Genomic DNA, 259759 nt, shown 5'->3' with positions numbered 1-259759 from the left:
CCATCCTTCAGCGAGGAACCCTCACTCTGCTTCCTCTTCCCATTTCTCCGATTCCCATTCCCAAAGTCTCTCGACGAAGGTGTCATGTACTTCCAGACGAAGGAAGCAAGCAAAAATTATTGGGAAACTGGAAGCTTTGTCCCAATATCTGAAGGGTTTTGTTTAAGAAAGGAGTAAACATTTTGGTGATCCTAAGAGCAGAGAAACACAACTTCACGGAGATTCTACTTATTTCTTTATTAGTCACAAGTAGGCTTACATCAACACAGCGGTGAAGTTACTGTGAAAGATCCCCCAGTCGCCACACTCCGGCGCCTGTTCGGGTACACTGAGGGAGAATTTAGCACGGCCAATGCACCTAATCAGCACGCCTTTCAGACTGTCGGAGGAAACTGGAGCACCCGGAGGAAACCCATGCAGACACGGGGACAAGGTGCAGACTCTGCACAGACAGTGACCCAAGCCAGGAATCGAACCCAGGTCCATGGCACTGTGAGGCAGCAGTGCTAACCACTGTGCCACCGTGCTGCCCCTATTTTGTAATGAATAGCAGAAGGCAGTATTCCCCAACTGGGCTATCCTGGAGACCATAGGATTCCTACAGTGCAGAAGGAGGCCATTCGGTCCACCAAGTCTGCACCGACCACAATCCCACCCAGGCCCTATCCCCATAACCCCATGCACTCACCCTAGCTAGTCCCCCTGACACTAAGGGTCAATTTAGTATGGCCAATCCATCTAACCTGCACATCTTTGGACTGTGGGAGGAAACCGGAGCACCCGGAGGAAACCCACGCAGACACAGGGGAGAACGTGCAAACTCCACACAGACAGTGGCCCAAGCCAGGACTCGAACCTGGGTCCCTGGCGCTGTGAGGCAGCAGTGCTAACCACTGTGCTACCGTGCCGATCTACAAAATCTTCTGACCATGAAAATGAGCAAAAATAAATCCTCCAGCAACACTAACATAAAAAAAATACACATTTGTGTATGAGTAGGAGGAAGTGGGTGAGGGGGTGGTGGTAGTTTGGGAGTGGGTGTGCGGAGTAGTGGGTAGGGGGAGAGTGGGTTAAGGACTGAGTTTGACTTCATTTAATAAATCCTTTCAAAAAGCCAGGATTTGTTTTACAAAACAGTGTGTGTGCGTGCTTTGACTGGGACAGCATGAATGACAAAAGAACCACTTATATTTCAATTAGGGCAATGTCAGCAAGGACATCTTCATCGATGGGGAAGCCAGTCATCCAGCACAAGGCACTAACGCGTATGCAGAGAGCTAGGAGTTCATCATGAATTGGCTCAGTTCTGTGTGGAGAAGGCAGTGCCTTCCCTACAGCTGTACCTTGGACTAGCTCCAATGCACTTGTCAGAGGCATCAACTGAAGCCCCAGTATTTCTTGCATTTATAAAGTGCCTATTGCACTCTCTAGATAAGTGTCTATATATGCCCTGTTTGTGAACAGAACTCCCACTCACCTGATGAAGGGGCAGCGCTCCGAAAGCTAGTGGCTTTAGCTACCAACTAAACCTGCTGGACTTTAACCTGGTGTTGTGAGACTGCTTACTCTCTAGATGACCCAGAGCACTTTGCAGCTAATCTTTGAAGTGAAATCACTGCAGTAATGCAGGAAATGTGGAAGTCAAGTTGCATACAGCAATGTTCCAGAAACAATGGCTGGCAGGGTGGCACAGTGGTTAGCACTGATGCCTCACAGTGCCAGGGGCTCGAGTTCGATTCCCAGCTTGGGTCACTGCCCGTGTGGAGTTCGCACATTCTCTCCGTGTCTGCGTGGGTTTCCTTCCACAGTCCAAAGATGTGCGGGTTAGGTGGATTGGCCATGCTAAATTGCCCCTTAGTGTCAGGGAGATTAACTAGGGTAAATACATGGGGTTATGGGTATAGGGCCTGAGTGGGAGTGTGGTCAGTGCAGGCTTGATGGGCCGAATGGCCTCCTTCTGCACTGTAGGGATTCTATGATCTATGATCTAACAATGTGAATATAACCAGATTCATCTGTTTCCTTAAGCTGTTGGTTGCAGGATCAATATTGACCCAGGACACTCCTTCTCAGTGTATAAGGGGCAAAACTTTCCGGTTCCCTTTGCCACTGGAATCATCGCAGGCGGGCCGGAAGATTTCACAGAATCCAATGAATTCCTACAGTCCAGAAGGAGGCCATTCAGCCCATCGGGCCTGCGCTAACAACCATTTAATGGTCCGTTGACCTCAGGCAGGAATTCCCAGTCGGTGGGAGGGGGTAGCTGGCGAGCTTGGTGGTTTAGTGAGGGGAGGGGTCTGCATGACTGGAAATTCCCACCCAAGATCTTCCACATCCAACCAGAGATCGCAGACGGGGCTTCAGTTTAACGGTTGCAACCAAAAGACAGTACCTCTGACAGTGCAGCACCTCCTCAGTAATGTAATGAGTGTGTCAGCTGAAATTTTGTGTTCGATTTTCAGGAGTGGGATCCTGAACCTACAACCTGATGGCTCGAGGAGAGTGTATTCATCACTGAACCAGACTCCATCGATACAGCAGATCAGGCTGAAAATGTCCAATCACTTTACCCCATTAGGAGGCAATAAGGTGTCACATGGAGTGACACATTAACTATGCACCATCACAAAGCTATGTACAGAAAAGGGATTGGCCAGTCCATTAGTGGAAATCTAGTTTCACCGTTACAGCTCCAAACTGTCCCATCAATTCTCTCAAAGTTTCAGGAGTAATTGCATGACAGAGGTACCTCATTGGCTGCAAAGTGCTTTTGTTCATCCTATAAAACCATAAGACGTAGGAACAGAAGTAGGCCATTCGGCCCATCGAGCCTGCTCCGGCATTCAATGAGATCATGATTGATCTGATATTATCTCAATTCCACTCTCCTGCCTTACCCCCATAACCCTCCATTCCCTGACTAATTAAAAATCTTTCTATCTCAGCCTTGAACATACTTAATGACCCACCCTCTACTGCCCTCTGTGATAAAGAATTCCACAGATTCATGACCCTCTGAGAGAAGAAATTCCTTCTCATCTCTGTCTTAAATGGGCAACCCCCTTACTCTAAGATTATGCCCTCTGGTCCTAGACTCTGCCACAAGGGGAAACAACCTCTCAGCATCTACCCTTCCCCATCTCAGCATCTACCCTGTCAAGCCTCCTTAGAATCCTACATGTCTAAATAAGGTCCCCTCGCATTCTTCGAAAGTCCAGTGAGTACAGGCCCAATCTACTCAGCATCTTCTCATAAGGATCATAGAATCCCTACAGTGCAGATGGAGGCCATTCGGCCCATCAGGTTTGCACGGACAACAATCCCACCCAGGCCCTATTCCCACAACCCCTCATATTTATCCTGCTAATCCCCTGACAATAGTCAATTTATCATGGCCAATCAACCTTACCCACACATCTTTGGAGTGTGAGAGGAAACCGGAGCACCCGGAGGAAACCCACACAGACATGGGGAGAAAGTGCAAACTCCACATAGACAGTGACCCGAGGCCAGAATTGAACCTGGGTCCCTGGCACTGTGAGGCAGCACTGCAAACCATTGTGCCACCATGCCGCCAAATCCCTCCATATCTGGGATCAACCAAGTGAACCTTCTCTGCCTCCAATGTCAGTATATCTTTCCTTTGACCAAAACCGTTCATAGTATTCCAGGTGTGTTCTAACGAGTGCCTTGTACAGTTTTAGCAAGATTTCCGTATATTTAACATACTACTCCCTTTGACATAAAGGCCAACATTCCACTTGCCTTCCCCATTACTGGCTGAATTTGCACGCTAGCTTTTTGTGATTAATGCACAAAGCCCCAAATCGCCCTGTGCTGCAGCTTTCTGCAGTCTTTCTCCATTGAAATAGCACTCAGCTCCTTTATTCTTCCTACCAAAGTGCATAACCTCGCATTTTCCTGCATTATATTGCATCTGCCAAGTTTTTGCCCACCCACCTAACCTGTCTATATCCCTCTGTAGACTCTTTGTGCCACCCTCACCATTTGCTTTCCAACCTATTTTTGTGTCATCTGAAAACTTGGCAATAGTGCATTCACTTTGCTCATCCAAGTCAAAGCAACATCCTGAGATTGTGAAAGGTGCTATATAAATGCAAGGAAATAAATAAATAATGGAGGAATGTCAAGGTCATTGGGGGTGTGAAGGAAGTTTACCTGAACGGTACCAGAGATGGGTTACTTCAGTTACATGGGGAGTGAGATGGAATACTCCCCACTTGCCTGGATGGATGCAGCTCCAACACTCAAGAAGCTCAACACCATCCAGGACAAAGCCCCGCTTGATTGGCACCACATCTACAAACATCCACCCCCTCCACCACTGACACTCAGTAGCAGCAGTGTGTACTATTCTCAAGATGCACTGCAGCAATTCACCAAAGATCCTTAGATAGCACCTTCCAAACCCATGACCGCTTCCATCTAGAAAGACAAGGGCAGCAGATACATGGGAACACCACCACCTGCAAGTTCCCCTCCAAGCCACTCACCATCCTGACTTGGAAATATATCGCCGTTCCTTCGCAGTCACTGGATCAAAATCCTGGAATTCCCTCCCTAACAGCATTCTGGGTCAACCCACAGCGCGTAGACTGCAGCGATTCAAGAAGGCAGCTCACCACCACCTTCTCAAGGGCAACTAGGGATGGGCAATAAATGCTGGCCAGCCAGCGACACCCATGTCCCACGAATGAATTTTTTAAAATGAGAGAAGTAGGGATCGGTCTCCTCAGTGGGGAAAGTGAAGGAGAGACTTTGCTGAGACACTCAAAATACCTTCTTAAAAGGAGCAAACAAAATATTTTTACACAGCAAGATGCAGTGATCTGGAATACATGACCTGAAAGGGCAGTAGAGATTCAATAGTAACTTACGAAGCAGCATTGGTTCAATGCTGGAACGGGAAAAAATTGCAGGGGCTTTATGAAAAGAGCAAGGGAAATAGAACTAAGGGTGCTATCAAACTAGAAAGGGTGCGGAAAAGATTTACTAGGATGCTACCGGGACTTGATGGTTTGAGTTTTAAGGAGAGGCTGGATAGACTGGGACTTTTTTCCCTTTAGCATAGGAGGCTTAGGGGTGATCTTCCAAAGATCTACAAAATAATGAGAAGCATAGATAAGGTAGATGGTCAACATCTTTTCCCAAAGGTAGGTGAGTCTAAAACTAGAGGGCATCAGGTTAGCATGAGAGGGGAGGGATACAATAGGGTCCAGAGGGACATTTTTTTTCGCACAGAGGGCGGTGAGTGTCTGGAACGAGCTGCCAGAGGTAGTAGTAGAGGCAGGTACAATTTTGTCTTTTAAAAAGCATTTAGACAGTTAGATGGGTAAGATGGATATAGAGGGATATGGGCCAAACGTGGGCAACTGGGACGAGCTTACTGGTATTAAAACGGGCAGCATAGACAAGTTGGGCCGAAGGGCCTGTTCCCATGCTGTAAACTCTGGGACTATGACTCTAATTGGATAGCTCTTTCAATGATCTGGCACAGGCAAGATGGGCCGAATGGCCTCCTTCTGTGCTATATGACTCCCTGTCTGACAATTTTGTCTTGACATTTGCTACCCCCTACGAAGTTTGCCAGTTCTGTTCAGGATCATAAGCAATTGGTTTTTAAACCTGCCAAACACAATAAACTCTCGCTGATGGTAAATTATGTTAGTTTACATTCTGTACGACTAACTTGTTTTAACCTGTCTGTTGCAGAAATGACAGCAGTTTAAGATTTGTTTTTACCAAGTCTTGAATGATGGCTCCATCGTTGGCTGTGTGGAGTCATTGGATCAAAGTCAGGCAGCAGCTTTTATGTTGGAGTCAGATGGACTTCATCACCGTCCATGACCTGCCTGGCACATTGTGGCATTCGGAGCACGCTCCGAAAGCTAGTGGTGTTTGCTCCCAAATAAACCTGTTGGACTTTAACCTGGTGTTGTTAGACTTCTTACTGTGTTTACCCCAGTCCAACGCCGGCATCTCCACATCATGGCATATCGTGGACAGAATTGGACTTCAGGAACTTTCTGAAGGCATGAGGATACCGGGGATCTAACCTGGGATGAACTTTGGAGAGGGCTTGGGAAAGTTCAGATTGCTCTCAAGAGGAACAACCTACCTGGCTCCCCACCCTGCCCTCTCTCTGTAGCCCTGAACCTTCTTCCTTTTCAGATAATGATCCAATTCCCTCCATAATTAAGGAACCCACGCACCCCGGACATTCTCCGTTTCACCTTCTCCCGTCGGGAAAAAGATACAAAAGTCTGAGGTCACGTACCAACCGACTCAAGAACAGCTACTTCCCTGCTACGGTCTGACTTTTGAATGGACCTACCCTGCAATAAGTTGATCTTTCTCTACACTCTAGCTATGACTGGAACACTACATTCTGCACCCTCTACTTTAATTCTCAATGAACGGTATGCTTTGTCTGTATAGCACCCAAGAAACAATACTTTTCACTGTATACTAATACATGTGACAATAATAAATCAAATCAAATCATATCAAGTCCAGAATGCCTCAGCTGACCCTGCCGCCATCACACTCTCAGGCAGCACATTCCATATCCTGACCACTCACTGCGTGAAAATGTTCGTTATTTGTCCCCATTGCTTCTTTTGCTAAATCTGTGCCCTCTTGTTTCTCCATCCTTCCACCAGTGGGAACACATTTTTTTCCCTATCTACTCTGTCCAGACCCCACATGATTTTGAATGCCTCTATCATGTCTTTCCTTCACCTTCTCCTCTTCAAGGAGAGCAGTCCCAACTTCTCCAATCCTCCTAGATAACCGAACGCGACTACTGAACTTCGGACAGCAGTCGAGAGGTGACCTAACTGGGGGGTTTTCAGGATGGCGGAAGGGTTTGATAGATCCCCCCTGGTGAGTGAGTCAATAACCAGGGATCATAGATTTGAAATCATTGGCAAATAATTGAGAGAGAAGCTGAGGGGAAATGTTCCCACTCGGAGAATTGTCGGAATCTGGAACGTTCTGTCTGAGAACCTGGTGGAAGTTGATTCCATCAATCATTTTAAAAGAGAGTTGAATGTGAGGGGTCAGAGACAAAACGTGGGAGATGTGGGACTAAACACAGGAACTCTTTCATAGAGCCATGAGGCACTGAAGTTTAAAGTTTAAGTTTAAAGTTTATTTATTAGTGTCACAAGTAGGCTTACATTAACACTGCAATGAAGTTACTGTGACAATCCCCCTAGCTGCCACACTCCGGCACCTGTTCGGGTACACTAAGGGGGAATTTAGCACGGCCAATGCACCTAACCAGCACGTCTTTCGGACTGTGGAAGGAAACCGGAGCACCCGGAGGAAACCCACGCAGCACACAAACAGTTAGCATGCAGATACAGCAAATGATTAGGAAGGCAAATAGAATGCTGGCATTTATTACAAGGGGAATGGGATACAAAAAGTGGGGAGCTTTTTCTGCAGGGCCTTGGTGTGACCACATAGACAATCATAGAATCATACAGTGCAGAAGGAGGCCATTCGGCCCATCGAGTCTGCACCGAACATAATCCCACCCGGGCCTTATGCCACAACCCCTTGCATTTACCCTAGCTAGTCCCCCTTACACTAAGGGACAATTTAGCATGGCCAATCCATCTAACCTGCTCACCTTTGGAGTGTGGGAGGAAACTGGAGCACCCGGAGGAAACCCGAAGGTTTTGAATGTGGAATAAACTAACCTTCTGAGTTAATCATAATGTGGCTTTGCTGTGGGTTATTGGCGAATTGGATCACACAAACCAATGGTTTGGGGAAAGCATGCCAATGTATACGTTAAAAACAATTCAAAACACCTTCTGCTTACCGACAGGCGATGCGAGGAAATAAGTGTAGTTAGCCTGGCTCTCTCCTGTCCAAAATAACAGGTTTAGATTTACCACATCATCAGCTGTTGTAGGTTTATGGAATGAGCCACAGAGTGCAAGAAGTGATAAAAACTAGCTTCGTCCTCGTAAATAAATTGAACGATGTTTGGGAAGATATGTTGTACAATGAAGTGGACTGCAGTTAACTATGACCAGGTAACTCTGTGTAAATGCGAAACAAAGACACTAAAGTAAAAGGGACATGGGGACATTGCAAATTTGGGACAGCAATAAACCCTCAAGAGTCCAGCAGACCGTAACATAGACGCCTAAAAGACTGAGGATCGAAGAGGCGATGCTTAATGTGATAAAAGATATTCTAAAATTTTGGCGGAAGGAGATCAGTTAGACAAGACAATAGTGGAAGATGGCTGGAGGCTGTAAGGAATTGGACAGGAATGCCAGCTAGATTTGCAGTTGTAACAGCACACGGCAGCCAATATTAGACAGGACTGTGACCATCTAACCTCAGATGTGAGTTAAAACATCTGATTTATTTTGTTGATTCAGTCCCAGTTTGCACCTATCAGCTTTTGTCTGACCATGTTCTAATGAATCATAGCATCCCTACAGTGCAGAAAGAGGCCATTCAGCCCATTAAACCTGCACCAACAACAATCCTGCCCAGGTCCTATCCCCATAACCCCATGCATTTACTCTACCTAATCCCCCTGACACGAAGGGGCAATTAAGCATGGCCAATCCACCTAACCTGCACATCTTTGCAGTGTGGGAGGAAACCGGAGCGCCCGGAGGAAACCCACGCAGACATGGTGAGAATGTGCAAACTCCACACAGACAGTGGCCTGAGCCGGGAATCGAACCCGGGTCCCTGGCGCTGTGAGGCAGCAGTGCTAACCACTGAGCCACCGTGCTGACCCTAATCGCTGTAGCAGGGGATGATTCTGATGGGGCCTCTTCAGGATCCAGCTTCTCCAAACTTTACAATCATATACCCAAGGTGTACTGGTTTTAAAATATATTAATGAAAAAATATAAAAGTTTTAAAATCTTTTAGATTAAAAATAATGAATGTGCAGGCAGGAAAATATTTTTACATAGATTGTTGTTAAAATTAAGGATGATGCAATTTTAAATTCCTACTTAACCACTCTATGCATGTTTGCGTTTGATGAATATCAACTTTAGCTCAGTCATTGCTTTGAGTGGTTAACGATTATGAAGGATTGAACAGGCTTGGGCTTTTTTTTCTAGTAAAGAGATGGTTGAGAAGTGACCTGATAGAGGTCTTTAAAATGATGAAGGGGTTGGACATGGTAGACAGAAAGAAGGCTTCACCTGTGACAAGTTCTAAGCCAGTGACCATAAATCTAAACTAGTCTCTATAAATCCAATGGGGAATGCAGGAGAAGTTTTTTTTTATTCCGAGTGGGAAATGTATGGAACTTGCTCGTTGAGTAGTGCAGATGGGAAAGTTAGATATATACGTGAGGGAGAAAGAAATAGAAGGATATACTGATAGGGTGGGATGAGGGGGAATGGGATGGGGCATGTGTGGAAGGCACACAATAAAAGGCCTGTTCCTATGTTGTAAACTCTGAGCACATTTAGTGATTCTTAATATAAAACCCAGAGCAACAGAAGCCAACACCCCCAAATAGAGCTTCAACAAGACTGCTTCAAGAATGATTAAGACGTCGGAATTCTCCCTTCTCTTGTTTCTGAAATCTCCTCGCGGTTTGCTGAAGCCACATTCTCTCAGTATTTTCAGGACTCACTCTAGCTAACAAAGGTTTACCTTCCCCATTTAAGGCTCCAAGTGAGGACCCCTGTTTCGCTCGGCTAGAAATCTGGGTGCGTCCTGCCGTTGGCATTCTGGCCATCATTAGTGACTCAACGTGAAGTGCCACGCAACAGACTTGAGAGCAAACTTAGACCTTGTGAAATAAAAGGTACAGCAGTGAAATGGTTTTAAAATTAGCCGAGTGGCAGGAAACAGAGCAGTGATGACTGGAGGAAGGTTTATATTGGAGTTCCCCGAGGAGTCAGTGCTAGGTTCACTGTTTTTTATATTAATGACCTAGACATGGGTGTACAGGACACAATTTATTTATTAGTCACGAGTAAGGCTTACACTCACACTGCAATGAAATTACTGTGAAAATCCCCTAGTCACCACACTCCGGCGCCTGTTGGGTCAATGCATCTAACCAGCACATCTTTCAGACTGTGGGAGGAAACCGGAGCACCCGGAGGAAACCCACGCAGACACGGGGAGAACATGCAAACTCCACACAGACAGTGACCCAAGCCGGGAATCAAGCCCAGGTTCCTGGCCCTGTGAGACAGCAGTACTAACCATTGTGCCACCGTGCCGCCCAGAATTGACTGAATTCAGTAAACTATGAGGAAGTTATTGATATACTTCAAAAGGAGATGGACAGGTTGGTGGAATGGGCGAATGAAACTTAAAGCAGGGAAGTGAGAAGTGGTTCATTTTGTTCGGAAGAGTGAGGAGAGACGATATAAACTAAAGGATACAATTCTAAAGAGGGTGGGGGTATTGAGGGATCTGGGTGTAGATGTGCACATATCATTGAAGGCGGCACGGTGGCGCAGTGGTTGGCACTGTTGCCCTACGGCGCCAGGGACCCGGGTTTGATTCCGGCCTTGGGTCACTCTCTGTGTGGAGTTTGCACGTTCTCCCCGTCTCTGTGTGGATTTCCTCTGGGTGCTCCGGTTTTCTCCCACAGTCCAATGACATGCAGGTTAGGTGGATTGACCATGCTAAATTGTTCCTTAGTGTCCTAAAATGTGTAGGTTAGGAGGATTAGTGGGACAAATACTTGGGATTACAGGGAGAGGGCTTGGGTAAGATGCTCTGTTGGAGAGTCAGTGTAGACTCGATGGGCTGAATGGTCTCCTTCTGCACTGTAGGGATTCTATAATTCTACGGTTGTGTCCAGTTGTGGGCACCTCACTTTAGGAAGGATGTTAAGGCATTGGAGAGGGCGCAGCAAAGATTCAGAAGAATGATTCAACAATGAGAAACTTCAATTATGTGGATAGTTTGGAGAGGCTGGGGCAGTTCTGCTTAATGAAGGTTGAGAGGAGATTTGATTGAGTGTTCACAATTATGAGGGCTCTGGACAGAGTAGCTCGGGAGAAACTGTCGGTATTGGTGGAAGGATTGAGAACCAGAGGACATAAATTTAAGATAAAAGAACATAAGAACATAAGAACTAGGAGCAGGAGTAGGCCATCTGGCCCCTCGAGCCTGCTCCGCCATTCAATCCTGGCTGATATTTTTCTCATCCCCATTCTCCTGCCTTTTCCCCATAATCCCTGATCCCCTTATTAATCAAGAACCTATCTATCGCTGTCTTAAAGACACTCAATGACCTGGCCTCCACAGCCTTCTGCGGCAAAGAGTTCCACAGGTTCACCACCCTCTGGCTGAAGAAATTCCTCCTCATCTCTGTTTTAAAGGATCGTCCCTTTAGCCTGAGGTTGTGCCCTTTGGTTCTAGTTTTTCCTACTAGTGGAAACATCTTCTCCACCTCCACTCTATCTAGGCCGCACAGTATCCTATAAGTTTCAATAAGATTCCCCTCATCCTTCTGAACTCCAACGAGTACAGACCCAGAGCCCTCAACCATTCCTCATACGACAAGCTCTTCATTCCAGGAATCATTCTTGTCAACCTCCTCTGGACCCTTTCCAAGGCCAGCACATCCTTCCTTAGATATGGGGCCCAAAACTTCTCACAATACTCCAAATGGGGTCTGACCAGAGCCTTATACAGCCTCAGAAGTACATCCCTGCTCTTGTATTCTAGCCCTCTCGACATGAATGCTAACACTACATTTGCCTTCCTAACTGCCGACTAAACCTGCACGCTAACCTTAAGAGAATCTTGAACAATGACTCCCAAGTCCCTTTGTGTTTCTGATTCCCTAAGCATTTTCTCATTTAGAAAATAGTCTACCACTCTCTGCGTGATAAACTTCCCCCACACATCTCCTTTAAACTTTCCCCCTCTCACCTTGAACCTGTGCCCCCTTGTAATTGCCACTTCCACCCTTGGGGAAAAAGCCTCTGACTATCCACCCTGCCTATGCCTCTCATAATTTTGTGGATCGCTACAGGAGGAAGATTTTTTTTTATTAGGGGGCATAGGTTTAAGATGCAAGGGGCAAGGTTTGAAGGAGACGTACGAAGCAAATTTTTTACGCAGAGGGTGGTGGGTGGCTGGAACTTGCTGCCGGGGGAGGGAGTGGAACCAGTATGATAGTGACTTTTAAGGGGCATTTGGACAGATGCATGAATAGGATGGGAATGGAGGAATATGGTCCCTGGAAGGGTAGGGGGTTTTAGTTCAGTCGGGCAGCATGGTCGGTGCAGGCTAGAGGGCCAAAGGGCCTGTTCCTGTGCTGCAATTTTCTTTGTTCTTTATTCTTCTTTGGAGTCGTTTGCAGAAGGAAGAATGACAGGATCGTGTTGTATCTCTGGGAACAGTCTAAATCATTCCTATAAATCAGCCCTTTTTAATTTGACTGAATATTAAAAGTGGTTGTGTGTTAGATTGCTCTTACTCTGTCAGTGATTTATCTTTCATATGTAACCGGGCTGAAATACGTATCTTGTTTATATCAACTATTGACAGGTTCTACTGATTTAATCATGTTTATAAAATGATTGAGACAAAGTTCTGCTGAGATATATATCAGGAATAGGTTAAAATGACCTGCCTGCTGCAGGGTTGCTAAGCTGTACCTCAACACAAGGTACTTCCAGTAAAACAAAAGTCCAAACTGTTGATTTTGTGATCTAATAAAAGTATTATAAAAGAAATAGTAATTACAGCAAACCTTAAATCATTGTGGTTAATATGAAAATAACCCTCTGATAACTATAAATAAATAACTTCAGACAAGGTAATACTTCATAGAGTAGTGAATCATAGAATCCCTACAGTGCAGAAGCAGGCTGTGGTGAACCATAGATGGTTACCACCATGAGTACTTGTACATATGTTACTCTTGTTACTGTTGGGGTTAGGGTTTGGGTGTTCCACCCGTTATTATTGTTTATGTGGTACACTCCGTTCGGCTCTGCCTTCTTACAGGAGTATAAAGGTCACTGCTACTTCCTAGTAGCCCTTAGTCTGGGATAATATTGTTAAGTAGTGTGCTCCAATCTTGTTGTGAATAAAAGCCTTTATTCCCGGGTACGTCCTAGCCTCCCGTGTGAATCAATCGCGCATCAATTTTATTCACAACAAAATACTGAAAATTTTGTTCGAAAAAAAATGGAGCAGATGCTAAAGCCCGATCGGCTAACCTTGGATCCGCGTGCCGCTGGGGCGTCGAATACTTTCGACCATTGGTTGAAGTGCTTCGAGGATTACGTTGAGGCCTCGACAGCAGTCCAGTCTGACGCCGACAGATTGCGGGTCCTCCACGCCAGGGTGAGCGACACTGTGTATGCAACAATTCGCGATTTCCAAAATTACAAAGAGGCCATCGAATTACTCAAGAAGCTGTATAATAAATAGCCGAACAAAATTCATGCTCGTCACCTATTAGCCACTCGACGGCGGCAGCCCGACGAAACTACGGGGCAGTACCTGCGCGAACTTCAACAGCTAGCCAGAGCCTGCAACTGCAAGGAGGTGTCGGCTACTCAATACACCAACGACCTTATTCGGGACGCGTTCGTGGCGGGAATTGGCTCATCCTATATTCGCCTGCGGCTACTAGAGCAGGGTAACCTGGACCTGGCTAAGACGGTAGAATTGGCCGATGCAATGGAAACGGCCTCCAGAAGTCTCGAAACCTACCCCACCGACCACGTGGGAACAGCGTGGCAAGCACAGCCACCGCCTCAACTGTACTCGGCGGCTCCTCGGAACTGCGCGATAATGCTCCCAACTTCAGACCTGACGGCTGCGGCAGCTCCTGGAGGCCCACGGTGCTATTTCCGTGGATTGGCGAAGCATCCTCGTCAGAGGTGTCCGGCCAGGACGGTGTTTTGCTCCGCCTGTGGGAAGAAAGGGCACTATGCAAAAGTGTGCCGAGCAAAGACCCCTTCCAAGCCCAGCAGTGCTGCGTGCGACTCCCCAGGATCCATCTCCTCGTCTCCGGCCTCGTCGATGTCTTCAGCCACGTGCGATCCATGGGCGCCGCCATTTCCTATGATGACGACGCAAGCCACGTGCGACCTGCGGGTGCCGCCGTTTTCAACATCATCGACCACGTGCGATTCATGGGAGCAGCCACTTTGGTCGACACCGGCCGCAGAAGACCAGCAGGGGTCCTCGTCATCGGCTATCTCAGCTGCCTGCAGTTACGCTCGGGATCCAACAGTGGCGTCAATCACCCTGGACCAGGCCAAGCCTCACAGACTCGACAAGTCCATGATGGACATAGAGGTAAACGGGCGCCTGGCGCGTTGCCTGTTTGACAGCGGGAGCATGGAGAGCTTCATCCATCCGGATACAGTAAAACGGTGCGCTCTCCGTGGGCAAACTGTCAGGCAGACAATCTCCATGGCGTCGAGGTCCCGATCTGTCCTCGTTCTTGGGAGCTGTGTGGTAACCTTAACGGTGCGGGGCACAGTCTACGAGAACTTCAGGCTCCTCGTGTTACCGCACCTTTGCGCTCCGGTACTCCTGGGGCTAGACTTTATGGTCCACCTGAAGAGTGTGACCCTGCAGTACGATGGGCCACTCCCTCCACTTTCAGTGGGAGAACAGCAGCCTCCAAATTGTCCAGCGCGCTCCACATGCGGCCTCTCAACACTCAAAATTACCCCGCCTTCCCTATTCGAAAATCTTGTGCCAGGCTGCAAGCCCATCGCGACTAAGAGCAGGCGTTACAGCGCTGAGGATCGGATCTTTATTAGATCTGAGGTTCAGCGGCTCCTCAGGGAAGGGGTCATTCAACCTAGCACTAGCCCATGGAGAGCACAAGTCGTGGTGATTAAGACTGGAGACAAGCCCCGGATGGTCATAGACTATAGTCAGACCATTAATTGGTACACGCAGCTGGACGCGTACCCTCTCCCGCGCATATCTGACATGGTCAACCAGATTGCGCAGTACCGGGTGTTCTCCACCATCGACTTGAAGTCAGCTTTCCACCAGCTCCCCATTCGCCCAGAGGACCGCAAATACACGGCCTTTGAGGCGGATGACCGTCTCTACCACTTTTTAAGAGTCCCTTTCGGCGTCACTAATGGGGTCTCGGTCTTCCAGCGTGAGATGGACTGAATGGTGGACCAAAACGGGCTACGGGCTACCTTCCCGTACCTGGACAACGTCACTATCTGCGGCCATGACCAGCAGGACCACGACGCCAACCTCCAGAAGTTTTTACGCACTGCGTCTCTCCTGAACCTGACCTATAACAAGTAGAAGTGCGTATTTAGCAAGCACCACCTAGCAATCCTCGGATACGTGGTGGAAAACGGGGTCATTGGCCCCGATCCAGACCGTATGCATCCCCTCCTTGAACTTCCCCGACCCACTAGCATCAAAGCACTGAGAAGATGTTTAGGCTTCTTCTTGTACTATGCACAGTGGGTCCCCAATTACGCGGACAAAGCCCGTCCGCTCATAAAATCTACCTCTTTTCCCCTGACAGCAGAGGCTCGCCTAGCCTTTGCAGGGATAAAAGCCGACATCGCGAAAGCCACGATGCACGCTGTTGATGAGTCCATCCCTTTTCAAGTGGAGAGTGATGCATCTGATTTCGCCCTGGCCGCCACACTTAACCAGGCGGGCAGGCCCATCGCCTTTTTCTCTCGCACCCTCCAAGGCCCTGAAATTCGGCACTCCTCTGTGGAGAAAGAGGCTCAGGCCATTGTGGAGGCCGTACGGCATTGGCGCCATTATTTGGCTGGCAAACGGTTTACCCTGCTCACGGACCAGCGGTCCATGGCCTTCATGTTCAACAACACGTTAAAGGGAAAAATTAAGAATGATAAAAGCTTGAGGTGGAGAATCGAACTCTCCACCTACAACTATGATATCATGTACCGTCCGGGGAAGCTCAATGAGCCCTCAGATGCCCTGTCGCGTGGAACATGTGCCAGTGTGCAGGAGGACCGGTTACAGGCCCTCCACAATGATCTCTGCCATCCGGGGATCACTCGGTTTTTCCATTTTGTAAAGGCTCGGAATCTGCCCTACTCCATAGAGGATGTCAGGTCGATAACTCGAAGCTGCCAGGTTTGTGCAGAGTGCAAGCCGCACTTCTACCGGCCTGACAGGGCACACCTCATTAAGGCCACTCGCCCTTTTGAACGACTGAGTGTCGACTTCAAGCGGCCCCTTCCTTCAACAGATCGAAATGTGTATTTCCTCAATGTGGTTGATGAATACTCCCGATTCCCCTTTGCCATCCCCTGTTCTGACATGTCCGCTGCCACGGTCATCAAATCCCTGCGGAGTCTTTTTACCCTGTTCGGCTACCCCAGTTATATCCACAGTGATAGGGGTTCGTCGTTTATGAGCGACGACTTGAGGCAATACCTGCTCTCTAAGGGAATTGCCTCAAGTAGGACTGCGAGTTACAACCCCAGGGGTAACGGACAGGTCAAGAGAGAAAACGCTACAGTCTGGAAGGCTGTTTTACTGGTGTTAAGGTCTAGGGGTCTTCCAATCACCCGTTGGCAAGAGGTACTTTCTGATGCGCTCCATTCAATCCAGTCCCTCCTGTGTACGGCAACCAACGCTACCCCACATGACCGGATGTTTACCTTCCCTAGGAAGTCTTCCTCTGGCACCTCACTGCCATCTTGATTGACGTACTCAGGACCTGTCCTCCTGCGGTGGCATGTTAGGGCCCGCAAGTCCGACCCTTTGGTTGAACAGGTCCATCTCCTCCACGTCAACCCTCAATATGCCTATGTGGCATATCCTGACGGGCGAGAGGACACGGTCTCTATCAGAGATCTAGCGCCTGCAGGGGACCTGGAAACCCCCGTCACTCCCGCACCCCTGGTTAGGATTCCTTTGCCCATTCTCTCCCCTCCTGGCACGGCGCGGGCAGCATCGGGACCTCAACTTAATCCTCTTACTCCCGTGTACAGCTTGCCTGAGTCCAGGAGATTGTCGCCACCTCGAGGTCGACAGGCGTGTGAGGAACTGGGGGAGTCAGTGGACACCACCTCGGAGAGAGGATCGTCACCACGGTCACCAGAACCGGCAGTGGAGCCAGTGCTGCGGAGGTCGCAGAGACGGTGCGGACCCCCGATACGACTGAACTTGTGAACATGTGGACAGTTCGTATTGTCTCCTTGCCCCACCGGCCTTTGTTTTTAAAGGAGGGGTGAATGTGGTGAACCATAGATGGTTACCACTATGGCTACTTGTACATATGTTACTCTTGTTACTGTTGGGGTTAGGGTTGGGGTGTTCCACCTGTTAGCATTGTTTATGTGGTACACTCCGTTCAGCTCCGACTTCTTACAGGAGTATAAAGGTCACTGCTACTTCCTAGTAGCCCTTAGTCTGGGATAATATTGTTAAGTAGTGTGCTCCAATCTTGTTGTGAATAAAAGCCTTTATTCCCGGGTACGTCCTAGCCTCCCGTGTGAATCAATCGCGCATCACAGGCCATTCGGCCCATTGAGTCTGCCCCGACAACAGTCCCACTCAAGATCTATTCCCTTAACCTCACATACTTACCCTGCTAACCCCTGACACTGAGGGACAATTTAGCACGGCCAATCCACCTAACCTGCACATCTTTGGACTGTGGGAAGAAACCGGAGCACCCGGAGGAAACCCACGCAGACACGGGGAGAACGTGCAAACTCCACACAGACAGTGACCCGAGCAGGAAGTGAACCCGGGTCCTTGGTGCTGTGAGGCAGCAATGCTAACCACTGTGCCACCGTGACACCCAAAGACATGTGAAACTGGAATAGCTTCAGTACAAAGTTGGAGTGCCTTCATTTCGTTGTTTGATGTTTCTCTGAGATACATTGTTTTTACAGCATATAACAGGCCATTCAGCCCAAATGCTCCATATCCTTGTTTGTGACCCACATGTGTCTCCTCCCACCCTAACAGTGGGTGAGAGGATTATTATATTAAAGATTGTTATCATTAAATTACATCTTATATTTTGTTAAAGCCACAAAAATTGGTGGAGGTGCGGATAGCGAAGAGGATTGTCAGAGGAGACAGTAAGATATAGACTGGTTGGAGACTTGGATGGAGAAATGGCAGATGGAATTTAATCCAGACAAATGTGAGATAATGCATCTTGGAATGTCCAATGCATGTAGTAATAATACAGTAAATGGTAGAACCCTTGGGAGTATTGAAAGACAGAGAGATCTGGACGTACATGTCTGGGCATACATCACTGAAAGTGGCAACGCAGGTGGATAAGGTAGTCAACAAGGCATATGACATGCTTACCTTCATTGGTCGGGGCATTGAGTATAGAAATTGGCAGGTCATGCTGCAGCTGTACAGAACCTTAGTTAGGCCTCATTTGGAATATTGTGTACAATTCTGGCCGCCACACTACCAGAAGGATGTGGAGGCTTTGGAGAGGGTGCAGAAGAGGCTTACCAGGTTGTTGCCTGGTCTGGAGAGTATTAGCTATGAGGAGAGGTTGGATAAACTCAGTTTGTTCTCACCAGAATGACGGAGATTGAGGGCTGACCTGATAGAGTTTTACAAGATTATGAGTGGCATGGACAGAGTGGATAGTCAGATGCTCTTTACTAGAGTAGAGAAGTCAAGTACGAGGGGACAAAAGTCTAAGGTGAGTGGGGAAAAGTTTAGAGGAGATGTGCGAGGCAAGTTTTTTACACAGAGGGTGGTGAATGTCTGGAACGCGCTGCCCGGGGAGGTGGTGGGAGCAGGTGTGATAGCGGCATTTAAGGGGCAACTAGACGAATACATGAATAGGATGGAAATGGAAGGATACGGACTCCGAAAATGCATACGGTTTTAGTTTAGGCAGGCATCATGATCGGCACAGGCCTGGAGGGCCGAAGGCCTGTTCCTGTACTGTACTGCTCTTTGTTCATATCCTTCGATCCCTTTCTCCTCCATCTTCTTATCCAACTTCCACTTAAATGTACCAATGTGCCAGTCAGCTCAATCAGTTTGTAAGTTTATTTATTCATGCCACAAGTAGGCTTACATTAACACTACAATGAAGTTACTGTGAAAATCCCCTAGTCGCCACACTCTGGCACTGTTGGGGTACACCGAGGGAGAATTTAGCATGGCCAATGCATCTAACCAGCACGTCTTTCAGACTGTGGGAGGAAACCCACGCAGACACGGGGAGAACGTGCAGACTCTGCACAGACAGTGACCCAAAGCCAGGAATGCTAACCACTGTGCCACCGTGGCACCCAACCATCAAGAATAGTCTCCAGGAATTAAAGATGAATATCTCCACTGAACGAAGTCAGGGGAAAATTCTTGCGGAGGCGGGTCATTTACCTTCTAAATTTCTAAAATATTGGGACATTGAGGTGGGGATACAGTTTGACTAACCATCAAGAGTCATCCAGTTGGCAAAAGAAAGATGTGTTTGACTCAAGCTTGGTTGTCAAATGCATTAGAAAATGAGATGAAAACTTTTGGAAAAACATCCAACTCAAGTTGGCATCCTACACCCATGCTGTGTGGCAGCAGAGCCCATATCCTCACCGCTCACTCACACACACACTCATCGCTATGCATTCAGAATAATGTGAGGGTTGATTATTTTTTACACAGGAAGCATTATTGTGTTGATGGCTGAAGATTTTTTTTATTCGTTCATGGGACATGGGCGTCACTGACTGGTCAGAATTTATTGTCCATCTCTAGTCACCCGAGAGCAGTTGAGAGTCAACCATAACGCTGTGGATCTGGAGTCACATGTAGGCCAGACCAGGTAAGGACGGCAGATTTCCTTCCCTAAAGGAACATTAGTGAACCAGATGGACTTTTCCAACAATCGACAATGGCTTCATAGTCATCATTTGATTTTTAATTCCAGATTTCTATTGAATTCAAATTTCACCATCTGCCGTGGCGAAATTTGAACTCGGGTCCCCAGAACATTACCCTGGGTCGCTGGATTACTAGTCCAGTGACAATACCACTACACCACTACCTCCCCCATTGCATGTGTCCATGCTATATTTCCGGATGATTCATTAATACAAAATAATATAAAATAACATCATATATTAATATAATAGGCGATGGCCTAGTGGTATGATCACTAGAGTATTAATCCAGAAAGTCAGCTAATGTTCTGGGGACCCGGGTTCGAATCTCACCACGGCAGATGGTGGAATTTGAATTCAATGAAAATATCTGGAATTATGAATCTACTGATAACCATGAAACCATTGTCGGAAAAATCCACCTGGTTCACTAATGTCCTTTAGGGAAGGAAATCTGCCGTCCTTACCTGGTCTGGCCTACATGTGACTCCAGAGCTACAGCAATGCGATTGGCTCTCAACTGCCCACTGAACAAGGGCAACTAGGGATGGGCAATAAATGCTGTAAGAAGTTTAACAACACCCAGGTTAAAGTCCGACAGGTTTATTTGGTATCAAAAGCCACACAAGCAATAAATGTTGGCCAGCTAGTGACGCTCATGTCCCACAAATGAATTTTAAAAAATGAATGAATATCTGCAGTGAGAGATTTCAAAGTGGGTCTGCTCGCTGACAGGTGGAAGTTCTTTCCAGGTAGATTGGATTGGCCGGTACTGTGGATGTTTTTAGTTCATGTTTGAGGTAATTTAGAATAGAATCATTCAACACAGAAGGAGGCCATTCGGTCTATCATGCCTGTGCCAGCTCTTTGAGGGAGCCATCCAATTAGCCCCACTCGCCCCATGCTCTTCCACTACAACTTTGCACAACTTCATGTATTTCTTCAAAGACACTGTTATAGCCTGAGGAGATAAGCTTTAAATTCAATAAAGCTAGATAAGAGACGTGGAGGATGCACTATTAGCCTGCTCCCGTTGGTAGTAATGCAGGCAGCACCCAGATCTCATGCAGCCCCCCAGCGCTAAACATGCTGTTGAGGGTCTGCAAACCCAGCATGGAGTCCAGGTTCATGTGAGCCAAGCACCAGTTGAAGTTAGCCAGCTGTTCTTGCAGCCAGTTTTGGACCTCTGTGTCTTGGCTGTAGCAGCAGGCTGGGAGTAGATGAAGAGCTGTAAGAAACCTGAGCAATGGGACAGCAGACCAGAGACTTGCATCAGGATTGTTGGGATGGATCGTGGGGGTTTTCCCATCCTGCCATCAGTGGAGTGAACAGAACCCCACGCCTGTCCCGAAGACATTTGATGTTCCAGCAAGTGTTGCTTGGCCGGTGGGGAGGGAACACTTCTGCTGGTCACTCGGGAGGAAGTCCTGCCTCAGAGAGGAGCTGGCCAAGCGACTGGCCGACAACAGTCTAGTCACTGCAGCGCCAGATACTGCGGTGGGCAGGGCTGGGATTGCAAACGGTCCTGACAACCTAAACCCTGGAGTGGGGGGGGGGGCCTCAGGGGAAGGTGGGGGGCTGAGTCTCGGGGGTGGGGAGGGGGGTAGACAGGGCAGTGTGGGTTTGTTGATGGAGAGGCCAGGTGTGTCGGGGGGGTGGTGGGGGGGAGGGAATGGGGGGGCATCCACCAGGGCCAGTCTTTCTGGGGATGAGGAGAGGGTGGTTACCAGCTATTGTAGGGAAGCTGTTCCTGGAAGTGCCCAAAATCCACCCGCCCCCTCCCCTTTCCCGCCTGAGGCCTGAGCAGGGTCACTTTTTGGGTTCTCTGTCTCAACCCTGAACTCCTCCCTGCAGCCAAAAAACAGAGGCTATGTGGGAATATCGTCCTTTAATGGCCACTTAAGGGCCTTAAATGGGACAAAACCTGGGCTCAGTGTGAAACAGTGGAGAGATCTGGGCAGATGAGAACGCAGTGGAAGGACCATCCTCAAATTTTAAGCCCCCAACCCCCCCTCCCTCACGCTGTAGTTTAACAAGATAAGGCTCAAACTCTAATCAGTGGACTTACAAAGGTTTATTAACAGAATAACTATACACACTACGGAGCAAGGACAAAGGTCCAAAACTCTGACTGCTTGACCAAGTCCAGGCAAGTCTGTGTGAGTACCCAACTTGCTTCCCAATTGGACCAGTAGATCACAAGACACTTTCAGGGAAATGTCCCTTACTGGGGTTACACCACCACATCTGCTGAGGGGGGAACGGTAAAATTCTGTCCAGGATTTCCAGGTTTGTAGAAACGGTTGCTGGCAGCCTTAAAAGTAAGTTAGAAGTAAGAGGCAGCACGGTAGCACAGTGGTTAGCACTGCTGCTTCACAGCTCCAGGGACCTGGGTTCGATTCCCGGCTTGGGTCACTGTCTGTGTGGAGTTTGCACGTTCTCCTCGTATCTGCGTGGGTTTCCTCCGGGTGCTCCGGTTTCCTCCCACAGTCCAAAGATGTGCGGGTTAGGTTGATTGGCCATGCTAAAATTGCCCCTTAGTATCCTGAGATGTGTAGGTTAGAGAGATTAGCAGGTAAATGTGTAGGGATATGGGCGTAGGGCCTGGGTGGGATTGTGGTCGGTGCAGACTCGATGGGCCAGATGGCTTCTTTCTGCACTGTAGGGTTTCTATGATTCTATGAAGTTGTCCGCACTAAGGACATCCAGTCCGCACTGTTTCAGAGTCGCTTTCACATATCTCTTAATCGGAGCATCGCAACATCAATTCTCTGTTGTCAACACACCATAAAAGATCTTCTTCATGATTCGATCATCCAGCATTCTTACCAAGCCTGCTCCTCACTCTGGTCCTGGTTAGAGTATCTTTATGTGACATGCCTACTTTTTGAAGCAATGTAATTTAGAAGCAGTGAAGAACAAACAGTTACACAGCAACTTGAGGGGAGGGAAGAGGGGCTACCAATCTGAGGCACAGCCCACCTATCTAATCTACCCTGGAGCAGAAGAAGGCCACTCAGCCCATCCATTCCGCTCTACCATTCAATGAGATCATGACTGGTCCAATTTGATAATTGTCAACTCCACTTTCCCGCCTTATCCCCATAACCCTTGATTCCCTTACTAATTAAAAATATGTCTATCTCAGCCTTGAACATACTTAATAACCCAGCCTCTACAGTAAAGAATTCCACAGATTCACTCCCCTCTGAGAGAAGAAATTCCTCCTCATCTCTGTCTTAAATGGGACAATCCCCTTACTCTGAGATTATGCCCCCTGGTCCTAGACTCTCCCACAATGGGAAACAACCTCTCAGCATCTACCCTGTCAAGCCCCCCCTGAGAATTCTATGGCCACAACTTCCCGGTTGTTCTGGTTCCACCGACTGCACACCCCCGTCGCAGGTTTCCTGGCAACGAGGAGTTCGTTCAATGGGAAATTCTGGCAGGGCCAGAAAATCCCACCGCCAGCCAATGGCGGTCACCTCCGCCACTGCGAAACACACGGCGGATTGCATGGAAAATCCCGCCATGACGTCGCCTCTCACTCTTCTAAACTCCAATGAGTTTAGGCCCAACCTACTTAACCTCCACTTGTAAGAAAATCCCTCCATACCTTCATCATCCGAGTGAACCATCTCTGGCCTAGTATCTTAGTGATGTTGGTTAAGGGGTCAGTAGCGGTCAGGACGCTGGGGGTAACTCCCCTGCTCTTCTCCGAAAGATCTTTTACGCCCACCTGGGAGGGTAGATGGGCCCTTGGTTTAACATCTCATGAGTCATTGAGTCACAGAGGATTACAGTATGGAAACAAGCCCTTCGGCCCAACTTGTCCATGCCACCCCTTTTTTAACACTAAGCTAGTCCCAATTGCCCGCATTTGGCCCATATCCTTTTATACCCATCCTATCCATGTTACTGTCTAAACGCTTTTTAAAAGACAAAATTGTACCCACCTCTACTACTACCTCTGGCAACTCGTTCCAGACACTCACCACCCTCTCTGTGAAAAAATTGCCCCTCTGGACCCTTTTGTATCTCTCCCCTCTCACCTTAAACCTATGCCCTTTAGATTTAGACTCCCCTACCTTTGGGAAAAGATGTCAATTATCTAGCTGATCTATGCCCCTCATTATTTTATAGACCTCTATAAGATCACCCCTCAGCCTCCTACGCTCCATGAGAAAGATGGCACCTCACCACGTCAACCCACTTGGGTGAACCCAAGATGGCGCCGGAGCGAGGCGACTTCTTGCAAGCTGTGCCCAGCATACCTCCTAATTCTATCTTTTACTCTCGTTCTATGTTTCTAAAACTTCACTCTAACTCTTTTAAACTCTCTAACAATGCATTAATTCAATCTCTTCATGAAGTTGACCTTTCTCTACATCCTAGCTATGACTGTAACACTACATTCTGCACCCTCTCCTTTCCTTCTCTATGAACGGTATGCTTTGTCTGTATCGCGCGCAGGAAACAATACTTTTCACTGTATGTTAATACATGTGACAATAACAAATCAAATCAAATCAAATCAAAGTCACTGCCGGAATGATAGATCACTAAAGGAACCACAGATGTGTACGAGAAGTTGATTATAGAAACTTTAATACGGAAAAGACAAAAATATCTTTACACACTACTACTTTGAAAAAACGGAAAATCCAAAAATGACACTAAGTCAAAAACGCATGAATTTAAAGAATGTATTTTTAAAAAAACTGATAACAAAAGAATAAATAGCAAACATGAACAGCGTTAAATATATTTATTTAACAACCCAATAAACTGACAGTAAAATAACATTCTGCTAGGAGGGGAAAGTAACCTTTGTTATGCCATAAACTACGATTGGTATTAATTTACATAATTTATTAAAACCATTAAGATTAACAAACGTTCTTCACACGGATTGCTCTCAATTCAGCAAAGTAAAAGGAGGGAGGAAAATAATCGATGCTGTAAGCTCGATTCTTATCCTAAATGCGGATAAAACATCTCCTTTTCTGTCACCAAATATTTCTACCCTTGAATTGAAATGCGTTAGTGATGGAATGTTGCATCATTTTGTTTTGTGGTCCACACTAACAACCACTCTGAAAATGGGAAACACAGGTGAAAATATACAAAGTGTGGTAAATTTAATAAGATTAATGCACATCTTAGAAAGCAGGTTGAGGTATTATTGGTGAATTTTTTGCTGGTTCCTGGCCAGCCCTGATTTTAATCACACATAATTTAATCACGCATAATAATCACGCATCATGGGCAGCACGGTGTCACAGTGGTTAGCACTGCTGCCTCACAGCGCCAGGGACCCGGGTTCAACCCCCGGCTTGGGTCACTGTCTGTGCGGAGTTTGCACGTTCTCCCCATATCTGCGTGGATTTCCTGCGGGAGCTCCGATTTCCTCCCATAGTCCGAAAGATATGCTGGTTAGGTGCATTGGCCATGTTAAATTCTCCCTCAGTGCACCCAAACAGGCGCCGGAGTGTGGCGACTAGGGGATTTTCATTGCAGTGTTAATGTAAGCTGACTTGTGCCACGAATAAATAAACTTTAAACTTTTTTCAATTTGCCATGAGATTGTTAATGAGAGGATGCCTGCGATCAGATGATCATGGGTGAAAAGATATCACTGCTAGTTGAGTATTTTGTGTGTAGTCTGATGATCTGAAAGGAGAGACATTAAATTTCCAGTGTACCCAAGCCAGGAATCAAACCCAGGTTCCTGACACAGTGAGGCAGTAGTGCTAACCACTGTGCCACCATGCCGCCCATAATGGAACGGAGTTAAGACACGAATCAGTCATGATCGAATTGAATTGCTGAGCAGGCTTGAGGCACTGAATAGCCTCCTCTTGTTTCCATGTCCTTCAGTTTGTAGAATCATAGAATGACAACAGGACAGAGCGCCATTCGACCCATTGTGCCCATGTCAGCCCACTGCAAGAGCAACTCACCTAGTTTCACTTTCCCTACCTTCCTCCACAAGGCCCTGCAAATATTTTTCTTCAGATTATTGTCCAATTCACTTCTGAACACCTCAACTGAATCTGCCTCCACCACACTCTCAGACAGTGCATTCCAAACCCTAATGGCTTGCTGCATAAAAAGGTTTTCTTTTCCCTCATGTTGCTGTTGCTTCTTTTGCCAATCACATTTAATCTGTATCCTCTGGTTCTCAATCATAGAATCCTCACACTGCAGAAGGAGCCATTCAGCCCATTGAGTCTTTACTGACTCTCTGGCAGAGCACCCCACCCAGGACCTCCCCTGGCCATTTCCCCATAACCCCATGTATTTACCCCACTAATCCCTGCCTAACCTATACATCTTTGGACATAGCCAAATGCAGAAGGAGGCCCATCGAGTCCCCACTGACCCTCCAACAGAGTATCCTATTCTCAACCCTATTCCTGTAATGCCACATATTTTCTCCACTAATCCCCCAGTCGACACATTTTGGGATACTAAGGGGCAATTTAGCATGGCCAATCCAGCTAGCCTGCACATCTTTGGAGTGTGGGAGGAAACCAGAGCACCCAGAGGTGACCCACACAGACACGGGGAGAACATACGAACTCCATACAGACAGTCACCCAAAGCTGGGATTGAATCCTGATGCTGTGAGGCAGCAGCGCTAACCACTGTGCCACCTTGCCACCTAGAAGAAGGCAGACCATCTTAAAAGTTTCAGATTATCTTACAACTTCCAATGATAGTTGTAATCACAACCACAAAATCACTGTCAGAATGACCTTACACAGAATGAAGTAACATAATCTCAGCAGTGGTGGGCTTCATTAAGATAGCTTCCTAAATCATCGGTGAGTTGGATTTTCATGTTAACTTAACAGATACATTTGCATGTGATTGAACAATGCAGTTGTGTTAGAGCAGTAATCTTCCATCACCCTGTTACCCCCAATGGGATTGAATAATTCTCAGCAGACATTTAGAACCCATTGAGAATCGAAAGCAAACAGCAGGTTTTGTTCCAATTATTTCCACCTATACCAGGGAAGCAAATGAAAACATGTCACACAGCTCACAGAAAAGTTTAGCTTTGTATTAATGAATCTTCATTTCTTCTTCAGGCCACAGCCTTGGGAAATATACAGTGCTTAGATTTTTTTTTTGAAAGGACTATTCTAAAAGTATATTTTTTTAAACAAGAGTCCAAATTAGTTTGGTTAAAGTTTATTCAAGAGTCGCAAGCAGGCTTTCATTAACACTGCAATGAAGTTACCGTGAAAATCCCCTCGTCGCCACACCCTGGCGCCTGTTCGGGTCAATGCACCTAACCAGTCATGCGTTGACATGGGTTTTCCTCCTGTGTGAAGCACGCACCACCCCCTCCCCGCCCCCAATTCCCCTTCCAACAAAAACAGGATCTGTCGGAAAGAGAGGTGTGTTCCGGGAATTTCTGCATCTGGGTCCCAGATTTAGGCCGGAGTTCTCCCATCCCGCCCACCACTGGAATTTTAGCTGGCGGGCTGCGGACAATGTAAAACCCCATTGACGGTGGAGTGAGAATTTCCGGCTTTTAGACCAGCGTGGCTGGAGACTTCCACCCTTATTTTTTTAAGTTGCCTTTCTGCCTTGTTTTTTTGGTTTGGGCAGTTCCCTTCCTGTTGGGGCTGCCCTTCTTGCTTTGTTCCTGAGTTTGTTCTATTTTTCCTTTAGTTTATTAGTCACAAGTAGGCTTACATTAACACTGCAATGAAGTTACTGTGAAAATCCCCTAATTGCCACACTCCAGCGCCTGTTCGGGTGCACTGAGGGAGAATTTAGCACGGCCATTGCACCTAACCAGCATGTCTTTCAGGCTGTGGGAGGAAACCAGAGCATCCGGGGGAAACCCACGCAGACATGGGGAGAACATGCAGACTCCGCACAGACAGTGACCCAAGCCGGGAATCGAACCCGGGTCCCTGGCACTGTGAGGCATTTGGTTTATTTGGTTGGCATCAGAAAGAAGTGCAACTGTGTCCCGCCGGCCATTTTCAAAGTTCTGCTGAGTCTCCATGACTGTGTGAAAATCTGGGCCCCATGGATATTAAACTCCTCCAGAAATCAATTTACTGGGATAAATGGGTGGCACAGCTTAGCACTGCTGTCTCATAGCGCCAGGGACCTGGGTTCGATTCCCGGCTTGGGTCACTGTCTATGCGGAGTCTGCACATTCTCCCCGTGCCTGGGTGGGTTTCCTCTGGGTGCTCTGGTTTCCTCCAAAGTCCAAAGACATGCTGGTTGGGTGCATTGGCCATGCTAAATTCTCCCTCAGTGTTACCCAAACAGGTGCCGGAGTGTGGTAACTAGGGGATTTTCACAGTAGCTTCATTCCAGTGTTAATATATGCCTACTTGTGACACTAATAAATAAACTTATACATAATAGGGACAGGCCATAAAATCAGTGTTGCACTCGATCCTGTCAGTTTCCCAATGGGTGGCTTTGATTAAAATGAACCTCTACTCCATGCAGAAATGACAGTGAGAAATAAATGTGTGTGTTTAGCCTGGTGTGCGGCTGAGCCTTGACCGTGTGATGCATGAGTTACCACACAAATGGGGGAGAACAGAATCTTCAGAAAAAAGAGTCAGTAAAATTCTCAGAATCCAAAGCGATAATAGAATTGAATTTATTGAATCTCCATAAACCGGAGGCAATGGCCATCGCAACATACAGCATCCATTAGAGTGCGTTGCGGAGGCCCACTGTTGCTCTCTCTACTGGTGTTTGGCCATTCTGTCCCTCGTCTCTCTCTCTCTTTCTCCGCAAAAATGGTCCTCGCGGAGCCAATGACACACTGCTTGAGAACGTTTAGCGGATCCTTACGATTGTCAACTGGCTGGTGTTTTTCATCTGTACCCATCCATATGTAGTAACTAGGCTGCCATTGCATGCTTGCTATCATACAGGTTGTTCCTGCATTCGTGCTAATTGGTGATCAGAGGGTAAAGAGCCCCCCCCCCCCCCCCCCACCCCCACCCGGCCCACCCACCCCATTCTCTGCCTCCCTCGAGTTTACCCTCAGAAGAGGTATTCCAGACCCTCAGAGTCACTTGTATTGAATTTATGTTGTACACTGATGGCTTCTCCTTGCATCCCGTAATCCCAATTCAGGGGAAACCTCAAAAGAGGAAATGAAAATCCAAAATTGCCAAAACAGAAGAGGTAAAGAGAGTTTTTTAAGTTGAAGAGGATAGCAGTATAACAACAAGAACTCTTCAGGAATTTGTGTTACATATAGTCCTGAGTGTTGACGCAATATCTTTTAGTCTGCAGCCGATGGACATGGCTGTTGGGTCTTATTCATTCAACAAGATAAACCCAAGGCTTCTGACTAAGAAACCACCTTTTGTGGCTTCTCTGTTTGTTTTTTCAGTAAAAGTTAATGGTTTGATAAAATATCCTGAAAAGTAGATGAACAAAGAGTTATCCAAACTCAGTTCATATTTTTAAAAAAACACACGATAGTGAGTTAATGTTAACATTTAGTACCTTCCCATCAACAGATAATAAGAATGCTTCTTGTTGACATGGTCTGCCATCCTGGCTTTACACTTTTAACATGAATTATGTTTGTCTAAAGAGTGTTCAATCATAATTTTTCTTAAAAAACGTACAAATGCACCGTTGATAAATTTTGGATCTTCCTTGTCTAACAATGAGTTTCGAAGATGTGGTAAGGGCTAAGTTGCATGTCCAGCATAATGTACATTAATAACACCAATAAGTGTTGGATTGTCTAGCATCTGCCCATCGCAAAACCATGGCTGTATTTTCCAAAGTCCATCAACATCTAAGGAAAGGCCAAAAAGCAAGACTGTGTGACTAAAACAGTGAGGATTTGACCATTTTGCATCCTAGATATCCAATAAAAATAAATGTATTCTGAGTGGACAATCAGCGTTCCGCTTGCAATTGTCTGTGGGCCTGCATTCATCAAGAAAATGAGAAGAAGCCAACATTCGGGTCGCACTGTCGAATAAATGGCTGTTCCCTGAATCCATGAGTCCTCAACAGATTGTATCGCTGCAGTCAAACTCCCCCACCCTGCCCTACCTCACTGCCCCAATCCTTTGTGGAATGGTCCCACTACATCTCACTCAATGTGAATGGAAATATCCTGAAATTTGCAGGCCAGAAATAGGTTCGGACACAATCTCATTCCTGTACCGTTGTCCCTGAAGCCTGGCAACCCGTCGAAAAGTGACCAAACTGTTTCTCCATTGCCTTGTAGAGGTCGATGTCACTCCGCGAGAGTCGGAAGCGGCGATCCGGATACTGGGTGTTGTCGAATGGCAGGCGATGGACACACTGCACGTGCGTTTTCAGGTTTCCCTTCTGCGATGAACTGTAGGGACAGTATCTGCATTGGAAAGGTCTCTCTGCTGGGAGACAGAAGAAGAAAAGAGATTTAAGGGTCATCCAGTTTTCAGATATTGAATAGACTTTTGTGTGCTTTCTGTCTTATCTAGAATAAGTCACGAGTCCTCCTGAGATATGTCTCCAATTCTGGCACCTACCCCAAGCCTAATTTTCATCACGCCATCACTGGGGGCGGAGTGGGGGTGGGGGGGGGAGGGGGGAGGGGGGGTGGCGTGCCTTCAGCTACCTAAGCTCTGGAACCTTCTCCATAAACCACTCTGCCTTAACACCTCCCTCTATTCTCCTCTAAGATGCTACTTCAAATCCCATCTCTTTGACCAAGCTTTTGGTCAACTGTCCCAACATCTTCTTATGTAGCTCGGTGTCAAATCTATTTTGATAACGCACCCACAAAGTGCTTTGGAATGTTTTGGGATATTAACCACACTAGCCGAAATCTCCTGTCCGCCTTCACGGCTGGGATTCTCCAATGCCGCTGGGAGTGAATGGAGTTTTGGCTGGAACACCAGATCTTCCATTCTCACTCGCAGTGGGTACACCATGGACAAGGCCGAAGAATCCCACCCACTTTGTCAATGCGAGTTGCCATTGTTATTGAGAGTATGTGCTGAAATGTATTGCCTGACTAAATGTTTGACAGGTAGGAACTGTGATGCACTCTGGATGTCTGCAACATAGAATCATAGAATCCCACAGTGCAAAAGGAAGCCATTCGGCCCATCGAGCCTGCACCAACAACAACCCCACCCAGGCACTATCTCTGTAACAACACATATTTACCCTGCTAATCCCCTGGGCGGCACGGTGGCAAAGTGGTTAGCACTGCTGCCTCACAGTGCCAGTGACCAGGGTTCGATTCCTGGCTTGGGTCACTGTCTGTGCCGAATCTGCACATTCTCCCGTGTCTGGGTGGATTTCTTCTGGGTGCTCCCGGTTTCCTCCCACAGTCCAAAAGACGTGCTGGTTTGGTGTATTGGCCATGCTAAATTCTCCTTCAATGTAACCGAAGGGATGCTAGAGTGTGGCGACTAGGGGATTTTCACAGTAACTTCATTGTTATTGTAAGCTTACTTCTGACGCAAATAAATAAAGACACTAAGGGAGAATTTAGCATGACCAATCCACCTAACCCGCACAGCTTTGCACTGTGGGAGGAAACCGGAGCACCCGGAGGAAACCCATGCAGACACGGGGAGAATGTGCAGACTCCACGCAGACAGTGACCTGAGGCCAGAATTGAACCTGGGTTCCTGGCACTTTGAGGCAGCAGTGCTAACCACTGTGCCACCGTGCCACCCACAAAGAGTGGAAGCAAGGGTGAAAGGCCAAGAGGTGAAAGTTCTTCGCTAAATACGGAGCAAGTTTATGCTTCTCTGCAGAAAGAATGGAATGAGAGACAACAAAGATCAACTACTCTTATCTTCACCCTTAAGTCCTCTCTCTGCTCTTCAGTTTGTCATTGGAGATCAACCTTCCCGCACTAAGGAAACCAGCAGAACGTGACAGAAACAACTGTCGACGTTTCATGGCCTTTTTCTCAAAATGGAAACATTCCTGCCAGGGCAGTCGCTAAAAATAGACGGTATAGGCGGGCAATCATTTTTGCAACAAAATTAAAATAGATTTTCTATTAGCCCAGAGAGTAACAGGCAGTAAATTCAGAATTGAAACTGGCTGCTTCTAATTGGAGCCTTGTGGACAACACGCACAAAAAAAAAATACCTATCCATCTTTGCAGTTACTTCCTGCATCTAAAATTCTCACATCATGTCCAGATCAAAACAAGTAGCACACACCACAGAGAAAACGGGACACTTTTGGAGCGATAAAATTGCTCCGAATTGAAAGGAAAAGAATGAACGAAAGATATTAAAATCATTAATATCAAACAGCACAGGGAAGTTCTTTGACTCCTAACTTCTTGTAACAAAAGGTCACAGTCCGGTTGGCTAAGTTGTAGATTCAACATGGCGATTATTTTTAAGTGGAGAAAATTGAAAATTCTTTCTTTGTTAAAATATGAATTTCCTGCAGTAAATCAGTGAATGTGTTTTCTCTGCAAAGCTAAATCATTCACCGCAGGCTGATATACAATTCCAGAGGGACCAATTCATCACTAGATACAACTTAACCAAAGGTCTGGGACCACCAGCATTCCACATATAATATACAATAAGGGAGACTTGCCTCAATGTTTTGCAAATAGTAAATGATTAAATTACTACCATTGCATGTCTGCTAGTTTGGAAATGTTGAATTGTAGTTGGAGTGGTAGTAGTTAAACTGAAAACCTGACCGCAGCTTGAACACATTACTAGAAGCTTCTATAAGTGCCACTGCTAAAAGTAGTGTTTAGAGTTTGAGCGTATTTATTAGTGTTATAAGTAGGCTTACATTAACACCACAATGAAGTTACTGTGAAAATTCCCTAGTCGCCACACTCTGGCACCTGTTTGGGTACACTGAGGGAGAATTTAGCATGGCCAATGCACCTAACCAGCACGTCTTTCAGACTGTGGGAGGAAACCAGAGCAACCAGAGGAAACCATGCAGACATGGGGGAGAATGTACAGACTCCGCACAGACAGTGACCCAAGCCGGGAATTGAACCTGGGACCATGGCGCTGTAAGGCAGCAGTACTAACCACTGTGCCACCGTGCTGCAGGTGTAGTAGCCTATAACTGCATTGAAAGCTGGAGGAACGGGCACTTATACAGCGTCTTTCTTAAACCCAGGATGTCTCAAAGCGCTTTACTGCCAATGAAGTACTTTTGAAGTGCAGTCACTCTCGCAACATAGGTAAACCCGGCAGATGACGTATGCACAGTAAGTTCCCACAAACAGCAATGTCATCATGATCAAATTATCTGTTCTTCAAAACATTAGGCTTTTTGTTACGTCCTCGCTCGTCCCGAAACTGTAAAATCCCACCCGAGGGCAACGGACCTTTCTGTGTTCCGGCCCCTCATCCACTCAATTCCTGTGGCGGGCGGGGCGGTAAAATTCCAGCAATAGAAACTAGGGGTGAGAGTAGGCCATTCGGCCCTTCGAGCTTGCTCCCCCATTTAATATGATCATGGCTGGTCCTCGATCGCAATGCCATATTCCCACTTTCTCCCCATACCCCTTGATGCCATTAAAATCTAAAAAAAATTTATCTCTTTCTTGAATACATTCAGTGACTTGGTCTTCACAGCTTTCATGGCTGAGAAATGGCACGGTGGCACAGTGGTTAGCACTGCTGCCCCTCAACGCCAGAGACCCGCATTTAATTCCTGGCTTGGGTCACTGTCTGTGCAGAGCTTTTCCTTAATTCATTCCTGGTACATGGGCATCGCTGGCTGGGCCAGCATTTATTGCCCATCCCTAATTGCCTGAGGGCAGTTGAGAGTCAACCACATTGCTGTGGCCCTGGAGCCACAAGTAGGCCAGACCAGGTAAGGACGGCAGATTTCCTTCCCTAGAGGACATTAGTGAACCAGATGGGTTTTTCTAACAATCGACAATGGTTTCATGGTCATCAGTAGACTCTTAATTCCAGATAATCTTTTGTTTATTGAATCCAAATTCCACCATCTGCCGTGGCGGGATCCGAACCTGGATCCCCAGAGCATTAGCTGAGTTTCTGCATTAATAGTCTAGCAATAATACCACTTGGCCATTGCCTCCCCATCGGAGTCTGCACGTTCTCCCTGGGTCTGCGTGGGCTTCCTCCGGGTGCTCTGGTTTCCTCCTACACTCCAAAGATGTGCAGGTTAGGTGGATTGGCCATGCTAAATTGCCCTTTAGTCCTGAACATGTGTAGGTTAGGGGGATTAGTGGGGTAAATCCATGGAGTTATAGGATAGGCCAGGTAAAGATACTCTGTCGGAGAGTTGGAGCAGACTCGATGGACCGAATGGTCTCCTTCTGCACTGTAGGGATTCTATGATTCTAAATTCACTTTAAGTGAAGGAATTTTCCTCATCTCAGTCCTAAATGGCCTACCCTGTATCCTGAAACTGTGCCCCCTGGTTCTAGATTCCCCTATAGGGAAATCATGCTTCCTGCATCTAGTCTGTCCAGCTCGGTTAGAATTTTGTACATTTCAATCACATCTCCTCTCATCCTTCAAAACCCTAGTGAATACAGGCTCAGTCCAATCTCTCCAATAGGACAGTCTCGCCAACCCCAGTATCAGCTCATGACCCTCCGCTGCTCTCCCTCTGTGACAAGAATATCCTTTCTTAGTTGGGGAGGATCTGGACTGAGGATAAATGTTCGCCAGGATACCGGAGAGAACACATTCTTCGCTTCTTCCAAGTAGCACCAATGGGATCTTTCACGTCCCACTGAGAGGACAGATAGTGGCCAATAGTGGATTGGATCAGGCAAAAAGGTAAAGTTGCCATAGTCCCAGATGACCATCGGCTGTTCTGCCCTTTGAGGGGGGAGAGCTGACTGGTAGTGATTTAACCTGACGATCACCATAACTCAAGCGAGGGGCAAGGCTGAAAAGGCGGGGCCTTCATGAATAACCTCAGGCAGTGCGGTAATTGAACCCACGCTGTTGGCATCACTCCGCATCAGGAACCAGATCATTCAAGATGGCGCCGGAGCGTGGTGACTTCTTGTGAGCTGTCCCCAGCATACCCTCGAATTCTATCCTTTACTCTCATTCTATGCTTTTTAAACTGCACTCTAACTCTCTTAAACTCTCGACACTACATTCTGCATTCTCTCCTTTCCTTCTCCCCTATGTACTCTATGGACGGCACGCATTGTCTGTTTGACGCGCAAGAAACAATACTTTTCACTGTATCCCCATACATGTGACAATAATAAATCAAATCAAATCGCTGTCCAGCTAATTGAGCCAAAGCCACTCCCCAAAAGACGCCTGTAAAGGGCCACAAAACTGAATCAGGTAACGCACGGAGTGGGATTTGAACCACAACATTCAGATTCAGAGACTCAAGTGCTAACCATCGAGCTACAACTGAGGCTTGTGCCTACGGAAATCTGTGAAAGGTCACTAGTTCTGTGTCCTTTGAGAAATTCCCAGATTTTAAAGTTCAAGGTCTGCAGCACTGAGGATAAATAATGCAGCGATAAGTGGACAACATCATGTATCGGGTAATGAGCAGCAGGGACCTGTCATCTGCCCCACTGATTGGAACTGACACCACAGGATGGGTGAGTGATTATAAAAGTGTAAAATAAAAGAACAATCCATCGCTGATGAATGACAACATCAATTCAAAAAAAACGACATCAGTCAGGTAATTATGATGCGACTAAGGCAGCCTTGGTTTCCAGGATGTTAATCCCCTTCTCCTCCTATAATCATTGCTGTCCCATGAAGAATTTTAGAACCATCTTGATTTGATTTGATTTATTATTGTCACATGTATTAGTATACAGTGAAAAGTATTGTTTCTTGCGCGCTATACAGGCATACCGTTCATAGAGAAGGAAAAGAAAAGAGTGTAGAATGCAGTGTTACAGTCATAGCTAGGGTGTAGAGAAAGATCAACTTAATGCAAGGTAAGTCCATTCAAAGGTCTGATGGCAGCAGGGAAGAGGCTGCTCTTGAGTCGGTTGGTACGTGACCTCAGACTTTTGTATCTTTTTCCCGACAGAAGAATGTGGTAGAGAGAATGTCCGGGGGGCGTGGGGTCCTTAATTATGCTGGCTGCTTTGCTGAGGCAGCAGGAAGTGTAGACAGAGTCAATGGATGGGAGGCTGGTTTGCGTGATGGATTGGGCTACTTTTGTAGTTTCTTGCGGTTTTGGGCAGAGCAGGAGACATACCAAGCTGTGATACAACCAAAAAGAATGCTTTCTATGGTGCATCTGTAAAAGTTGGTGAGAGTCGTAGCTGACATGCCAAATTTCCTTAGTATTCTGAGAAAGTAGAGGCATTGGTGGGCTTTCTTAACTATAGTGTCTGCATGGAGGGACCAGGACAGATTGTTGGTGATCTGGACACATAAAAACTTGAAGCTTTCGACCATTTCTACTTCGTCCCCATTGATGTAGACAGGGGCATGTTCTCCACTACGCTTCCTGAAGTCGATGACAATCTCCTTCGTTTTCTTGACATTGAGGGAGAGATTATTTTTGCCGCACCAGTTCACCGGATTCTCTATCTCTTTCCTCTATTCCGCCTCGTCATTGTTTGAGATCTTGTGGAATCACATGGAGAGATGAAGACTCAAATGGGTCTTGCTGCCTCTGAAATGCACTTTCTCATACAATAGTCTTAAATATGGGTGGCACAGTGGCACAGTGGTTAGCACAGCTGCCTCACAGCATCAGGGACTCGGGTTCAATTCCAGCCTGGGTGACTGTGCAGAGTTTGCACGTTTTCCCCTAATCTGTGTAGGTTTCTTCCGGGTGCTCCGGTTTCCTCCCACAGTTCGAAAGACATGCTGGTTTGGTGTATTAGCCATGCTAAATTCTCCCTTGGTGTCCCATGATGTTTTAAGTTTAATGTATTTATTAGTGTCACAAGTAGGCTTACATTAACACTGCAATGAAGTTACTGTGAAAATCCGCGAATAGCCACACTCCGGCGCCTGTTCGGGCACACTGAAGGGGAATTTAGCACGGCCAATGCATTTAACCAACACGTCTTTCGGACTGTGGGAGGAAACTGGAGTACCTGGTATAAATTCGTGTTATTAGTGGGGTAAAATACGTGGGGTTACGGGTATAGGGCAGGGGAGGTCATGAGTGGGATGCTCTGTTGGAAAGTTGGTGCAGACTCAATGAGCCGAATGACCCTCTTCTGCACTGTAGGGATTCAATGATTCTATGATAAGTAAATTCTCCAGTCCACTTGTTAGTCAGCCCTAATGGGTTTTGTTCACAACCAGCTAAAACTGTTCGACTACCAGTTCCGATCTGAATTTGTTTTGGATGATGGAAAATTGGAAACTCCGTCACTTTGGCACTGACTTTCGCACAGAGGAAAACAAGTCTGTGTGATCTCAGCTCAAGAAGGTAAATGTGCTAATAATGGTCAGAGGCAACACTTACCGAGCACCACTTGGGGATTGTAGAAAGATGCTTGCACTGAAACAGGAAATACAACGAGGTGTTAGAATGCTTTCGTTTATTCGGACAACGCTGCAAATTTTACACTAGCCGAATTTCTCCGGCCTCACACGCCCCTCACGCTGCCAGCGAGAACGGAGAATTCGGCGCTCAGCCAAATCTCCATTCACAGCAGCGGGACTGGAGAATCCCAGCCGCGGGCGGGGCTGGAGAATTCCGACCACATCTCTCAATTTGTGATCTGTCGTCACCGCTGATGATTATTTAAACAACGTGTTCTGTAACGCAGGGTGATCTTTGCAAATTGAGAGGTTTCACAGTAAAAGGCTATATAGATAATAAATCTCAAACTTACCTGCAATTCTTTGCTAAAACCATTGAAAATATATCCATATATCTTCATTTGAAATGATTTTGCGATGTGAACATTTATTGCATATCACCAAAATTGTAAGGTAGTGAAAATGAAAACCTTTGCTAAAACACGAGGGAGTAATCCCAGTGGAAAACGTTAAGAGTTTAACTTGTATCAGCTATTATCTGACATTATAATCTTAAAGCCTTCATAGAATCCATACAATGCGGAAGGAGGCCATTTGGCCCATCGAGCCTGCACCGACAGCAATCCCATCCTATCCCTGTAACCCCACGTATTTACCCTGCTAATCCCCCTGACACTAAGGGGCAATTTTGCATGGCCAATCCACCTAACAATACACATCTTTGGGCACTAAGAAGTGCCCGAAAATGTGTAAATTAGTCGATTGGCCATGCAAAATTGCCCCTTAGTGTCAGGGGGATTAGCAGGGTAAATACGTGGGGTACAGGGATAGGATGGGATTGCTGTTGGTGCAGGCTTGATGGGCCAAATGGCCTCCTTCCGCATTGTATGGGATTCTATGAAGGCTTTAAGATTATAATGTCAGATAATAGCTGATAGCAATTTAGCATGGCCAATCAACCTAATCTGCATATCTTTGAAGTGTGGGAGGAAACCGGAGCATCCGGAGGAAACCCACGCAGACACAAGGAGTATGTGCAAACTCCACACACACAGTGACCCGAGCTGGGAATTGAACCCGGGTCCCTGGAGCTGTGAAGCAGCAGTGCTAACCATTGTGCCACCGTGCTGCCTTAGATGGAGTCAATGGATGGGAGGTTGGTTTGCATGATTGCCTGTCAAGTGATGGCACTCGGGGGTGGGGGGGGAGGGTGTTGGTGTTAAAGCCAATTGGGTCTGAAGAAAATCAGAACTCAGTGTTAGGGCTGTCTTGAGAGAGTTCGAGAGGAGAGGAATGAGGCAATGACCTGGTGTCACTACGCGGAAAAGCTTCAGTGGAGAAGCCAGAGGAAAGCCGGGCTAATATCAAACACAGCAGGCCTCACCAAGAAAGTGTGCAAGACTTTATAAATCTGTCGACGACTAGCTAATAAAGTAATAAGCAGATCGTGTAGTGAGAATTTTGTTTGTAATTTATATTGTGTGTCCTCCATGTCACTCTTCTCCTGTTTTGAAATGTGTTGTAAATGCCTCCAGCTTTTGATTAAATCAGCTGGGGGTAAAGATCTTTGTAATAACAGTGCATGACTGCATCAGGAATGAAGACGAATAAAATGGCTTTAATCAATCATTAGCGATTCAGCATTCCTTCCGCCCCCCCCCCCCCCCCCCCCCTCCGCCCCCCCATTCGAAATGCTAACTGGAGACATCAGTCTTGAGCCATCAGATTTGCCTAACTCTGTGTGAAAGGAAGACAGTTCCTGAGCAGTGGTTTCACTACTTCATTCACTCTGAAGGCACGGTGTGGTTGCCTGATTGAAACACTTTACTGATAAAAACATATTACAGCTTCTGGAGGAGGCCATTCGGCCCACCATGTCCGTGCCAGCTCTCTGATTGAAAAGTGATTCAATTAGTCCCATTCGCCCTGTTCTTCCACCTCAGCCCAGTAAAGGTTTTTTCCCTTTTCCCAAGTCTTTATCCAATGGCTTTCAGTGAGTTATTGTTTAAGCTGCTTGCACCGTCCTCATGGAATCCCTACAGTGCAGCAGGAGGCCATTCAGCCCATTGAATCTGCACCGACCCTCTGACAGAGTATCTTACCCAGGCCCTGCCCTATTCCCATAAGCCCACACATTTTACCATGGTTAATCCATCTAATCTACACATCTTGGGACACCAAGAGGCAATTTAGCTTGGCCAATGCACCTAACCTGCACATCTTTGGAGTGTGAGAGGAAACCGGAGCACCCGGAGGAAACCCATGCAGGGAGAATGCATGAACTCTGGGTCCCTGGCACTGTGAGGCAGCAGTGCTAACCACCGTGCAATCGTGTCCATTCTCTCAGGCTGCACGTTCCAGATCACAACTCACTGTATAAAAATATTCTCCTCACCTCCCCCCTGCTGCTCCTGGCGTTTTAGCCAATTATCTCAAATTTGTGTCCTCTGGTTACTGACCCTCCTGTCACTGGAGATAGTTTTCTCAGATCTACTCTGTCAGAAACTCTTGCAATTTTGAACACCTCTGCTAAATCTCCCCTTAACCTTCTCTGCTCCAAGGAGAACAAACTAAGACCACCACATGACTGAGTTCCCACATCCATGCTGCCTCACAGTGCCAGGGACCCGGGTTCAATTCCCACCTCGGGTCACTGTCCGTGTGGAGTTTGCACATTCTCCACGTGTCTGCGTGGGTTTTCTCTGGGTGCTCCGGTTTCCTCCCACACTCCAAAGATGTGCGGGTTAGGTGCATTGGCCATGATAAATTGCCCCTTAGCATCAGGGGGATTAGCAGGGTAAATACATGGGGTTATGGGGGTAGTGCCTGGGTGGGATTATTGTTGGTGCAGGCTCGATGGGTTGAATGGCCTCTTTCTGCACTGTAGGGATTCTATGATTCTATGATTCCAGTAAATCTCCTTTCCATCTTTCCAAAGGAGCTGTCTTCAGTTGAGCCCTATCCACTGAGATATCGGGTGGAATTTCCCTGTCCTGCCTGCCGCGGGAATCGTAGTGGGCAGGACACGGACAATGCAAAGATCCGTTGACCTCGGCCGGAAAATCCCACCCATAAAGATAGATTAAAACTTCCTTATTGTCGATAAACATCCTGTCATGGAGGCAGATTGAATCTGTTGCTTATGTTGACCCAATGACACCAGCAATATGATACAGCATTCATATTGCTGAAAAGGGACGTTTTACCAAAGCTCTTTGTCCTGTTACTCATCCGGACAAATGCAGGCATGCCAAATTTCAAATCATAGAATCATAGAACACCTACAGTGCAGTAGGAGGCCATTCAGCCCATTGAGCCTGCACGAACAACAATCCCACCCAGGCCCTATATATATCCGTGCAACCCTACATACTTGCCCTGCTAGTCACCACTGACACTAAGGATCAATTTAGCATGGCCAATAACCTAACCCGCACATTTTTGGAGTGTGGGAGGAAACTGGAGCACCCGGAGGAAACCCACACAGACATAGGGAGAACGTGCAAACTCCACACAGACCTGAGGCCAGAATTGAACTCGAGTCCTGGGGCTGTGCTAACCACCGTGCCACCGTGCCGCCCTTAGGGGATCGGTTTAGCTCAGTTGGCTGGACGGCTGGTTAGTGACACAAAGCGAAGCCAACAGCAGAAGTTCAATCCTCGTTCTGACTGAGGTTATTCATGAAGGCCCAGCTTCTCAACCTTGCCCCTCATATTCACAGGAGAAAAAGGAGCTGATCGGTTGAGAGGTCGTCTCTGATTGGTCGAGGCATTACCATGGAGAAAACAACAGGGAACCAAAGGCTCCCCAATCTCTTGGGTAATTCACAAATTGTGCAAGGCTTGAAAGGATTCCTTTTGTTGGTTGTTGGCATAGCCATTAAACTAACAATTGGCCAATCTGCTCCCTTTGAAATTCGGCATTCCTGCATCTGGCCCGCTGAGTGCCAGATGCAAAACTTCGACAGCATGTCCCTTAATTCAACAATACTCAGCATTCGGTATCCCGATGTCACAATAGGACTGCTTCGCAGGCCTCCAACACATGGTGGGGATGCTTCCGCATACGCTGTTTCAAAGAGATCACACCCTGTAGGCTACAGAGATGAATTTCACCCCCCTTACACTTCCCCTGCACCACTCGATGAGGTGTGCTGGGATAAGCCAGCTGATAATGTAACAAAGTCTTCCCCAAGTCCCACCTTACTCAGCTGAACTTATCTTTCTTCACTTCTATCTGTTTCACTACAGGGAACTGCAACTTGTTGCAGAAAATTACACATTGCAATATCTCAGCGACCACTATGAAAATGGCAACATACCGAGGAACAAATACATTGAGTAAAAAAGCATCTGATTTGATTTGATTTGTTTTGATTTTACTTGATTTATTATTGACACATGTATTAATGCACAGTGAAAAGTATTGTTTCTTGCGCGCTATACAGGCAAAGCATACCATTCATAGAGAAGGAAACGAGAGAGTGCAGAATGTCGTGTTACAGTCATAGCTGGGGTGTAGAGAAAGATCAACTTAATGCGAGGTAGGTCCATTCAAAAGTCTGACAACAGCAGGGAAGAAGCTGTTCTTGAGTCGGTTGGTACGTGATCTCAGATTTTTGTATCTTTTTCCCGATGAAAGAAGGTGGAAGAGAGAATGTCCGGGGTGCGTGGGGTCCTTAATTATGCTGGCTGCTTTGCCGAGGCAGTGTAGACAGAATCAATGGATGGGAGGCTGGTTTGCGTGATGGATTGGGCTACATTCACGACCTTTTGTAGTTCCTTGCGGTCTTGGACAGAGCAGGAGTCATACCAAGCTGTGATACAACCAGAAAGAATGCTTTATATGGTGCATCTGTAAAAGTTGGTGAGAGTTGTAGCTCCACTGAGTTAATGCCTCAGTGAGGAAGATGACATAAGAGTCATTAATACTGGAGTCAATCTTTCTGGCTCATTTTGAATGTAAAAGTGTAGGCGGTACTCTAAAGGTGTAAGTGTTTGCATATTTTGTCACCACAATATATACATAAGATCCCAGAAGTGTTTCATTGTGTTTTCGAGGTCTGGAAAACATTCTTTGGGGTTTGTCAATTTTCCCTCAGTAAGCTACTTGAAAAAAAATGTTCATGGGATGTGGGCATTGCTGGTTGGACTAGCATTTATTGCCCATCCCTAACTGCCGCTAAACTGAATGGTTTGCTCGGCCATTTCAGAGTCAACACATTGCTGTGGCTCTGGAGTCAAATGTAGGTCAGACCAGGTAAGGACGGCAGATTTCCTTTCCTAAAGGGACATTAGTAAACCAGATGTGCTTTTTTGACAATTGACAATGGTCTCATGGTCATCAGTAGACTTTTAATTCCAGAGTTTGAGTGAATTCAATTGGTGAGATTTGGTGCCGTGATGAGATTCGAACTTAGGTCCCCAGAGCATTACCCAGGGTCTCTGGATTTGATTTGATTTATTGTCACATGTATTGGGACACAGTGAAAAGTATTGTTTCTTGCGCGCTATTGAGACAAAACACACTGTTTATAGAGTACATGAGGGAGAAGGAAAGGAGAGGAGAGGAAAGTGTATTGTCAATACCACTCCACCATTGTAGATTTTTAAAATCCATTCGTGGGACATGGGCATCGCTGGCTGGACAGCATTTATTACCCATCTCTCATTGCCCAAGTACACTGAGGGAGAACTTAGCATGGCCAAGTCACCTAACCTGCACATCTTTCGATCTGTGGGAGGAAATCGGAGCACCCTGAGGAAACCCACGCAAACACGGGGAGAATGTGCAAACTCCACACAGACAGTGACCCAAGGCCGGAATCGAACCCATACCCCTGACACTGAGGCAGCAGTGTTAACCACTTTGCCACCCATGATGGAGGGATAAATATTGGCAACCGCATTGCTCTGGCCCTGGAGTCACATGGAGGCCAGACCGGGTAAGGATGGCAGATTTCCTTCCCTCAAGCCCCACATTGGCTCATGAACCGGATGGGTTTTCCCGACAATCGACAATGGTTTCATGGTCATCAGTGGATTCTTAATTCCAGATATTTTTTATTGAATTCAGCTGCCGTGGCGGGATTCGAACCGGGTCCCCAGGACATTAGCTGAGTTTCTGGATGAATAAATCATCCATTTTAGCTCCGTCTTCTTTACACTTCAAATGGAATTTCACCTGCAGCTGAAAATGTCGTCCGTGACTTTGTTCCCTCCAGATTTGACTGCTCCAGTGCTCTCCTAGTCACCCTGTGTAAATCCTGTACTCTAACCTGCACCACTCACCCACCACCCCTCTGCTCACTGCCCCACATTGGCTCATAATCCAGCAAGGCCTCAACTTCACCATTCTCATCCTGCTTCTCAAATCCCTCCTCTGCGTCACCCCTCCCTATCTCTGCAGCTTCCTGCAACCCCTAAACTCCTCAAGATCGCTGCGCCACTCCAGTTCCAGTTGCTTGTACATCCTTGACTTTAATTACTCCACCACTGGTGGCTGTTAGGAGGCCCTATGAAATTCCCTCCCTGTCTCCCCATCCTGTTATAAGACACTCCTTAAAATCTCTTCCTTTGACCAAGCTTTTGGTCACCTGCCCTAATATCTCCCTATGTGGCTCGGGGGTCAAATCCGGTGTGGGAATGAGTCAGTGAGGCACCAATATCCTCGTTATTTATGTCCAAGTTGCACAGTAATCGATGGCAGATCTGCAGCTAAACATGGAATAACAGAAGAAGCTAAACGTGATGTACTGACCCTCCATAAACTGTGTAAAAATGGCATCTCCCTGTCTGACTCACTGAAATGCATTGAACAGTGTGAAGCTCCTGTACTGAGTCCTAACTGTAGACTCAGCTCACCACAAAATGTCAGGCCTTGCCAATTTCAGCCTATGGTGCGAGTAGTATAAACTGTTGTGATTGAAATTTGGCATTCTTGCTTGTGTCCTGATGAATGCAAGATGAAAAGATTTGGCAACAGGTCTCTTTTTCCGAGATATTCAAATCTAAAGAATCATACAATCCCTACAGTGCAGAAGGAGGCCATTCGGCCCATTGAGTCTGCACCGACAACAATCAGACCCAGGCCCTATCCCTGTAACCCCATGTATTTACCCTGCTAATCCCTCTGACACTAAGGGACAATTTAGCGTGACTAATCAACCTAACCTGCACATCTTTGGACAGTGGGAGGAAACCAGAGCACCCGGAGGAAACACATGCAAACACAGGGAGAACGTGCAGACCCCACACAGTGTCCCAAGCCAGGAATTGAACCCGGGTCCCTGGCGCTGTGAGGCAGCAGTGTTAACCACTGTACCACCATTATGCCCCAAGCTGTAGACATCATACATCCACCGGTTACAGTAAATTCTGGCCCATTGTTCAACTTTACTTGCTGTCGGGATGATGACACAGGTAGAGGCCATTCTAACAGCACTGTGGCTGCACCTACATCTCAGGGACTGTAGCGTTTCAAGAAGCCAGCTCACCACCACCTTCTGAAGGGCAGTTAGAGATGGGCAATAAATACTGGCCTAGCCAGCGATGCCCACGTCCTGTAAATGAATTTTTTAAAGTTCTGCCCATCGTGTGGCACGGTGGCACAGTGGTTAGCACTGCTGCTTCACAACGCCAGGGACCCGGGTTCGATTCCCGGCTTGGGTCACTGTCTGCGGGGAGTTTGCACATTCTCCCCATTTCTGCATGGGTTTCCTCCGGGTGCTCCGGTTTCCTCCCACAGTCCAAAGATGTGCGGGTTAGGTGGATGTGCCGTGGTAAATGTGTCGGGTTATGGGAATAAGTGGGGGGGAGGGCCTTGGTGAGATGCTCTTTCAGTGAGACAGTGCAGACTCGATGGGCTGGATGGCCTCTTTCTGCACTGCAGGGATTCTATAGCTCTGTGGTCTGCCAGCCTATCCTTTAAAACTATCACACTCCCATGTGCAGTGTACCCATTAGAAAATTACTCAGCTTATCGACATGACTGCAGAGAGCAAAGAGTACGAAAGCATAACCTCGTAAACAGAAATGTAGACGGACGTTTCTTGAGCTACTTTCAATTCCACTAAGGGAATCTAATATTTCCTTTCAGCCAGTTTGAAATTTAAATATTTGGGGATTTGTCAAAGGCACATTTGCAAACTGTCGACAGAACTTCCTGACAAAGAGATTGGCAAACAGGAAGAACCTGACAACTTTTATGAGTGATCTGCTGTTTAGACAGTGACACACCTGTCGCCACCGTGAATTATGATTCCACGTATGTCATAAATTTGGACAACTGACACCTGCCGGGCCCAAAGTAGGGCAGAGTGGGATTTCGGAGATAATTTATGGGTCCTCTTTCGGAAAGTTATCAAGTTAAATCAAATGTGCAGTCAAAGAAAATAAACCTATCCTCCACCAAACTGAAAGGGTACGTGTTTTAGAAAGAGATTGCTGCAGAGAGATACTGGATATCCCGCAGTGAGCTGAAAGTCAATCGCCCAATCAAACCGTTCAGGACGCTTCATAGACAGCAACAAAAACAAAATACTGCAGATTCTGGAAATCTGAAATAAAATATACTTGGTGGGGGCGGGAGAGGAGGGAAGACTTGTATTTGGCACCATTCACAACGTGGAGATGCCGGCGTTGGACTGGGGTAAACACAGTAAGAAGTCTCACAACACCAGGTTAAAGTCCAACAGGTTTATTTGTAGCAAACGCCACTAGCTTTTGGAACAGGCTGTTCCTTCGTCAGGTGGGTGGGAGTTTGAACTCCCGTGTTGTGTTGTGAGACTTCTTACCATTTACAACCACAGATGCTGCAAACTATTTTACAGAAATGTAGAAAATAATGCAGAAACTGATAGCCAGGTTCCGCACACACGAGGACGGCCTCAACCGGGATCTTGGGTTCATGTCACACTATCTGTAACCCCCACCATGTGGCCTGGGCTTGCAAAATTCTATTAACTGTCCTGGCTCGAGGCAATTCACACCTCTTTAACCTGTGATTATCCCTCTCTCCACTTGCACTGTCTGTACCTGCAAAGACTTGATTACCTGTAAAGACTCGCATTCCAACCATTATCTTGCAATTGTGTCTTTGTCTATATATGCCATGTTTGTGCAACCTCTCCATTCACCTGATGAAGGAGCAGCGCTCCGAAAGCTCGTGATTCCAAATAAACCTGTTGGACTTTAACTTGGTGTTGTAAAATATCTTCATGTAGAAAACACAGCAGTCAATTATCGCACAGCAAGCTCCCACAAACAGCCACACCATAGTTGCTGGATAATCTGCTCTGGTGATGTTGATTGAGGGATAATTATTGTTTGGGACACTGGGGGAAATCTCCCCGGCTATTAGAACAAAGAACAAAGAAAAGTACAACACAGGAACAGGCCCTTCGGCCCTCCAAGCCCGTGCTGATCATGATGTCCTGACTAAACTAAAAAAAAGTCCTTCTGCCCTTACTGGGTCCATATCCCTCTATTCCCTCCCTATTCATGAACCCATCCAGATGCCTCTTAAATGTTGCTAATGTGCCTGCTTCCACCACCTCCTCTGGCAGTGCGTTCCAGGCACCCACCACTCTCTGCTTGAAAAACTTCCACCACACATCTCCCTTAAACCTCCCCCCTCTCACCTTGAATCTGTGCCCCCCTTGTAATTGACACTTCCACCTTGGGAAAAAGCCTCTGACTATCCACCCTGTCTGTGCCTCTCATAATTTTATAGACCTCTTATCAGGTCTCCCCTCAGCCTCCATCTTTCCAGTGAAAACAATCCTAGTTTATTCAACCTCTCCTCATAGACAACGCCTTCAAGACCAGGCAACATCCTGGTGAACCTTCTCTCCAAAGCCTCCATGGCCTTCTGGTAACTATTTCTTCAAAATAGTGTCGCAGGATCTATCATGTGTACTTGAGGGAACAGATGGGGCCTTGGTCTAGCATCTTGCCTGAATGGTGGAACTTTTGATAGTGCAGCATCCCCTCAGTACTCCATGTCTGCAGGGAATGCAAGGTGGACAAGCCTGGAGGGGATGCCATTATCCTGCTGCCAGGATACAGGCAGCAATCCAACTACCTCAACCTGTCAAGGTCCAGTGCCACAGGCAACTCCGCCTCCCTTGGGAAACCATGGCAACATCGTGCCACATGATCAGGCCAGAGATCATCTCCAACTGTGTGCGTGGGCGCCCAATGCTAGTGGCTCTGAGGGTCATAGTGGTCCTCAATTTTAATGCATCAGATCATTCCGGGGTTGGTGGGGGAATTATGTGGAGTCCAAAGCTGTGACAGGCATTTCTTCAGACGGGTCTTCACATTCATCCGTTACCAGATGGACCAAGAACAGCCAGGCTGAGCAAGCCAGAGGCTTCGCAGCTACTGCTGGGTTCACCTACATCAGGGTGCCATAGACTGCACCCATGTGGCCATCAAGGTACCAACAGGTCAGCCAGGTGCCTTTGTGAATAAAAAGGTCCATGAAGGTACGGACCACAGCACCCAGATTCTTCCAGTCTGTGCAAGGTACCCGGGCAGCTCCCATGATGCACACATTCAGTGACACCCCCTGGGTGTCAAGGCCGTTCATGACTCCGGCTCAGTTGGATGGTTAGTTGCTGGGTGACAAAGGGTATCCGTTGAAAAGAGGGCTCCCGATACCAACCAGCACCCCGGGACAGAGGCAGAAGAGAGATAAATCAGTGCCATGCCCCCCACCAGGGCGGTGGTTGAGAGGACAATGGGGTCACTGAAGATGAGGTTCCGCTGCTGCCTGGACCGTGCCAGGGGTACCCTGCAAAATCCTCCAGGGCGAGTGTTGCTTATCATCGCATTCTGCTGCGCTTTGCACAACCTAGCACTGGCAAGAGGAGGGCCACTCGAGGAGGGGGATACTGAGGCAGCTCCACGCGCCTCTGAGGAAGATTCTGCAGATGGATCGGAGGAGGAGCCCGGGCAGGCAGAGGGTGAGGACGAGGAGGCAGGCTTGATGAACCTTCAGGGAGGCAGGGGCATCAGCGAGGCCTCGATTGAATGCTCCTTCAGCAGGGCTGCTCAGGCTTTGTTTCCATCTCAGTCCCAGCGAGCCGCCCCCTTCACACACACACACATTGCTGAGAAGACAGTGCCATGACCCCAATGTCACCTCACAACCTCGGTAATAACATTTACTGCCCCTGCCGTCAATCATGAGGCACTGATGAGGCCTGCAGCTATGGAAAACATGAAGGTCATTGTAACACAATATCTATTATATCTTTAGCAGACTTACAAACAAGGGACAGAACATAAAATGTTTGGCACACTTCCACAGAAACAAACCATTACTTAGATGAAATGAACAAAGGTCACGCATAAAAACCCATCCTGTGCTCACGGTGCCTTAGACCTATGCTTGCGAGTGCTACGTCTTGGTGCCCACCGCACCCTCCCCCATTGGCAGGGCAGTTTGTTGACTCTGCTGCCCTCTTGGTCCTGGTGTCCTGGTGACCTAGGCTGTTGTCCTCTGGCTGGAGGGGTCTGAGGAGGCTCCGCCTGGGAGGGCGCGACTAGCAGTGGGACAGCCGTCGCTGCCTGGGAAGGTGGCACGGTCTCGGGCAGAAGGGAAAAGGAGCTGCCGTCCTTGCCCGGAATACCCTGAGAGGAGCCCGCAAAGACAGCTGGCAGCTTGTCTGGCAGTGTGAGGCATGCCTGTAACTCACCGCTCACCACTGATGTTGGGTCCATTCATTCATTTAAAGAGATGAGGGAGCCGCACTGATAAGAGTTTTAAAATGGTTTTCTTTTATTGAAAAGAACTTGAAGAATTAACACGACAGAAGCAAAAAGCAAACTTGGAGACTGGCTTCTCAGCCAGGCCCTCTATAAAATACTTGTGTACTGAAGTGAATGGAATCTAAGAACTGAACTGAACTGACCACACACACTCTAAAGTCAAAATACATTTCAACCCTTATCTCGTAATTGGAAGTGTTTTTCACATGCTGTCTTTGTCCAGAAAAAGAATCCTTGCAGCTGCTGTTATGGGGGACTGTTGTTTGCCTGCATTGTGTACCCTTCAGGAATGCAGTCAATTTTTAGCTAACCTTCATGCCTTCCGATTCTACATGTAGTGAAGTTAGCTACAATTGGTCAGCTTAGCAGAGTTAGTTAACCCTTACAGTCTGGTATTTAAATGTAATTGCGCAGAGGCAGAAATATCTTAAAATGAAGTGATGTGGAGATGCCGGCGTTGGACTGGGGTGGACACAGTAAGTAGTCTCACAACACCAGGTTAAACTCCAACAGGTTTATTTGGTAACACGAGCTTTTGGAACGCTGCCCCTTCATCACCTGATGAGGGGGCAGTGCTCCGAAAGCTCGTGCTACCAAATAAACCTGGTGGAGTTTAACCTGGTGTTGTTAAAATGAAGTTTTTGCATAGACTGAAGCAACATGGCTGAGAATACACAGGATTCCTCAGTACCTCACAGAGAGACTAGGTGCCTCATCCATCTCTCCCACTGACAATGACTTTCTGAGGTCACTGCTTGTTTGAGGGCTTGTAAGTCCGAGTACAATCCCAGGAATCCCGGATTCTGTCTCTGGAGCTGCCCCTCCGGGAGATCACCACTCTCAGGGGAGGAGGTTCCATACATGTCGCTCACTGTCAATGCAGCGTTCACACTCCGCAGGGACTCCTGCAAGACAGACACCACAGTGCGCAGACCCTTCTGCAAAACTTCTCTTCCACAGCGCCAGGCAGCCTTCTGGCCTTGTTTTAACACCCACCCTCCCCCGGATCACCATTTGACCTGGCGCCCATCTCCCCCCATGGATCACCATTTGACCTGGCATCCATCCCCACCGCAGCCAATCATACATCGAGTACAAAGTTCAGGCCCTTGCCTTGGTGCTACGGTTTAGTTTGACAGCGGTGTACTGGATTCTTTCCTTTTCCATCCTGTTTATCCTGAGAAATATATATTTATTTTCTGAGAGGTTCCCTTTTACTTACAGTGCTTCCTATAAAAGGGCTAAATAACACCCAATGCCTTCAGCCGCCAGCCCTGGTGTCAGTAATTAGTTTCCTTCAGCACCACTTCCCGAGTCTCAGTGCTCTCATTGTGTCCCAGTGAAGCAACTGGACTGCCCTCTTGTTAAAGCTCTAACACCGAGATGGACAAACACTCGCCCAATAGAGGGTTCCTGCAGTCTTGTGCAGGAACTAACTCCTCGATGTGCACTCGTGTGGGTCATAACCCAATGCCTCATAGAGCAGTCCTGCCCTCAACAATTCCCATGCAGAAAACCCTTATTAATGATCCACGTCAAAGCAATTCCACCTCTCGGGAACGCTGCATGGCTTACTGCTTTGTGTGCTTTGGTTGGGGGCAGATGGAGAATGATATTTTTATTGGCCTCAATTCCAAGTTCTTGTGCACTAGTTTTGTTAAGCAGTTGTTTTTAGTCAGAGAACTTTGTTAACTGGCCTTGTGGGATATATGTGTCGGTAATTTTCCTGTCCAACGCAAACATATGTGAAAGGGCCATTGATCAGAGACTATATTAATAAATTATTTCAATATAAAGTATTTAAGGACATTGGTGGTTTCTGTGCATGATCAACTCAAGAGCTCAACTGTAGCAACCTTGTTTTAAAATACCCTCTTTTATGTTTCATTAAATATAGGGACCGCTTGTTTGTGTAAAGCGATATGGACCCCCCTGTAAAAATAGCGAGGACTATTTGGCATTCAGAGGTAGCAGATGACAAGAGATGTCAAGAAGGTACTTCAATCACAATTTAGGGCCCGATCTATCCCCAACTCCCACATGTGGCAGCGTCACAGACGCACCAACTGATTGACACAAACCGTACAAAGGTTGCTCGATCTACAAATCGCTACATGATGACGAGACAGAGTACAGGAATGAGATAGAGAATCTGGTGAACTGTTACAACGACAATAATCTCTCCCCCAATGTCAACAAACTGAAGGAGATTGTCATCGGCTTCAGGAAGCGTAGTGGAGAACATGCCCCTGTCTACATCAATGGGGATGAAGTGGAAATGGTCGAGAACTTCAGGTTTTTAGGTGCCCAGATCACCAACAACTTGCCCTAGTCCCACCATGCTGACACTATAGTTAAGAATGCCCACCAATGCCTCTACTTTCTCAGAAGACTAAGGAAATTTGGCATGTGAGCTATGACTCTCACCAACTTTTACAAATGCACCATAGAAAGCATTCTTTCTGGTTGTATCACAGCTTGGTATGGCTCCTGCTCTGCCCAAGACCGCAAGAAATTACAAAGGGTCGTGAATGAAGCCCAGTCCATCACACAAACCAGCCTCCCACCCATTGACTCTGTCTACACTTCCTGCTGCCTCGGGAAAGCAGCCAGCATAATTAAGGACCCCACGTACCCCGGGCATTCTCTCTTCCACCTTCTTCCATCGGGAAAAGATACAAAAGTCTGAGGTCACGTACTAACTGACTCAAGAATATCTTCTTCCCATCAGACTTTTGAATGGATCTATCATGTATTAAACTGATCTTTCTCTATACCCTAGCTATGACAGTAACACTACATTCTGCACTCTCTCCTTTCCTTCTCTATGAATGGTATGCTTTGTCGGTGTACAGCATGCAAGAAACAATACTTTGCACTGTATACTAATACAAAGAGCAAAGAACAAAGAAAAGTGCAGCACAGGAACAGGCCCTTCGGCCCCCCAAGCCTGCTCCAATTATGATGACTTCCTAAACTAAAACTATATGCACTTACGGAGTCCGTATCCTTCCATTCCCATCCTATTTATGTATTTGTCCAGATGCCCTTTAAATGCCGCTATCGTACCTGCTTCCACCACCTCCCCGGGCAGCGCGTTCCAGACATTCACCACCCTCTGTGTAAAAGACCTGCCTCTCACATCTCCTCTAAACTTTTCCCCACGCACCTTAAACCTATGTCCCCTAGTACTTGACTTTTCTACCCGAGGAAAGAGCATCTGACTATCCACTCTGTCCATGCCACTCATAATCTTGTAAACCTCTATCAGGTCACCCCTCAATCTCTGTCATCCCAGTGAGAACAAACCGAGTTTCTCCAACCTCCCCTCATAGTTAATACCCTCCAGACCAGGCAACATCCTGGTAAACCTCTTCTGCACCCTCTCCAAAGCATCCACATCCTTCTGGTAATGTGGCGACCAGAATTGTACACAATATTCTAAATGAGGCCTAACTAAGGTTCTGTACAGCTGCAGATACAATAATAAATCAAATCAAACCAAAATCTAATTAATGGAACCGTGGTTAAAAACAGGAGCTGATGACTCTTTTCCAAGATCGCTGTGACATCTAAGCATTGCAGCCAACTCACTGTTCACTTCAAAGAAGACATTCCCTCCCGGAAAGGAACTCCTGCCAGTCACTTTAGTTGGGACATTTTTAGAAAGTTATTTTGGTTTGAGTCAAGTAAAACTCCCCACTGATCAGGGGAAGCACAGTGTGTTCATTATGTCTTATTATTACCTAAAGACATGCTTCCCAGATTGAATGAAGTGCGTCCGATCACAGCTGTTGTTCTGTCTGTGTGATAAACACGTTTATGGTCAGGTTCACTCAATTCAGCTGCATGAATTAAACAAAACCATTTCCAGTGCATCTGTGTCTGTGGGTGGAAATTTGTCCTGGCAGCTTTCTATTTAACCGCCTGTCACTGTGTGGTTTTCTCCCTATTTTTAATCACTGAATCAGACTGCCTCCAATCGTGGCTTCCTACTCGACCCAAAGTTAGCTCCCAGCCCATTATCTACTCCATCACCAAAAGTGCCCACTTCCACCTCCGTAACACTGTCCGCCTCAACCCATCTGCTGCTGAAGGCTTCATCTACCTCCCAACCCTCTGCTCCTCCAGCTCCCATCCTGCAGATCACCTACTCCCAACACCAATGCTGGCTTGGTCCTCAACCACCTAGGTCTCACTTTCTACAATTCCCACCTCAAACCCCCATGCCTCCCCCACTTCACTCTAATTCCTTTCAATCCCTCCTTGAACCCCAATTGGCTACCCCCTCATCATGTTCTGATTTGATTTGATTTGATTTATTATTGTCACATGTCTTAGTATACAGTGAAAGGTATTGTTTCTTGCGCGCTATACAAAGCATACCATTCATAGAGTACATCGGGGATTGGGAAAGGAGAGGGTACAGAATGTAGTGTTACAGTCACAGCTACGGTGTAGAGAAAGATCAACTTAATAAAAGGTAGGTCCATTCAAAAGTCTGACAGCAGCAGGGAAGAAGCTGTTCTTGAGTCGGTTGGTGCGTGACCTCAGACTTTTGTATCTTTATCCTGAGGGGCGAAGGTGGAAGAGAGAATGTCTGGGTCAGACCAGACTGTGACTCAAACCAAAATAACTTTCCCACTGGGTCAGACAGTGGGTCAGACTGTGCTCAGACTGTGGGTCAGTGGTGTCTGAGTCAGAAGGCTGTGGGTTCTCATTGTAGCCGGGAATTTCTAGTCAGCTAGTGAGATTCACAGATAGATGTAGTCTTTGAGGAGACAGGATCGCAAGAAGGCGTTAAATGATTCTTTATAACAAGTTAATGCATATGTGAATGCAATAACAGCATTAAAACAAATGAATATGATTTTAAAGTATATATATTTATATATATCAAAGTATTGTCTGTATTTTAATATATTGTTGGCTTTGGCCAAGAACAAGAGGCCACAATGTGTAAAGATTTAGGTCAGAAGGTTAGAACCATGGGGTGAATATCCCTTAGGTAACAGAAAGAGGTATTAGAAATGTTGCATATCTGGAACAAATGTTGTAATTTTATGAATAGTGGCATTCATTGTCTAGACACAGAATAGATATGTACCTAGGGCCCAAGGTTCACGTGTCTATTCATCTGGCAATGAGCCAGTGGGAAAATTCAGCAACCAGGAAGTTAGTTTTGCCAGGATAGAGAGCGATACCTGTATTAAACAGGCCAATAATAAAGCATTGTGCTGGGAGGCAAATTGTGAATGGCCAGAGTATCTGACAAAGTGTGTGTTGATGTATAATTGTTAAATTAAATGGATCCTAAGCTAATGGAAGATGAAATTATAGATAACAGAATCCTATAACCGATTTGCTAATTGGCTGAATGCCCAGGTCTCTCGGAGAGGTTTTACAACTCTGAACCTGAGCTGTTCAACCCTTTGGAAGGCCTCCAGAATGGCCGTACATTTATGTTTTGTTTGTCCTGTTTGACTTTATGTTTTAAATAAATTGTATTATGTCCTTTGAACAGAGACTTTGCCTTTTGTGAGTTTTTTTGAATAAAGTCTAAGTTTTTAGACATAAATTGGCCATCTTTTCAAATTCGCCACAACACGTGTCCTCAGACTTTTGTATCTTTTCCCTGACGGGAGAAGGTGGAAGAGAATATGTCGGGGTCAGCCACCTCATTGTTGCTCAGCGGCCTCTGAGTCAGTGGGCTAAGGGTTCTCATCCCGTTCCAGAGTCTTGGAAGGGGAAATCTTGGCTGAAACTCCAGTGCAGTACTGAGGGAGTGCTGCATTTTCAGAGGTGTCATCTTTCAGATGTGATGTTAAACTGAGAGACCTAGTCTGTCCTCTCAAAGACAACATCAGCATTATTCTGAAGACGAGTTCTCCCCAGTGTTCCGACCAATATTTATTCCACAGCCAATATCTCTAAAAATCAATCACCTGGGCATGATCATATTCTTGTTTGTGGGGGCTTGCTGTGTACAAACTGGCTGCCACCTTCTGGCCCACTGAGTGCCGTCGTGCCATTCAATTAGATCATGGCTGATTATCTACATCAACAACACTTTCCCTCACTATCCCCATTTCCTTTGATGTTATTAATATCCAGAAATCTATCAATTTCTGTCTTCAATGTTGCAACGACTCAGGAAGCCGGACTGGAAAGGAACATAGTTGTTTACAGAATGCAAATTAATATCAACACTGTGGTGTGCACACACTAGTCTCTGCCTGGGATCACAGTTCAGCAGGCCCAGTCCTGGGCCTGCCTTATAAAAGGCTCAGGTAATGAGTTCCAGCTGGGCAGGCCACTGCCTGTTACCAGGGGAACTCCTACCCAATGAGCCCCACAGGGAGACCAATCAGCGATTCCACCGCGGCCTTGTGAGGGTTATCACACCACAACCCACACCCCCAAACTTGAATCTGAGGGTTCCCTTCGCTGCCGTGATGATGGTGCCTTCTCTGTCTCTTTGCTGGTGGCCTGACTTCCATCACCTGTAGGGTCTGGTTGGGGAGGCGTATAATGGATAGGTGAATGCCTCTTCTGCGAAGAATGTCAAAGATCCACTAGAGGGGTCTTGTCCTCGGTGATGACCACTAACTGGGTATCCGTTGCCTCTTGTCCATGTCCGAGCCACAATCTTCATCGCTCAGAAGACTGGCTCTTGACTTTTTAGAGGGCGGGAGTGTCCCGTCCATCGGCCAGTGTGAAGGACACCAATGCTGGTGTGTGTCCGGAGAAACAGTTGTCTCTGCGGAGGGTTCCCTGTGACGGAGGCGATCTACAGAGGTGCTTCTTTAAAGGTCCCCTTCCTGGTTTTGACCTTACATGACACCAGTCCTGTTTCCTTGAGAATAACTCCTGGAATCTACGGAGAGCCATCGCCAAAGTTCCACACGTGGATTGTATCTCCCGGTTTGAGGTCTCAATCTGGCCCCTGACCATCATGGCTCCTTTTCTGGGCTTCTTGTTTTAATTCGACACTGCCGGCCAAATGTGGGAACGACAAGCCAAGCCTTGTCTGAATGCGTCAGCCCATCAATAGCTCCTCCAGGGCTATTCCCATCATTGTCTGCAGCACAGCCCGATAGTTAAAAAGGGAATGTGAGAGCCTTGCTTCTCAAGAACCTGTGGTTTGTTTCTTCACGTCACTGTCAAATATCTGGGTTGCCCACTCAGCCAGGCTGTTTGAGGACAGGCGGTTGGGTGCCATGCTGATAGAGTCATGGGCCCCTATTTTACCATTTTAATTTTAAGTGCCAGGCGGACTTGAAACTGGGAGTGTTTCAGATCTGACTTTTAGACCCGTTCTGAGGCGCCCCCGTACGCACTCTGTCTGGAAAATATCAGCGAATCCGAATCGCGCTGCACAAGTCTGTGGGCGGGGCTTAACGCGCCCGAAATCCTGCAGCTCCGATCGGCGCCTCCAACCGCACAGGTGCAAAAAAAATGATAGAATGCTGCTCCCCTGCCACATCCCTTCCAGGCCGGATAATGCCTCCCCCTGGCCCCACAGACATTGCCCCACCTCCACAACATTACTGACCCCCTTATTCTACCAAACCCACACCGATCGCGGGCCCCTCTTCCGCTTCCCCCCATTGATCACAGGCAGAGTGGCAGTGGACCCCCCTCGCCCCTCTCCCCCCTCACTGATCCCAGGCAGACTGGCACCAGACCTCTCCCTCCCTCACCGATCACAGGCAGAGTGGCAGCGGACCCCCCCCCCTCTTCCCTCTCACTGATCACAGCCAGAGTGGCAGCGGACCCCCCCCCCCCAATCTCAAGCAGAGAGCTGTCAGACGCTCGGCACTAACCCTAACTAGCTGGAGTTGGACGTTTATGGAGCATGTCTGTTTCACGCCGATTCTGGATGGGCGAACTCGGTGGTAAAGGGGGAAGTGCCGGTAAGGTTGGGCATGCAGCCAATTAAGTCAATTTAAATGCATGCAAATGCATTGAAATGGCCATCGTGCCCTTTTCAGGCGCGGTCCCGATCGTGGCCATTTTTGGACCTTGGTAAAAGGGCAACCGGCGCGGAGGCAGGCACGGTTCACGCTACGCGCCTCATGGCCGACTTCGCCAAGTTTTCACGCCCGAAAACATGATGGTAAAATCGGGTCTTTAGAGTCATGGAGGTTTACAGCATGGAAACAGGCCCTTCAGCCCAACTTGTCCATGCCAACCTTTTATTTCAACCACCAAGCTACTCCCAATTGCCTGCATTTGGCCCATATCCCTCTATACCCATCTTATCCATATAACTGTCTAAATGCTTTACAAAAGACAAAAAAACAAACAGGTCATGGGCGTCGCTGGCTGACCAGCATTTATTGCCCATCCCTAGTTGCCCTTGGATTTGAGAGTCAACCACATTGCTGTGGCTCTGGAGTCACATACATGTAGGTCACACAAGGTAAGGACGGCAGACTTCCTTCCCTAAAGGACTTTAGTGAACCAGATGGTTTTTTTCGAATAATTGACAATGGTTTCATGTACATCAGTAGATTTTTAATTCTAGATATTTTTATTGAATTCAAATTCCACCATCTGCCGTGGCAGGATTTGAACCCTGGTCCCCAGAACATCAGCTGAGTTTCTGGATTAATAGTCAAGCGATAATACCATGAGGCCATTGCCTATACATGTGCCTTTCTCCATTCGCACTCATGAAGCGATTCCCATGCACCACGAGGGGTTATGACAAACATACTCAATGTTACACAGGCCCTCTGGGCGCAGAATTCCAAAGACTCACCACCCTCTGGCTGACGAAATCCTCCTCTCAGTCTTAAATGGCCCGCCCCTTATGTTATGATTGTGTCCCCTGGGTTTAGACTGACCAGCTGGTGGAGATATCTCATCTACATCTACCTTCTCATGCCCTGTAAGAATTTAGTAACTTTCAGTGCGGTCACCCCTCACCCTTAGAACTCCAGGGAATACAGGCTCAATTTCCTCAATCTCTCCATCCCAGGGATTAATCTGGTGAACTCAGTATCACAGGAATGAATCATAGAATCCCTACAGCGCAGAAGGAGGCCACTCAGCCCATTGGGTCTGCACCGGCCACAATCCCACCCAGGCCCTATTCCCGTAACCCCATTTATCCTGCTAATCCCCTGTCACTTGGGTCGATTTAGCAAGGCCAAGCAGCCTAACCTGTACATCTTTGGAGTGTGGGAGGAAACCGGAGCACCCGGAGGAAACCCATGCAGACACGGGGAGAACATGCAAATGCCACACAGACAGTGACCCAAGGCTGGAATTGAACCCAGGTCCCTGGCGCTGTGAAGCAGCAGTGCTAATTACTGTGACACCATGCCAAATGGTTAAGATGAGTGGCACTGATGGATTTAAGGGGAAGCTAAAGGGAGGGAGGAAGATAAGGGTAAGCTGTTCCGCCGAGATGGAGGATTGAAACATTGAATCTTTCAGTGCAGAAGAAGGCCATTCGGCCCATCTAGTTTGCACCGACCACAATCCCACCCAGGCCCTATCCCCATAACCTAGCTAGTCCCCCTGACACTAAGGGGCAATTTAGCATGGCCAATACACCTAACCCACACATCTTTCGGACTGTGAGAGGAAACCGGAGCACCCGGAGGAAACCCACGCAGACACGGGGAGAAAATGCAAACTCCACACAGGCAATGACCCAAGCCGGGAATCGAACCCGGGTCCCTGGTGCTGTGAGGCAGCAGTGCTAACCACTGTGCCACCGTGCTGCCCTATTGGAGGTGACTCGAATGGAGCATCAACACTGGCATAGACCAGTTAGGGCCGAATGGCCTGTTTCTGTTCCGTGAAGGCTTTGTGATTGTATCCTGGAATGCTCCAATGCAGCAACGAGGAGGTTATGTTGCCATCTGAGGACAAAGTCTCATTTTTTGAAGCTATTACAGCAATTTAACAGTACAATCACAAAAGATACCAGCTACCAAGACAGTTAGCTTGTGGCCAGAAAATAGCAATTTAATACAACACTTAGAGTTGGAGAGTGTACTAATAGCTGCCTGGAGCCACTGCCCTTTTTAATTTGAACATTTATGCTGAAGAAAGCAATCACTGACAACATTAATTATAAACATTTGAGTAAGAGTGCCCAATGCTTGCATTACTTACCATTTGGCCTCTGTCACTTTCCATCACTCTGGCTCACCCATGCATCATTCACACTTATAATGATGCACTTACTTATCTGACTGTCTGGTATCATATAAGGATGTCTTCTTCACAGGCTAAATCCACTGCAGGCTTAACTAGAAGACTTGATTCTTAATGACTGTCTATAACTAAAGACTGCATTTGCTGAATTTTAAGACATTCGATGCATAAATTGCTAATGCTAAAGTATCTGATATACTCTTACATTGTGACTCCAACAACTGCACAGTGGCACAGTGGTTAGCACTGCTGCCTCACAGTGCTAGGGACACGGGTTCGATTCCCGGCTTGGGTCACTGTCTGTGCGGAGTCTGCACGTTCTCCCCATGTCTGCGTGGGTTTCCTTCGGGTGCTCCAGTTTCCTCCAACTGTCTGAAAGGTTAGGTGCATTGGCCGTGCTAAATTCTCCCTCAGTGTACCCAAACAGGCACTAGACTGTGGAGATTAGGGGATTTTCACAGTAACTTCATTGCAGTGTTAATGTACGCCTTCTTGTGACGAATAAATAAACATTAAAACAACATTTTTAAAATTGTTACACTGTGCAGCCATGGACAGTTTATAATGGTTATCAGGGCAGTTGGGCACATGGTCTTTATACAGGAACAGATGGAGACCATTCAGTCATTGATTCACCTAATCATAGAATCCCTACAGTGTAGGGGAGGCCATTCAGGCAATCAAGTCTGCATCAACTCTCTGACAGAGTACCTCACCCAGGCCACTCCCCTTGCCCTCTCCCCATAACCCCACACATTTACCATGGCTAATCTATCTAATCAACACATCTTTGGACATTAAGGGCAGAATTTTCCCATCCTGCCCGCCATGGGAATCGTGGCAGGCATGGCAGGACCATGCAAAGTTCCGTTGACTTCGGTCGGGATTTTCCAGCCTTGGGGTGAGCGCGGTCGGAAAATCCTGCCCTAAGGGGCAATTTAACATGGCCAATCCACCTAACCTACACATCTTTGGACGCTAAGGGACAATTTAGCATGGCCAGCCCACCTAACCTGCACATCTTCGAACACTAAGGAGCAATTTAGCATGGCCAATCCACCTAACCTGCACATCTTTGGACACTAAGGGACAATTTAGCATGGCCAATCCACCTAACCTACACATCTTTGGACACTAAGGTACAATTTAGCATGGCCAGCCCACCTAACCTGCACATCTTTGGACACTAAACGGCTATTTAGCATGGCCAATCCACCTAACCTGCATATCTTTGGACACTAAGGGGCAATTTAGCATGGCCAACCCACCTAACCTGCACATCTTTGGACACTGAGGGACAATTTAGCATGGCCAATCCACCTAACCTGCACATCTTTGGACACTAAGGGACAATTGAGCATGATCAATCCCCCTAACCTATACATCTTTGCACTGTGGGAGGAACCTGGAGCACCCGGGGGAAACCCACGCAGACATGGGGAGAAAGTGCAAACTCTGCACAGACAATCACCCGAGGTCAGAATCGAACCCGGGTCCCTGGCGCTGGAAGGCTGCAGTGCTAACCACTCTGCCACCGCGCAGCCCTCTTGAGCCTGTTGTGCCACTCAGTTGGATCATGACTGATCTGTACCTTAACTCTGTCTCTCCATTTCGGGTTCTGTAACTCTCTTGCTTCGTAAAAATTGCTCAATTTTAGTTTTGACAGTTTTTGCTGATTCCAGCCTTGGCAAATTGTGAGCTGCGAGAGTTCTGGATTTCCATTCCAGCTTGTGTGTAGATGTGCTTGCTGATATCGCCCTTGGCTATAGGTTTAACATCATGCCCCCTATTTCCACCTCACTACCCCACTACCGCCACCCCCCCCCACCACCACCACCCACCCCGCCCCCCACCAATCCCCATTTGCTCATCTTAAACACATCAACAAAATCATCTTTCAATCTTCTACAATTCAGGGAACCAAATGCCAAGTCTGTGCAACCTTTCCGCATAATTAAGTCCTTTCTGCATCATTAGCAACAACAACTTAACAACTTTCATCTACATAGTGCCTTTAACGTCATGATTGGTCAGGTCAAAAGATGGTCACATTTCCAAAGACATGGGGTGGGATTTTACAGCCACGCTCGCCCTAAAACCGGTGAATCCCACCCGAGGTCAATGGACCTTTGAGTGCTCCGCGCCCCCGTCCCCCCAGCCTGCTACGATTCCCATGGCGGGGAAAATTCCCCCCAATGGACTGGAAATTTCACGTCTCGTCTGCCATGGGAATCGAAGCAAGCGGGACAGAAAATTCAGCGGGCCGTTTCAGGGTGCATTGTCCTTGGGCATGAATTTCCGGTCTTGGGGCGCACGTTGCTGGAAAATCCCGCCCACTCTCTATGGCGCGTTTGCTACCGGCATGAGCCCAATTGGTCACCCATGCCTGCGATACAAGGATGTCTGTAAGCCACACTCCCGTTGACCAACGGGAAACTCTCACCGCTGACCGGACTACCTGGAGACGAGCAGTCAGTAAGGGCATCGAAAAAGCAGAGGACAGAAGGACTGTCCAGACAGCAGAAAGAGAGGCCACAGAAAGGAAAACCATCAGTCGAACTCGGGCCAATGCTATCCCAGCTGCGGTAGGGACTGCCACTCACAAACCATCCTCCACAGCTACAATAGGCCATGTTCAGTTCAGAAGTGGCACACACCCTGGGCGCAGTCTGTCATTCCCCTCGAGGGTCAGATGCCTCTTAATGATAACATAATCGGGCTGGTCTGGCCCCGCCCATGGCGATGCCTGCTTCTAGCGGGACTGGAACATCCTGGCCAATGAAATATCCCAAAGTGCTTTTTAGGAGCCTTAGGAAACAAAGTGTGACACCGAGCCACATAAGGTGACATTAGCTCAGGAGGCCTAAAGCTTGGTCAAAGAGTTTAAAGTTTATTTATTAATGTCACACGTAGCCTTACATTAACACTGCAATGAAGTTACTGTGAAAATCCCCTAGCTGCCACACTCCGGCGCCTGTTCGGGTACACTGAGGGAGAATTTAACATGGCCAATGCGCCTAACCAGCACGTCTTTCAGACTGTGGGAGGAAACCGGAGCACCCGGAGAAGACCCATGCTGACATGGGGAGAATGTGCAAACTCCACACAGACAATGACCCAAGCCCCGGGAATTGAACCCGGTTCCCTGGCGCTGTGAGGCAGCAGTCCTAACCACTGTGTCACCATGCCACCCCGGGTTTGAAAGACTGTCTGAAAGGAAGAAAGTGAGGTGGAGAGGCCGAGAGATTTAGGGAAGGAATTCCAGAGCTTGGGACCTGAGCAACTGGAGGTACAGCCACCAATAGACAGATTAAAAATGAGGATGCACAGAGGGCAGAATCAGAGGGGTGCGGATATATTGGAGGATTGTATGGCTGGAGGGAGGAGCAAGGGCATGAAGGGATTTTGTTAAAAGTGTGAATAAATATCTGTTGCTGTTGTGTAATCTGACATTTGGAAAACACTGGCTGGAATTCTCTGGCCGTTCATGCCGGCGGGATTCTCTGGTCCCGGCAGTGGTACACCCCCTGCCGCAGGTTTCCTGATGGAATGGGGTGGTTTCAATGGGTGGGGGTTGCTGTCGCCAGGACTGGAAGTTCCCGCCAGCGGGATTGGAGGGAAAATCCCATCCAGTGCGTTCACAATCTTTCTTCCTAAGGACCATCCCACAATGTGAATACCAGTCCGTGATGCCAACACAAGTAAAACAGGAGCTCTATTACTCAGCGAGCCAATTGAGTGGCACCATTCCATAAGCATAGGGCAAAGCAAGGAGGTAGGCTTCTATGAACTAGACAGGGTAGGTGCAGGAAGGGTGTTTCTGATGGTGGGGTCACAGTCTGAGGATACAGGGGATACATTTAGGATGGAGGGGAGGAAACATTTCTTCACTCAAAGAGTGGTGAGCCTGTGGAATTCATTACCACAGGAATTAGTTGATGCCAAAATATTGAATGTATTCAAGAAGCAGCTAGATATAGCATTTGGGGCGAATGGGGTCAAAGGTTATGGGGAGAAAGCAGGATTAGGCTATTGAGTTGGACGATCAGCCATGATCGTGATGAATGGCGGAGCAGGTTCGAAGGGCCAAATGGCCTCTTCCTGCTCCGATCTTCTTTTTGTCTATGTTTCTAAGTGTTTTTCTTTAATGTATTCCTGGGACATGCGCATCGCTGGCTGCCCAGCATTTATTAACCATCCCTTGTTTCCCTTGCTAGGCCATTTCAGGGCGCAGTTGAGAGTCAACCACATTGCTGTTGCTCTGGAATCACACGTAGGCCAGACCGGGTGAGAGCGGCAGATTTCCTTCCCTAAAGGATATTAGTGAACCAGATGTGTTTTTCCGACAATGGTTTTATGGTCATCAGTAGATTCTTAATTCCAGATATTTTTTATTGAATTCAAATTCCATCAGCTGCCGTGGCGGGATTCAAACCCGGGTCCCCAGAACATTAGCTGAGTTTCAGGATTAATAGTCTAGCAATAATACCACTAGGCCATCGCCTCCCCATCACTTGGCATCACACTCAAACCAACTGAGTAAACTGAGCCTCCCCAACATGTAACCAATTTTCAAACCATTTTTGGTGCCGGCTCATGCAGCAAGGGCTCCAAATTGGCAAACAGGCAGGCAATGCCCCACAGATGCTTCCCATTGACGCTTCGGTGGCATTCCAAACAGCTCAGCCATAATCCTCGTTTGGGGCGGCATGGTGGCACAGTAGTTAACACTGTTGCTTCACAGCGCCAGGGACCCAGGTTCGATTCCCAGCTTGGGTCACTGTCTGTGCGGAATATACACGTTCTCCCTGTGTCTGCGTGGGTTTCCTCCGGATGCTCCAGTTTCCTCCCACAGTCTGAAAGACGTGCTGGTTAGGTGCATTGACCCGAGCAGGCCCCGGACTGTGACGACTAGGGGAATTTCACAGTAACTTCATTGCAGTGTTAATGTAAGCCTTACTTGTGACTAATAAATAAACTTTACTTACTTTAAAGCAAAAACAAGTCAATTGAACTGCAGACAAAATTCAAATTAATTCTTTCAGGAGCTTGTTCTTATAAAATCATCATAGAATCATAGAAATCCTACAGTGTAGAAGGAGGCCATTTGGCCCATCGAGTCTGCACCGACCACAATCCCACCCCAGGCCCCAACCCCACACATCTACCCCACACATCCCGGAACAACATGGGGCAATTTAGCATGGCAATGCACCTAACCCGCACATCTTTGGAGTGTGGGAGGAAACCAGAGCACCCCGAGGAAACCCACGTAGACACGGGGAGAACGTACAAACTCCACACAGACAGTGACCCAAGCTGGGTCCCTGGAGCTGCGAGGCAGCAGTGCTAACCGTGAGAATGAGAATAATATTCTGCAGCGTCAGTTTTGGGGAGGAAGGTCATGTAGAGGAGGGAGGGTCAGACAAGGATGAAACACCAACAACGAGATTCTCCGGCCGCGCTTGCCTGAAAACCGGGGAATCCCGCCCAAGATCAATGGACCTTTGCATGGTCGGTCCCCCGCCCGTTACAATGCCCTCGACAGGCAAGATGGGAGATTCCCACCGCAAGCCTAATTTTCAGAGGTTGGTGGAAACAAGACAATTGTTTTATTTTAAGAAAAGAAATATAGTTCTTGCAAATTTAAGATGCCCTGAACAACGTAAAGCATGACCAGCGATTAATGGGTCAGGAAGATCTATACTAACCGTATCGCTAATCGAGGCGGTACTTTGTGGGAATGCTGAAGTATACTCAAATGGATGTTATCTATGCTTCATTTCCATAATGCTGTTGGCAAATGAATTTATTTACATGTCCAATTCGAACTGTGGCAATGACAGCTGATAAATATGTAAAAGGTTACTTTACAGCCCAAGAAACAATCACATTTGCTTCCGGCACATATGGAGCTTTTAACTATGGAAATTAATTAGTACCACAGATCCTGGAAGAGTTTGCGTGTCTGTCAATTGTCAGACCGGGATGTTGTCACGGGATGGGTGGAGATTGGGAGAGAGAAACTTTGAAAATGAAATGCAGACAACACACAAAAAACAGAATAGGAAACAGTGCAACGCTAATGGAGAGAGTCCCGACCTGTGTGGGACTTCACGCGTGTCCTGGGTTGATTCCCACACCCTCCACAGTTAAACTCGCAGTGCTGTGCGCGAGTTGCAAGCATCCCTGTGGACATTGAGGGAAAGTTGAGAATAAAAGCCATCATTCCAGGACGAGACATCATTAGTATGTCTAATGTGTCATTATGCGAGGCTACCCTTCAGGCCCCGTATATGACAACTGTCAGGCTTCATCACTGTAACCTCTGCCAGGGCAGGCGCACAGGACGGAGAGGCTGCATGAATTACACCAAATTAAATGATGGAGCCCCGTGAGGTGCCCACTCTCGGCATGTCAGGTGTGTGCATTTCCGGGCCCCGCGCTTCAGCCCGTCCAGCCAGCCGTGTGCAGTGGGCACGTCAAAACATAAGAACATAAGAACTAGGAGCAGGAGTAGGCCATCTAGCCCCTCGAGCCTGCCCCGCCACTCAATAAGATCATGGCTGATCTGATAGTGGTTTAGTTCCACTTACCCGCCCGCTCCCCATAACCCCTAATTCCCTTATTGATCAGAAATCTATCTACCTGTGACAAAACGGGAGAGAGAAGCTGCGCGAGGGTGGCACGGTGGCACAGTGGTTAGCACCGCTGCCTCAGGGAACCGGGTTCGATTCCAGCCTTGGGTCACTGTCTGTGTGGAGTCTGCACGTTCTCCCCATGACTGCATGGGTTTCCTCCGGGTGCTCCGGTTTCTTCCCACAGTCCGAAAGATGTGCTGCTTAGGTTGATTGGCCGTGCTAAATTGCCACTTAGTGTCAGGGGGATTAGCAGGGTAAATACGTGGGATTACGGGGATAGTGGCTGGGAGGGATTGTGGTTGGTGTGGACTTGATGGGCTGAATGGCCTCTTTCTGCACTGTTGGGATTCTATGATTCTATGAGTGATGGGACAGGAGCAGCATCCAGCATTCTTCCATCCCTCTCGCCTGCAGGTATCTCAGAGGTGAAGCAAGAATGAGCAGATACATCACAGGCTCCTCAAATTATCCTCTGCAATCTCCCGACCCATCACTATCTATCTGAGCTTGGACAGTCGCGGGGGAGTGAGGGACATTAAGCAGACATCCACAAATGACCAAGACAGCACAAGAGGAAAGAAAATTGCTGCCTTTGTGTTTTGACTACAGATGCTGATGGGAAGGTTTACATCTTGTGATATGTATTTTCCAAATCTTTCCACGGGCCAATTAAACGACAATACAGGTGGAAGAGTTACTGGAGAGGATCACTTTTTCCTCCGTGTGTGTGTTTGTGAATTCAGGATCCCCGAGAGCATTTTCCGTCTGGTGACTGAAATTACTGGGCAAAGCCTGGGAAGCTTCATAAAACAACAGCAACAAATATTTGCATTTAAATACCCTTTCAAAGTAGGAAAACATCCTGGAGGCGGGGGGGGGGAGAGAGAGAGAGAGAGAGAGAGAGGGGGCGGGTAGTGCCCACAAGGGCAAAATCTGACCCCAAGCTCGATCAGGAGACATTTGGAGAGGTGACCAAAAGTTTGGTCTAAGAGGTCGGCTAGATGGAGAGTATTAAAAAAGAGAGAGAGAGGCAGAGGTTTAAAGAGAGAATTTTAGAGCTTGGATCACAGCTGCCAAAGATGAAACGATTAAAGCAAGGGTAAAATCTCGTTGTAGAACATATCTAATATACTCATCTGAAATGAATCATTCGGAATCATGGAATTGCAAAGGTGTTCTAAATCCATTCAATGCAACATATTTTGACTCCAAATAATCTCAATCTTCTCACTGCTGCCTCACTGCTCCAGGGACCAGGGTTCGGTTCCCGGCTCGGGTCACTGTCTGTGTGGAGTTTGCATGATCTCCCCATGTCTGCCCTGATTATCTTCCGGTTTCCTCCCACAGCTCAAAGACGTATATGATGGATGGGCCATGGTAAATTGCCCCTTAGTGTCAGAGGGGTTACGGGGTTAGGGCCAGGGTGGGATTATGGTCGGTGCAGTCTCGATGGGCTGAATGGCTTTGCTCTGTACTGTATGATTCTATGATTTTATGAAACATTAAATGGCTGCAGCAAGTGTTATAATGGGCTCAGAAAGTAACGCAATGTGCTGGATTCTTGGCAATCCTCTCATGTCACATGGCACATATTGTTGGAGGAAGTTTGAACTTGCTGGAAGATTTTACCCTCCTCCAACTGTCTGCAGCCTGGCTGGTCATTTCCATTTCAAAAGAAAAAATGTAATTGACTGAGCAGACTCCTTTAGAGATCTAGTTACAAGAGTTGGTCAAAGGCTTGGTGAGTAGCACACTTTCAGACTCCCCAAAGTCTATCCATCGTCTTATTTGGAGCGTGATGGAATTCTCTCCACTTGCCTGGGTGGGGTGGCTCCAACAACACTCAAAGAGCTCGACACCAATCAGGACAAAGCATCACCCTTGATTGGTGTCCCATCTTAAACATCCACTACTCCCTCCTTGGCCGACGCTAACAGCAGTGTGTACCACCTACAAAATGGCACAGTGACAACTCCAAAGCCCCTTTGGCAGCACCTTCCAAACCCACAAGCACCACCACCTAGACAGCAACACCCACATGGGAGCACCACCATCTTCAAAATCCCCTCCAAGTTATACACCACCCTGACTCGGAACTATATTGCTGTTCCTTCACTGCCACAGGGCTAAAATCCTGGAACTCCCCTCATAGGAGCACGGTGGGTGTACCAACATGACATGCACTGCAGCAGTTCACGAAGGCAACTCACCACCATCCTCTCAAGGGCAGTTAGTGATGGTGAATAAATGTTGACTCTTACAACCCGTGAATAAATAAAACAAAATCTCTGTGTTGTGATTGATCCAAGATGTTCTTGTCGCTTGTCCACACAATCATTAAGACTGCCTACTTTTATCAGCATAACATAGCCAAAATCCCACCCTGCCTCAGCTCATCTATTGCTGGGGAACTCATCAATGCCTTTGTTACTGCTGGGCTTCACTATTTCAATGCTCTCTTGGTCACACTCCTACCTCCCACCCCATAGAAACATATGTCGAGAAGGCAAATGCTACATCTCACAGCAGCAAAATGTGTATTGGGTTTCCTGTAGAAAGCACCATAGAAAGCATCCTTTCTGGTTGTATCACAGCTTGGTATGGCTCCTGCTCTGCCCAAGACCACAAGAAACTACAAAGAGTCATGAATGAAGCCCAGTCCATCTCGCAAACCAGCCTCCCATCCATTGACTCTGTCTACACTTCCTGCTGCCTCGGCAAAGCATCCAGCGTAATCAAGGACCCCATGCACGCCGGACATTCTCTCTTCCACCTTCTTCCGTCAGGAAAAAGATACAAAAGTCTGAGGACACATACCAACCGACTCAAGAACAGCTTCTTCCCTGCTGCTGTCAGACTTTTGAATGGACCTACCTCGCATTAAGTTGATCTTTCTCTACACCCTAGCTATGACTGTAACACTACATTCTGCACTCTCTTCTTTCCTTCTCTATGAATGGTATGCCTTGTCTGTATAGAGTGCAAGAAACATACTTTTCACTGTATGTTAACACATGTGACAATAATAAATCAAATCAAATCAAATTTAATAATTGACAGGATATTTTCTCTGATCTTTCACCAGTCTAGCAGTGAGCAGGAAGATGAGGAAAGGATTTTGTTGTGTTTCAGTCCATTGTATTTTCCGGTATCATTTTTCCCAGATAGAATGACAGAATCACACACCAGAGAAGGAAGCCCGTCATATGTGTGCCAGCTGTTTATAAGAGCTATCCAATTAACTACCCTGGCGGTGGCATTATGCCACCCTGCTGCCAATGGAAGTGGGGAATTCTCCAAATTTCCACTCCGGGATTATTAGCTGCAACAATAAGAAATAGGATCAGGAGTAGACCATTCAGCCCATCCAGCTGCTCCATCATTCAGCTAGATCATGGCTGACCTTCTACCTCAATGTAAATTTCCCGCATTGTCCCCGTATCCCTCGATATCTTAAATATCTAGAAACCTATTAAACTCTGTCCTGAATATGCTTAATGACAGGACCTCCACAGCCCTCTGAATTCCAAAGATTCGCCACGCCCTGAGTGAAGAGATTCCTCCTCATCTCAGTCCTAACGAACCTATCTTTTATTCTGAGGGGGTGGCCGGAATTCTCACGCCACGCCGCCGCTGCCAGGGAGAACGGAGAACTTGGGCCCAGACAAATCTCCGTTCGCTGCAGCAGGACTGGGGAATCCCAGCCGCGGGTGAGGCCGGAGAATTCTGGCCCTGTGCCCCCACCCTGTCAAGACCTGTAAGAACTGTGTATGCTTCAATGAGATCACCTCTCATTCTTCTGAACTCCAGAGAATATAGGCTCAATCTCCTCATAGGAAAATCCTGTCACCCCAGGGATTACTCTGATGAACCTTCGTTGCACTCCTTCTATGCCCAACACATCCTTCTTTCGGTAAGGAGACCAGAACTGCACACAATGCTCTAGGTGTGGTCTCACCAAGGCTCTACACAACTGCAACAAGACCTCCTCACTCCTGCATTCAAATCTACTTGCAATAAAGGCCAATATAACACTTGCTTTCTGAACTGCTCGTTGCGCCTGTATGTTAACTTTCAGCAACTTGTGACCAAGGGTATCTAGGTCCTTCTGGACATCAATACTTCCCAATCTCTCACTAATTAAGAAAAACTCTGCATTTCTGTTTGCCAAATTCAGCCTTTAAATCTGCTTCCCTCCTCACAGATGTTGCCAGACCTTCTGAGAATTTCCAACTTTTCTTGCTCTGATTTCAGATAAATTTCTGTTACCTATGTGAAGGAGGATAATATAAAACTTATAGTATAAAAGCCCCTCATTTGAAATTTATTACAGTAGGTAGACTAGGTTGAGGTAAAGATTACAAGGTGTCTTATATATAGAATAAAGATTCACCATGTGCCTAACACAATATACAAAGGTATTGTCTGTATAACCACAATTTAACCAAGCATTATAAAGTTAAACCGCATTATTAATGTGTTTTGTAAGCCTTGGCCAATGGGCATTGTAACTGCTCAGCATGATGGGAAATAGACTGTAGTAGACAGACCAAATTCTTTTGAGACAATGGAGTATAGAGAGAGCAGTTCTCCTTATTAGCTTGAGTCAGGCAGCTGCAAGTTAATTAGGGCTTTGGAATGTACAGGAGTGCATTAGCTCATGCTGATAATGGGACTGGACATTAGCAATAAAGTTGACTCCCCTGACCAATTAAAATTTGCAGGTGTTAGCAATATCCTTGAATCTACCGGATTTACATAGTTGGCTTTCCTAGTAACGAGGGAAGAACTTTACAGTGCAATGGACTAATGAGCTCCTAATCCTGCTGATAGGTAGAGTGTTATTGGCCAAGGTAATAATGTGTAATATTGTAATTGGACCCTCCAATTTGGGTGACAAGCTGGGCGGGAAGTCAAAGTGTTCAGAAGAGTATATCAACCTCACACTTGTACCATTCCGGCAGAAGGGATAGCCAGTACTTGCTGACTATCTTTTCTCCTGATGCATGCATTAGCAATAAACTTCTTTTCACTCTTTAACTCCATGCTGTCTTTTGTGGTCTCTGTCGTGGTTGAGTTCAGCTGAGTACAAGACCCCCCAGTGGGACACCCCGAAAAATTCCTCTTACACTATGTGTGGCCATACGATCACTGGTACATGTTACAACGCAGAGGTTGATCCCCCAAAGAGGAATATCTAATCTCATCTCATAATCTGTTAAAAGTGTGTGGGAAGGTGTGAACTGTCCTTCAGTAACGTTTAGTGGGTAACTCACAGAAATACCTGACACTCACTTTAAGATGAACACGGAACAATTTATTTATTTAACTAACCGGGAACTTTAACTAAACAAGTAACATACTGAATAAAGGAAGTTTCAACTGGAATGCTGTTCAAATAAGTACAATATCCATTCATTAACTAAAAAAAAAATAGAATTTAGTCACTCTCAGAAAGATATACAACAAGGTTTTGTGTCTTTTGGAACCTTCTGGAGTATCTTAATTTTTTTCTCTGTAAGTTCTTTTTTGATTTGTACCTTTCGCTGGTTCGATGGTGCGTTCCCTGAAGAGATATATAAAGCTGGCAGGGTATAGAGAGCTGCGGATGGAATGCATCCCAGGGTACTGAAAGAAATACCAGAGGTAATAGCGGATGCGTTAGTGGTTATTTATCAAAATTCGTTGGATTCTGGGGTAGTGCCGGCGGATTGGAAAACGGCTAATGTTACGCCGCTGTTTAAAAAAGGAAATAGACAAACGGCGGTAACTACAGGCCGGTTAGCTTAACGTCTGTAGTCGGGAAAATGCTGGGATCCATCATTAAAGAAGAAATAGCAGGCCATCTGGATAAGAATGGTTCGATTAAGCAGACGCAGCATGGATTCATGAGGGGAAAGTCGTGCTTGACGAACTTGTTGGATTTTTATGAAGATGTGACTAGTGCGGTTGATGGAGGGGAACCGGTGGATGTGGTGTTTTTGGATTTCCAAAAGGCGTTTGATAAGGTGCCTCACAAAAGGTTGCTGAAGAAGATTGGGTCACACGGAGTTGGGGTGGGGTGTTAGCGTGGATTGGGGATTGGCTATTCGACAGGAAACAGAGAGTCGGAATAAATGGGTGCTTTTCTGGTTGGCAGATGGTAACTAGTGGCGTGCCGCAGGGATCGGTACTGGGGCCTCAACTATTTACCATTTATATAGATGATCTGGAGGAGGGGACTGAGTGTAGGGTAACAAATACTGTGTGCAGTATTGGTCCCCTTATTTGTGGAAGGATATATTGGCCTTGGAGGGAGTGCAGAGAAGGTTCACCAGGTTGATACCAGAGATGAGGGGTGTTGATTATGAGGAGAGACTGAGCAAATTGGGTTTGTATTCGTTGGAATTTAGAAGGCTGAGGGGGAATCTTATAGAGACCTAATAAGATAATGAAGGGGCTGGATAGGGTAGAGGTGGAGAGATTCTTTCCACTTAGAAAGGAAGCTAGAACTAGAGGGCACAGCTTCAAATAAAGGGCGGTCAGTTTAGGACAGAGTTGAGGAGGAGCCTCTTCTCTCAGAGGGTGGTGAATCTGGAATTCTCTGCCCACTGAAGTGGTGGAGGCTACCTCGTTGAATATGTTTAAATCACGGATAGATGGATTCCTGATCAGTAAGGGAATTAGGGGTTATAGGGATCAGGCGGGTAAGTGGAACTGATCCATTTCAGATCAGCCATGATCTTATTGAATGGCGGGGCAGGCTCGAGGGGCTAGATGGCCTACTCCTGCTCCTATTTCTTATGTTCTTATGTTCTTATGCTCCCTCCCTCTCGAGACTTGAGAGGTGGCAGTTGCTTTCTCTTGTTTTTCCCCCTTGCACTCTCTTTTATCCTGTGATGACCTATCAATTTTCCTACAATAGGATTGGTCTGCTGTTGTCAACAGCATCAAATTCAAATCTTATAGGTTCTTGGTAGCTGAGTGTCTGCTTTAAATTGAGTGGGCAAAATTCAAAAACATTCAAATGCCTGAAGGCATCCCTGTTGCCTGGCCTTTGATACAAATGTTTCGGCTTGGATTCAGTATGTACTTTGCATTTTAGACCTCCAATTACTGAATGAAAACACCAGCTTTTAAAGGGACCACACAATCTTTTTCCCTCCAGCATTTTCACTCTTTTTACATCTTTACAAACTCAACTTCGCAACATATACCATTATTGAGGCTTAACTTTATTGTGTATTGGTTACTAATCTGCACATTCATGCCGAAACCAGTTTGTGCGAGCCATCTGCATCAAAAAAGCCAGAAAAAGCACACCATCTTATTGTAGAGTTTCAAAAGTGACTGAAACATTAACTTCTTTCACCTGTTGGATCCACAAAGGGACTGTTCGCTCCCCAGCTTTGATACAGGGCAGACAGGTCTTGTGGACTGTAGCTCGTCAGCATGTCAAAAGCACCCCCGTGCTTTACCCTATGTCCTGCTGCTGGTGGTGACTCCGTCTCGACAGTGCGTAGCGATGTAGAAAGACCCGCTGGACTGAAGCGACGTGACATCAACAGATTGGTCTGCCCATCTCGTACACAGTGCCCTGATGACGCCAGCTTGGTTGCACCTACTGACCCCTGCTCCACTTGAAACAGAGCATTGGCTTTAGGCTTAGTCTGCTGGCCAGTTCTGAGCAAGCTCTGGCATTCTGGCTTTTGACCAGCTTGGATATGTGTTGGGTACAATTGGCGGTCATTACCAGAAACCGCACCACTGACATTGCCCTCTGGAAAAAATTGATCTTTCGCCATACTCTCGGTTAGTATTCTGAATCTCAGAGCCGCAGATTGTCTGTCAGCCAACTTGTTCTCAAAATTACCAGCCTGTAGAGTTTTGTGCTCTAAACTTGGCCGCACTTTTCGTTCTGAAATAAAGCCATGCTGCTTATGGTTGGTTGGTTGCTGGTACCAGTAATTATCTGGGCCTCCAGACCCAGTCAGAGGGAGGGAATCTCTGGGCTGTGATGGGTAAAGTAATCGGCTAGTGATCCCTGACAACATGGGGGCCGCTTCAGGTGTTGGTGATTGCCTTTGGCACCGGGGGTGGGCACGTACATGTGTAGGGGTGAGCATGGGGGAGCTCTCTTTACCGTTCAGTACAGGAGGAGGGCCTGTGCGCCGACTCCTCACAACGCCGACCGAGTCGCGATTCGTGGCTTTCCACCCGTTCCTGGTGAGCCATTTTGGAGTGGGCCTGCTGAGGTTTAGCTTGTGCTGCACACGCTGATGCATCAGGAGCACCTCTGGGTAGAGTGTCGCATGATTGCAAAACTGACAAAAGTGCGTGACCATGGCATCCTGCGTCGGTGAGGTAGGCGAAGCCTTCAAGAAGAAATTATCCTTGCAGGTGACCTCTTTGAAAAACGCTAAGGTCAAATCCAAAGGAAACTCGTCCTGTGCTGTGTTTGTGGTGGGATTGATGGTGTGCGCTTTATCTGCACCAACCGACGCTCCTTCCACACTTAGAACATTGCGAGTTGACTCCTCCCCGAGAGGTGACTCTGAATTCCTTCCACCGTTTGATGCATTCTGACTGCTCGGCGGTGAACTGGGCGGGAGGATATTCTCTGTGACTCTGTAAGATCCAGAAGGCTCCTCTTTCTGTTGTCCACTCGGCGCTTGAGCTTCAGAAACAGCGCCGTGTTCCCCAGAGGCCATGGCCGCCACTTCAACGTCCAAACAGCGAGTCGCGTCCCCAGGAGAATGACTGATTCCAGGCAAAGGGTCATGAATCCTGTCGAGGGGATCTGGAATGTCTTCCTGAGATTCACTATGAGGAGCTCGGAGATGGGAGGGTGAGTGGCACTTTAGTGGAGGTGACTCAGTTGCAGCGGAGTGGCCTGGAACATGGTTGTATGGCTTTTCTCCTACGGAGATAAAACAAAACGCAACAGGTTTTCAAAACAGCTACATTCACAACGTAAAATACACTTGCTGCCCACACATCAAGAACTTGGTGCCCACACACCAAGAACTTGGTGCCCACACACCAAGAACTTGGTGGCACCCATCTTATGATGGAAAAGAGTTGCATTTCGATTGCACTTTTCATGACCTGAGGACATCCCAAAAACACTCTACGGCCAATGGCGTACTTCTTGTTGTAATGTGGCAAATGCAACAGCCAATCAGTGTGCAGTAAGCTGCCATAAGCACCAATGAGATAAATGACTGAATCCTCCATTTTTACAGATATTGATTGTAGGATAAACATGTCCGGGACACTGGGGCGAACCCCCCTGCTCTACTTCCAATAATAACTCTGGAATTGTTTTGTAAATTCATTCATGGGATATGGGCATCGCTGGCAAGGCTGGCATTTGTTGCCCATCCCCAAATGCCCATTGAACTAAGTGTCTGGCTCGGCCATTTCAGGGGGCAGTTAAGAGTCAACCACATTGCTGTGGCTCTGGAGTCACATGTAGGCCAGACCGGATCAGGGCGGCAGATTTCCTTCCCTAAAGGACATCAGTGAACCAGATGGGTCTTTACAACAATCGATAGTCGTTTCAAACAAAAACAGAAAATGCTGGAAAATCTCAGCAGGTCTGACAGCATCTGTGGAGAGAGAATAGAGCCAACCTTTTGAGTCTGGTCCAAATAGATGGTCAAATAGGCAGATTTTAAGGAGCATTTTAAAGGATTCAAGGGAGGTGGCGAGGTGGAGAGGGCATATTGCAATACTCACAGCCTGAGCAACTGAAGGCACAGCCATCAATGATGGAGTAAGTAACACTGGGGGGGACACAAAAGGCTTGAATTAGAGGAGTGCAGTTATCTCGGAGTGTTGTGAGGCTGGAGAAGATCCGGAATTTAAGAGAGATGAGTTCATAGAACCATAGAATCCTACAGTGAAGAACATAAGAACATAAGAACATAAGAAATAGGAGCAGGAGTAGGCCATCTAGCCCCTCGAGCCTGCCCTGCCATTCAATAAGATCATGGCTGATCTGAAGTGGATCAGTTCCACTTACCCGCCCGATCCCCATAACCCCTAATTCCCTTACTGATCAGGAATCCATCTATCCGTGATTTAAACATATTCAACGAGGTAGCTGTGGTGAACCATAGATGGATACCACTATGGGTACTTGTACATATGTTACTCTTGTTACTGTTGGGGTTAGGGTTTGGGTGTTCCACCTGTTATTATTGTTTATGTGGTACACTCCGTTCCGCTCCGCCTTCTTACAGGAGTATAAAGGTCACTGCTACTTCCTAGTAGCCTTTAGTCTGGGATAATATTGTTAAATAGTGTGCTCCTATTTTGTTGTGAATAAAAGCCTTTATTCCCGGGTACGTCCTAGCCTCCCGTGTGAATCAATCGCGCATCAGTAGCCTCCACCACTTCAGTGGGCAGAGAATTCCAGAGATTCACCACCCTCTGAGAGAAGAAGTTCCTCCTCAACTCTGTCCTAAACTGACCCCCCTTTATTTTGAGGCTCTGCCCTCTAGTTCTAGCTTCCTTTCTAAGTGGAAAGAATCTCTCCACCTCTACCCTCTCCAGCCCCTTCATTATCTTATAGGTCTCTATAAGATCCCTCCTCAGCTTTCTAAATTCCAATGAGTACAAACCCAATCTGCTCAGTCTCTCCTCATAATCAACACCCCTCATCTCCGGTATCAACCTGGTGAACCTTCTCTGCACTCCCTCCAAGGCCAATATATCCTTCCGCAAATAAGGGGACCAATACTGCACACAGTATTCCAGCTGCGGCCTCACCAATGCCCTGTACATATGCAGCAAGACATCTCTGCTTTTATATTCTATCCCCCTTGCGATATAGGCCAACATCCCATTTGTCTTCTTGATCACCTGTTGCACCTGCAGACTGGGTTTTTACGTCTCATGCACAAGGACCCCCAGGTCCCTTTGCACAGTAGCATGTTGAAATTTTTTTCCATTTAGATAATAATCCAATTTGCTATTATTTTCTCCAAAGTGAATAACCTCGCATTTGTCAACGTTATACTTCATGTGCCAGATCCTCGCCCACTCACTCAGCCTGTCCAAATCTCTCTGCAGACCTTCTACGCCCTCCACACGATTCACTTTTCCACTTATCTTTGTGTCGTCTGCAAACTTTGTTACCCCACACTCAGTCCCCTCCTCCAGATCGTCTATATAAATGGTAAATAGTTGGGGCCCCAGTACCGATCCCTGCGGCACGCCACTAGTTACCATCTGCCAACCAGAAAAGCACCCATTTATTCCGACTCTCTGTTTCCTGTCGGATAGCCAATCCCCAATCCACGCTAACACCCTACCCTCCACTCCGTGTGACCCAATCTTCTTCAGCAACCTTTTGTGAGGCACCTTATCAAACGCCTTTTGGAAATCCAAAAACACCGCATCTACCGGTTCCCCTCTGTCAACCGCACTAGTCACATCTTCATAAAAATCCAACAAGTTCGTCAAGCACGACTTTCCCCTCATGAATCCATGCTGCGTCTGCTTAATCGAACCATTCTTATCCAGATGGCCTGCTATTTCTTCTTTAATGATGGATCCCAGCATTTTCCCAACTACAAACGTTAAGCTAACCGGCCTGTAGTTACCCGCCTTTTGTCTATTTCCTTTTTTAAACAGCGGCGTAACATTAGCCGTTTTCCAATCTGCCGGCACTACCCCAGAATCCAACGAATTTTGATAAATAACCACTAACGCATCCGCTATTACCTCTGACATTTCTTTCAGTACCCTGGGATGCATTCCATCCGGGCCCGGGGACTTGTCCACCTTCAGTCCCGTTAGTCTACCAAGCACTGCTTCCCTGGTAACATTAATTGTATTGAGTACCTCTCTTCCTACCAACCCTCTATCGTTAATATTTGGTAAACTATTTGTGTCTTCCACCGTGAAGACCGACATAAAAAACTTATTTAAAGTTTCAGCCATTTCCTCATTTCCCACTATTAAATCCCCCCTCTCGTCCTCCAAGGGTCCAACATTCACTCTTGCCACTCTATTCCCTTTTATATATTTGTAAAAGCTTTTACTATCATTTTTTATATTTAGAGCTAGCCTAGCTTCATAACCTATCTTTCCTTTCTTTATCGATTTCTTAGTCGTTCTTTGTTGTTTCTTAAAGTTTTCCCAATCTTCCGATTCCCCACTATCTTTGGCCATAGAAGGAGGCCATTTGGCCCATCGAGTCTGCATCGACCACAATCCCACCCAGGCCCTATCCCCATAACCCCATGTATTTACTCTAGCTAGTCCCCCTGACACTAAGAAGCAATTTAGCATGGCCAATCCACCTAACCCACACATCTTTGGACTATGGGAGGAAACCGGAGCACCCGGAGGAAACCCACACAGACACGGGGAGAATGTGCAAACTCCACACTGACAGTGACCCAAGCCAGGAATTGAACCCGGGTCCCTGGCGCTGTGAGGCAGCAGTGCTAACCACTGTGCCACCCCGATGGGCGCCATGGTAGTGCGTGAAAACAAGGGGCTGGAATTTGGTCAGTGCCGCACCATTCCCGTTCGCGGAGCTGGAAATGTGTGCCACCTCCCTCTTCCTGCTTTCTCCTGCTTCCCACGGGATTGCAATTTAAATTGAAGGTGCTGTCGATGTGAATGGGAGACGCATGTGATTCAGTGGCGGGAGATGCTTTTCCGTGGAAACTCCAAGCAATGGAGCAGCTATGGGCGGATTATATTAGAACATGCTGGACATATACCGAGGCTCTGCCTCATGGCAATAACTTTTCTGCCCAACACAACTGCGTGGACATCGGAACACAAAACTGCCATGGGTGATTTCCAAAATTAAATGTCATCTATAAATATTTCACATCACATTGGTTTGACCTTTTTGCATCATTCTGATTGAGACTAGCTTTGTCAGAGAGCTAAATGTACTGGCACACCTCATGCAGTGATGGTTACAGGGGAGCTAGAGACAGTTCCTTCATTGTGGAAGAAACAATATTGTGTTTTTTTGTTCACTCTTTACTGAGCAGGAGCAGGCTTGAAGGGCCAAATGGTCTCCTCCTGCTCCTATCTTCTTCTATGAATGTTCATTTTAGTGTCCTGTGTACACATCACTCTGCCGAGTGTGGCTGAACTTGCAGGTTCAACTGCCCCCACCTCGCCTGTGCAGATGTTCTCCCAGATCACTCAACAAGGATGACTGAATTGTTGAACTCAAAGCCCTGTAAAGACTGCCAGCCAACACACATTTGGACAGTACTGACACTGTCCCCTATTTTCTGGGCATCGCTGATGCTTCCCATTGCCAACTCCTCCCCTCACGTTATCGAGGCTGCTGCTTGCTTCCTACTTCATTCCTCCATGCCACTCCGCAACCTCCCATCCCCCCCACCAATGACTCACCCTGGCCGTTCCGGGGCCTCCATGCAAGCTGTCTTTCTCCCGCTCCCCTCTTTCATGCCTTAGGGTTAAACCAGAAACACCGCTGACCTTTCACACAACTGCACAAAACTGACTGGCACACACCACCTTTCAGCAAAGGTCAACCGGATGCCACGAGGTTCTCCTGTGCTGCCGACTTTATCTTGAAGGTAGAGCGTAATTTTAAAAAGGTTTGCACCAATGAATATTCGCAGCATAGAAACATGTTACACGTTGGAACCCGCCACAGGTCAGCTTGAAACTGCAACCATGCCGCAAGAAACTACAAAGGGTTGTGAACGTAGCCCAGTCCCATCATGCAAACCAACCTCCCATCCATTTACACTTCCCACTGCCTCGGGAAAGCAACCAACATAATCAAGGACCCCACGCACCCCAGACACACTCGGCGGGATTTTATAGCCTCGCTCGTCCCGAAACCGTAAATTCTCACCTGAGGTCAACGGACATTTCCATGTTCCGCCCCTCACCCACTCCAATTCCCATGGTGAGTAGGGCAGTAAAATTCCAGCCACTCTCTTCCACCTTCTTCCATCGGGAAAACGATATAAAAGTCTGAGGTCATGTACCAACCGACTCAAGAACAGCTTCTTCCCTGCTGCCGTCAGACTTTTGAATGGGCCTACCTCGCACTAAGTTGATCCTTCTCTACACCCTAGCTATGACTGTAACACTATGGGTGGGATTTTACGCTCGTCCCGTGTAACGACTTTAATCAGGCAATTGAGGTGGGCCTGTTAGAATATGAACTCCCTGATTAAGGGCCAAATTGATGGGCCAATCATGGAGCCTCTTGTTTTGTACGTAACAGTGTTGGGGCCACAGCTGTTCTCTTTATATATTAACGATCTAGATGACGGGACTGGGGGCATTCTGGCCAAGTTTGCCGATGATACAAAGATAGGTGGAGGGGCAGGTAGTATTGAGGAGGTGGGGAGGCTGCAGAAAGATTTAGACAGTTTAGGAGAGTGGTCCAAGAAGTGGCTGATGAAATTCAACGTGGGCAAGTGCGAGGTCGAACACTTTGGAAAAAAGAATAGAGGCATGGACTATTTTCTAAACGGTGACAAAATTCATAATGCTAAAGTGCAAAGGGACTTGGGAGTCCTAGTCCAGGATTCTCTAAAGGTAAACTTGCAGGTTGAGTCCGTAATTAAGAAAGCAAATGTAATGTTGTCATTTATCTCAAGAGGCTTGGAATACAAAAGCAGGGATGTACTTCTGAGGCTTTATAAAGCACTGGTTAGGCCCCATTTGGAGTACTGTGAGCAATTTTGGGCCCCACACCTCAGGAAGGACATACTGACACTGGAGCGGGTCCAGCGGAGATTCACACGGATGATCCCGGGAATGGTAGGCCTGACATACGATGAACGTCTGAGGATCGTGGGATTGTATTCATTGGAGTTTAGGAGGTTGAGGGGAGATCTAATAGAAACTTACAAGATAATGAACGGCTTAGATAGGATGGACGTAGGGAAGTTGTTTCCATTAGCAGGGGAGACTAGGACGCGGGGGCACAGCCTTAGAATAAAAGGGAGTCACTTTAGAACAGAGATGAGGAGAAATTTCTTCAGCCAGAGAGTGGTAGGTCTGTGGAATTCATTGCCACAGAGGGCTGTGGAGGCCGAGACGTTAAGCGTCTTCAAGACAGAAATTGATAAATTCTTGATTTCTCGAGGAATTAAGGGCTATGGGGAGAGAGCGGGTAAATGGAGTTGAAATCAACCTACCAGAAGGACGTGGAGGCTTTGGAGAGAGTACAGAGGAGGTTTACCAGGATGTTGCCTGGTATGGAGGGGCTTGGTTATGAGGAGAGATTGGGGAAACTGGGGTTGTTCTCCTTGGAAAGACGGAGGATGAGGGGAGACTTAATAGAGGTGTATAAAATTATGAAAGGCATAGATAGGGTGAACGGTGGGAAGCTTTTCCCCGGGTCGGTGGTGACGTTCACGAGGGGTCATAGGTTCAAGGTGAAGGGGGGGAGGTTTAACACAGATATCAGAAGGACATATTTCACACAGAGGGTCGTGGGGGCCTGGAATGTGTTGCCGGGCAAGGTGGTGGAGGCGGACACACTGGGAACGTTTAAGACTTATCTAGACAGCTATATGAACGGAGTGGGAATGGAGGGATACAAAAGAGTGATCTAGTTTGGACCAGGGAGCGGCGCGGGCTAATTGTTCCTGGTTTCTCGTTTCAAGGCTTCATTCTACGATCATCTTACTGGTGCCAGTACAGAGTGAGACTGCGGATAGTTGGGAACCTGTCTCGGGGGCAGGGGATTCATATGGTGTTCGTGGAAGTGGAAATGACTAGGGTTGGGAAGCATTTTCCGATCGGGGCCATTGTGATCTCCAGGACTCGTTTCGATCGCCTCAGGGGGTCGGAGAGGAATTTCCCAGATTTTTTTTTCCCCATATTGGCCCTGGGGTTTTTCACTCTGGGTTTTCGCCTCTCCCTGGAGATCACATGGTCTGGAATGGGGGGGTGGGGGTAAGTTAATAGGTTGTAATGAACAAAGCATCGTAGCTGTGAGGGACAGCTCGGTGGATAGGATATTGGTATGTAGATAGGCTGGAAAATTGGGCGGGGATCCTGGATTCAGGATTCAATCCTGGACCGGGGAGCGGCGCGGGCTTGGAGGGCCGAAGGGCCTGTTCCTGTGCTGTATTGTTCTTTGTTCTTTGTTCTTTGATTGAATGGTGGAGTGGACTCGATGGGCCGAATGGCCTTACTTCCGCTCCTATGTCTTATGGTCTTATGGTAACCAGGCGTGTCAGTTCCTCTGGGACTCCTAGTGTAGACTGCTCACTGAAAGCACTCTGTATGCTGCTGTCAGACTTATAAATAAAGGGATTTTGGTGAAGGGACTCCGAGGACCTATTACATTCCAAAACCGTAAAATCCCGTCCGAGGCCAATGGGCCTTCCCATTGTCTGCCCCTCACCCGCTCCAATTGCAATGGCGGTGGGGTGGTAAAGCTCCGGCCTCTATTCTGCACCCTCTTCTTTCCTTCTCCCCTATGTATTCTATGAATGGTATGTTTTGCCTGTACAGCACGCAAGATACAATACTTTTCACTGTATCCCAATACATATGACAATAATAAATGAATTCAAATCTAATGCCGCTGATTTTATCACCCAATTGCAACCCGTTGTGGGGAAATCAGCATTTCAGCTCCCGTTCCACGCGCTATGCTTCATGCTCTTGTGAGCTCCAAATGGAACACTGGAAATCTTGCTCCAAGTCCCAGTCCAGTTCTGCATTTCTGCCAATTACTTACTTATAAATCCTCAGCAAGTTCAGATGTTATTCATTATTAAGTATAATTGCTGTGCCAAAACGTTTTAGTAGCATTTTTTTCTAAATGCTCTCATTTTGCGTTTGCCATTTACTATGTTGTAAACCCTATCAATCTAATTGCTCTATGCTGCTGTTTATATTACATACAAATATAGAAATTAATAGCAGGCGTAGGCCATTCAGCCCCTCCAGTCTGCTTTGCCATTCAATAAGATCATGGCTGATCTGATTGTGGCCTCATCTCCACATTCTGCCTAGCCCCTGATAACCTTTGACTCCCTTGTTAGAACCATAGAACCATAGAAAATTACAGCTCAGAAACAGGCCTTTTGGCCCTTCTTGTCTGTGCCGAACCATTTTTTGCCTAGTCCCACTGACCTGCACTTGGACCATATCCCTCCACACCCCTCTCATCCATGAACGCGTCCAAGTTTTTCTTAAATGTTAAAAGTGACCCCGCATTTACCACTTTATCCGGCAGCTCATTCCACACTCCCACCACTCTGCGTGAAGAAGTCCCCCCTAATATTCCCTTTAAACTTTTCTCCTTTCACCCTTAACCCATGCCCTCTGGTTTTTTTCTCCCCTGGCCTCAGCGGAAAAAGCCTGTTTGCATTCACTCTATCTATACCCATCAAAATCTTATACACCTCTATCAAATCTGTCAGTCAAGAATCTCTCGTTCACTACCTTAAAAATACTCATTGACCCTGCTCACAGGATTCGCAACACTCCAAGAGAAAAAAGTTCATCTCATCTCTGACTTAAATGAGAGACCCCTTATTCTTATTATGTACCCCCTGGTTCTAGTTTCTCCCACAAGTCGAAACATAGAAACATAGGAAATAGGAGCAGGAGGTGGCCATTCGGCCCTTCAAGCCTGCTCCGCCATTCATTATAATCATGGCTGATCATCCAACTCGATGGCCTAATCCCACCTTCTCCCCATATTCTTTGAACCCCTTCGTCCCAAGTGCTATATCTAATCCCTTCTTGAAAACATTCAATATTTTGGCCTCACTCGCTTTCTGTGGTAGTGAATTCTACAGATTCACCACTCTCTGGGGGAAGAAATCTCTCCTCTTCCCAATCCTAAAAGGTTTACCTCTTATCCGCAAACTATGACCCCTAGTTCTGGATTCCCCCAAAATCGGGAACATCATAGAATCATAGAATCCCTACAGTGCAGAAGGAGGCCATTCGGCCCATTGAGTCTGCACTGAACACAATCCCACCCAGGCTGTATTCACGTAACCCCTCATATTTACCCTGCTAATTCCCAACATTAGGGTTAATTTAGCATGGTCAATCAACCTAACTGCACATCTTTGGACTGTGGGAGGAAACTGGAGCACCTGGAGGAAACCCATGCAGGCATGAGGAGAACGTGAAAACTCCACACATTGACCCGAAGCCAGAAATGAACCTGGGTCACTGGTTCTGTGAGGTAGCAGTGTACCACTGTGCCACCCCAAGCTATCCTTAAACTATGACCTCTAGTTCTGGACTTCCCCACCATCGGGAAGATCCTTTCTGTGTCTACCCTGTCTAGTCCTGTTAGAATTTTATAGGTTTCTATGGGATTCCCCCCTCACTCTTCAGAACTCCAGCGAATATAATCCTAACTGACTCAATCTCTCCTCATGCATCAGTCTCGCCATCCCAGGAATCAGTCTGGCAAATCTCCTCTTCACTCCTTCCAGAGCAAGGACATCCTTCCTCAGATAAGGAGAGCAAAATTGCTCACAACATTCAAGGTATGGCCTCACCAAGGCCCGGTACAATTGCAGCAAGACATCGCTGTTCCTCTCAGCATTCAACGCAAGCCTCTTGTCACCCCCTACTTTATCCTGCTCGATTAGCATATCCTTCCTTTTCTTTCTCCCTCGTGTACCTATATAGTTTCCTCTTCAATATCTCAATACTTACTGACCTCAGTCACTCCACGTAACAGTGAGATCCACATTCTCACCGCTCTCTGAGAACAGGAGTTTCGCCTGAGTTCCTCATGAGGTTTAGAGTTATAGAGTCATAGCTGTTTACAGCATGGAAACAGGCCCTTCGGCCCAACTTGTCCATGCCGCCCTTTTTTTTTAACCACTAAGCTAGTCCCAATTTCCCATATTTGGCCCATATCCCTCTATACCAATCTTACCCATGTAACTGTCTAAATGCTTTTTAAAAGACAAAATTGTACCCGCCTCTACTACTACCCCTGGCAGCTCGTTCCAGACACTCACCACCCTCTGTGTGAAACAATTGCCCCTCTGGACCCTTTTGTATCTCTCCCCTCTCACCTTAAACCTATGCCCTCTAGTTTTAGACTCCCCTACCTTTGGGAAGCGAGTTATATTTATGGCCCTTAGTCTGGGTGACCCCCACAAGTGGAAACACCCTCCTCGATATCTAACCTATCAAGCACCCTCACAACTTTTATTCTGCTCAATCTTTCCGTAAGAGGGCTAATTAAATCAAACAGTGTCAGAAATCAACTTGAATGTTGAGTGACAGCTCTAATTACAGCGTGACAAAGTAGATTGCGGCCAAAGTAAACGCGTGTTTCACATTTCAAGGGTGTCAGGTACAAGAACAAGTAAGATTCAGATAGTAATTGTTATGAACTGTTAAAAACATGTTACCCTGTGAATCATATTGTTAAAATTTCACAGCTGGTTTACATATTCCAATGGACAGCTTCTCAGATTAACATCAGTAAATTGCGTGCAGGGTGACATTCAATTAATAATTTAAGTTTGTCCTTTGAACTAAAGCACTGAGAAATTACAACTGTTGAGGAAGGTTGACTAGGCTGGGATGTTTCCTTTACAAAAGACTTGGAGGTGATCTGATTGAGGTCTTTAAAATGATGACTGGGTTGCATGGGGCAGATCGGAAAAGATTGCGAGATCATAGAATCTCTACAGTGCAGAAGGAGGCCATTTGGCCCATTGAGCCTGCACAGAGCACAATCCTACCCATGCCCCATTCCCGTAATCCCACACACTTGCCCTGCTAATCCCCCTGACACTAGGGTCAATTTAGTGTGGCCAATCCACTTAACCCACACATCTTTGGACTGTGGGAGGAAACCGGAGCACCCGGAGGAAACCAATGCAAACACGGGGAGAACGTGCAAACTCCGCACAGATAGTGACCCGAGGCCAGAATTGAACCTGGGTCCCTGGCGCTGTGAGGCAGCAGTGCTAACCACTGTGCCACCATGCCGCCCCAATGATGTGGAGAGACTGATTCCATTTGTGTGAGAATCCAAACTTAGTAAAAACAGGATAATGACTCATAAAACCAATGGAGGAATGAGGAGAAATCTCTTATTTCAGAGATCAGTTAGAATGCGAAACCCTTATCAGAATATAACACAGGAAGTGTTTATGCCAAATTCTTTATATGCTTTTGGAAGGAAATTAGGCAAAGACATAGGAGGAAAGGGGATAAAAAGCATTGCTGAAAGGCTAAGGTCAGACAGATGGAACAGGACGATGTGTGGAGGAGATCAGACCAGTTGGGCTAAAGGATGTATTTCAGTGCTGTATAATCTATGGGGGTATATCCAGCCCTTCCTGCCACCAGAATCTTCCTGTCCCGGCAAAATTGACCCACCGTGGCAGGTTCCCTAGCAACGCAGGCAAGCCATGCAACACACTGTAGACATCAGCAGGACTGGGAGATCCATCTGGCGGCCAATGATAAGGATTGTCAGAAAACAGGTCACGGGAGAGGAGCGGGGGGGAGGGGGGGGGTGGAATCCCTCTCTATGTAACTCAAATCCTTCATGCCTTTCGCTACCGGGGCCCTAAGCTCTGGAATTCCCTTCTTAAACCTCTTCGCCTCGCCACTTCTCTTTCCTCCTTTAAGATGCCCCATAAAACCATCACAGCTGCACGGTGGCACAGTGGTTAGCACTGCTGCCTCACAGCGCCAGGGACCCGGGTTCGATTCTGGCCTTAGGTGACTGTCTGTGCGGAGTCTGCACGTTCTCCCCGTGTCTACGTGGGTTCCCTCCGGGTGCTCCGGTTTCCTCCCACAATCCAAAGATGTGTAGGTTAGGTAGATTGGCCATGCTAAATTGCCTCTTAGTGTACAAAGATGTGTGGGTTAGCGGGATAAATGTGTAGGGTTACAGATATAGGACCTGGGTAAAGATGCTCTGTTGGAGAGTCGGTGTAGACTCGACAGGCCAAATGGCCTCCTTCTGCACTGTAGGGATGTTATGATCACCTTTGACCAAGCCTTCAGTCAACTCTCTCTCTATGTGGCTGGAGGTCAAATGTTCATTCCTATTCACTCCTACGAAGCAATTTGGGATGCTCTCCCATGGTTGCGCTTTTGTTAAAGTTGCTATATCAATGCAAGTTGTTGCTGATGGAGAAAGGCCCTGTGAAGAGGCTGGATGTCAGGACGACCACACAAGGCTCTCTTTGAACTGCACTGAAATGGGCCTTGGCCTGCCAAAAGGCTGTCGCTTCAGCAGTCAGGAGCAGTCCCACTCACCAGGTTCCTTTCACATGCAGCACAATGCAGGGAGCATGAAAAGGAATCAGAAAAGATTCACCTTGGTGACTGGGACTCAGTACACTGCTATGTCCCAAGTATGTCGCTATACTCATTGACGCTGGCGTCTTGGATCTGTGCTAACTTTGAGCCTGATGCATGTCACAAGTTCACATAATTCATACCCTGTTCATTTTACAAGTCAAACCCAGTGTTGTTTATGTGCGTGTGACAACCTAACTACAACGCACGGACTTACAAAGCCCTGAAAGAAAGTCTGAGTCCAGGGGCTAAAGTCAGCCACACAAATCAAGCCTCCACTAAACTCCATATCCTTCGTTTTATCCACAGCTCCGACTCTGGCCTCATCACCTCGAGATTCTGATGTCATTAAATTATGGCCAATCATCTCCAAAAAAATGTCAACCATGTCTTCACTTTGCACGCAAATCATTCACCAAAATACAAGGAAGCTTCACACAGTTCGTGACATTGTTAATTCAGCGTTATAAATCGTGGCCATCAGAAAATTACTCCGATGCACGATGACCTCTGCAATAACTTTGACTGGAGTCTTGTTTTGCCTCAGTGTCCTCCTCCTTCACTGATAAGGTCACCGTACGCCAGGGCTTCTCAACCAGGGGACTGCAAAGTTTCAAGAGGTCCCACATATGTGCAGGCAAAAAAAATGACAGGGTATTTTTCTTTGAGGCTTGGGAGTACACATTCTAAATTAGCACAGCCTCACAGATCACAGTTCAGTATAGCGAGGTCGCTGGAAAGTGGAGAGTGACTGGAAGCTATCAACATCAGTGCAATTTTTAGAAAGCTTGCAGCGTCATCACAATGGTAAAGGACACACCTGCTGACAGATAGAAGTGTGTTGGAATAGTCATGCTTAGGGCCCAGATTACCTCTGGGTGCAGTGAGTTGAGGGGCAGGTTGGGGACGGGGATATTAGTGGTTAACTGTACGAGTTACCGTAGCTCTTCCCCCACCCGTAGTTGCCGCCTCTGGCACAAGCCTATCCCTTCTCCAAATTCTGACTTTGCTAGAATGGCTATTTAGTTATCTCCAGGCAACCTCTCCAATAACCCGTGGGGCAAGGGATGGCAGCTCATCACTCGGAGCCTCCTGTTGGAACTTGCCATGGACGGCACGGTGGCACAGTGGTTAGCAATGCTGCCTCACAGTGCCAGGGACCCGGGTTCAATTCTGGCTTTGGGTGACTGTCCGTGTGGAGTTTGCATGTTCTCCCCGTGTCTGCATGGGTTTCCCCCGGGGTGCTTTGGTTTCCTCCCACAGTCCAGTGCAGGTTAGGTGGACTGGCCATGGAAAATGTGCACCCTTACAGGTATAGGGCGGGAGAGAGGGTCTGGGTAAGGTGCTCTATCAGAGAATCGGTGCAGACTCGATGGGTCTAATGGCCTCCTTCTGGACCATAGGGATTCTATAAAATGTTGAATTATTGTGGTGTTGGTTTACAGTACGATTTATCAGAATGTCCCCTTTACCGGGAGATCGAAAACAAATTCCAGCAACAGTCTGCACACCCCCAATATCTGGTCTGAGTCCTGAAATGGATATTAGGCTACTTATTAATAGACAGTCGACACAGCACAGAAGGGGGTGAAAGCACCATCTACAGGTAAAGGACACACCTTGTGTCAGGGCAAAGTGAGTGGGAGTTCCACGACTCAATCCCCGCAGAAGCTTATTTCCCTAAAATGCCCATCTAATTTTCCTTTGAAATCATTGGTCATCTCCACTCTTAACAGCCTTGATTGAAGACAAAGTGTCCAAGGCCATTGCCACTCGATGCGTTAAAAAGTTTTTTTTTGTATCCCCACTCTATCTCTTGCCCCCAAATCTGTGTTGCCGCTTCTTTGTATTATCAGCAAATGGGAAATGCTTTTCTTTTCCAACCTTATCTAAAGATCATAGAATCCCTACAGTGCAGAAAGAGGCCATTCAGTCCATCGAGCCTGCACCAACAACAATCCGACCCAGACCCTATCCCGTAACCCCACATATTAAACCTGCTAATCCCCCTGATGCTAATGGGGCAATTTATCATGGCCAATCAACCTAACCCGCACATCTTTGGAGTGTGGGAGGAAACCGGAGCACCTGGAGGAAACCCACGCAGACACGGAGAGAATGTGCAAACTCCACACAAACTCAAACTCCACCCAAGGCCGGAATTGAACCCGGGTCCCTGGCGCTGTGAGGCGGCAGTGCTAACCACTGTGCCACCGTGTGGCCCACAAAGCTGTCATTATCTTGTATACCTCTATCAAATCTTCCCTCAACCTCCTTTGAACCATGGAGAAGAACCCCAGCTTCTCCAACTTAACATAAGAACATAAGAACTAGGAGCAGGCGTAGGCCATTCAGCCCCTCGAGTCTGCTCCGCCATTCAATGCCATCATGGCTGATCTTGCCTCGGCCTCTGCTCAACTTTCCTGTCCGTTCTCCAGAACCCTTCAACCCATTATTCATTAAAAATCTGTCTATCTCCTCAAATGTACTCAATGTCCCGGTATCCACCGCACTCTGAGGCAGTGAATTCCACAACTCATTGAGAGAAGCAATTTCTCCTCATCTCTGTTTTAAATCTGCCACACCCTATCCCAAGACTATGAACTCTTGTTCTACCTTGCAGCTAAAACCTCTCATCCCCAGAACCATTCTGGTAAGCCTTCCTCTGCACCCCCACATCCTTCCTAAAGTGCGTTGGCCAGAACTGGACGCAATACTCTAGTCGTGGCTCAACCAAAGCAAAATATTCGGGGAGTCTTATGCCAGAGATGCCTACAAGGCAACATCTACACCAACATGGCGTGGGATCTTGTTTCTGAAGCTATTCGAGTATGGGAGCTTGGCTCCTGAAGTCGGACATAGGAACATAGGAATTAGGAGCAAAAGTAGGCAAATTCAGCCCTTTGAGCCTGGTCTGCCACTCAATCACCTTTACTTTCTCAGAAGACTAAGGAAATTTGGTATTTCCACTACAGCTCTCACCAACTTTTACAGATGCACCATAGAAAGCATTCTTTCTGGTTGTATCACAGCTTGGTATGGCTCCTGCTCTGTCCAAGACCGCAATAAACTACAAAGGGTCGTGAACGAAGCCCAGTCCATCACACAAACCAGCCTCCCATCCATTGACTCCGTCTACACTTCCTGCTGCCTCGGCAAAGCAGCCAGCATAATCAAGGACCCCGCGCACCCCCGTTCTGTCTTCCACCTTCTTCCGTCGGGAAAAAAGATACGAAAGTCTGAGATCACGTACCAACCGACTCAAGTACAGCTTCTTCCCTACTGCTGCCATCAGATTTTTGAATGGACTTACTTTGCATTAAGTTGGTCTTTCTCTACACCCTAGCTATGACTGTAACGCTACATTCTGCACTCTCTCCTTTCCTTCTCTATGAACGGTATGCTTTGTCTGTATAGCGCGCAAGAAACAATACTTTTCACTGTGTCCCAATACATGTGACAATAATAAATCAAATCAAATCAAGATCATGGCTGATCTCTCCCTGGTCTCAAATCCATCCCACCTATTCCCCATATCCTTTTTTTAAATTAGAAATTAAAACACCTCTGGATCAATCATTTCCCAAAACGTGGATGCAACAACCCTCACAACATCAGGATTACCACGAATAAGGATTGTGCCGGAAATCTCCATCCTCGTCTGCGGCTGGGATTCTCCGCTGAAAGTGAATGAAATTTAGGCTAAATTCTCCATTCTCACTGGTGAAGGGGCAGCCACGGATGAGAGCGGACACTCCCACCCTTGATATCCAAAAAATGCATTGGTAATCTGCACTTTCTGACATTAGATCACACGCACTGCAGCTGGTCATATCTTTCCTTACATTTCCCTGGTCAAGTTTGAGGGGCTATACTGACTCTGGCTGCACGTTGGAAGCATTGCCACTAGGTGGTTCCATTTCCAAGCTGCAATCGCACGGAGATCTCGGCTGTGGTTCCCGATGTTTTAAATCATCCCTTTGAGCTCTTTCTTCACTAGAGTGCAGCAGAGACTGCACCAACCTTCAACAGAGAATCAACGCTCACCACAACTGCAGGAGATGACTTTAAAGTGCCATTAAAAATACATGCAGGCAAAACAAGTACAGCGCCAATTATACACTGCTTCAAATCCCTTGATGTGCACAAAGCCATGAGCTCAGCTTTCCTGGTTCCTGTTCAACAGTGCAGAAGGAAGCCATTTGGCCCATTGAGTCTGTGCTGACCACAATCCCACCCAGGCCCTATCCCCATGACCCTACTTATTTACCCTATTAAGCCCCTGACACTAATTTAGTTAGCATGGCCAATCAACTTAACCCGCACATCTTTGGACGGTGGGAGGAAACCGGAGCACCCGGAGGAAACCCACGCAGACACGGGGAGAATGTGAAAACTCCACACAGACGGTGACCCAAACTGGGAATCGAACCCGGGTCCCTGGCGCTGTGAGGAAGCAGTGCGAACCGTGCTGCCCCTGCCATGAGCTCAACTTTCCTGGTTCCTGTTCATCGTGATACAGAATCCCTACAATGCTGAAGGAGGCCATTCGGCCCATCGAACCTGCACCGACAACAATCCCACCCTATCGCTGTAACTGGATCTTCCCTGCTAATTCCCCTGACACTAAGCCACAATTTATCATGGCCAATCCACCTAACCCGCACATCTTTGGACATTAAGGGGCAATTTCCCATGGCCAATCCATCTAATCTGCACATTTTTGGACACTAAGGAGCAATTTATCATTGCCAATTCACCTAACCTGGACATCTTTGGACTGTGGGAGGAAACCGGAGCACCCGGAGGAAACCCACACAGACACGGGGAGAATGAGCAAACTCCACACAGATAGTGACCCGAAGCCGGGATCGAATCCAGATCCCTGGTGCTGTGAGGCAGCAATGCTAACCACTGTGCCACTGTGCCACCCATACCAGGCAACTAATTTTATACAAATGTATTATCCTGAACAATTACAATGAAGTGGAGATCCAAATACTTGCTCCTTCACTTTCACTGCACACTTCATTCCTTTAATTCCTCCAGTTCTGTTCTCCTGAGTATCTCCAATTTTACTGGCTCCATTGTCGGCAGCCGTTCCTTCAGTTAGCTCCAAACTCAGAAATTTCCTCTCAGAAACTCTCCACCTCTCTCTCTGTCTCTGTCTCTCTCTGTCTCTGCCTCTCTGTCTGTCTCTCTGTCTCTCTCTCTCTCTATCTCTGTCAGTCTGTCTCTCTCTCTGTCTGTTTCTCTCTCTCTGTCTCTGTCTGTCTCTCTGTCTCTCTCTCTCTGTCTCTGTCTGTCTGTCTGTCTCTCTGTCTCTCTGACTGTCTTTCTGTTTTTGTCTCTCTCTCTCTGTCTCTGTTTCTCTCTCTCTGTCTCTGTCTGTGTGTGTGTGTCTCTTTCTCTCTCTCTTTGTCTGTCTCTCTCTCTCCCCCACGCTCTCTTATTCTCCTACTCTCTCTGTCTCTCTCTCTCTCCCACTCTCTCTCTGTCTCTCTCCCTCTCTCCTCCTTTCCACTTCTCCTTAAAAATCTTCATTTTTGTTGCAGATTTTAGTCACCTAGCCTAACCTAAGATCGTCTCCCGGGACGTGACGTCGCAATTTGTCTGGTCATGCTCCTGCGAAGCGTCCAAACTATGTTAAAGACACTACGTAAGTGCTGGTTGTTAAATTCCTTAATGACGCCTAAGCAAAATTTTTAGCAAGTTTATACAAGCGCTGGAGAAAGTGAGAGATTATCGTGGAATAATAGAACCTTAGAATCCCTACAGTGCAGAACGAGGCCATTCAGCCCATTGAATCTGAACCGAATCTCTGACAGAATATTTTACTCAGGCCCTCTCCCCGCCCTAATCCCGTAATCCCACACATTTCCCATGGCCAATCCATCTAACCCACACATTTTTAGACACTAAGGGGAAACTCAGCACGGCCAATCCAACTAATCTACACATCTTTGGATCGTGGGAGGAAACTGGAACACCCGGAGGAAACCCATACAGACACGGGGAGAATGTGCAAACTCCACACGGACAGTGACCCAAGGCTGGGAATTGAACCCGGGTCCCTGATGCTGGAAGCCACTGTTCCACCATCATGGGTGGGATTTTCTTGGCCTTGCCCACTGCCAGAATCATCACGGGGAGGGGCGGGAAGGGGAGGGGGAATTGCACGGACCAGCTGAAGGTCCGTTGCCCTTGGAGGGCTCTTTTCTTTAGGGGAAAGCGGAGAGGGATCTGATAGAGGTCTTTAAGATTCTGAAAAGGTTGAATAGGGCAGTGTTCAGGATGCATTTACAGGGGAGCTGGATGAACACATAAGGAAGTGAAGATTATGTGATGGAGTTGGATGAAGTTGGGGAGGAGGAGGTCCGTGCTGAACACAAACACCAGCCTAGACCAATTGGGCCGAATGGCCTGTTTCCTTGCGGAAGCTTCTCTGTGATTCTATGTAAATTTGGAGTTTCATGTGAAAAAATTGCAGTCAGATTATCAGACATTAACACATAAAGTATGGCAGATTATTATTAGAAAATGTGTAAATTTCCATCTGTAACACTTATAATATAAATATGGAATGGAAGAGCAACTGGTGCAAAGTGTTGCTTATTACGCACATGTCACCTTGGGTAACATGAGTAAAGAAGTGTTATCTGTTCTCAGAATGTATTGCAGAGTCTTTTCTTTAGCAATAGAATTATGAACAGGACATTTCTTGAGAGATTCTAGTCCAATGAATTTCCTGTCTTTATCCATTCCTCCTTCATAGGTGTCACCACGTTTAGCCAATGGACAATCTCTAGATCCCCACAAATGTCACAAACCGGATGTGAGGGGAGTCGGAGGACATGGGACTATCTGTTTCTCCTTCCTCCTTCACTTTCTCCGATTGAGGACATCGGGAAGCATGGGGACTGCAGGTACATTCCCTACCTGTCAGGTTCAACTCCAGCGTGGCTACCACCAGGCAATTGTGGAAGACTCTTCCCAATTTCAACATCTAACTCTTTGTTAGAATAACCTTCTATTCCTTTCATCCTCGTGTGTTTATCCAGCTTCCCCTCAAATTTTGAACTCGAGTACAAGTGAGATCATCTTCCATCTGAACAAGCCCTTTCGCGCCCCAAAGTGCTCCAGAGCCAATGAAGATGTTTGAAGTGTAGATACAGTTGTAACGGGGAGTTGGTTAGCTCAGTTGACGAGATGGCTGGTGTGTGGTTTGGAATGACGTGAACAGCAAATCAAAAGTACTTTGTTGACTGTGAAGCACTTTAGGATACCCTCACGTTGGGAAAGGTGTTATATAACACAGAGGGTGGTGGATGCCTGGAACACACTGCCAGTGGAGGTGGTGGAAGCAGGCACGTCAGCAACGTTCAAGGTGTATCTTGGTAGACACATGAACGGAAGGCAAACAGAAGCACTGGTAACTGCCCGCCAATCAGATTGTGACAGGCCTGAAGTCCCACCGTCTGCCAATGGACATTCATTGGAGTGTGAAATGGTATCAGGCCTGCTGATGTTGACAGGGTTGATGTGTCCCCAACGAATGGTGGGGATGAGCTCCCCCATCCTGCACCTCCCCACATCTCGCCACTTCTCCCCACCCACATCCTGAATATTCAGGTCCAATTGGTAGCCAGTTCTTTACACCCACCTTGGTTGCAGATTCCAGCTTAAACTGAGCACTCACCCATTTGCAAGGAAAGGCTCAGGATGTTGATGGCGTGCTCAAAATACCCTGGCCCATGATGTCCTTACGTAAGAATATGAGTAGAACCATAGAATCATACAAAGCAGTAGAGGCCCTTTGGCCCATCGAGTGCGCACCGACATGTGAGAAACACCTGACCTCCCACCGAATCCCATCTACCAGCACTTGGCCCATGATTTTGAATGTTATGACGTGCCAAGTGCTCATCCAGGTACTTTTTAAAGACCATAAGGCCATAAGACATAGGAGCAGAATTAGGCCACTTGGCCCATCGAGTCTGCTCCGCCATTCAATCATGGCTGATACTTTTCTCATCCCCATTCTCCTGCCTTTTCCCCATAACCCCTGATCCCCTTATTAATCAAGAACCTATCTATCTCTGTCTCAAAGACACTCAATGACCTGGCCTCCACAGCCTTCTGCGGCAAAGAGTTCCACAGATTCACCACTCTCTGGCTGAAGAAATTCCTCCTCGTCTCTGTTTTAAAGGATCTTCCCTTTAGCCTGGGGTTGTGCCCTCTGGTTCTAATTTTTCCTACTAGTGGAAACATCCTCTCCACGTCCACTCTATCCAGGCCTCACAGTATCCTGTAAGTTTCAAAAAGATCCCCCCTCATTCTTCTAAACTCCAACGAGTACAGACCCAGAGTCCTCAACCATTCCTCGACAAGCTCTTCATTTCAGGGATCATTCTTGTGAACCTCCTCTGGACCCTTTCCAAGGCCAGCACATCCTTAGATACGGGGCCTAAAACTGCTCACAATACTCCAAATAGGGTCTGACCAGATGCGTGGCAACCCGCCTCTGCCACTTCCCAGGCAGCGCATTGCAGACCGTCCCCAACCTCTGGGTAAAAATACATTTTTCCCACATCCTCCCCTTAAACCTCCTTCAATGTGGCCATCACTGAGCGTAAAGATTAGTATGATGCCTCATTTTCTCTTGAGTCACATATTATTCTGGGGGCCTATCAGTGTCTTTTAACCGGACACAGAGCTGCGGTTGTGTACAGAAAGATTTGAGTATTGTTTCATGTCCTTGATTTGCATCCTTGAAGCAGCACACATTGGCTGCAGAAAGTGACATGAAAAAATCATTAATCCGTTCCCGAGAACAGAACAACGAACATTGATACCACGCCTTTTAAATAGCATTCGGCTCCAATATGTTCCAAGGCACTTCACAGCAGTGTTATCCCACAAAAACTGACACTAAGCCACATCAGGAGATATGTAGTTCGACAGTTATGTTTCAAGGAGCTTCTTAAAGAATTGAGAGATTTCGAGAGAATTCCAGAGTCTAGGGTCCAGGGTGATGGCATGGTTTCCAAATCATAGATTCATAGAATCCTACAGTGCAGAAAGAGGCCATTCAGCCTTTCGAGGGCGGCACGATGGCACAGTGGTTAGCACTGCTGTCTCACAGCGCCAGGGAACTGGGTTCAATTCCGGCTTCGGGTCACTGTCTGTGCTGAGTATGCACATTCTCCCGGTGTCTGCATTTCCTCCGGGTGCCCCGGTTTCCTCCCACAGTCCAAAGATGTGCAGGTTAGGTGCATTGGCCGTGCTAAATTGTCCCTTAGTGCCAGGGGGACTAGCTAGGGTAAATGCACGGGGTTATGGCGATAAGGCCTGGGTGGAATTGTGCCCACTGCAGGCTCGATGAGCCGAATGGCCTCCTTCTGCACTGTAGGGATTCTATGATTCTATGAGTCTGCACCAACAACAATCCCATCCGGGGACTATCCCCATAACCCCATGCATTTACCCTCGCTAGTCCCCCTGACACTAAGGGGAAATTTAGCATGGCCAATCAACCTAACCCCCAAGTCTTTCGGACTGTGGAGGAAACTGGAGTACCCAGAGGAAACCCACGCAGACACGGGAGAACGTGCAAACACCACACAGTCAGTGATCCAAACCGGGAATCAAACCCGGGTCCCTGGTGCAGTGAGGCAGCAGTGCTAACCACTGTGCCACCGTGCAAATGGTAGACTAATTGTAGTTGCCAGAACTATAGTTGGCCTACCATTGTCATCCAAAACTCAATCCTCTGTGATATCCTGTCCAAATTGTAGCAGAACAGATCAGCCTTAGCAGTCACCTAAATGCCCACCAGAGCCCAACCAAGCACCCTGGATAGTGACCCAGGTTCAATTCCAGCCTCGGGTCACTGTCTGTGTGGAGTTTGTACATTCTCCTCATGTCTGCGTGGGTTTCCTCTGGGTGCTCCTGTTTCCTCCCACAGTCCAAAGGTGTGCAGGTTAGGTGCATTGTTCAAGCAAAATTGCCATTTAGTGTTTGGGGAATTAGTAGGGTTATGGGGTAGGGCCTGGGTGGGATTATTGTTAAAAGGGACGGCACGCTGGCTCAGTGGTTAGCACTGCTGCCTCACAGTGCCAGGGACCCGGGTTCGATTCCCAGCTTGAATCACTCTCTATGTGGAGCCCAACCAAGCACCCCGGATAGTGACCCATGTTCAATTCCAGCCTCGGGCCACTGTCTGTGTGGAGTTTGCACATTCTCCCCGTGTCTGCGTGGGTTTCCTCCGGGTGCTCCAGTTTCCTCTCACAGTCCAAAGATGTGCTGATTAGGCTGATTGGCCATGCTAAATTTTGCCTTAGTATCCCGGGATGCGTAGGTTAGAGGGATTAGTGGGGCAAATATGTGGGGTCACGGGGATAGGGCCTTGTTGGTTTGTTGTTGCTGCAGACTCGATGGGCCGAATGGCTTCCTTCTACACTGTAGGAATTCTATGGTTTCTTTCTATAAAGTTTAAAGTTAGTGTCACAAGTAGACTTACATTAACACTGCAATGAAGTTACCGTGAAAATCCCCTAGTCGCCACACTCCAGCGCCTGTTCGGGTACACTGAGGGAGAATTTAGCATGGCCAATGCACCTAACCAGCACGTCTTTGCACTGTGGGAGGAAACTGGAGCACCCGGAGGAAACCCACGCAGACACGGGGAGAACGCGAAGACTCCGCACAGACATTGACCCAAGCCGGGAATTGAACCCGGGTCCCTGGCACTGTGAGGTAGCAGTGCTAACCATTGTGCCACCCTATGCTTAACATGTTGGAATTGGTAGCACGCAGAGAGAGTTGTGGGGTTGGAGGAGATGACAGAGATATGGGAGGGTGGGGGCTGTGGAGAATTTGGAAAATAGGGATGAGAATTTTAAAATTGAATGCAGTGCAAAAAGACCCTGGAACCAATTACTTTTGACAAAAAATTGGTGAATAAAGCAGGTTAGTAAACTGCTTTTGTACATAATTGAGAGAGAGAAATACATAAGGACAGGAAAATCTAACAAATGCAAACACTGCAAGTTTAAATAATCAAATCATCAATTGTTCTATTTCTGACCAAAAATATTTGGTGAAAAATGTAACTTTAATGCAATGCATGTTTGAGTATTGCTAAAAACAACAACATCCTATTGGAGAACAAAGGAAAATAGAGTGATAGGCCCAATGGATATGGCAGTAGTCTACACTGAATATACTAAAGTAGATAAGGAAATATTAGAAGCATTCTACATGCATAACAGTTGTTCTGTAGGACACTATGCATTGAAGATCTTCTGATTAAATTATCAGAATAGCCTAAAGCATCACAGGTATGGTGTTACATATCAAAAGCGTTGCCTTAACCGACAGTTATCCCAGATATATTTGCTTAGTCAAATACTATTTCATTAATTGATTTGTTTGGTATTAAAGATCAGATTATCTGTCAAGATGTGGCCTGAAGGATATTCATTGTTAGGCGCAGTTCCAGAGGAAGACATAGAGGATGCAAAAAACATTTATTGGAATGACACCTGAACTGTGAGGTTTTAGCAATCAGGAATGTTTGAACCTGCTCTTTGCTCTAGTGTCTGGTGGCATTGATATACATGTGATGTTGCAACAGATGAGAACAGAACTCGGGGCCCCAACTATATGATGGTCACCAATAAATCTGGTGGAGAATTTAGAACACAGCTTAGAGAGTGGTCTGAGTGGGGAACTCAATACCAAAGTTTTAAGTTTATTTATCAGTACCACAATTAAGATTGCAAAGAAGTTACTGTGAAAATCCCCTAGTCGCCACACTCTGGCGCCTGTTTGGGTACACTGAGGGAGAATTTAGCATGGACAATGCACCTAACCAGCACGCCTTTCAGACTGTGGGAGGAAACCGGAGCACCCAGAGGAAACCCACGCAAACACGGGGAGAACATGCAGACTCCGCACAGACAGTGACCCAAACCGGGAATCGAACCTGAGTCCCTGGTGCTGTGAGGCAGCAGTGCTAACCACTGTGCTATCATGCCACCCTCCAATCGCTGTAGTGGGAACCACCCCCTTTTCGTGTTCAATAACTCACAGCGTTTTATATATTTAGTTAGGCTGGATTAATGTTGAAGCTGGATTAATACACATCATTAGGCTGATACTGAGGTTTAGCAATGGAGTTAACATAGCGGTCAAAGATATCCTGCAATCTTTTACCTTGGTGTGATTGGGGACAGAGAACTGACTGACATATTACACTGTGTCTCCTTCTGCAGAATGCTTTGGACTGCATTAAACCAGGCTGCAATGTTGATTATTATAGTGAGTGAATGTAATTAAGGCAATAATTTATGTTACAAACAGGTTTCAATTTAAAGGTTCGATCGCATTGCCACAGAAAACATGGACTAGCCCCCAAAAGTTAATTAACAGCAAGTGATAACTGATGGAAGATGTGTTACAGGCGGCTGGATTTTAACACTTGCTTTGGTAATTTGGGTTGTTAATCACACATTAGTGCCTGCAACTTCCACCAATCCTCTAATTAACAAAATGCGACGCGTTTGCTTCTTATATACCGACACGCTGGAATCTGTCACCACGTGTCATGTCACAATGAAGAAAATTAGAAAAAGAAGTGATAATATTTTCCAAATGATGCCCAGCTTGTCGCCATCGCAATGGCAAAGCACTGTTCTACTGCTGTAAATTGCTCTGGACATGAATGTGTTTGAGAATGGAGGGTTTCAATAGGGAGGCAGGAAGATGGGTAAGCAGTGGGCATGGACTGAAGATCACTGACAGAAGAACGAGAGGGGGAACAAGGTGTTTTGGCAGTGACAGCCCATTCGCAAGCAGGACCCAGTCCTTCCTGTCGCTTGCAACTTCAACACGTCAACCTGCTCTCCTGTCACATGTCCGTCCTTGGCCTTTTGCAATGTTCTAGTGAACCCCAACGCAAACTGGAGGAACAACACCTCATCTTCCGATTGGGCACTTTACAGCCTTGCATTGAGTTCAACAACTTCAGAGGATGAACTCTTCCCTCCTCCTCCACCCCATTTCCATTTATTTTATTCCATTTCATTTCATTTCATTCATCCATTTTTTCACTCTTCTTTTTTACTTCTATTTTTCCACTTCTCCAGTTATCTTTCTTCCCCCCCACCACATCCTCCCCCACAACTCCTTCAGGGCAACTTCCACATTCCTCAGGCAATCCTTTGACAATCTGTATCTCTGTTCTGCCATTCGGGCATTCTGATCACTAAACGAACGCTCTTAGCACCTTCTCAGCCTTCTGTATCCTCATTTACATTCCCTTTGTCCCATTCCATACCCTCTCTCCACCCCCACCCCAATAGTATAAATCTCTGCTGATTCTCTTTGCCCTTAGCTCTGAAGAAGAGTCATCTGGACTCAAAACGTTAGCTCTATTCTCTCCCCACAGATGCTGTCAGACCTGCTGAGATTTTCCAGCATTTTCTGTTTTTCTGTATTTTTTACATTTGATTTGATTTATTATTGTCACATGTATTGGGATACAGTGAAAAGTATTGTTTCTTGCGCACTATACAGACAAAGCATACCATTCATAGAGTCATTAGGAGGAAGGAAAGGAGAGAGTGCAGAATGTAGTATTTCTGTCACAACTAAGGTGTAGAGAAAGAATTGCATAGAATGTATAGTTTAGAAACAGGTCATTCAACCCAAGTTGTGGTTTATGCTTCTTTCATTCTTCCTCCTCTCACTCCATCAGCATAGGGTAGGCGATGGCCTAGTGGTATTATTGCTAAACTAATAATCCAAAAACTCAGCTAATGTTCTGGGGACCCGGGTTTGATTCCTGTCGTGGCAGATGGTGGAATTTGAATTCAATGAAAATTATCTGGAATTAAGAATCTACTGATGACCATGAAACCATTGTCAGAAAAACCCATCTGGTTCACTAATGTCCTTTAGGGAAGGAAATCTGCCGTCCTTACCTGGTCTGGCCTACATGTGACTCCAGGACCACAGCAACATGGTTGACTCGCAACTGCTCTTCAAGGGCAACTAAGGATGGACAATAAATGCTGGCCAGCCAGCAACGCCCATGTCCCACGAATGAATAAAAAAACCCTGCATTCCTTTCTCCTCATGTGTTTATCCAGCTTCCCTGTAAATATATCTATGCTATTCACCTCAACCACTCCCTTTTGTGATGAGTTTCAAATTCTCTCCACCCTCTGGTTAAAGATGTTTTCCAAACTCCCTACTGGATTTCTTGGTGACTATCATATATTGATAGCCTATAGTTAAGCTCTTCTCCACAAGTTGAAACACTCTCTGTCATGGGGATGGATGTTATTTAAAAAAATATATTGGGGGACAATTGTGTTACGTTGTAAAGAAGGCTGTGTGTGTATTGGATTTAATTGAGCTGGAGAAAAATCAATAGAGACAACTCGTCTGGGAGAGTTGAGGGATGAAAGGGGTAAAGGTGCTAAATGCATATATTTGTAACAAGGCCATGGTGAAGCAGATTTAAAACAAAGTAAGTTAGGCTTGAAAATTTGCATTAGGAGATAGATAGGATATACAAGGAGAGATGTTGAGTTGAGTTGGCTGTGTGGGGAAGAGATCCTGGTGACAGCTCTGGTGCAAAACATAAACCAGTCATCCAGAAATCAGAAGAGCTTTTGTTTCAGAATGTTCTTGGATTTCAGACAAGAAGTCCGACCAGAACATGGCTGTAGTATTAGTGTGCCTTCTCACAATGGTACCTGTGCAGACCCTTCCAAAGGAATCTGCGCACATGCTTCAATGTCACCTATACATACTTCTCCAACAATACCTGCTTACCTCTTTCTGATTCTGTCAGTGCATCATTAATCAACTGCACCTGCGTTCCCTCTTCCCAGCTGTTGGTGTCTGCCTCCACCAGCCCTGGGGCCAGCACATCCTCTGGGGCTGAAGCTGAGCTTGGGGTGCTGGGCCCACTGGTCGAAGTAGAGTCCACTTCACTTGTGGAACCAGGCCTCGCCCCCTGACACGCCCGTGCGCCTTCACGTCCACTCCCTCGCTTCTTCCTGTGAACTCGGGAATGCAGCACCACCTGATGATAGGTCCGGAATGCCTTCCCGCATTCCAAACACTCCGTGCTTTTACTCCGCGATGATCTCTTGCTGTGGTGTGCTGCAGATCTGAAATCGGTGCCGCTCTCTCCAGAGTTGGCCAACTGACCGTCTTTCTCTGGTGCACTGCTCGTCCTGTTGCGTTTCTTTGGATAACTGCTGTTATGGGTGTCTTGTTCTCGTTTGCGTTTCTCAGCATCTAAGAGAACGTATTGTCCTTTATCCTTCTCATGTGTGATATCGGTGTCAGGAAGGTCTATGTCTAACCCACTGTTCCTTGCATATTCAGTGAGTTCTGCCACCTTTCCCTTGGTGGCCAAATGCCAAGCCTGATAGCTGCTCACAGGGTCTAGTTCAGCGATGCCCTTGGCGAACAAGCGACTTGTCAAAGTGTCCAGCGTCACAGAAGGCCTCAAATTCAGGCACCTGAGGAAACTGTCCTTTGTGGAGTTTTCAGCAGCATCGCTAACCACCACCTTCCTCACAATCCTTGCCTGTTCTTCAGAGTCCTCCTCAGATGTTCTGAAGTGCAGTTTCTCGTGCTCCTGTAAGCTGTCTCTGCTCGGGAAGAGGTAGCCACATTTCATGCAGATTCTGTACTGCGAAAAGGCGAGGCCCATTGCATCCTCCTGCACCACGTCGTTAATGGTGGCCAGGCCCTCGGAGTCACTCTTGCTGACTTTGCTCCTGTTCCGGTTCCTCGCGCCGTGCACCTTCATGTGGTTCTTGAGGAACCAGCGTTCCTTGAAGCGGCGCCCGCAGACTTGGCAGCCGTACTGGAAGGAGCCGTTATGTTTCTTCATGTGGGCCTTCAGGAACCAGGATTGGTGGAAGGTCTGATGGCACGTCCCGCACGTGAACTCGCTGGCGGGCTCTTCAACCTTGTGACTCTGGCCCTCGTTCCTTGGCACCTCCACAGTGATATGAATTTTTTCTATGTGGCTCAGCAATTCGTCGTCCCTAAGCGTGACGTACTCACACAGCCTGCACTTGTACGACTTGTGCTGGAGTTGAATGTGCTGATCCAATTGGTTCTGGTTTTCGAACCTTCCTTTACAGCACGTGCATTGGAATGTCAAAGCACTGTCACTGGCGTTCAGCAGAACCTCCTTCTCTTTCTTAAGCCTCCTGAGGATGATCTTCCCGTCCTCTGCCTTTGTCGATCCGTCCTGTGCCGAACCCCAGGGCGAGGTCCGCACAACAGAGCTGGTAGACATATCGCAACTCTCCGCGGCGTTGAGCTCTTTGAGTTGCCGCTCCCCCAGCTGCCTGTCGTGCCCCTCGCTCAGGTCCCCCATCTTGTGGGTCCGGATGTGTATTTTGAGGTTCCCCTTCTGAGAGGCCCTGTGGTCGCAATAGGGACATTTATAGGGCTTCTCGCCGGTGTGCGTCCGCATGTGCACCGACAGCACGCTGAGAAAGGTGAAGCTCTTCTCACAAATGCGGCAGGTGAATTTTTCAGCCTTCTTCTCGTCTCCGTCATCTCCACCACAATGGGCAGCGTGTGGTGACGTGCTCAGAGTTTCCGTCTCCTTGTCTTCCAGCAACGCCGTGTCTTTTTGATCCCTCACAACTGGCTTGTTCCTCAAACGCTTGCTAGGTGGCATAGTCATAGCGACCGGGGGGGGCTCTTCCTCCACTGTTTGTTCCTGTGAACCCATGGGCTCAATCACCAACACTGCTTAACCCCTTCAAACGCCATCTTCATACAGGTGCTCGGCTGTCAAACCCGGCCAAAGAGTCTTTTGGTGGCTGAACTCACTCGTTGTACCTGTTGTTTAGAGGAGCAGCCAGAGCCTGTAATTGAACAGAACAAAACAAACAGAATTAAGTCAGCATCTCTAGACATAATGAGGTGCCATTTCCCCAAATTCTTAGAATCATAGAATCCTGATAGTGCAGAAGGAGGCCATTCGGCCCATCGAGTCTGCACTGACCACAATCTCACCCAGGCCCCATTCCCGTAACCCCACATATTTACCCTGATAATCCCCCTGACACTAGGGAGAATTTAGCATGGCCAATCCACCTAACCTGCACATCTTTCGGACTGTGGGAGGAAAGCCGGAGCACCCGGAGGAAACCCACACAGACACGGGGAGAATGTGCAAACTCCACACAGACAGTCACCCAAGCCGGGAATTGAACCCGGGTCCCTGGCGCTGTGAGGCAGCAGTGCTAACCACCATGCCACCGTGCCTCCCAGAGTTTTGTACACATAATGGCCAGAATTCTCCGACCTCGCCCACGGCTGGGATTATCCGGTCCCGCTGATGTGAATGGAGATTTGGCTGAGCGCCACATTCTCCATTCTCACTGGCAGTGGTAGAGGGGGGTACAAGACCGGAGAATTCCGGCAAATGAATTACTTCAAAACCTCAAATTATGTTCCCAGCTGTTACAATCCGGTTTGGGACCTGTAACCGCTCAGTCGACAAGGTTTGAAATTCCGGATACATACTGAGAGAATAAAGCTACTGGATTCCACGGTTTTAAACAAACAGAACACTCCTTAATATACAAAGTCAGAAAAGCAAAATAATCTACAATATTTAACTTATACTCTAACATTCAGAATTAACGTGAGGAACATGAGGCAGATTCTGGTCTAACACACCACACCTTACATTAATTGGTGCTGTTTAAGAATCTTTAGTGAATTGCTGCACCTACATTATTCAAGTTGAGCTACAATCCATAGATAATGGCTTCTACGGGTAGAGAATATTGTTCAATATCTGACCAGCTAAGGAAACCTGAATTGGGGACACAACTCTTTTTTAACATATTCACCCACCGCTCTACAGACTGAATCGGTTGGCCAGACAGATAGACAAGTAAGTGCAGGGTTAGACCAAGAGGTTAAGGAACCAAAAGGGCTGTTCAAGCAGTTAGGGAGAGAAAGACGGCCAGTTGCCGACATTGGAAACAAAAACCTGACAGTCTTCTGCCGGCAACATCTGAAGGAGAAACTGAGGGTAAAAGCAGAAGAGAAAGGCGGCACGGTGGCACAGTGGTTAGCACTGTTCCTCACAGTGCCAGGTACCCGGTTCAATTCCAACCTCCGGTGACTGTGCGGAGTTGGCACATTCACCCCGTGTCTGCGTGGGTTCCCTCCATGTGCTCTGGTTTCCTCCCACAGTCCAATTATGTGCGGGTTAGGTTGATTGGCTATGATAAATTGCCTCTTAGTGTCAGGGGGGCCACAGGGTAAATACAGGGCTTACAGGGATATATAGGGCCTGAGTGAGGTTGCTGTCGGTGCAGTCTTGATGGGTCGAATGGCCTCCTTCTGCACTGTAGGGCTTTAATGATTCTATGATTCTATGAAGAAAGAGCAGATGAGTGGATAACATTGAGACATGGACTGAGCATTTTTCCATTATGACACAGATTACCCTTCAAAAAATATTTCAATGGTTGTAAGGTGTTTTGAGAAGTTCTGGGTCTCTGGCTGATCGCTGGGTATGTCTGATATTTCATTTAACTAGCCTGGTCTGTTTGAGTCAGATACCCATTTAACAGCCCATCCAGTTATACCCCAGAGATGGAAGTGTTAGGCTCAGAGCGTGTATGTTTGTGGGGATGGCACAGGAATGGGCCACGGAATCGTGGAATCCCTACAGTGCAGAAAGAGGCCATCTGACCCATTGAGTCTGCACCGACCCTCCAAAAGAACATCCCACCCAGTCCCTCCCCTCTGCCCTATATCCATAACCCTGCGCATTTACCATGGCTAATCCACTTAACCTGCACATCGTGGGACATTAAGGGGCAACCTAGCATGGCCAATCCACCAAACCCGCACATTTTTGGACACTAAAGGACAACTTAGCATGGCCAATCCACCAAACCCACGCATCTTTGGACACTAAGGGGCAACTTAGCATGGCCAATCCACCTGACCTGTGCATCTTTGGACACTAAGGGGCAACGTAGCATGGCCAATCCACTTAGTCTACATATCATGGGACACTAAGGGGCAATTTAGCATGGCCAATCCACCTAACCTGCACATCTTTGGACATTAAGGGTGCAATTCTGTGAATTTCGCATGGTCAATCCACCTAACCTACACACCGTGGGACACTAGGAGGCCATTTAGCATGGCCAATCCCCTTAACCCACACACTGTGGAACACTAAGGGACAATTTACCATGGCCAATCCACCTAACCCGCACATCTTTGGACACTAAGCGGCAATTTAACATGGCCAATCCATCTAACCTATACAACACCCTCACAGGAACTGCGGTACATATGGAAGTGCTGCTTCAGTAAGCATATTACAAATGCAAAGCTTGCTTATTTTCTCCTTGTGATCAATAATAACTTAAAAATAAAACCCTTCCCATGATACCAGACCAGGACATCGCAAACATTTTAGCATCAGGTCATTATTTTCCCTTTAAAACAGTTGAAGTTGATTTATTTTTTTAAATTACGAATTCCTAGACGGATCACTGGAATATTGCATCATCTGCAGAGGTCACGTTACCTAAAACAATTCCACTTGAAGACTGTCCTGTATGATAAGTGAAAGCTACATGATCACAAGATTACAACATAAATAACCAACCTGGAGATCTTCCAGAGTAAAATAGAAGCCAATCGTGTCACTGCTAATTGATTCCACATGGAAATGTAGTCCTTTTTATTTACGGCACTGAAATATACAACATGATCCTGATGAGTTCAGACAAACAGAAAAGCATAAAGCAAAGCTGGCAGCATTAGTGCAGTTTACATAACCTGTTCTCATGTACCGTCTTGTACTCAACTCAATACCATCCACACGGAAAGAAATAGCAACTGAGAAAATATATGTCAACCTTTCTTCGTCACGGCTTGAAATTGTTCAATAAGTTTTTTATAGTGTCCCCTTTCGACTTTTCCTTGCCTCCCACCCACCTCAAAAAACTGGGCAGTACGGTGGCACAGTGGTTAGCATCGCTGCCTCATAGTGCCAGGGATCCGGGTTCAATTCCTGGCTTGGGTCACTGTCTGTGCGCAGTCTGCATGTTCTCCCCACGTCTGAGTGGGTTTCCTCCCACAGTCCAAAAGACGTGCTGGTTAGGTGCATTGGCCATGCTAAATTCTCCCTCAGTGTACCCGAACAACTGCCAGAGTGTGGCAACTAGGGGATTTTCACAGTAACTTCATTGCAGTGTTATGGTAAGCCTACTTGTGACACTAATACTTAAAGTTAACTGCAAGAGATGCTGGAACGATTTCTCAAGACTAATGTTGAGTTGGCTGGCAAAGGGGTTATAGCTTCAATTCCATAAAATAATGGACCAGTGGAGCTCAACCTGCTCCTTTTGACTGGGTCAGCTTTGCTCCCAGAAACACCAACCTGTTCGATTACGTTCTCCAACTTCGACAGGTAAACTAAAGCCTTTTTTTAGCTGGAAACTACTTGGGCTGAAGTACTTTCTTGTATCCAGAAAACAATATGGCTGGAATTTTCTGGCTATTCACATCAGCGGGATTTTCTGGTCCCGCTGCAGTGTTGTCTAAATGCTTGTGGAGCCGACTTCCAAAAGGACACTAGCATTTGTTCGCCGGTCCTCCCATTGAATCCAGAGGATGCAGTGGAGGCATTGCTGGTGGGATTTCTCCAAAGCTTTTATATGTCGCTAACACACAGTCCAAGTCTCACTATTGTACAGGAGCATGGTGGCGACAACTGCTCTGCGCAATGGGGACTTTTGTTGTCTTGCGGAGGTCTTTGTGTCACACACTCGCTGCTGTGGCATGTAGAAGGCAGAACTGACACTGCTGATCCGCTGTTGGATCTCTTCATCAATGGTGGCCCTTCGAGCGAGGTGGCTACCAAGACTGATTCCTGAATGGTAGGACTGACATATGAAGAAAGACTGGATCGACTGGACTTGTACTCACTGAGGAGGCAATGGCCTTGTGGTATTATCACTAGACTATTAATCCAGAAAGTCAGCAAATGTTCTGGAGGCCCGGGTTCGAATCCCGCCATGGTGGAATTTGAATTCAATAAAAAAAAATCTGGAATTAAGAATTGACTGATGACCATGAAACCATTGTCGATTGTCGGAAAAACCCATCTGGTTTAGGGAAGAAAATCTGCTGTTCTTACCCGGTCTGGCCTACATGTGACTCTAGAGCCACAGCAATGTGGTTGACTCTCAACTATTGCCGTCCAAGGGCAACCAGGGCTGGGCAATAAATGCTGGACAGCCAGTGATGCCCATGTTTCACAAATGAATAAAAAATTTAGAAGAATGAGAGGGGATCTCCTAGAAATATATAAATCCTGATGGGACTGGACAGGCTAGAGACGGGAAGAATATTCCCGATGTTGGGGAAGTCCAGAACTAGGGGACACTGCCTAAGGATAAGGGGGAAGCCACTCAGGATTGAGATGAGGAAGAACTTCTTCACTCAGAGAGTTGTGAACCTGTGGAATTCTCTACCACAGAAAGGTGCTGGGGTCAGTTCATCACAGATATTCAAGAGGGAGCTGGACGTGGTACTTGTGGCTAAAGGGATCAAGGGGTATGGAGAGAAAGTGGGAGTGGGATACTGATCAGCCACGATCATATTGAATGGTGGTGCAGGTTTGAAGGGCCAAATGGCCTCCTCCTGCACCTATTGTCAACACATTCCGGAGAATCTACTTCAACAAATACGAGAGGTGGAATATTTAGCCGAGCAAATAATATGAGTTTTGTTTTTGGGAACATGCAAGGAAGGGCCAGGTTTCTTGGTATGTAGAATCGGGGAGTTCAAGAGCAGCTTGTAAGCCATTTGCAAAACAGGCAACAGCACTGTGGTCATCCTCAAACCGTGGATGGTGTATATCTATGGTGGTCAGTGCAGTTTTGGCATGAAGGCGACTGGGGTTAAAGACCAGGAGGAACCAATGTAGATCAGCCAGCACAGGGTTGCTGGATTAACAACATAACTGTAGTGTTGGGGAAGATTTCTGCCTATTGCTCGCGTAGCAACCCTTAGTCTCAACCACAAATTAGTCACGTGTCTCTATTGTAGATCCCTATAGTGCAGAAGGAGGCCATTCGGCCCATTGAGTCTGCACTGACCACAATCCCACCCAGGCCCTATCCCTATAACCCCATGCATTTACCCTAGCTCGTCCCCCTGACACTAAGGGGCAATTTAACATGGCCAATCCACCCAGCCGCATGTCTTTGGAGTGTGGGAGGAAACCGGAGCACCGAGAGGAAACCCACGCAGACACAAGGAGAACGTGCAGACTCTGCACAGCCAGTGACCCAAGCCGGGAATTGAACCCGGGTCCCTGGTGCTGTGAGGCAGCAGTGCTAACCACTGTGCCACCGTGCCGTCTCTATCTCAAGGAGTTCAGATAAACATGGGAAAATCACCATTCAATATACTATTCAGAACATATAAACATTTAAACAATAGATATTGCGTGAGTCTGCGGTGTCCAAGAATTTGTTCGTGCAAGAAAAAGTAAAGACAAAACACTGTTATATGTGAGGTGAATCATTATTCCCAAGTCAGGATAATCCAAACCTAATATGTTTTCCCTGTATGTAAAGACAATACGCTGTACTTTAAACAGCAGATAAAACTATAAACTCGGGAAATCCTGGCATTCTCTAGAGTTGGAGTGATAAAGTTAGATCTTTTTCTGACCTAAAACAGACTTCTTTGCGAAGGTGTGAGTCCTCTGAGGGTGAGACATTTGTCATGTCAAAACTGCAGCCAGAGTGAGAACAATGGGCTGTCTTTTATCAAGAATCCCTTTGTAAATATGGACATTATAAAGGCCGGAGACAAAAGAAGATTACTGCGGACGCTGGAATCTGAAACACAACCTGAAAATGCTGGAAAATCTCAACAGGTCTGACAGCATCTGTGGACACAGTAACAAGTCTCCCAACACCAGGTTAAAGTCCAACAGGCTTATTTGGTATCACGAGCTTTCAGAGTGCTGCTTCTCCATCAGACTCACCTGATGAAGGAGCAGCGCTCCGAAAGCGCGTGATTCCAAATAAACCTGTTGGACTTTAACCTGGTGGTGTGAGACTTCTTACTGTGCCCACCCCCAGTCCAATGCCGGCATCTCCACATCATAGCATCTGCGGGGAGAGAATTGAGCCAACGTTTCGAGTTGACCAGACTCGAAACTTTGGGCGAAATCTTTCGGCCCTTCATGCTGGCGGGATCTTCCAGTCCCGCCGCCGACGTGCCCCAGGCGTGGCTTTCTCGACAGCGTGGGGTCAAATCAATGGGAAATTGCAGGTAGGCCAGAGAATCTCGTCCGTTGGCTCTATTCTCTCCCCACCGATGCCGTCAGACCTGCTGAGATTTTCCAGCATTTCCTGCTTGTGTCGTATTACAAAGGCCTGGTGACCTTGTTCAAACTCTCTTGGAAGCTGCACACAGCTGCGATGCTCTTCCATTCAAAACAAGATTTACTGAGTGTGGGACGGGGTGGGAGAGAGACATTTTAAGAAAAATATAAAAACTAGCACCTGAAAAGCACTTCTATCAAGTGCAAGGTTGGGAGATAGGCGATCAATTTGCTGCGTGCAAATTGGTTTCTATTTAAGAGTGACCATGCCCCAAATTAATTCACGTGAAACTTATAAATGCTAACTCAGCACATTCTATCGAACCCAACTGGATACACATAGCCATTGAACAAGCGTCAATGTTAGCAGATATCTTAATACACTTAACAGCATTGCTAAGTGGAGACGAGAAATGCAGTTATATGGAAAAAACCACAGAGTGAAATAGAATTGACATTTTTCATTTCATGTGCAGTTTTCTGGATTATCAACATCTTTGGGTGGCATGGTGGCACAGTGGTTAGCACTGCTATCTCACAGCGCCAGGGACCCGGGTTCGATTCCCAGCTTGGGTCACTGTCTGTGCAGAGTCTACACGTTCTCCCCGTGTCTGCGTGGGTTTCCTCCGGGTGCTCCGGTTTCCTCCCACAGTCCAAAAGACGAGCTGGTTAGGCGCATTGGCCATGCTAAATTCTCCCTCAGTGTACCCGAACAGGCGTCGGAGTGTGGCGACTCGGGGATTTGCACAGTAACCTCATTGCAGTGTTAATGTAAGCCCACTTGTGACACTAATAATTAAACTTGAACCTTTTTTTAAGTTGAATTTTTAAGCTCCCTCAGTGTTCAAATAATAAACTCCAATTAAAATCTATTTCACTGCCAACAAATGCGATTTGAATTGAGCCCTACAATAGGGCGGCACAGTGGCACAGTGGTTAACACTGCTGCCTCACAGTGCCAGGGACCCAGGTTCGATTCCTGGCTTGGTCACTGTCTGTGTGGAGTTTGCACATTCTCCCTGTATCTGTGTGGGTTTCCTCCAGGTGCTCCGGTTTCCTCCCACAGTCCAAAGATTTGTGGGTTAAATTGGTTGGCCATGCTAAATTGACTCTAGTTTCGGGGGGGGGGGATTAGCAAGATAAATATGTGGGGTTATGGGGGTAGGGTATTGTAGTCAGTGCAGCCTCAATGGGCCGAATGGCCTCCTTCTGTACTGTAGGGATTCTATGGTTCTCCTCTTTTCCAGATGTTGCAAACTAAAGGAACGGCAGATGCCCGAATAGTGTGCTGCAAATGAGACAGTGAATCCCACAGCCAAAAACCTGCCATCATCCTGACCGAAAGCTCATTTTCGGAAGAGCTAATGACTGATTGATGGTATGAAAAGCAGTCACTTCATCAAGACGTAGAATACAACTGATGATGAAACCTGAGGGCTTTGCTACTCAGCGAAAAATCAATAAACTATTATGAACAAACAACATTATTTCCTCAACCCCACCCCCCGCCCGCTTCTCAGCCCAAATCAAAAAATACACAAAAGGAACTGCCACCAATCAGGACCTTAACAACCACACACAAGAAACAGGGGAACAATGATTTAAAGATCATTTGCACTCAACTTGGTGAAATAATTCCAGAAGATGATTCTTCGAAACACGTTATATATTTTTAATAAATATTCATAGTCATTTACAACACAGCAAAAGGCCCTTTGGCCCATCGTGATAGTCCAACAATCGTGTTGGCCCATCTAGTTAGTCTAATTCTATTTTCTGGCACTTAATCTGTAGCTTTGTACGCTATGGTATTTCAAGTGCTCATCTAAATCTTCTTAAGTCGCCTTGAGGAGTCGATGGGCTCGTGGTATTATTGCTAGACTATTAATCCAGAAACTCAGCTAATGTTCTGGGGACCTGGGTTCGAATCCCGCCATGGAAATAGCTGGAATTAAGAATCTACTGATGACCATGAAACCATTGTCGGAAAAACCCATCTGGTTCACTAATGTCCTTTAGGGAAGGAAATCTGCTTTCTTACTTGTTATGGTATAAATGTGACTCCAGAGTCACAGCAATGTGGTTGGCTTTCAACTGCCCTCGGGCAACTAGGGATGGGCAATAAATGCTGGCCCAACCAGTGACGCCCGTGTCCCACGAATGAATAAAATAAAATGTTGTGAAGGTTCCCGCCTCTACCACCCTTTCAGCCAGCGAGTTCCAGATTCCCACCACCCTCTGGGTGAAAAAGTTTTTTTTCGAATCTCCTCTAAATCTTCTGCCCCATACCCCAAATCTCTGCCCCTGGTTATTGACCTCTCTACTAAGGGGAGATGTTCCTTCTTATCTACCCTATCTATGTCCCTCATAATTTTGTACACCTCCCCCTCAGCCTTCTCTGCTCTGAGGAAAACAACCCCAGCCTAACCAGCCTCTCTCCATAGCTGAAACGCTCCAGCCCAAGCAACATCCCGGTGAATCTCCTCTGCACCCTCTCCAGTGCAATCACATCCTTCGACTGGAACTGCACGCGGTGCTTCTGCCAAGAGTTTTGAAATTCTACTTTTAAAGCTTTACTCTGCAAGATATTCCGAATTTATCAAGGAGATTGCTTAAATCTAAACGTGCCATCAAGGTTTACCTCTCCAAGTGATGCTGGCCAGCGTAAACGCTATCTTCGCAATTGTTAATTATGAGGATCACAGGAACAGAAGGAGAAAAAAAAAGCTACAAGATTTGACCTTCATAGAACCATAGAATCCCTACAGTGCAGAAGGAGGCCATTCAGCCCATCGCGTCTACCCACCCAGTCTCTATCCCTGTAACCCCACGTATTTACTCAGCGAATTCCCCCTAACCTATGCATCTTGGGATACTAAGGGACAATTTAGCATGGCCAATCAACTTAACCTGCACATCTTTCGGACTGTGGGAGGAAGCCCACACAGACACGGGGAGAACGTGCAGACCCCACACAGATATTGACCCGAGGCCGGAATTGAACACAGGTCCCTGGCGCTTTGAGGCAGCAGTGCTAACCACTGTGTCACTGTGTACATGGAACTAAGAAAGCGAGCAGACGGGAATATTTCCCCATGACGATTGATCCAATCAGTCTTAACAATGTTAGTCAACAAAAGACAATTTGAAAAAAGAATGATCAAAAAGTGGAATTAATCAAATATATGGCACAACTAAACAAGAAACTCTTATTTTTACCTCAGCCTAATTCGGCTGCTAAACATATTTTAAAGTTTAAAGGTGGAATATGTCAACCACCGAGTGTCTTGTAGAATGTTGTGATTAGGCAAAAAGAATGATCTCTATCAAAAATAATTCCAAGTGATTGGAAATTTTATTCATTTGACAGATAGTGCAGGAAGTCTTGGTTTTTTAATTTGCATGTAATTTGCATGGGGCGGCACAGTGCCACAGTGGTTAGCACTGCTGCCTCACAGCGCCAGGGACCCGGGTTCAATTCCGGCCTTGGGTCACTGTCTGTGCGGAGTTTGCACATTCTCCCCGTGTCTGTGTGGGTTTCCTCTGGGTGCTCCGGCTCCCTCCCACACTCCAAAGATGTGTGGGTTAGGTTGATTGGTCATTTTAAATTGACCCTTAGTGTCAGGGGGATTAGAAGAGTAAATATGTGGGGTTACAGGAATAGGGCTTGGGTGGGATTGGGTGGGATGCCGATTCGATGGTCCGACTGGCCTCTTTCTGCACTGTACGGATTCTATTCTATGATGTTCAAAAGCCAAACAAATGGGAATTTCTACATGTGCATAAACAACATGTATTCCAAAAATGAAATGAATCATGCTGGTCTTTTTTATCTTCCTTTTTGCAGACTTTCCACGCACTAGTTCTGAAGTAACACAGAAAGAATTGCATAACAATTACAGACACGGTGGCACAGTGGTTAGCACTGCTGCCTCACAGCTCCAGGGACCCGGGTTCGATTCTAGCCTTGCGTCACTGTCTGTGTGGAGTTTGCACATTCTCCCTGTGTCTGCATGGGTTTCCTCTGGGTGCTCCGGTTTCCTCCCACAGTCTAAAGATATGCAGGTTAGATTGATTGGCCATGATAATTTTGGGATTAGGAGGATAAATATGTGAGGTTGAGGGAATAGGGCCTGTGTGGGATTGTTATTGATTCTATGATTCTACGAACATAAGAACCAGGAGCAGGAGTAGGGCATCTGGCCCCTCGAGCCTGCTCTGCCATCCAGTAAGATCGTGGCTGATCTTTTCGTGGACTCAGCTCCACTTACCCGCCCGCTCACCGTAACCCTTAATTCCTTTATTGTTCAAAAATTTATCTATCCTTGCCTTAAAAACATTCAGTGAGGGAGCCTCAACTGCTTCACTGGGCAGGGAATTCCACAGATTCACTCCCTTGGGTAAAGAAGTTTTTCCTCAACTATCCACTAATCTGGATCAGGAAAAAGCACCCAGTACAGATTTATTATTAACTGATCTTGATCGACATTATTTAGCTCCAGGGCTATGCTGCATCTGGTGTAAAGACAGTCACAGATTAAATGCGGGAAACAACACCAACATGTTGCTCACAGCCGCTTTCCACCAACACCAATGATTCACTTTACCCATGTTGGTTGAGGCATGAATATTGGCACGGGGATTCGGAGTGGGATGGGGGTGGGTGGGGAGGGTGGCAGGAAGAGAACTCCCTTGCAGTTCTTTGCAATATTGCCATGGGATCTTTTACATCCACCCACAAGGGCAAACAACACCTCGATTCGCCATCTCAAAACACGTTCGCCAACAGTGCAGCATTGGGAATCTCAGCTTGAATTTTGTACTCCAGCCTCTGGAGTGGGGGCTGAAGCCACATCCTTCTGATGCTGGCAGGGGTACAACCCACTGAACACGGCGGACCCCTGAGGGGGAAATCGTTTCAGTATCGGTCTCCTGTGTATTGGTGCCCTCAGGTAAATAGCTGAGTAGATCCCCTTGACGGGAGTTGAAGTTGTGACGTTCCAATCTACTGTAAACTGGCTTTATGTAATTGTCTATGTAATATCGAGCAAAGCAATCCTTTATCATAAACAGATTTCTTGGAACACTTTTTTCCTTTAGTAACTCAACAATAATTCACCCTATTTTCCTATATTTTTATTACCAATAATCAACCAATGGGTGGCATGATGGCACAGTGGTTACCGCTGCTACCTCACAACGCCAGCGACCTGGGTTTGATGTCCAGCTTGGGTCACAGGCCGGAGTTATACTGTCTCGCCCATCCCAAGCTCACAGAACATCATTTTCCGTTGGCTTTGGGTGGGATCTTACAAGCCTCGGGCAGGTGAGGCGGTAAAATTCTGGCAACTGCCTTTGCAGAGTCTGTACGTTCTCCCCTGGGTTTCCTCTGGGTGCTCCGATTTCCTCCCACAGTGTGAAAGACGTGCTGGTTAGGTGCGTTGGCCATGATAAATTCTCCCCCATTGTACCCGAACAGGCGTGTGGCGTCTCGGGGATTTTCACAGCAGCTTCATTGCAGTGTTAATGTACGCCTACTGGTGACACTAATAAATAAACTTAAACTGAAACAATGTGTGAATTTCTTCTATTTATAGTTTCATACAGCGTAGGAGGCCATTCAGCCCATCGTGCCTCTGCCAGCTCTTTGAAAGGGCTACCTAAATATTCCCATGGTGTAGTAGGCACTGCAGGTAGAGCTCTGGATCGACTCCCACTCCAGGACTTGATCCCAAGGAAGGTGCGTTCTTAACCTGTGTCAACCTGCAAATCCTTCCAATGGAAGGAGGTATGAGCAGGACAGACTCCTGGTCAGCCACCCTTGATGTGGAGTGCGCCACTAGTGGGAAGAGAACTGGAACAGGAATGGAAATATTCCAGCCCACCACCCTGCAAATCTTTTGTTCACAAGTGTGTATCTGATCTCCTTTAGAAAGTTACCATCAAATCTGTTTCCACCACCCTTTCAGCCAATGGGTTCACAAAGTCATGAAGAAAAATTCTCCTCATATCTGTGGCTGCTCTGCAAGAAGCTGAAAAATACTCCAACTAACGTCCCGGCAAATAAATACCGAGAAGGCACAATCCACCTCACAACGTTTCTCTTCCTGAGCTGGTTACAGGCTGAATGAGGAAAACAAGAGTTTCCCGTGGGTGAGGCAATCGAGTGTTTCCAGTTCACACTGAAACGCAGCATGGATTCATGAGAGGAAAGTCGTGTTTGACAAATCTACTGGACTTTTATGAAGATGTCACTAGTGCGGTTGACAGAGGGGAACCGATGGATGTGGTGTTTTTAGATTTCCAGAAGGCGTTCGATAAGGTGCCTCACAAAAGGTTGCTGCAGAAGATTGGGGTACACGGAGTTAGGGGTAAGGTGTTGGCGTGGATTGGGGATTGGCTATCTAACAGGAAGCAGAGAGTTGGGATAAATGGGTGCTTTTCTGGTTGGCAGTTGGTGACCAGTGGCGTGCCGCAGGGATCGGTGCTGGGGCCTCAATTGTTTACCATTTACATAGATGATCTGGAGGAGGGGACTGAATGTAGGGTATTCAACTTTGCTGATGACACGAAGGTGAGTGGGAAAGCGAATTGCGTGGAGGACGCGGAAAGTCTGCAGAGAGATTTGGATAGGCTGAGCGAGTGGGCGAGGATCTGGCAGATGGAATATAACGTTAGCAAATGTGAGGTTATCCACTTTGGAAGAAATAATAGTAAATTGGAATATTATTTAAATGGAGAAAAATTACATCGTGCAACTGTGCAGAGGGACCTGGGGGTCCTTGTGCACGAATCACAAAAACTCAGTCTGCAGGTGCAACAGGTGATCAAGAAGGCGAATGGAATGTTAGCCTTTATCGCGAGGGGGATAGAATATAAAAGCAGGGAGGTCTTGCTGCAACTGTACAAGGCACTGGTGAGGCCGCAACTGGAGTACTGTGTGCAGTTTTGGTCCCCTTATTTGCGAAAGGATATATTGGCCTTGGAGGGAGTGCAGAGAAGGTTCACCAGGTTGATACCGGAGATGAGGGGTGTAGCTTATGAGGAGAGATTAAACAGATTGGGTATGTACTCGTTGGCGTTTAGAAGGATGAGGGGTGATCTTATAGAGACATATAAGATAATGAAGGGGCTGGATAGGGTAGAGGTGGAGAGATTCTTTCCACTTAGAAGGGAAACCAGAACTAGAGGGCACAGCCTCAAAATAAGGGGGGGCCGGTTCAGAACAGAGTTGAGGGGAAACTTCTTCTCTCAGAGGGTAGTGAATCTCTGGAATTCTCTGCCCATTGAAGTGGTGGAGGCTTCCTCGTTGAATATGTTTAAATCACGGGTAGATAGTTTTCTGATCGATAAGGGAATTAGGGGTTATGGGGAGCAGGCGGGTAAGTGGAACTGATTCGCTTCAGATCAGCCATGATCTTGTTGAATGGCGGGGCAGGCTCGAAGGGCCAGATGGCCTACTCCTGCTCCTATTTCTTATGTTCTTATGTTCTTATGTTCAGACATGCATTACAGTAATACAGCTGTCAGCAAAAGATTTCCTCTTCTAAACATTATCCAAAAATGTTAAACCATGTACCTGAAACATAACTTCAGAGTGTTCCTTATCGTGTGGAATTCATTGCCACAGAAACCTATGGCGGTGTTGTGGGGGGAATTAAAGAAATGGTTACCTGACACACAAAATGGTTGCCTGGCACACAAAATGGTTACCTGGGAAGGGACATTAAACAGACACTGGCTTTTAGCACAGACAAGTTACTTAAAGTTAAAACATGCAGGAACCGAAATGCTGCAGGAAGCTAGTCAGAGCTTGAGGCACTTTAAGATAAGGGCAGACCCAGAACAATAAGTCTGATAATAAGATCAGCCACAGATGGGAACATAAATACATAAATGCAACAACATCAGTCACTGAATGTATAGCTCGAAACCAGTCATTGATAGAGGAAATGTATCCATTCTATGAACAATGCTATGTTAACTGCCCATGTCTGTACCTGTCTGCTTGTAACGATGTGTTAACTACCAATGTCCGTAATCTGCCTACTCAACCTACAACGATGTGTTAAAAGGCTAATATCCGTACTGCCTATTGTCTAAAAGGTATAAAAGTGATCAACTACCATTGTATAATTGAGAAGGTAGCTGCCAAGTACTGCGGAGTACCAGAGCTTTCTCCCAAAGCTTCGTATCCAAAATAAAACTGTATTATTGAACCTCCAAGTCTGCCTCCGGTGGTAGATTTCCCACAACAGCGGCCAGGTCACTGAGTGTATTTAAGACAGAGATAGATAGGTTCTTAATTGGTAAGGGGATCAAAGGATACAGGGAAAAGGCGGGAAAATGGGGTTGAGAAACATAGAAACATAGAAAACTACAGCACAAAACAGGCCCTTCAGCCCCACAAGTTGTGCCGAACATATCCCTACCTTTTAGGCCTATCTATAACCCTCCATCCTATTAAGTCCCATGTACTCATCCAGGAGTCTCTTAAAAGACCCTATAGAGTTTGCCTCCACCACCACTGACGGCAGCCAATTCCACTCGCCCACCACCCTCTGTGTGAAAAACTTCCCCCTAACATTTCCCCTGTACCTACCCCCAGCACCTTAAACCTGTGTCCTCTCGTAGCAGCCATTTCCACCCTGGGAAAAAGCCTCTGAGAGTCCACCCGATCTATGCCTCTCAACATCTTATATACCTCTATTAGGTCTCCTCTCATCCTACGTCTCTCCAAGGAGAAAAGACCGAGCTCCCTCAGCCTATCCTCATAAGGCATGCCACTCAATCCAGGCAACATCCTTGTTAATCTCCTCTGCGCCCTTTCAATCTTTTCCACATCCTTCCTGTAATGAGGCGACCAGAACTGAGCGCAGTACTCCAAGTACATATCAGCCATGATTGAATGATGCAGCAGACTCGATGGGCCGAATGGCCTAATTGTGCTCCTATATCTTATGGCTTTATGGTCTTACCCCCGCCCCTAACATTTTCTCTTCCCAACTCTTCTTTCACTTTTGATTATTTTAACATGTTTTGGTTTCTTTACAGCTGAATTGCTCCTTTAGTCCCTCTTCAACTTTATCGGTCTTTCTGGTGTACCCCACCCCTCCCCTGACACACACACACACATGCACACACACACTCACACACACACCCTAGCTATGACTGTAACACTACATTCTGCACTCTCTCCTTTCCCTCTCTATGAACAGTATGTTTTGTCTGTATAGCGCACAAGAAACAATACTTTTCACTGTATGTTAATACATGTGACAATAATAAATCAAATCAAATCAAATTAAAATCTTGTTCCTCGGTGGCAGAGCCATGCAAAAGCCAGTGGACTCCATCAGAACTGGAAGATCCAACTGGCGGCCAATGGCTTGCTGTGTCTGCCACGGGAATGGCAGAGAAGTCTTTCAGAGGAAGCTAGCTGGGGAGGATGAAAAGAATCGAAGATGATGGAGATAATGTTCAATGAAGATGGACGGAGAGTTGTGGGGAATGTAAACACAGACATGTTTATATTGGCTGGAATGGCCAGTATACCTGGTGTAAATACTACCCAACATCTACTTAGAAAGCAAGGCTGGTAGAACAGCAGAGCGAGCCAATTAACATTATAATAGAGACTGATATTCAGAAGGCGGTTTGCAAATTTACCATTGTCTTCCAAGCAAGCTATCTTCAACCTGTGAGTTTTTAATTCCTCTTTGCAGTCTTGCCAGTGACTTATTTGAGTTTGTAAGAAGATTTGTAATTATACACTGGGTATTTCTGTGAATCTTATCGCTGTCAACATCCTTGTACAAACTTTGAACATTCGGCTGTCGGTTTTGATTCACGAGAATACTTTCTGGGGAAACCCTACTCTTCCTGAGAAGCTTGACTGCAAACGGGTTTCAATTTCAGCGCGGGCTGAAGTGGAGTCTTTGAACAGAGAGCTAAAGCAAACACACTTTGCAAACATCACCACCTCCTCAAGGACAATTAGGAATGGGCAATAAAAATACTGGCTTGGCCAGCCACGCCTCTGTCCCATCAAATAATTTTTTTTTAAAACACACCTGTAGGCGTTGGAATTGATGACCAAATAAACCTGTTGGACTTTAACCTGGTGTTGTGAGACTTCTTACGGCGTTGGAATTAGCAGAGGTTCCCCTACCCTGTCCTCCAGCCAATATTCCTGCAATCATACAATCTTGGTCACCACTGCACCTCAGCCTTTTTCTGGTTTACTTTCTAGGTCTGTGTCAGCGCATGGTGATGACAATATGTTCGCATGAAGACGGTTTGGGCATCTCTGTTTGCTTAGTCAGTGGGACGGGTAGGGTCATAGAATCCCTACAGTGCAGACGAAGGTCATTCAGCCCATCGAGTCTGCATCAACAACAAATTCCACCCAGACCCTTACCTCATTACCCCACATATGTACCCTGCTAATCCCTCTAATCTACACATCCCGGGACACTGAGGGGCAATTTAGCATGGCTAATCAAGCTAACCCGCACCGACTCTCCAGCAGAGTATCTTATCCAGGCCATTCCCTGCCCTAACCCCATGCCTTTATCATGGCCCATCTACCTAACCTACACATCTTGGGACACTAAGGGGCAATTTAGCATGGCCGATCCACCTAACCTGTACATCTTTGGAGTGTGAGAGGAAACCGGAGCACCCGGAGGAAACTCATGCAGACACAGGGAGAATGTGCAAACTCCGCACAGTGACCCAAGCCGGGAATCGAACCCGGGTCCCTGGAGCTGTGAGGCAGTCGTGCTAACCACTGTGCCATCATGCCGCCCTAATAACTACCCCTGGCTACATAAAACAATAGTAGTTAGCAGGAATACATTAGAAAAAAATTAGAGTAAAGACTGAGCTGGAGGCAGTCACACCAGAACAAGTAGATCAATTCGCCCATTTAGAGCAAAATGATAACAGAAGATGGCAGATGGGAGGTGGTCCAAGTGGAGCATAAACGCCAGTATCAACTGGTTTAGCCAAATGGCCTGTTTCCACCATTTCTTCCTGCCTAAAGTGGCGGCAGGTGGGGTGGTGGGGTTGGGCTGGTGAGAAAATCAGCCACCTAAACTTATTTGAGGCCTGGTAGTTAAAACAGCCTGGGCCTACCTTCTGGAGCAGTGAGTGAGCATCAAAGTAACATTTGCTCTCTACTGCCAGGGAGTTAAAATCGGGGCTGGAGATCCCACAGCAGCTGCCGGACTGATATTTAGGTGTGGACAGAGTCATAGAGTCATAGAGGTTTACAGCATGGAAACAGGCCCTTCGGCCCAACTTGTCCATGCTGCCCTTTTTTTTAAAAATCCCAATTGCCCGCATTTGGCCCATTTCCCTCTACACCCATCTTACCCATGTAACTATCTAAATGCTTTTTAAAAGACAAAATTGTACCCGCCTCTACTACTACCTCTGGCAGCTTGTTCCAGACACTCAGCACCCTCTGTGTGGAAAAATTGCCTCTCTGGAACTTTTGCATCTCTCCCCTCTCACCTTAAACCTATGCCCTCTAGTTTTAGACTCCCCTTCCTTTGGGAAAAGATATTGACTATCTAGCTAATCTATGCCCCTCATTATTTTATAGACCTCTATAAGATCACCCCTCAGCCTTCTACGCTCCAGAGAAAAAAGTCCCAGTCTATTCAGCCTCTCCTTATAACTCAAACCATCAAGTCCCGGTAGCATCCCACTAAATCTTTTCTAGTTTAATAATATGCTTTCTATAATAGGGTGACCAGAACTGTACACAGTATTCCAAGTGTGGCTTTACCAATGTCTTGTCGAACTTCAACAAGACGTCCCAACTCCTGTATTCAATGAAACCAAGCATGCTGAATGTCTTCTTCACCTCTCTGTCCACCTGTGACTCCACTTTCAAGGAGCTATGAACCTGTACCCCTAGATCTCTTTGTTCTGTAACTCTCCCCAATGCCCTACCATTAACTGAGTAAGTCCTGCCCTGGTTCAATCTACCAAAATACACCACCTCGCATTTGTCTAAATTAAACTCCATCTGCCATTCGTCAGCCCACTGGCCCAATTGATCAAGATCCCGTTGCAATCGGAGGTAACTTTCTTCACTATCCACTACGCCACCAATCTTGGTGTCATCTGCAAACTTACTAACCATGCCTCCTATATTCTCATCCAAATCATTAATATAAATGACAAATAACAGTGGACCCAGCACTGATCCCTGAGGCACACCGCTGGTCACAGGCCTCCAGTTTGAAAAACAATCCTCTATAACCATTCTCTGGCTTTTGTCAAGAAGCCAATTTTGTATCCATTTAGATATCTCACCCTGGATCCCATGAGATTTAACCTGATGCAACAACCTACCATGCGTTATCTTGCCAAAGACCTTGCTAAAGTCCATGTAGACGTCATCAACTGCACTGCCCTCATCTACTTTCTTGGTTACCCCTTCACAAAGCCATGCTGACTGTCCCTAATCAGTCCTTGCGTCTCTAAATGCCTGTAGATCCTGTCTCTCAAAATACCTTCCAACAACCTACCCATCACAGATGTGAGGCTCACTGGCCTGTAGTTCCCAGGCTTTTCACTGCAGCCCTTTTTAAACAAAAACACAACATTTGCCACCCTCCAATCTTCAGGCCCCTCACCCGTGACTATTGATGATTCAAATATCTCTGCTAGAGGACCCGCAATTTCCTCCCTGGCCTCCCACAATGTCCTGGGAAACACTTCATCAGGAGCCGGGGATTTATCTACCTTGATGTGCTTTAAGACTTCCAGCACCTCCTTCTCTGTAATATGTACACTCCTCAAGACATCACTATTTATTTCTCCAAGTTCCCTAACATCCATGCTTTTCTCAACAGTAAATACCGATGAGAAATATTCATTTAGAATCTCACTCATCTCTTGTGGATCTGCACATAGATGACCTCGTTGATCCTTAGGAGGCCCTACTCTCTCCCTTGTTACCTTTTTGCCCTTTATGTATTTGTAGAATCTCTTTGGATTCTCCTTTGCCTTATCTGCCAAAACAATCTCGTGTCCCCTTTTTGCCCTCTCTTAGCTCTACTCCTACATCTGGTAGGTTTTTCTGCTCCCCAGCCGTGGAGCCTCCGCAGCACACCTCAGATTACCCAGCCGGATTACCCGGAAACTACAAAAGAATGAAGCCCAATCCATAACTCAAACCAGCCTCCCATCCATTGACTCTGTCTACACTTCCCACTGCCTCGGCAAAGCAGCCAGCATAATCAAGGACCCCATGCACCCCGGACATTCTCTCTTCCACCTTCTTCCGTTGGGGAATAAGATGCAAAAGTCTGAGGTCACATACCAACCGACTCAAGAACAGGTTCTTTCCTACTGCCGTCAGACGTTTGAATAGATCTACCTCACATTAAGTTAAGCTTTCTCTACACCCTAGCTAAGACTGTAACCCTACATTCTGTACTCTCTCCTTTCCTTCTATGAATGGTATGCTTTGTCTGTATAGCGCTGCAAGAAACAGTACATTTCACTGCATACTACTACATGTGACAATAATAAATCAAATCAAATCAAACCAGCCGGGATCATAATTCCAGCCCCCAGAAGGAAAAATTCAGTAAATCAGAGAAATAAGAATACTGATCCAAACTGTTTTTTCCTTCTGGACCCCAATTTCACTTCCTTGAAAATACTCCAACCTCCAACCTCCAGGAGAGAAACACGGAAACAAGAAACAATCGGAGAAGAAAGAAAGGATTTGCGTTCATATTGGGTGGGATTATCTGGACTGGCTTCAGGTTCATCCTTTCCTCAACATATAGTTAATAGAGTTAACAATGGCTGCCATTTTGAAGGAGAGCATGGGAGTTCTCCCCAGTGTCCCGACCGATATTTATTCCTCAATCAACATTGCGCAACAGATTATCTAGTCTTTATCACATTGCTGTGAGTGGGATCTTGCTGTGTGCAGCTTAGCTACTATGTTGCCTACATTACAGCAGTGGCTACCCTTCAAAAGGTGCAACACGGTGGCACAGTGGCTAGCCCTGCTGCCTCACAGCGCCAGGGACCTGGGTTCATATCCAGCCTTGGGTGGCTGTCTGTGTGGACAGTCTCCCCATGTCTGTGTGAGTTTCCTCTGGGTGCTCCGGTTTCCTCCCACATTTTGATTTGATTTATTATTGTCACGTGTATTGGGATACAATGAAAAGTATTGTTTCTTGCGCACTATGCAGATGAAGCAAAACCTTCATAGAGTACAGAGGTGAGAAGGAAAGGAGAGGGTGCAGAATGTAGTGTTACAGTCATAACTAGGGTGTAGAGAAAGATCAACTTAATGTAAGGTAGGTCCATTCAAAAGTCTGACAGCAGCAGAGAAGAAGCTGTTCTTGAGCCGGTTGGTACGTGTCCTCAGGCTTTTGTATCTTTTTCCTGATGGAAGAAGGTGGAAGAGAGAATGTCCGGGGAGTGTGGGGTCCTGGATTTTGCTGGCTGCTTTTAGAATCATAGAGAATCATAGAATCCCTACAGTACAGAAAGAGGCCATTTGGCTCATTGAGTCTGCACCGACAACAATCCCACCCAGGCCCCACCCCTGTAATCCTAGGTATTTACCTTGCTTGCCTCCCTGACACTAAAGGTCAGTTTAGCATAACTCACACATCTTTGGACAGTGGGAGGAAACCGGAGCACCTGGAGGAAACCCACGCAGACATGGAGAGAACATGCAAACTCCACTTAGACATTGACCCAAGGCAGATATTGAACCCGAGATCCTGGCACTGTGAGGCAGCAGTGCTAACCCAGGCAGCGGGGATTATAGACAGAGGAGAGGTTGGTTTGTGTGATGGACTGGGCTTCGTTCACGACCCTTTGTACATTCCTGTGGTCTTGGACAGAGCAGGACCCATACCAAGCAGCGATACAACCAGAAAGGTGCATCTGTAAATGTTGGTGAGAGTCATTGCGGACATGACGAATTTCCTTATCCTCCTGAGAAAGTAAAGGTATAGGTTTGCTTTCTTAACCATAGCGTCGACGTGGAGGGACCAGGACAGGTTGTTGATGATCTGGACACCTAGAAAATTGAAGATCTCAACCATTTCCAAGTCATCCCCGTTGATGTAGACAGAGGCATGTTCTCCACTACGCTTCCTGAAGTCGGTGACTTTTTTGTTTTACTGACATTTCATTGATATTTCACAAACATTTTTGGTTGGAAGGTAATAGTTAACCAGAATTCTGTCCACCGCTTAGTCCTGTAATGCTGGGCATGGGGTCGGGGGATCAGGGTAGAATGTCTTAAGATGCAATCAAAGGTTGTTATATTAAACTGTGAAAACCTTGAATTGGTCTAGGCTCATGAGTTGTAAACTAAGAGAATTGAATCTTGCCCTCTCCTTGTTCTATGTTTGCCTTCCACTTTTCGAGGGTGGCTTTTTGGAGTGATTAATAATATAAATGTTCTGATAGCTGATTCTGCAGTCTCAATAACAAACAAAATGGAATAATTCTATTAGCAGAATGTCAGTTTGGATATTTCATGTGTGTGTGTGTGAGATGTGTATATATAGTTTCATAGCTGTATAGCTTCGCCACGCTTGCAAAGCAGAATTAAAATAGAATATGCAGATGATGGGCAATCATTCTGATTCAAAGCACAACATCGGCTGACACTGTGGACTGATGGACTGCTGTAGCACATTACACTGAAGAGTTTTGTTATAACCTGCCATGGAGCTACTGGAATTGGATGCATAATGCTTGCAACCGCAAAAGTTTACATTAACTGTGTACCAACTAAACTTGATACTGTCTTCCCTTTATCTTTTATCGTAGCATATCGTGAGAAAGGCTTTCACTTTCCCCGCAACTTCCACAATCGCAGGATGAGGAGGAATTTCTTCAGCCAGAGGCTGGTGAATCTGTGGAATTAATTGCCCACAGAGTGCGGTGGAGGCCAGGTCATTGAGTGTACTGAAGACAGAGATAGATAGGTTCTTGATTAATAAAGGGATCAAAGGTTCCAGGGAAAAGGCGGGAGAATGGGGTTGAGAATCATACAGCCATGATTGAATGGCGGAGCAGACTCAATGGGTCGAATGGCCTAATTCTGCTCCTATATCTCATGGTCTTATGTCCCAACGGGCTTTATATCCAGTGAGGTATTTCTTGAAGTGTCGTCACTGTTGCAATGTGGGAAGCACAGCAGCCAATTTGTGGACAGGCAGTCCATAGAGAAAATAAAGGGTGTAAATGGCCAAACGGCACATCTTCATCTGTCACAGCTTACCTTCTGGTTTCTGTGCCTATGACTCATCTTTCATCCCCTGACCCTGCAGTATAAATATCTCCCACTTTGTCTGCCTTTTAGCTTTGACAAAGGGTCATCTGGACTCGAGCATCCTTACAGATGCTGCCAGACCTGCGGAGATTTTCCAGCATTTTCTCTTTTTGTTCACACTAAAAAACAGATTATCTGATCATTATCATGTTAGTGGGAGCTGCCTCTCTGCCAATAAGTAATTTAGCAGTTGCATTGTTCGAATTTCCGAATTAATTGCCATTGTTATGTCAGAACACATCATGGGTTTGACAACAGCAACAATCTGCATTCATATAGCATCTTTAATGCCTTGGAATACTATATTGAGAGTGTCCATATTCACTCCCTCCACCATCGACACACAGTGACAGCCGTGTGTACCATCTACAAGATGCATTGCAAGAACGGTGGCACAGTGGTTAGCACTGTCACGGCACCAGTTCAACTCCGGCCTCGGGTCACTGTCTGTGTGGAATTTGCACATTCTCCCCATGTGTGTGTGGGTTTCCTCCGGGTGCTCCGGTTTCCCCCCACAGGCCAAAGATATGTGGGTTAGGTTGATTGGCCATGTTAAATTGAACCCAGTGTCAGGGGGATTAGCAGGGTAAATGCGGGGGGTTGCGGGAATAGGGCCTTGGTGGGATTGTGGTCAATACAGAGTCAATGGGCCGAATGGCCTCCTTCTGTACAGTAGGAATTCTATGATTAAGAGTCCTATGAATTCAACAAAATTCCTGAGACAGCAAACCCGCAACCTCTACCACCTAGAAGGACAAGGGCAACAGACACATGGGAACACCACCACCTGGAGGTTCCCCTCCAAGTCACTCGTCATCCTGACTTGGAAATATATATCACTGTTCCTTCACTGTCGCTGGGTCAAAATCCCGGAACTCCCTCTCTAACAGTGCTGTGGGTGTACCTACACCACATGGACTGCAGCGGTTCAAGAAAATGGCTCTTGAGGGCAATTAGGGATGGAATAAATGCTGGCCTTGCCAGCGATGCCCATCTCTCGAGAATGAATAAAAAGCATGTAAAATATATTTTATACAGAGGTGCAGCCTAACATTCACTACTTTAACTCATAAGCATAAGCTGGAGCCTCTTAAAAATGGATGTTGCAAGATTGTAATCCATTACAATAATGTAATTTTATTGGTTGTCATAGAGATTATTCAGTAAGTGCTGTGAATCTTATGGCACAGAGGAACATGAAAAATCTCTTGCCATGTTTCCATCAAATTGCAGATAATGTACTGAACAGTCCCCATGTGTAACTACATTAAGAGGTTTGTGTCCGGGAAGCTTTAACCCCAGGGTTAAATCCAAACCCTCCATCACAGCTCAAAGTATCATCCCACATGTCTTCCTCCCATGGTTCGCGTCAGACTTTTTTTAATACGACATAAATGCCAAACCCCCCCAACCCACCTCCTCCCTCCCCCACTTCAGGGGAAACAGCAAATGTGCAATGTGAAATGTGACATAAGCAAACGCATTACGTTGCTGTCAAGAGTTTAACTTCATCCCTCGACCGCCCCGCCCCTGCTCCCCCCCCCCCCCTACCCCCCCCACTCCCCCCCTCTCTCAGCCAACCAGTGAATCGCTCTAACACTGACAGATTTAATGGGCAGGATTTTCTGGCCATGATTTGATTTGATTTATTATTGTCACATGTATTAACATACAGTGAAAAGTATTGTTTCTTGCGCGCTACACAGACAAAACATACCGTTCATAGAGAAGGAAATGAGAGGGTGCAGAATGTAGTGTTACAGTCATAGCTAGGGTGCAGAGAAAGATCAACTTAATGTGAGGTAGGTCCATTCAAAAGTCTGACAGCAGCAGGGAAGAAGCTGTTCTAGAGTCGGTTAGTACGTGACCTCAGACTTTTGTATCTTTTTCCCGATGGAAGAAGGTGGAAGAGAGAATGTCCGGGGTGCGTGGGGACCTTGATTATGCCCGCCCCAAGACTGGAAAAACCCGCCTGAGATCAATGGATCTTTGCAGTCAGCGCCCCCACCTACTACGATTCCCATGGCAGGCTGGACGGGAAAGTTCTGCCCAATAAGCTTAATGGATCTGCACTAACAACCTTCCGAAGGTGTCATTTTGATGAGCTTGAGGCTGGGTTTTATCACTGTGAAGGAAGCAAAATCTGATCCAATGTCTCGGTGGTTTTATTGGAAATGTTATAAGTCCTTCAGTGGATGTGGAGAGGATGTTTCCACCAGTGGGAGAGACTAGAACTCAAGGGCACAACCTCAGAGTGAAGGGACGCCCATTTAAAACTGAAATGAGGAGGAATTTCTTCAGCCAGAGGGTGGTGAATCTGTGGAACTCATTGCCACAAGGGGCTGTGGAGGGCAGGTCATTGAGTGTCTTTGAGACAGAGATAGATAGGTTCTTGATCAATAATTGGATCAAGGGTTACAGACAGAAGGCAGGAGAATGGAGATGAGAAAATTATCAGCCATGATTGAATGGCGGAGCAGACTCGATGGGCCGAGTGGCCTAATTCTGCTCCGATATCTTGTGGTCTTATGGCCTGAAAATTCACAGGAATTTACTGTCTTCTGTAGTATCCAAAGCCAGAAGAGGAACGACAGGATGAGTTCTGAGTTTATATTTACAACTGAAAGTAGCAAGTTACTATCTCGGTTCCTTTCTATTTCCTGTTACTGATGCGCGATTAAATCACGCGGGAGGCTGATCGTACCCGGGAAATAAAGGCTTTTATTAGTAACAAGAATGGAGCACGCTATATAACAATACAATCCCAGACTAAAGGGTCACCAGGCAGTGCAGTGACCTTTATACTACTACAGGTAGGCGGAGCCAACCGGAGTGTACCACAGAACAATACCAACAGGTAGAACACCCCAACCCTAACCCCAACAGTGACAACAGTAACATATGTACAGATACCCATAGTGCTAACCATCTATGGTTCAGTACCCATAGTGGTAACCATCTATGGTTCACCAAAGTTACTTTGCTTTAAGGACTCCACAGCTCAGCATTATTATTGGTTCAGCTCACGTTCTGTCTTGGCTGGTAGGGATTTCCCATGTTTCCATTGCACAGAACTTTCGACCGATAGACAGAGTAGTTACTGCCAAGACGGGATGAAGCATGGGCAGTCTGTGCACCTTAAGGAACGCTACACTTTCTCTGGATCCAGCAACCTTTCAATTTTAAGATCCTTCCATGGCCCCACCCGTCCCTATTCTGGAGCCACCTCCGTCCCTGCAACCCTCCGAGATCCCAACACTCTTCCAATTCTGATCCCCCCATCATTCCACCATATCAGATCAGCCACGATCTCAGTGAATGGCGGAGCAGACTCAATGGACCGAATGGCCTACTTCTACGCCTCCTACGTCTTATGGTCAATGGCGGTTGTGCCTTCAGCTGCCTCTGGGACTAAACTCTGGAATTCTCTCCCTCAGGTTTCTGCCTCTGTCTCCTCCTTTCAGAGATATGTTGTGACTCACTTTCAAACTTACTTTGCTGTCACGCTAGTGAAGCACCTTGGGATATGTATTCTACCTTCAAGGTGCTCTGTAAATGCAAGTTGTTGTTGTTGAAGCCACGGCTTTTGAATAAAAGTTAAACACAGATAAAGCCATCTATCTCTGCTGCGGCTCGTTAAGTGAGAAGAAGACAATAAACATATAAATGTGAGGTTATTCACTTTGGAAGCAAAAACAAGAAAGAAGATTACTACCTGAATGGCTGTAAATTGGGAGAGGGGAGTGTGCAGCGGGACCTGGGTGTCCTTGTGCACCAGTCACTGAAGGTAAGCATGCAGGTGCAGCAGGCGGTAAAGAAGGCAAATGGTATGTTGGCCTTCATTGCGAGAGGTTTCGAGTACAGGAGCAGGGATGTGTTGCTGCAATTATACAGGGCCTTGGTGAGGCCACACCTCGAGTATTGTGTGCAGTTTTGGTCTCCTTTTCGGAGGAAGGATGTTCTTGCTCTCGAGGGAATGCAGTGAAGGTTTACCAAGCTGATTCCAGGGATGGCAGGACTGTCTAAACAATGACCATGAAACCATTGTCGATTGTCGGAAAAACCCATCTGGTTCACTGACGCCCTTTAGGGAAGGAAATCTGCCATCCTTATCTGTCTGGCCACAGCAATATGGTTAACTCTTAAACACTCGCTGATGTGGTCGAGCAAGCCACTGAGTTTAAGGGCGATTAGGAATGGGCAATAAATACTGGCCTAGCTAGTGATGCCCACATCCCATGATAGAACACAAAAAATGTCTGTAACATCTGGGCAGCACGGTGGCACAGTGGTTTACTGCTGCCTCACAGCGCCAGGGACCCGGGTTCGATTCCTGGCTTGGGTCACTGTCTGTGCGGGGTTTGCACATTCTCCCCGTGTCTGCGTGGGTTTCCTCCGGGTGCTCCGGTTTCCTCCCATATTCCAAAGATGTGCGTGTTAGGTGCATTGGGCTGTGCTAAATTGCCCCTTTAGTATCTCAGGATGCGTAGGTTAGAGCGATTAGTGGGGTAAATGTGTGGGGTGACGGGGATAGGGCCTGGGTGGGATTGTTGTCGGTGCAGACTCGATGGGCCGAATGGCCTCTTTCTGCACTGTGGGGATTCTATGATTCTATTCTATGATTGTTGGATTCCAGCTTGTTTGCTGCTGAATAATTCAGCCAATGCCTTTGTTACATCTGGACTTGTTGACTCCAATGATTCCCGAGTGAGCCTCCCACATTCTAACCTCCATAGACTTCACCTCTTCAAGTCTTTGCTGTGCAAATGTCTTCCTTCCCCAGTCACACCAAGTTCTATTTGTCTATCCGCCCTGCGTTCACTAATCTCTATTGGTCTGTCAGCATCTCACTTTTAAAATTTTTATTTTTATTTTCAAATTGGCACCCTCTTCCCCTCCCCTCCCCCTTCCCAACCTCTGCAATCTCTTCCACTCATTCAACCCACCGGGATGTGCCAGCACTCTACTACATCAGGCCTCCTGGGCACTCCTGATTTTAATTGCTCTACCACTGGTGACCATACTTTTAGCTGCCATGGTCCTAAGCTCTATAATTCCCTCTACACCTCTTGCCTCTCTCTCTACCTCACTTTCCTCCTTTAAGACTACCTCTTTGACCAAGCCTTTTGGTCATCTGACTTCTGGGCAGAATTTAATGGCCTCTCCCGCAGGTGAGTTTGGAGGTGGGGCAATGGACCCCACCATCTTCCCATCTCAGCCCTGATTATCTTTGGATAAGGAAGGCTTATTGACGGCCTTCCCCTGTCCTGCTAATTGAGCCCCTTTTAGTGGTAACTAATTCCCAATTAAGGGCCTCATTTCATCGCTGCTGTTGTTCAGGTAGCAGAAGGCAGGTCGGTCTCCACACAGGAAGCCCAAGACGCAAAATGGGGAATCCCAGCAGGTTGGGTGTCCCACATTGTCTGATTGAGGGACCTGTCATCGGGTAGGTGGGGCCCCCCACTGCTGAGAGTGAACTCGCTCCCCTCACCTCCAACATTACCACCCCCCCATTCCCTCCATCTTCTGTGAACCCCCCCCCCCATTCCACTCTCACTCACCTGTGGCCTGGGTACTTGTTAATTCTGGGCCTCTCACGGGGGAGGGGTGGGGAGGGGGCACTTTCCCCCAGTGCCACTGCCATAATGATTGAGCTGCCAACCTCTGATTGGTCAGCATCTCTCTGGTGGAGCAATTTTACCCTCGGGGTCCTTACTTCTAGGGCTGGCCAGTTCAGTGCCTGAGTGGTGTTTAATTTGGATGGGCCTTCCGCAGAGGAGGTGACCTGGGCCTCTTGCTGGCTCTCCAGCTGACAGGAGAGTCCTCCATCGCCTGCATCAAATTCCACCTCATACTGAATCTCCTTCTATGGCTCGGGTATCGTACTGTATTTTATTATGCTTCTGCAAAGTGCCTTGGGGCCTTTCATTAGGTTGAAGGAGCTAGATAAATAAAAGTTATTGTTATTGCTGCATATTTTCCCACATCACTAAGAAAGACCTCCAAATAAACCCAACACTGTTATCTTAAAAGGAAAACTGAATTGTGTGTACCTGCATCTAAAGTACATACAAAGTAAATTACTCTCATCATAAAAATACATACAATTCACCAGTCTCCCACGACAGGGACCAGTATTATCTTTACATTCTCAAAAAACTATGCTCCGAATGTCACCGTTTCCAAGAATCAGCTGGTGGGTTATTTCCAGGTAAATCTATATTAATCCATCAATCACTGATTGGTCCTTAAGATTATGAAAGGGTTTGATCCAATTGGCACAGAGAGGGTGGTTCTCTCACATGTTCAGGTCCAGATTGCACTGAGTCTGTGCGGGGCCAGAGTTTTGCGGGGGAGGGTTCATAGCACATTTGGCAGCGAGGAGAAGCCCCTTTGGGATTCTCCCCACCACCGCACCCCGATGTAATCTCATTCACTTCCAGCGAGGACATGAACCCAGATTAGCATTTTGTAATCCTCATTTCAATATCCTTTGTCGGTGTTAAGCCAGACTCTCCCTGCTCCTGGGATTCTCCGACTCTTGCGCGGCAGCGGGAACCTGATGCGAATCACGACTGGTTTCCACAAATGGAATCCTGTTGTGATGGCCATGCTGTGGGTGGGGGTGGAAGGGGGGGTCGGAGGCCATTGAAACCTGCCAGGTGATCACGGAAATGACGGGGTAGTGCCGTGGCAGGTTGTCCGGGAGGCACTGGCAAGAGGCAGGGCCTGAAGGGGGTGCCTGAAGGGGGCGTGGCCTTAAGCAACCCCATAGTGGAGTATCGCTCATCTTGGAGGAAGTGGGACCTAATGCCAGTGATGATGGATGGGTTTGGGAGGGGGGAGGCAGATCATTCTCACGTCTGCGTAGTGTAGTGGAGGTTGGGGGGAGGGGCGGGGGGAGTGACCTGGAAATTTGATAATGGAAGGAGAATTTGCACAGGGCTGGGGGGTGTTCCCCATGTCTGTGCGGGGGTCACGATATCCATGGAGTGGGGCAAGGGGGACACCTTCAACTTAACTTTGAGATTGGGGAGCCCTTTACGAACCCCCATCTCCGCGGAGCCTTTGTTTTTTATTTTTATTCATTCGTGGGACATGGGTGTTGCTGGCTGGGCCAACATTTATTGCCCATCCCTAGTCGCCCTTGAGAAGGTGGTGGTGAGCTGCCGTCTTGAATCGCTGCAGTTCCACGTGCTGTGGGTTGACCCACAATGCCGTTAGGGAGGGAATTCCAGGATTTTGACCCAGCGACTGCAAAGGAACGGTGATATATTTCCAAGTCAGGATGGTGAGTGGCTTGGAGGGGAACTTGCAGGTGGTGGTGTTCCCATGTATCTGCTGCCCTTGACCTTCTAGATGGAAGTGGTTGTGGGTTTGGAAGGTGCTGTCAAAGGATCTTTGGTGAATTGCTGCAGTGCATCTTGTAGATAGTACACACGGCTGCTCCTGAATGTTGGCGGTGAAGGAAGTGGATGTTTGTGGATGTGGTGCCAGTCAAGTGGGCTGCTTTGTCCTGGATGGTGTCGAGCTTCTTGAGTGTTGTTAGAGCTCCCCCCATCCAGGCAAGTGGGGAGTGTTCCATCACACTCCGGACTTGTGCCTTGTAGATGGTGGACGAGCGGCATTAGGTCCCCACTCCAAAATTAGTTCCAAGTCTGGGAAAATTCAGTGAGAATCTATCCTGGCTCTGAAAAAAAAGTCCAAACTGTGATTGAATTGTGACTTGAATCACCCCAAAGCACCCAGTGGGAATCTCACCGGTTTTCCCGTCGGGGACAACACGTAGACATGTTGGACAGCATGCCTAAGGACCACAAATATTAAGATGCCACTAATAAAAAACCAGCAGGAAATTCAAGAGAAACCTCTTTACCCAGAGAGAATTAGAATGAGATGTTTCGAAATGAGAAACCAACCCTCCCACTCCTCCTCCCCCAGAGGCAAGCTCTGATGGCAGCTCCGGAGCTCAGGCTGCACGCTAGCCCCCGCGGTGTCCCTTTAAACGCTCAAGTTCCTTTGTATGGCTGAGCGTGACCGAATGGACTGACCTGCGAGGCTCGACCTCTGCTGCTAATAAACCCTGCGAAAAGGCAGCTGTTCCTTTCTTTTAATGTGGAGAGACCCGTGCCCTGTTGCCAATGCCCCGAACACTCGGCGATACTGTTCCCCAACCCCCACCACGGCCAATAACTAACACTCAACCCCACTCCAAGGAGGTTGGTGTAAAGCACAAATACCAGCAAGGGAAGGTATTATCGTTAGACTACTGATCCAGAAACTCAGCTAATGTTCTGGGGGTGAAAGCAAAATACTGCAGATGCTGAAATCTGAAACAAAAACAGAACATGCTGGAAAATCTCGGCAGGTCTGACAGCATCTGTGGGGAGAGAATAGAGCCAACGTTTCGAGTCCAGATTACCCTTCATTCTGGGACCCAGGTTCGAATCCCACCACGGCAGATGGTGGGATTTGAACTCAATTAAAAAAAATCTGGAATATACAATCTACTGATGACCATGAAACCATTGCCAATTATCGGGAAAACTCATCTGGTACGCTAATGCCCTTTAGGGAAGGAAATCTGCCGTCCTTACCTGGTCTGGCCTGCATGTGACTCCAGAGCCACAACAATGTGGTTGACTCTTAAACTGCCCTCTGAACAATGGGCAATAAATGCTGGCCAGCCAGTGACGCCCATGTGCCACGAATGAATAAGACAAAAATGGACCAGTAGGGCCAAATAGACTGTTTCTGTGCTGTAAATTCTACATAACTTGACGTCTCAATGGCTAAATCACCTCCCCCCCACCCCCCCCGCATCCCCCAACTCCCCCCAGGCAGGGTGAGGGTCATCGAGTATCAATGGTGAAGTCCTCACAGCGAGTTACCAGTCCCCAGTAGGACAATAACAGACTCAATGCTCAGTAAAGCCTCCACATCAAGTTAAATCGCTTTATATATTATTAGAGGACATAAAAATAATCAATACCATGCAGCGTTATGAGGCAGTAATATTATCCCAAGCTTTCTTTGGCAGTTATGAGCCACTCAAGCCTCGCTCTTGCAGTTTATGCCACCTCCACGATTAGATTACCGCTCTGTATATCCATTCCTGTCCCTGTATTATCCGGAGCTGAATATCCACCACAGTTCTAAGGGGAGGGTAAGGATTGCGTTTCGCTGGCTGGGAATTTGGATAAATCGAATCGAAACAACAGGAAACTTGGTGTCGGTCCAGAGCAAAGATTTACACCAATGTAAAATCTAAGCACAACTCTGTCCTGAAACCACATTCTCTTTGAGTAGAATTCAGAGCCATTTGGTATTTGTGTGTTTTAAACATAGTTAGCATTGACAATGACTGGAGTATATTGACTACTTGCACAGTAGAACAACATTTCATAATGTTGTCAATCCCTGATTAGAACAGGGTCATATAACTATTGATTTTAGTTTTGTTTTTCAAATTGCGGAAGAGAGTGCGTTTTTTACAATTTGCACTCTTTCCGTATTGGAATAATAACCTCATAACTACAGTGTTCTTGCTCAAAATTATGGATTGATTGTACTGCAGAAGCATCAGTCTGCGGGCCAATTTTGCTGTCAACTGATCTACCACCATCCAATAATTTTCTCTCATAATCGACCGGGGTTAATAAACAGTCTTCAAACTTCTCTGATACACATCAAACAGTCCACGCTCTGATTGGGATTAGTGGGCCTTGTACAGTCAAGGGATATTTAAACAAATGAGATTGCTCTAAAAAACCCATGGGCCAGAGACTCCGGCAGCTGCACCCGGTTCGTTCCTGCTGGAGTTTCCTGCGCTGATTCCAGGAAACCTTTATACTGAACAGTGACAATGGCTAGAGTGCATTTTGGATTGGCAGTGTTATCAATCGTTGAATCATAGACTCTCTACAGTGCAGAAGAGGCCATTCTTTTTCTTTAAGTTTAAGTTCACTTATTAGTGTCACAAGTAAGCTTACATTAACACTGCAATGAAGTTACTGTGAAAATCCCCTAGTCACCACACTCCGGCACCTGTTCGGGTACACTGAGGGAGAATTTAGCATGGCCAATGCACCTAGCCAACACGTCTTTCAGAGTGTGGGAGGAAACCGGAGCACCCGGAGGAAGCCCACACAGACACGGGGAGAATGTGCAGCCTCCACACAGACAGTGACCCAAGCCGGGAATCGAACCCAGGTCCCTGGCACTGTGAGGTAGCAGTGCTAACCACTGTGCCACCGTGCCACCCATTCAGCCCATCGAGTCAGCGTTGACTATCTGACAGAGTATTTTACCCAGGTCCTCTCCCCGCCCTATCCCTGTAACCCCACACATTTTACCATGGTTAATCCTCCTAACTTACACATCTTGGGACACTAAGGGGCAATTTAGCATGGCCAATCTATCGAACCTACACTGTGGGAGGAAACCAGAGCACCCAGAGGAAACCCATGCAGTGATGGGGAAACTCCACACAGACATTGACCCAAGCAGGGAATTGAACCCAGGTCCCTGGCGCTGTGCGGCAGCAGTGCTAACCACTGTGCCACCATGCTGCCTATGTCAGCCATTTTGAACTCCCATTTTTGGACCAGGATCCACTCCGTTACTTCTCTTTGGAAAACTACCACGGGCTCTTTTACATCCACTAGAGAGGGCCGACCAGGCTTCGGTTTAATGTCTCATCTGAACTTCAGCACCCCTAACAATGCTGCACTCCCTCGACGCTGCACTGGGCTTGTCAGTACGGATTTTGTGCTCAAGTCTCGTGAGCTTGATCTGAAACCATGGCCTTGTGACTTGGAGGTGCCACTGTACCACAGCCAACCATGCTGAACTGCAGAGACGGCAACACAAAGCGGTCAAAAGTCCTGTCACAGCTGTCAAGCAGCCAAACAGGTTGCGGCCTATTCCTCAGCCGAGTATGGACTAGGCCGACTTTACAGCTTGCCTCTGCTCCTAAACGGGCATTAGCCATCAAATTCCCAAGTTCCTTCTGCCACTAAAGACTAGGCTTCAGTGAGATTAGTTAAATGCCATACAAATAAATGGTGGGAGGGACAGGAAATATTATGGGATGGAACAAAATTGCTCCTAAGCAGAGTTGTCTGCCCTGTTCAGACACCAGTTTGATTTCCTCTCACCTCGGCACATAAAAGATGAACATTAATAAGATCAGCACTTGCCACGTGAAGTCAACTAACCTTTCTGTCGCCATCTTGTTTTCACTTTGAAACCACAACCGAGTGTTAGGCATCTGAGTTGCATTGAACCAAAGCTCTGGTATTCGAGTTCCAATTCTCTTCCCACACCGAGTGATGGACTAAGGGAGACTTTCATCTGTTTCCATAGCTCGGAATTCCTGGAACAAGTTGCTAGTCTGTCGCCAGGGGGCTTATAGCTTGAGTGGCGCCACTCCACATCAAACATGGCTGACCAGGAGTCTCTCCCGCTCTTACTGCCAGCCATTGGCGTGTTTGGAAGGGTTTGCAATTTGACACTCAACCTGTTTGACCACGTTATGAATGCACCGTCCTCGGCCATCAAGTCCTGGGGTGGGACTCGAACCCAGGGCTTCTGGCTCAGAGGCAGGGACGTTAACCACTTTGGGGCAGCACAGTGGCACAGTGGTTAGCACGGCTGCCTCACAGCACCAGGGACTGGGTTTGATTCCTGGCTTGGGTGACTGTGTGGAGTTTGCACATCCTCCATGTGTCTGCGTGTGTTTCCTCTGAGTGCTCCGGTTTCCTCCCACAGTCCAAAGATGTGCGGGTTAGGTTGATTTGCCATGCTAAATTGCCCCTTAGTGTTAGGGGGATTAGCAGGGGATGGGGTCTGGGTAGGATTGTGGTAGGTGCAGACTCGATGGGTCGAATGGCCTCCTTCTGCACTGTAGGGATTCTATGCTTCGATTCTATCCTAACTCATTGCGCCACATGACCTGAAGCTCTGGAATTCCTTCTCTAAACCTCTCCACCTCTCTCTCCTCCTTTAAGACTCACTTTAAGGCTTACCTCTTTCTGTACTTACATCTCTTTAGGCTTAGCTGTGTCGAATAATGTTTGATGATGCTCCTGCTGCTATATGAATGCAAGTTGTTGTTGTCTATTGACCAAACTATAGAACAACTGCCAGATCTAGCTGGGAACCTTTTTCAAAAACAACCATTCTTGTGGTGTACCTAAAACACCCGTCAGTACCTCGTTACCCCGCATCTTAACATTCGCATTCTGTCTGAATTTTGCTTTTTATGATCCAAAACTATTTTACTTCTGAAATGATCTGCTTGGAATAAGTTAAATCCAGGATAAATGAGAGGGCGGGTTCCATATTCAGAAGCGTCATCACAATGTCACACAATAACATTAGTTTTCACAGTTTGTTCCTATGTCATTACAAATGATGCATAATAAATGCAGATACACACATTATATCTCAGGCTTGAGAAACTGCTTCTGACCGGGAAAATTGCGGGTTGCATAACAATAATGCTTGCTGTTTTATTAAATAAGTCTGATGGAGGAGTGAATGGGATTAACATTTACATTATGTGGGATATGGCTGATTAGTTGCCATGGAGTTGGGATTTCTGTTTCCATGTGGAACTCTCAAACTGTAATATGAGACAAACAACTAGTTCAGCAGCCCAGGCTTTGTTATCTGTCTACAGAATGGCTGCTTTTATACTTAAGCCATTTCATTGTACATCACATTATTTCTAGCACAGAAACAGGCTATTTGGCCCAACAAGCCTATGCTAGTGTTTAAGCTTCATACAACCTCAGTCCCATCACTCTACCGCGGTGGCACAGTGGTTAGCACTGCTGCCTCACAGCGCCAGGGACCCGGGTTCGATTCCCGGCTTGGGTTACCGTCTGTGCGGAGTCTGCATATTCTCCCTGAGTCTGTGCGGGTTTCCTCCGGGTGCTCCGGTTTCCTCCCACAGTCCGCAAGAAGTGCCGGTTAGGTGCCTTAACCATGCTAAATTCTCCCTCAGTGTACCTGAGTAGGCGCTGGAGTGTGGCGACTAGAGGATTTTCACAGTAACTTCATTGCAGTGTTAATGTAAGCCTACTTGTGACACTAATAAATAAACTTTAAAACAACCCTATCAACAACGTTCTTCAATACCTTTTCCCATCATGTGGTTATCAAGCATTCAGAGAACAAAATAACCTTACAGCATCCGAGGATACGTTAGTACATATAAGAAAACAAAATACTACAAGTGCGGTAAATCAGAAACAAAAGCGGAAAATGTTAGAAGCATTCAGCTGGTCACGCAGGGAAACCGTTTCAGATTGAGGATCTTATATCAGAACTGGCAAAATGTTGGGGATGTAACAGGTTTCAAGCAAATCCAGAAACAGGAAAAGAGGGAAAAGGACAAAAGGATAAAATGAAAGGTCTGTGATGGGGGAAGACAGGAGAGATTAAACGATAAAAGGGCTGTCTGCGCGGAGTCTGCACATTCTCCCCGTGTCTGCGTGGGTTTCCTCCGGGTGCCCCGGTTTCCTCCCACAGTCCAAAGTTGTGCGGGTTAGGTGGATTGGCCATGCTAAACGTGCAGGGTTACGGGGACAGGGCAGGGGGGGTGAGCATGCATGAAATGGTCTTTCGGAGAGTCGACGCCGACTCGATGGGCTGAATGGCCTCCTTCTGCACTGTAGGGATTCTATGATGGCACAAGGCAAGAAGAGATGGTAATGGGGTCAATAAAAGGACACAAAGGGACTCAGAGGAGGTATGAATGACAGTAATAGAATCATTGCGAAGAAACTCGACATAATCCAGGACAGAACAGCCCAATCACCAACCTTAAACATTCAATCCCTCCATAACCGTCACATAATGGCTGCACCTACAAGACACACCGCAGCAACTTGCCAAGCCTCCTTCGACTTCCATGACCTCTACCACCTGGAAAAACAAGGGCAGCAGACACATGGGAACACCACCACCTGCAAGTTCCCCCCGAGCCCCACACCATCCTTGACTTATAAATATATCGGTCATTCCTTCACTGTCGCTGGGTCAAAATCCTGGAACTCCCTCCCTGACAGCACTTTTTAAAAATTCGTTCATGGGATGTGGATGTTGCTGGCTAGACTGGCATTGATTTCCCATCCCAGATTGCTCTTGAGAATCTGGTGGTGAACTGTCTTTCTGAACTGTTGCTGTCACTGTCCTGAAGGTACACCAACAGTTCTTACACCCATTACTTACACCAACATGGACAGCAGCGGTTCAAGAAGACTATGCAGCTTAATACTCAGCCTATTTAGACAAAAAAGCCTGAGACTGTTGGTATCAAAGGCCACACTATCTATTTAGGGGTGGGGCGGCACGGTAGCACAGTGGTTAGCACTGCTGCCTCACAGCACCAGGGACCTGGGTTCAATTCCCAGCTTGGGTCACTGTCTGTGTGGAGTTTGCACGTATTCCCCGTGTCTGCATGGGTTTCGTCCGGGTGCTCCGGTTTCCTCCTACAGTCCAAAGATGTGCAGGTCAGGTTGATTGGTCATGCTAAATTGTCACTTAGTGTCAGGGCGACTAGCAGGGTAAATACGTGGGGGTACAGGGATAGAGGCTGGGTGGGATTGTGATCAAGGCAGACTCGATGGGCCGAATAGCTTCCTTCTGCACTGTAGAGATCCTATGGAGTCTATAATAAAGAAGATGGCTCACCATCACCTTCCCCAGGGCAATTGGGGCAAAAAATGTTGACCTTGCCAGCAACTCCAGTATCCCATGAAAGAGTTTTATAACCCACCTGCTGTCTTCAAAAAGGAAATACAAACATGGCTTGGAGGAGAACTTGCAGGTGGTGGTGTTCCCATGCTGTCCTTATCCTTTTAGATGACAGTGATCATGGGTTTGGGAGGCACTGCCTAAGGAGCCTTGTTGAGTTCCTGCAACGCTATTTACATCCACCTTCTGAAACATTCTTCCCCTCCACCACCAGTATATTATCGCAGCAATGTGCACCATCTTTTTTTATTCATTCGTGGGACATGGGCGTCGCTGGCTGGCCAGCATTTATTGCCCATCCCCAGTGAATCTGAAAGATACACTGCAGCAAACCCACTAAGATTCCTTCAACAGCATCTCCCAAAACTGCAACTACGACCACCACTCCATCCAGGACCACAAACATTCACTCCCTCCACCACAATAGCAGCCGTGTGTACCATTTACAAGGGGCGGCACGGTGGCACAGTGGTTAGCGCTGCTGCCTCACAGCTCCAGGGAACCGGGTTCGATTCCCAGCTTGGGTCACTGTCTGTGTGGAATCCGCACTTTCTCCCCGTGTCTGCGTGGGTTTCTTCCGGGTGCTCCGGTTTCCTCCCACACTCCAAAGATGTGCGGGTTAGGTGCATTGGCCATGCTAAATTGCCCCTTAGTGCCCCGGGATGCGTAGGTAAGAGGGATTAGCTGACAAATATGTGGGTTATGGAGATAAGGCCTGGGTGGGATTGTTGTCAGTGCAGACTCGATGGGCCAAATGGCCTCCTTCTGCATTATAGGGATTCTATGTTTTCTAAGATGCATTGCAGGAACTCACCAAGGCTCCTCAGGGAGCATCTTCCAAACCCACGAGCTCTATCATCTAGAAGGACAAGGATGGAAGATACATGGGAACACCACCCACTTGCAAGTTCCCCTGCAAGTCATTCACCATCTTGACTTGGAAATATATCACTGTTGCTTCACTGTTCAAAATCCTGGAACTCGCTCCCTAACGGCACTGTGGGTGTACCTACACCACACAGATTGTAGCGTTTCAAGCTAACCACCACCTTCTCAAGGGCAACTAGGGATGCGCAATAAATGTGGGCTAATGTGCCCACATCCTGTTGATGGTGGAAACAAAGGACTTGGTATCTAATCCAAGAGACAGCATCTCCAACGGTGCTGCACCCTCCCTGTACTGCACTAGGACTGTCAGCCTGGAACATGAGCTCAAATCTTGGAAATGGGATTTAAATCCACACATTCTGACTCTGAAGCATGTTGTCCGTTGAACTACAGAAGCATAAAATCCTACAGTGCAGAAGGAGGCTATTCGGCCCATCAAGTCTGTACCGACCACAATGCCACTCAGGCTCTATCCCCATGACTCCATGCATTTACCCTAGCTAGTCCCGCTGACACTAAGGGACAATTTTGCATGGCCAATCCACCTACCCCGCACATCTTTGAACTGTGGGAGGAAATCGGAGCACCCGGAGGAAGCCCATGCAGACAAGGGGAGAGCATGTAGACTTTGCACAGACAGTGACCCGAGGCTGGAATTGAACCCGGGACCCTAGCACTGTGAGACAGCAGTGCCACCGTGCCACCTCAAGGACATGACAAGCATTAAACAAAACAGCAGAACTAATCAGGAAATTGGGTAAATATGATTTTCAATATGAGGTAAATGAAAGGACAATGCAAAAAACCCGAATTATAATTGATCCCCGTTGCTTCCAACTTCAAGGCGCAAATGAAGTGTAAAGGAGAACATTCTCCTGTCTACATCAACGGGGACAAAGTAGAAAGGGTCGAGAGCTTCAGGTTTTTAGGTGTCCAGATCACCAACAAAACTTGTTCTGGTCCCCCCATGCCAACACTATAGTTAAGAAAGCCTACCAACGCCTCTACTTTCTCAGAAGACTAAGGAAATTTGGCATGTCAGCTACAACTCTCACCAACTTTTACAGATGCACCATAGAAAGCATTCTTTCTGGTTGTATCACAGCTTGGTATGGCTCCTGCTCTACCCAAGACCGCAAGGAACTACAAAAGGTCGTGGATGTAGCCCAATCCATCACACAAACCAGCCTCCCATCCATTGACTCTGTTTACACTTCCCGCTGCCTCGGCAAAGCAGCCAGCATAATTAAGGACCCCACGCACCCTGAACATTCTCTCTTCCACCTTCTTCTGTTGGGAAAAAGCTACAAAGGTCTCAGCGCTGCCTCGGTAAAGCAGCCAGCATAATTAAGGACCCCACGCACCTCGAACGTTCTCTCTTCCACCTTCTTCTGTTGGGAAAAAGCTACAAAGGTCTCAGGTCACATGTCAACTGACCCAAGAACAGCTTCTTCCCTGCTGCTGTCAGACTTTTGAGTGGACTTACCTCACATTAAGTTGATCTTTTTCTACACCCTAGCTATGACTGTAACACTACATTCTGCACTTTCTCCTTTCCTTCCCTATGAACGGTATGCTTTGTCTGTATAGCGCGCAAGAAATAATACTTTTCACTGTATGTTAATACATGTGACAATAATAAATCAAATCAAATCAAATCAAAGCTAATTTTGGATGAGAATATAGGAGGCATGGTTAGTAAGTTTGCAGATGACACCAAGATTGGTGGCATGGTGGACAGTGAAGAAGGTTATCTCGGATTGCAACGGGATCTTGATCAATTGGGCCAGTGGGTTGATGAATGGCAGATGGAGTTTAATTTAGATAAATGTGAGGTGATGTATTTTGGTAGATTGAACCAGGGCAGGACTTACTTAGTTAATGGTAGGGCGTTGGGGAAATAGAGTCACAGGTGGATAGAGTGGTGAAGAAGGCATTCAGCATGCTTGGTTTCATTGGCCAGAACATTGAATACCGGAGTTGGGACATCTTGTTGAAGTTGTACAAGACATTGGTAAGGCCAAGCTTAGAATACTGTATACAGTTCTGGTCACCCCATCATAGAAAGGATATTATTAAACAAGAAAGAGTGCAGAAAAGATTTACTAGGATGTTACCAGGACTTGATGGTTTGAGTTAAAAGGAGAGGCTGGATAGACTGGGACTTTTTTCTCTGGAGCGTAGAAGGCTGAGGGGTGATCTTATAGAGGTCCATAAAATAATGAGGGCCATAGATCAGCTAGATAGTCAATATCTTTTTCCAAAGGCAGGGGAGTCTAAAACTAGAGAGCATAGGTTTAAGGTGAGAGGAGAGAGATACAAAAATGTCCAGAGGGGCAATGTTTTCACACAGAGGGTGGTGAGTGTCTGGAACAAGCTCCCAGAGGTAGTAGTAGAGGCGGGTACAATTTTGTCTTTTAAAAAGCATTTAGACAGTTACATGGGTAAGATGGGTATAGAGGGATATGGGTCAAATGCGGCAATTGGGATTAGCTTAGGGGTTTAAAAAGAAGGGCGGCATGGACAAGTTGGGCCGAAGGGCCTGTTTCCATGCTGTAAACTTCTATGACTCTATGACTCTAGGTTGATTCCACACGTAACTGCAAGGGCTAGAAATGGTGGAGTCACCGCCATCTTTCAAACACAAGAAATGAACTGCGTGTGTGTAAATTCACTCCAGCGTTTAATTTCCCACAATGTTCCACAGTCTGGATTAATGTCCACGGTCAGCTTTCTGACAGGAAATATAACAAAGTCTAATAGAAATTCACCCACTGGAAAACTGAGATAATTAGCATTTCTAATTGCAGCCAATTAATTAAAATTAAATTACCGTTGTCTACAGAACGCTATACATAATCCGCAGTACAGAATCAAGCCATTCTGCCCAACAGTGCTATGCTGGTATTTATGCATCACATAAGCCTCCGCTCACTTTATTTCATTGGACCCTCTCAGCTTATTCTTCTGCCTCATGTACTTACTTGGCTTTATCTGAAAGGCCTCAACAACTGCATGTGATAGCAAGTTCCACATTCTCATCACTCTCAGCTTTATTCCCAAATTCCCCATTAGGTTTATTAGTAACTATCTTATATTTATGACCCCTAGTTAATGCTCTCACCCACTAGTAAAATAAACCTCCTTTAAATCTAATCTATCATACCTTAAAGACCTCCTTTCAGGCATCTTTTCTGAAGTAAGGTTGCCATATTAGGGGAGACAACGGCCTACTGGTATTATCGCTAGATTATTAATCCAGATACAAGGCTAATGTTCTGGGAACCTGAGTTCGAATCCCACCATGGCAGATGGTGGAATTTGAATTCAATAAAAAATATCTGGAATTACGAATCTGTTGATGACCATGAAACCATTGTCGATCGTCAGGAAAAACCCATCTGGTTCACTAATGTCCTTTAGGGAAGGAAACCTGCTGTCCTTACCTGGTCTGGCCTACATGTGACTCCAGAGACACAGCAATGTGGTTGACTCTCAACTGCGCTCTGAACAACTAGGGATGGGCAATAAATGCTGACCAGCCAGCGACAGCCATGTCCCACAAATTAATTTTTAAAAATTCCCAGATAATCATATTCTCCGATCTCACGTGCGGCTAGGATTCTCCGAACCCTGTGCAGTGAAGGGAGACTTGGCTGAGTGCCGAATTCTCTGTTCTCGCTGGCAGTGACGGTGGGGCGTGATCAGTGTAACCATATTATAGAATTCCTACAGTGCAGAAGGAGGCTATTCGGCTCATCGAGTCTGCACCGACAACAATCCCACCCAGGGCCCTATTCCCGTAGCCGCACATATTTACCCTGCTAATCCCCCTAAGACCAAGGTCAATTTAGCATGGCCAATCAACCTAACTCGCACATATTTTGGACTGTGGGAGGAAACCGGAGCACCCGGAGGAAATCCACACAGACACGGGGAGAACGTGCAAACTCCACACAGACAGTGATCCTAGGCTGGAATTGAACCCGGGTCCCTGGCACTGTGAGGCAGCAGTGCTAATCACTGTGCCACTGTACCTCGAGAAATTATTCAACCATCTGCCCAATGGAATACAAAATTAACACTTCTAACTGAGCTTCCAATAAGGAGAGTAATTTCGTCAGCATTCTCGCCATTGCCCAGCATAACTTCGACAGAAACCTGGTTTTAACCATTTACGCCTTCATTCTAAGGCTTTCAATGCTCTTCTGTCAAAGTTACAGCAGTAGATCACTGCCAACAATTGGTATTGATGCAGTGCCTTTAACATGGTATAAAGTCGTAAGGCACTTCACACGAGAGTTATGAAGCAAAAATTTGATATTGAGCCACGTGAGGTGATATTTGGACAAGTTTGATCAAAAAAGTCAATTTCAGAGTGTGTTAAAGGGAAGACAGGTGAAAAGGTTGAGGGGTGGATTACTTTTCTTTGTGCCTAGGCCGCTGAAGGCATGGCCACTAATGGTGGAGCGCTGAGAATCGGAGAGGTGCGAGAGACAACAACTGGAGGAACAGAGAAATCTTGGAAGGTCATAGGGCTGGTGGAGGTTACAATGGGACAAGGACATAGAGCAATTTGAAAATGGCGGTTAGAAGTTTTAAACTGAGGGCGTTGTCAGACTGGGAGCCAGTGAAGGTCAGTGAGCACAAGGGGTGGTGGGCAATGTGATACGAGTTAGGATATGGGGAGCAGAGTTTTGGATAAACTCAACCTTACTGAGGTGTGGAGGCCAGTAAATAGAGCGTCAGAATAGAAGAAAAACCCTTCATCGAATCATAATAGGATCCCTACATTGCAGAAGGAGGCCATTCAGCCCATCGAGCCTGCACCGACCGCAATCCCACCCAGGCCCTATTCCCGTAACATCACATATTTACCCTGCTAATCCCCTTGACACAATTCAGCATGGCCAATCAACCTAACCCGCACATCTTTGGAATGTGGGAAGAAACTGGAGCACCCGGAGGAAACCCACACAGACACGGGGAGAATGTACAAACTCCACACGGACAGTGACCTGAGGCCGGAATTGAGCCCGGGTCCCTGGCGCTGTGAGGCCGCAGTGCTGATCACTGTGCCACCGCGCCGTCCCAGAATTTACAGAAGCAAATATAATTACATCCCTCCCAAAATCAGTGCTGAAATGTAAGTTGGCTCCACAGAGAAACGCCTTGTCAAGCAACGTTTTTAAAAAAGGAAATTCAAGTAGATCTCTATTTAAAAATGGAACTGAAGACTAGAAAGACACTGACATGTACAGATGATGAAATGCCCAATGGACCTGAATGGCTTATTCACTGCACGGTAAGACAATGCAATAGTTGAGTGGCACTTTAAAAATTGTGAATGACAGCAATAGATTGAGAGAGTTGGGACTTTTTCAGACAGATATAGAACTTGGTCATCAAAGACAAATTTTCACTTACCTTGGTACAACAATCAGGGAGTCCAAAAGTGCTCCTTCTGGCTCCAAAGAATACATGGAGGTCACCACCTTCAACCCACGCTCAGGCCCCTCCTGTTTCCTTTCAATTCAAGTAATCTGTTATTTGATGTAGATATGATTGGAGTTGGACTGATTAGTATTGAGTCATTGCATTTTTTGTCACATCGAAATGGAACGCCTGAAGACAATGTTTTCCTCAGGTGATCTGCCTGATTAGAACTCAGGGCAGAAAGATGGCACAATGGTTAGCACTGCTGCCTCACAGCGCCAAGGACCCAGGTTCGATTCCCAGCTTCGGTCACGGTCTGTGCGGAGTCTGCATGTTCTCCCCGTGTCTGTGTGGGTTTCCTCCAGGTGCTCCGGTTTCCCCCCACAGTCCAAAAGGCGTACTGGTTAGGTGAATTGGCCATGCTAAATTCTCCCTCAGTGTACCGGAACAGGCACCGGAGTGTGGCGACTAGGAGATTTTCACAGTAACTTCACTGCAGTGTTAATGTAAGCCTACTTGTGAAACTAATAAAATAAATTTTAAACCTCTTCAAAATTACATTGCCAAGACTAAGGTTGCCTCCTTGGAGATGTGATCACAAGGCTTGAATCCAACAAACTCCTGCCATTGGTCACCCAATATGCCAATCCTTTCTTCTTTATTCTTTCATGTGATGTTCGTGTCGCTGGCAAGGTCAGCATTTGTTGCCCATCTTTAACTGCCCTTGAACTGAGTGGCTTGCTATGAGTCAACCACATTGTTGTGGCTCTGTAGGCCAGACAGGTAAAGACAGCAGATTTCCTTCCCTAAAGGACATTAATGAACCAGATGGGTTTTCCCAACAATCGATGATAGTTGTCACAGTCACCATTACCAAGACGAGCTTCCAATTCCAGATTTATTGATTGAATTTAAATTCTACCAGCTGCCGTGGAGGGATTTGAACTTGTGTCTCTGGGGCATCAGCCTGGGCCTCTGGATTACTAATGCAGTGACACTACTACAATGCCACCATCTCTCTCTTTTCACAGCAAATCAGAAAGCAAACAGCCTTATCATTAATTGATTGGATGATGACCAAGACCACAAGAAATTTCAAAGGGTCGTGAACGCAACCAAGTCCCATCACGCAAACCAGCCTCCCATTCATTGACTCTGTCTACATTTCCTGCTGCCTTGGCAAAGCAGCCAGCATAATCAAGGACCCCACGCACCCCGGACATACTCTCTTCCACCTTCTTCTTTCGGGAAAAAGATACAAAAGTCTGAGGTCACGTACCAACCGACTCAAGAACAGCTTCTTCACTGCTGCCATCAAACTTTCTAATGGACCTACCTCGCGTTAAGTTGATCTTTCCCTACACCCGAGCTATGACTGGAACACTACATTCTGCACCCTCTCCTTTCTTTCTCCCCTATGTACTCTATGAACGGTATGTTTTGTCTGTATAGCGCGCAAGAAACAATACTGTTCACTGTATCCCAATACATGTGACAATAATAAATCAAATCAAAGATAAAAGCAAAATACTGCAGATGCTGGAATCTGAAACAAAAACAGAAAATGCTGGAAAATCTCAGCAGGTCTGACAGCATCTGTGGAGAGAGCATAGAGCCGAAGTTTTGAGTCTAGATGGCCCTTCGCCAGAGCTGACAAAGGGTCATCTAGACTCGAAGCGTTGGCTCTATTCTCTCCCCACAGATGCTGTCAAACCTGCTGAGATTTTCCAGCGTTTTCTGTTTCAAATCAAATCAAAGATGCTTGACACCAACCAAACAATGTTTCATTTCCCCATTCCCCCACCCCCTTATCTCCAATATTTTTGAAACTAAGAAACAAAAGTATTGAAGTAAAAAACACACAATTTGTTTTAACACCTCAGCGATTTTTCTCCAGGCTGCTGTTCATGGCAGTGTCCTTGGAGATTAATCGGTAGTTTCTGGAGACTCCAGGAAAATCCTGGAGGATTGGCGAGGATAGTGGAGGCCCAGTGGCCAATCTAAGACAAGACTTGGCACCAGACTGAGCATTGCTCCTGGGAAACTGGCCTGAATCGATTGTGGTGTCAGAGAATCCCAAGCCTCCAACTGGCATTGATTCCTATTAACCAGTTGTTAAACTCCAGATTGGTCCACTGCCTTTCCTGCAGGTATGATACTACCAGAAAATAACTGCAAATCAAACACAGACAAACAAGTAGATGGAGAGATCTCACCCTCACATAATTCATTCCCTTGCCCATGTTCCAATCTGCATGGGTAGACACAAAGATGAGGAACCATTGCCTAATAGGGACAATGGATTTAGGAGCAGGAGTCGGCCACTTGGCCCTTTGAGCCTCCTCCGCCATTCGATAGGTCATGGCTCACTTGGTTCTGGTCTCAACTCCACTTTCCTACCTGCGCCACATAACCCTTGATCACCCCTCCCATTTTCTATCAAAAATCTGTCTAACTCAGCCTCGAATAAATTCAATGACGCAGCCTTCACTGCCTTCTCTGGGGAAGAGAATTCCACAGAGCAGAGATTTCTCCTCATCTCCATCTGAAAAGGGAGACCTTTTATTCTTAAATTATTTTCCTCTCAATCGCACAGCGTTCGGGAGCTGAAATGCTTTTGCCACATTACAAACTGAAGCATTATTAACACTGACGTATTTTTCTGCACATCTTTATATATCCACTTGCAAACAAAACGGAATTCTCCTGATCTCACACTCCCCAACATTGCTACGCTCAGAAATTAAGAACAAACACTAGGGGGGGGGGGGGTGTGAAACTTTACACGAAACCCTCAATTTCTAATTATTTTAACATGTCGTTGGTGGTGAGAGGGTGGGTGGCACGGTGGCACAGTGGTTAGCACTGCTGCCTCACAGTGCCAGGGAACTGAGTTTGATTCTGCCCTGGGGGTCACTGTCTGTGCGGAGTTTACACATAGAATCATAGAATCATAGAAACCCTACAGTGCAGAAGGAGGCCATTCGGCCCATCGAGTCTGCACCGACCACAATCCCACACAGGCCCTACCCCCACATATTTACCCGCTAATCCCTCTAACCTACGCATCCCAGGACTCTAAGGGGCAATTTTTTAACCTGGCCAATCAGCCTAACCCGCACATCTTTGGACTGTGGGAGGAATCCGGAGCACCCGGAGAAAACCCACGCAGACACGAGGAGAATGTGCAAACTCCACACAGACAGTGACCCGAGTCGGGAATCGAACCTGGGACCCTGGAGCTGTGAAGCAGCAGTGCTAACCACTGTGCTACCGTGCCGCCCATGTTCTCCCCATGTCTGCGTGGGTTTCCCCACGGGTGCTCCTGTTTCCTCCCACACTCCAAAGATGTGCGGGTTAGGCTGATTGGCCGTGTTAAATTGCCCCTTAGTGTCAGAGGGATTAGCAGGGTAAATGTGTGGGGTTATGGGAATAGGGCCTGGGTGGGATTGTGGGCGGTACAGACTCGACGGGCTGAATGGCCTCCTTCTATACTGTAGGGATTCTATGATTCTCACTATCATATATAGTGGCTGAGATGAATCGCTTTGATGCATTTAAGAGGGAGCTAAGATAAAACACGAGAGCCCAGAGACCCAGGGTAATGCTCTGGAGACCAGGGTTCAAATCCCACCACGGCAGATGGTGAAATTTTAATTTAATAAAAAAATCTGGAATTAAAAATCCAATGATGATCTTTGTCGATTGTCGTTAAATAAAAAACCCATCTGGTTCACTAAATGTCCTGTAGGGAAGGAAATCTGCCATCTGTACCTGGATCTGGCCTACATGTGACTCCAGACCTACAGCAATGTGGTTGAGGCTTAAATGTCCTTTGAATGGCCTAGCAAAGCACTCAGTTCAAGGGCAATTAGGGATGGGTAATAAATGCTGGCCCAGCCAGCGATGCCTACATCTCCTGAACGAATAAAAAAAAGCACTAGCATCGACTTGTCGGGCTGAATGGCCTATCTCCGTGTTGCTGTATCAAATACTGGAAGTATGGGTTAAGTATAAAAGCAGCCATTCTGTAGACAGATAACAAAGCCTGGGCTGCTGAACTAGTTGTTTGTCTCATATTACAGTTTGAGAGTTCCACATGGAAACAGAAATCCCAACTCCATGACAACTAATCAGCCATATCCCACATAATGTAAATGTTAATCCCATTCATTCCTCCAACAGACTTATTTAATAAAACAGCAAGCATTATTGTTATGCAACCCGCAATTTTCCCGGTCAGAAGCAGTTTCTCAAGCCTGAGATATAATGTGTGTATCTGCATTTATTATGCATCATTTGTAATGACATAGGAACAAACTGTGAAAACTAATGTTATTGTGTGACATTGTGATGACGCTTCTGAATATGGAACCCGCCCTCTCATTTATCCTGGATTTAACTTATTCCAAGCAGATAATTTCAGAAGTAAATGGTTTCAGATGTTAAAAAGCAAAATTCATACAGAATGCTGCCATTTATTAAACTGAGAACTAATGGAGATCTTTGACATTACAAGAACTTCTTTGTCCGATAAGGCTCAGTGCTAGACCTAGCAACTGCCCTTTAATTCGTTCAATAAGCAAGAACATGTATTTATGTAGTGCCTTCGCTGTAATAGAAAATCTCAATGTGTTCCACAACATCAAAACCGAACATGATTTGACAGTGAGCCTCGTAAGGAGATATGGGCAGTGCTCAGTCAAAGAGCTGGTTACCCCAGCTCTTAAAGAGTCTGCGGTGATTGTCCCTTTAAGGCCAGCCCTACTGAGGTCTGAACAACCAATCAACACCTAGGAGCTTTGAAAAAGGGTGGCACGGTGGCACAGTGGTTAGTGCTGCTGCCTCACACCACCAAGGACCTGGGTTCGATTCCCAGCTTGGGTCACTGTCTGTGTGGAGTTTGCACGTTTTCCCCATGTCTGCCTAGGTTTCCTCCAGGTGCTCCAGTTTCCTTCCACAGTCTGAAAGATGTGCTGGTTAGGTGCATTGACCCGAACAGGTCCCAGACTGTGATGACTAGGGGAATTTCACAGTAACTTCATTGCAGTGTTAATGTAAGCCTTACGTGTGACTAATACTTTAACTTTAGCTTTCATCTGGACTCGAAACGTCAGCTCTTTTCTCTCCTTACAGTTGCTGCCAGACCTGCTGAGATTTTCCAGCATTTCCTCTTTTGGTTTCAGATTCCAGCATCCGGAGTATTTTGCTTTTGACACCTAGGGGGGAATTTTCTCGTCCTGCCTGCCACAGGAATCGTAGCGGGGTAGGGTGGGGCGGAGGAGGGAGGCATAGGTCCATTGCCTTCAGGTGGGATGTTCTGGTTTTGGGGCGAATGCGGCCACAAAATCCCACCCCGGGTGTGGGGAATCTCCCTAAGCCTAAGGGGAGCAGTTTCCCGAGGTAGAAAGTGGAGTGGCTCAAAGCATGCAGCTAATCAAGCAACCTTGTAAATACAGTTAGTTATCTTGACCTCTGGGAGTGCATCTTCACGGTGTCTTAAAGGAAGAGAGAGTTGGAGAGGCAGAGAAGTTTAGGGACGGAATTCCAGAGCTTAGGGCAGCTGACAGGTCTAACATTCTCATAAGTTGGATTGAGAAAATGATTGGCGACAGAGTTTATGTGACAAGTGCTGACCGTGTTGATGTTAACTGCATGTTATGCAATGAGTTTTGTGGAGTATGGATACTGGCATGGGTCAGTTGGGCTGGGTGGGGCCTGCTTCTGCACTGTAAATTCTTTGCAATAATAATTGGGACCCAGAGGGCACATTTGAAGGTAACAAATAATAGGATTGAGCTTCGCAGATGAGGGTGGAGATGTATCAAGCAGCCAGCATAATCAAGGGCCCCACACACCCCTGACATATTCAGTTCCACCTTCCTCCATTGGGAAAAAGATACAAAAGTCTGAGGTCACGTACCAACCAACTCAAAAACAGCTTCTTCCCTGCTGCCATCAGACTTTTGAATGGACCTACCTCGCATTAAGTTGATCTTTCTCTAGCTATGACTGTAACATTATATTCTGCACCCTCTCCTTCCCTTCTCTGTGAATGGTATGCTTTGTCTGTATAACGCACCAGAAACAATGTTTCACTGTATACTAATACAGGTGACAATAATAATTGGGGTGGCATGGTGGCACAGTGGTTAGCACTGCTGCCTCACAACTCCAGGGACCCGGGTTCGATTCCCGGCTTGGGTCACCGTCTGTTTGGAGTTTGCATATTCACCCGTGTCTGCGTGGGTTTCCTCCGGGTGCTCCGGTTTCCTCCCACGCTCCAAAGATGTGCGGGTTAGGTGGATTGGCCGTGCTAAATTGCCCCTTAGTGTCAGGGGGACTCGCTGGAGTAAATGCATGGGGTTATAGGGATAGGGCCTGGGTGGGATTGTGGTGGGTGCAGACTCGATGGGCCAAATGGCCTCCTTCTGCACTGCAGGCTTCTATGAAATCAAAATCAAAATCGTATCATGGTCACTGATTCCATATCCTTAAAAGTATTCGGTGCATAAACTATGCGGCATGTTGTTTGCAATACCAGCTTAATCACCCGCTGTTTAAATAACTTAACAACCTGTCCCACAAAGTGAAAACAAAGTGTACAAAAATGGCAGGTCCACTTATTTATCTGTGATGTAACATTGCCTCTTTACAAGTGTAAATAGTTATCACCCAGCGTTGTAAAAACCTACAATTACTAGCACCGACATAATGTCAGCTCTACTCTTTCAGTTGTGCCAACAGAAGCAAAAACAAGTTTCAAGGTCAACGAGAAACACTTGCTTTCTGTTTTATCGGAATTCCCAAATCTGTGGGTTTTCAGGAACAAAAAGTTGCAATTTAAACAGGATGTTGTTCTGACTGTGCCAATGCTTCTATATTAAACTCAAGGCGACAGCCATCAAACACCATCTCTCTCCATTTGCTACATTGCAGTGGAGAAACTCAACACATAAAAATATTTCCATAGAAACACCAAACAGCTGACCATTGCCCATCAGTGACAGGAGAAGGCCATGTGGTCTAATAAGGTGACTTGTCCCAAAGCTGGATAAATCACAACCATGCATCCAAAGCACACGTTGACCTTGTAAGTGAAGAAGGAAATCTGCCATCCTCCCCAGCCACTCGCAATGTCAATTCAAAAGGTACTCTCGTACCCGGAACTTTAACTCTGATTGCACATTTCACTTACTTATAGGGCGGCACAGTGGCACAGTGGTTGGCACTGCTGCATCACAGCACGAGGGACCTGGGTTCGATTCCTGGCTTGGGTCACTGTACGTGCAAAGTCTGCACATTCTCCCCGTGTCTGCGTGGGTTTCCTCCGGGTGCTCCGGTTTCCTCCCACGGTCCGAAGTGCTGGTTAGGTGCATTGGCCGTGCTAAATTCTCCCTCAGTGTACCCGAACTGGTGCCGGAGTGTGGCGACTAGGGGATTTTCACAGTAACTTCATGGCGGTGTTAATGTAAGCCTACTTCTGACCAATAAATAAACTTTAAACAATTTAATTAAGTTAAAAGTTAAAGTTTATTTATTCATCACACGTAGGCTTCCATTCACACTGCAATAAAGTTACTGTGAAAATCCCCTAGTCGCCACACTCCGGCGCTTGTTCGGGTACACTGAGGGAGAATTTAGCATGGCCAATGTACCTAACCAGCGCTTCTTTGGATTGTGGGAGGAAACCAGAGAACCTGGAGGAAACCCACGCAGACACGGGGAGAATGTGCAGACTCCGCACAGACAGTGACCCCCAAGCCAGGAATCTAACCCGGGTCCCTGGGCGCTGTGAGGTAGCAGTGCTAACCACTGTGTCACCGTGCCGACCCCTTAATTAAAGAAAGGACTAAACTGAACCCAAGCAGAGTTGGAGCTGATATAATTACAGAATCTTAGGGAACTGTGGGCTATTCGGCCCATTGTAACTGTGCTGGCTCTTTGAAAGAGCTATCCAGTAAGCGCCACTCCTCTGCTCTTTCCCCATAGACCTGTTAACTCCTCATTCTTGAGTATTCATCCAATTCCTTTATGAAAGTTCCTATCGAATCTCCTTCCAGATCACAACAACCCGGGCCTCAAAAAGCTTTCTCCTCATCTCCCCTATTTTGCCAATGACCTACAAGTTCCTCGTCTTTTTATCTTAAGTTCTACTCACTTATCTCTAATTTCACTCTTAACAAATCCCTAAGAGAAATATTGGCAGATTATTTGATGGCTGAGATGAATGGGCAAAACTGTGGATTTCATTACAAGCAGGTTTGAGGTCAACTACCTTGGATCCAGGAAGAATAAACAGGGGACTTTCTAAATGGCGAAAAGCTAGAAACAGTGGAGTCCGAAGAGACTGGAGGCCGAGGGAAACAGATCATTAAAATCCTCATGAACAGGTCAAAAAAATAACCAAAAAGACTCATGGAGTGCTCGCCTTTCTATCTAGGGGGTAGAATACAGGAGGGGAGAAGTCATACTTCAGCTATACAAGTTCCTAGTGCGACCACGCTTGGAGTTACTGCTTCAGTTCTCACCTAATTTATCCAGATATGGACATGAGAACTGAGCACGGAGAGAGGTTGATCATTGCCCTCGACTTCAGCACTAAAGAGGTCACCAGGTCAAAGGTCAGTGGGGTCAAAGGGAAAAGTCTACAGCGGCTGGGTTTCTATGGTGGGCGGCACGGTGGCACAGTGGTTAGCACTGCTGCCTCACAGCGCCAGGGACGTGGGTTCGATTCCTGGCTCGGTTAACTGTCTGTGTGGAGTTTGCATGTTCTCCCCGTGTCTGCGTGGGTTTCGTCCGGGTGCTCCGGTTTCCTCCCACAGTCCGAAAGATGTGCGGGTTAGGTGCAATGACCATGCTCAGTGTCAGGGGGACTAGCTAGGGTAAATGCATTGGGTTATAGGGTTAGGGTCTGGTGGGATTGTGGTCGGTGTAGACTTGATGGGCCAAAATACCCCTTTCTGCACTGTAGGATTCACTGTAACTTCCTGATTCCGCAGTGCCCCTTCAATGTTTACAAAGCTCCCAGCTGAATGTTCACGGAGTGAATGGATGCGGCTGCAAGAACACTAATGAAAGACGGAGAGATCCATCGCAATGGCAATCCTGCCATCTCACTGTGGTTGCCGTGTATGTTACCTACAGAACCCATTAACTCACGCAATGTCCTCTTCGTCCATCACCCGTGTTGGCTAACCTTCATTGGTTCCCATTTCAGTAACACCTCGATTTTTAAATTCTCATATCCTTGTTTTCAAATCTTTGTCCCTCCCTCTCTCTGTCAACTCCTTCTGCCTCACACCCTCTGCGATCTCTGTGCTCCTCCAATTCCGGCCTCTTGCACAATTCCTGATTTTTAGCTGGCGGCCGTGCCCTTAGTTATCTAAGCCCGAAGCTCTGGAATTCCCGCTCTAAAGCTCCCCACCTCCTTCTCCCCATACCCCCACCTGCCAAACAATCCTTAAAAGCTAACTCTCTGACCAAGGCTTTGGTCACCGGTCCAAGTAACTCCTTGGGTGGGACTTTACGGCCTCGCTCGTCCCGAAACCATAAAATCCCGCCAGAGGTCAATGGACCTTCCTGTTGTTGTCTGCCCCTCACCCGCTCCATTTCCCATGGCGGGCGGGGCGGTAATATTCCGGCCCTTATTTGGATCGGTGTCAAATTTTGACTGATATACCTGCTGTGGAGCACCTAGGGAAATGCATCAAAGGTGCTATATAAATACAAGTTGTTGTTGTTGAAGAACAACCTTCTTAAAAATAAAATCACAGATTTGCAATTATCATAGAATCCCTGCGGTACAGAAGGAGGCCATTCGGCCCATTGACTCCACCAACTAGAATCCCACCCAGACCCTATTCCCACAAACCTACCCTGCTAATCCCCCTGACACTAGGGTCAATTTAGCATGGCCAATCAACCTAACCTGCACATCTTTGGACTGTGGGAGGAAACCGGAGCACCCGGAGGAAACCCACGCAGACGCAGGGAGAAAGTGCAAACTCCACACAGACAGTGACCCAAGGCTGGGATTGAACCTGGGTCCCTGGCGCTGTGAGGCAGCAGTGCTAACCACTGTGCCACCGTGCGCAGTGCTTCATTCACTAACAGCTGACAGCAGCATTAAATATACTTCATATTCGGTTACCCGCTGACCATATATTCCTGTTTATGGACCAGTCTGTCCAGAAAGTTTCATGGAATCCAATAACACTGTGGCAGTGGAGTCCTCGAAACACTGCAACTTTTAAGAATGTCCGTAAAATAATAATCATGCCTTCTTACCCAGTTTGCTCGGTGCTGATCTCATGTTGCTCAACTAAAAATATCTCAAACACATGTCAAAAGAGAAAAATAAATAAAACTGTGCACTGTACCAGTAAACAGATTAAATGTATGACTCTTATTTCAGGCTAATGCCATCTATAATGGGAATCCAACATCTTTAATAGTCCAGCCATAAAGATATCCTTCCTTTTCAATTATAGAATCATTTCCACACACTTTAGAACAGTGGATCTGGCAGCAGAATTAACTGTGTGGCCTTTCCTGTCCTTCCTTCCTGGTCAACTTATCCATATAATAATCTTTCTTCAAACTTAAAGCAGTTGCAAGGAGAGAGAAAAGGATCCCTCTTCTCAAAATCCAGCCACATCTTGGTGCTTATTAGTGTGAAGACGCAATGACCTAGTGGTATTATCACCAGACTATTAATCCAGAAACTCAGCTAATGTCCTGGGGTCCCGGGTTTGAATCCCGCTATGGCAGATGGCGGAATTTGAATTCAATTTTTAAAAATCTGGAATTAGGAATCTACCGATGACCATGAAGCTATTGTCGATTGTCGGGAAAACCCATCTGGTTTGCTAATGTCCTTTAGGGAAGGAAATCTGCCATCCTTACCTGGTCTGGCCTACTTGTGATTCCAGTGGCACAGCAATGTGGTTGACTCTCAACTGCCCCCTGAAATGGCCTAGCAAGCCACTCAGCTCAAGGACAACTATAGAAAGAAAGAAACCCTACAGTGCAGAAAGAGGCCATTGGGCCCATCGAGTCTGCGCCAACCACAATCCCACCCAGGCCCCACCCCCACATATTTACCCACTAATCCCTCGAACCTACGCATCTCAGGACACTAAAGGGCAATTTTAGCATGGCCAATCAACCTAACCCGCACATCTTTGGACTGTGGGAGGAAACCGGAGCACCTGGAGGAAACCCACGCAGACACGAGGAGAATGTGCAAACTCCACACAGACAGTGACCCAATCCGGGAATCGAACCCAGGTCCCTGGAGCTGTGAAGCAGCAGTGCTAACCACTGTGCTACCGTGCAACTAGGGATGGGCAGCAAGTGCTGGCCAGCCAATGATGTCCATGTCCGACAAATGAATAATTGGATGTGGATATTACTCCCAACGGGAAATTAGTTGCTGTTGGAGAGGCATCCTGTAATCTCCTAACTAACACTAATCCAACAGCACCCTACACAAAGCAGCCCCAATGATAAAAGTGATTTGCTTTCAGACAAAGTCTGTCAGCCTTTTTGGCACAACAGTTTGCACGTGTCGCTGTAAATCCCCAGAATTGCTTAGCTTTGCATCCCCCAGTATCACATCTATAAAGCTGCAATTTTGCCTCAAAATGAAGGCTAATAACATGGTCTGCGAGCGGCCAACTGTCTCTGATGCTGCCGATTAAATCGCATTGCAAGGAGCGAAGCCAAGTGGGTTAAACAAAGGAGAATTTGACAGTTAGCAAAGCAGATTAATCATTGCTCATCTCTTGTTATCACAATTAACTAATCGGTTAACGTAACCGCACAAACAGACCCGAGTTTCCACTCTTTCTCGGGCAACAACACCTACAGCGGCGTATGGGATTTAAGATTCAAATTCCCAAGATTTATTTTGGAAAATGATATCATACAAGATGCATTACTAGGCCTAACCGAAGGATTGAGCTAAAACATGCAAATCTAAAAGGATAACTATACCCAGGGGGTTGTAAGGAAATGAATCAGTAATCATCTAATCCCTGAAACAAAATCATTTTCCTTTAAGTAATTGAAACCTCTTTTACAGCAAGTTTCACAGCACATTTCCTAACATAGCAGCACTATTCCATTATATTTTTAGTGTTGAGAGTAAATATAAAAATGCCAAACTGTAATTATCAATAGAAGATCATCCTTGGCATTTCACTATCCCCGATATTGCATGTGCCACACACACACACGCCATGGGCTTACCTTGACATGTTTAACGTTGAAATGTGGAATTGAATTAAATTTCCAGCGGTCTCTCCCTGTCCGAGAAGGATTAAAATGCTGAATTACAAAGAGGGTAATGTCAACCTTGCTTCCTGAAGCGCTGACCGGAAAATATTGCTTGCTCGTTCTTCGCAGATCAAGGGCTGAATCAAAATAACCAATTTTTTTTTTGAAACTTCCCATTCTGAAAGGAACGATGATTCATCGTTCGAATTTTCTGTTACCCTGCACCACTTCTGCAATAAATAAAAAAGGAAGTGGTTTTGCTTAATTTCTAGTCAATCCGTCACATCGCGAAAAAAGAACACCAGAAAGTTGAAAACTTCAGCAAGAATGATCATAAAAAGAGGCACGCACCAGGCAGTGAGCTTGCAATGTTGATTCACTGCATCTGCCACCTCAATCCTTTGCATTATATTTTTTGTGTTACGTGTACATTTCCGTTACTCATCTGTATTTACGATATACTCCTCTGCTAACCCTTTCTGACTCCTTCCCAAAACCCAGTACTAACGCCACAAAGTCATTCCAACATCTGCCGTGGATTAAACTGTCAATAAAATGCTCAGCCTCACAGGCATACACGTGCTTCATGTAGGCAGTAAACCCATCCCTGAAAGCTCAGAATACGAAAAGGTTTCTAAAGTAATTTCCACCATGAAGATGGAAGAATGAAACAAGGGTGATGTTATTATTGGCAACTGCATTGCATAAAGAAAATTCCCTTCAACGTAGCAAGCATGATACAGAAAATAAAACATGTCAGTGGGATGCATTATTAAATCAGTGAAACTTGGGATTAAATCTTTCTTGGAAAAATACAGATTGACCTTGCATCTGGCATGGGAGTGAGTTGTACCAACATTCAGTTTTTTACGTGACGGTTTTGTATGGTCACTGCTTTAGAAACAGAGGGTGGAATTTTACCGGCACGTCCGCCCGAGGTTCGTACGATCCCACCCGAGGCCAACGGAGAATGCCGTTCTCCAAGTCTCGCCCGCACCTGGAGCGGGCGTGCCGGTAAAATTCCAGCCATAGAAACTAGAGGCAGGAGTTGGCCATTTGGTCCATTAGGAAATGAGAAAAGAAAAACTTTATTTTACTTTAGATGACATGTATCTCCCATTAAACAAAATTGATGAGAGTTTCTTCATATGCAAGAAACCGGAATTGGAGGAACGCAGGAATCTCAGAGAGTTGCAGAGCTGGAGGAAGTCAAGGGGAGGGAAGGTGGGTGGGTGGGTGGGGAGGGAGTGGGGGAGGAGAAGGGGGAGGTACAGACGGGCCAGGTCTTGGAGAGGTTTGGAAACAAGGATGAGAGAACAGACATGGTGACAGAAATCTCAATCCAAAGGTTCCAACAAGCATGACTGCCATCATTTATTTTAGAATTAGAGAATTATAGAATCCCTACACTGCAGAAGAGGCCATTCAGCCCATTGAGTATGCACTGACTTTTCTGACAGAGCATCTGAACCAGGCCCTCTCCCCCATCCTATCCCCGTAACCCCACACATTTACCGTGGCTAATCCACTTAACCTGCACATCATTGGACACTAAGGGTAATTTAGCATGGCCAATCCACCTAACCTGCACGACATTGGATATTAAGGGGCAATTTAGCATAGCCAATCCACCTAACTTGCACATCATTGGACACGAAGGGGCGATTTAGCGTGGCCAATCCACCTAACCTGCACATCTTTGGACTCCAAACTTAATTCTCCAAGATTTGCTGCCGTGCGATGAATGAAAACAATACTCCGGGATAGTCGGGACACATCCAACTAACTATGTACCCGGTTTATGCACCACTGCAGTCTAAAGCTGCAGCAATGAGTTTACAGGCAGGAATTAAAGTTACCAGCAGCACTGGGGGAACAGCTCTGCATTCTGAAGGGAAGCCCACCTAGCTACCGCAACACAAACTGAGCCACAAACTGAACCCGGATTAGTGTGTGGTGATCCATTTTGGCAGATCCAATGGGATGAAGCAGCAGTATAATATGAAGGGTACCATTCTTAGCAGTGTAGAGGATCAGAAGGACCTTGGGGTCCGGGTCCATAGGACTCTTAAATCGGCCTCGCAGGTGGAGGATGCGGTCAAGAAGGCGTACGGCGTACTGGCCTTCATTAATCGAGGGATTGAGTTTAGGAGTCGGGAGATAATGCTGCAGCTTTATAGGACCCTGGTTAGACCCCACTTGGAGTACTGCGCGCAGTTCTGGTCACCTCATTACAGGAAAGATGTTGAAGCCATTGAAAGGGTGCAGAGGAGATTTACAAGGATGTTGCCTGGATTGGGAGGCATGCCTTATGAGGATAGGTTGAGGGAGCTTGGTCTCTTCTCCCTGGAGAGACGAAGGATGAGAGGTGACCTGATAGAGGTTTACAAGATGTTGAGAGGTCTGGATAGGGTAGACTCTCAGAGGCTATTTCCAAGGGCTGAAATGGTTGCTACGAGAGGACACAGGTTTAAGGTGCTGGGGGGTAGGTACAGAGGAGATGTCAGGGGTAAGTTTTTCACTCAGAGGGTGGTGGGTGAGTGGAATCGGCTGACGTCGGTGGTGGTGGAGGCAAACTCGTTGGGGTCTTTTAAGAGACTTCTGGATGAGTACATGGGATTTAATGGGATTGAGGGCTATAGATAGGCCTAGAGGTGGGGATGTGATCGGCGCAACTTGTGGGCCGAAGGGCCTGTTTGTGCTGTGGCTTTCTATGTTCTATGTTCTATGTTTCTCAAATCTTTGCTTTCATTAAAAGTAGAAGATAAAAATAATATATTTTGCAGCAGCAAGATGAAAAGGGCGGGGTGGGGGGGGGGGGGGTGGTGGGGGGCGGGCGGCGGGCGGCAAGGCCGTGAATCTCAACTGTAAGAAAGAAACATCTTCAATGCTGTCATAGCAAACAAAAAACACTAGTGAAAGAAATCATCGCTGGAATTAGATAGGTAAGAATAATGGACATCAGTGATTTACTCTACTGAGAGTATCTGACATCAAGGAGCAGCATGCAAACCACATCTTTAATGTAATAAAGACAGACAGATAGAATTGGAAAGAATTGTTCCTGATGGTGGGGGAAGTCCAGAACTAGGGGTCACAGAGTCTTAGAGGTTTACAGCATGGAAACAGGCCCTTCGGCTCAAATTGTCCATGCCGCCCTTTTCTTTTTAAATCCCTAATTTGGCCCATATGCCCATCTTACCCATGTAACTATCTAAATGCTTTTTAAAAGACAAAATTGTACCCGCCTCTACTACTACCTCTGGCAACTTGTTCCTGACACTCAGCACCCTCTGTGTGGAAAAATTGCCCCTCTGGACCCTTTTGTATCTCTCCCCTCTCACCTTAAACCTATACCTCTAGTTTTAGACTCCCCTACTTTTGGGAAAAGATGTTGACTATCTGCCTCTAAGCCTCCTACTCTGCAGGGAAAAAAGTCCTACTCTATCCAGCCTCGCCTTATAACTCAAACCATCAAGTTCCAGTAGCATCCTAGTAAATCTTTTCTGCACTCTTTCTAGTTTAATATCCTTTCGATAATAGAGTGACCAGAACTATACACAGTATTCCAAGTGTGGCCTTACCAATGTCTTGAACAACCACAGTTTGAGGATAAGGGGTAAATCTTTTAGAACTGAGGAGACATTTCTTCACCCAGGGAGTGGTGAATGTGTGGAATTCACTACCATGGGAAGTAATTGAGGCCAAAACTTTGTCTGATTTCAAGAAGAAATTCGATATAGCTCTTGGGGCTAAAAGGATTAAGGGATATGGGGGAGAAGAGGGATCAGGATATTGAATTTGACGATCAGCTATGATCATAATGAATGGCGGAGCAGGCTCGAAGGGCCGAATGGCCTCCTCCTGCTTCTAGTTTCTATGTTTCTATGTGAGGGCTGAAAAAACTCTGCAGCTCTGGCAGCATCTGTAAAAGGCAGAAAAACAGAGTTAACGTTTCCAGTCAAATATGATCAGAATGAAAAGTGAAGCTCAGAATTATAGAATCATAGAATCCCTACAGTGCAGATGGAGGCCATTGGGCCCATTGAGTCTGCACTGAGTCAGCATCTCACCCAGGTCCACACCTGCCCTATTCTTGCAACCGCATGTATTTACCCGATTTATTAATCCTCCTAACCTACACATCTTGGGTCACTAAGAGGCATTTTAGCATGGCCAATCCCCCGAACCTACACATCTTGGGTCACTAAGAGGCAGTTTAGCATGGCCAATCCACCTAACCTACACATCTTTGGCTTCTTCAACTTCTACATCTTGGATTGACACAAGCGATTGCACCAAATGATGGTACATTTCTAACCACATACCCGCAACTTCATGGGTGGAATTTTACTGTCACTTTACGCCCATTTTGCGGTGGGAAAATGCCATAAAATCGGGCGTAAAGCGGCTAGCGCGAATGGCGCCGGTTTTTGCGACTGCTGCAATTTTACGGCACCCACATTGCCTACACAGTCAGCTTCTCGCCGGAAATGGGCGACGGACTGAATGATTTATTTAAATTTATGGGAATGATCATCTACATGTGTTTAGCGAGCTGGTGCTCAATCGTCCGTGCTTGCTTGCCTTTAAGGCCTCGCCGGGAGAAGTTTTCTCCAGCGAAGAAAATACCTGCTCCCCATGAACAGGGAACAGTTGTGTTGGCCTCACCTGTGGAACCGGAGGCCATTGAGGCCCCCCCCACCCCCACCCCGGGAGGCTGAGTACAAGGCGGGGGGAAGGTGAGGGGCAATTTTTTCACATAGAGGGTGGAGCGTGTTTGGAATGAGCTGCTGGAGGGGGTGGTAGAGGCGGGTACAATTACAACATTTAAAATACATTTGGACAGGTACATGGATAGAATCATAAAATCCCTACAATACAGAAGGAGGCCATTTGGCCCATTGAGTCTGCACCAACAACAATCCCACCCAGGCCCTATCACCATAACCCCACACATTCACCCTTCTTCTTCACCCTGCTAATTCCCCTGACACTAAAGGGCAATTTAGCATGGCCAATAAACCTAACCCGCACATCTTTGGAGTGTGGGAGGAAACCGGAGCACCCGGAGGAAACCCACGCAGACATGGGGAGAATGTGCAAACTCCACACACACAGTGACCCAAGCTGGAAATGGAACCCGGGTCCCTGGAGCTGTGAGGCAGCAGTGCTAACCACTGTGCCACCGTGCCACCTGTAACAGAGTTAAGGAGCTGGATTTTACCTCTTCCATTGGGACAGGTTCGGAGGCAGGAACAGAACCAAAATCGGTAAAGATCCCTTTGGATTGGCTACCCAACGCATGTGGAAAGCAGCGGCAGTGACTTTGTGCAAAGCAAGCTCCCACAAACAGCGAAGTGATAGTGACTGGATAATCTGATGCTGGTTGAGGCCCATGACACCGGGGAGAACTCCCCCTGCTCTTGTTTAAAAATAGCGCGACGGGATTGTTTATGTCGCAGTGCTAATCTAACCATTTTGCAATTCTCGTGAAAAAGAATGGATCTGGAACATCAACTCTGCTTCTCTCTCCACAGCTGCTGCCTGGTCAGCTGAGTCTAACAACAACCTGCATTTATATAGCAACTCAAACACAGTAAAAATCCCTACAGTGCTTCACAGGAGCAAGGATCAGAAAAGTAACCGGGACCGAGCCCCTCATGGAGATATCTAGGGCAGTGGGTCAAAAGCGTGGTCAAAGAGTTGGGTTTTAAAAGAGCATCTAACAGGAGGATAAAGAGGTGGAGATGTTTAGGCGGGAAATTCCAGAGCATAGGGCCTAGGGCAGTTAACGGCAGACGAACATTGGTGTGGAGGGAATAGGGAATGCCCAACAGCCCAGAATTGGAGGCCGACTCCATATCCTTTGTAGGCCTCTGGTCTGAGGCCTTTTTGTTAAGCCTGAACTCAATTCAAAATGGCACTTTGAGTCATCTCCGGCCATAAACAAGACTCAGATTGCCAACCTATATGACACTGGTTAGGCCAATTATTAAAAAAAGACACTCGACCTGAAACTGTTCTTTATTGGGAGCTGAACAGGGAAATAAACATAAATGAACCGGACTTCAGCTTGCTTCTATTTATATCGGGCGAGTAAAATGCTGCAATGTGAGGTTATTTTAAGTGTCTACCTTGCAGAATTTATTATGTGTAATTAACAATCCCAGAGAGATTCCAAATCTGAGGAAATAAAACCTATGACTCAAAAAGAAAATCCACATGATTGGACTGGGAGCCAACAGTGGGGGCTCGGGGCAGAGGGGGGGGGGGGGGGGGGGGGAGGGTGGAGGAGAGGTGGGGAGGAGAGGGGGGGGTGTCAGTACATTCCTCGGAAAGATAGCCTGGTTGCAATCAAGAAAATGCGGTATTGTGCACGGGAATAAAATAAGATTTTACTTAAGGTCTGTCCACACAAGTGAACATAGACATTTCATAAACACCGGCACTCCCATCAGTAAATATGTCAGTGCTTTCAATTAACCTACGATAATAATATTCATATCCTATCGGCTGGCTGAGTGTGTGCAGGTTGAGTATTCAGTCCTTGTGGTGTGTCAGTAACCACAGTTTCAAAACAATACATATTGTTAGCAGAATTTTCATTTTCAGCTCTGAACTGAGAAGTTATAACTATTAGAAAAGACTGAACAGGCCACAGCTTCCCCCTTCTGGAAAAGTGCCAGGTGTGGAGGGTAACCTGACTGCAGTGACCTCAGCGAGGTGGGTCCCTTGGAGTATGAGCTCCCTGATTGAGGTAATGATGGCCTGCCCAATCAGGGAGTCTCACCTGTGTATATCATAGAATCATAGAATCCCAACAGTGCAGAAGGAGGCCATTCAGCCCATCGAGTCTGCACCAACAACAATTCCACCCAGGCCCTATCCCCACAACCCCACTTATTTACCCTGTTAATCCTCTGACACTAAGGGTCAATTTAACATAGCCAATCAACTGAACCCGCACATCTTTGGACTGTGAGAGGAAACCGGAGCACCCGGAGGAAACCCACTCAAAAACGGGGAGAACGTGCAAACTCCACACAGACAAACCCGGGTCCCTGGTGGGAATCAAACCCGGGTCCCTGGTGCTGTGAGGCAACAGTGTTAATCACTATGTCACCGTGCCCCTAATGAGCAGTGTCAGGGCTACTGACACTCCAGATTCTGATTTTGTACCTGAAACGCTCTTAGGAGTGGATATATAGGTGGCATTGGTGGCACAGTGGTTAGCACTGCTGCCTCACAGTGCCAGGGACCCGGGTTTGATTCCCAGCTTGGGTCACTGTCCGTACGGAGTCTGCACCTTCTCTCTGTCTCTGCGTGGGTTTCCTGCGGGTGCTCCGGTTTCCTCCCACAGTCCGAAAGACTTGCAGGTTAGGTGCATTGGCCAGGCTAAATCCTCCCACCCGAACAGCCACCGGAGTGTGGCAACTGGGGGATTTTTGCAGTAACTTCATTGCAGTGTTAATATAAGCCTACTTGTGACATGAATACATAAACTTATAAGATCATCACCAGTCAATCCAATAGGGAGTTTAGGAGATTCGTCTTTGCTCAGAGAGTGGTGGAAGTTGCTACCACAGTGAGTGGTTGAGACATTTAAGGAGAAGATAGATAACTACATGAGGGATCCAAGAATAGAAAGCTGGGGTGAGGTGAAGAGATGGGGAAGGATATTTGTGCTGAGCACAGACGCCACATGGAGCAGGTAAGCCGAATGGCCTGTTTCTGTGCTGTACATGATATGTAATCAATTCTTTTTCACTTCCTGCTTCTTGCAGGAATAACCAGCCAGAAATAAAAGACTAAATTTGCAGAACACATTTCGTTCTACTCTCAATGCTTCCAAAGTATTTCACAATCATCTCTATCCCCCGATGCACTTTCGTCAGGAAACTGTTGGGACATCAACTGTATTAAATTTTGATGAATCTTTTTAACAGAATGCGCTCGCTTTGTCTATTTCTTTACATCATTCCCATGGAAACCCCGAGGGAATAAAATTGCAGCAGGAATTTTCAGAAACCACGAAATATTCTCGTAGTGGAGCACTGATTTCCAGAAACTGCGTTAGAATTATTATCGCTCGGGCAGAATGAGTGAAGTCTCAAGTCAATCAGGAATACACTCGTTCTGCAGATTCTAAACCCACGGCCGGAATTCTCCGACCTCGCCCACGACTGGGGTTCTCCGGTCCCGCTGCTGTCAATGGAGATTTGGCTGAGCGCCGGATTTTCCGTCCTCGCTGACAGCGGAGGCAGGGCGTGCGAGACCAGGGAATTCCGGCCATTGCCTCTGAAAGAAAAACCCGTATTTATATAGCACCTTTCACTACCTCAGGAGCTCGCAAAGCACCTCACAGCAAATGAAGTGATTTTTTGAGGCATTGAAACTGTTGGAATGTTGGAAGCCAATTTGCACACAGCAATGTGGAAATAACCAGACATTATTTTTTGAGTGATATTGTTGAGGGATAAATATTGGCCACGTCACCAGGGTGAACCCCCCTGGTCTTCTTCGAAGTAGTTCACTGGGATCTCTTACATCCACCACAGTAACTTCATTGCCGTGTTAATGTCAGCCTACTTGTGACATTAATAAATAAACCTTAAACTTTTAAAAACTTTAAAGAGAATCTCGTTCAAAGCCAGTGTAAAATCTGTCCATGTGGGCCAGAATTATAAAGGGACTTTTTATCAATGAACTGAAAGGGCGGCACGGTGGCACAGTGGTTAGCACTGCTGCCTCACAGCGCCAGGGACCCGGGTTCGATTCTCGGCTTGGGTCGCTGTCTGTGCAGAGTCTGCACGTTCTCCCTGTGCCTGCGTAGGTTTTCTCTGGATACTCCGGTTTCTTCCCACACTCCAAAGATGTGCAGGTTAGGTTAATCGACCATGCTAAATTGATCCTAGTTTCAGTGGAAATAGCAGGGTAAATGTGGGGGGGTTATGTGGATAGGGTGGGGTTGTTGCAGGCTCGATGGGCCGAATGGCCTTCTTTTGTCCTGTCGGGATTCTATGATGATTTCTCCCAAATATCAGAGAGAAGGGGCACTCGTTGTGCACACACATGCAGAATTCCAACCAAAGTTGTTCCGTTTCCCAACTCCTCCAATTCCAGAACGCCAGTCAGAACAGTAAATCTTCATTGGTGAAGACTTGCTAACTCAATGCAGGCCAGGGAACCAATCCCGACCTTTTCTGATCAATGCAGTAGCCAGCCATCTCTGCGATAGGATGGGGGTTCACAGAATTGTTACAGCACAGGAGGCCATTCAGCCCATCGTGTCTGCGCTTGTCCTCCGAATGAGCAAAGGGCAGCTGAGGCCTTGGCTTAACGTCTCACCCGAAGGACGGCATCACCGACAGGACAGCACTCACTCAGTAATGCATGGACATCAGCACTGATGTTGATGTTCAAGGCCTTGGGTGGAATTTTCCCATCCTGGGACTAAGTCCCATGGCGAGGTGGGAAGTGGAGTGTTTCCCGTTGTGGCAGTTGGTGGGGAAATATGCTAAATTCTCCAGGCACGACCTCATTCATTGCACACCCGGTGGTGGTGGTGGGGAAGGGGGGGAGTGGCTACTCTGTATTCAGTGGCAGGGAAGGCTGGATGATGTGAGATCCATTGTCCTATCCGGGCGCCATATTGAAAAGGCGCCCAACATCACTGATCCACTATTGAAGAAGATCAAAGAACAAAGAACAAAGAAAATTACAGCACAGGATCAGGCCCTTCAGCCCCCCCAAGCTTGCACCGATCATGCTGCCCGACTGAACTAAAACCCCTTACCCTTCCGAGGACCATATCCCTCTATTCCCATCCTATTCATGTATTTGTCCAGACGCCCTTTAAAAGTCACTACCGTATCCGCTTCCACAACCTCCCCCGGCAATGGGTTCCAGGCACCCACTACTCTCTGTGTCAAAAATCTGCCTCGTACATCTCCTTTAAACCTTGCCCTTCGCACCTTAAACCTGCGCTCCCTAGTAATTGACTCTTCCACCCTGGGAAAAAGCTTCTGACTATCCACTCTGTCCATGGCTCTCATAATCTTGTAGACTTCTATCAGGTCGCCCCTCAACCCCCGTCGTTCCTGTGAGAACAAACCAAGTTTCTCCAACCTCTCCTCATAGCCAATGCCTTCCATACCAGGTAACATCCTGGTAAATCTTTTCTGTACCCTCTCCAAAACCTCCACATCCTTCTGGTAGTGTGGCGACCAGAATTGAACACTATATTCCAAGTGCGGCCTACCTAAGGTTCTATAAAGCTGCAACATGACTGGCCAATTTTTAAACTCAATGCCCCGGCCAATGAAGGCAGGCATGCCATATGCCTTCTTGACTACCTTCTCCACCTGCATTGCCACTTTCAGTGGCCTGTGTACCTGTACACCCAGATCCCTTTGCCTATCAATACTCTTAAGGGTTCTGCGATTTACTGTATATTTCCTATCTGTATTAGACCTTCCAAAATGCATTACCTCACATGTGTCCGGATTAAACTCAATCTGCCATCTCTCCGCCCAAGTCTCCAACTGATCTATATCCTGCTGTATCCTCTGATGGTCCTCATCGCTATCCGCAAATCCACCAACCTTTGTGTCGTCCGCAAACTTACTAATCAAACCAGTTACATTTTCCTCCAAATCATTTATATATATTATAGCAAAGGTCCCGGCACTGATCCCTGAGGAACAGAAAGAAGGTGGACATCCAGAAAATGAAGATGGATCTGCAGGAGCACTCTTTGACCAGACAATGGACCCCCTAAGAACAAAGCTGGATCTCCAGGAACATTCTGAAGCTGGAAGATGGACCCCCCTCAATGACAGTGAATCTGGAAAGTCCATCTGCAGAAGGTCCTCCCACCCATCGCTGTGGTGTTCCAGGGTCCAGACTCCATCCTGAACTCCGGAGGCAGCCCCAGGCATTGATCAGGTGAGTCCCAATATCCGCACGCCATGTAGTTCCAGACATATCCGCACTAGCGTGTTTTCCCGATGACGCCGCGGAGAATCGGGCAATGGTGACTGGGCCTTCACCTGCGTCCCATTAGCGGGATGCAGATAAGGTTCACACCAGCCTCCAGCTGGCTTACCGATCCGCCGCGGCGGTACCAGCGGAAGATCCGGTGGGAAACTCATGCCGGACTAAGGCCAGTTGTGAGACCTCCCTTTGAATTCTTCCTCATCATCTGCCATGGAATCTGCCGGTGAGGGCATGGGAGAATTCCGTCCCCAGAGTGGAATGTGACCCCCATAACCTTCCGCAGTGGAGGTAGGAGAGCTACCAACCGAGCCACAGCTGGCCCACAAAGGAAGAAAAGCACAGAAGAAAGTAGCTATAAGGAGAGATTGGACAGGCTGGGGTTATTTTCCTTGGAACAAAGAAGGCTGAGAGATAACGTGATAAAGGGGTACAAAATTATGAGGGGTAAAGATAGAGTGGACAGGATATAATTGTTTCCCTTGGTGGAGAATTCTAGAACCAGGGGACATGGATTCAAGATAAGTAGCAGTAGGTGTAGAGGGGACATGAGGAAGAACTTTTTTATGCAAAGTTTGGTGGGTGTTTGGAATTCGCTGCCCGAGTTGGTGGTGGAGGCAGAGACCCTAAACTCTTTTAAAAAGTACCTGGATCTGCACCTTAAGTGCTATAAGCTACAGGGTTATGGGCCGGGTGCAGTAAGGTGGGATTAGAAAGGGTGCCTGGGTGTCCTCGGGCTGGCATGGACAAGATGGGCTGAATGGTCTCTTTCTGTGCTGTAACTTTTCTATGGTTCTAAGAAGAGAAAAGAGTGGATATAGATGTATAGGACCCTGCAAGACATCTTTTCCTGCACTGTTACTCAACACCTCCACGGCTCTCCTAAGACAACACTACTCCCAGAGGGGAAAGAGGGGATTGTGATGGTGGAAGTGGAGTGGTGTGCAGAGCACTAACAGTAGAAGTGATAGAGGGAAGTGGGGGAGCAGGAAGTTGTGAGTGATAGGGCTAGAGTTGCAAGCATAGTCTTACCTTGATGAGTTTGGGGAGGTCATTGATGTCCCCTTCAATTAGTTCAGAGTCATTGATTGTGATATACATTGAGGCTGTTAGTCTACGTGCTACATGTGCTCACAGTACTGGGAGAGCCTGTGTCCATGAGGTTAAGCTGAGACCCAAGTTAAAACTGCTGTTGAGATGAATGGGCCTCAATCAGCATGAACACATAGGGGCGAATTATACCATCCCACCCACCACGGGAATTGGAGCGGGCAAGGAGTGGGCGAAGGGTGGGCCATGGAGAGGTCCGTTGACCTCGGGTGGGATTTTCCGGTTTCCGGGTGAGCGAGGGTGGATAATCCCGCCCATGAGGTTCTCAGCAGCAGACTGCACTAACTATCAGAAAGAGTTGGGATGGTAGAAAGAAGGCACCTTAAGGATTAGATTATGAGCTCAGTTTTCATAAACAAGGTTGATATTTGATGGGATATAGATTGAGGGTAATTTGAATGTTTTATTTCGCATTTTGAAAGTTGTTGAGTGGGTAGATAGTGGGAAACATTTTTCCTGTTGGTGGGAAAGGCTAGGATGAGGAGACATAACCTTAAATTCAGATGCCAGAAATTAAGGAGAGAAGTTAAGAAGCATGTCTTCAAAGGATGGTCTGAGTGTGGAATCCTCTCCCTCAGAAAAACCAGTAGATGCTAGCTCAATTATTCATTTTAAGTCTGGGGTTCAACAGTTCCTTTTGATACACACAAGGGTATTAAGGAATATGGAACAAAGGTCAGAGGGGATTTCACTCAGAGGGTGGTGGAAATTTGGAATGCACTGCCTGGGAAGGTAGTGGAGACCAGAACATTTGCAACCTTTAAAAAGTATTTGGGTGAGCACTTGAAATATCATAACCTTCAGGGATATGGGACAAGAGCTGGACCATGGGATTAGCGCGCCTTTAGTAGTAGTTAGTGTCAGGGCAGACTCGATGGGTCGAAGGGCTTTTTCTGCACTGTATGACCCTATGACTCTAAGATGGATGGATGGAATTGAGATCAGATGAATGGAGGAACAAGCTCGAGGGGCCGAATGGCCTTCACCTTATCCTGTATTGCAACCATCTGAGTCAATATAATTGTTTTTAACTGCCCGATCACTCCCAGTCCTTAAAATGCAGCTTCTCTATGATTACGTTGGAAGTTGGCTAACCTCACAGGAAGGAACACCTTATTCATTTCTTTTTTTTTCCAAAACGCAAGGAAATGTTGTTGATTCATTGCAAAAGGACATTTAAACAAAGCAATATTAGAGTCTTCGCAGCTTGGAAAACAACCTGTTTTCTCTTTTTGAGGTATCACCGTACCTCGTGTAAGAAGCATGCTTTCAGATGGATTGACTAAGGCTCCCATTCAAGCATAAATTCTCCCCACTAAAAGACGCTTTATTTGTGCCCTTCTAGCTCCGACCCAAATTACTTTGCCCTTTAGGACAACTAAACCAATCGATTTGAGTGTTTATAAAAATTGTGTAAAGTTCAGAATCATTTTGTAAGAAATATTAAATGAACATTTCTCTCAGGAAACCTGAATCAATGCTCACGCTTTCTATTGTAATGAAGTATAACCTCCATGCAACCCGTTTTAATGCAAGTCAGCTGTTCCATTTTAACACAATTGCTTTCTCCAAATTGCGCAAGTAAAATAGGAGGGTTCACTGAGGTCTGCGAATCTGATGGCATCGCTTTACGAGTTTTCTGCAACGCCTGCCTTCAGTTAGTAGCGCCGGGAGACTAAGCGCAGTCTCACCAAGCAATAACTTCCATTCCAGAGGTGTGAACTCTTGGCTGACATCTGGAATGATGCATCATCCAGTTTCAGGCTACACACCGCAGTGGGTTTTCTTTCACAGCTGAAATGGAACACACTGTAGTTGTTCATTCCGATTATTTTTAAAACAATTGAAGGAATGGATCAGGAGTACCAATAAAGTACTGTAATATACAAAACATGCACAATGCACTTACAGGGCAAATGTTCAGAAAATAAAAATACCTCTGTTTCTAAATATCCTTAGGTTCTGCTGAAGGAATCCATCTGACATGGTAATCAATTCTTCCTCCTTCTTTAAAGTTGTAAGTTTATTTATTAGTCACAAGTAGGCTTATATTAACACTGCAATGATGTCATTGTGAATACCCCCTAGTCGCCACACTTCGGCACCTGTTTGGGTACACTAAGGGCAATTTACCATGGCCAATCCACCTAACCCACACATCTTCGGAGTATGGGAGGAAGCCGGAGCACCCGGAGGAAACCCACGCAGACACGGGGAGAATGTGCAAGCTCCACAGAGACAGTGACCAAACCGGGAATTGAACCCAGATCCCTGGTGCTGTGAGGCAGAAGTGCTAACCATTGTGCCACTGTGCTGCCCTTGAATATGGTTTTCAATAAGGTGCCTTGGATTTTTGTCTCTTTCTGCCATCATTTCAAGTTTTTTTTTCCTTTTGAAGTCTTTATTAATGACAATTGAATCTAATTTTTTTTAAAGGCAGTTTTTACTCCTTTGGGGTTGTCAGGTAGGGTGCCACAGTGGGACAATTTAGCCTGGCCAATCAACCTAACCCACACATCTTTGGACTGTGGGAGGAAACCAGAGCACCCGGAGGAAACCCACACAGACACGGGGAGAATGTGCAAATTCCACACAGACAGTGACCCAAACCAGGAATCGAACCCGAGTCCCTGGTGCTGTGAGGCAGTAGTGCTAACCACCATGCCACCGTGCCGCCCTGTCTAGCTATTTCTCTAGTTTTCTCCACTCCTACGCCCTCCTGACATAACTGTGTTCACGTAATTTGATTTGATTTGATTTATTATTGTCACATGTATTAGTGTACAGTGAAAAGTATTGCTTCTTGCGTGCTATACAGATAAGGATACCATTCATAGCGAAGGAAATGAGAGGGTGCAGAATGTAGTGTTACAGTCATAGCTAGAATGTAGACAAAGATCAACTTAGTGCGAGGTAGGTCCATTCAAAAGTCTGACAGCAGCAGGGAAGGAGCTGTTCTTGAGTCGGTTGGTACGTGACCTCAGACTTTTGTATCTTTTTCCCAACGGAAGAAGGTGGAAGAAAGAATGTCCAGGGTGCGTGGGGTCCTTAATTATACTGGCTGCTTTTCCGATGTAGCGGGCAGAGTCAATTCTGACCTCTCGAACTTCCCAGATTTTATCCACTATGCCATTGGTGATCAGACCTTTAATTGTCTGAGCCCTAATTCTGGGCTTTCCATCCTGACCCCCTCTTTCCTCCTTTCAGGCACTTGTTCAAATGTATCCCTGTGACCAAGCTTTCTTTTGGGTGGCTTTATGTCAAATTTTGTTTCATAATATTCCCGCGAAACTTCTTGGGTCCTTTTACCACATTACATAAGCTACAGAATTACAAGTTGTTGTTATACCACATTATCATTATTCACACATCAGACGGACCAGATACTCCTTTTTTTCATTCATTCATGGGACATCGCTGGCTGGCCAGCATTTATTGCCCATCCCTAATTGCCCTTGGAAGGCAGTTGAGAGTCAACCTCATTGCTGTGGCTCTGGATTCACATGTAGGCCAGACCAGATAGGAACAGCAGATTTCCTTCCCTCAAGGACATTAGTGAACAAGATGGGTTTTTCCAACAATCGCCAATGGTTCCAGGGTCATCAGTAGGTTCCTAATTCCAGATTTGTTTAATTGAATTCAAATTCCACCAGCTGCCGTGGCGGGATTCGAACTCGGGTCCCCAGAACATTCGCTGAGTTTCTGAATTAATAGTCCAGCGATAATACCACTGGGCCATTGCCTCCCCTCCATATAGCATCAAGTTAGGAGCAAAGTAGCACGATGTTGTCAAGACAGAGGGAATATGTTTTGTACCCGCTCTTGTCTCTGCCACAGAAGTTCAAGCCGAAAGTTTCACCAGAGATTTGTGAGCGTGATCTTGGTTGACACTTCATTGTAACATTGAGAGAGTGTCAAAGATGCTATCTCTGAGATGGGATGTTAAATTGCCCTCTGAAAAAAGACTTGCACTTTTCTCCACCACCGGACATCTCAAAGCACCTCACAAACATACAAATTCAGAGCAAGAGTAGGCCACTCAGCCCCTCAAGCCTGCGCAGTCATTCAATAAGGTCTGGCTGTAACCTCAACCCCACATTCCTGCTAACTCTGACAACCTTTCACCTCATTGCTCATCAAGACTCTATCTAACTCTGCTTTAAAAGATATTCATTAACTCCCTGCTTCCACAGCCTTTTGAGGAAGAGAATCCCAAAGACTCACGACCCTCTAGAGATTTTTGTTTTCCTTGTCTCCGTCCTAAATCAGTCAGAAGTCTCGTAACACCAGGTTAAAGTCCAACAGGTTTATTTGGAATCACGAGCTTTCAGAGCGCTGCTCCTTCAGCAGGTGAGTCCACATCATGTCTGTACTAAATGAGTGACCCCATATTTTTTAAAAAATGAATGAAATACCCTCACTATAGACTGGCTGTCTCTGCATGTACATGAAACAGTCAGCGCAGACAAAGTGGATGTTTCACTATATCTATCAACAGGACACAGCTGAATGCCTTTGCTAACAGCACCGAAACTGTATTAAAGACATAAATGGAATACTTTTTTAAAGTGTAGTTACTGTTATTTAGTGTAGGAAATGCCACAGCTAATTGCACTCAGCCACCCTCCCCTCTCCACATAGAACAAGACAATAATGATGAGACAATAGTTTTTGGTGATATTGTCCGCAACACCGGGGAGAACTCTCCTTCGCTTCTTCGAAATAGCGCCACAGAACCTTTCACATCTACCTAAGCGCGCAGAGGGGGTTCAATGTCTCATCCAAAAGCAGCACCTCCAGCAATGCAGCACTGCAATGCCTGCCCTCATTTTTAGTGCTCATGCCCTGGGCCGAAAATCCCGTCTCGCCCACCCTGGGAATCATAGCGGGCGAGACGGAAAATTTGGTATAACGTTTAAAGGTCTGTTGAGCTCACGATGGGAATTTCCAGCCTCGGGGCATGTGTGGCTGGAAAACCCCACCCCTGAAGTGCAAGTTAAATCCAGAACCTTGTGACCTTGTGTGGGAGAGGTGAACTGAGCTCAGCGGGGGGCCAGGAAAATTAGCAGCACCCTCATTGTAGACTGGCTGTCTCTGCATGTACATGAAATAGTCAGCGCAGACAAAGGGAATGTTTCATTATATCTATCAACAGGACACAGCTGAATGCCCTTGCTAACAGCACCGAAACTGTAATAAAGACATGATTAAGTGACCATTGTCTGAACGGACATTCCATCTATCTACCACTAAAGACTATGACATTACTGATGGGACACGAATAAACAGCTCTTGTCTCGGGCCTACCTCTTTGTATCATATGTAAATAATTTACCAATGTGTGTGACCAGAAACAATTATCTTTACTAGAAGTTGTGCCCTATAAAAAAGGCTGACTGTACGCAATTGGGCACAGCAGACTGAAGAAGCCTTAGGAATTCTTCAGTTCTCCTCTCCTTATCGATAAGAAGGCAATAAAGGATACATCACTCGTGAACGTTGTGTCCAAATATCTGTTTAGTTCCAACACTTGAGGCAAATGAGCTACCGACTAAGCCAGGGCCAAGGTGGACATCACTATCTGAAGAGGAGGAGAATCCTTCTGGTGCTCTGTCCAAGATTTAACCCTCAGCCAATACTAATGCAAAATCAATGCTGTTTTGGGGACCTTGCTTTGAAAGGATTGGTTACTCTATTCCATACATTATGACAGGGACACGCTTTAAAAATATTACCCTGGGTGCATAGCACTGCAGGGCGCTCCAAAATGCATCGCGTAAATACATTAATTGTCATTAAAACTCACTTGTTCATTACTAATCTACGCCAATCTTAGAAAAAAAGCAACTAAGGGCCAGTTAGTTTAAACTCAATGGTGGGAAATCTTTTTGAAATGATAATTCTAGACAAAATTAACAGTCACTTATAAGATTATAAGAAATAGACCATCGAGTAGGCCATTCTGCCCGGGGAGCCTTTACTAGGACCACTGTATTTCTTGGGCTATATTAAGTATCCATACAGAGCTGCACAAGGTAAATTGTTTAAAAATATGCAGATGACACAAAATGTGGAATACTGTGAACTGTGAGGAGGATAGTGTGACTTCAAGAGGGCATAGACAAGCTGGTGGAATGGGCAAACAAGTGGCAGATCACATTTATCGTGTAGGAGTATGAAATGATGAGTGAGATTCTTCGGCCTCTCAGGCGCGTGACTCCCGCCGGTGAGAGGTGCCACATTGTTTGCTAGCGGTGGGATTCTCTGGTCCCACCGGTGTCAATGGGAATTTCCATTGACGTCACCCCATGCTGGTGGGAAACCTGAGGCAGGGGTGCACTGTCGGCGGGACTGGAGAATCCCGCTGGCGTGAACAGCCGGAAATTTCTGGACGACATCTTTTGGTGATAAGAACATGGAGACAAAAGATAAAGGGTACAATTCTAATAATGGGACAGGAACGGAGAGATCTGGGGACATAAGGGTACAGATCATTGACAGTGGCAGGGCAGTTTGAGAAAGTAATTAAAAAGGCATAAAGGATACTAAACTATACAAACAGGGTGGGATTATTCAGCCGTTCCTGCCGGTGGGATCTTCCAGTCCTGACAATGGCAAACCCCCTCCACATGTTCCCGGCGGAGGAAGGTGCGGACAATGGGAAGCGCCAATAACAGCAGCTGGACCAGAAGATCCTGCCACCGGCCAATGGTGAGCCCCTTCCACAACATGCCATGTTGCGGTAGGGGTGGGGGGGCGGGGGGGGGGGGGGGGGGGGGAACCTCTTGGATTATCTGCCAGTTATTTATTGACAAGCCGTGTAAGTGTAGATTATAATTCCCATTTTGTATAGTTGTAATTTGTAACTGGATTGCTTTGCTGGCTAATACAGTGTCCAATAAAAGGGCAAAACAGATACGCTTTGGAAAATTATTGGACGATAAGTAATTGCGGGGAAGGTCTGGGAGGATTGGGACTGTAACAATTGCTCTTTAAAAGAGTCAGCACAGACTGACTGGGCGATTGGCTCCCTCGGTGCTGTAATATCCTGAGATTCTTTAATATTGAATACTAGCCTCTGCAGTGCCCTTAGGTACAAGAGAAGTGGAGATGGTGAATGTTGTGTATATTTTAACAAGTGTTAACTCTGATTTGCATCAATGAGTGGCAGACAACATTGGTCATCTTGTTCCAATGTGAATCAGCAAAAGGTTCAGTAAGGATAGAGTGTTGGATCATTAGCACAGGGTTATATCCGGTGTAACTTTTTATTCCCAGTACAGCAGATGAATGGAAAGGATAATTATTTCTGGAGGATTATAAATGAAACTCTGGGTCTGAGATTGTGTTGGTTTAATTCAGATCTCCGTTACATTGGCATGAAGTCAGGGGCAGCACAGTGGCATAGCGGTTAGCGCTGCTGCCTCACAGCGACAGGGGCCTGGGTTCAATTCCCGGCTTGGGCCACTGTCTGTGTGGAATCTGCACGTTCTCCCTGTGTCTGCGTGGGTTTCCTCCGGGTGCTCCGGTTTCCTTCCACAGTCTGAAGATGTGCGGGTTAGGTGGATTGGCCTGGCTAAATTGTCCCTTAGTGTCAGGTGGATTAGCTAGGGTAAAATGCATGGGGTTAGGGGGAGAGAGCCCGAGTGGGATTGTGGTCTGTGCAGACTCAATGGGCTGAATGGCCTCCTTCTGCACTATAAGATTCTATGATTATAAGTCAGTTTGGTAACTTCATGTCTGAATTTTACTCCACATGCTGTCTGATTCACAATGGTTTCAGTAACACATTAGCACAGATTGTGCTGTTTAACTTCCAGTATACTGTGAATAAGAAACATATGCCCTTTAGCACATCTGTTCCAGTTGTTAGAGATATAAAAAATATTGTTCTAAAGATTCAAAGCACAACGGCATTCAAAGCACTTAGACTCAAAAACAGCCGGACAAACAAACATTATTTAAGCTCCCAATACTGACCCAAAGTTAAAAGTACACAGTATCATTCCTCGACATAATCCAAAGCAGTAAAATCTACATGTACAAGGTTCTTTTTAAAAGTCCTTGCGACCCACACAGCACTCAAGGGCAACAGTAAAGATCAGTGTAAATTGCTGTTTAGACAGGACAGAGGAATTCAATATGCAAACTTCCTCCACCTCTCCCCACACGATGAATACACCAAACGTTCAGTAACGCCTACTGAACTCCATTCACTTCTTGGAGAATAGATTATATTCGCTTGAGCCTCTTTTCTCCCACACATGCAAGGCCGGGGAACCCCAGTTTCGAAGCAGTTACTGAAATACCTCATCATAAATAAACCAGGGTTTAAAACGGGCCAAAGGAAGTCATACAGAGGGCTACACAACTTGAAGCGAAATGAAATCGAACAGTGTCCTTTCCCTATCAACACGGGGTTACTACCCCAAGTATACCTTTTACCCTTCGAAGATAATTTAATGTACTCATAGCTGTGTACTTGATAGTGGGGTGGGGTTGGGAATTTGCATGCAAATCTTAGAAAGGGTAAACCCCCCTCTCCCCAAAAGAAATACATGCGACCTTAGTCATTAGTTAATTCCGCACGATATTGTCCACAAGACAAATAGCAGTGAGAAAATCAGAGATTATTTTCTCCCTTCCTCCATCTTCTAAATGCAATGGATTTTTTTTGTTTAAATTGTAAAGTTTAGAAACATTGTTTGTTTTATTGTTATTTAGCGACCTCCAAGTGTATCCAGATGTTGATACCTTGTCCACACTTATGTGTTTGGTATGTACGCGTGTGTGTAGCAAAGCAGCTCAGATCCATCTCGGAACCAGCAGCACTCTGCATCTTCTGTGTTCATTTACAAACAGGGATAAGCGCAGTATTCAAGGGTATACCCACACACACACACACACACATAGCTACAGGAGAAATCACAGAGCGAATTAAAAATAAATACTGCTCCCCACCCCAGTAGGGGACCTTTACCGGTATCCAGTTTCCCCCCTCTCTCTCACACACAAACATAAAGCACTCTATTAATGTATCCCACCCAACATTATACTTACAACACAGCTGATGTCCTACCAACCGCTTGAATTGGTACAAATGTATTCCCCTTTGGCAACAAGAACAGCACAAAATGCACTCCACTAAATATTCAACAGTCTCCAGAGAAACGGAATGTCTTTTTGACGATTAAGTGTACATAAAATCCTGGTCAACCAATCGCCCACCTCCGTGTATTGTATTATATATATATTTAAAAATGCAACTTGTGCGTATTTTTCTGCCTCTGCGTATGTGTGTGCATCATTTGCAAAGACGTAAGCAGTTTACGTGACACTTTATATATCCATCTCGCATTTATAAAGCATTCTTATACGTGAACTAAACGCCGCTGTCTTGCAGAAACCACCAACTTACCGAAGCGCCACTTACAGGAGCAAACATGATCTAATGCAGAGAGGTAGAAATAAAATCAAAACACGACTTGGATTCCGCTGACTTGAATTCCGCTGACTTGAATTAACTTTGTAGCTTGTTTGTGTGCAGTTCGGTTGGCGAGATGTCTTTTCAATGAAAGGACGACTGCACAGCGTGTGCCCAGTGGGGAGAAGGTTGCAAGTTGAGGATTGCTGTACAATATTTTCCCCTGTTGCTACATTCCTTGTATTACATTACTGACGTACACTGCAGCCAGCCAGCAGAGTGGCAGGGGGATGGCTATGAGTCCAGCCCAAATTGTTCTGTAAAGTCCCACCCCGCCTTCCACTGTACTTGATCCGCTGTCCACAGGAGCAATTTAGAAAAGGCAGCTTTTAATGACGAAGAATTCATCCAGACTCGAAACGTTGGCTCTATTCTCTCCGCACAGATGCTGTCAGACCTGCTGAGATTTTCCAGCATTTTCTGTTTTTGCTTCAGATTTCAGCATCTGCAGTATTTTGCCTTTATCTTTTTAGCTATTATAGTCATAGTAGTTTACAGCATGGAAACAGACCCTTCAGCCCAACTTGTCCATGCCGCCCTTTTTTTTAACCCCTAAGCTAGTCCCAATTGCCTGCGCTTGGCCCATATCCCTCTATACCCATCTTGCTGTCTAAAAACTTTTTAAAAGACAAAATTGTACCCACCTCTACTACTGCCTCTGGCAACTTGTTCCAGGTACTCACTACCCTTGAAGTGAAAAGATGACCCCTCTGGACTCTTTTGTATCTCTCACCTTAAACCTATGCCCTCTAGTTTTTGAGAAAACCTTTGAGAAAAGATGTTGACCATCCAGCTGATCTATGACCCTCATTATTTTATAGACCTCTATAAGATCACCCTAGGGAAAAAAGTCCCAGTCTATCCAGCCTCTCCTTATAACTCAAACCATCAAGTCCCCATAGCATCCTAGTAAATCTTTTCTGCACTCTTTCTAGTTTAATAATATCCTTTCTATAATAGGGTGACCAGAACTGTACACAGTATTCTAAGTGTGGCCTTACCAATGTATTGTAAAACTTCAGCAAGACGTCCCAACTCCTGTATTCAATGTTCTGACCAATGAAACCAAGCATGCCGAACGCCTTCTTCACCACCCTGTCCACTCGTGACTCCACTTTCAAGGAGCTATGAACCTGTACCCCTAGAACTCTTTGCTGTATAACTCTTCCCAACGCCCTACCATTAACTGAGTAAGTCCTGCCCTGGTTCGATCTACCAAAATGCATCACCTCGCATTTATCTAAATTAAACTCCATCTGCCATTCATCAGCCCACTGGCCCAATTGATCAAGATCCCATTGCAATCCTAGATAACCTCCTTCACTGTCCACTATGCCACCAATCTTGGTGTCATCTGCAAACTTACTAATCATGCCTCCTAATTTAGATAAATGTGAGGCATTGCATTTTGGAAGATCGAATCGGGGCAGGGCCTACTCAGTTAATGTTCGGGCGTTGGGGAGAGTTATAGAACAAAGAGTACAGGTTCATAGCTCCTTGAATGTGGAGTCCCAGGTGGACAGGGTGGTGAAGAAGGCATTCAACATGCTGGGTTTCATTGGTCAGAACATTGAATACAGGAGTTGGGATGTCTTGTTGAAGTTGTACAAGACATTAGTAAGGCCACACTTGGAATACCTTGCACAGTTCTGGTCACCCTATCATAGAAAGGATATGATTAAACTAGAAAGAGTGCCATGATGTGGAGATGAACAACATTGGATTGGAGTGGCACAGTAAGAAGTCTCACAGCACCAGGTTGGAGTCCAACAGGTTTATTTGGAATCACGGGCTCACCAGCGCTCCGAAAGCTCGTGGTTCCAAATAAACCTGTTGGATTTTGGCCTGGTGTTGTGAGACTTCTTACTAGAAAGAGTGCAGAAAAGATTTACGAGGATGCTACCAGGACTTGATGGTTTGAGTTATAAGGAGAGGCTGGATAGACTGGGACTTTTTTCCCTGGAGCCTAGGAGGCTTAGGGATGATCTTATTGAGGCCTATAAAATAATGAGGGGCATCGATAAGGTAGATGGTCAATATCTTTTCCCAAAGGTAGAGGAGTCTAAAACTAGAGGGCATAGCTTTATGGGGAGAGATACAAAAGGGTCTCAGAGGGTGATGAGTGTCTGGAATGAGTTGCCAGAGGCAGTAGAAGAGGCGAATACAATTTTGCCTTTGAAAAAGCATTTAGACAGTTACATGGGTAAGATGGATATAGAGGAATATGGGCCAAATGTGGGCAATTGGGACTAGCTTGTTGATAAAAACTGGGCAACATGGACAAGTTGGGCTGAAGGGCCTGTTTCCATGCTGTAAAGCCCAATGAATCAATGAATCTAAATTAATGAGATGGCACCATCTATTTGCCAGCCTTTGGTGCCTATGTAACTAACGCTTAAAGTCCATTTTGACTTAAATCCTTTGATTTAATAATATTGTGGGGGTTACACCTTTTGCATTCTGCTCCAAAAAACCCAGCACGCTGTATTTTTTTCTTAAGGTGCACATATTAAAATATCATGGGTTTGCAAAGGTGAAATACAATTTAAAAGTCCACTAAAGATTATGCAGAATGTATTGAAAATTTGACTCTGCCTCTAATTCCTGTCATTTTCTCCTCATCATCAATCCCTGTGCCATCATTTATAATGGCTACAGTACTGCCAATGGTCGGAGTGTAACTGCAGTGTGACATGTTTACATAGGCAACTTCCATTATAAGTAAGCACTACCTGAAAGAATGGTGGAAGCTGATTCAATAGCAACTTTCAAAAGGGAATTGGATATATGATTATAGAATCATTACGGTTACAGAAGGAGGCCATTCGGCCCATCAAGCCTGCACCAACAACAATCCCACCCAGGCCCTATATATCCCGCAATCCCACATATTTACCCCACTAATTCCCCTGATACTAAGGGACAACTTACATAAATTCAGAAGTTCATAAGATATAGGAGCAGAATTAGGCCATTCGGCCCATCGAGTCCGCTCCGCCATTCAATCATGGCTGATGTTCTCCTCATCCCCATTTTCCTGCCTTCTACCTATAACCCTTCAACCCATTACCAATTAAAAATCTGTCTAACTCCTTCTTAAACTTACTCACTGTCGCAGCCACTGCACTTTGGGGTAGTGAATTCCACAGATTCACAACCCTTTGGAAAAAGTAGTTTCTCCCCGACTCTGTTTTAAATTTGCCATGGCCAATCAACAGCTTTGGAGTGTGGGAGGAAAATCAGAAGAAACCCACGCAGACGAGGGGAGAATGGACAAACTCCACACAGTCACCTGAGGCTGGAAATGAATCTGGGTCCCTGGCGCTGTGAGGCAGCAGTGCTAACCACTGTGCCACCGTGATACCCCAACTGAAAAGAAAGAAAATAAATTGCAGGGCTATTGGGAAAGAATGAAGGAGGGAGACTAATTGGATAACGCAAAGAGTCAGGGACAAGCATAATGGGCCTACTGGTGTCCTTGGGTGCTGTATGTTTCTATATGACTTTAACATGAGTTACATCTGTACACTTTGAGTCTGTGATTCTCTATCTGAAAATTGCAATTCCCCCTGGCCTGGTTCCCGTTGTACATTACAGCAACAGATCCGCAGAATTTCTATTCTTGGTGGACTAGACTTAATGCAGAAGCTTGCATTAAATTTTGTCGTGGTCACAGTGAACTAAAATTGTGTTTGATTAGCAACCTGACGAAGAGGAAGTGCGATAAGTGCAAGAATTGATGTTTGTATAACAATGATAGCATTGGAGGATTATAATATCCTGACTGAATTCCATACATTGAACTTTGACACTGTAGCAATACACGGGGCCTCCTGTCCATTTATTATCAATTAAATTTAACATTTTTTCAGTTTGATATAACAACTTTTGCAGAAAAGTACACTTAGATATATTGCTGAGCTGGTGTTAAGTTATGGAGAACATCCAAAAGTCACGTTGGTGGACTAGTAGAAACTCACAAGCAGATTTTCTTCTATTCAATTAACTACACATCCTTTGAGGTTTTGATGTTATCTGATTAAATGCAAAGCTTATCTAATGTCCATTATTGGACACCATTCTGAATGTGATTTACTGATCATAGAATCCGTACAGTACAGGAGGCCATTAGGCCCATTCAGTCTGCACCGACCACAATCTCACCTAGGCCCTATTCCCATAACCCAGTGGTTCCCAAACTTTTTTCACTGGGCCGCACTTCCGGAATAAAAATTTGCTCGCGCCACACCGAATTTTTTATTAATACATTCAAAAACAAAAAAAAACAACTCCTAGCAGTGCTTGATTCATGATCATGGGACATCCAGAAAGTATAAAACAATCACTTTGGAAAAATATCTAATCCATGTTTAAATGTTTCTTTGATTGTCCTTGAATCTTCCCGTCACACTTGCCATCCTCTCTTGCCGCCCCAGTGTGGCGCGCCGCACCCTTTGGGAACCACTGCCGTAACCCCTCATATTTACCCTGCTAATCCCCTTGACACTAGGGTCAATTTAGCATGGTCAATCAACCTAACCCACACATCTTTGGACTGTGGGAGGAAACCGGAGCACCCGGAGGAAACCCACGCAGACACGGGGAGAATGTGCAAACTCCACACAGACAGTCACCCAAGGCCGGGAATTGAACCTGGGTTCCTGGTGCTGTCAGACAGCAGTGCTAACCACTGTGCCACCATGCCACCTTCTGCCAAGGCCTTCAAATTTGATGTTGATGGCCAAGGAAGCTGCGATCATAACACGGCCAAATGGGTTGAGTATCAACCTGCAAATCCTTCCACCACGCCAATGGCTTGCGGTAAGAGCGGAAGAGATTCCTGGTCCACCGTGTGATAGAAGGAATAATGGAGCTTAGGGCAACACGGTGGCACAGTGGTTAGCACTGCTGCCTCACAGCGTCAAGTTTGATTCCCAGCTTGGGTCACTAGTTGTTCGGAGTTTGCACATTCTCCCTGTTCTGTGTGGGTTTCCTCCAGGTGCTCCGGTTTCTACCCACAGTCCAAAGATGTGCGGGTTAGGTGGACTGGCCGTGCTAAATTGTTCCTTAGTGTCAGGGGGACTAGCTGGGGCAAATGCATGGGGTTATGGGGATAGGGATTGTATGGGATTGTGGTCAGTGCAGAGTGGCCTCCTTCTGCAGTGTAGGATTCTATGGTTTTATGATTCTATCACTACTATCCATAGCTCCACGCAAAACATGCTTGTAAAAGTGTATGTTGCCGTAACAACATGGGTTCCCTGAATGAACTGTCGCACACCGCCAGTACCAGAGGGTTTGCATTCCTCTGATGTGGATCAACACCCAGAGTTAATGCTCTGGTTGAAGTTAGCAATCCCACATGTGACAATTTGAATGCTAAAGAGAGTGCAAAGAATGATGTATGCTGGAGACACCACAACTACTGTGTTTTGTAATGCACTGTATGGGGGCGACTTTGCCATCGTGTTGCGCCCGTTTCCGGGTGCAAGAACTTGGTAAAGTCGGGCGTGAGGCGAGTAGCGCGATCCGCGCCTGCTTCCGTGCTGGTGCCCACTTTACCAAAGCCGTGAAAATGGCCGCGATCGGGAACCTGCCAAAAGCGGGCGCGGCAGCCATTTAAATGTACTTGCATGGTTTTTAATACAGTTAATGAGCTGCACTCCCCAATTTACTGGCACATCCGCCTTTACCACCGCGTTCGTCAATCCAGAATCAGCCTGGAACAGACATGCTCCATAAAAGTCCGATTCAGGCGCTCCATCAGTGAGGGTTGGTGAGGAGGTAAGTGTCGAGCGTGTGTTGCTTACTCTAAAGTCCTCAGCTCCCTGGAGCTCAGAGAGGAACAATGTGCAGAGAGGCTATTTCTCACCAGGTGATGGGTGAGACCATCTATTTGGAGCAATATATGGATGGTGCCACCATTGACTGCCAAAATAACTGAATTAAGATATCATGCCACTCGGGTCTTTGATTGGAGTTAGCCAGCAGGCAGTTTAACCCTGAGCACTAATATAATAAATGTTTTCTTTTGACATGCGTCTGGTTGCAGACATAAAGCTTAGTATCAGCAGACCCAGGTTTATGAGATCTGTGTCATTTTAATTAATTACAAGGCACCATCAAAGCACCACTTGTGTATGCAAGGGCAGTATAATTACTTTCATTCACAGAAAGGGATACTGCTTTATAAACACCAAGATGGCTTTGATGTTGGAGAATTATGCAAGTTAATGTGTGTTTTCCAGGGACTAGGCATGTTGCACAATTCTTGCCACAATCAAACACCTCCCAATTATTCGGGGGAGAGAGAGAGAACTGGATACAAGAGTAGCTCGTTGCCTACACCAAATAAGGGCATGCTTACAACGGGCTTATAATTGACGATGTATGTTAAAGAAACAATTTTGATGTTTGGACTGCTTCATAATATATGACATAATAATTCTAATACACTTGGGGCGACATAGTAGCACAGTGGTTAGCACTGCTGCCTCATAGCGCGAGGGACCCGGGTTCGATTCCGATCTCGGGTCACTGTCTGTGCAGAGTCTGCACGTTCTCCCCGTGTCTGCGTGGGTTTCCTCCGGGCGCTCCGGTTTCCTCCCACAGTCCAAAGATGTGTGGGTTACGTGCATTGGCCATGCCAAATTGCCCCTTAGTGTCAGGTGGGTTAGCAGGGTAAATGCTTGGGGTTACGGGGATAGGGCCCGGGTGGGATTGTTGTCGATGCAAGCTCGCTGGACCGAATGGCCTCCTTCTGCACTGTAGGGATTCTATGACATTGCACGTTACAGAGGCTGGCAAAGGAAATGACACGTTGAAAATAATTGATACGAGTAGCAGGTGGCAGGTGGGGAACAGTTTTTTTTTACACATTGAGTTGTTATGATGTTATGACTAAAAAACAATTTTTTCCCCCAAGATACGTTTATTTTGGGCAATACTTTATGATTAAATAAAGGTAATTGTGGAACTGAGCATCATGTGAACAGCCGCAAGGTTTAATCATTCAATTGTGTACTTTGTTTTAAAGGGTTCATTTATATCTGAACTGTCCTTACTGGTTGATTTAATTGTGCAAAATGGTTGCATTTGGCCAACACCAATGATGCATTTGTGAATGTGGATTTGACCTGTGGAAAGACTGGATAGGATAGTAAAGTATGAGAGACTTCCCTTCTCAGGATTTAAATAAATGTGCAACACATGTAATACACACATTCACACTAAAACGCATGATACTTACAAAGAGAAGTATCTAGTTTATTATGATTGTCACAAGTAAGGCTTACATTAACATGGCAATGAAGTTACTGTGAAAATCCCCTAGTCGCCACACTCCGGCTCCCCCCCCCACCCACCCCCATGCCAGTCTTTGAGGTGAATTTAACATGGCCAATGCAATTAACCAGCACATCTTTCAGACTGTGGGAGGAAACCGGAGCACCCGGAGGAAACCCACGCAGACACGGGGAGAACGTGCAAACTCCACACAGACAGTGAGCCGAGGCTGGAATTGAACCTGGGTCCCTGGTGCTGTGATGCAGCAGTGCTAACCACTGTGGCACCGTGCTGTGATTTGTTTGCAAAACCTAGCCACTATTAAAAATGTTAATAACTGTTCAGAATTACTCTTGCTATTTCTCCCAGTATCTCTCTTCAATTCAGCTGCACTCCAAAGAGACATCGGGTCATTTCAATCACTTTGCCACCTGTAATTATGCTGTACATTGGAGCATGGGAAGAAAGGACAGGGGCTACTTGACCCTTCAGGCAGCTCAGTGGCAGAATGGTTAGCACTGCTGCCTCACAGATGTGGAGATGCTGGCGTTGGACTGGGGTAAACACACAGTAAGAGTTTTAACAACACCAGGTTAAAGTCCAACAGGTTTCTTTGGTAGCAAATGCCATTAGCTTTCAGAGCGCTGCTCCTTCGTCAGATGGAGTGGACCACAGAGACAGGGACACGGTTCGATTCCCAGCTTGGGTCACTGTCTGTGTGGGGTCTGCACATTCTCCTCGTGTCTGCGTGGATTTCCTCTGGGTGCTCCAATTTCCTCCCACAGTCTGAAAAATGTGTTCGTTAGGTGGATTGGCCATGCTAAATTCTCCCTCAGTGTACCCGAAAAGGTGAATGAGTGTGGCGACGAGGGGATTTTCACAGTAACTTCATTGCAGTGTTAACTGGAGGAAACCCACCCTTGATTTGGGTTTGCCCGCTCCATTCTGAGCATTGGCTTTGTAACTTTAAGGATGGAGTAAAAAAATTTTTTTAAATCTCTACTTCCTTGTGATGCGATTTGCCAGAACACTAGTACTAACAGGGTTTGATGAAAACTGCCCCAACGGGTACAACTCCAACATTCTGCCCCTTGAATTGAAACCCATTCCCCCCCCCCCCCCCCCACCTCCCACCCATCCCCATGCCAGTCTTTGAGTTGTGCATTCATGTCTTTGATCTTACTTACCCCAAGTCAGTGTGCCTCGGGTAATAATGCCCAGATTATTACCTCTGAGGTCCTACTTTTTAATTTAGCTGTAGATTGTAGTCTTATAATTTTGTCTCAAAACAAAGTTCGTCTTTTCATTAAAATGGATTTATCGCTTTAAATAATCTTGATTTAGGTTGGCAAAATTAAGGTTTTGTTGCTGCGGTTACGCATGTTGAGGTGGGTTCTGAACAAAAGAGAAATTCTTCGCAAAACGTTTTTGTCATGCACTATGGCCTTAATTGTTAATTGTGTATTAACTGAGTGTTTAATTACATTCAGTTGTAACTGGGGATTCATTGTGCTCCTATATGTAGGAATAAGTTGTTGTTTAATTTAGTTTAATTGCTTCACCTCAAAATGGTATAATATTGGAAGAGAAACTGTAGTGTTGGATTTATGTATCCCTGTAAATAAAAGTTTATAAATGTGTAAAGATTAGTTTCCAGTTATATCCTTCATCTGAAATAGAACACCAACCAGTGACTTGTTCCTGGGCTGCATTTAGCAGCTTAGGGTTAATTAATGACTTCTCACATAGACATTAGTACTTGGTAATTGAAATGGGCACAGTTTGATTGTAGCCTTGTACTACCAGAAGTCCCTCAGTGTGTAATTCTAGCAGGAATGACCATGTAATGAGTAGTTGTGTGAATCAACCCTGGTCTATTCCCTCTCCAGTCATGAGATGCTGATGCATTCTTTTGAAACACTAATTTGCATCTTGACAAAGATGGTCAAATTAAGCAAACTCATGCAGGAGCAAATCAGCTACCTTCCTGACACGGAACAAACTGTAAATCACTAACAGAGAGGGCATTTTGCCCAATGAGCTATCAATACCAAATGAAGGAGCAAGGATCTCTAAGTTCTTCATTCTGAATCATAATCAGTCTTACAGGCAAATACTCCATACAATCATAGAATCTTTATGGTGCAGAAGGAGGCCATTCAGCCCATCGAGCCTGCACCAACAACAATCCCACCCTAACCCTATCCCCGTAACCCCACATATTTATCCTGACACCAAGAGTCAATTTAGCATGGCCAATCCACTTAACCTGCAGATCTTTGGAGTGTGGGAGGAAACCGGAGCACCCGGGGGAAACCCACGCAGACACAGGGAGAACGTGCAAACTCCACACAGACAGTGACCCGAGGCTGGAATTGAACCCAGGTCCCTGGCGCTGAGGCAGGAGCACTAACCACTGTGCCACCGTGCGGCCCCAAAGTACGACAGATCAAAAATACTCCATGGAATCATAGAATCTCTACAGTGCAGGAGGCCATTTGGCCCATTGAGTCTGCACTGAATCTCCAACAGCGCATCGTACCCAAGCCCACCTCATGCCCTACCCCTGTAATCCCACCCATTTACCAGTTCCCCTTACCTACACATCTTGGGACACTAAGGGACAATTTAGCATGGTCAATCCACCTAACCTACACATCTTTCAGACTGTGGAAGGAAACCGGAGCACCCGGAGGAAACCCACATGGGGAGAACGTGCAAACTCCACACAGACTCCACACAGTGACCCAAGCCAGGAATCGAACCCGGGTCCCTGGCGTGTGAGGCACTGTGCCACCGTGCTGGGGTAAAAGCAGAGATACCAACTCTGGTTGGGTGTATTCCTGGAGGTTTCTTCATATGACCTGAAACTACCATTATCACCCCCGCATCCTGCCATTGGTTCATTCTCCAGATGCAATGCCTACCCTCACCAACTGGACTGGGAACAGCTTATTTTTTGACCCAGTGGATTAATTTGAACTGTGTGTGAATCAGACCCATTCCTCCATCACCAATATTTTTTATAACTAATAATTGAATACTGAAGCTATAAAAACACGGTGGTACAGTGGTTAGCACTGCTGCCTCACAGCGCCAGGGACCTGGGTTCGATTCCCAGTTGGGGTTACTGTCTGTATGGAATCTGCACATTCTCCCCGTGTCTGCGTGGATTTCCTCCGGGTGTTCCGCTTTCCTTTCACAATCCAAAGAAGTGCAGGTGAGGTGGATTGGCCATGCTAAATTGCCCCTTAGTGTCAGGGGGACTAGTGAGGGTAAATACATGGGGTTATGAGGATAGGGCCTGAGTGGGATTGCGGTCGGTGCAGACTCGATGGGCCAAATGGCCTCATTCTGTACTGTAGGATTCTATGACTCTATGATTCTAGGTCGGAGGGGGGTTAGGAGAGTAACCCACTCACTTCCTGACCCCTCCAACTCCTCCTCCTCACACCCCCCCCCCCACCCCCACCCAAAGCCTGTTCACCATCTACAGGACACAAGTCAGGAATGTGATGGAATACTCTCCACTTGCCTGGATGAATGCAACTCCAAGAATTCAGGAGAATTGCAAAACCATCCAGGAGAAAGCAGCTCACTTTATTGGCACTCCATCCATCACTCCCTCCACCTCTGAAGCACGGTGACCACAGTGTATACCGTCTACTGGATGTACTAACGCAACTCACTAAGGTTCCTTCGACAGCTGTTTCCAAGCTGGATATTTTTTAAAAGGAGAGGGATTGCAGAACTCTGAGAGGTAGGGAGGGATCTGGGTGTCCTTGAACAATATTGCCATTCCTTCAGTGTGGCTGCCTCTCTAACAGCACTGTTGGTGTACCTACATCACATGGACTGCAGTGGTTCAAAATTATTCTGTAAATTGAGTTTATGTCTCTGTGTGCCCTCTTTGTGAGCATTTCTCCACTCCACCTGACAAAGGGGCAGCGCTCCGAAAGCTAGTGGCATTTGCTACCAAATAAACCTGTTGGACTTTAACCTGGTGTTGTTAAACTTCTTACTGTGGTTCAGAAAGGCAGCTCACCACCACCTGCATGAATACGGGCCTTAATCACATTACACAAACAGATAAAGAAGAGTTTGCACAAAATTATCTTAAAAAACACTTTTCTTTCAAATTGTGGGACCACAACAACTCCCTTCATTCTACCCCACCCATCCTTCCCCGCCCAGAATTATGTTCTCTCTGAGCAGCGGCTCACAACAACATGGTGGAAGTAAGGGTGGCACGGTGGCACAGTGGTTAGCACTGCTGCCTCACAGCGCCAGGGACCCGGGTTCGATTCAGTCTCGGGTCACTGTCTGTGCAGAGTTTGCACGTTCTCCCTGTGTCTGCGTGAGTTTCCGCCGAGTGCTCCGGTTTCCTCCCACAGTCCAAAGATGTGCAGGTTAAGTTGATTGGCCACGGTAAATTGACACTTAGTGTAAGGGGGATTAGCAGGGTGAATATGTGGGGTTGCGGGAATAGGGCCTGGATGGGATTGTGGTCGGTGCAGACTCAATGGGCCAAATCTGCACTGTACTGATTCTATGAATTAAGCTTTTGGGGTAATCCCAGAGAGTTGACAGCCCTAGGCACAAGCGATATCTTGACTTGGCTGTTGTCATGTCATCCAAAGGAACCCATCAAATGAGCTACATTAAAAGAGTCACATTCTTTGATTTGATTTGATTTGATTTTTTGTCACATGTATTAACATACAGTAAAAACTATTGTTTCTTGTGTGCTATACAGGCAAAACACACCGTTCATAGAGAAGGAAATGAGAGAGTGCAGAATGTAGTGTTACAGTCATAGCTAGGATGTCGAGAAAGATCAATGCAAGTTAGGTCCATTCAAAAGTCTGACAGCAGCAGGGAAGAAGCTGTTCTTGAGTCAGTTGGTACATGACCTCAGACTTTTGTATCTTTTTCCCAACGGAAGAAGATGGAAGAGAGAATGTCCGGGGTGCGTGGGGTCTTGATTATGCTGGAAATGCTGGAACCGTACATATTTAGACAACGCATAATAAAGCAATGACTAATCCACTCCAGTATATAACTGAGTTTTTAAAATATGCACAAGCGAAAACTTTTTTCCAGTCCTTTGGAAAATGTGTTCAAATCCATTCGCAGCTGATTAAAATTTAGTAATATTTAGTATACTTCCCTTTGCCGAGGCAGCGGGAAGTGTAGACAGAGTCAATGGATGGGAGGCTGGTTTGCATGGTGGATTGGGCTACATTCACGACCTTGCGGTCTTGGGCAGAGCAGGAGCCATACCAAGCTGTGATACAACCAGAAAGAATGCTTTCTATGGTGTATCTCATACTCAATGTAAGAACATTCATGGAAGTGTGACTCAGACTTTAGATGTTACTGATGTGAATGAACAATAAAATAGCTACTGATTTAAATCAATATGGAAGGTGGTGAACAGTGACTGAGTTCAGGCCTGTTTTCAAGGTACCTTCCCTTCAGAGTCCAAACTTGTTTGATGCTGGGGGGGGGAAATAGAATGACTAAAGTGGAACTTATCATTATTTAAAATTATATTACAATTCCTATTACAGCAACTGATTAATTTAAGATTTTTCCTCTTCTGGCTCTTGTGCAATTGTTACAAATCCTTTATTTCCAGTCTTTTATTACCAAATTTTAATCAGCTGCAAATGGATTTGAACACATTTTCCAAAGGACTGGAAAAAAGTATTCGCTTGTGCATATTTTAAAAATGCAGTTATATACTGGAGTGGATTAGTCACTGCCTTATTATAAGTTGTCTAAATGTGTATGGTTAGCTTGTGGGCGCATTCCTAAATATAAACCCAATTGCTTTTAGGGAATATTTACTCCAACCCTGACTGGAGTATTCTCATTAATTCAGCCAGAACACAAATAATATGAAAAACTCTTCACAGGAAAGCATGGGGTTAACTAAAGGTCACCTCATCAAATCCTGGTTTGCCCTGTTCAATGTTATCATTAATTTTTTTAAAAATCCTAAGAATGCTTTATGCATTCCACCACTCCCTCTAAAGTTTTATAGCGTTTAAAGTTTATTTACTAGTGTCACAAGTAGGCTTACATTAACACTACAATGAAGTTACTGTGAAAATCCCCCAGTCGCCACACTCCGGTGCCTGTTCGGGAACACTGAGGGAGGATTTAGCATGGTCAGTGCAACTAACCAGCACGTCTTTCCGACTGTGGGTAGAAACCGGAGCACCCGGAGGGAACCCACATAGACATGGGGAGGACGTGCAGACTCCACACAGACAGGGCGGCACAGTGGTTAGCAATGCTGCCTCACAGTGCCAGGGACCCAGATTCGATTCCCGTCTTGGGTCACACCTGTCTGTGCGGAGTCTGCACGTTCTCCCCATGGGTTTCCACCGGGTGCTCTAGTTTCCTCCCACCGTCTGAAAGACGTGCTGGTTAGGTGGATTGGCCATGCTAAATTCTCCCTCAGTGTACCCGAACAGGAGTGTGGCGACTTGGGGATTTTCACAGGAATTTCATTGCAGTGTTAATGTAAGCCTACTTGTGACAATAATAAATAAACTTTAAACAGTGACCCAAAGCCGGAATCAAACTCAAATCCCTGGTGCTGTGAGGCAGCAGTGCTAACCACTGTGCTGCCCCAAGGAAGAGCAGCTGGGGAGGGGGGAGTGGGGGAAAGTGCACAACTGGTGATGGCATTCTCCTATTGTGGACTGTTGCAGCAGTGCTAAAATATTATCGGCTGGCGGTTTATATTCAACAATATGTTCAGCTAACTTTGCCCATGCGCAGACGCTGGCCTCTCTCACTATGAAATTGTGCTAAGTGCATTTGAGTGTATAATCCCTTTGTGCTGGGGTTTTGTGCTGTTAAGTGAGGGCCATCATCTTGCAAACCTCAGCAAGAAAGCAAAAAACGAAATTAATGTATTAGCAGATGACCTCAGCCTCCTGCCGCGTTCTAATCCACTCTCAGAGAATAGTTTGTTAATTAAAAACAAAAAAAAACCCTATTTTCAATAAGACCACGTATAAACACCGCTTACAAAACCAGGAACTTCACTGCTTGAGTGACTCATTAGCAGGCAAGCACTTGGCATTTAATAAATCCCCCAAAGGCTTGTTTAAGTACACACAGGCATTAAAAAAAAACAAATACCTCAAAATCAAACATTGCGAGTGGCTCTGGACAACACTGGAGCTCATTAAATTTTAAATCTATTAGTTAATACAGAATTACTCATTGCGTTTCCCAAGAAGTGACCTATTTTCGCCGTGAAATAAATACTCCAGTTAACAGATGCTTATCTTGTAATCTGTTTTCCTGCAAGCAGTTTAATACTGGCATTTTAAATCATTTAAAGATATCCAATGCCACTCACGACACATTTAAATTTTGGGGGTGCTGGTTGCTTACGATGACATTATTTGATTTGATTTGATTTGAATTAATTTATTATTGTCACATGCATTAGCATGCAGTGAAAAGTATTGTTTCTTGCGCACTATATAGACAAAGCATACCGTTCATAGAGAAGGAAATGAGAGAATGCGGAATGTAGTGTTAGTTATAGCTAGGGTGTCGAGAAAGATCAACTTAATGCAAGGTAGGTCCATTCAAAAGTCTGACGGCAGCAGGGAAGAAGCTGTTCTTGAGTCAGTCGGTACGTGACCTCAGACTTTTGCATCTTTTTCCCAATGGAAGAAAGTGGAAGAGAGAATGTCCGGGGTGTGTGGGGTCCTTGATTATGCTGGCTGCTTTGCCGAGGCAGCGGGAAGTGTAGACAGAGTCAATGGATGGGAGGCTGGTTTGCATGGTGGATTGGGCTTCATTCACGACCTTTTGTAGTTTCTTATGCTCTTGGGCACAGCAGGAGACATAAAGTGGGGTACTTATACCCCACCCCATCTTTCTCAATCTAGCACTCTGCCTTGCATATGCCACAAGTTAGACCAATTAATCTCTGGGCTATGTTCGAACCAAGCTGAGTCAGTCAGGGGCAGAGGGGAGTAATCGATATATTCTTGAAGTATAAATAAATACATGACGTTCACTTCAAGGCCCGGAGGCAAGCATTATGCATTACCGACCATTTACAGCCTCCCAACTATAATCTAATTAAATATACTAAACCGTTTGGGAAACGTAGCACTGACTTGCTAGCTGTACACATCCTCCTCATGAACACAAAGGTTGTTGGAATCAAACACACGCAAGACAAAGGCAGCAGTTAAATCAAAGCTGTTTAGCAGCTTTTAATAAGTAAAATTCCTCTCAGTTGAATAACCCAGTGGGTTTCCTGTTACTATGAAATTAAAATGCACTGGAGTAATGTAAAGGGGTGAGAGAGGACCGATTCTGGAAAAACAAGCATCGATTGTTGTTCTTTCCGATAGTCCTGCAGCCATAGGCAATCTCCTTGAAGTGTTATTTTTTTAATGCCTGATGGTAGGTGAAGTTTGACGGGTGTTTGTATATATTTTTCTTTATATATATTTATATATAAAAAGGTGACTGCAGATTGTCAACAAAGCACATCGAAAATTCAAAGAGGTTTTGTTCTCTTTCCAGAACATCTTGTAAGATGCTACTTCTAAAAATCTGCAGATAAAGGATTGTACAAGGGTGGGGTTTGCGATACAAAACCATGATCACATCACTCACACATATTATGGGCGGGATTTTACGGCCTTGCTCGGGCGAGAATGGACATTCTCTCTGAAGTCAACGGAGATTACCCTCACCCGCTCTGATTCTGTGGCAGGCAAGGCGGTAGTGTTCCGGCCATCGGGCAGGATTTTCTCACCTCGCTCGCCCCGAAACCGGAAAATCCCTCTCGAGGTCAATGCACCTTTCCATGGCCCACCCCTCACCTGCTCCGATTCCCATGGTGGGTGGGAAGGTACAATTTGCCCCATTCACTCTGATAAATGTTGACTTTTTTTTATTATCCGTTCGTGACCCTAGTTGCCCGAAGGCAGTTCAAAGTCAACCACATTGCTGTGGCTCTGGAGTCACATGTAGGCCAGACCAGGTAAGGACGGCAGGTTTCCTTCCCTAAAGAACATTAGTGAACTAGATGGGTTTTTCCAACAATTGACAATGGTTTCACAGTCATCAGTAGGTTCTTAATTCCAGATATTTTTTATTGAATTCAAATTCCACCAGCTGCCGTGGTAGGATTCAAACCAGGGTCCCCAGAACATTAGCTGAGTTTCTGGATTAAGAGTCTAGTGATAATACCACTAGGCCATCACCTCCTCCATCAAACATGGGGATGGGGAGGGGGTTGTGGGGGGGGGGAAGAGCAGGGTAGGAAATTTCTCAGTTCTGTAGAAGGGTCATATGGACTCGAAATGTTGACTGTGTTCCTTTCTCCACAGATGCTGCGAGACCTGCTGGGTTTATCCAGCATTTTTTACTTATATTACAGCAAACTTCTTGCCTCTCACCCCAGCCAGCAACCCAGGAGAGCGGGATTTGCAGAGGGGTTATTCCTGGCATGACCTTATCGTGCGACAAGGTTAAGCAAATGGGCGGAGTCAGGCACCTCATGGGAGATACTATTCACAGATGGCACGGAGTGACCGAGTCAACTTCACCCTCTACAGGGGGTGGCCATGCCTTCAAATCACAACTCGCAGCAGGTCAGAGAATCAGACAGCACAGAAGGGGGCCATTCAGCCCATCATGCCTGCAGCAGAACAGAAAGATGGTTGTGTGGTGGTGATATCACTGGACTAGACAAACAGATGTCCAGGCTAATGTTCTGGCAATATGGCTTCGCATCCCACCGCGGCAGCTGCTAGAATTTGAAATCAATTAATAACATCTGGAATATAAAGCAAGCCTCAGCAATTTTTTGTTGTGAAAATCCATCTGCTTCACTAAGGGTAGGAAATCTGCCGTCCTTACCCGGTCTGGCCTACATGTGACTCCAGAGCCACAGCAATGTGGTTGACTCGCAATTGCTCTCGGGGAACTAGGGATGGGCAATAAATGCTGGCCAGCCAGCAACGCCCATGTCCCATGAATGAATAAATAAAAGAGCCACACCTTACCTGCCGTTTGACATGGTTTAGCAGGCCTTCCACTCAAGGGATAATTAGCACTGGGCAACAAATGTTGGCCTTGCCAGCGACACCCACATCCCAAGAAGTAATTTGTAAAAAGTTATTTGAATGAGCTACTCCATTCATCCAAATCTCCAATTCTTTCCCCGTAGCCCTACATTTTTTCCCCTTCAAATATTTATCCAATTCCCTTTTGAGTGCTACTATTGGATCTGCTTCCTTTCACGCAGTGCCTTCCAGATCATAACAACTCGCTATGTAAATAAATTTCTCCTCAGTTTGCCACGGATTATTTTGCCAAATGTCTAAGTCTGTGTCCTTTGGTCATTGAGCCTCTTACCAGTGGAAACAGTTTCACTGTAACTGCTTTATCAAAACCCTTCACAATTTTGAGCAGGAACCATGCAATAATCATGCAATCTTCTGTGAGAATTGAATATAACATAGCGCTAACATAAGTAATTTCAAGATATTTTATTCCAAGACTTTATAAATCGCTTTTAAAAGTAAGATTAAATTGAAGGCAATTACTAAGTCAACAAAGAGAACAAAGAAAATTACAGCACAGGAACAGGCCCTTCGGCCCTCCAAGCCTGCTGCTGCCTGACTTAACTAAAACCCCCTACGCTTCCGGGGACCATATCCCTCTATTCCCATCTCATTCATGTACTTGTCAAGACGCCCCTTAAAAGTCACTATCGTATCCGCTTCCACTACCTCCCCCGGCAACGAGTTCCAGGCACCCACCACTCTGTGTAAAAAATCTGCCTCGTACATCTCTTTTAAAACTTGCCCCTCGCACGTTAAACCTATGCCCCCTAGTAATTGAGTCATCATTATCCTCTTCATCCTCACCCACATTAAGTTATTCATTCATCACCTCTGTGCTCACTGACCTACACTGGCCTCCAGTTAAGCAGTGTCTCAATTTCAAAGTTCCTCATCCTTGCTTGCAGATCCCTCCACTGTCACTCCCCTCCCTATCTCTGTAACCTCCACCACAACCCAACCTAACCTAACTGAACCCAACAGCGCTGAAAGGCTGAGATCAGGAGAAATTACTTCACTCAAAGGGTTGTGAATCTTTGGAATTCACTACCCTGGGGGGTTGTACGTTTTTCATTGTTGAATACATTTAAGGCTAGGACAGGCAGATTTTTGATGGTCATCAGTAGATTCTTAATTCCAGGTTATTTAAATTGAATTCAAATTCCATCATCTGCCATGGCGGGATTCGAACCTGGGTCCCCAGAACATCAGCTGAGTTTCTGGATTGATAAACTAACGATAATACCACGAGGCCATCACCTCTGGAGTCACATGTAGGCCAAAGCAGGTAAGGACAGCAGATTTTCTTCCCTTAGTGAACCAGATGGAATCTGATTCTCTCAGGGAATTAAGGGATACAGGGAGTGGGTGGGAAAGTGGAATTGAAACCCAAGATCAGCCATGATCATAGTGAATGACGGAGCAGTCTCAACGGGCCATACGGTCTACTCCTGCTCCTGGCACGGTAGCACAGTGGTTAGCACTGCTGCTTCACAGCGCTAGAGACCTGGGTTCGATTCCCAGCTTGGATCACTGTTTGAGGGTTGTTTGCACGTTCTTCCCGTGTCTGCGTGGGTTTCCTCCGGGTGCTCTGGTTTCCTCCCACATTCTGAAAGACGTGCTGGTTAGGTTCATTGACCCGAACAGGCGCTGGACTGTGGCGGCTAGGGGATTTTCGCAGTAACTTCATTGCAGTGTGAATATAAGCCTTACTTGTGACACTAATAAATAAACTTTTAACTTCTTATATCCTTATTAATATCTTTTTCAGTGCCACGGCTGAAATAATCTCACTTCAATCGCAGCTGGAACAAAGGCATGTGAAATCTTTATGTCTGATATTTGTCATTGCCCCCGAGGCTATGCAGCTGGAAGACATTTGAAAATAAATGCAAAGAAAATGAAAATATTCCTCATCTTTTGCTTCCAGGACCCAAAGGAATGCCCCTCTGTTTAAATGGGAAAAGTGCTGCACAAAGCGATTTAACAAATAACCATTCTACAATACATGTGCTGGAACTTTACTGCCTCGCCTGACCAAGGCTTGTAAGATCCCGCCCTGAGGCCAATGGAGAATGCCGTTCTGCGAGCTTCACCCACCCCGATTCCAGAGCAGGCGAGGCGGTAAAATTCCAGCCAAGGTGTCTATTAATTTGTATCTCAGCTTGGTATGGCTCCTGCTCTGTCCAAGACCGCAAGGAACTACAAAGGGTCGTGAATGTAGCCCAATCCATCACACAAACCAGCCTCCCATCCATTGACTCTGTCTACACTTCCCGCTACCTCGGCAAAGCAGCCAGCATAATTAAGGACCCCACGCACCCCGGACATTCTCTCTTCCACCTTCTTCCGTCGGATAAAAGATACAAAAGTCTGAGGTCACATACCAACCAACTCAAAAACAGCTTCTTCCCTGCTGCTGTCAGGCTTTTGAATGGACCTACCTCATATTAAGTTGATCTTTCTCTACAGCCTAGCTATGACTGTAGCACTACATTCTGCACTCTCTCGTTTCCTTCTCTATAAACGATATGCTTTGTTTGTATAGCGTGCAAGAAACAATACTTTTCACTGTATGTTAATACATGTGACAATAATAAATCAAATCAAATCAAGATCAAAATAATTTAGATATAAATTAAGGCTTATTTGACTTAATTATCTGTCATACTTTATCCCCCCGCCATCACTTAACATCTTTTGACAGCCTCATAACTGTCAAAATATGGGGTTTTATCATAAGATTAAATCATTCATTTGAAATAATTAATTATCACAATCTTGGCTTTGTCGTGCACACATCAAAGTTGCCTGAAGTAGGAATGTGGAGTTGTCACTGTGTGGTTCAAAGTGAAGACACTTGGGTAACAATTGGTTGAAAAGTCCGCCTTCATTACAATGTCCGGAGCTGCATCCTTGGGCGATTGCCCCTGAAACAAGTGGGGCGGAAATCCTAAACTGTTCCACAATCGTGGAATTCAAAATGAAATAATTCTTGGCATGCCATAGTGTAGTTTCAGGCTGAACGTTGTATTATGTTTATATCCAGAAGTTCAACTCGAACAGAAAGCTAGTGTATATCTGGGCTTCAGTAAGTTACAGCTCTTCACATTTTTAATGCATAAAAGTATTCCCCGTAGTGTGTGGTTAAGTGTCTAAAGAAAGAAAGACTTGTATTTCCATAGCGCCTTTCAGGAAGTCCCAAAGCGCCTGACAAATTCAGTAGGTTGAAAGTCGGTTTAGCTCAGTTGGCTGGATGGCCGGTTCGTGATGCAGAGCAACACCCACGGTGTGGGTTCAATTCCTGTACCGGCTGAGGCTATTCATGAAGGGTCCGCCTTCTGAACCTTGCCCCTCACCCTGAAGTGTGGTGATCTCCAGGTTAAAATCATCACCACATGGTCATCTGGGACTATGACGACTTTACCTTTACCGAGTTTAAAAGTGTAATCACTGTAGTAATGTAAGACATGGAGCACACAGCAAGCTCCCAGAAAAAGCCATGTGATAACAACCAGACCTTCTGTTTTAATGATGTTGGCTAAAAGATAGACACTGGCCAGGACATCAGGGAGTGCTCCCCTGCTCTTCATCAAAGCACAGTGGTTAGCACTGCTGCCTCACAGCACCAGGGACCCGGGTTCAATTCCGGCCTCAGGTCACTGTCTGTGTGGAGTTTGCATGTTCTCCCCATGTCTGCGTGCATTTGCTCCAGTTTCCTCCCACAGTGCAAAGATGTGTGGGTTAGGTTGATTAGCCATGCTAAATTGACCCTAGCGTCAGGGGATCAGCAGGGTAAATATGTGAGGTTACAGGGATAGGGGCTGGGTGGGATTGTGGTCAGTGCAGACTCAATGGGCTGAATAGCCTCCTTGTGCACTGTGGGGATTCTATGATTCAGTGTTGCAAAATTGTGTTCATTCCAATCAAGAGGGCAAATGACAGCCCCTCTGACAGTGCAGCACCCCATCATTACAGCACTTGAGGTATAAGCTTAGCTTTTCAGACTAAGAGCGGGCCGAAGCCCACAGCATTCTGCCTCTAAATCAGGAGTGCCACAGCTAACACCTAATTTGGGAGGTTTTTCTTGATTATTTGTTCACAGGATGTGGGTATTACTGATTGGGCATTTATTGTTGTTTCGCTTCCTGTACCTAATGGGGCACAAGACAGACTTCCATCTATCTCCATAGCTAGAGTTCCCCCCCCTCCTGGAACAAGTCACTAATCTATTGCCAGGGGCTTTTATAGTTTGAGGGGGGCCACTCCACACCATGTGTGGCCCACTAGGAGTCTCTCCTGCTCTTACCGCTAGCTATTGGCGTGTTTGGAAGGATTTTGCAGGTTGACACTCAACCAGTTGGGCCACGTTATGAATACATCTTCCTTGATCATCATGTCCTGGAGTGGGACTCGAACTCGGAGCTTCTGGCTCAGGGGCAGAGAAGTTAACCCCACTGCACCACAAGACCTCCTAGTATCCATTGCCCATCGCTAATTTTTACTAATTAAAAACATACTTTCAAAATTTTTGGTATTTCATAGAACCTTAGAATCCCTACAGTGCCATTCAGCCCATCGAGTCTGCACCAACAACAATCCCACCTAGCCCCTATCCCCAGAACCCTACATATTTACCCTGCTAATCCCACTAATCTATGCATCCCAGGACGCTAAGAGGCAATTTAGCATGGCCAATCCACCTAATCCGCACATTTTTGGAGTGTGGGAGGAAACCGCAGCACCCGGAGGAAACCCACGCAGACACGGGGAGAACGTGCAAAACTCCACACAGACAGTGACCTGAGGCCGGAATCGAACCCAGGTCCCTGGAGTTGTGAAGCAGCAGTGCTAACCACTGTGCCACCATCTCGCTCCTGTGCCACTATGCCGTTCTGTGGAAAAAAGCAGAAAGAGGGATTATGAATATTTTACGTTATAATCTGTATTTATTGAATGTGACATTCGTAGACCCCAAAGAGGGTTGAAATTGTTCTCTGACTATTGCAGTCTAAACTTATAAAAATGCCCACTTCTTCCCTAGAAATATTACTGGTTTTTTATTATTCTAATTCTGTTAGGAATACAATTTTGCTTAGTCAGACATTCAAACACACAGCTCCCTCATATCATTACAATGTCTGCACCAATTGATATATAAATATGAATAGGTTCTCATTTAATATTCTTTCCAAAAGGACAAAAAGTGAAATGAATAAATTGCCCCGGCTCAAACACCACTTGTTCTGTTTCTACACTGGGCAAGGCCCCGTTACAAATGGTGACATAGGTCATCGGAAACGTTACCTTGTGTGCACAAAAATTCTATTCATAGAGTTTCCCAATTGACAGATTCTCCTGGGGTTAACATCCTGACAATAATAATTCATCCAGGGACTTCCAGAATACGAGAACTGAACTTGATGACAGTGATGTGGGCTTGTCCTTATAGAGTTAGCCACTACACTGTTGTTACCAAATGTATCACCCCAAACAGCATCCTGGGGTTTATCATTGCCCAGAAACTGAACTGGACCAGCCATATCAATACTGTGGCTCTCCACTTGCCTGGATGGGTGCAGCTCCATCAACACTCAAGAAGCTCGACCCCATCCAGGACAAAGCAGCCCCGCTTGATTGACATGCCATCTAGCACCACAAACTTTCACTCCCTCCACCACGACGCACAGTAGCAGGCGTGTGCACCATCTATAAGAACTCACCAAGGAACTCACCAAGTTTCCTTAGGCAGCACCTTTCAAACCCACAAGCGCTCACATTAAAAGGACAAAGGCAGCAGACACATGGGAACACCACAATCTTCAAGGTCACCCCCCCCCCCAAGCCACACAAACTATTCTGGCTTGGAAACATTTCACTGTTCCTTCAATATCATTGGGTCAAAATCCTGGAATTCCCTCCCTAATGGCATTGTGAGTCATCCCACAGAACATGGGCTGCAGCGATTCAAGAAGGCAGCTCACCACCACCTTCTCAAGGGCAACTAGGGATGGGCAATAAATGCTGACCTAGCCAACGAAGCCCTATTTCCATAAATTATTTCAAAATATCTGGTGGCCAATTTGACAGCAAGGTCACACAAAGGACAATGCAATCAGGACTAGATAATTTTTGGGATGAACAAGGGGCTGTTTGTGGATGGCACAGTGGTTAGCACCACTGCCTCATAGTGCCAGGGACCCAGCTTCAATTCTGGCCTTGGGTCAAGGTGTGGAGTTTGCATGTTCACCCCATGTCTGAATGGGTTTTCTCCGGGTGCTCCGGTCTCCTCCCACAGTTAGGTTCATTGGCCATGGTAAGTTGCCTCTTAATGACAGGGAGATTAGTAGGATAAATACCTGGGGTTACGGGAATTGGGTCTGGGTGGGATTGTTGTCAGTGCAGGCTTCAAACAGACAGTCAGGCAAGGCTGGAATCGAACCCGGGTCCCTGGTGCTGTGAGGCAGCAGTGCTAACCACTGTGCCACCATGCTGCCCACACCATTACCCCTGCATAATTTCAGCTGAAAGTGGGAACTCTTCATATAAGAAATTGTGGAGATGTGATGAGAGGAGAAGGAGGCGCCTGCGTAGGAGCCTTAAATAAATAAACACTCTTAAAAAGGACTAAACAGAGATAGGGATAAGCAGAGTAGACGTTGGTACCTTTATATATTAATTCTGACTGCAGATTATCCCAACTAAATCCCGGAGATAATTGCATTCAAATCAGCAATACTCAAAATACATCAAAGCAAAACCAGTTTGGGTTTTAACAAACGGAGTTTTCGGAATTGAATTTACCGCAGTTACAATGACAATTTGTTGTGCTGGCGGGTTCTGAGCTGATCCACACTTCTAATTAATTTCTGTACTGTGTACAGAATACTGGGCAGTATATTTTCCTCGGAGCAGGATAACCAGAATTAGTGGTTTCGTTGGAAACCTTCTGTTTGGTAAAAAGATAAACAACACTTCCCGAGTAATCTTTTGCGGAGACATTTTTTTCAATTCCGGGTCAGGAACCTGGCCGCTGCTTCAGTTCTGGGTCCCAAACCAGACCCTTTGAGGGGCTAGGTGCAGGAAAGACCAGGACCAGTCACTCCTGAACGCAGATTGGGAGGAGACCACAAGATCTGCTGTGTGCTGGGGCAGGCTGCGAAATAAATCCTCGGAGGCGGAAGTCCCTTCACCAGAATTCCTTTATTTGCAAGATCCAACAACACTATACAGAGTGCTCTCAGGATGCAGTCTCCATCTGGAGTGCCAGAGGAACTGACACTCCTGTTTCAGTACAGAGCATGGGGCTCCCTGATTGGCACGCCAATTTGGCCCTTAATCAAGGAGCTCATATTCAAGCAGGCCAACCTCAATTGCCTGATTAAAGTCGTTACAGGCTGGTTAAAATGTTTCAGTTCTCTGGGAATTTGTCCCAGTTGTTTTGATAAATACTAGCCCCTTCAGGCTTCACCTTTGAGCCAAACCCCCCCCAATCACTCTCCATGGCTATATATGTTAAATCGTGCCCCCACCCACCCCAGTGCCCCTTATAGTCCCTATGCCAACATAGCACCAACATATGTACCCCACAACATCCGTCCTTAAACCCTCTGTGCCAACTCACTCAGTATCCATCCACCATGGGCAGACCTCAGGAGCCATGCTGAGATTAAATAAAATAAAGTTCTAAATGTCTATGGAAAAATTTACTATAATAAAAAAAACACTCTCATTCATGAAAATTCATTCAACACATTTATGTCCCCTAAAGTATTTAGTCTTGTGTAGGGGAATCTGGAAATAGGGACCACAGCTTAAAAATAAGAGAGCGCCCACTTAAGACAGAGAAGAGATTTTTTTTAATTTCAGAGCAACATTAGTGTTTGGGATTCTCTTCCCTGGTGAGCAGTGGAGGTTGGGTGATTGGATATATTCAAGGATGAGTTGGAGCGATTTTTGATTGACAAGGGCGTCAAATGTTATGGGGGACAGGCAGGCAAGTGGAACAAAGGCCACATCAGATCAGTCATGATCTTATTGAATGGGGGAACATGCTTGAGAAGCCAAATGGCTTCCTCCTGCTCCTATTTCTGATGATCCTCTGATGCTTTGTGAGGGCCCTGCAGCACTGACATTGTGGAAACTCCAGCAGCTGAGATGGGAGCTGCTTCAGAGAGAGAGAGAGAGTGGGGGTGCCTTAACATAGTGGCTTACAACAACCTCAGCTGACTGTGTTTAAGGTGGGAAAACCTCTCCTTCGGACAACTGATGGCCAAAGCTATGGTGTGGTGGCCATTAAGGGTTGGGGGGGAGGGAGGGGGGTGGTGGTGGGAGTGGACATTGCCCCCCTTCCCCCACACCTCACTTCCCAGCCCTGAGCCCACCACATTGACTTGGAAGTGATCTAAGCTGACGTGGGTCTTAATGGACTCCGTCATTATCAATAATTGGCCTGAATCGGTTGCCCATCGAGAGACAGCGGGCAGAAGTTCCAACCCCGAGCTGCCCTCATTGAGCATGGCTTGGGGTCAGGATCATGGTGCGGAGCTGGCACAGGGACAGGTGGCACAAGATTACACACCTACCTGCCTCTGATTTGGACCACGTATTTATCTTGCTTCCCCTTCAAGGCTATTCACCTCAACCTTTCCTTGTGGCGGTGAGCTCCACATTCTAACCCAGTGGTGGATAACCCGCGGTCTGGGGGCCACATGAGGCCCATCAGGCTTCTGAGTTTGGCCCACGAGACATTTTGGTGACCCGTTGTCCATGCGTAGGGTTGCCACATTCTGCTGATTTCCACCGTGTGTTTTTTTTTCTTACTGGTGTGACTAAAGTGACTCACACATAAAGCACGGGCAAGTGAAGTGAGGTATGTGCTGACTGCTCACAACATTGACTGCGAGAACTATGCGCTCCCTCTGTGTCCAATCAAAGCGTAAATATTTTTTTTAATCATTTGAAGCTGATGACAGTTCTATTAATATATGAATGATGAAGCATTTTCTATCACACCTTATGAAATATTTGGCCTGTGTTAAATGTATTTAATCTTATTCATGGCTCACGATTAGTGGGCAAGCCCGATTTCAATCTTGGCACCTGTTGCGATGAAGGAGGGCCACTCACGAGGCCCACTCACCAGCCTAGATTGCCCATCACTGCTCTAACCACTCTGGGTAAAGACGTTTCTCCTGATTTCCTGACTGGATTTATCTTATAGGTCCATCCAGAAGGAACTCTTCCAGTGTAGACAATAAAAATATAACAAAACTTACTCCAACTTATAGATCAAAGAAAAGGTTTAATAAGGAAACTTCATTACTCCCACACTTGATGCCTCACCCTGGGCCACTCCAAGCTCTCCACAATGCCCAACGGGTTCTAATTTATACTGAGTCAGCTGATCATCACATCATTCTGTCATTGGTTTACTGGGTCAGCTGACCTTTATAGCTTGTTACCATTGGTCACATTACAACAGATCCAATGTTACCACCGGTTACATTCTAACATTATAAACCATGCTTTTTTTACAACTGCATGTTTAAATGGTGCTTTTGGCTAATAACAGCTTTTTTTTTTACTCCCATTGTCTAATAGTATTTTAGCTGAAGTAATTATGGGGCGTTTTAGCTCTAATTATTGCCCCACCCAGGATTAACTAATTAAGCTACACTGCAGAAATAGTATTTATTCTGAATATCCCCTTGGTGTTGAAATCCAGAGACGAGCTGTGGGTGAATCTGGCTCCAAACCATTTGTTCTTGGCATCAATACTTATTTTGCAGTTGGCATATTTTCAGGATTTTCCATTTTCTACAGAGCTCAGCGCCGGTACATTTTGTATGTGTTTCTTTGTGTTCCCCTTTTCTACCTTGCAGTAGAGCGTCAAAAACGGAATTCTCCCTTGGCCTCGGGTGGGATTTTACGAGCCTCGCCCAAGCGAGATTGTAAAATTTCGGTCATTGTCTCTGTTGCAACCATGACCTATTCTTGAAATAAGTGAGAAAATGTTGTGTTTGTAAGGGATCTTTCATGACCTTATTTGATTTAATTTATTACTGTCACATGTATTAACATACAGTGAAAAGTATTGTTTCTTGCGCGCTGTTCGGACAAAGCATACCGTTCATAGAGAAGGGAACGAGAGAGTGCAGAATGTAGTGTTACAGTCACAGCTGGGGTGTAGAGAAAGGTCAACTTAATGCACTTTAGTCACACCAGTAGGAAAAAAAACACACGGCGGAAATCAGCAGAATGTGGCAACCCTACGCATGGACAACGGGTCACCAAAATGTCTCGTGGGCCAAACTCAGAAGCCTGATGGGCCTCATGTGGCCCCCAGACCGCGGGTTATCCACCACTGGGTTAGAATGTGGAGCTCACCGCCACAAGGAAAGGTTGAGGTGAATAGCCTTGAAGGGGAAGCAAGATAAATACGCGGTCCAAATAAAAAGTCTGTTGGCAGCAGGGAAGAATCTGTTCTTCAGTCGGTTGGTACATGACCTCAGACTTTTGTATCTTTTTCCCAACGGAAGAAGGTGGAAGAGAGAATGTCTGGGGTGCATACAATAGAGCATCAAAACTGTAGACAATGGCTCATTTTTCTCCCCCTGCTAAGTATTTATACTGTGGAGATGCCGGCGTTGGACTGGGGTAAACACAGTAAGAAGTTTAACAACACCAGGTTAAAGTCCAACAGGTTTATTTGGTAGCAAAAGTGTGGAGATGCCGGCGTTGGACTGGGGTAAACACAGTAAGAAGTTTAACAACACCAGCTACCAAATAAACCTGTTGGACTTTAACCTGGTGTTGTTAAACTTCTTAAAGTATTTATACGGCAGCCGTTCATGACAAAACCAAAACAGTAACGAGGGAACATTACCGTAATTTAGGGTTTGTGAGTTTGCTTGTGTGCTAATCAGCTGCCAAGCTTATAGTATTACAGCTGTGGCTCCACATCTAAAGAACTCCAAAACACATTGGGACATCCTAATGGGGCCAGAGCATGGCGACTTCTAGCCAGCTGTCCCCAGCCTACCCTCTAATTCTATCTTTTACTCTCGTTCTATGCTTTTAAAACCCTAACTCTTACAAACGCTCTAACAATGAACTAATTCAATCTCTTACAGATTTGACAATCCTCAGCACCCTGAAGACGTCGGACCTGGAGCTGACCCGGACCAGCCGACCACGTATGACCGCAGATAAAGTTTGTGAACGTAGCCCAAGTCCCTCACGCAAACCAGCCTCCCATCCCTCGACTCTGTCTACACTTCCCGCTGCCTCGGAAAAGCAGCCAGCATAATCGAGGACCCCACGCATCCCAGGCATTCTCTCTTCCACCTTCTTCCGTCGGGAAAAAGATACAAAAGTCTGAGATCACATACCGACCGTCTTAAGAACAGCTTCTTCCCTGCTGCCATCAGACTTTTGAATGGACCTACCTCATATTAATTTGATCTTTCTCTACACCCTAGCAATGATTGTAACACTACATTCTGCACCCTCTTCTTTCCTTCTCTCATATGTACTCTACGAACGGTATGCTAGACCTATATAGCGCGCAAGAAACACTGTATCCCAATACCTGTGACAAGAATAAATCAAGTCAAATCAAATAAGATCATGAAAGATGCGATACAACATTTTCTTTCTTATTTCAAAAATAGGACATGGTTGCAACAGGGACATTGGCCGGAATTTTACTGCCCCACCCACCACGGGAATCGTAGCGGGCAAGGAGCGGACAATGGGAAAGTCCGTTGACCTCGGGCGGGATTTTATGGTTTCGAGACAAGCAAGGCTGTAACATCCTGCCCAGTGTTGTTCAGTAATGAAGTGATTTGGGCGCAGCTGTATCAAAGCTTGGTCTGGAGTTGATCCTTGATGTCTGATGTGGCCTTCCAAGAAGATCGCGATCTTCCAGCACTTAGAAATTATTTTGGGAGCGAGGCGAGTTTTGCACTGTTCTGAGAGGGTCGAGGCCAAAACACGTTGGCAATTCCTGCTTCACAGAGATCGGGTGCCATTTTTAAAAGGTGCCCTGAACTCAAAGTGAAATTGTAAACCTCCTCCCTCCACCATGGACATCAGGACCCCCTCTCCACCCTCCCACCCCCGATTGAAGGCATGTTTCCCCACCCATCATTCCCCAACATAGATCGCCAGCATTGGGGCAGTGGGCCCTCTCAGTGGGTCCCCCTACATGCCCACCCCTTCCTGCCCTCCTTCCTGCACCCCCTTTACGTTCCACCCCTTCAGGTTAAATACGTGGGGTTACAGGAATAGGGTCTGGATACAATGCTCAGTTGGAGAGTCAGTGCAGACCCGATGGGCCGAATGGCCTCCTTATTTGCTGTAGAGATTCTATGAAGCTCTTCCTGGTCAGTTTTTTGTCTGCTTCTGAGTTTTGCCAACTGAAGAAACTAAGGTCGCCAACTTTGTCTGGAGGTATTTATTGAAGTTCTTCACATGACCTCCCTCTTCACTACCCCATCCAATCAAATAACCTTGTTACCCCATCGCTAATATTTTTCATAATTAATTGTTAAAAGCATTGAGAGAAAACTTTAACAAAAACCCTTCTTAATTATCTGGTCTTGGATCTGACATGATCTCATTGAATGGTGGGTAGAACTGGCTCGAAGAGCTGAATGGCCTGGCCTCCATCTGTTCCTGCGCACACATTGACTATTCCCTTTGACCTTCGTCCGAGAGTTGCCCACAGCGAAGTCCAGGATAACAATCTTCCAATTCTTGGAGGCTGCCAGTTAATCCTGGAGTGTTGGCATCCCTACGACAGATTCTCTGGGGTGGGTGCCATTAGACTATAACAGCCAATCCGCATGAGGAGCTGCAAGTGACGGGAGTGAGGGTCAGAGTTGTGATTAGTCTCCAATCCAAGCTTCCACTGTGAGGCTCCAAGTGGTATATATATGGAATCGGTAAATTCATCCTCTCGTGTGTCCGGTACATGATCGTTAGAGAGGACCCTTAGAAGCAACTTTAGTGAAATGAAAGAGAAAAATACTGAATAAACCTCCCAATTTTCAATGTGAGAGAAAGGCATACATTTGCAATCATAACAGGTGCAGGGAGCAATTTTTAGATAACGATCTATTCACAGAGTTCAGATTGTCTGTCATGCACACAGCTGTAACTCTTAAGTGTAAAGAACTGTTGTTGGAATCATAGAATGCCGACAGTGCAGAAGGAGGCCATTCAAATCTGCACTAACAACAATCCCACCCAGGCCCTATCCCTGTAATCCCACATATTCACCTCGCTAATCCCTCTAACCTACAAATCCCGGGACACTAACTGGTAATTTAGCATGGCCAATCAACCTAATCTTTTGGACTGTGGGATTGGCGGCACGGTAGCACAGTGGTTAGCACTGCTGCTTCACAGCTCCAGGGTCCCGGGTTCGATTCCTGGCTCGGGTCACTGTCTGTGTGGAGTTTGCACATTCTCCTCGTGTCTGCGTGGGTTTCCTCCGGGTGCTCCGGTTTCCTCCCACAGTCCAAAGATGTGCGGGTTAGGTTGATTGGCCAGGTTAAAAATTGTCCCTGAGATGCGTAGGTTAGAGGGATTAGCGGGTAAATATGTGGGGGTAGGGCCTGGGTGGGATTGTGGTCGGTGCAGACTCGATGGGCCGAATGGCCTCCTTCTGCACTGTAGGGTTTCTATGATTCTATGATTCTATGAAACCTAAGCACCCGGAGGAAACCCACACAGACACGGGGAGAACGTGCACTATCCACACAGACAGAGACCCACGCCAGGGATCGAACCCAGGTCTCTGGAGCAGTGAGGCAGCAGTGCTAACCACTGTGCCACCGTGCTGTGGAAGTTGTCACCATGTACGGAACCTGACCAGTGCTGTGATTAAGCCAGTCACATAGCTATACGCACTGCCTATTACTGAAGGGGGACACTCAACAACAGTCGATAATGCAGTATCGGGAGAGCATGTCCATTTGGGAAGTGTTAGTTATACTAATCAGGAATGAGATAGGAATGCCAAGCATCTGTCAGTTCAGCCAACATTCAGGGAAAGCTGGTCAGAAGAAATCTTTTTCCTTTCAATGTGGTTTTTTGCTGTTCCTTTCAGATTGGTGAGACGGTATGTTCTGTAATGGGAATAAAGAGGCATTCAGCATTACCTGTTCATGTGAGATTCCAATTCCAAAGTAATGCCTGCCTTTCCCGATTGATGTGTGGAATCACCATTCAGAGTTCAACAAAGCATAACTAAAGGAAATATTGTTGATTTGAAGCCCATTGAGAGATCCTATGTATGCTTAGTCCTGTTTGCTTCAATCTATGCAAAGATATCTTCATTTTAAGATATTTCTGCCGATGCAACTAACTCTGCTAACTTGACTAACTTGAACGGGTGTGGCATGGTGGCACAGTGGTTAGCACTGCTGCCTCATAGCTTCAGGGACCCGGGTCCGATTCCCGGGTTGGGTCATGTCTGTGTGGAATTTGCACGTTCTCCCTGTGGCTGCATGGGTTTCCTCCGGTTTCCTTCCTCAGTCCAAAAGATGTGCTGGTTAGGTTCATTGGCCATGCTAAATTCTCCCTCAGTGTACCCAAACAACCGCCAGAATGTGGCGACTAGGGGATTTGCACTGTAACTTCATTGCAGTGTTAATGTAAGCCTACTTGTGACTAATAAATAAACTTTACTTTTCCATGTAGAGTCAGAAGACTAAAGGTTAGCTAAAAATTGACTGCCTTCCTGAAGGGTACACAACGCAGGCAAACAAGTTTTTCATAACGGCAGTTGCAAGGATTGGTTTTCTAAGTTGGGGACAGCTTGCGGAAAACATTTCCAATAACGAGATAAGGAATGAAATATATTTTGGAACTGTGTGTTCAGTTTTTGTATTCAGGTTTCAAGATTCATTGCGTTCAAGATCATTACAGGGGCTGGCGGTAGAAACCAGTATCTAAGTTCACTTTTTCTTTTCGCTTTCGTCATGTTAATATTTTAAATTCTGTTCAATAAAAGAAAACCATTTTAAAAATCGTATCAGTGCTGTCCCCTCGTCTAGTCAAACGAATAACTGGACCCAACACCCACAAAGGTTTAATTTACCTCATTTAAAAAATTAATCATAGTGTGAAATGGATTTTGGCTCGAAGTTTTCTTCCACTCTCTGGAGCATCAACTTTCTTAGAGTTTTCTTAAACCAGCTTAAAGCCCACCTCCACCCCTGCCTACACCTGCCAATGACTAACTGGGCAAGGAGACAACTGAGCTACGCATCTTTCCACCACTGTTTCCCTTACCCTCGCCGAGACGCATTCTTGCAACACGCAGACGATTAGTCATTCTGATCTTCACACTCCTACCCCTCGAAGATATTTGACCTGATCTCAGCCGAGATTGGGAACTCAGCATCTCGAGGATGTGAACCTCCTTCGCCCACTTCACGTATTAATGCAACTTACAGTTGCAAAGCACCTCCGTAACTGTCAGCCTTGCCATATCTGATTGACATTATCCATGGAGTAGAACAATAGTTACACATGTTAACCAAGAAAAAATGATGTTTAAACAATGTCATTTTGACTCTATGCTGGTATAAGCAGTTAGAGATAGTTGCTTGAATATCTTCAAGTTATACTTATCATTGGAAGACATATGACTATTATTTATTCTCTTATAGCTGTTTACTTCTTCTATATCAGAATGTTTTTTGCTCTGTATATCATAATTATTATTTGATTTGATTTGATGTGGAGTTGCTGGCATTGGACTGGGGTAAGCACAATAAGCACAACACCAGGTTAAAGTCCAACAGGTTTATTTGGTAGCACAAGCTTTCGGAGCGCTGCTCCTTCATCAGGTGAGTGCATGATTTGTTTCATAAACAGGCCATATATAGACACAAACTCAATTTACAAGATAATGGTTGGAATGCGAGTCTGAATGGGTAATCAAGTTTTTACAGGTGCAGACAATGTGAGTGGAGAGAGGGTTAAGCACAGGTTAAAGAGGTGTGAATTGTCACCAGCAAGGACAGTTTGTGAGATTTTGCAAGCCCAGGCAAGTTGTGGGGGTTACAGATAGTGTGACATGAACCCAAGATCCCGGTTGAGGCCGTCCTCATGTGTGTGGAATTTGGCTATCAGTTTCTGCTTGCCGATTCTGCGTTATCGTGTGTTGTGAAGGCCGCCTTGGAGAATGTTTACCCGAAGATCAGAGGCTGAATGCCCGTGACTGCTGAAGTGCTCCCCAACAGGGAGGGAACACTCCTGCCTGGTGTTGTCGAGCGTGTCCATTCATCTGTTGTCGTAGTGTCTGCATGGTCTCGCCAATGTACCATGCCTCGGGACATCCTTTCCTACAGCGTATCAGGAAGACAATGTTGGCCGAGTCACAAGATTATGTACCGTGTACCTGGTGGATGGTGTTCTCACGTGAGATGATGGCATCCATGTCGATGATCCTGCACGTCTTGCAGAGGTTGCTGTGGCAGGGTTGTCGTGATCACTGTTCTCCTGAAGGCTGGGTAGTTTGCTGTGGACAATGGTCTGTTTGAGGTTGTGCGGTTGTTTGAAGGCAAGTAATGGGGGGTGTGGGGATGGCCTTGACAAGATGTTCGTCTTCATCGATGACATGTTGAAGGCTCCGGAGGAGATGTCGTAGCTTCTCCGCTCCGGGAAAGTACTGGATGACGAAGTCATCTGTCCGCTGTGTCCCGTGTTTGTCTTCTGAGGAGGTCTCTGCGGTTTTTTACTGTGGCGCGTCGGAACTGTCAATTGATGAGTTGAGCCCCACATCCTGTTCTTACGAGGGCGTCTTTCAGCGTCTGTAGGTGTCTGTTGAGATCCTCCTTGTCTGAGCAGATCCTGTGTATACGGAGGGCTTGTCCATAGGGGATGGCTTCTTTAACGTGTTTAGGGTGGAAGCTGGAGAAATGGAGCATCATGAGGTTGTCGGTGAGCTTGCGATACAGTGAAGTGCTGAGGTGACCATCCGTGATGGAGATGCGTGTGTCCAAGAATGCAACCGATTCTGGAGAGTAGTCCGTGGTGAGTCTGATAGTGGGATGGAACTTGTTGATGTCATCATGTAGTTATTTCAGTGATTGTTCGCCATGAGTCCAAAGGAAGAAAATGTCATCAATGTATCAAGTGCAGAGCGTCAGTTGAAGGTCCTGTGCAGTGAAGAAGTCTTGTTCGAACCTGTGCATGAAGATGTTGGCATATTACAGTGCGAATTTGGTCCCCATGGCTGTTCCATGTGTCTGGATGAAGAACTGGTTGTTGAAAGTGAAGACATTGTGGTGCAGGATGAAGCGAATGAGTTGTAGAATTGTGTCTGGAGATTGGCAGTTGACGGCGTTGAGTACTGAGGCAGTTGCAGCAATGCCATCATCGTGGGGGATGCTGGTGTAGAGTGCCGAGACATCAATTGTGACGAGGAATGTTCCTGGTTCAACTGCTCCATGGGTGCTGAGTTTCTGTAAGAAGTTCGTAGTGTCGTGACAGAAGCTGGGGTTCTTTGTACAATGGGTTTCAGGATGCCCTCGACATAACCGGAGAGGTTCTTACACAGGGTCAGATTACCTGATACGATGGGATGGCCGGGTGTGTTGGCCTTGTGTATCTTCGGGAGGCAGTAGAGATCTCCAACACGTGGAGTACGTGAAATGAGAACATGGAGGGTGCTCTGAAGATCCGGATCAAAGATCTTGATCAGTCTGTTGAGTTGACGGGTGTGCTCTTTGGTCGGATCTGCGGGTAACTGTCTGTAGTGTTCCTTGTTGTTTTATTGTCGGTACACTTCTTTGCAGTAATCCGTTCTGTTCAGTATGACGATGGCCCCTCCTTTGTCTGTGGGTTTGATGACAATGTTGCGGTTGGTCTTGAGAGCGCGGATGGCGTTGCGTTGTGCTTGGGTGACATTCGGGGCTGTCTTGTGAGTGTGGCTGATGAATCTGGCATTGATGCACCTCCGGACGGCTTGAGCTTACGTGTCGAGTTGAGGGCAGCGGCCTTCCGGAGGAGTCCAATTCGACTCTTTCCTCTTCGGTCGCTGCACCGCGGATCTCTCTGTCGGCTGTTCCGGTTCATTGGCTGTCTCATTGTGCTCGCTGTTGGCCTCTTGGGATTTGTGGGAAAACTCCCAGAGCCTCTTTCGCCTGATGAATTCCTCTGTGTCTGCTGCGAGACTGATGGGGTCTGATTTGATTTATTATGGTCACATGCATTGGGATACAGTGAAAAGTATTGTTTCTTGCGCACTATACAGACAAAGCATGCCGTTCATTGAGTACATAGGGGAGAAGGAAAGCAGTGTCAGCCTTGATTGTTGTCCTCATAACCCAGAATGGGATTGGAACCCACAAATTTCCAATTTAGCAATAAGAGTGCTTCCAATTGATCCACAGCAGACACCTTAGGGCGGCATGGTGGCACAGTGGTGAGCACTGCTGCCTCACAGAGCCAGAGACCTGGGTTCGATTCCAGCCTTGGGTGAGTTTCGGTGTGGAGTTTGCATGTTCTCCCTCTGTCTGCGTGGGTTTCCTCCGGGTGCTCCGGTTTCCTCCCACAGTCCAAAGATGTGCGGGTTAGGTGGATTGGCCATGCTAAATTTCCCGTTAGTGTCCGAAGATGTGCAGGTTAGGTGGAATGGCTGTGCTAAATTGCCCCTTACTGTCCCAGGATATGTGGGTTGGGGGGTTAGCGGGGTAAATATGTGCGGTTGCAGGGATAGGGCCTTGGTAAGCTCTTCTGTCGAAGAACTAGTGCAGACTTGATGGACAATATGGCCTCCTTCTGCACTGTAAGAACATAAGAACATAAGAAATAGGAGCAGGAGTAGGCCATCTAGCCCCTCGAGCCTGCCCTGCCATTCAATAAGATCATGGCTGATCTGAAGTGGATCAGTTCCACTTACCCGCCTGATCCCCATAACCCCTAATTCCCTTACCGATCAGGAATCCATCTATCCGTGATTTAAACATATTCAACGAGGTAGCCTCCACCACTTCAGTGGGCAGAGAATTCCAGAGATTCATCACCCTCTGAGAGAAGAAGTTCCTCCTCAACTCTGTCCTAAACTGACCCTCCTTTATTTTGAGGCTCTGCCCTCTAGTTCTAGCTTCCTTTCTAAGTGGAAAGAAGCTCTCCACCTCTACCCTATCCAGCCCCTTCATTATCTTATAGGTCTCTATAAGATCCCCCCTCAGCCTTCTAAATTCCAACGAGTACAAACCCAATCTGCTCAGTCTCTCCTCATAATCAACACCCGTCATCTCTGGTATCAACCTGGTGAACCTTCTCTGCACTCCCTCCAAGGCCAATATATCCTTCCGCAAATAAGGGGACCAATACTGCACACAGTATTCCAGCTGCGGCCTCACCAATGTCCTGTACAGATACAGCAAGACATCTCTGCTTTTATATTCTATCCCCCTTGCGATATAGGCCAACATCCCATTTGCCTTCTTGACCACCTGTTGCACCTGCAGACTGGGTTTTTGCGTCTCATGCACAAGGACCCCCAGGTCCCTTTGCACAGTAGCATGTTGAAATTTTTTTCCATTTAGATAATAACCCAATTTGCTATTATTTCCTCCAAACTGAATAACCTCGCATTTGTCAACGTTATACTCCATCTGCCAGATCCTCGCCCACTCACTCAGCCTGTCCAAATCTCTCTGCCTACCTTCTACGCCCTCCACACGATTCACTTTTCCACTTACCTTTGTGTCATCTGCAAACTTTGTTACCCTACACTCAGTCCCCTCCTCCAGATCGTCTATATAAATGGTAAATAGTTGAGGCCCCAGTACCGATCCCTGCGGCACGCCACTAGTTGCCATCCGCCAACCAGAAAAGCACTCATTTATTCCGACTCTCTGCTTCCTGTCGGATAGCCAATCTCCAACCCACGCTAACACCCTACCCCCAACTCCGTGTGACCCAATCTTCTTCAGCAACCTTTTGTGAGGCACCTTATCAAACGCCTTTTGGAAATCCAAAAACACTGCATCCACCGGTTCCCCTCCGTCAACCGCACTAGTCACATCTTCATAAAAATCCAACAAGTTCGTCAAGCACGACTTTCCCCTCATGAATCCATGCTGCATCTGCTAAATCGAACCATTCTTATTCAGATGGCCTGCTATTTCTTCTTTAATGATGGATTCCAGCATTTTCCCAACTACAGACTTTAAGCTAACTGGCCTGTAGTTACCCGCCTTTTGTCTATTTCCTTTTTTAAACAGCGGCGTAACATTTGCCGTTTTCCAATCCGCCGGCACTACCCCAGAATCCAACAAATTTTGATAAATAATCACTAACGCATCCGCTATTACCTCTGACATTTCTTTCAGTACCCTGGGATGCATTCCATCCGGGCCCGGGGACTTGTCCACCTTCAGTCCCGTTAGTCTACCAAGCATTGCCTCCCTGGTAACATTAATTGTATTGAGTACCTCTCCTCCTACCAACCCTCTATCGTTAATATTCGGTAAACTATTTGTGTCTTCCACATTCTATAAAGTGGGATGAGTGTGGGGTAAATATGTGGGTTTACGGGATAGGGTGGGGGTGGGCCTGGGTAAGATATTCTGTCAGAGTTGGTGCAGACTCGATGGGCTGAATGGCCCCCTTCTGCACTGCAGATACTCTATGATTCTAAGTGGTTCAAACTGATGGGTAAATTTACGTTGACTTTTAAGGAGATATATTTCACAAAAAAAAAATCAACATTTGAAAGAGACTCACACACAGTAATAAAGACCATCTGCAGTCTTTGAAGAAACAGCCGGATGCCACAATGGAAGAGAAAAATGTTGGGTCTTTGCAGATGGATAAATTAAGATGGGCCCCAGTGGTCTTTCTAATCAGCAATTACCTTGTGAACCACCGGGACCCTGAGAAACAGTGCCACCACTTACAGTGGAATTTCATTCAGCGAAAGTTCAAACCACGGCTCAGGAGAACATTTCCTTTCCTTCGCTTTTCCAAGTGGTTACACTTTATTTAACCCTTGTGATGCACTCTGCTATTCTATGGAGCTTTTCCCACCATTATGAATGAGAGGCAAACATCTTACTGTTTCTCAATAGTGAGAAATTGATTTCAGATGCGTAACACACTTACCCAAGTCCATGCTGGGTTTTAGCTATTCAATCAAAAGGACCTTTGACCTAGACTAAACTGTGTGCCTTTTACCTTTGACCTTGCCAGCAACATCTATGCTCATTATTTACAGTTCTGAACCTGACTATATATAGCTCTTCCCATGCCATTAGGGTTACCCTTTCTGATTGGATACATTCCTGGACGTTTCATCATGTCACATCCCGCCTCCAACTGATCTGCTCCGCCCACTATCAGCCCCTTGGTACCTCCCCACAGCCAATTGGATCGCAAATAAACTCATCATTATCTGATTGGATAATTTCTCAAGTTAATAAAATGGCTAGTATTTACAGAATCTGAGAATCCCTGCAGTGCAGAAGGAGGCCGTTTGGCCCATCGAGCCTGTACCAACAACAATCCTACCCAGGCCCTATCCCTGCGACCCCACATATTTTCCCTGCAAATCGCCCTGACACTAAAGGGCAATTTACCATGGCCAATCAACCTAACCCGCACACCTTTGGACTCTGCACTCTCTCGTTTCCTTCTTTATGAACAGTATGCTTTGTATAGCGCACGAGAAACAATACTTTTCATTGCATACTAATACATGTGATAATAATAAATCAAATCAAATCAGTATCTGCAACCCCACATATTTACCCTGCTAGTCTCCTTGATGCTAAGGGGCAATTTCGCATGGCCAATCCACTGAACCTGCTCATCTTTGGGCTGTGGGAAGAAACCAGAGCATCCGGAGGAAACCCACGCAGACACAGGGAGAACGTGCAGACTCCACACTGACAGTGACCCGAGGCCAGAATTGAACTTGGGTCCCTGGCGCTGTGAGGCAGCAGTGCTAACCACTGTGCTACCGTGCCGCCCTTGGGGAACCCAGCTCTACTTTAAGCTTTCTTGCTAATTAACAAACACTCAACTAAATGCTATAATTGGCTGTGCATTTGTTTTTAATTGTACTGTTACATGTATCCTGTTTCTATTCTTTTTGTGATTACACGCTGGTTGTCATGCTGGGAAATTGTACTCTGGGTCTTCACTAAGCAAACGTTTTATTGACCCGAAAAGTGTAGAAGGGGCTAAATGGTCAAAGGGCGTCAGCAGAAGCAGGCAACTAGCCATGTGGCAACAGTGAAATAAAACACATCGCGGAGGCACTGGAAGTCAGAGGTGACAGAATAATAAAGACAAGGCCACCACTGGGTCAGACACAATCCTCGGAAAATTTACAAACTGTTCAGTGTCGTACGGTGAGAAATCAGAGGCCTTGGAAGGTCAGGCCAGGACGGAGGGATGCCACTTGATAGCTTTTATGATTGGTCAGTTCACATGTTGGTTATAGGCATCGAGTGGGTTAAATCGGTTGTCATAGGCTTAGCCGGTGGCATGGGGGAGAGGTATGGTGTAAGGGGTGGGGGGGGGGGGGGGGGGGGGGGGGGGGGGGTGGTGGAGGGGGGTGGTACTTGGGGAGGGAGTTGCAAGGTAGCAGGTCAGAAGGAGGAGAGATGTATCTGGCCATGGTTCAGGTCATGCGTGTCGCTGGCAAGGCTTTTGTTGCCCATCCTTCGAGAAGTTAAGGGTGATCAGCCTCTTTCTTAAACACAGTTGTTGTTCCTGTTAAGTCTTAGATACTTTCGACCAGTTTACTTACTCCAAGGTTTTACCCCGGTGCCCTTATTTACAAGGTGGACAAAGGACAAACACAAGTAAAGATTCAACAAGTTTATTAATAATACTATTAACCCTTAAATTACCCACATAAAACAAGAGGATACTCCAGCAGATTCAAGTATACTACCCGTAAAGATGGCTTGGTTAAACTGCAGGCCCGATTCTCTGAGTCCCCCTGGTCTGTCATCACGAAGGTGAGTCTCGATGGCCGCTTCTTCCTTCCTTCCTTCCTTCCTTCCTTCCTTCCTTCCTTCCTTCCTTCCTTCCTTCCTTCCTTCCTTCCTTCCTTCCTTCCTTCCTTCCTTCCTTCCTTCCTTCCTTCCTTCCTTCCTTCCTTCTCTGGTCAGTCTTCCGAATGGTCACGGCTGTCTCCCCTGTCGAGTCTTCGCTGCAGTGTGCCTCTGAGTGTGTCCCTTTATCCCCAGTCTGCTTGCCTTTCCAGAAACTTCTCTGGCTTCCGGCCAATGAGGTCCCAGGAGGGGGCTCCAATACCCAGTGAGTTTCTTGATGTCTGCCTGACAGGACACCAGGGTCCGCCCCCCAGGTGTCCATCTCCATGTTGTTAAACTTGTTATCAGGTAAGGTTTCTACAGGATCTCTTGGTGACAGAAAGTCTGGCCCGATCTGGGCTTCTAACAATAGACCGATGCATTTCAATGAGGTGCCATGATCTCCTGCTAAGTCTCAAGTAGAGTGTAACGACCTTTGATGGGTGGTTGATGGGTCAGGCCCAGACACATTTGTGTATTGTACAATTGGCCTGCCTGAGGTGTGACTGTGTTTGATTTCAATGTGCCCAATTCTTTAATTTAGGATATCCAATTTTATCAGCCTTAAAACTAGGCCCTGTTTATATCACCACACAGTTGAGTGGCTCGCCAGGCCATTTCAGAGGGCAGGTAAGAGTCAAACACATTGCTGTAGAGGCTCTAGAGTCACATGTAGGCCAGACCGGATAATGACGGCAGATTTCCTTCCCTGAAGGACATTAGTGAAACCAGATCATAGAATCCCTACAGTGCAGAAGGAGACCATTTGGCCCATCGAGTCTGTATCGACCACAATCCCACCCAGGGCCTATTTCTGTAATCCCTCACATTTACCCTGCTAATCTCCCTGACACTAGGGTCAATTTAGCACGGCCAATCAACCTAACCTGCACATCTTTCGGACTGTGGGAAGAAATCGGAGCACCCGGAGGGAACTCATGCAGACAGAGGGAGAATGTGCAAGCTCCACACAGACAGTGACCCAAGGCCGGAATCGAACCCGGGTCCCTGGCGCTGTGAGGCAGCAGTGCTAGCCACTGTGCCAGGGGCCCAATGGTTTCTCACAGTGGTTAACCACAGATGGGTTTTTGCAGCAATCGAGAGGTTTAAAGGTCACTGTGACTGAGATGAAGTTTACAAATACTAATTGCAGTGGTTCAAGATGGCGGCTCATGCCCATCTTCTCAAGGGAAATTAGGGGCTGGTCAGTGACGCCCACATCCTGAGACTGATTTTTAGTTAATTAACAGAATTTAAATTCCGTCGCTGCCACGGTGAGGTTTGAACTCATATCTCTAGATCACTAAGAACTCATTAAAGTCACACCAGTACAAATCTACTATACTTCTGAGCACATATTATTCTAATCAGATGGTAAGGTGGAGGAGGCAAAGTAACAGGGGACATATGGGTTACATGAATGGATTTCTTGTAAGTTCTTAATTGGTGTGTTTGATGATTTAATTATTTTAGTGGTCCGTCTAAGTGTAGACACATGCCTTTTTCAAATTTACTTCACAACATTATATTTTACTTGAAGGTGGATAAAGCAAGCCTTTCATTTGACACTTATCGCAAATGAAGGTCACGGCATCTTGGAAGGAATACTCTGCTAAGAATCAGAATAAATTGTTGATGTTTGAACTGTTGCAACTGTACTGTTACAGAGAAATATAACTAACCTCACCAAGCACAGAGAGAAATGATCAAATAAGACACACTGGCTCCTGGGCTACTGGGAGAAATGGGAATATTGAGCCTGATGAAGGAACCCAGTTAAACGATGAATGCTCTCCATAAGACCATAAGATATAGGAGCAGAATTAGGCCATTCAGCCCATCGGGTCGTCTCCACCATTTCATCATGGCTGATAAGTTTCTCATCTCCATTCTCCTGCTTCTCTCTGTAACCTTTGACCCCCTTATTAATCAAAAACCCACCTATCTCTGACTTAAAGACACTCAATGACCTGGCCTCCACAGCCCTCTGTGGCAACAGGTTTCACAGATTCACCACCCTCTGGCTGAAGAAATTCCTCCTCATCTCAGTTTAAAAGGAGCCTCCCTTCACTCTGAGGGTGTGCCCTCGAGTTCTAATCTCTCCCACTAGTGGAAACATCCTCTCCACGCCCACTCTATCCAGGCCTCTCAGTATCCTGTAAGTTTCAATAAGATCCCCCCTCATCCTTCTAAACTCCATTGAGACTTCTCAACCACTCCTCATATGCCAAACCCTTCATTCCTGTCGATTATAAATTTGGAGTTACACATATTTATCTTGTGGAAGGAACTTCATAGAATCTTCACCCGATGGTAAACAGATTGGCAAAATTTTGCCATTGGGATGATGGTGTACAATGTGTGGGAGCAATAGACTTGATACTCTTGAATGGTCTTTCCTCATTCCGTGCTTTCTTTCACCTAATTCTTTTTCATCTGGCTCCTGTTCTCCTTCTTCAGTTCCCTGCCCAAAGAAACCAGGTCAAAACCACGACCATCACCACAGGCGGGGTGAGGAGGCAGATCCCAAATCCACCCCACTTGGAATGAGGATCAAACCTCGTGCTATTGGTCCCCTCCTCAGCAAGGAGTGTGAGTTGCTGTGGCAACGTACATTTTTGCATATTTGCATACATGCTAAAGACCATAAGACCATAAGAAATAGAAACAGGAGTAGGCCGTTGGTCCCCTCGAACATGCTCCGCCATTCCATTGGATCATGGCTGATCCAACAGTCCTCGTGTCCACTTTCCTGCCCTTTCCCCTAACCCTTGATTTCATTACTGATCAAAAATCTATCTATCTCAGCCTCAAACATACACAAGGGCCTGAATTTTACCACCTTGGCTGCCCTGGAATCAGGGCGGGCGCGGCTCACAGAATGGAAATCTCCGTTGGCTTCGGGCGGGATTTTATGATCTCGCCCAAGTGAGTTTGTACAATCCCGCCCAAGGATTCCCCACAGCTCTCTGTGATAAGGAGTTCCAAAGATTCACAACCCTCTGAGAGAAGAAATTCAAACCCCTAATGTAATTCCCAAAGGTTCCAAAGAGTTATATAAATGCGATTCTTTTCTTAATTGACAGAGAATGTTCCAAAGTCATTCTTTACAAATTGATCTAGAGATGTGAACGATGTAGGTAAGGCCATTATTTGTTGCCCATTCCTAATTGCCATTGAGAAGGTGATGGTGAACCATATTCTTGAACTTCTGCAGTCCATCTGGTGTAGGGTACACCCATAATGCTTTTCTCTTTCCTGTAGTGGTTTGCTGGGCTATTTCAGAGGGGCAATTAAGAGTCAGCCACATTGCTGTGGACCTGGAGTCACATGTAGGACAGACCAGGTAAGGACAGCAGATTTCCATTCCTGAAGGACATTAAAGAACCTGGTGGATGCTTACAAGACCATGTCCCACCACATCACGTTACAATGTGCACGAGCACTAAGATGTTACGTTGATGTACCAGTTACACAACTTTCCATAATTCAGTCTAGTTGGCTTTAACCAACACCAGCAATTCCACCGCACGAAATTTATATTCACTTAAGCTATTAGAAGGTCAATTAATAATCTAAAAATAATCCGTGAACAAAGGAGTTCAAACAGTCTAAAGGTCATCTCCACCTACCTCTCTATATGATCATATAGTGGCAATTACACCATGCATTGCTTCCACATCTTTGAAACCTGACCTTTAAGAGACCCTCGCCATTTTGAGCAATCTAGATGTCTCATTTTTGGAATTTAGATGTCAAGTTGGACATTTTTCAGTCAAACAATGTTAAGAAACAGTTTTTTTTCAAATAAATGAGTCATTTGGATAGATGGTGGCGTGTTACTTCCTCTGTGACAAACAATATCAATTCAACACCAAAATTGAGAAACTGGATGTGTAATGCCTTTAATCAGGCAATGGAGGCGGGCCTGTTAGAATATGAACTCCCTGATTAAGGGCCAAATTGATGGGCCAATCAGGGAGCCCCATGCTCTGCACATGTACTCTGTACCTGTAACAGGTGTGTCAGTTCCTCTGGAACTCCGGACGTAGACTGCTCACTGAGAGCACTCCGTATAGTGCTGTCGGACCTTGTAAATAAAGGAATTCTGATGAAGGGATTTCTGCCTGTGCAGGCTTATTACAGGATGATAAAGCGATTATACACTCAGAGCACATGACCAGTTAATCAGCCAAACCAATTCACTGACATTGGATAAAACCATATCCTAATGTTTATAAATGGGGGACCCTAATTGCCCCCTCAGTAAGATACTCAGAGCCAGTTGCATCCAAGACATTAAATGAATGGTATAAACATATAAAAAGTAGGGAAAAGGAGCATCTCATGCTTTCTAACACAGAAAGACAAAAGTAGATTGGAAGTAGGGTCAAGACAAGAACTATGAAAGCAACAATTTATTTTAGACTTTTGCCTGTTGTCAGCACATGTGAGTTAAAATGGACTGAACATCAACAATAATTTGCATTGATGTAATGCCTTTAGCATCTATATCCATCTGTAGAATCTTTATATCCCCTTCACTACCTGCTTTCTCACCTATTTTAGTATCATCTGCAAATTTTGCTATGTTACACTCTGTCCCTATTTGCAGATCATTTATATAGATTGTAAACAGTTCAGGTCTGGGGACTGACCCCTGTGGCACCCCGCTAGTTACATTTCGCCAGCCAGAGAAGGACTCATTCATCCCGACCCTCTGCTTTCTATCAGTCAGCCAATCCTTAATCCAATCTAGTACTTTACCCACAATCCCCTGCGATCTCACCTTCTGGATCAGTCTTTTATGCGGCACCCTGTCAAATGCTTCATGGAAATCTAGATATACCACATCCATAGGTTCCCCACTATCCACACTGGGTAGGATAGAAGCAGCAGATGATCTGAAATATTTCTGGCGAGCAGAGGATGAAACATGGGGAAGAGAGCATTGGCCGTAAGAAAGATTTACAACTGAAGGTTTCAGTCACAGATAGACTGAGGTGAACGATAGGTGGACAATGGAAGTGGAAGCAGCTGGCCTTTGTGACCCAGGGGATAAGAGATTTGAAAGTTTCACTCAAGGTAGAGCTGAGACAGTGTTGAGAAGCAGGATGGATTCGATGGGGGTACGTAGTCTGTGGCTAAGGACAATGGCTTCACTCTTCACAATGGAAGAAATGCAACCCATCCAACAACCAGACGTTAGATGAGGAGTTTGATAGCGGAGAAGCAGTGGAGGGATCCAGAGGAATGGCGGCGAGGTAGAGGTGAACTTTGTCACTGTGCATGTCGAAGCTTCCCCCGAGTCTGTGAATGAGTTCACCAAGAGATAGCAGAGGGCTGAGGAAGAGGAAGGAAATTAAGAGTGAACTCCCTCAGGTGAAGATGAGCAGGTGGGAAGAGAATGTTAGAGATGTTCTGAGCACTGACTGCGATAAAAGGATTAGAGTGGAATTGAGTGAAGGCAATTCACATGGATGCAGTAGTTTAACTGTTTTGCTACTGGACGAATACCCTAGAGGCCTTGACTAATAATCCAGAAGACATGAGTTCAAATCCCAATTTAAGTATTTGAAATCACCGGAAATAAAATATACAGGGATCAGTAAGAGTGTCCATGAAGTTGTCTTAAAAACCCAACTAGTTCATTAATGCTCTCTAGGGTAGAAAACCTGCTGTCCTTACCTCCTCTACGTCAATATGTAACTCCAGGCCCACAACAATGGACTTGGCTCTTAACTTGCCTTAACTTTGTCACTATGCTCTGCCAAGGGAAACTAGGAATGGGTGATAAATGGCAGACTTAACAGTGATGCCCAGAGCCTGAGAATGAATAAAAATATCCCATTAAACTAGTCAACGAAGGAAGGATTTTGGGGAAGGGTGGTGTGTGATTGACCTTGTTAAAGGCCTATGCAGAAAGGCTGCAGAGAAAAGATCATTTGCGATTTTTGGTTTCGACGCTTTGATGCAGTGGGATCTTATTTGAAGATTCAAACAGGGAAATTGCAAGAGAGACGGGCACAGATCCGGGAGGTGGCAACGCGTTCAAGGACTTTGATAGAAAAGTGGTTAGAGATGGACTCTGGGATAGCCCGAGAACAAATCACCCAGAGGTGCCCCGAATTGCCACAGAGGCATGGAGAATGTGTACCATGAATATGGCAAAAAAACTCAAGATTTTGGTCCACCTCACAATTGGTTACATCTCAACACAAGTATAAAGATAATTTCCATTAGAAAGAAACAAAGGAAGGCCTTACAACTTGACGGGAATACACAGAAATCAAAGTGCCTCAAATGCCTCACTTTCATTCTCCCAAGTTGCAAGTTTTCTAGCCCTTGTGTGCAGAACACATAGACATTTTTCTTGCTAACCTACATGTTTTGTTATGACTGTTCTGGCTGATCAGTCACTCAATATGCCTACATGATTGCATATGATCTAAAACTGAAACGTAGAAGAAACTAAGTGACAGATGTACCCCAATGAAATAAAATGATAAGGCAAGAAGGAGGTGACAGAAATCTTGTAAAGCAGATGAGGAGATCAAGAGATTAATTTAACAGTTGCATACAGCGGAAACGCACATCTGAATTACAATTTACATTTTCATATTCGTTCCGATTAGTTCTGGAAATCTGTATTTTTTCTGTGTGTTTGATTTCTACCTTCTGAGTGTATAACTATAGCGATGATGTTAGCCAATTCATGGCTGGTGTCAATGTAAGAGGGTTTGGAGATGTTTTTATACTTAGTTTTGGTTAGTTTTATGTATCTGGGACATTTCAAACTGGACAATTAATGATTATAAAGGAAGAACAGAAAGACTTGCACTTTTACTGTGTCTTTTATGACCACAACATGTTCAAAGCACTTTACAGCCAATGAAGTACTTTTTGAAGCATAGCCACTGTTATAATGTAAGGGTGGCACAGTGGTTAGTACTGCTGCCTCATAGCACCAGGGACCCAGGTTCAATTCTGGTTCGAGTGACTATGCAGAGTCTGCACGTTCTCCCCATATCTGCTTCGGTTTCCTCCGGGTACTCCGGTTTCCTCCCACAGTCCAAAGATGTGCAGGTTAGGTGGATTGACCATGCTACATTGCCCCTTGTGTCCAAAGATGTGTGGGTTAGGTAGATCGACCATGTTAAATTGTCCCTTGGTGGCCAAGATGTGTAGGTTAGATCGATTAGCCCTGGTAAAGTTATGGAGACAGGGCAGGAGGGAGTGGATCTGGGTAAGATGCTCTTTCAGAGATTCAGTGCAGACTCGACGGGCTGAATGGCCTCCTTTTGCACTGTAGGGATCCTAAATGCATCCAATATGCACACAGCAAGAATCCACAAACAGCAACATAATGTTGATTGAGTGGTAAAGATTGACCAGGGCACCAGGGGTAACTCTCCTCTTTATTGAGAGAACACTATTGGAATCTTTCACATTGCCCCGAAAGGTACAGCTGGAAATCTCATCCAAGGCCTGTTACACCTTCAGCAGTGCAGCACTCCTTGATTGCACTGACTTTTGTGCTCACGTCCTGGAGTGGGACTCGAACCCACAACCTATCCTGGTTAGAGATGAGCGTGCTACCAACTGAGCTATACTCAACACTCACAGCTATGTGTGTGAAATGGAACACAATTCCTTGCTTCCTTTTGGAATTTGACAATAAGGAAGTGGTGATATGAAAGAGACAGAATAACAAATTCCTGGTAATATGTAAACAAATTGGTAAGATAATCGATAAGTTATCAGATGACACCGAATGCTTGTTGTGGTGAATGAATCTGTTGTTATGAATCCTCAGAACTTTAGATTGTCACAGTCCTGTTACTCTGATATATTACAATCGTTATCACCGTGGAGACCTTTAGGAAAGAAATTCGGAATTCCAATTAAGAGCTGAAAGGAAGGCTTGATAAGATTTCCTGTTCTAAGACTTTTACTATAACAAGCAGATGAGGAGCAACATTGACTAAACACCCTCTGTGTCCACATAAATTACCGAAACAGAATTTTTCCCATTTACTTTTCAGGCAACCAAAAATCCCACAATTTTACTTCACAGTGTCGTTTAGGTAAACAGTTAATGCATCTGGAAATAGTTCTAAGTGATTCTTAGCTCCTGAGGGTTTAATTCTGTTCTCTTCCTTCTGCCAGCCTGGTAACTTTAAATCCCCAAATTGTCTCTCAAGGGAGGGTTTTTCCTAGAGGTTCTTTCACTACCTTAAGCTAGGCAAATCTTCCAGTCTTATTTCAAATCCTTACGAATTTTGTCTTTTCAGTCTAAGCTCAAGCTCCAAGTTGCATTCCTACCTGGTGAGCCATAGAGACTTTTGGCCTCTGGCTGTTCCCTCTCTCTCAAGATCCTGACAGACTAACCTATCACCATAGAATCATAGTATTCCGATAGTGCAGAAGGAGACTATTCGGCCCATCGATTCTGCACCGACTCTCCAGAAAGAATCTTACCCAGGCCCACCCCGCACCCTAAACCTGTAACCCCATGCATTTGCCCCATTAATCCCCCTAACCTACACATCTTGGGGTACAAAGGGGCAATTGAGCATGGCCAATCCACTTAACCTGCACACCTTTAACTGTGGGAGGAAACCAGAGCACCACGCGGACACAGGGAGAACATGCAAAATCCACACTGAAAGTCACCCAAGACTGGAATTGAACCCGGGTCCCTGGCACTCTGTGAGATTCAGTGATATTGTAGGAAAGCTCATAACCCAATCCTGTAAGTGGATTCCTAAGGATTCTTCCCTTTTCAATACCCATCTCCTTAGCAACATGGATCACATGGGCCTCCTATCCAGGCAGAAATGCTGATTAGTTATTCTTTAGACCCTGACTATATTCTATCTTGCATGTAAATGGACTATTTAATGTATAACTCTTTACAACCCGACACTCTCAACATCTTCCTGGGACTGGCAGCCTAACCACAGTAAACACAGATGTTGCTGCCACTGTGAACACCTGGCACCTTCTTCCCAGCAAAACAGCACAGGCCTCTATTTAATCTTTAACAGGCAAGCCACCCAGGCCTGTTGTCAGGCAACTTCAGAGCAGGTCATATGATATCTTAATTTTATGCTAAATTACAGAGACAGCCTTAAACATAATAATGTCATAAAACTTCACATTCTTAACATGATGACTGAGCAGAAACCAAGCTTTTATTGACTAAGTGATCCAGTGTGGTTTGAGTCACAAGAAGATATCATTCATTTTCCTTTTGTTGCTAGATGCTGACAAATAAAGTATCCTTGGGGCATCAAAACAATAGAATGTGGCCATTCAGCCCATCATCCTTGTGTCAGCTCTTTGAAAGAGGTATCCAATGAGTCCTGCTCGCAGGGTGACCAAATGTGGGTAGAGTGTCATGAAGATTGGTCATGAAGGGGGGGGGGAATATCAAGGGGGTCATGAAGGGAACCCATTGGGAGGGATCCGATGCCCCTATGTGATCTTTCTTGGGTAGGGGCCTTCAATTAGGGGGCAGTCCCCAATGTCCTTGGGGGAAGGGAGGGAGGGTCTTCAATTTCACTTTGAGTTTGGGGCACCCTTTAAAATTGGTGCCCAATCTCCACGAAGCCGGGCTTGCTGGCATGTTTAAGATGTGTCCCTTTCAGAACCAGTGCAAAACTTTCTACTTTGGGCCATAAGGCAAGATTTCTCTTCATTGCAGTCCTTCACCTTTCCCGGCAATTTATTTTTGTTTCTTTTCTTGTCTTACCAACATTCCATCCAAGTTCTGATCCGGAGAAAAGACATTTACATTGGCTGGAGGCGGGGGACAGAAACGTAGATTGGTACCTTAAACATTAACTGAAATATAAATAAATGGTCGAGTTACATGCCCAACATAAACTGGGAAAGGAACATATAGAGTCACGCTCTTAAAAACTAGCTGCAAAAATCGTGATTTCCTTTGTGTTTCTTTTCAATTGAAATGTTGAAAAGCTTTATTTTAATATCTATTTATAATGGAAGGGATTTTCACATAGCCCTGCAAATAGGAACAAGCTCATTGAAGGCTGAAGTGTGGTGTGTTAGACGCAGGCGTTCCATAGGGAATGAGTAGGAATGAATGATGAAGGCAGACATCAGAAGGAAGTGTGCCCTGAGGTATGTTTGCTGCCGGGACCAAGTTACAATTTAGAATTATAGAATTCCTACAGTGCAGAAGGAGGCCATTCGGCCCATCGAGCCTACACCGACATCAGCCCCATAACCCCACTAGTGGGGTTAGCATGGTGGCACAGTGGTTAGCACTGTTGCCTCACAGCGCCTAGGACCCGGGTTCGATTCCCAGCATGACTCACTGTCTGCGTGGAGTTTACACACTCTCCCAGTGTCAGCGTGGGTTTCCTCTGGGTGTTCTGGATTCCTCCCACAGTCCAAAGACGTGCTGGTTAGGTGGATTGGCCATGCTAAATTCTCCCTCCGTGTACCCGTACAAACACCGGAGCGTGGTGACTAGGGGATTTTCACAGTAACTTCATTGCAGTGTTAATGTAAACCTACTTGTGACACCAATAAAAATAAAAATAAAACTTAGTTCTCCGACACTAAGGGGCAATTTAGCATGGCCAATCAACCTAACCTGCACATCTTTGGACTGTGGGACGAAACCGGAGCATCTGGAGGAAACCCATGCAGACACGGGGAGAACGTGCAAACTCCACACAGACAGTGACCCAAGGCCGGAATTGAACCAGATTCCTGGCGCTGTGAGGCAGCAGTGCTAACCACTGTGTCACCGTGCTGGCCCAAGGAATCCATATGAAGCTGCAATTTCCTTTATCCAGCCTATGCCGAAACGATGGTGAAATTTACACCAAGATTGCCGATGGCGACATAAATCAAAATCTTCTCAGAAACTCTTGTAACCTGATTTCTCACCCGGTCACCTACCTAGGCCGGAATTCTCCAACGCTGTTTACCCTGCCACTGCTGCCAGCGAGAATGGAGAGTGTGGCACTCAGCCAAAACTCTATTCACTGCAGAGAAGCAGAGGGGAGAATCCCAGCCACGGGTGAGGTTGGAGAATTCCGGCCTTAATTTGATTTGATTTAATTTGATTTGATTTAATTTGATTTGATTTGATTTATCATTGTCACATGTATTGATATGCAGTGAAAAGCATTGCTTCTTGCGCGCTACACAGGCAAAACATAATGTTCATAAAGTACATAGGGTGACAAAAAAGGGGAGGGTGCAGAATGTAGTGTTGCAGTTACAGGTAGGGTGAAGAGAAAGATCAGCTTAATATATGATAGGGCCATTCAAAGGTCTGATGGCAGCAGGGAAGAAGCACTGGTTAGTACTGCTGCCTCACAGCGCTAGGGACCTGGGTTCGATTTCCATCTTGGGTCACTGTGTGGAGTCTGCACGTTCTCCCCGTGTCTGCGTGGGTTTCCTCCGGGTGCTCCGGCTTCCTCCCACAGTCCAAAGATGTGCAGGTTAGGTTGATTGGCCATGCTAAATTGCCCCTCAGTGTCAGGGGGATCAGCTAGGGTAAATGCATGGTGTTATGGGGATAGGTGCTGGGTGGGATTGTGGCCGGTGCAGACTCGATGGACCGAATGGCCTCCTTCTGCACTGAAGGATTCTATTCTATTCTAAGCTGTTTTGAATTGCACTCATGTTGCTGATCCCACCCACATGGAAGTCCAGCACTTTGCTATTGATTACTTGAGCAGCAGTTGAACGAGACAAGGCCGAGAACAGTTCCTGTTTAGCCTAGTGTTTTACCCGTTACTAAGCTACTTTTGAAAGAAGATGAATTTATACCAATCAGCTCCTGGTGACACAAATTACACCCCAAACCAGCTTAACCGGGTCTGTGATTCCCTCTTTCTTTTACAGATAGGATTTTGCAACAGAAATTTATTGCAAGGGTTTCAAAATTCTGCTGAAGTAGAAAAAAGGAACCAAATGATCCCTCTGCTGTTAGGACAGGGAACTGTCTTCAACTGGAATTTCCTACTTAACCACACAGGCACAATGGGGTGAATGGCCTCTCTCTGTACCGCGCTCACCCCAAAAGCTGAAAATCCAGCCCAAGGTCAATGGACCTTTGCATGTTTCCTCCCCCCGCCCACCTGCTATGATTCCCTATGCGGGCAGGACAGGAACATTCCCCCTGTAATCTTTCTATGATTCTAAATCATACTGAAACTTATGTCGAGATTGGCAAGAACAGCTTTCACTGAAATTCCCCCTGAAGGGCACTGGAATATATTGGAACCTTACCAAAACAATTGGGACTCAATGAAATTGTGGAGCATTGGCCATTCTTTTTTTTATCTTATTTGTCTTATGGAAGGTAAAGTTTCAAACCATCGCTCATGCACATTAGCACGTTTAAGGACATTCTGGTAGTCTATTTTCTCTTTTGAACGTGACAAGTTTTGAAATTTGTCAAGAGAAAGGAATCGAAGGTATAAATGCAACGCAGATCTCAGTGAGGAGAAATAAGTTCAAAACATCACGGAAAAAACCCTCTGTAAAACACCAGAAATTCGAACTTTGGCTTCTGAGAATTTTGGGCTTAAATTTATGTCCATGCAATCGTGGAGTAAGAAAACCTCTCAGTTTCTGTGGGTGGTCCTGTGCCAATGAGTTAAGTGAGGCTGGGGCACTTATAACTTGGAGTTCCGTGAATGATTGAGGAAACTTCTGTGTAGCAAGCACCTTCTCAAGGGCAACTAGGGATGGGCAATAAAATGTTGGCCAGCCAGTGAAGCCCGTGCCCCACGATTGAATAATTTAAAAAAATCTAGCGCAAAACTAGTCTAAGGCACAGGCACGCAAATGTCCATGTAAACACACACGGGATAGCGTAATTGCTTCAATTACATTTTGCAACTAAATTTCACCCAATGTTCTTTTTCTTGAGTTTCCACTCAAGCTCATTTGCCTGCCGCTAAATGTGCAATGAATCAGGCTGTATTTTAATCAGTAATTTCTTTTTAAATGATCTACAAAATGCTCTTTATACACCTATGACTTCATGGTCAAATTCCCCTCCAACTCAATTTTCAAGTTTGCTGATGACACCACTGTAGTGGGTCGGATCTCAAACAATGACGAGATGGAGTACAGGAATGAGATAGAGAATCTGGTGAACTGGTGTGATGACAATAATCTCTCCTTAAAAATGAAGTCATCGACTTCAGGAAGTGTAGTGGAGAACATGCCCCTGTCTACATCAATGGGGACGAAGTAGAAATGGTCGAGAGCTTCAAGTTTTTAGATGTCCAGATCACCAATAACCTGTCCTGGTCCCCCCATGCCGACACTATAGTTAAGAAAGCCCACTAATGCCTCTACTTTCTCAGAAAACTAAGGAAATTTTGCATGTCAGCTATGACTCTCACCAACTTTTACAGATGCACCATAGAAAGCATTCTTTCTGGTTGTATCACAGCTTGGTATGGCTCCTGCTCTGTCCAAGACCGCAAGGAACTACAAAAGATCATGAATGTAGCCCAATCCATCACGCAAACAGCCTCCCATCCATTGACTCCGTTTACACTTACTGCTGCCTTGGAAAAGCAGCCAGCATAATCAAGGACCCCACAAACCCCGGACATTCTCTCTTCCATGTTCTTCCGTTGGGAAAAAGATACAAAAGTTTGACCAATGGGATCAAGAACAGTTTCTTCCCTGCTGCCATTAGATTTTTGAATGGACCTACCTCAAATTAAGTTGATCTTTCTCTACACCCTAGCTATGACTGTAACGCTACATTCTGCACTCTCTCCTTTCCTTCTCTATGAATGGTATGCTTTGTCTGTATATTGCCAAAGAAAAAATACTTTTCACTGTATACTAATACATGTGACAATAAAAAATCAAATCAAATCAAAAAATCAAAATAGTGGTTGCTATATTTAAGGCTGGAAATTTGCTCGAAGTTTATTAATATACCTGAAAATGACTTTATCGCAAAAAGAAAGTGTTTTGAATTGCAGTGTCAATCCACCAGCTGTGTGCAGCCCAATTTAAATTATTGCAAATTACCTTTATAAAATATACAGAACTATTTGCTCATTATAATGTGGTACAGAACTCTGTTTCTTAGTAAATTTTAAAAAAAGAATGAAGCTGACAAGTATCCAGCACATGACTACTTGGCCCCCAGAAGAATTCAAATATTTTGGAAGACCCATCAGTGAACATAATTAACGGGAATTCCCAATGGTGATTAATTCAACGGTGGTCACTTTTTTGGGGAATGGGGTGGAGGTGGGGCTGGTGACTTTACTGTAAAAGCTTGGGCAGATTCAGTTCTGTCGGACTGAATAATTTCACGATTTGTCGTGTGGGTTATGTCAATTTATGGGCAGATTACACCATAAGAACCATCACAAATAAAAACAGAAACTCTACTCAAGGTCTTTGTGAGAAAACTGCAGGTCTTTATCTTGTACGTTTAATCTGTAAGATACTGTTTCCACAGGGCCAAGGCTACAGCTCCACAAAGCAAAGTTCCGCCGTCGGAATAAACACGAATCCAGCATTCCCTACGTAAAGTCTTTTGAAAACAATTTATTTCAATGTGTTGCAATAACAGAATGGTGCCTCAGGGAAATCATGGAAAACAATAAAGGTATTTCCTTATGCCGCTAACACGTGCACAATGCAGTCTTTGAGAACAAAGCAAAAACAACAAATGATTCAAGCCTTACGAGACTTCCATCCACAAAACAACAGCTGCAGTCACTTAGAAAACTATTTCTCAATCAATTCCATGTCTCAAAAAGTACTTTCCTTGACAAATTTGCCCATTAAGGTTGTGGCAAATTCAATATCTAAACTAAACCATTTGCGCTGGTTGTGTTTTTTTTCATATAATGTTTGCTAATATAAAAACACAATGATTGCATTTATATGCTTGCCTTGCACCATGCACAATGAATTATCTTAAACACAGTGGGGTGTTATGTGGCCCATCATTCTATGCTGGCGTAAGCCCACAAGGCGCCAGAAGGGGAGGGTTATTTCATTCCGATGATATTGTTTGAATGATGTATGGCCAGAATACTCCAGCTGTTCATGTCAGCGGGGTTCTCGGATCCTGCTGCGGTGAATGGAGATTTGGCTGAGCGCCAAATTCTCCATCCTTGCTTGCAGCGGCGGCGGGGCGCGAAGGGCCAGAGAATTTCGGCCTACGCTTCCCGTAACAGTAGAAGCGCCCTCAACATTTCTTTAAATGTCAACAGGAGTGTTTGTAATTTCCTTGAGGGTTGTCCTGATCTTCCGCTGTGCCTTTCAGTGAGACATTGCGGTCGGAATTCCCCGGCCTCGTTTGCCCTGCTGCCGCTGCAGGGAGAATGGAGAATTTGGCACTCAGCCAAAAGTCAATTCACTGCAGCGGGACCGGAGAATCCAAGCTGGAGCTGAGGCCGGAGAATTCCGGCCATAGAAACCCGAGAGAGATGACAATCAATCGGGGACATTCGCACCCCCCCTTTTGAAATCTCCCCCATTATCTTGAAGATCTGCTTTGAACCCTTATAACATGTTAGAGTTTGATTTATCATCTGATCCTAAAGCATCAGCATCTCTGGAAATAGAACATTCTTTCTGTACTTCACTGGAATTAGAATCATCGAACCATACAGCACAGAAGGAGGCTATTCAGCCCATCATGCCCATGACAGCTCTTGAAAGAACTACATTACTAACCCACCACCTTCCGACCCAGAGATAAGTGTTCTCAATTCAGCTGCAGGCAACATTTGTGAAGGTAAATGTGGCACAAAGTTAACTCTTGTCATTGGTGATGTAATATCCTGAATAATTTGGCAGCACGGTGGCACAGTGGTTAGCACTGCTGCCTCACAGTGCCAGGGTCCCAGGTTCGATTCCCGGCTTGGGTCGCTGTCTGTGCGGAGTCTGCACGTTCTCCCCGTGTCTGCGTGGGTTTCCTCCAGGTGCTCCGATTTCCTCCCACAGTCTGGTTAGGTGCATTGCCCATCCTAAATTCTCCCTCAGTGTACCCGAACAGGTGCCAGAATGTGGCGACGAGAAGATTTTCACAGTAACTCCATTGCAGTGTTAATGTAAGACTATTTGTGCCACGAATAAATAAACTTAATTTAAACTTAAAACTTACACTTAATTTGAATACTTGAAAGGCTGTGCAAAATACCTTCGGAAATAAGATTCAAAATGGCCAAGACAAGAACTTGATTAAGGCTTATCCAATCCAATGTGTTTGATTCATTCATGATAAACATTGGGAATTTATGGTTCTGTCCTTATCTTTACTCATGCTCTTGGGTACTTTCCATCCTTCCATTCATATCGAACATCTACCCTCCATGGGCTGGTAGGATATATATTCTTGACTGTAATTCCACATAGAGGGAGGGAGATTGTCATCGACTTCAGGAAGCGTAAAGGAGAACATGCCCCCGGGGACAAAGTAGAAAGGGTCAAGAGCTTCAAGCTTTTAGGTGCCCAGATCACCAATCTGTCCTGGTCTCCCCATGCCGACACTATAGTTAGAAAGCCCACCAACGCCTCGCCTCCACTTTCTCAGAAGACTAAGGAAATTTGGCATGTCAGCTACGACTCTCACCACCTTTTACAGATGCACCATAGAAAGCATTCTTTCTGGTTGTATCACAGCTTGGTATGGCTCCTGCTCTGCCCAAGACCACAAGGAACTACAAAAGGTCGTGAATGTAGCCTATCCATCATGCAAACCAGCCTCCCATCCATTGACTTGTCCACACTTCCCGCTGCCTCGGCAAAGCAGCCAGCATAATTAAGGACCCCATGCACCCCGGACATTCTCTCTTCCACCTTCCTTCGTTGGGAGAAAGATACAAAAGTCTGAGGTCTCGTACCGACCGACTCAAGAACAGCTTCTTCCCTGCTGCTGTCAGACTTTTGAATGGACTTATCTTGCATTAAGTTGATCTTTCTCTACACCTTAGCTGTGACTGTAACACTACATTCTGCACTCTTTCATTTCCTTCTCTATGAGCGGTATGCTTTGTCTGTATAGTGTGCAAGAAACAATACTTTTCACTGTATGTTAATACATGTGACAATAATAAATCAAATCAAAAATCAAATCACTGGAACATACATAAGAATAGAAGAACAGGAGCAGGGGACTTAACATCTCAAGCCTCTTCTGTCTTTCAAATACCTCATTACAGCCTCGGTCCAAACATGGACAAAAGAACTGAGCGAAACAGGTAGGTCAGAGTGACTGCCCTTCACATCAAGGCCACAATTGACTGAGTGTGGCATCAAGGAGTCCTAAAAAAACTGGCCAATGAGTATCTGGGGGAAAGCTCTTCACTGGTAGGAATCATACTTAGCACAAAGAAAGATGGTTGTGGTGGTTAGAGGTCAATCATCTCAGCGCTGGGACATCTCTGCAGCAGTTCCTCAGGGTAGTGTCCTCGGCACAACCATCTTCAGCTGCTTCATCAATGACCATCCCTCTATCATAAGGTCAGAAGTGGGAATGTTCACTGATGACTGCACGATGTTCAGCATTATTTATGATTCCTCAGATACTGAAGCAGTCCATGTCCAAATGCAGTAAGACCTGGACAATATCCAGGCTGGGGCTGATACATGGAAGGAACATTCATGTCACGCAAGTGCCAGGCAATGACCATCTCCAATGAAAGAGAATCTAATTATTGCACCTTGACATTCAATGACATTACCATCATTGAATCCCCCACTATCTGCATCGTGTGGACTTATCATTGACCAGAAATTGAATCGGACTAGTCATATAAATACTACAGCTATAAGAGCAGGTCAGAGGCTGGGGATTCTGCAGTGAGTAACTCACCTCCTGACTCCCCAAAGTCTATCGACCATCTACAAGGAATGTGTCAGGAGGGTATTAGAATATTCTCTAATTGCCTGGATGTGTGCATTCCAACAACTCTCAAGAAATGCAACACCATCCTGGGCAAAGCAGTCCACTTGATTGGTACCCAATCCAGAAATATCAACATTCACTCCCTCCACCACCGATGCACAGTGGCAGCCGTGTGTACACCATCTACAAGATGCACTGCAGGAACTCGCCAAGGCTCCTTAACCAGCATCTTCCAAATCCACAATCTCTACCATCTGGAAGGACAAAGGCTGCAGACATCTGAGAACAACACCAGCTTCAAGTTCCACTCCAAAACGCATAATATCCTGACTTGAAACTATATCGCCATTCCTCCACTGTGGCTGGGTCAAAATCCTGGAACTCCCTTCCAAACAGTGGGCGGCACGGTAGCACAGTGGTTAGCACTGCTGCTTCACAGCTCCAGGGACCTGGGTTCGATTCTCGGCTTGGGTCACTGTCTGTGCGGAGTTTGCACATTCTCCTCGTGCCTGCGTGGGTTTCCTCCGGGTGCTCCGGTTTCCTCCCACATTCCAAAGATGTGCGGGTTAGGTTGATTGGCCATGCTAAAAAATTGCCCCTTAGTGTCCTGAGATGCGTCGATCAGAGGGATTAGCGGGTAAATATGTAGGGATATGGGGGTAGGGCCTGGGTGGGATAGTGGTCAGTGCAGACTCGATGGGCTAAATGGCCTCTTTCTGCACAGTAGGGTTTCTATGATTCTATGATTCTATGAACAGCGCTGTGTGTGCATCAACACATCATGGACGGCAGTCGTTCAAGATGGCGGCTCGTCACCACATTCTCAAGGAGCAATGACCACAAGGAACTATAAAAGGTTGTGAATGTAGCTCAATCCATCACGTAAACCAGCCTCCCATCCATTGACTCTGTCTACACTTCCCGCTGCCTCGGCAAAGCTGCCAGCATAATCAAGGACCCCATGCACCTCGGACATTCTCTCTTCCACCTTCTTCCGTTGGGAAAAATATACAAAAGTCTGAGGTCACGTACCAGCCGACTCAAGAACACCTTCTTCCCTGCTGCTGTCAGACTTTTGAATGGACCTACCTTGCATTAAGTTGATCTTTCTCTATATCCCAGCTATGACTGTAACATTACAGTCTGTACTACCTCGTTTCCTTCTCTATGAACGGTATGTTTTGTCTGTATAGTGCGCAAGAAACAATACTTTTCACTGTATGTTAATACATGTGACAATAATAAATCAAATTAAATCAAATCAATTAGGTACGGGCAACAAATGCTGGTCTCGCCAGCAACGTCCACATCCTATGAATGAGTAAATAAAATTAAAAATTAGATGATGGTCGACCTGTGGCCTAAGTCCATATGCCTACGGTAAATGGGTCACTCACCAAAGCAAAGTTAGGCAGCAATTCTATCTTGATCACTGTTCAGTGGTTGCTATTTAAACATCAACCTGGCTTCTGACAAATAGCTACCGTAAGCCAGGCAGTACTTGTGAAACAATCTCCGATTCTGCGAGCGATTTGTATTAAAGATTGAGAATTGCTGCAGCTTTATCATGAACGAGATCTGTGGCTGCCTGTACTGAGTAAATGAAAGTCTATAAACAAAATAACACAAGTTGCGCAAAGAGGCTCGAAGCTGCCTTTCGATCTAGCATTTGCAGAAAGAAAGGAAATGCATGCTTAAAAAAAATTACTGAGTTCCATAGAAAAGTCATCAGAACCACATTGTCAGCTATTGATGTGGCTTTAATGCATTATTTATGTTCAATTGTAAAGTCATAAATTTAGACCAGTGACATTGCTGAGCTGTGTGAAAAATGTTGATATACATGTTAAAGTGCACAATTATTTAAACTTTGTCAAGCACAGGAGATCCTGGCAGCTTTAACTCTTTCATTTAGCGTTTAAATGCCTGCTCTCACATTTTTCAAGGAAAATAACACACAAGAATGAACACAGAAGCAAAATGCCCTGAAAGATTGGGATAAACAAAGAGAGACATATGACATACATATTGGATTAGGGAGTATTTAGGATAGCGTGTGTTAATCAAGGGCAGCCAGAATAGATTTATTTTGGGAATGCTGTGTTCGACAACATTTGCGAGTTATTTCTGAAATGATTGATTGAATAGATTAAGGGAGGAAACCTGGGGCATCCGGCGGAAAACCGGGGCATCCGGCGGAAACCCACGCAGACACGGGGAGAATGTGCAGAATAAAAGCAAATTACTGCAGATGCTGGAATAGAACATAGAACATAGAACATAGAAAGTCACAGCACAAACAGGCCCTTCGGCCCACAAGTTGCGCCGATCACATCCCCACCTCTAGGCCTATCTATAGCCCTCAATCCCATTAAATCCCATGTACTCATCCAGAAGTCTCTTAAAAGACCCCAACGAGTTTGCCTCCACCACCACCGACGTCAGCCGATTCCACTCACCCACCACCCTCTGAGTGAAAAACTTACCCCTGACATCCCCCCTGTACCTACCCCCCAGCACCTTAAACCTGTGTCCTCTCGTAGCAACCATTTCAGCCCTTGGAAATAGCCTCTGAGAGTCCACCCTATCCAGACCCCTCAACATCTTGTAAACCTCTATCAGGTCACCTCTCATCCTTCGTCTCTCCAGGGAGAAGAGACCAAGCTCCCTCAACCTATCCTCATAAGGCATGCCCCCCAATCCAGGCAACATCCTTGTAAATCTCCTCTGCACCCTTTCAATGGCTTCAACATCTTTCCTGTAATGAGGTGACCAGAACTGCGCGCAGTACTCCAAGTGGGGTCTAACCAGGGTCCTATAAAGCTGCAGCATTATCTCCCGACTCCTAAACTCAATCCCTCGATTAATGAAGGCTAGTACGCCATACGCCTTCTTGACCGCATCCTCCACCTGCGAGGCCGATTTAAGAGTCCTATGGACCCGGACCCCAAGGTCCTTCTGATCCTCTACACTGCTAAGAATGGTACCCTTCATTTTATACTGCTGCTCCATCCCGTTGGATCTGCCAAAATGGATCACTACACACTTATCCGGGTTGAAGTCCATCTGCCACTTCTCCGCCCAGTCTTGCATTCTATCTATGTCTCGCTGCAACTTCTGACATCCCTCCAAACTATCCACAACACCACCTACCTTGGTGTCGTCAGCAAACTTACCAACCCATCCCTCCACTTCCTCATCCAGGTCATTTATGAAAATGACAAACAGCAAGGGTCCCAGAACAGATCCCTGGGGCACTCCACTGGTCACTGACCTCCATGCAGAGAAAGACCCCTCCACAGCCACTCTCTGCCTTCTGCAGGCAAGCCAGTTCTGGATCCACAAGGCAACAGCCCCTTGGATCCCATGCCCTCTCACTTTCTCAAGAAGTCTTGCATGGGGGACCTTATCGAACGCTTTGCTGAAGTCCATATAGACCACATCCACCGCTCTTCCTTCGTCAATGTGCTTGGTCACATTTTCAAAGAACTCAACCAGGCTCGTAAGGCACGACCTGCCCCTGACAAAGCCGTGCTGACTACTTTTGATCATACTAAACTTCTCTAGATGATCATAAATCCTGTCTCTCAGGATCCTCTCCATCAACTTACCAACCACTGAGGTTAGACTCACCGGTCGGTAATTTCCCGGGCTGTCCCTGTTCCCTTTCTTGAATATAGGGACCACATCCGCAATCCTCCAATCCTCCGGAACCTCTCCCGTCTCCATCGACGATGCAAAGATCATCGCCAAAGGCTCCGCAATCTCCTCCCTCGCCTCCCACAGTAACCTGGGGTACATCCCATCCGGTCCCGGCGACTTACCAACCTTGATGCCATTCAATAGTTCCAACACATCCTCTTTCTTTATGTCCACATGCTCGATCCTTTCTGTCCTCCGCAATCCAGCAGTACAACCACCCAGATCCCTTTCCACCGTGAATACCGAGGTAAAGTATTCATTAAGCAGCTCCGCCATTTCTAACGGTTCCGCACAAACTTTTCCCCCTTCACCTTTTAAGGGTCCTATGCCTTCACATCTCATCCTTTTACTCTTGACATATTTGTAGAAAGCCTTGGGATTCTCCTTAATCTTACCCGCCAAGGTCTTCTCATGACCCCTTCTCGCTCTCCTAATTTCCTTCTTAAGCTCCTTCCTACATCGCGTATACTCCTCTAAATCCTTAACACCTCCTAGCTCTCTGAACCTTCTGTACGCCTCTCTTTTCTTATTCACCAGGTTCATCACAACCTTCGTGCACCACGGTTCCCGTACCCTACCAACACCCCCCTGTCTCATCGGAACGTTGTCATGCAGAGCTCCAGACAAACATTCCTTGAAAATCCTCCACTTTCCTTCGGTACTTTTCCCCAAGAATGCCTCCTTCCAATTTACCCGTCTAATTTCCTCCCTGATGACACCGTATTTCCCTTTACTCCAGAGAAACACTTTCCTAGCCTGCCTGACCCTCTCTCTTTCCAATGCTATCGTGAAGGAGATAGAATTATGATCGCTATCCCCAAGATGCTCACCCACCGAGAGATCCTCCACCTGTCCAGGTTCATTAGCCAGCACCAGATCAAGAACAGCCTCTCCTCTAGTAGGCTTATCCACATACTGTGTCAGGAAACTCTCCTGGACACACCTAACAAACTCCTCTCCATCCAAACCCCTAGCCCTAGGGATATTCCAATCTATGTTTGGGAAATTAAAATCTCCCATCACGACAACTCTGTTATTCCTACATCTCTCCAGGATCTGTTTCCCCATCTGCTCCTCAACATCTCTGTTACTATTGGGCGGCCTATAGAAAACACCCAGCAAAGTTACCGACCCCTTCCTATTCCTAACCTCCACCCACAGAGATTCCGTAGTCAGTCCCTCCACGGCGTCCACCTTCTCTACAGCCGTGACACTATCCCTGATCAACAGTGCCACTCCCCCCCCTCTCTTGCCTCCCTCCCTGTCCTTCCTGAAACATCTAAAACCTGGCACCTGAAGCACCCAGTCCTGTCCCTGAGACATCCAAGTCTCCGTAATGGCCACCACATCACAATTCGAAGCAGCAATCCACGCTCCAAGCTCATCCACTTTATTCACTACACTCCTGGCATTAAAATAGACACATCTCAGACCTTCAGCCTGAGCACTTCCCTTCTCCCTCACTCGTCTAACCTCCCTCTTACCCTGTCTACATTCCTTATCTATTTGCGAGCTAACCTCCTCGCTCTCAGTCCCCTCATTTCGATTCCCTCCCCCCAACCTTTCTAGTTTAAAGTCTCACCAGTAGCCTTAGCCAACCTTCCCGCCAGGATATTGGTCCCCCTGGGATTCAAGTGCCACCCGTCTTTTTTAAACAGGTCACACCTGCCCCTAAAGAGGTCCCAATGATCCAAGTACCCAAATCCTTGTCCCTTGCTCCAGTCCCTCAGCCACGCATTAATTCTCCACCGATTCCTGTTCTCACTCTCCCGCGGCACAGGCAGCAATCTGAAAGCAAAAGAGAAAATATTGGAAAATCTCAGCAGGTCTGGCAGCATCTGTGAGGAGAGAAAAGAGCTGACGTTTCGAGTCCGGATGGCCCTTTGTTAAAGCTGTTTTGGGAGAATGTGCAGACTCTGCACAGACAGTGACCCGAGCCAGGAATCGAACCCGATTTCCTGACGCTGTGAGGCAGCAGCACTAACCACTGTGCCACCGTGCCGCCCATGCCAAGATCAGTCCATTGTACTGTTATCAGCTGAAAGGAAGTCAACCACCAACTCCAGTGTTACTTAATGCCATTGCTCTCTCTCTCTCCGGGGGTTTCACAGTTCCCCTCAAGTACTGGAGAATGTATTCAGGTGTAAGAATATGGGAATAAGAGGCCAGACGTTTACTGGGGAAAGGTAGCTAGCGTCCCATCACATCTTAGTATTGAATTTACTCTTTCAAGTGTGAGGTGGGCTGCTTGAATCTTGCTGAAAAGAGAGAGGTGTTGCTGAAGCTTTTCAGCTTGCACCCATCAGGACAAATGCAAATGTGTCAAATTTCAAACAATCACAACAGCATTTATTACCCATCTCTAATTGCCCTTGAGAAGACGGTGGCAAGCTGCCTTCTTGAACCGCTGCAGTCCATGTGATGTAGGTATACCCACAGTGCTGTTAGGGAGGGAGTTCCAGGATTTTGATCCAGCAACAGTGGAGGAACGGCCGATATATTTCCAAGTCAGGATGGTGAGTGGCTCGGAGGGGAACTTGCAGGTGGTGATGTCCCTGTGAATCTAGGTGGTAAAGGTTGCGGGCTTGGAACATGCTGTCAAAGGATATGTTATACCACACTTGTATTTTAAATTATTTTAAATTTTATTTTTGTTTCATTTATTTTATTTTTGCGTTGAATGCAAGACGATAATCTTTGGTAACATATCTCCATTTTCAAGAATATTCGGATTCTGTATTACCGAGTGACTTGATTGATCCTGAACCGTCTTGACTAGAATCATAGAATCCTACAATGCAAAAGGAGGCCTACTACAATTCCAACCACGCCCTATACCCATACATTTACCCAAGCTAATCCTCCTGAAACTAAGGGGCAATTTACCATGGCCAATCCACCTAACCCACACATCTTTGGAGCACCCAGAGGAAACACATGCAGACACGGGGAGAACGTGCAAATTCCACACAGACAGTGACTCAAGTTGGGAATTGAACCCGGATGCCTATGTTGTGAGGCAGCAGTGCTAACCACTGTGCCACTGTGCTGCCATGCTGCTTTCTTAAAATGTCATCCACTGGGTGGATAAGGAAAAGATGTATCCTTTTGTGGGTGATCCAACAATTTAAGGAGTTGCCCTTTTAGGACAGAGATGGGGAGAAGTTTTCTCTCTCTGAGGGTTGTGTGACTTTGGAACTCTCTGCCTCAAAAGGCGGTGGAGGCAGTGCCATCGAAAATGCTTAAGGTGGAGGTAGATAGATTCTTGTTCAGCAAGGGAATCAAAGGATATCGGGAGTGGATGGGAATGTGGAATCCGGTACACAAACAGATCGGTCATGATCTTACTGAATGGCTCGAGGGGCCGAATGGCCTACTTCGACTCCTATTTTGCATGCTTGTGTAACTGGGAAACCTTTCTATTAAAACAACATGGTTCTCAAAGAATAGATCGATCCTCCTTTCCTGAGGGTTATCATCAAATCAGAGGCAGATTCAACATGAACCTGTGGGCAGTGATGATGTGGAGATGGAAGGAGCAGCGCTCTGAAAGCTCGTGATTTCAAATAAACCCATTGGACTTCAACCTTGAGTTGTGAGATTTCTTATCGTGGGCTGTAATGAGAGAATAGGCACATTCCTAATACTGTTCAAGCTCAATTCTGTTAATAGTCAATTTGTTCCTGGCAACTGCTCTTGTTGTCTGAACATCTGGTTAGAAGGAATTTGCTTCTCATTCTGTCCGAGTGACTGATATGTAGCTATTTTACAAGATCAACTGTGTATTGGGCAGGTTTCTGGAACGTCATACTTAACACAAATAATCCAGAAATGTTTTCACTGTCTCGGCAGGAAGGTTCATATCAATACTTCATTTCTGTCTTTCCACATACCAAATGCACTGTGGTTTGGAACAGGTGGCAATTTAGTTTCCTGTTTGTCTAATAGTGTTAAAAACATCTTATGAGAGACTTAGAACCTTATTTATGTTTGACAATACCCTGACAAGTCCATGATCCTGCAGCCCTGGCTCATCAAAGAGTGCAAGAAGTTTAACACCAGGTTAAAGTCCAACAGGTTTATTTGGTAGCCAAAGCCACAAGCTTTCGGAGCTTTGCGGTATTTTTCGGTATTTGCGACTTCCCTCAGAGACCGGTCGTGTGGGTCCGAGGTCACGGTGTTTCCTTCTGCGGCCTTGATAGGCGCAATGCACATCCTTTCGATGGTCGAATGCACAAGCTTTTGCTACCAAATAAACCTGTTGGACTTTAACCTGGTGTTGTTAAACTTCTTACTGTGTTTACCCCAGTCCAACGCCGGCATCTCCACATCATCAAAGAGTGGGCAGGAATTAGAGAATTGGGGACTACATTGTGGTAGCTGACCCCTTATCTGACCTATGTCTCTTACAAGCCTGGCTCCTCAATGGGAGTGTAAAATCAGCCCAACAATGTTGTGTTTCCTTTAACATGTGACAGCACAGAGGAGGCCATTCGGCCCATTTTGTCTCTCCGAATGAGCAATGCATTGCTGCCGCTCCCCCACCTTCTCCCTGTGACCCAACGTATCATTCCTTGGCAGGTAATGATCCAATTTCCTCTTGAATGCCTCGATTGAAGCCACCGCGTCACCCTGATATTAATGTATTTAAATGAGATTCCCAACCTTCCTGGGCAGGAACCTTGTTATGTCAATGTTGGCTTTTATAGCTAAAGAAATAGAATATAATGGTAAGGAAGTATTGTTGCAACAACACAAGGCATTGGTGAGGCCACATCTGGAGTATTGTGCACAGTTTTGGTCCCCTTTTTTGAGGAATTGTAGTGGTATTGGAGGCAGTTCAGAGGAGGTTCACTAGATTGATTCCAGAGATGAGGGGTTTGTCGTATGAAGAGAGATTGAACAGTTTAGGCCAATACTCTCTGGAATTTAGAAGAATGAGGGGAGATCAAATTGAGGTATACAAGATGATAAAAGGTATGGATAAAGTAGATGTAGAATGGATACTTCCTCTTGTGGGGCATTCTAGGACGAGAGGTCATAGTCTTGTGATAAGAGGTAGCAAGTTTAAAACAGTTGAGGAGAAACTATTTCTCCCAAAGTGCAGTGGATGCTGGGACAGCGAGTAAATTTAAGGAGGAGTTAGACAGATTTTTAATTGGTAATGGGTTGAAGGGTTATGGGGAGAAGGCAGGAAAATGGGGATGAGGGGCATATCAGCCATGATCGAATGGCAGAGCAGACTTGATGGGCTGAATGGCCTAATTCTGCTCCTACTTCTTATGAACTTATGAACTTATTTGGGCGGGGGTCAGGAAGGATCGCACCATGAGATCTCGCTGTGAGAATCTCACTTTTGGCCTCTTGCGGGATTATGCAACTATTGTGAATGCAGACGCAAAATCCCAGCCAGTGAAAACCCCATTCCACATCCCAGGAAACATCAGAAAACTCTGACGAAAAACACATTCGGTCTCAGGAGATGGGCATCACTAACAGGGCTACCATTTAATGACCTTCCGAGTTCCCCCAGAGAAGGCAATAGGAAGCTTTATTTAATCACAGGAACTGTCCAGTGAAGGTGCACCCACAATGCTGTTAGGGAGGGAGATTGGCCCAGTGACAATGAAAGACTGGCTGATGTATGTACAAGTTGGGGTAGTGTTTAAAGATTATTTATTAGTCACAAGTCGGCTATCATAAACCCTGCAATGAAGTTACTGTGAAAATCCCCTAGTCGCCACACTCCGGCGTCTGTTGGGGTACACTGAGGGAGAATTTAGCATGGCCAATGCACCTAACCAGCATGTCTCTCAGATTGTGGGAGGAAACAGGAGCACCCGGAGGAAACCCACAGAAAACGTGCAGACTTCGCACAGTGACCTGGTGCTGTGAGGCAGCAGTGCTAACCACTGCGCCACTGTGCCACCCAAGTGTGTCATTTGGAGGGAAACTTAGAGGTGGCAGTGTTCCCCTGTGCCTGCTATCCTTGTCTTTCGAGGTGGAGGAGGTCAGAGTTTTGGGAAGTGCTGTCGAAGAAGCCTTGGCAAGGTGCTGTCACTGTTCATAATGCAAACACGTTGCTGATGAATAGAGGCAATATATTCACGTTGGATTTACGCCAGGTTACAAAGTGTTAGAAATCAGATAGCCCTGTGAGTGCAGAGTTTTACTATCCTCTTAACTGACTATTACAAATGCTGATCTGTGTTTTAATATCATAGCATTGCGGGTGTGGACTTTTAACCTGTCGTTTCTGTAAGAATAATGTTGTTTGAATTCTAATAGCACTTAGCTTGATGAAGTGCTGAAGATCCTATGACCAGATCACTATGCTCACTCAGATGTGTCATAGAATCACTACAATGCAGAAAGAGGCCATTTGGCCATTTGGCCCATCAAGTCTGCACCAACTCTCTGACAGAGAATCTTACCCAGGCCCCCTCCCCCAACCTATCCCTTACACATCTTTGGACACTAAGGGGCAATTTAGCATGGTCAATCCACCTAACCTGCACATCTTTGGACAGTGGGAAGAAACTGGAGCACCCGGAGGAAACCCACGCAGACGTGGGGAGAAAGCACAAACTCCACACAGTCACCCAAGGCTGAAATTGAACCCAGGTCTCTGGCGCTGTGAGGCAGCAGTGCTAACCACTGTGCCACCGTGCCACCCTATGTTGTTGGGCAACATTGAAGTTAATTTAGGAGAGAAGAGAGTTGACGTTGAGAGTCCAAGTGACCCTTTGTCAAAGCTAAAAGGCATAGAAAGTGGGAGATATTTATACTGTAGGGTGAGGGAATGAACAAAGAACAAAGAACAATACAGCACAGGAACAGGCCCTTCGGCCCTCCAAGCCCGTGTCGCTCCCTGGTCCAAACTAGACCATTCTTTTGTATCCCTCCAGTCCCACTCCGTTCATGAGGCTATCTAGATAAGTCTTAATGAAAGATGAGTCATAGACACAGAAACCAGGGGAAAGGCTGCTAATGGCAGTCCATAGAGAGAATAGAAGGTGTGAATGGCCAAACGGCAGAGAAGTTGAAATCAGAGGGTAAACTATGACAGATAAAGATGTGGGGGTGGATGGGAGATGGGTGGGAGAGAGGTAAAATTGAGAAAAAGGGGGAAAAGGGAAGCAAAGGGGGAGAAAAGGTAAGAAAATGGGGGATGAAATAAGGAGAAAGAATGCGGTGGAAAAGAAAAATAAAGAAAGATAGTAAAGAAAAAAGGTAGAGAACAGTTAAAAATTAAATAAAATGAAAACAAAGGGGTCAAGGTGGGGTAGAGCTAATCATCTGAAGTTGTTGAATTCGATGTTGAGACCGGAAGGCTGTAACTTGCCTAGCTGGAAGTCATCTGGACTTTTCTCTCCTTACAAGTGCTGCCAGACCTGCTGTGATTTTCCAGCATTTTCTCTTTTGGTTTCAGATTCCAGTAATTTGATTTCATTGAAGTCAATTTACTAGCATTTCACCATAAGACAATCATGTGATCTGAATACAATGTTTAATGTCCTCAATCTGGATTGCAGAGTCTATAATCAGCATAATAAAATGGGCTGGTGTTCAGACTATTACTCATACAGTAGAGTGTATTCATGTTAAAAAAATACGTTAATCTGTGGTCTCCAGCAGAAGCTCCATTGCTTAGAGCTCTGCAATTATTGAGTTAAATAACACCAACTATCTTTTTGCTATGTTTGTGAGCAAAGTCTGTTTTGTTAACTGTTAGTGAGGAAATCTTATTTTAGTGCATGTAAGTGACATAACATTTCCTCTTTGAATGGTTCCAGTTCATGCTACCTGGAGACAAAACAGTTCCAGCTGTTGCTGCTGAGGTGGTATCTGGGTTACTAGTCATGACACACTAACGACAGGAGCGGCCATTTTTGAATTCGCCATCTGTAAATTTAACTTGCTGTAGCGTCTCCTCTGAGTGCCATCTGTTGGATGATTTGGGGAGCTATATTAGTTTGTTCTCTTGTGGGATGTAGGTGGAGGCAAGGCCAGCATTTGTCGCCTATCTTTAACTGCCCCTGCAGTTATTGAAGACGTTGCCCATTGCGTTTCCTCGGTTAGTTTCTTTAACAGCTCACTCCGAAACGGAAAACTCCCGCCTGAGGTCAACAGACCTTTCCATGGTCCGTCCCTCACCCACTCCGATTCCAGTGGAAGGCAGGACAGTAAAATTCCACCCCATGTCTTTTTAACCCAGTGCGTTCAAGTGTCATCTCTCCAAATACACAACAAATACCACCCAGAAGACCAAGGGCAGCAGATGCATGGGAACATATATACCTGTAACGTCCCCTCCAAGCCCCACACCGTCCTGACTAGTGAATATATCGGTTGTTCCTTCACTGTTGCTGGGTCAAAATCCTGGAACTCCCTCCCTCATTGTACTGTGGGTGTACCCATGCCAGATGGACCATAGCGATTCAAGAAGGCAGCTCACCGCCCACCTCTCAAGGGCAGTTAAGGATGGGCAACAACTGTTGATCTTGCCAGTGATGCACACATCCCTTGAACGAACAAACAAAAATAAATATCAATCTTTCTTTACATAGAATCACACGGAATTCACAGTAAAGAGACAAATCCTTTGAGCGGGATTTTCCAGTCGCGTTCGCCCCAAGACCGGAAAATCATGTCCAAGGTCAATGGATCTTTTCATGGTCCTGTCAAGCCCGCTACGATTCCCATGGCGGGGGAGATGGTAAAATTCCACCCTTTGCCCCAGCCAGTTTATGTCGATATTTCTACATGCATCTATTTACTTGTCTTCATCTAACACCATGGGCCGAATTTCATACAATCCATAGAATCATCGAATCCTACAGTGCAGAAGGAAGCCATTCAACCCATCGAGTCTGCACCGACCACAATCCCACACAGGCCCTATCCCCCTAACCCAATGCATTTACCCTAGCTAGTCCCCCTGACACTAAGGGGCAATTTAGCATGGCTAACCCACTTAACCTGCACATCTTTGGATTGTGGGAGAAAACCGGAGCACCCGGAGGAAACCCACGCAGACATGGGGAGAATGTGCAAACTCCACACAGACAGTGATCCAAGCCGGGAATCGAACTGGGATCCTTGGCGCTGTAAGGCAGCGGTGCTAACCACTGTGCCACTATGCCGCCCATTTTACGGTCTCAATCGCCCTGAAACCATAAAATCCCACACGGGGTCAACAGACCTTCCCATGTTCTGCCCCTCGCCCGCTCTGATTCCCGTGGCGGGCGGGACGGTAAAATTTCAGCCCATGTTTTTATTCCTTCCCCACCCCCCATGTATGTAAACCCAGCTTCTCATTAAGGCATGCATGCTATTTGCCTCAACCACTCCATGTGGTAAAACATATATTTTCAACAATATTATAAATTCTGATTTATTTTTCCCCAGTCTTAAATAGATAGAACGTCATGTGTCTGGGAATAATATACTTCATGTTGCACTGTTGTGTTAATACTCTACATAATATATGACATCATCCTGTGTAGGTTAATTTATACTGCTCCGATCTCCCTCACGGCCAACCTATACCCAGAGTGTATTATCCCAGTGTTTCACTTCTTATTTCAGTGAGGTCCCATCGGATTCTTTTTATTTATCTGCCATTCCAAAAGTACGCAACTCAGTCTGAAAAGGAATGTAGGAATTTTCCAGCTAGCTTTGCCTGCAAAATGGCACTTTGAAAATCAGAGTTGGGTTCAGGGTTGTGGAAATGTTTGTGCTATCGACTATAGATTATTTTAGATTTTAAACAGAATAATCGCCACCTTGAAAGTCCTGTTTACAAAGATGAAATTTAGGCATTGCAGCTGGCTGCATACAATGTTCCCACTGCGATGCTACGAAAGTTAGTTTTATCATGTATTACAAAGAACAAAGAAAATTATAGCACAGGGACAGGCCCTTCGGCCCTCCAAGCCTGTACTGACCATGCTGCCTGTGTGAATTTAAAACCCCCCTACCCTTCCGGGGACCATATCCCTCTATTCTCTTCCTATTCATGTATTTGTCAAGATCCCCCCTAAAAGTCACTGTCGTAGCTGCTTCCACTATCTTCCCCAGCAACGAGTTCCAGACACCCACCATCTTCTGTGTAAAAAACTTGCCTCGTACATCTCCTTTAAACCTTGCCCCTCGCACCTTAAACCTGTGCCCCCTAGTAATTGACTCTTGCTCCCTGGGAAAAAGCTTCTGACTATCCACTCTGTCCATGCCCCTCATAATCTTGTAGATTTCTATCCGGTCTCCCCTCGACCTCACTCGTTCCAGTGAGAACAAACCAAGTTTCTCCAACCTCTCCTCATAGCTAATGCCCTCAATGCCATATTAATGGCTACGTTTCAGTAGACGTATCGGATTTCCTGCTTCGGTTATCTCTGGAGTGGCCAACCTTCCGGGATTGCCCCAGACTCTCCAGGAATGAAAGCTCAACATCCAGGAGACTGCTCTGAGCAAAAAGCCAGGAGAGAAATCATCGAGAGTACACAACGGGGTAAATCTTCTGGTCCCATCCACCATGGGAATTGTCGAGAGTGGGACGGACAATTTGACGGACCATTTGAAAGGTGCATTGACCTCGGGCAGGGATTTCCAGTCTCGAGGCGGGCGGGGGTCTCAAAAGTGCCTTTTGAAAATGTTTGCAGAGAACTGCATTCGGTTCTGGTCACCACACTGCAGGGAGGATGTGAGGGTCCCTGAGAGGGAGACTGACCAGAATGATTTCAGGGATGAACTTGAGGTTCTCCTCAGAGCAGTGGAGGCAGAGGAGAGATTTGATGGAGGTGTACAGGATTATGACAGGTTTTAGATAAGGTAGACAAGGAAAGGATGTTCCCATGGGCGGCACGGTGGCACAGTGGTTAGCAGTGGGATCTGTGCTCGATTCCCAGCTTGGTTCACTGTCTGTGTGGAGCCTGTACTTTCTCCCCGTGTCTGCGTGGGTTTCCTCCAGGTGCTCCAGTCTCCTCTCGGAGTCCAAAAATGTGCACAGTAAGAAGTCTCACAACACCAGCATCTGATGAAGGAGCAGCGCTCCAAAAGCTCGTGATTCCAAATAAAACTGTTGGATGTTAACCAATTCCCATGGCGGTTGTGAGACTTCTTACTGTGCCCACCCCAGTCCAACGCAGGCATCTCCACATCATGGCTACCATCGGCACCACAAACCACCGGCTCAAAGTGGAGAGAATCGCCAAGAAGATCGTGCACAAAGATGTGTAGGTTAGATGGATTAACCATGCTAAATTCCCCCTTAGTGTCACAAAGATGTGTAGGTTAGGTGGATTAGCCAGGGTAAATGCACAAGGGTGGGGGAGGATGCTCCTTTTGGAGAGTCAGTGCAGACTCGATGGCTGAATGGCCTCTTTCTGCACTGTGGGAATTCTATGATTCTATTAGCTAATGGTACAAGAACGAGGGGGAACGCAGATTTGGGCAAGTGATGGAGGGAGGTTGTGAGGAATAACATTCTTACACAGCGAACGGTAACCTGGGACCTGGTGCCCAGGAGGCTGCTGGAAGCAGAGACAATCCCTTTTGAAATCATTCATTGCCTTTGCTTCCTTCACCATGGTGTTGGTACCAGTTCTTCTGTCATCTATATATATTTTAAAATCAGACACCTGGACCACTACAATCAGTTATTCACCCAAATTATGTAGAATTATTTTATTTCTTTGAACACAGCTGCAAAAACAAAATATCAGTTATCAGTGCTGCAAATCTTCCAAATATAAGTTAAAGAGACAGCGTTCACATTTCAAATGCCCAGAATCTGAAATCGCTATTGTGTTAGTTCTTCAGTTAGACATGGAAACATAGAAACTAGAAGCAGGAGTAGGCCATTCGGCCCTTCGAGCCTGCTGTGTCTTTCATTTTGATTATGGCTGATCATCGAATTCAACATCCTGATGCCCCTTCCCTCCCTATCCCTGGATCCCATTAGCCCCAAGAGCTATATCTAATATCTTCTTGAAATCATACAACGTTTTGGTCTCAACTACTTTCTGTGGGAGTGAATTCCTCACATTCACCACCCTCTGGGTGAAGAAATTTCTCCTCACCTCAGTCCTAAAATGCTTACCCCTTATCCTCAAACTGTGACCCCGAGTTCTGGACTCCCCCCACCATTGGTAAGAGACCTGAGTTGTTCCATCATTATGGAAAGGAGACCAAAGGCAGCTGTACCTTAGTTGACTCAACAATACCTACATTCTGCTTTCGTTATTATTGAAGAATGGTTTTCCATTGGCTTACACTCATCAGATTATACAGAGGCTCAATGCTGCCCCACTGTGGTGACAATGCATATTCCCTACAAGTTTCTAAACTTCTGATAATTAAACAGCAGCTCTTCTCCGTAACTATATTTGTACAACTTACCTGAGGATATACCACCACTGAAGTTCGATAGAAATACAGATCTTTTTGCAGTATTAGTTTAGCAAGCAACATGTGATTTAAAGTGGGTTTGTTTGTTTTAGAATTATAGAATCCCTACAGTTCAGAAGGCGGCCATCAGGCCCATCGAGTCTGATCATCGAATTCAATATCCACTTCACCTGCACATCTTTGTGACTCTAAGGGCAATTTAGCCTGGCTAATCCACCTAACCAGCACATCTTCGGACTGTGGGGGGAAACCGGAGCACCCGGAGGAAACCCATGCAGACACGGGGTGAATGTTCGAACCCCACACAGTCACCCAAGGTTGAAATTGAACCTGGGTCCTGGTGCTGTGAGGCATCAGTAGAATCATAGAATCATAGAAACCCTACAGTGCAGAAGGAGGCCATTCGGCCCATCGAGTCTGCACCGACCACAATCCCACCCAGGCCTTACCCCCACATATTTACCCACTGATCCCTCTAACCTACGCATCCCAGGACTCTATGGGGCAATTTCTTTTTTTTTTTAACCTGGCCAATCAACCTAACCCGCACATCTTTGGACTGTGGGAGGAAACCCACGCAGACACGAGGAGAATGTGCAAACTCCACACAGACAGTGACCCGAGCCGGGAATTGAACCCGGGACCCTGGAGCTGTGAAGCAGCAGTGCTAACCACTGTGCCACCGTGTCACTCCCTAATTTCAATTTATTTGTACTCTTGTCAATTTTCTTGTGCCCTGCCCCCAAAGACATTGATTCCTCGCTGGTTTCGAGTACAGTGGAACCCCGATTTAACGCGCCCCGATTTAGTGCAAATTCGGATATAACGCGATGAATCATTGGACCTTTGTTCCACAAAAAATTGGCAAATTTAGCGTGACCCCGATTTAGCGCGACCCCGCTTTTTTCACGATAACATTTTATGGACCCCAACCATCGCGTTATAACGGGGCCGCACTGTACCACATACGGCGGTTTTGCATCTGTTTGGACATTATTCATGTTTTGTGCCTTGAAACTCATTGAAACATGGGATTCTGAGGGGGTATTGACAGGGTGGATATGGAGAGGATGTTGCCTCTTGTGGGAGAATTTAGAACTAGAGGGTCACTGGGGTCATCCATTTAAAGCCGAGATCAGGCTAATTTTTTTCACTGAGGGTGGTGGGTCTCTGGAATTCTCTTCCTGAGAGGGTGGTGGAAACAGAGCCTTTGAATATGTTTCAGGCAGAGTTGGGTAGATTCTTGGTAAGTTTTTTTAAAATTCATTCGTGGGACATGGGCGTCGCTGGTTGGCCAACATTTATTGCCCATCCCTAGTTGCCCTTTTTCAGAGGGCAATTGAGAGTCAACCATATTGCTGTGGTTCTGGAGTCACATGTAGGCCAGACCGGGTAAGGGCGGCAGATTTCCTTCCCTAAAGGACATTAGTGAACCAGATGGATTTTTCTGACAATTGACAATGGTTTCATGGCCATCAGCAGATTCTTAATTCCAGATATTTTTTATTGAATTCAAATTCCACCATCTGCCGTGGTGGGATTTGAACCCGGGTCCCCAGAGCATTAACTGAGTTTCTGGATTAACTTGATAATCTAGCGATAATATCACTAGGCCATCACCTCCCCTGTAAAATGTGCTGTAAAAGACTGAATTGCCCTTAGTGTCACAAAGATGTGCAGGTTAATTAAGGGGATGAAAGATTATTGGGGTAGGCGGGATGCAGATTTGAGGTTACTTTCAGATCAGCCATGATCTTATTAAATTGTGGGACACGCTCGAGGGGCTGAATGGCCTTCTCATGCTCCTTATTCGCATGTTCACTGTATCAGTGGGTCATTTGCCAAAGATAGCATATAAGCAAGTGTTTTTTTAATTCATTGACAGGATGTAGGTATTGATGGGCAAGACTGACATTCATTGCCCATCCCTAATTACCCTTTGAGGAGGTGGTGTTGGTAGCTTTCTTCTTTCATCACTGCAATCCATGTGGTGTAGGTACACCCACACCGCTGTTAGGGAGGGGGTCCCAGGATTTTGGCCCAGCCACAGTGAAGGAAAGGCTGACATTTCTCCAAGTTCAGGATGGTGAGTGGCTGGGAGGGAAAGTTGCAGATGGTAGTGTTCCCATGTGTCTGCTGCCTTTGTAGGTCAGTGATGAGAATTTTTAAAACTGAGACATTGTTAGACTGAATAGTAGTTTTAAAATTCTCATCATTGACCTACACTGGGTCCCAATCCTATGATGTCTTGATTTTAACATTTTCACCCTTATTTTCAAATCGCTTCATGGCCTTGTGCCTCCCTATCTTTGTAACCCCTTCCAGCCTGGCAACACCTCCCCTGAGATCGCTGTGCTTCACCAATTTGTTGCCAGTTACACGTCTCCAATTTTCATTGTTCCATCATTGTTACAAACACTGGACTTTATACAATGGTTATGTTTTAAACTGCCTCCTATAATTCAAGGTAAAATGGCATAATTTGGGGAGGGAGATGTGATCTGCTACAAAATTTGCCCAGAGATAAGCTCGTGTGACCTCATACTCAATGCGCCTGGAGACAAACCCATGTGACCTGGCTGTTGTGAAAAACTCAAATAGAAAGTTACTGAATGCAAGGTGCAGGTTTTAACACCTGGGCAAAAAGAAGGAAGCCACTGGCTTTGCTGCACGTGGACTCAAGGGCTGGACTTTTACCACCCCGTCCACTGTGGGAAACAAAGCTGGTGAGGGATGGACCATGGGAAGGTCTGTTGACCTCAGGCGGGATTTAACGGTTTCAGGATGAGCAAGGCCATAGAGTGCTGCCCACAGACTCTCAGGCAGAGAGAGAGATTGGGGAAGATTGGGGAACACCCAACAGGTGTTGCTTAGGTGAAAGAAAAGAACCATTTTTGAGAAAGAGTGTTGATGAGAATGGATACGTGTTCAAAGAAACAAGGCTTATATGGAGAGTTAAAGATCAAGGAGTGACTATGGCTATGTGGCCAAATTTCCCTCCAACTCGATTTTCAAGTTTGCTGACAACTCTACCATAGTGGGTCAGATCTCAAAATATGACAAGACAGAGTATAGGAATGAGATAGAGAATCTGGTGAACTGGTGCGGCAACAATAATCTCTCCCTCAATATCAACAAAACGACGGAGATTGTAATCGACTTCAGGAAGTGTAAAGGAGAACATGCCCCTGTCTACATCAACGGGGATGAAGTAGAAAGGGTCGAGAGCTTCATGCTTTTAGGTGTCCAGATCACCAACAACCTATTCTTGACCCCCATGCCGACACTATAGTTAAGAAAGCCCACCAACACCTCTACTTTCTCAGAAGACTAAGGAAATTTAGCATGTTCGCTACG

General features: G+C 46.2%; 1 protein-coding gene across 2 annotated transcripts; it reads right to left on the bottom strand.

The window, feature by feature from the left end:
• Positions 1 to 28919: 28919 nt before the first annotated feature.
• On the bottom strand, positions 28920 to 181909 carry znf516 (zinc finger protein 516). 2 transcript variants are annotated; one of them, XM_078217155.1, is made up of 6 exons: positions 181845 to 181909; positions 106867 to 106953; positions 102015 to 104083; positions 73243 to 74790; positions 37278 to 37313; positions 28920 to 30256 (listed from the first exon to the last, which is right to left on the bottom strand). In XM_078217155.1, the coding sequence occupies exons 3-6, from the start codon at positions 103945 to 103947 to the stop codon at positions 30030 to 30032; spliced, it is 3744 nt and encodes a 1247-aa protein (XP_078073281.1). In that variant the 5' UTR covers positions 103948 to 104083; positions 106867 to 106953; positions 181845 to 181909; the 3' UTR covers positions 28920 to 30029. The 2 variants fall into 2 exon arrangements, with proteins under 2 accessions (XP_078073281.1, XP_078073282.1); XM_078217156.1 differs by lacking the exon at positions 181845 to 181909 and adding an exon at positions 160292 to 160426.
• Positions 181910 to 259759: the final 77850 nt, after the last annotated feature.

This window comes from Mustelus asterias, chromosome 7 (assembly GCF_964213995.1).
Source record: "Mustelus asterias chromosome 7, sMusAst1.hap1.1, whole genome shotgun sequence".
NCBI classification, from domain to species: Eukaryota; Metazoa; Chordata; class Chondrichthyes; order Carcharhiniformes; family Triakidae; genus Mustelus; species Mustelus asterias.
This window is presented reverse-complemented; position numbering and strand designations above follow the sequence as displayed.

Coding starts and splice junctions, on each gene's coding strand:
- znf516 (XM_078217155.1), bottom strand. CDS start 103,947: ATGGGTTCACAGGAACAAACAGTGGAGGAAGAGCCCCCCCCGGTCGCT. Junction 74,791..102,014: donor ACTGACAGAATCAGAAAGAG/GTAAGCAGGTAT, acceptor TTATCTCCGTAG/GAGAAAAGCCATACAACCAT. Junction 30,257..37,277: donor CAATCCCCAAGTGGTGCTCG/GTAAGTGTTGCC, acceptor TCTGTCTCCCAG/CAGAGAGACCTTTCCAATGC.